General features: G+C 51.8%; 7 protein-coding genes and 1 long non-coding RNA gene across 13 annotated transcripts; 5 read left to right on the top strand and 3 right to left on the bottom strand.

Annotated features, from left to right (window-relative positions):
- Positions 1–55,586: 55,586 nt before the first annotated feature.
- On the bottom strand, positions 55,587–71,614 carry LOC116945787 (serine/threonine-protein kinase H1-like). The gene is made up of 2 exons (XM_076069728.1): positions 70,605–71,614; positions 55,587–57,690 (listed from the first exon to the last, which is right to left on the bottom strand). Exons 1-2 carry the CDS (start codon positions 71,604–71,606, stop codon positions 57,244–57,246), a joined length of 1,449 nt encoding a protein of 482 aa, XP_075925843.1. The 5' UTR covers positions 71,607–71,614; the 3' UTR covers positions 55,587–57,243.
- A 9,714-nt stretch (positions 71,615–81,328) lies between these two features.
- On the top strand, positions 81,329–163,162 carry LOC116945788 (cadherin-13-like). Its single transcript, XM_076069727.1, has 11 exons — positions 81,329–81,739; positions 90,310–90,447; positions 94,046–94,201; positions 97,516–97,660; positions 98,363–98,541; positions 100,127–100,267; positions 107,183–107,365; positions 109,387–109,643; positions 157,063–157,208; positions 158,227–158,454; positions 159,327–163,162. Exons 1-11 carry the CDS (start codon positions 81,698–81,700, stop codon positions 159,746–159,748), a joined length of 2,037 nt encoding a protein of 678 aa, XP_075925842.1. The 5' UTR covers positions 81,329–81,697; the 3' UTR covers positions 159,749–163,162.
- A 10,281-nt stretch (positions 163,163–173,443) lies between these two features.
- On the top strand, positions 173,444–186,002 carry LOC142929144 (putative G-protein coupled receptor 34). The gene is made up of 2 exons (XM_076069726.1): positions 173,444–173,703; positions 180,914–186,002. The coding sequence occupies exon 2, from the start codon at positions 181,175–181,177 to the stop codon at positions 182,159–182,161; it is 987 nt and encodes a 328-aa protein (XP_075925841.1). The 5' UTR covers positions 173,444–173,703; positions 180,914–181,174; the 3' UTR covers positions 182,162–186,002.
- Positions 186,003–186,060: 58 nt separating this feature from the next.
- Positions 186,061–209,550, top strand: LOC116945825 (enoyl-CoA delta isomerase 2-like). 3 transcript variants are annotated; one of them, XM_032960396.2, is made up of 10 exons: positions 186,061–186,167; positions 190,234–190,402; positions 191,991–192,089; positions 193,448–193,627; positions 194,158–194,227; positions 194,597–194,699; positions 195,058–195,178; positions 202,304–202,393; positions 202,951–203,094; positions 204,300–209,550. In XM_032960396.2, the coding sequence occupies exons 1-10, from the start codon at positions 186,115–186,117 to the stop codon at positions 204,453–204,455; spliced, it is 1,185 nt and encodes a 394-aa protein (XP_032816287.2). In that variant the 5' UTR covers positions 186,061–186,114; the 3' UTR covers positions 204,456–209,550. The 3 variants fall into 3 exon arrangements, with proteins under 3 accessions (XP_032816287.2, XP_075925837.1, XP_075925838.1); XM_076069722.1 differs by lacking the exon at positions 186,061–186,167 and adding an exon at positions 187,604–187,629; XM_076069723.1 differs by lacking the exon at positions 186,061–186,167 and adding an exon at positions 189,470–189,491.
- On the bottom strand, positions 195,540–200,722 carry LOC142929145 (uncharacterized). The gene is made up of 2 exons (XR_012945318.1): positions 200,510–200,722; positions 195,540–200,121 (listed from the first exon to the last, which is right to left on the bottom strand). It is a non-coding gene; the product is annotated as an uncharacterized LOC142929145 (long non-coding RNA).
- Positions 206,349–241,383, top strand: ECI2 (enoyl-CoA delta isomerase 2). 3 transcript variants are annotated; one of them, XM_076069725.1, is made up of 10 exons: positions 206,349–206,410; positions 230,902–231,070; positions 232,397–232,495; positions 233,817–233,996; positions 234,523–234,592; positions 234,955–235,057; positions 236,138–236,258; positions 237,569–237,658; positions 238,221–238,364; positions 239,629–241,383. In XM_076069725.1, the coding sequence occupies exons 2-10, from the start codon at positions 230,957–230,959 to the stop codon at positions 239,782–239,784; spliced, it is 1,077 nt and encodes a 358-aa protein (XP_075925840.1). In that variant the 5' UTR covers positions 206,349–206,410; positions 230,902–230,956; the 3' UTR covers positions 239,785–241,383. The 3 variants fall into 3 exon arrangements, with proteins under 3 accessions (XP_075925840.1, XP_075925839.1, XP_032816288.1); XM_076069724.1 differs by lacking the exon at positions 206,349–206,410 and adding an exon at positions 212,179–212,203; XM_032960397.2 differs by lacking the exon at positions 206,349–206,410 and adding an exon at positions 225,906–226,013.
- Positions 241,384–244,831: 3,448 nt separating this feature from the next.
- Positions 244,832–262,897, top strand: LOC116945827 (tubulin beta-2B chain-like). Its single transcript, XM_032960398.2, has 6 exons — positions 244,832–245,016; positions 249,927–250,035; positions 252,507–252,617; positions 253,239–253,483; positions 256,821–257,423; positions 259,323–262,897. The coding sequence occupies exons 1-6, from the start codon at positions 244,960–244,962 to the stop codon at positions 259,539–259,541; spliced, it is 1,344 nt and encodes a 447-aa protein (XP_032816289.1). The 5' UTR covers positions 244,832–244,959; the 3' UTR covers positions 259,542–262,897.
- A 10,746-nt stretch (positions 262,898–273,643) lies between these two features.
- Positions 273,644–281,185, bottom strand: LOC142929143 (uncharacterized). Of its 2 annotated transcripts, XM_076069721.1 has the most exons (6): positions 280,630–281,185; positions 280,077–280,227; positions 279,139–279,292; positions 276,485–276,652; positions 275,245–275,397; positions 273,644–274,794 (listed from the first exon to the last, which is right to left on the bottom strand). In XM_076069721.1, exons 1-6 carry the CDS (start codon positions 280,706–280,708, stop codon positions 274,675–274,677), a joined length of 825 nt encoding a protein of 274 aa, XP_075925836.1. In that variant the 5' UTR covers positions 280,709–281,185; the 3' UTR covers positions 273,644–274,674. The 2 variants fall into 2 exon arrangements, with proteins under 2 accessions (XP_075925836.1, XP_075925835.1); XM_076069720.1 differs by lacking the exon at positions 280,630–281,185 and having other exon boundaries at positions 280,077–280,619.
- Between the last annotated feature and the right edge of the window lie 1,419 nt (positions 281,186–282,604).

Raw genomic sequence — 282,604 nt, 5'->3', positions numbered from 1 at the left:
AGTGAGAGATGATGGAGTGAGAGATGGTGGAGTGAGAGATGGTAGAGTGAGAGATGGTGAAGTGAGAGATGATGGAGTGAGAGATGGTGGAGTGAGAGATGGTGGAGTGAGAGATGGTGGAGTGAGAGATGGTAGAGTGAGAGATGGTGAAGCGAGAGGTGATGGAGTGAGAGATGGTGGAGTGAGAGATGATGGAGTTAGAGATGGTGGAGTGAGAGATGGTAGAGTGAGAGATGGTGAAGTGAGAGATGATGGAGTGAGAGATGGTGGAGTGAGAGATGGTGGAGTGAGAGATGGTGGAGTGAGAGATGGTAGAGTGAGAGATGGTGAAGTGAGAGATGGTGGAGTGAGAGATTATGGAGTGAGAGATGGTGGAGTGAGAGATGATGGAGTGAGAGATGGTGGAGTGAGAGATTATGGAGTGAGAGATGGTGGAGTGAGAGATGATGGAGTGAGAGATGGTGGAGTGAGAGATGGTAGAGTGAGAGATGGTGAAGTGAGAGATGATGGAGTGAGAGATGGTGGAGTGAGAGATGGTGGAGTGAGAGATGGTGGAGTGAGAGATGGTAGAGTGAGAGATGGTGAAGCGAGAGGTGATGGAGTGAGAGATGGTGGAGTGAGAGATGATGGAGTTAGAGATGGTGGAGTGAGAGATGGTAGAGTGAGAGATGGTGAAGTGAGAGATGATGGAGTGAGAGATGGTGGAGTGAGAGATGGTGGAGTGAGAGATGGTGGAGTGAGAGATGGTAGAGTGAGAGATGGTGAAGTGAGAGGTGATGGAGTGAGAGATGGTGGAGTGAGAGATGATGGAGTGAGAGATGGTGGAGTGAGAGAGGGATGGAGTGAGATGATGGAGAGAGAGATGATGGAGTGAGAGATGATGGAGTGAGAGATGGTGGAGTGAGAGATGGTGGAGTGAGAGATGGTGGAGTGAGAGATGGTAGAGTGAGAGATGGTGAAGTGAGAGGTGATGGAGTGAGAGATGGTGGAGTGAGAGATGGTGGAGTGAGAGAGGGATGGAGTGAGATGATGGAGAGAGAGATGATGGAGTGAGAGATGATGGAGTGAGAGATGGTGGAGTGAGAGATGGTGGAGTGAGAGATGGTGGAGTGAGAGATGGTAGAGTGAGAGATGGTGGAGTGAGAGATGATGGAGTGAGAGATGGTGGAGTGAGAGATGGTAGAGTGAGAGATGGTTAATTGAGAGTTGATGGAATGAGAGATGGTGGAGTGAGAGATGGTGGAGTGAGAGATGATGGAGTGAGGGATGATGGAGTGAGAGATGGATGGAGAGTGGGAGGGAGACGCGCAGAGAGACGGAATGAGAGATGGAGAGAGAAGGCTTCTGGATGGAGATACTGGACTACCGAATTCTGTCCATGATTGGAACAAGCCGTAAGGCACTGACACCCTCCATGCGCCCCGATAGCCAAGCACGGCGCAGCTCGCCAGACACTCCCTGCCCCCCACTCTCCTCCAGCCGCCCCCCCCCCCCCCCGAGTGCGCGTCATGGTCAAGGTTGGGGTTTCGGGGGAGCGCACAGGGCATGGGGGCCATGTACGGGCCCCATCTGCGGGTGCTGGAATCGGGGACCGACACGAGGCGAGGTGGACCCCAGCGCCGTCTGTGTGTGCCCCCTGTGGCGGGGTATAGGGAGAGAGAGGGGGAGAGGGGTGGTGCTGATCGCCTGCATGCTTAACGCGTTGAGTGCTGTCCCCTCGCACGCGTGGTCGGCTTTTCTCCGGTGAACTTGAGTCTCTCGCCACCATGGAGCTCCACGATGGCTAGGAGATGTTAACTACCTCGCCTGGTATGCAGGAGGACGTGGGTTCGATCCCGACCCTGACACCTGTATATTTGGAGTTTGCGTGTCTCTCTCTCTCCTCGTGGTCGTGTGGATTTTTAGCCGGGTACTCCGGTTTCTCCCTCCGCATTTAGAATCAACATCACACGTTTAGAGTATTTGGCTGCTATACATTTCCACGTGGTGATTAATCACTTCTTCGAGCTGTCATTTGTGATAGCCAGGTCACTTCTGAAAAAAGAACCACGAAGCTCAGTGGGACCGTACCTGGTAAAAATCAAAATTAATATTTTGGCTTTAGTGTTTTTTTCCGAGACGAATAAAAAAAAAAACACGCTTTCAACATCTCCCGGCCACGGCGATCATCAGTGGCGATTGATCTCGGAGCCGGTCAACTCGGTCGACTTAGCCGTAAGCGAGTGAGTGGCTGTTGCGGCCGAATGTCAATATCAGAACCTTGGGCGGCACACAAAGGTAGCCACGCGTGGTTCGTGTGTGCCCGCAGCACCTACCGTTATTGCTTGTCGCCTTTAAGCGGTGCTCGCTAATACCAGCACTTGCCACAACGTGTCCGTGCAAGGCTATATGGGGGATCTTTGTCTTTAGTTGGGGTGGTTGGTACGCAGGGGTTTGGAACCAGTTTTAATGGCCAAATGCATGTCCCTTGTGCGAATGTTCACGCGTGACATTTCTTTATAAAACCTTTTATTAGAAATTAATTTAATCGTTGATGCGTTGACCGCCAAGGACGCGACGAGTGGCCAAAAATACCCCGCAGACGAGAGGTGCGGAGCCGCAGGCAAGGCGTGGCTTGGATCGTATCCTCGGCGTGGCTTGGATCGTATTCTCGGCGCTGTTGATCGCAAAGACATTTTATGAAATTTATTTCTGTTAATTTTACTATAGATAGAAAATACACGGGCGGGTCTCGCTGTGAGCCATTATCCCCGCGGCCTCAGTTCGACGACCCATCCGCGGGTGACACCATCAGAGTGGGGCGACTGATATCGGGAGCCGCCCTGGGGCTGATTTCCTCCCTGCTTCCCGCCTATTCACCAACCCGCACCGACCAGCGTGGTGAAGTATGGTCGGAGAACCGCCGCGGCCGATACGCCGCGCGCTAATCACTACGCCACTGCGGCCCCACGTGGTAAACCGGCAGGCGAATGAACCGGTGAATGTTTGTACTCGCGATTGTGATCATGGTGTTGACGTTAACCGTTCGGGAACTCTCTTGCAGCGAGCGGCACATCACCTTGTGCCGGAGAACGCCGCCAGACGAAACGGCGTCAACGGCGATTCTGCTCAACTCCCTTGCCAGTATCAAAATAAGATCATAGGTTTTACCCAATCTGGCAATAAAACAGTTGTGTTCAGATGTTAAAACACCAAACTGAAACCTTTTGCACGGAATCATGTCTGCATTCATCACATATACTTGTGGTGAACATTCAAATAAAAAAACACGCTCTGGTAGTACATGCGTTGTCTTTGAAACTGGCTGTTCCACGCCAGAGACAGCTTTCTTCTTTAGAGGCTAGGCTCTAAAGAAAGCTGTCTCTGGTGTGGACCAATCAGTTTCAAAGACAATGCATGTACTATCAGTCCCAGCAGCCCTCGCTGCAGGAACGCGCACTGCGTCCAGAACGCGTGCCAAGCTAAGAGCGTCGTCCATCGCACGGATGTCACGTGGGACATTTCAAGCCTCGGGGATAGAGTGCAGGCGATTGAAGTGTGAAACCAGATTCAATGCAATGGGTGTTTATGTTTGTGTGCGGTTATTGGCGACAGAGTCGACAACGATCAACTTGAGAACCTAATCGGCCTATGGGTCTCTATGTAGGTATATGTGTCGCTATGTAGGTCTATGGGTCTCTATGTAGGTCTATGGGTCTCTATGTATGGCGATGGGTCTCTATGTAGGTCTATGAGTCTCTATGTATAGCTATGGGTCTCTATGTAGGCCTATGGGTCCCTATGTAGGTCTATGGGTCTCTATGTATGGCTATGGGTCTCTATGTAAGTCTAGGGGTCTCTATGTAGGTCTATGGGTCTCTATGTAGGCTTATGGGTCTCTATGTAGGTCTATGGGTCTCTATGTATGGCTATGGGTCTCTTTGTAGGTCTATGGGTCTCTATGTATGGCTATGGTTCTCTATGTAGATCTACGGGTCTCTATGTAGGTCTGTGGGTCTCTATGTATGGCTATGGGTCTCTATGTAGGTCTATGGGTCTCTATGTAGGTCTATGGGTCTCTATGTAGATCTATGGGTCTCTATGTAGGTCTATGGGTCTCTATGTGGGTCTATAGGTCTCTATGTATGGCAATTGGTCTCTCTGTAGGTCTATGAGTCTCTGTGTTGACTCATGGACATCCACACATTGCTCGACGGCGTAACACAGGGGTCGGGAACCTTTTTGACTAAGAGAGCCATGAAAGCAAAAAATTTGGAAATTTATTTCAGTGAGAGCCATATAATATATTTTAAAAGTGAATTCAACTAATTGTCAGTATAATAAGCCTCTGAATTTATTCTTTTAAATAATGTTGTTATAACACTCACCATTAATGCGACTTCTGGTGCTGCATGGATTTGCTGATGTCTTTGTAGTCGGGTTGGTACTTGGTGAGGTTAAGCTTCATGCAAGCGTTGAGGCTTTCATCCGTTAAACGTGATCGTAGGTTGGACTTGATGTTTTTAAGATGTGAGAATGACTGCTCACATGCATACGTAGATCCAAACATGGTCAATACAGCAATACTCACACGCTGCAGTGTGTGGTATGTGACAGGAAGCGCGTTCCAAGTTTTGAGAATCAGCTGGTCTTCGGGTTGGAGTTTTTTCATTTCTGTCCACATGTGCTTGCTCGCCAACTCCGCTTTCTGTCGTGTGATTCTTTCCAAATCTTCATTCAGTGACTTGAACTTATTCACCCACATGTCTGAGGCCTTCAGGTCAGCCACTTCTGCTTCAAAATCTCTGACGGAGACACCAGGGATGTAATTCAGGTCGGCTGTGTTCAGTGAACACTCGTTTGGATGGGTGATGAACTTAAAAAGACGAGTGTGCTCACGAAATTCTCCAAAGCGTGCTTTGAAGGACTGTAGGAGACTGGATGTGCAGCCAGCTAGCTGGTGGAGATCAAGGTTTTGAATGGGCTCACTTGCTGTGCATGCATCTTTAAATTGGCTCAGTTTTTCAAAATGTAGTAAACGACCTGTTTCAAGATCCGTGATGAAAAGCTCCAGCTTGTTTTCAAAAGCAAATACAGCTTGTTGAAGGGATAACACTGTATTTCCAATGCCTTGCATTTTCACGTTGAGCTGGTTCAGATGTTCAGTCAGATCTACGAGATAGTAAAACTTGAGGAGCCACTCGGTGTCGGCTAGCTCAGGATGCCCGACGCCTTTCATTTCAAGGAAAGTCCGGATTTCGTTCAGGCAAGCCGCAAAACGGCTAAGCACCTTCCCTCTTGACAACCAACGCACACTGCTGTGCAAAAGCAGACCAGGATAGTTATTTACAACTTCATCCAGCAGTGTTTTAAACTGGCGATCATTTAAGGCTCGGGCAACAATAAAGTTGATCACACGAATGACCAGCGACATCACTTCGCCAAACTGCCTGTCACACATCTGAGCACAAAGTGCCTCCTGGTGTATAATGCAATGGAAACTTAGGATGGGTCTATTTTCATGTTCACGGAGAAGCGCCACAAATCCTTTGTTTTTCCCCACCATACACGGAGCACCATCAGTACACACTGAAAGAAGTTTATCCATAGGTAGACTTTTTTCTTGAGCAAACTCCATGAAAGACTTGAATAAATCCTCACCTCTTGTGGACCCTTTTAATGGCAGAACAGCAAGACTTTCTTCGCGCAGTGTGTCACCAACAGCATATCTTGCAATCACGCTGAACTGCGACAAATGGCTCACGTCTGTTGACTCATCCAAAGCCAGAGAAAAGAACGGCGCTGCATTTATGTCCTTCACTTGCGTTTCCTCCACTTTGTTTGCCATCACGATGGTACGATCATGAACAGTTCTTGCCGACAGAGGCATGTCTTGTATCCGTTTGATTATCTTGTCTTTGTTCGGAAGATCATCAAAAAGTTCATTGGCTACATCCAGCATGAACGTTTTAGCATACTCGCCATCTGTGAATGGTTTTCCGTTCCTCACTATTGCTAAAGAACCAGCAAAGCTAGCCGAATTATAGTCACCTTGCCGGGTCCATACGCGGAGTTGCTGCTGGCTAGCTTGCACCCTGCTCAGAAGCTCTTGGCACGCTTTCTTTCTGCTGTCTCCCGCAGGGTATTTTGATGCAAAGGTAGCGTGGCGCGTGTCGAAGTGCCGCTTTACATTCGACCGTTTCAACGATGTAATTTTGTCATTGCAAATTAGACACACCGCAGAACCCGCTCTCTCCACAAAGGCGAATTCTTCGGTCCATTCGTCCTGAAATGTACGATACTCGTCGTCTTTTTTTCTTTTCGCCATCTTCTTCGTCGAAGGGTTAGCTTTGAGCTAATGACCGAGCAGACGCAGTCTCAGACTGATTCAAAAGGGGGCGTTTACCTGTTTTACCCAGCAACGGCAAACGTAGGCCAGTATCATCCAATTAAAATAATGGACAATTGCTCCTGCAGCCCTGAACAGGACATGCGCAGTGAAAAATCGATGGATGGATTAAAACAAGTGAGAATATTTTGTTTTATCTGCGAGCCATATGCAATCATCAAAAGAGCCACATCTGGCTCGCGAGCCATAGGTTCCCGACCCCTGGCGTAACAGGACTGTGCTATTTTAATATATAATATTTATTTTGTATACATCGCATGTTTATATACATTTCTATTTGTATCCTCAGCGGCTGTCGAGGCGGATTTAGGGCTCCAGTAGGGCGCGAGCTTCCCACTCGTCTCGGCTTACGGCGCCACCGGACGAGCTAGCGGTGCCTTGCCCGGTGAAGATCGCCAGCTCGCCCACGTGCAACGGCGACCCTCGCGGGAGAATAAATCACGCACAGCCACCCCCCCCCCCCACCTCCGCAATTCCCCTCCACTCCACTGTTCGTTCTTCTCCCTCGGACACGAAATACTAAAATTAAAATCTTCTTCGGTTCTTTCGGTAAGGTCACGTAGAATGAGAATGAAATAATAAAATAACACAATAAAATTCTCACGACGTTTCGGCCACAACGCAAGCGGCCGTCTTCAGGTGAAAGGTACAGATCTGTCTACGTGACCTGACCGAAAGAACCAAAGAAGATGAATCCTTGTAGTCACGAAAGCTTTAAATCGAAAAACAAAATAAAAATTTCCTTCGGCGGTCAACGTATGGCGAGGAGAGACCGGGGGCTGTGATGTCCTGGGGGCTCCCCAGCCACGACTTGGCGAGAAGGCGGAAGTTATTATTATATAATCGCTTGGCACAAAGAGCTCTCTTTGCCCACTACAGAATTGTGTTTTTTTTGCTGTGGTTGTCTCACCTGATGACGGAAGCTTGTGTTGCTTCCGAAACGTCGTGATTTAAATTGATTATTTCTATTTTTTATTTCACATTTTTTTTCTTATTTTTATTTTATTTTTTCACCTACGTGACTTTTACCGAGAGAACCAAAGAGTATGGATCCTTGCAGTCACGAAAAACTTAAAATCTAGAATGAAGTTATTAGATGGTCGCCTGTAAAGTATAAACTATATTTTTAATGAGTTTAACACGTCGCCTTTCGCGAGCAATATCATTTTGAATGTATTATTTATTCTGATTTTATTTTACCAGGTAAAGCCCCGCTGTGCTGCAACGTAGTTTAATTTTTCGCAGAAGCGACCTGGCCATGACAAACGATAGCCCCAACGAAGTGCCGTGACTTATCGTCGCGTGGCAATGTAGAGCAGCCCGAATACTCCCAGACGTATTCTACAACAACTGGTCCACACATACCCGCGTTGTTGTAACGTACTTCTGCGCTGCCGCGTCTGTGATCCACACGTTCAATAACCCGCACTGGTCAGAATAATAATATTTAGACTGGAGGAATCCGATGAGCTGTAAAGCTCTTTTTCACAGATGTCCAGTAGTGGCACGGGGGTAAGAACGTCACGACAACAAAAGTACACACAAACACGAGAGTAGTGCAACGTACAAGTTAGGTAAACAAATCACCCAAACACAAACAAATACAACACTAAACCATTCCCATCCCACCAGGCAAAGCCCCACTGATGTATCAGCTCGACGAGTGGTCAAACAACGCTCACGACCCACACGGCATGAGAGAGGACAAACGAACGACGTCAACTATGTTTTAATTTGACCACGTAAGGTTACACTGAGCTTTAGAGATATTGTTTTTTTGCAGGAGCGACCTGGCCATCACAAATGGCAGCTCAACGAAGTTGGCGGCTTATCGTCGTGTGGACAATATTTGTTTCTCTAAACGCGTGTTTCTAAAATGTGGAGGGGGGGAAAAAAATCAGGAGGACCCGGAGAAAAATCCACGTGACCACGGAGAGAGAGAGAGAGCGAGACACGCAGACTCCAAATATACAAGCGTCGGTTGTCGGGATGGAACCCACGACCTCCTGTACACCAGGCGAGGTAGTCAACATCTCCTAGCCACCGTGGCGCCCCTGACTATCGGATGAGGCGGGAGTGTCACTTTGGGCAGCTGTAACTGCGACAGAGCAGTCTCCCCCCTTTAGGGTGCCCTCTGTGCACCCCATCAAAAAACAAAGACCGTCCCAAACGTAGTCCACCCTCAGTCTAATTCCCCCCCCCCTCCCCCTAAAATAAACCTTTAACATGAACAGTCGGCCTCGTGCCCCGCCCCAGACTGGTTCACGGCGGCCAGTGGTACCCACCCACCCCTTTTCTGGGGTCGAAAAATAATATTACGTAATAATAAATAAAATACTTTGGGACCTGGAATGTCAGGAGCGTCATGGACAACCGCAACAACGTCGACGATTCAACATGGACACTTCAACGTCGTAATTTTAACGTCGTAACTTTGACGTTGACGCTTTGACGTTGACGCTGGAGCGTCCGAGTGAGACCCTCCGGGGGAGGAGGAGGCCAACGCAAGGAGTTGGGCGGCGGGGACACGATACAAACTAGTTATTACTAAGCTTGTTGTTATTTTACCAGTTAAGGCCCACTCAACCGCCATATACAACTATTTTTTTTTCAGACGCGACCTGGCTGTCACAAATGATAGCTCAGTGAAGTGGTGGCGAATCATGCGGGGATCTACAGCAGCAGCAGCAGCCGAATACTCGAAACGCGTGATGTTGAGAGGCCGTCCATAAATGACGTCACGCGATTTTTGACGATTTTTGACCCCCCCCCCCCTCGTCATACGGCATCACAAAAAGTCAGACCCCCCTCAAATATGACGTCACAAAGCTCTGCCCCCCCCCCCCCCAAAACCATATTTCCATTTAGAAAATAAAACATGCTTCAAATCGCTTTAAACTATTGTCATTGTAGTGCGTATTTAATGTGGCGCCTGCACTCTGATGTTGTAGGAGAAAACATTTCGTAAAAAGTCTATTTAATTAAGTAGAACGCGTTGTCTATATTTATTTAAAGTTGCGCATTTTGATGTGACGTCACATTTCACCTTGAGACCTACGCCAAGCTCATGGTATACCGAGCAGACAGTCATCCCCACCCTCCCGTATGCTTCGGAGGCACGGACAATTTCCAGCAAGCAATGTCAAAGAGCACCGTAGAAGTGCCGCCAACGCTGCCTGCAACAACTGCTCCGAGCTCGCTGGCAGGACAGGCGAACCCAATTGGCGAGCGTGCTTTCTCAGGTCAACCCCCCGAGCATCGAGGCACCGATCACTCACAACCACCGCTGCTGCGTGGGTCACGTCGTCCGCATGCAACGCTACCAGAATTGCCAAAGCAGATCCATCACTCTGAACTCCACCACGGTGACAGATCCCGAGGAGGTGAGAAGGTAAGGTTCAAGGGTGTTCTTTTAAAGCCTCGTTTTAAAATAATAATAATAATACAAATAATAAAATGATACAAATACAATTAAATACTAATAAAATAATTAGAAATATGTACGATATAAGCTAATAATAAAAATAATTAATAAAAATGCGACATCGACATCAACACATGGAGGGCCCCTTGCTCAAGATCGCACAAACTGGAGGTGGAGCGGTCTGGATGGCATCGTGCACCTGGAGCCTCACCGGCGAGCACACAAGGAAGCCCACCCAGCCACCCGCCCAGCCACTCGCCCAGCCACCCACCCAGCCACCCGCCCAGCCACCCGCCCCAGCCACCCGCCCCAGCCACTCGCTCCAGCCACTCGCCCCAGCCACCCGCCCCAGCCACTTCGACCAGCCACCCGCCCCAGCCACCCGCCCAGCCACCTGCCGCAGCCACCCACCCAGCCACCTGCCCAGCCACCCACACAGCCACCCACCCAGCCACTCGCCCCAGCCACCCACCCAGCCACCCACACAGCCACCCGCTCCAGCCAGCCACCCACCCAGCCACCCACCCAGCCACCCGCCCCAGCCACCCACCCCAGCCACTCGCCCAGCCATCCACCCAGCCACCCGCCCAGCCACCCGCCCCAGCCACCCGCCCCAGCCACTCGCCCAGCCACCCGTCCCAGCCACTCGCCCAGCCACCCACACACCAAGCCACCCACCCAGCCACCCGTCCCAGCCACCCGCCCAGCCACCCGCCCAGTCACCCACCCAACCACCCGCCCCAGCCACGCGCCCAGTCACCCACCCAGCCACCCGCCCAGCCACCCGCCCAGTCACCCACCCAACCACCCGCCCCAGCCACCCCGCCCCAGCCACCCGCCCAGTCACCCACCCAATCACCCGTCCCAGCCACCCGCCCAGCCACCCGCCCAGTCACCCACCCAGCCACCCGCCCCAGCCACCCGCCCAGCCACCCGCCCCAGCCACCCGCCCCAGCTACTTCGACCAGCCACCCGCCCAGTCACCCACCCAACCACCCGCCCCAGCCACCCGCCCAGTCACCCACCCAACCACCCGCCCCAGTCACTCGCCCAGTCACCCACCCAACCACCCACCCAACCACCCCAGCCTGTCCAGCACCTCCTGCCCCACCCGAGTCCCGTGCATCTCGCATTGGGCTCTTCAGCCACCTCATGACGCACAGAACCATTGTGGATAGGAAGTCATCCTTGATCCGAGGCACTGGCAACGAAGCTAGGATATATCCATGTAAGTCAATGGGTATCGATGTGTATGCCTATGGATCTCGATGTAAGTCCACTGATGTCTCTGTAGGTGTTATGGTTCTTTGCGTAAGACAATGGGTCTCTTTGTGAGTTCTTGGTGACCGGGCTACGACCATCATCTCACGACGCTTGAGAATCTGGTTTCATCACAACTCGCTCTATGCGAGTCTCTATGTCTCTATGTGAGTCTATGGGTCGCTATGTGAGTCTATGGGTCTCTATGATAATTCATGGGTCTCTGTGTACGTCCGTAAGTCCCTCTGCAAGTCCTTGCTGGCCGGGCTAGGACCATCAAGTCGCTGCGTTTCACCACGGGCAGCAGCGGCTGAAATTCAAATTCGATCCCCAGCTTTCTCAGCGGTGCCGGCTCAACGTCTCTGACTTCTGAGCCATCAGGACTCCCCCATTGATTGGGGAACATAAACACGCACATTCAAATGTTCACATGCACTGCCCTTGTGTCCATCCACTGCTGGATGATGAGGGCCTCCCCGACCCAGCGCTGGGAGTCGAGGGGGGTTGTTGGGCCGCACTTGGATGGGGTGGGGGGCGCATTCCGCGTGGTTCGGCCAGCGACATGCGAGACTCTGGCTTATTTTGTTTGAGCCCAAAAAAGTATATATATTTAATTGGAAAAATAAATATATTCTGTGTAATTTATGATGGTCCATGCACGTCACACGGAGGCCAGAGGCGTGCTTGCGTTTTTTTTGTGTGTGCTGAATTTGTTGGGGAGATGTTTATTGTGATGGCTGCGTTGGATCTCGATATGTTTTTGGTGGTGGTGGTGGTGAAGACGAGGAGCAAAATGTTTTCTCGCTCTCTCTCTCTCTCTCTCACATTCACACGAGAAACAGAGACGGTGGTGTTCCTGTCTGGGGCGAGCGAATGAGCCCGGGGGCGAGGGGTAGGAGGGAGGGGGGGAATCGGCGGAGATACGTGGGGTGGGTGGCTAACCGTGGGCGAAAACCACCTTCATCTTCTCGCATACATTATACCTGTGTTGGCAGGTATAATGTGTATAAGAGGCAACATTATGCCTGTGTTGGTAGGTGTAATGTGTACACGAGACAACATTATACCTGTGTTGGTAGGTGTAATGTGTAGAAGAGACAACATTATACCTGTGTTGGTAGGTGTAATGCGTACAAGAGACAACATTATACCTGTGTTGGTAGGTGTAATGTGTACAAGAGACAACATTATACCTGTGTTGGTAGGTGTAATGCGTACAAGAGACAACATTATACCTGTGTTGGTAGGTGTAATGCGTACAAGAGACAACATTATACCTGTGTTGGTAGGTGTAATGTGTACAAGAGACAACATTATACCTGCGTTGGTAGGTATACTGTGTACAATAGACAACATTATACCTGCGTTGGTAGGTATACTGTGTACAATAGACAACATTATACCTGCGTTGGTAGGTATACTGTGTACAATAGACAACATTATACCTGTGTTGGTAGGTGTAATGTGTACAAGAGACAACATTATACCTGCGTTGGCAGGTATAATGCGCACAAGAGACAACATTATACCTGTATTGGTAGGTATAATGTGTACAAGAAATAACATTATACCTGTGTTGGCAGGTGTAATGTGTACAAGAGACAACATTATACCTGTGTTGGCAGGTATAATGTGTACAAGAGACAACATTATACCTGTGTTGGTAGGTATAATGCGTACAAGAGACAACATTATATCTGTATTGGTAGGTATAATGTGTACAAGAGACAACATTATACCTGTGTTGGTAGGTGTAATGTGTACAAGAGACAACATTATACCTGTGTTGGTAGGTGTAATGCGTACAAGAGACAACATTATACCTGTATTGGTAGGTATAATGTGTACAAGATACAATATTATACCTGTGTTGGCAGGTGTAATGTGTACAAGAGACAACATTATACCTGTGTTGGCAGGTATAATGTGTACAAGAGACAACATTATACCTTTTACATTATGAGACCTCCTTTGCCAGTAGCAAGATATAGTAATAGGTTTTTACCCTTTTATCTGGCACCAAAACTGACACCTTTATACAAGGAATCATGTTGCAATAACCACAACACAAGCAGTCAAAATGCAAAAAGAGACAACTCAGAGTTGTCTCTTGCTTATTTTGTTTGAGCCCAAAAAAGTATATATATTTAATTGAAAAAATAAATATATGCTGTGTAATTTATAATGGTCCATGCACGTCACACAGAGGCCAGAGGCGTGCTTGCGGTTTCTGTTGAGTGCTGAATTTGTTTGGGGAGATGTTTATTGTGATGGCTGCGTTGGATATCGATATGTTTTTGATGGTGGTGGTGAAGACGAGGAGCAAAATGTTTTCTCGCTCTCTCACATTCACACGAGAAACAGAGACGGTGGTGTTCCTGTCTGGGGCGAGTGATGGAGACAACTCAGAGTTGTCTCTTTTTGCATTTTGACTGCTTGTATTGTGGTTATTGCAAACATGATCCCTTGTATAAAGGTGTCAGTTTTAGTGCCAAATAAAAGGGTAAAAACCTATTACTATATCTTGCTAATGGCAAAGGAGGTCTCATAATGTAAATTCTGACCCCGAGCTCTCAATACTCTGATAGTGCACTGTTTTTGAGTTGTATGCTTTTTGGCGTCATCTGGTCCAACACCAGTGGAGACTAGGCTCTAAGAAAAGCCGTCTCGCGTGTGGACCAATCAACTTCAAGGACAGTGTATATCATTATCAGAGTTGTCTCTTTTTGTTTGCATTTTGACTACTTGTGTTGTGGTTATTGCAAACATGATCCCTTCTATAAAGTTGTCAGTTTTGGTGCCAGATAAAAGGGTAAAAACCTATTACTACAACATTATACCTGTGTTGGTAGGTGTAATGTGTACAAGAGACAACATTATACCTGTGTTGGCAGGTATAATGTGTACAAGAGACAACATTATACCTGTGTTGGCAGGTGCAATGTGTACAAGAGACAACATTATACCTTTTGATTTAAAGCTTTCGTGACTGCAGTAATTCATATTCTTAGCTCTTTCGGTAAAGTCACGTTGAAGGGAAACAATAAAATAATAAAATATATATAACAGGTCGTCTGGGGACAGGGAAATACCCTTGATTGTTGATACCAGGTGAGTAGAATTTTCTACCGCAGAGGTGGTTTTTCCAGTGAAAGGACGCAGGATTTCAGACGACCTGCTTGTCAGTTTTGATGTAGTTTCCTTATTCACCAAAGTTCTTGTACCTGACATCATCGCAATCATTGAAGACTTGGTTAATCAAGGACTAAGCACTGAGGTACCCCCCCTGGTGAGACACTGTTTAACCAATACATACTTCACTTGGAATGGAACTTTCTACAAACAAACTGAGGGCACCCCAATGGGCTCCCCCCCTATCTCCGGTTATAGCTAACATTTTCATGGAGAAATTTCAGACTGACGCCATCCAGACTGCCACTCTGCGCCCAACCTTATGAAAGAGGTACGTGGATGATACTTTTGTCATCTGGCCACATGGCCGGCCTGCTCTAGACCAATTCTTCGACCACATCAATTCCAAACACCCAGCCATCAGGTTTACCATAAAAGTCGAAAAAGATGGCAAGCTACCTTTTTTGGATGTCCTAATAAAAAAGAGACCTGATGGTTCAATGAGCCACTCTGTCTACAGGAAAGCTACCCATACGGATGCTTATCTGAAACCGGATTCCCACCACCATCCATCACAGAAGAATTCTCTCATCAAGACTCTGTACCATAGAGCCCAATGCATATCCGACCAGGAACACATAGGCAGTGAACTCAAGCACGTACACCAAGCTCTTAAGGCTAATGGTTACTCCGACTATACAATCCGCAAAGCTATCACTCAAACCATGAAGAAGGACCCTCTTTGAGGAGCCTTTCAAAACCATCACTTTACCCTACATTGCGGGGATCACAAAAAAGATATCCAAAATAAATTTCGATTTAAAGCTTTTGTGACTGCAAGGATTCATCTTCTTTGGTTCTTTCGGTAAAGTCACGTAGAATGAGAATAAAATAATAAATTGATAAAATAAAATAACACAATAAAATTCTCACGACGTTTCGGCCACAACACAAGCGGCCTTCATCAGGTGAAGGGACGAGACTGTCTGGTAGGACAGCGCTGGAGCGAACACAGCCACGCTCAGATCGCGACCTTTAAGCTGTGTGAGAAGAAACAGAGCGCCTTGACAAAGGAATTAGCATAGAATTTAGCATTGAAATAGCTGAGTGATTAGCTTGTGACTGGTCACAGAAATGGCTATGTTAAAGTTAAAGCATACACATCCACAGAGGCACCTAGTACAAATCAAACAGGAGAATTTAGCATTGAAATAACTAGGAGAATATAGCATTGAAATAACTCGGAACAGAGGAGGGGGAGAGAGACAGCTGCGAGGCGCTGTTATACTCCATGTTGTAAACCATACCATTAACCGAGTTATTTCAATGCTAAATTCTCCTAGTTATTTCATTGCTAAATATAATGTGTACAAGAGACAACATTATACCTGTGTTGGTAGGTATAATATGTACAAGAGACAACATTATACCTGTGTTGGCAAGTGTAATGTGTACAAGACACAATATTATACCTGTGTTGGTAGGTATAATGTGTACAAGAGACAACATTATACTTGTGTTGGCAGGTATAATGTGTACAAGAGACAACATTATACCTGTGTTGCCAGGTATAATGTGTACAAGAGACAACATTATACCTGTTTTGGCAGGTGTAATGTGTACAAAAGACAACATTATACCGGTGTTGGTAGGTGTAATGTGTACAAGAGACAACATTATACCTGCGTTGGTAGGTATACTGTGTACAATAGACACCATTATACCTGTGTTGGTTGGTATAATGTGTACAAGAGACAACATTATACCTGCGTTGGTAGGTATAATGTGTACAAGAGACAACATTATACCTGTGTTGCCAGGTATAATGTGTACAAGAGACAACATTATACCTGTTTTGGCAGGTGTAATGTGTACAAAAGACAACATTATACCGGTGTTGGTAGGTGTAATGTGTACAAGAGACAACATTATACCTGCGTTGGTAGGTATACTGTGTACAATAGACAACATTATACCTGTGTTGGTTGGTATAATGTGTACAAGAGACACCATTATACCTGCGTTGGTAGGTGTAATGTGTGCAAGACTCAACATTATACTTGTGTTGGTAGATATACTGTGTACAAGAGACAACATTATACTTGTGTTGGTAGGTATAATGTGTACAAGAGACAACATTATACCTGTGTTGGCAGGTGTAATGTGTACAAGAGACAACATTATACCTGCGTTGGTACGTATACTGTGTACAATAGACAACATTATACCTGTGTTGGTTGGTGTAATGTGTACAAGAGACAACATTATACCTGCGTTGGTAGGTGTAATGTGTACAAGACTCAACATTATACCTGTGTTGGTAGGTATAATGTGTACAAGAGACAACATTATACCTGCGTTGGTAGGTGTAACGTGTACAAGACTCAACATTATACCTGTGTTGGTAGGTATACTGTGTACAAGAGACAACATTATACCTGTGTTGGAAGGTATAATGTGTACAAGAGACAACATTATACCTGTGTTGGTTGGTATAATGTGTACAAGATACAACATTATACCTGTGTTGGTAGGTGTAATGTGTACAAGAGACAACATTATACCTGTGTTGGCAGGTGTAATGTGTACCAGAGACTACATTATACCTGTGTTGGCAGTTATAATGTGTACCAGAGACTACATTATACCTGTGTTGGCAGTTATAATGTTGGCTACGTGCGGTGTGATAGAAGTTCAACGCACATACATACAGGATGCACAAACAACCCACCACGTTCCGTGTCGACAACAACACTGTGTCTGTGTGTGTGACCCTTTTAAAGAAACCACGTCTACGTGTGTAACATGGGTGACGATGCGGGTCCGCGAAGTGTCATCTCTCCGGCACCTCCATGAGCTGTGAAGAAGGGTCATTGCTCGAAACGTCGCCTATTGTTAACGCAGTGCTATAGACAGCTGTGCTGGGTTGCTTCTTCAATTTTATTTTCCTGCAACGCGATTCCCCCCAAGCCAATTGATGCAAGATGAAGAGACAACTAATTAATTAAATGGTAATTTATAATCATTATAAAACATGTTCTAATGATCTTGTTACTTGCGATCGGCAAATATATGTACGTTGAACTTCTTTCGCATCGTACGTAGTCAACCGCGCTTATCGGAGGAGCAGTCTCAATGGCAATTCATCAGTAACTGATGGTGATGGTGGTGACGGTGATGGTGGTGGTTATATTGTAATTATGCTGGTGATGATGATAGTGGTTATATTGTAATTATGATGGTGATGATGGTGGTGGTTATATTGTAATTATGATGGTGATGATGGTGGTGGTGGTTAGATTGTAATTATGATGACGTTTGATGGTGGTGGTCGTGGTTATATTGTAATTATGATGGTGATGATGGTGGTGGTTATATTGTAATTATGCTGGTGATGATGATAGTGGTTACATTGTAATTATGATGGTGATGATGGTGGTGGTTATATTGTAATTATGATGGTGATGATGGTGGTGGTTATATTGTAATTATGATGGTGATGATGGTGATGGTTATATTGTAATTATGATGGTGATGATGGTGGTGGTTATATTGTAATAATGATGGTGATGATGGTGGTGGCTATGTTGTAATTATGATGGTGATGATGGTGGTGGTTATATTGTAATTATGATGGTGATGATGGTGGTGGTTATATTGTAATTATGATGGTGATGGAGGTGGTGGTTATATTGTAATTATGATTGTGATGATGGTGGTGGTTATATTGTAATTATGACGGTGATGATGGTGGTGGTTATATTGTAATTAGGATGGTGATGATGGTGGTGGTTATATTGTAATTATGATGGTTATGATGGTGGTGGTTATATTGTAATTATGATGGTGATGATGGTGGTGGTTATATTGTAATTATGATGGTGATGATGGTGGTGGTTATATTGTAATTATGATGGTGATGGAGGTGGTGGTTATATTGTAATTATGATGGTGATGGTGATGATGGTGGTGGTTATATTGTAATTATGATGGTGATGGAGGTGGTGGTAATATTGTAATTATGATGGTGATGATGGTGGTGGTTATATTGTAATTATGATGGTGATGGAGGTGGTGGTAATATTGTAATTATAATGGTGATGATGGTGGTGGTTATATTGTAATTATGATGGTGATGGAGGTGGTGGTTATATTGTAATTATGATGGTGATGATGGTGGTGGTTATATTGTAATTATGATGGTGATGGAGGTGGTGGTAATATTGTAATTATGATGGTGATGGAGGTGGTGGTTATATTGTAATTATGATGGTGATGGAGGTGGTGGTTATATTGTAATTATGATGGTGATGATGGTGGTGGCTATGTTGTTATTATGATGGTGATGGAGGTGGTGGTTAGGTGGTGGGTAATATGGGGGAGCAGTAGTGCAATGGTTAGTGTCACGCGCTACGAACCCGGCGACTCGAGTTCGATTCCAGCTCACGGCCAACACCAGTGACGATCATATCAATCGGTTCTGGGCCTCCCCTAGGTCGACTCAGCCTCAAATGAGTACGTGGTGTAATGTGTAAATATCGCCACTGGAAGACAAAGGCGGCTAGCCGCGGTGCTGGCCACCCAACTACTCTTATGCTGTGCCGGCCTTCGTAAGTGCTGGCTAAAAGCACTTGGCCCAACAATCCGGTAAGGCTATACGGGGGATCTTTATCTTGTTCTTGGTGGTGGGTAATAATAACAATGATGATTGATGATCTATGATGGTGCTGAATGATGATGATTGATGATCTATGATGGTGCTGAATGATGATACTTGATGGTAGGTGTGGTCTCATGAGTATGATGGTCATGGTGGTGGTGGTGATGGTAGTGATAATGGTTGTGGTGCTTGATGGGTAATGGTGGTGATGGAAAGATGATGGGGATCGTAATTCAATGCCATGCATGGCATGCACGCGATTCGCCAAATCCCATCAACTCTGGTTGAGGAGGGGAGGGCCCTGCTCCATTGGGATGTTTGACCATGAATTCCGTCACCAAATTATTTCGGCTTCCATGCGATAGGAAACCGAAGAACCCTGAGAAACCCCACCGCACATGCGAAGGCGAGGGTATGCTCAGAGATCGGCGCAGATGGGTTCACGAGGCCACTCGCCACCACGTCCTGTGGCGACCTCATAGCCCAGTGGAAATGTGATTTTCACAAATCTTTACGTGACCGACCGACTCTAGCCTCGCAAGACGCTCGGGATCATTTAACGGTGGCTAGGAGATGTTAACTGCCTCGCCCGGTATGCAGGAGGTCGTGGGTTCTATCGCGACCCTGACGCCTGCTGCTGCTGCTGTATATTTGGAGTTTTCGTGTCTCTCTCTCTCTCGCCGTGGTCACGTGGATTTTTCTCCGGGTCCTCCGGTTGCCCCCTCCACATTGCGAATCAACGTCACCAAGCGTTTGGAGTATTTGGCTGCTTTACATTTCAAAAGGATGATGATGATGAGCGACTTTTCGGCGAGGACGCTTCTGAAAACAGAGCTCGATATAGCTCAGTGAGCCTTACCTGATGAACATTTTTGTTTTAAAAAAAATGTTTAGTTTTTGTTCGTCACAGGCGCTCGCTCAGCCCCAACGCCCGGCTAATCGCGAACCGGTCTAAGGGGGCCGCCGACTCTGAATTAGGGGAACCGGAACCCCCCGGGAGCCTGAGACCCCCGCACCCAAATCCGCCACCCCACGCATCGCTTCAGGGGAGGTTGTGCGGTTTATATATAGAGCCACACGCACGCACGCGCACAGAAACACGTACACGGTAAATACATATGTCATCGTACAGAGACACACGCGTTAATATACACGGGAAGGGAGCGGTGGCGCGGTGGTTAGCGCACTGCGCTATGACCCCGGCGACTTGAATTCGATTCCCGACCACGGTTAACATCAGACGCGAGTGATTTCTGAACTGATTGTGGGCCTCCCCTAGGTGGGCTCGGCCTGAAATGTGTACCTGGAACCGTCCGTAACATATATGCAGTGACCAGTAGGTTAAATGTTCCACTAAAGCGTAAGCATGTCTCACCACAACACGAGGGACACAAAGGCGGCCCCTAAGAGACTGTTGGGGCAAGCGCTGTTAGCGAGCAGCTGAGAAGGCCGTCACAACACACGACGGGGTGGGTGGCCAATACCACTCCCGGCCGCCTTTGTCTCTCCAGTGCTGATGTTTACACACCGCACAAGGGTCGCCGGGTTCGCAGCACAGCGTGCGAAGCACTACACGACCGCTCCGCATAAAGATCCCCACCCCCCCCCCCCCCCCCATAGCCTGTAACAGACTGTTGGGGCAAATTATGTTAGCGAGCACCTGTGAAGGCCGGGACGGCACAGAGGGAGTGAAGTGGCCAGCACCACGCCCGGCCGCCTTTGTCTCCCTAGTTGCGATATTTGCACACCGCATCAGGTACTCATTTGAAGCCGAGTCGACCCAGGGGAGGCCCAGGATCGGTTCGGATAATCGCCACCGGTGTTGGCCGTGAGCGGGGAATTGATTTCAGTTCGCCGGGTTCGTAGCGCAGCGTTGCGCTAACCACTACACGACCGCTCCCCATTACACGCGCACACACCCAGGCACACTCACGCGCACACACCCAGACACACTCACGCGCACACACCCAGACACACTCACGCGCACACCCCCAGATACACTCACGCGCACACACCCACACACACTCACGCGCACACACCCAGACACACTCACGCGCACACACCCAGACACACTCACGCGCACACACCCAGACACACTCACGCGCACACACCCAGACACACTCACGCGCACACACCCAGACACACTCACGCGCACACACCCAGACACACTCACGCGCACACACCCAGACACACTCACGCGCACGCACCCAGACACACTCACGCGCACACACACAGACACACTCACGCGCACACCCCCAGACACACTCACGCGCACACACCCAGACACACTCACGCGCACACACCCAGATACACTCACGCGCACACACCCAGACACACTCACGCGCACACACCCAGACACACTCACGCGCACACACCCAGACACACTCACGCGCACACACCCACACACACTCACGGCGCACACACCCAGACACACTCACGCGCACACACCCAGACACTCACGCGCACACACCCAGACACACTCACGCGCACACACCCAGATACACTCACGCTCACACACCCAGACACACTCACGCGCACACACCCAGACACACTCACACACCCCCAGACACACTCATACACACCCAGACACACGCACACACAAACAGGTTGTCATAGGGCTTCGGGACCGCGTTATGAGCAGCAGAGGGCAGTGCAGCAGATCTGTCGTTGTACTGCACTTCCATGTCCCCCGCCGCGTCTCCGCTCTCCCCGCCTTCACCAAGCCGCACTCACCCGGCGTGGTGAAGTATGGTCAAACAACCTGGGTTGGATGGAGGCCCTCATCCAGCAGTGGATTGACACTGGGACTGTGCGCGTGTCTCCATGGAGCTCAGCGAGGCGTTGGCACGGGGTTGGCATTCAGAGGGGGGGAGAGGGGTGGTGGAGAGGACGGATGGGAGATGTGGGTGGCTGGGCTTTGATTTGAGAGGTAAGGTGGTGGGGGGGGTGACGATTGGCGGTGGGGGGGGGGTCGGGATTCACGCGTCGCATTTGACCTTGTGAAGGATGCGCGTGCACGTGGTGTACCCGTGCACGCGCCCCCCCTCCAGACCCCCCCTCCACGCCCCCCCCCTCCACTACCCCCCTCCACTACCTCCCTCCACGCCCCCCCTCCACTACCCCCCTCCACGCCCCCCCTCCACGCCCCCCCTCCACGCCCCCCCTATTATCCCTCCCCATGTGGCTGTGGACGCAAATCGATTTTCGTTTAACCGATCCGATATCGCTCGCAACAAGAAAATCAACACGTTCGTCAATAGCAACTCCGCGTGTGTGAACTTAAGAATAATTAAACAAAAAAGTATACAATGTGGATGCATTGAAGCGTGCCCCTAGCGTGTTATGAAGGGCCATTGCTCGAAACGTCACGGCGGATTTACGACGGTGGAGAGTGTTTATCAACTCACCTACCTGGCCTCTCTGTGTGCTGTGAAGAAGGGTCAATGCCCGAAACGTCGCCTATTATACGTTTTCTTTCTATGACCGCACACACAGAGTGTGATTGATCCTCGTGTTGAGTTTCTGCTGCTACTGCTGCTGCAGCTGCTGCTGTTATTGTTGTTTGTGTTTGTGCACCACCGCCAACGCAGCAGCAGCGGCAGCGCCTGCGGATTCACGGCGCGATTCGGGTTCTTCCAGGAAGAGGAGCTCGAGTGTAGGGGACGGACGCCGCCTCGTGGTCACGGCGTGAGCTGTGAGGTTAATTCCGTGTCAATCTCTGTGAGTCTATGAGTCTTTGAGTGTATGGGTCTCTCTGAGTCTATGGGTCACTGTGTGTGAGTCTGTTGGTCTTAGTGTGAGTCTATGGGTCTCTCTGTGTGAGTCTATGAGTCACTGTGTGAGTCTATGGGTCTCAGTGTGAATCTATAGATCTCTTTGTGAGTCTATAGGTCTCTGAGTAAGTCCATCGGTCTCTGTGTGAGCCTATGGGTCTCTGTGTGTGAGTCTGTTGGTCTTAGTGTGAGTCTCTGTGTCTTTGAGTGTATGGGTCTCTCTGTGTGAGTCTATGGGTCTCTGTGTGTGAGTCTGTTGGTCTTTGTGTGAGTCTATGGGTCTCTCTGTGTGAGTCTATGGGTCTCTGTGTGTGAGTCTATTGGTCTTTGTGTGAGTCTATGGGGCTCTCTGTGTGAGTCTATGGGTCTCTCTGTGAGTCTGTGGGTCTCTGTGTGAGTCCATGGGTCTCTGCGTGAGTCTATGGGCCTCTGTGTTGTGAGTCTATGGATCTCCGTGTGAGTCTATGGGTCTCTCTGTGTGAATCTATCGGTCTCTGTGTGGGTCTATGGGCTTTCTCTGTGAGTATACTGTATAGGCCTCAGTGTGAGTCTATGGGTTTCTGTGTGTGAGTCTATGGGTCCCTGTATCAGTCTATGGGTCTCAGAGGCAGCGGTAGTGTATCGGTTAGCGCGTTGTGCTACGAACCCCTGCGGCCCAAATTCAAGTCCCGCTCACGACCAACACCGGTGACGATAATATGAACCGATCCTCGGCCTGCCCTAGGTCGACTCAGCCTCAAATGAGTACCTGGTGCGTTGTGAAAACATCGCCACTGGAGAGAGGAAGGAGACCGGGCGTGGTGCTGGCCACCCGCCCCCTTGTGTGACGTTCCGGCCTTCAAGTGCCCCAACAGTCTGTCAAGGCTACACGGGGGATCTTTGTCTCCGCGTGGGTCTGCAGAGTGTGAATGAGTAGAGGTTGTATGTTGTTCTCTCCCTGTCCTGCATGGGATTCCTCCGGGGTCTCTTGTTTCCTCCCATAGACAAAGAAAAATAGACAAAGATTCCCCGTCTAGGCTTAGCAGACTGTTGGGGCAAGTGCTGTTAGCGAGCACCTATAAAGGCCGGCACGGCACACGAGGGGGTGGGTGGCCAACACCACGCCCGGCCGCCTTTGTCTCCCTGGTGGCGATGCTCACACATCACACCAGGTATTAATTTGAGGCTGAGTCGACCTAGGGGAGGCCCAGGACCGGTTCAGATAATGGTCACTGGTGTTGGCCGCGAGCGGGAATCGAACTCGGGTCGCCAGGTTCGTAGCGCAGCGCGCTAACCGCTACACCACCGTAGATAAACACACGCAATGGAGCTGGCATTGGCTAAATCACATCACAATGCGGTGGATAAAGATCGCACAAAGAGTACCACTTTGTGCGGAAGATCACCAGTGGTCGTCCTTCGGATGCACTCAGCCCCCGTCATAGGAATGCGGAATTTCCTCCACAGGCTCAGGGTTCTGTAAACATAAGATCGACACCGCTCGATCCTCTTCGGAAAAAAAGCAGACGTTAGGGTTGCTGTGGGGCGACAGGGCGGAGGTGGCGAAGTGGTTAAGCCTCATGTCTCGCAGCAAGAAGGCCCTAGGTTCGACTCTCGACTCGGGCACATTTCTGCGTTGAGTTTGTAGGTTCTCATTGTTTTTTTTCGGTAATGTCACGTATGTAGAAATACAATAAAATTATATTAAAACAAAAAACAATCACGACGTTTCGATCGCAACGCAAGCGATCTTCATCAGGTGCCAAGAACAAATCACGGAGGTAAATACAACAAAAAGATGAGAGACGAGAATTCAACAAACCTGAAAAAACATTATGTGAAGCACATCCAGTCAGGCCAACAACACAGTTAGACACTTCCTGGCGGACCACGAATTTCAGAAGAGTGTTAAATTTCGTGTTCAACCTTTGGATTGCACATACCAGCATAGATAGATTGAAAAATACGAGGTACACGGTCAGTAGAAATACATATACGGTCTATGTGGGGTTTCTCCGAATTCTCCGCTTTCTTTCTCCCATAGCTGAGACAAAAAGATACACTGCAACTATTGTCGGCCAGAAACATCTCAATAATATAACCTCAAAAATAACCTACCAATTTACTCCTTGTGGGTTATACACAGCAGCAGCAGCAGCGGCGGCAACATCGTCCCACCTGGCAAGGGACCCTCTTGACAAAGAGTCTTGAGACTCCGAGGGGCGTTTCTGGATGAACGCGCGCTTAGAATTGAGGACTCCCGCTCCTGCCCGTAGGGGGGCGCTGTTGCTCTGTGTGGGCCCCAACCTGAGTCATTTAAAAAAAAAATTGGAAAGTTTGGACCGTACTTGCCGGCACGCGATTGGCACGACCGACCACTCGTTTGGAATGACCTCACGCGATCTGTAACTTCCACTGTGAATCAGACGGCGCGTATCTCATGGTACATACACCCCAAAAGTATTAACCCCCCCCCCCCGTCCCCCCTGCACAACCAAACCGCTCACTTTGTGAGAGACAAGATCAGCAGAGTATTGTGGTTCATTTGTGGCAAGAACTCTGTGTGTAATGAGTTCGACCTCACAATGTGGTCGTTCGGGAATCGGAAGCCAACGCAGCTCGGCGAGAATTGGACGGAGACGGTCGAATTTCGCGGTGCCCGTCACGACCACGTGCCAGGTCACGTTGTACACGCTGCATCGTGGTGACGGTGATTTGTTTTTTTGCCAGACGTCCCATAGAGCAGCGAATTGCAATAATTATATAATCGAGCCTTGTCGATACTACGCTACACGCCACCACCGTGTTGGTTACGTCACGACTAAACCAGTGGCGAACAATGAGATGCTAATGAGATTGTAATGTGAACTTTACGTGACCCCCTATGGCCTATGGCTAGCCACACTGGCCAACGAGCCCAGCACAAACGAGCCCTACCCATAACCCTCTCGAAACATTGCATTTAGTGGCTGTTCTACCACTTGATGGTGGTGGTGGTTGATGGTGGTGGTGGTTGATGATGATGGTGGTGGTTGATGATGGTGGTGGTGGTTGTTGATGGTGGTGGTTGATAATGGTGGTGGTTGATGATGGTGGTGGTTGTTGATGGTGGTGGTGGTTGTTGATAGTGGTGGTGGTTGAAGGTGGTGGTGGTTGATGGTGGTGGTGGTTGATGATGGTAGTGGTTGTTGATGGTGGTGGTGGTTGTTGATGATGGTAGTGGCGGTTGATGGTGGTGGTGGTGGTTCATGATGATGGTGGTGGTGGTGGTGGTTCATGATGATGGTGGTGGTTGATGATGGTGGTTGTGATTGATGATGGTGGTTGATGATGGTGGTTGATGATGGTGGTGGTGGTTGATGATGGTGGTGGTGGTTGTTGATGATGGTGGTTGATGGTGGTGGTGGTTGTTGATGATGGTGGTGGTGGGTGTTGATGATGGTGGTGGTTGTTGATGATGGTGGTGGTGGTTGATGGTGGTGGTTGTTGATGGTGGTGGTGGTTGTTGATGGTCGTGGTTGTTGATGATGGTGGTGGTTGTTGATGGTGGTGGTTGTTGATGATGGTGGTGGTGGTGGTTGATGGTGGTGGTTGTTGATGATGGTGGTGGTGGTTGTTGATGGTGGTGGTTGTTGATGATGGTGGTGGTAGTTGTTGATTGTGGTGGTGGTTGGTGATGTTAGTGGTGGTTGTTGATGGTGGTGGTTCATGATGGTGGCGGTGGTTGTTGATGGTAGTGGTGGTTGATGATGGTGGTGGTTGAAGATGGTGGTGGTGGTTGTTGATGATGGTGGCGGTAGTTGTTAATGGAGGTGGTGGTTGTTGATGATAGTGGTGGTTGTTGATGATGGTGGTGGTGGTTGATGATGGTGGTTGTTGATGGTGGTTGATGATGGTGGTGGTTGATGATGGTGGTGGGTGTTGATGATGGTGGTGGTGGTTGATGTTGGTGGTGGTTGATTGTGGTGGTGGATGTTGATGGTGGTGGTTGAAGATGATGGTGGTTGTTGATGATGGTGGTGGTTGTTGATGGTGGTTGTTGATAATGGTGGTGGTGGTGGATAATGGTGGTGGTGGTTGAAGATGGTGGTGGTGGTTGATGGTGGTGGTTGTTGATGATGGTGGTGGTGGATGATGGTGGTGGTTGTTGTTGATGGTGGTGGTGGTTGATGGTGGTGGTTAATGGTGGTAGGGGATGTTGATGGTGGTGGTTGAAGATGGTGGTGGTTGTTGATGGTGGTGGTGGTTGTTGATGATGGTGGTGGTTGTTGATGGTGGTGGTTATTGATGATGGTGGTGGTGGTGGTTGTTGATGGTGGTGGTGGTTGATGAAGGTGGTGGTTGTTGATGGTGGTGGTGGTTGTTGATGGTGGTGGTTGTTGATGATGGTGGTGGTGGTTGTTGATGGTGGTGGTTGATGATGGTGGTGGTTGAAGATGGTGGTGGTGGTTGAAGATGGTGGTGGTTGTTGATGATAGTGGTGGTTGTTGATGGCGGTGGTTGTTGATGATGGTGGTGGTTGTTGATGGTGGTGGTTGTTGATGAAGGTGGTGGTGGTTGATGGTGATGGTGGTTGATGGTGGTGGATGTTGATGGTGGTGGTTGAAGATGATGGTGGTTGTTGATGATGGTGGTGGTTGTTGATGGTGGTTGTTGATGATGGTGGTGGTGGTGGTGGATGATGGTGGTTGTTGATGATCGTGGTGGTGGTTGATGGTGGTGGTGGTGGTGGTTGATGGTGGTGGTGGATGTTGATGGTGGTGGTTGAAGATGGTGGTGGTTGTTAATGGTGGTGGTGGTTGTTGATGGTGGTGGTTGATGGTGGTGGTTGTTGATGATGGTGGTGGTGGTTGTTGATGGTGGTGGTGGTTGATGATGGTGGTGGTTGTTGATGATGGTAGTGGCGGTTGATGGTGGTGGTTGTTGATGATGGTAGTGGCGGTTGATGGTTGTGGTGGTGGTTCATGATGATGGTGGTGGTGGTGGTTCATGATGATGGTGGTGGTTGATGATGGTGGTTGTGGTTGATGATGGTGATTGATGATGGTGGTTGATGATGGTGGTGGTGGTTGATGATGGTGGTTGTTGATGATGGTGGTGGTGGTTGATGGTGGTGGTGGTGGTTGTTGATGATGGTGGTGGTGGTTGTTGATGATGGTGGTGGTGGTTGATGGTGGTGGTTGTTGATGATGGTGGTTGTGGTTGTTGATGGTGGTGGTTGTTGATGATGGTGGCGGTAGTTGTTGAATGTGGTGGTGGTTGGTGATGTTAGTGGTGGTTGTTGATGGTGGTGGTTCATGATGGTGGTGGTGGTTGTTGATGGTGGTTGATGATGGTGGTGGTGAATGATGGTGGTGGTCGTTGATGGTGGTTGTTGATGGTGGTGGTTGATGATGGTGGTGGTTGTTCATGTTGGTGGTGGATAATGATGGTGGTTGTTGATGATGGTGGTGGTTGTTGATGGTGGTTGTTGATGATGGTGGTGGTGGTGGATGATGGTGGTGGTTGAAGATGGTGGTGGTGGTTGATGGTGGTGGTTGTTGATGATGGTGGTGGTGGTTGATGGTGGTGGTGGTGGTTAATGGTGGTGGTGGATGTTGATGGTGGTGGGTGAAGATGGTGGTGGTTGGTGATGGTGGTTGTTGATGATGGTGGTGGTTGTTCATGGTGGTGGTTGTTGATGTTGGTGGTGGTTGTTGATGGTGGTGGTTGTTGATGGTGGTGGTTGATGGTGGTGGTTCATGATGGTGGTGGTGGTTGTTGATGGTAGTGGTGGTTGATGATGGTGGTGGTTGAAGATGGTGGTGGTTGTTGATGATGGTGGCGGTAGTTGTTGATGGAGGCGGTGGTTGTTGATGGTAGTGGTGGTTGTTGATGATGGTGGTGGTGGTTGATGATGGTGGTGGTTGTTGATGGTGGTGGTGGTGGTTGATGATGGTGGTTGTTGATGTTGGTGGTGGATAATGCTGGTGGTTGTTGATGATGGTGGTGGTTGTTGATGTTGGTTGTTGATGATGGTGGTGGTGGTGGATGATGGTGGTGGTTGAAGATGGTGGTGGTTGATGGTGGTTGTTGATGATGGTGGTGGTGGTTGATGGTGGTGGTTAATGGTGGTGGATGTTGATGGTGGTGGGTGAAGAGGGTGGTGGTTGTTGATGGTGGTTGTTGATGATGGTGGTGGTTGTTGATGGTGGTGGTTGTTGATGATGGTGGTGGTGGTTGTTGATGGTGGTGATGGTTGATGTTGGTGGTGGTTGTTGATGGTGGTGGTTGTTGATGGTGGTGGTTGATGGTGGTGGTTCATGATGGTGGTGGTAGTTGTTGATGGTAGTGGTGGTTGATGATGGTGGTGGTTGAAGATGGTGGTGGTGGTTGTTGATGATGGTGGCGGTAGTTGTTGATGGAGGCGTTGGTTGTTGATGGTAGTGGTGGTTGTTGATGATGGTGGTGGTTGATGATGGTGGTGGTTGTTGATGGTGGTTGATGATGGTGGTGGTGGATGATGGTGGTGGTCGTTGATGGTGGTGGTGGTTGTTGATGGTGGTGGTGGTTGATGGTGGTGGTGGTGGTTGTTGATGTTGGTGGTGGTTAATGATGGTGGTTGTTAATGATATTGGTGGTTGTTGTTGGTATTTGTTGATGATGGTGGTGGTGGATGATGGTGGTGGTGGTTGAAGATGGTGGTGGTGGTTGATGGTGGTGGTCGTTGATGATGGTGGTGGTGGTTGATGGTGGTGGTGGTTAATGGTGGTGGTGGATGTTGATGGTGGTGGTTGAACATGGTGGTGGTTGTTGATGGTGGTTGTGGTTGTTGATGATGGTGGTGGTTGTTGATGGTGGTGGTTGTTGATGATGGTGGTTGTTGATGGTGGTTGATGATGGTGGTGGTTGTTGATGGCGGTGGTTATTGATGGTGGTGGATGTTGATGATGGTGGTGGTGGTTGTTGATGGTGGTGGTTGATGATGGTGGTGGTTGAATATGGTGGTGGTTGTTGATGATAGTGGTGGTTGTTGATGGCGGTGGTTGTTGATGATAGTGGTGGTTGTTGATAGCGGTGGTTGTTGATGATGGTGGTGGTTGATGATGGTGGTGGTGGTTGATGGTGGTGGTGGTTGATGGTGGTGGTTGAAGATGATGGTGGTTGTTGATGATGGTGGTGGTTGTTGATGGTGGTTGTTGATGATGGTGGTAGATGATGGTGCTGGTGGTTGAAGATGGTGGTGGTGGTTGATGATGGTGGTGGTTGTTGATGATGGTGGTGGTGGATGATGGTGGTGGTTGTTGATGAGGGTGGTGGTGGTGGTTGATGGTGGTGGTGGTTAATGGTGGTGGTGGATGTTCATGGTGGTGGTTGAAGATGGTGGTGGTTGATGATGGTGGTTGTTGATGATGGTGGTGGTTGTTGATGGTGGTGGTTGTTGATGATGGTGGTGGTGGTGGTGGTTCATGATGATGGTGGTGGTTGATGATGCTGGTTGTAGTTGATGATGGTGGTTGATGATGTTGGTTGATGATGGTGGTGGTGGTTGATGATGGTGGCGGTGCTTGTTGATGATGGTGGTGGTGGTTGATGGTGGTGGTTCTTGATGGTGGTGGTGGTTGATGATGGTGGTGGTTGTTGATGGTGGAGGTGGTTGTTGATGGTGGTGGCTGTTGATGATGCTGGTGGTGGTTGTTGATGTTGGTGGTGGTTTATGATGGTGGTGGTGGTTGATCGTGGTGGTGGTTGATGGTGGTGGTAGATGTTGATGATGGTGGTTGAAGATGATGGTGGTTGTTGATGATGGTGGTGGTTGTTGATGGTGGTTGTTGATGATGGTGGTTGTGGTGGTGGTGGTGGATGATGGTGGTGATGGTGGTGGTGGTTGATGGTGGTGGTGGTTGATGGTGGTGGTGGATGTTGATGGTGGTGGTTGAAGATGGTGGTGGTTGTTGATGGTGGTGGTGGTGGTTGTTGATGATGGTGTTGGTTGTTGATGGTGGTGGTTGTTGATGATGGTGGTGATGGTTGTTGATGGTGGTTGATGATGGTGGTGGTTGTTGATGGTGGTGGTTGTTGATGATGGTGGTAGTGGTTGTTGATGGTGGTGGTTGATGATGGTGGTGGTTATTGATGGTGGTGGTGGTTGAAGATGATGGTGGTTGTTGATGATAGTGGTGGATGTTGATGGCGGTGGTTGTTGATGATGGTGGTGGTTGTTGATGGTGGTGGTTGTTGATGATGGTGGTGGTTGTTGATGATGGTGGTTGTTGATGATGGTGGTGGTTGTTAATGATGGTGGTGGCTGTTGATGGTGGTGGGGGTCGTTGATGATGGTGGTGGTTGTTGATCATGGTGGTTGTTGATGATGGTGGTGGTTGTTAATGATGGTGGTGGCTGTTGATGGTGGTTGTTGATGGTGGTGGTGGTGGTTGATCATGGTTTGTTGTTGATGATGGTGGTGGTTGATTATGATGGTTGTGGTGGTTGTTGATGATGGTTGTGGTTTTTGATGATGGTGGTTGTTGATGATGGTGGTGGTGGTTGTTGATGGTGGTGGTTGTTGATGATGGTGGTTGTGGTTGATGATGGTGGTTGTTGATGATGGTGGTGGTGGTTGTTGATGGTGGTGGTTGATGATGCTGGTGGTTGTTGATGGTGGTTGAAGATGGTGGTGGTTGTTGATGAAAGTGGTGGTTGTTGATGGTGGTGGTTGTTGATGATAGTGGTGGTTGTTGATGATGGTGGTTGTTGATGGTGGTGGTTGTTGATGATGCTGGTGGTTGTTGATGATGGTGGTGGTGTGTGTTGATGATGGTGGTGGTTGTGGATGAGGGTGGTGGTTTTTGATGATGGTGGTGGCGGTTGATGATGATGGTGGTGGTGGTTGATGGTGGTGGTTGTTGATGGTGGTGGTGGTTGTTGATGGTGGTGGTTGTTGATTATGGTTGTGGTGGTTGATGGTGGTGGTTGATGATGGTGGTGGTGGTTGTTGATGGTGGTGGTGGTTGTTGATGGTGATGGTGGTTAATGGTGGTGTTGGATGTTGATGGTGGTGGTTGAAGATGGTGGTGGTTGGTGATGGTGGTTGTGGTGGTTGATGGTGATGGTGGTTAATGGTGGTGGTGGATGTTGATGGTGGTGGTTGAAGATGGTGGTGGTTGTTGATGGTGGTGGTGGTTGTTGATGATGGTGGTGGTTGTTGATGGTGGTGGTTGTTGATGATGGTGGTGGTTGCGGATGGTGGTGGTTGATGAAGGTGGTGGTTGTTGATGGTGGTGGTGGTTGTTGATGGTGGTGGTTGTTGATGATGGTGGTTGTTGATGGTGGTGGTTGATGATCGTGGTGGTTGAAGATGGTGGTGGTGGTTGAAGATGGTGGTGGTTGTTGATAATAGTGGTGGTTGTTGATGGCGGTGGTTGTTGATGATGGTGGTGGTTGTTGATGGTGGTGGTTGTTGATGATGGTGGTGGTGGTTGATGGTGGTGGTGGTTGATGGTGGTGGATGTTGATGATGGTGGTTGAAGATGATGGTGGTGGTTGTTGATGATGGTGGTGGTGGTTGATGGTGGTGGTGGTTGTTGATGATGGTGGTGGTGGGTGTTGATGATGGTGGTGGTTGTTGATGATGGTAGTGGTGGTTGATGGTGGTGGTTGTTGATGATGGTGGTTGAAGATGGTGGTGGTGGTTGTTGATGATGGTGGTGGTGGTTGTTGATGGTGGTGGTTGATGATGGTGGTGGTTGTTGATGATGGTAGTGGCGGTTGATGGTGGTGGTTGTTGATGATGGTTGTGGCGGTTGTTGGTAGTGATTCATGATGATGGTGGTCGTGGTGGTTCATGATGATGGTGGTGGTTGATGATGGTGGTTGTGGTTGATGATGGTGGTTGATGATGGTGGTTGATAATGGTGGTGGTGGTTGATGATGGTGGTGGTGGTTGTTGATGATGGTGGTGGTGGTTGATGGTGGTGGTGGTTGTTGATGATGGTGGTGGTGGGTGTTGATGATGGTGGTGGTTGTTGATGATGGTAGTGGTGGTTGATGGTGGTGGTTGTTGATGGTGGTGGTGGTTGTTGATGATGGTGGCGGTAGTTGTTGATGGTGGTAGTGGTTGTTGATGGTAGTAGTGGTTGTTAATGATGGTGGTGGTTGTTGAGGATGGTGGTGGTGGTTGATGGTGGTGGTGTTGGTTGATGGTGGTGGTTGTTGATGATGGTGGTGGTTGATGATGATGGTTGTGGTGGTTGTTGATGATGGTGGTGGTTTTTGATGGTGGTGGTTGTTGATGATGGTGGATGTTGATGGTGGTTGAAGATGGTGGAGGTTGTTGATGAAAGTGGTGGTTGTTGATGGTGGTGGTTGTTGATGATAGTGGTGGTTGTTGATGATGGTGGTTGTTGATGGTGGTGGTTGTTGATGATGCTGGTGGTTGTTGAAGATGGTGGTGGTGTGTATTGATGATGGTGGTGGTTGTGGATGAGGGTGGTGGTTTTTGATGATGGTGGTGGCGGTTGATGATGATGGTGGTGGTGGTTGATGGTGGTGGTTGCTAATGGTGGTGGTGGTTGTTGATGGTGGTGGTTGTTGATTATCGTTGTGGTGGTTGATGGTGGTGGTTGATGATGGTGGTGGTGGTTGTTGATGGTGGTGGTGGTTGTTGATGATGGTGGTGGTTAATGGTGGTGTTGGATGTTGATGGTGGTGGTTGAAAATGGTGGTGGTTGGTGATGGTGGTTGTGGTGGTTGATGGTGGTGGTGGTTAATGGTGGTGGTGGATGTTGATGGTGGTGGTTGAAGATGGTGGTGGTTGTTGATGGTGGTGGTGGTTGTTAATGATGGTGGTGGTTGTTGATGGTGGTGGTTGTTGATGATGGTGGTGGTTGATGATCGTGGTGGTTGAAGATGGTGGTGGTGGTTGAAGATGGTGGTGGTTGTTGATGATAGTGGTGGTTGTTGATGGTGGTTGTTGATGGTGGTGGTGGTTGTTGATGGTGGTGGTTGTTGATGATGGTGGTGGTGGTTGATGGTGGTGGTGGTTGATGGTGGTGGATGTTGATGATGGTGGTTGAAGATGATGGTGGTGGTGGTTGATGGTGGTGGTGGTTGATGGTGGTGGTGGATGTTGATGGTGGTGGTTGATGGTGGTGGTTGTTAATGTTGGTGGTGGTTGTTGATGGTGGTGGTGGTTGATGGTGGTGGTTGTTGATGATGGTGGTTGTTGATGGTGGTGGTGGTTGATGATGGTGGTGGTTGTTGATGATGGTAGTGGCGGTTGATGGTGGTGGTTGTTGATGATGGTTGTGGCGGTTGTTGGTAGTGATTCATGATGATGGTGGTCGTGGTGGTTCATGATGATGGTGGTGGTTGATGATGGTGGTTGTGGTTGATGATGGTGGGTGATGATGGTGGTTGATGATGGTGGTGGTGGTTGATGATGGTGGTGGTGGTTGTTGATGATGGTGGTGGTGGTTGATGGTGGTGGTGGTTGTTGATGATGGTGGTGGTGGGTGTTGATGATGGTGGTGGTTGTTGATGATGGTAGTGGTGGTTGATGGTGGTGGTTGTTGATGGTGGTGGTGGTTGTTGATGGTGGTGGTGGTTGATGGTGGTTCATGATGGTGGTGATTGTTGTTAATGGTGGTGGTGGTTGTTGATGATGGTGGCGGTAGTTGTTGATGGTGGTAATGGTTGTTGTTGGTAGTAGTGGTTGTTAATGATGGTGGTGGTTGTTGAGGATGGTGGTGGTGGTTGATGGTGGTGGTTGTTGATGATGGTGGTGGTGTTGGTTGATGGTGGTGGTTGTTGATGATGGTGGTGGTAGTTGTTGATTGTGGTGGTGGTTGGTGATGTTAGTGGTGGTTGATGATGGTGGTGGTTGAAGATGGTGGTTGTTGATGATGGTGGCAGTAGTTGTTAATGGAGGTGGTGGTTTTGATGGTAGTGGTGGTTGTTGATGATGGTGGTGGTGGTTGATTATGGTGGTGGTTGTTGATGGTGGTTGATGATGGTGGTGGTGGATGATGGTGGTGGTCGTTGATGGTGGTGGTGGTTGTTGATGGTGGTGGTGGTTGATGATGGTGGTGTTTGTTGATGTTGGTGGTGGTTAATTATGGTGGTTGTTGATGATGGTGGTGGCTGTTGATGGTGGTTGTTGATGATGGTGGTGGTGGTGGTGGATGATGGTGGTGGTGGTGGTTGAAGATGGTGGTGGTGGTTGATGGTGGTGGTTGTTGATGATGGTGGTTGATGGTGGTGGTGGTGGTAGTGGTTAATGGTGGTGTCGGACGTTGATGGTGGTGGGTGAAGATGGTGGTGGTTGTTGATAGTGGTGGTGGTTGTTGATGATGGTGGTGGTTGTTGATGGTGGTGGTTGTTGATGATGGTGGTGGTGGTTGTTGATGGTGGTGGGTGAAGATGGTGGTGGTTGTTGATAGTGGTGGTGGTTTTTGATGATGGTGGTGGTTGATGATGGTGGTGGTTGTTGATGGTGGTGGTTGTTGATGGTGCTGGTGGATGGTGCTGGTTCATGATGGTGGTGGTTGTTGATGTTAGTGGTGGTTGATGATGGTGGTGGTTGAAGATGGTGGTGGTGGTTGTTGATGATGGTGGCGGTAGTAGTTGATGGAGGTGGTGGTTGTTGATGGTAGTGGTGGTTGTTGATGATGGTGGTGGTTGTTGATGGGGGCTGATGATGGTGGTGATGAATGATGGTGGTGGTCGTTGATGGTGGTGGTGGTTGTTGATGATGGTGGTGGTTGTTGATGGTGGTGGTTGTTGATGATGGTGGTGGCTGTTGATGGTGGTGGTTGTTGATGATGGTAGTGGCAGTTGATGGTGGTGGTGGTTCATGATGATGGTGGTCGTGGTGGTTCATGATGATGGTGGTGGTTGATGATGGTGGTTGTGGTTGATGATGGTGGTTGATGATGGTGGTTGATGGTGGTGGTGGTTGATGATGGTGGTGGTTGTTGATGATGGTGGTGGTGGTTGATGGTGGTGGTGGTTGTTGATGATGGTGGTGGTGGGTGTTGATGATGGTGGTGGTTGTTGATGATGGTAGTGGTGGTTGATGGTGGTGGTTGTTGATGGTGGTGGTGGTTGTTGATGGTGGTCATGGTTGATGGTAGTTCATGATGGTGGTGATTGTTGTTGATGGTGGTGCTGGTTGTTGATGATGGTGGCGGTAGTTGTTGATGGTGGTAGTGGTTGTTGATGGTAGTGGTGGTTGTTAATGATGGTGGTGGTTGTTGAGGATGGTGGTGGTTGATGGTGGTGGTTGTTGATGATGGTGGTGGTGTTGGTTGATGGTGGTGGTTGTTGATGATGGTGGTTGTGGTTGTTGATGGTGGTGGTTGTTGATGATGGTGGCGGTAGTTGTTGATTGTGGTGGTGGTTGGTGATGTTAGTGGTGGTTGCTGATGGTGGTGGTTCATGATTGTGGTGGTGGTTGTTGATGTTAGTGGTGGTTGATGGTGGTGGTTGAAGATAGGGTGGTGGTTGTTGATGATGGTGGCGGTAGTTGTTGATGGAGGTGGTGGTTGTTGATGGTAGTGGTGGTTGTTGATGATGGTGGTGGTGGTTGATGATGGTGGTGGTTGTTGATGGTGGTTGATGATTGTGGTGGTGAATGATGGTGGTGGTCGTTGATGGTGGTGGTGGTTGTTGATGTTGGTGGTGGTTAATGATGGTGGTTGTTGATGATGGTGGTGGTTGTTGATGGTGGTTGTTGATGATGGTGGTGGTGGATGATGGTGGTGGTGGTGGTTGAAGATGGTGGTGGTTGATGGTGGTGGTTGTTGATGATGGTGGTGGTGTTTGATGGTGGTGGTGGTGGTTAATGGTGGTGGTGGATGTTGATGGTGGTGGGTGAAGATGGTGGTGGTTGTTGATAGTGGTGGTGGTTGTTGATGATGGTGATGGTTGTTGATGTTGGTTGTTGTTGATGACGGTGGTGGTCGTTGTTGATGGTGGTGGTGGTTGATGATGGTGGTGGTTGTTGATGGTGGTGGTTTTTGATGGTGGTGGTTGATGGTGGTTGTTCATGATGGTGGCGGTAGTTGTTTATGGAGGTGGTGGTTGTTGATGGTAGTGGTGGTTGTTGATGATGGTGGTGGTGGTTGATGATGGTGGTGGTTGTTGATGGTGGTTGATGATGGTGGTAATGGATGATGGTGGTGGTCTTTGATGGTGGTGGTGGTTGTTGATGGTGGTGGTGGTTGATGGTGGTGGTGGTTGTTGATGTTGGTGGTGGTTAATGATGGTGGTTGTTGATGATGGTGGTGGTTGTTGATGGTGGTTGTTGATGATGGTGGTAGTGGTGGTGGATGATGGTGGTGGTGGTTGAAGATGATGGTGGTGGTTGATGTTGGTGGTCGTTGATGATGGTGGTGGTGGTGGTTCATGGTGGTGGTGGTTAATGGTGGTGGTGGATGTTGATGGTGGTGGTTGAAAATGGTGGTGGTTGTTGATGGTGGTGGTGGTTGTTGATGATGGTGGTGGTTGTTGATGGTGGTGGTTGTTGATGATGGTGGTGGTTGTTGATGGTGGTGGTGGTGGTTGATGATGGTGGTGGTTGTTGATGGTGGTGGTTATTGATGGTGGTTGATGTTGATGATGGTGGTGGTGGTTGTTGATGGTGGTGGTTGATGATGGTGGTGGTTGAAGATGCTGGTGGTGGTTGAACATGGTGGTGGTTGTTGATGCTGGTGGTGGTTGTTGATGATAGTGGTGGTTGTTGATGGCGGTGGTTGTTGATGATGGTGGTTGTTGATGATGTGGTGGTTGATGGTGGTGGTTGATAGTGGTGGTTGAAGTTGATGGTGGTTGTTGATGATGGTGGTGGTTGTTGATGGTGGTTGTTGATGATGGTGGTGGATCATGGTGGTGGTGGTGGTGGTGGTGTTGGTGGTGGTGGTGGTTGAAGATGGTGGTGGTGGATGATGGTGGTGGTTGTTGATGATGGTGGTGGTGGTTGATGGTCGTGGTGGTTACTGGTGGTGGTGGATGTTCATGGTGGTGGTTGAAGATGGTGGTGGTTGTTGATGGTGGTGGTGGTTGTTGATGATGGTGGTGGTTGTTTATGGTGGTGGTTGTTGATGATGGTGGTGGTGGTTCAGGATGATGGTGGTGGTTGATGATGGTGGTTGTGGTTGATGATGGTGGTTGATGATGGTGGTTGATGATGGTGGTGGTGGTTGATGAAGGTGGTGGTTGTTGATGGTGGTGGTTGTTGATGGTGGTGGTTGTTGATGATGGTGGTGGTGGCTGTTGATGGTGGTGGTTGATGATCGTGGTGGTTGAAGATGGTGGTGGTGGTTGAAGATGGTGGTGGTTGTTGATGATAGTGGTGGTTGTTGATGGCGGTGGTTGTTGATGGTGGTGGTGGTTGTTGATGGTGGTGGTTGTTGTTGATGATGGTGGTGGTGGTGGTTGATGGTGGTGGTGGTTGATGGTGGTGGATGTTGATGATGGTGGTTGAAGATGATGGTGGTTGTTGATGATGGTGGTTGTTGTTGATGGTGGTTGTTGATAATGGTGGTGGTGGTGGATAATGGTGGTTGTTGATGATGGTGGTGGTGGTTGATGGTGGTGGTGGTTGATGGTGGTGGTTGTTAATGGTGGTGGTGGTTGTTGATGGTGGTTGATGGTGGTGGTTGTTGATGATGGTGGTTGTGGTTGTTGATGGTGGTGGTGGTTGATGATGGTGGTGGTTGTTGATGATGGTAGTGGCGGTTGATGGTGGTGGTTGTTGATGATGGTTGTGGCGGTTGTTGGTAGTGATTCATGATGATGGTGGTCGTGGTGGTTCATGATGATGGTGGTGGTTGATGATGGTGGTTGTGGTTGATGATAGTGGTTGATGATGGTGGTTGATGATGGTGGTGGTGGTTGATGATGGTGGTGGTGGTTGTTGATGATGGTGGTGGTGGTTGATGGTGGTGGTGGTTGTTGATGATGGTGGTGGTGGGTGTTGATGATGGTGGTGCTTGTTGATGATGGTAGTGGTGGTTGATGGTGGTGGTTGTTGATGGTGGTGGTGGTTGATGGTGGTTCATGATGGTGGTGATTGTTGTTGATGGTGGTGGTGGTTGTTGATGATGGTGGCGGTAGTTGTTGATGGTGGTAGTGGTTGTTGATGGTAGTAGTGGTTGTTAATGATGGTGGTGGTTGTTGAGGATGGTGGTGGTGGTTGATGGTGGTGGTTGTTGATGATGGTGGTGGTGTTGGTTGATGGTGGTGGTTGTTGATGATGGTTTCGGTAGTTGTTGATTGTGGTGGTGGTTGGTGATGTTAGTGGTGGTTGTTGATGGTGGTGGTTCATGATTGTGTTGGTGGTTGTTGATGTTAGTGGTGGTTGATGATGGTGGTGGTTGAAGATGGTGGTGGTGGTTGTTGATGATGGTGGCTGTAGTTGTTAATGGGGGTGGTGGTTGTTGATTGTAGTGGTGGTTGTTGATGATGGTGGTGGTGGTTGATGATGGTGGTGGTTGTTGATGGTGGTTGATGATGGTGGTGGTGGATGATGGTGGTGGTCGTTGATGGTGGTGGTGGTTGTTGATGGTGGTGGTGGTTGATGATGGTGGTGTTTGTTGATGTTGGTCGTGGTTAATTATGGTGGTTGTTGATGATGGTGGTGGCTGTTGATGGTGGTTGTTGATGATGGTGGTGGATGATGGTGGTGGTGGTGGTTGAAGATGGTGGTGGTGGTTGATGGTGGTGGTTGTTGATGATGGTGGTGGTGGTTGATGGTGGTGGTGGTAGTGGTTAATGGTGGTGGTGGATGTTGATGGTGGTGGGTGAAGATGGTGGTGGTTGTTGATAGTGGTGGTGGTTGTTGATGATGGTGGTGGTTGTTGATGGTGGTGGTTGTTGATGATGGTGGTGCTGGTTGTTGATGGTGGTGGGTGAAGATGGTGGTGGTTGTTGATAGTGGTGGTGGTTTTTGATGATGGTGGTGGTTGATGATGGTGGTGGTTGTTGATGGTGGTGGTTGTTGATGGTGCTGGTTGATGGTGGTGGTTCATGATGGTGGTGGTTGTTGATGTTAGTGGTGGTTGATGATGGTGGTGGTTGAAGATGGTGGTGGTGGTTGTTGATGATGGTGGCGGTAGTTGTTGATGGAGGTGGTGGTTGTTGATGGTAGTGGTGGTTGTTGATGATGGTGGTGGTGGATGATGGTGGTGGTTGTTGATGGGGGTTGATGATGGTGGTGATGGATGATGGTGGTGGTCGTTGATGGTGGTGGTGGCTGTTGATGATGGTGGTGGTTGTTGATGGTGGTGGTTGTTGATGATGGTGGTGGCTGTTGATGGTGGTGGTTGTTGATGATGGTAGTGGCGGTTGATGGTGGTGGTGGTTCATGATGATGGTGGTCGTGGTGGTTCATGATGATGGTGGTGGTTGATGATGGTGGTTGTGGTTGATGATGGTGGTTGATGGTGGTGGTGGTTGATGATGGTGGTGGTTGTTGATGATGGTGGTGGTGGTTGATGGTGGTGGTGGTTGTTGATGATGGTGGTGGTGGGTGTTGATTGTGGTGGTGGTTGTTGATGATGGTAGTGGTGGTTGATGGTGGTGGTTGTTGATGGTGGTGGTGGTTGTTGATGGTGGTCATGGTTGATGGTAGTTCATGATGGTGGTGATTGTTGTTGATGGTGGTGCTGGTTGTTGATGATAGTGGCGGTAGTTGTTGATGGTGGTAGTGGTTGTTGATGGTAGTGGTGGTTGTTAATGATGGTGGTGGTTGTTGAGGATGGTGGTGGTGGTTGATGGTGGGGGTTGTTGATGATGGTGGTGGTGTTGGTTGATGGTGGTGGTTGTTGATGATGGTGGTTGTGGTTGTTGATGGTGGTGGTTGTTGATGATGGTGGCGGTAGTTGTTGATTGTGGTGGTGGTTGGTGATGTTAGTGGTGGTTGTTGATGGTGGTGGTTCATGATTGTGGTGGTGGTTGTTGATGTTAGTGGTGGTTGATGATGGTGGTGGTTGAAGATGGTGGTGGTGGTTGTTGATGATGGTGGCGGTAGTTGTTGATGGAGGTGGTGGTTGTTGATGGTAGTGGTGGTTGATGATGATGGTGGTGGTGGTTGATGATGGTGGTGGTTGTTGATGGTGGTTGATGATTGTGGTGGTGAATGATGGTGGTGGTCGTTGATGGTGGTGGTGGTTGTTGATGGTGGTGGTGGTTGATGATGGTGGTGGTTGTTGATGTTGGTGGTGGTTAATGATGTTGGTTGTTGATGATGGTGGTGGTTGTTGATGGTGGTTGTTGATGATGGTGGTGGTGGTGGATGATGGTGGTCGTGGTTGAAGATGGTGTTGGTTGGTGGTGGTGGTTGTTGATGATGGTGGTGGTGGTTGATGGTGGTGGTGGTGGTTAATGGTGGTGGTGGATGTTGATGGTGGTGGGTGAAGATGTTGGTGGTTGTTGATAGTGGTGGTGGTTGTTGATGATGGTGGTGGTTGTTGATGTTGGTTGTTGTTGATGACGGTGGTGGTGGTTGTTGATGGTGGTGGTGGTTGATGATGGTGATGGTTGTTGATGGTGGTGGTTGTTGATGGTGGTGGTTGATGGTGGTTGTTCATGATGGTGGCGGTAGTTGTTCATGGAGGTGGTGGTTGTTGATGGTAGTGGTGGTTGTTGATGATGGTGGTGGTGGTTGATGATGGTGGTGGTTGTTGATGGTGGTTGATGATGGTGGTGATGGATGATGGTGGTGGTCTTTGATGGTGGTGGTGGTTGTTGATGGTGGTGGTGGTTGATGGTGGTGGTGGTTGTTGATGTTGGTGGTGGTTAATGATGGTGGTTGTTGATGATGGTGGTGGTTGTTGATGGTGGTTGTTGATGATGGTGGTGGTGGTGGTGGATGATGGTGGTGGTGGTTGAAGATGGTGGTGGTGGTTGATGGTGGTGGTCGTTGATGATGGTGGTGGTGGTGGTTGATGGTGGTGGTGGTTAATGGTGGTGGTGGATGTTGATGGTGGTGGTTGAAAATGGTGGTGGTTGTTGATGGTGGTTGTTGATGATGGTGGTGGTTGTTGATGGTGGTGGTTGTTGATGATGGTGGTGGTTGTTGATGGTGGTGGTGGTGGTTGATGATGGTGGTGGTTGTTGATGGTGGTGGTTATTGATGGTGGTTGATGTTGATGATGGTGGTGGTGGCTGTTGATGGTGGTGGTTGATGATGGTGGTGGTTGAAGATGCTGGTGGTGGTTGAACATGGTGGTTGTTGTTGATGCTGGTGGTGGTTGTTGATGATAGTGGTGGTTGTTGATGGCGGTGGTTGTTGATGATGGTGGTGGTTGATGATGTGGTGGTTGATGGTGGTGGTGGTTGATAGTGGTGGTTGAAGTTGATGGTGGTTGTTGATGATGGTGGTGGTTGTTGATGGTGGTTGTTGATGATGGTGGTGGATCATGGTGGTGGTGGTGGTGTTGGTGGTGGTGGTGGTTGAAGATGGTGGTGGTGGTTGATGGTGGTGGTTGTTGATGATGGTGGTGGTGGATGATGGTGGTGGTTGTTGATGATGGTGGTGGTGGTTGATGGTCGTGGTGGTTACTGGTGGTGGTGGATGTTCATGGTGGTGGTTGAAGATGGTGGTGGTTGTTGATGGTGGTGGTGGTTGTTGATGATGGTGGTGGTTGTTTATGGTGGTGGTTGTTGATGATGGTGGTTCAGGATGATGGTGGTGGTTGATGATGGTGGTTGTGGTTGATGATGGTGGTTGATGATGGTGGTTGATGATGGTGGTGGTGGTTGTTGATGATGGTGGTGGTGGTTGATGGTGGTGATGGTTCTTGATGGTGGTGGTGGTTGATGATGGTGGTGGTTGTTGATGGTGGTGGTAGTGGTTGTTGATGGTGCTGGCTATTGATGATGGTGGTGGTTGAAAATGGTGGTTGTTGATGATAGTGGTCGTTGTTGATAGCGGTGGTTGTTGATGATGGTGGTGGTTGTTGATGGTGGTGGTTGTTGATGATGGTGGTGGTGGTGGTTGATGGTGGTGGTTGATGGTGGTGGTGGATGTTGATGGTGGTGGTTGAAGATGATGGTGGTTGTTGATGATGGTGGTGGTTGTTGATGGTGGTTGTTGATGATGGTGGTGGTGGTGGATGATGGTGGTTGTTGATGATGGTGGTGGTGGTTGATGGTGGTGGTGGTTGATGTTGGTGGTGGATGTTGATGGTGGTGGTTGAAGATGGTGGTGGTTGTTGATGGTGGTGGTGGTTGTTGATAATGGTGGTTGTTGATGATGGTCGTCGTGGTTGTTGATGATGGTCGTGGTGGTTGTTGATGGTGGTTGATGATGGTGGTGGTTGTTGATGGTGGTGGTTGTTGATGATGGTGCTAGTGGTTGTTGATGGTGGTGGTTGATGATGGTGGTGGTTGTTGATGGTGGTGGTGGTTGAAGATGATGGTGGTTGTTGATGATAGTGGTGGTTGTTGATGGCGGTGGTTGTTGATGATGGTGGTGTTTGTTGATGGTGATGGTGGTGGTTGTTGATGATGGTGGTGGTTGTTGATGATGGTGGTTGTTGATGATGGTGGTGTTTGTTGATGGTGGTGGTTGTTGATGATGGTGGTTGTTGATGTTGGTGGTGGTTGATGATGGTTTGTTGTTGATGATGGTGGTGGTTGATGATGATGGTTGTGGTGGTTGTTGAAGATGGTGGTGGTTATTGATGGTGGTGGTTGTTGATGATGGTGGTGGTGGTTGTTGATGGTGGTGGTTGTTGATGATAGTGGTGGTTGTTGATGGTGGTGGTTGTTGATGATAGTGGTGGTTGTTGATGATGGTGGTTGTTGATGGTGGTGGTTGTTGATGATGCTGGTGGTTGTTGATGATGGTGGTGGATGTTGATGGTGGTGGTGGTTGTTGATGGTGGTGGTTGTTGATGATGGTGGTTGTGGTTGTTGATGGTCGTGGTTGTTGATGATGGTGGTGGTGGTTGTTGATGGTGGTGGTTGATGATGCTGGTGGTTGTTGATGGTGGTGGTGGTTGAAGATGGTGGTGGTTGTTGATGGTGGTGGTTGTTGATGGTGGTGGTTGTTGATGATAGTGTTGGTTGTTGATGATGGTGGTTGTTGATGGTGGTGGTTGTTGATGATGCTGGTGGTTGTTGATGATGGTGGTGGATGTTGATGGTGGTGGTGGTGGTTGTGGATGAGGGTGGTGGTTGTTGATGATGGTGGTGGCGGTTGATGATGATGGTGGTGGTCGTTGATGGTGGTGGTTGTTGATGGTGGTGGTGGTGGTGGTTGTTGATGGTGGTGGTTGTTGATTATGGTTGTGTTGGTTGATGGTGGTGGTGGTTGATGATGGTGGTGGTGGTTGTTGATGATGGTGGTGGTTGTTGATGATGGTGGTGGTGGTTGATGATGGTGGTGGTGGTTGATGGTGGTGGTTGTTGATGATGGTGGTGGTGGTGGTGGTTGATGGTGGTGGTTGTTGATGGTGGTGGTTGTTGATGGTGGTGGTTGTTGACGATGATGGTGGTGGTTGATGGTGGTGGTTTATGATGATGGTGGTGGTTGTTGATGTTGGTGGTGGTGGTTGATGATGGTGGTGGCGGTTGATGGTGGTGGTTGTTGATGATGGTGGTGGTTGATGGTGGTGGTTGTTGATGGTGGTGTTTGTTGATGGTGGTGGTTGTTGATGATGGTGGTGGTTGATGGTTGTGGTTGTTGATGGTCGTGGTTGTTGATGATGGTGGTGGTGGTTGTTGATGGTGGTGGTTGATGATGCTGGTGGTTGTTGATGGTGGTGGTGGTTGAAGATGGTGGTGGTTGTTGATGGTGGTGGTTGTTGATGGTGGTGGTTGTTGATGATAGTGTTGGTTGTTGATGATGGTGGTTGTTGATGGTGGTGGTTGTTGATGATGCTGGTGGTTGTTGATGATGGTGGTGGATGTTGATGGTGGTGGTGGTGGTTGTGGATGAGGGTGGTGGTTGTTGATGATGGTGGTGGCGGTTGATGATGATGGTGGTGGTCGTTGATGGTGGTGGTTGTTGATGGTGGTGGTGGTGGTGGTTGTTGATGGTGGTGGTTGTTGATTATGGTTGTGTTGGTTGATGGTGGTGGTGGTTGATGATGGTGGTGGTGGTTGTTGATGATGGTGGTGGTTGTTGATGATGGTGGTGGTGGTTGATGATGGTGGTGGTGGTTGATGGTGGTGGTTGTTGATGATGGTGGTGGTGGTGGTGGTTGATGGTGGTGGTTGTTGATGGTGGTGGTTGTTGATGGTGGTGGTTGTTGACGATGATGGTGGTGGTTGATGGTGGTGGTTTATGATGATGGTGGTGGTTGTTGATGTTGGTGGTGGTGGTTGATGATGGTGGTGGCGGTTGATGGTGGTGGTTGTTGATGATGGTGGTGGTTGATGGTGGTGGTTGTTGATGGTGGTGTTTGTTGATGGTGGTGGTTGTTGATGATGGTGGTGGTTGATGGTTGTGGTTGTTGATGATGGTGGTGGTGGTTGTTGATGGTGGTGGTTGTTGATGATGCTGGCGGTAGTTGTTGATTGTGGTGGTGGTTGGTGATGGTAGTGGTGGTTGTTGATGGTGGTGGCGGTTGATGATGATAGTGGTGGTGGTTGATAGTGGTGGTTGTTGATGGTGGTGGTGGTTGTTGATGGTGGTGGTTGTTTTTGATGATGGTGGTGGATGATGGTGGTGGTGGTTGGTGATGGTGGTGGTGGTTGTTGATGATGGTGGCGGTAGTTGTTTATGGTCGTGGTGGTTGTTCATGGTAGTGGTGGTTGTTGATGATGGTGGTTGATGATGGTGGTGGTGGTTGATGGTGGTGGTTGTTGATGATGGTGGTGATGGTTGATGGTGGTGGTTGTTGATGATGGTGGCGGTCGTTGTTCATTGTGGTGGTGGTTGAAGATGGTGGTGGTTGTTTATGATAGTGGTGGTTGTTGATGGTGGTGGTTGTTGATGATAGTGGTGGTTATTGATGGTGGTGGTTGTTGATGGTGGTGGTTGTTGATGATGGTGGTGGTGGTTGTTGATGGTGGTGGTGGTTGTTGATGGTGGTGGTTGTTGATGGTGGTGGTTTTTGATGGTGGATGTTGATGATGGTTGTGGTGGCTGTTGATGGTGGTGGTTGATGATGGTGGTGGTTTAAGATGCTGGTGGTGGTTGAACATGGTGGTGGTCGTTGATGGTGGTGGTGGTTGTTGATGATAGTGGTGGTTGTTGATGGCGGTGGTTGTTGATGATGGTGGTTGTTGATGATGTGGTGGTTGATGGTGGTGGTGGTTGATAGTGGTGGTTGAAGTTGATGGTGGTTGTTGATGATGGTGGTTGTTGATGGTGATTTTGATGATGGTGGTAGATGGTGGTGGTGGTGGTGGTTGAAGATGGTGGTGGTGGTTGATGGTGGTTGTTGTTGATGATGGTGGTGGTGGATGATGGTGGTGGTTGTTGATGATGGTGGTGGTGGTTGATGGTGGTGGTGGTTACTGGTGGTGGTGGATGTTCATGGTGGTGGTTGAAGATGGTGGTGGTTGTTTATGGTGGTGGTGGTTGTTGATGATGGTGGTGGTTGTTTATGGTGGTGGTTGTTGATGATGGTGGTGGTGGTTCAGGATGATGGTGGTGGTTGATGATGCTGGTTGTGGTTGATGATGGTGGTTGATGATGGTGGTTGATGATGGTGGTGGTGGTTGTTGATGATGGTGGTGGTGGTTGATGGTGGTGATGGTTCTTGATGGTGGTGGTGGTTGATGATGGTGGTGGTTGTTGATGGTGGTGGTAGTGGTTGTTGATGGTGCTGGCTGTTGATGATGGTGGTGGTGGTTGTTGATGGTGGTGGTTTATGATGGTGGTGGTTGAAGATGGTGGTGGTGGTTGAAAATGGTGGTTGTTGATGATAGTGGTGGTTGTTGATAGCGGTGGTTGTTGATGATGGTGGTGCTTGTTGATGGTGGTGGTTGTTGATGATGGTGGTGGTGGTTGATGGTGGTGGTTGATGGTGGTGGTGGACGTTGATGGTGGTGGTTGAAGATGATGGTGGTTGTTGATGATGGTGGTGGTTGTTGATGGTGGTTGTTGATGATGATGATGGTGGTGGTGGTGGATGATGGTGGTTGTTGATGATGGTGGTTGATGGTGGTGGTGGTTGATGTTGGTGGTGGATGTTGATGGTGGTGGTTGAAGATGGTGGTGGTTGTTGATGGTGGTGGTGGTTGTTGATGATGGTGGTGGTTGTTGATGATGGTCGTGGTGGTTGTTGATGATGGTCGTGGTGGTTGTTGATGGTAGTGGTGGTTGATGATGGTGGTGGTTGTTGATGGTGGTGGTTGTTGATGATGGTGCTAGTGGTTGTTGATGGTGGTGGTTGATGATGGTGGTGGTTGTTGATGGTGGTGGTGGTTGAAGATGATGGTGGTTGTTGATGATAGTGGTGGTTGTTGATGGCGGTGGTTGTTGATGATGGTGGTGGTTGTTGGTGGTGGTGGTTGTTGATGATGGTGGTGGTTGTTGATGATGGTGGTTGTTGATGGTGGTGGTTGATGATGGTTTGTTGTTGATGATGGTGGTGGTTGATGATGATGGTTGTGGTGGTTGTTGAAGATGGTGGTGGTTATTGATGGTGGTGGTTGTTGATGATGGTGGTGGTGGTGGTTGTTGATGGTGGTGGTTGTTGATGATGGTGGTTGTGGTTGTTGATGGTGGTGGTTGTTGATGATGGTGGTGGTTGTTGATGGTGGTGGTTGATGATGCTGGTGGTTGTTGATGGTGGTGGTGGTTGAAGATGGTGGTGGTTGTTGATGATAGTGGTGGTTGTTGATGGTGGTGGTTGTTGATGATAGTGGTGGTTGTTGATGGTGGTGGTTGTTGATGATGCTGGTGGTTGTTGATGATGGTGGTGGATGCTGATGGTGGTGGTGGTTGTGGATGAGGGTGGTGGTTGTTGATGATGGTGGTGGCGGTTGATGATGATGGTGATGGTCGTTGATGGTGGTGGTTGTTGATATTGGTGGTGGTTGTTGATTATGGTTGTGTTGGTTGATGGTGGTGGTGGTTGATGATGGTGGTGGTGGTGGTTGTTGATGGTGGTGGAGGTTGTTGATGGTGGTGGTGGTTGTTGATGATGGTGGCGGTAGTTGTTGATGGTGGTGGTGGTTGTTGATGAAGGTGGTGGTTGATGATGGTGGTGGTGGTTGATGGTGGTGGTTGTTGATGATGGTGGTGGTGGTGGTTGATGGTGGTGGTTGTTGATGGTGGTGGTTGTTTATGGTGATGGTTGTTGATGATGATGGTGGTGGTTGATGGTGGTGGTTTATGATGATGGTGGTGGTTGTTGATGATGGTGGTGGTGGTTGATGATGGTGGTGGCGGTTGATGGTGGTGGTTGTTGATGATGGTGGTGGTTGATGGTGGTCGTTGTTGATGGTGGTGTTTGTTGATGGTGGTGGTTGTTGATGATGGTGGTGGTTGATGGTGGTGATTGTCGATGATGGTGGTGGTGGTGGTTGTTGATGATGCTGGCGGTAGTTGTTGATTGTGGTGGTGGTTGGTGATGGTAGTGGTGGTTGTTGATGGTGGTGGCGGTTGATGATGATGGTGGTGGTGGTGGTTGATGGTGGTGGTTGTTGATGGTGGTTCTTGATGGTGGTGGTTGTTTTTGATGATGGTGGTGGATGATGGTGGTGGTGGTTGATGATGGTGGTGGTGGTTGTTGATGATGGTGGCGGTAGTTGTTGATGGTAGTGGTGGTTGTTCATGGTAGTGGTGGTTGTTGATGATGGTGGTGGTGGTTGATGATGGTGGTGGTGGTTGATGGTGGTGGTTGTTGATGATGGTGGTGGTGGTTGATGGTGGTGGTTGTTGATGATGGTGGCGGTAGTTGTTCATTGTGGTGGTGGTTGAAGATGGTGGTGGTTGTTTATGATAGTGGTGGTTGTTGATGGTGGTGGTTGTTGATGATAGTGGTGGTTATTGATGGTGGTGGTTGTTGATGGTGGTGGTTGTTGATGATGGTTGTGGTTGTTGATGATGTTGGTGGTGTGTGTTGATGATGGTGGTGGTTGTGGATGATGGTGGTGGTTGTTGATGATGGTGGTGGCGGTTGATGATGATGGTGGTGGTGGTTGATGGTGGTTGTTGATGGTGGTGGTGGTTGTTGATGGTGGTGGTTGTTGATTATGGTGGTGGGTGATGGTGGTGGTGGTTGATGATGGTGGTGGTTGTTGATGGTGGTGCTGGTTGATGATGGTGGTGGTGGTTGATGATGGTGGTGGTTGTTGATGGTGGTGGTTGTTGATGATGGTGGTTGTTGATGATGGTGGCGGTAGTTGTTGATTGTGGTGGTGGTTGTTGATGATCGTGTTTGTTGATGATGGTGGTGGTGATTGTTGATGGTGGTGGTTGTTGATGATGGTGGTGGTAGTTGTTGATTGTGCTGGTGGTTGGTGATGGTAGTGGTGGTTGTTGATGATGGTGGTGATGGTTGATGATGGTTGTGGTTGTTGATGGTGGTTGATGATGGTGGTGGTTGATGATGGTGGTGGTTGTTGATGGTGGTGGTGGATGATGATGGTGGTGGTTGAAGATGGTGGTGGTGGTGGTTGTTGATGATGGTGGCGGTAGTTGTTGATGGAGGTGGTGGTTGTTGATCGTAGTGGTGGTTGTTGGTGATGGTGGTGGTGGTTGATGATGGTTGTGGTTGTTGATGGTGGTTGATGATGGTGGTGGTTGATGATGGTGGTGGTTGTTGATGGTGGTGGTGGTTGTTGATGGTGTTGGTGGTTGAAGATGGTGGTGGTTGTTGATGGTGGTTGTTGATGATGGTGGTGGATGATGGTGGTGGTGGTCGGTGATGGTGGTGGTGGTTGATGATGGTGGTGGTTGATGATGGTGGTGGTGGTTGATGGTGGTGGTGGTTGATGATGGTGGTGGTGGTGCTTGATGGTGGTGGTTGTTGATGGTGGTTGTTGATGGTGGTGTTTGAAGATAGTGGTGGTTGTTGATCGTGGTGGTGGTTGTTGATGATGGTGGTGGTTTTTGATGATGGTGGTGGTTGATGATGGTGGTGCTTGTTGATGGTGGTGGTTTTTGATGATGGTGGTGGTTGTTGATGGTGGTGGTTGTTGATGGTGGTGGTTGTCGATGGTGGTGGTGGTGGTTGAAGATGGTGGTGGTTGTTGATGATAGTGGTGGTTGTTGATGGTGGTGGTTGTTGATGATGGTGGTGGTTGTTGATGGTGGTGGTTGTTGATAATGTTGGTGGTAGTTGTTGATGGTTGTGGTTGCTGATGATGGTGGTGGTTGTTGATGATGGTGGCGGTGGTTGTTGATGGTGGTGGTGGTTGTTGATGGTGGTGGTTGTTGATGGTGGTGGTTGATGATGGTGGTTGTTGATGATGGTGGTTAATGATGATGGTTGTGGTGGTTGCTGATGATGGTGGTGGTTGATGATGATGATGGTGGTGGTTGTTGATGTTTGTGGTGGTTGTTTATGGTGGTGGTTGTTGATGATGGTGGTCGTTGTTGATGGTGGTGGTTGTTGATGATGGTGGTCGTGGTTGTTGATGGTGGTGGTGGTTGATGATGGTGGTGGTTGTTGATGGTGGTGGTGGTTGAAGATGGTGGTGGTTGTTGATCATAGTGGTGGTTGTTGATGGTGGTGGTTGATGATGGTGGTGGTGGTTGATGATGGTGGTTGTTGTTGATGTTGGTAGTTGATGATGTTGGTGGTGGTTGATGGTGGTGGTAGTTGTTGCTGGTGGTGGTTGATGGTGGTGGTGGTTCATGATGGTGGTGGTGGATGATGGTGGTGGTGGATGATGGTGGTGGATGGTGGTGGTGGTGGATGATGGTGATGGTGGTGGTTGATGATAGTGGTGGTTGTTTATGGTGGTGATTGAAGATGGTGGTTGATGATGGTGGTAGTGGTTGGTGATGGTGGTGGTTGAAGATGGTGGTGGTTGTTGATGGTGGTGGTGGTTGTTGATGATGGTGGTGGTTGTTGATGGTGGTGGTTGTTGATGATGGTGGTGGTTGTTGATGGTTGTTATGGTTGATGATGGTGGTGTTTGTTGATGGTGGTGGTTGTTAATGATGGTGGTGGTTGATGATGATGATGATGGTTGTGCTGGTTGTTGATGGTGGTGGTTGATAGGCGGCAGACGACCCTCTTGTTCTAGCTCCTTTAGAGGGCTTCTCCCGCCTCGCCCGTCGCCCCCCACTGATGTCCTTTTCTCCACCCCCCCATATGTGCGGATACTACGAATCTATTGTATGTAGGGTGTGTAGTAGACACTACTGACTATTGTATGTAGGGTGTGTAGTAGACACTATAGACTTTATTGTATGTAGGGTGTGTAGTAGACACTACTGGCTCTATTGTAAGTAGCGTGTGTAGTAGACACTACTGACTCTATTGTATGTAGGGTGTGTAGTATACACTACTGACTCTATTGTAAGTAGCGTGTGTAGTAGATACTACTGTCTCTATTGTATGTAGGGTGTGTAGTAGACACTACTGACTCTATTGTAAGTAGGATGTGTAGTAGATACTACTGACTCTATTGTGTTTACGTTGTGTAGTAGATACTATTGCCTCTATTGTATGTAGGGTGCGTAGTAGATACTACGGACTCTATTGTATGTAGGGTGTGTAGCCGGCGGTCCACTCTCTATAACTCTTTGATTCAGGCCTTCTAAAAGGCCCTCATCATTTAGTTGATGGACAAACGGACACACGGAACTTTTATAACATACTAGCTTTAGTAATAGGTTTTGCCCTTTTAACTGGCACAAAAATTGACACTTTTATTCAAGGCATCATGTTTGCAATAACCACAACACAAGCAGTCAAAATGCAAACAAAAGACACAACTCTGATAATAATATGCACTGTCCTTGAATTTGATTGGTCCACACCCGAGACGGCTTTTCTTAGAGCCTAGTCTCCACTGGTGTTGGACCAGATGACGCCAAAAGGCATACAACTCACTGGTAGAGACTAGGCTCTAAGAAAAGCCGTCTCGGGTGTGGACCAATCAAATTCAAGGACAGTGCATATTATTATCAGAGTTGTGTCTTTTGTTTGCATTTTGACTGCTTGTGTTGTGGTTATTGCAAACATGATGCCTTGAATGAAGGTGTCAGTTTTTGTGCCAGGTTAAAGGGTAATAACCTATTACTATATCTTGTTACTGGCAAAGGAGGCCTCATAATACTAGCTTTTCTACCCGGCTTCTCCCGAGAGTTGGATTCTTGTCTTGGATTAATACACGGCCTCCGCGGCGGGTGGGGGGGATGCGTGACGTCAGCAGGCACACTGCGTGACGCTTCCGCATGCGGGTGACATCACATATGTGACGTCACCACTCACTTGCCGTGTAAATATATCTGTCATTGCGCCTCCCCCCCCCCCCCCTCAAATACAAAAGTCTATTTATACTTTTTACATTGTGTACAGTCTGGAAGCTACCCACACGCCAAATATCAAGTTTGTTGCATGTCGGGAAGTATGCTAAACATTTCGAACAGACACACATATTCACAAATTTCCCCTTTTTAATATTTTACATAGATGAAGGTTGATGGTGATTGGTAGATGATAGGTAGCCTCCCACAACTGTGGGATGTTGGGCCAATTCCATTGGCGAGAGTTTGGCTGAGTGTGCGACGAAAATAAAACACAGTTGAGTTTTATTTGAATACATTGAACACATTTTTTTTCAAGTAATTTGTTTACCTTTCCTATACTTTGTCAAAAAGGGCTTTCTAGCTCATCGGATAACTCCAGTTTATATAAATATTCTAATCCTGATTCTGGGAAGCGGATAACCCTGGAGAAAACCCACCCGGCCATACACACGACGTTGGTAATACTAAGTGCTCCGCACAGATGGATCCAATAATCCATTGCTGTACTGCTATCTACTGGCCACTTCGCAGGCCAAACCTGCAACGTTTTGTACTGCCGTGCCATCTCCCATCCTTGGCACCATCCAGGCTGAAGGCTGCTGAGCTTCCGAGATCCGAAGAGGCACGTTTAAGGGTGTGGCTCTTATTAGAGGCGACCATTCATCCAGGCATTAACGTGGCGAGATGTTAACTCCCTCGCCTGGCATACAAGAGGGTCGTGGGTTTGATCCCGACCCTGACGCCTGAATATTTGGAGTTTGCGTGTCTCTCTCTCTCCCCGTGGTCGCGTGGATTTTCTCTCCGGGCCCTCTGGTTTTCCCCTCCATATTTAGAGTCACGCGTTTCAGAGTATTTGGCCGTTCTACATTTCCACGTGATGATAAGCCGCCAATTTGTTGAGCTATTATTTGTGACAGCCAGGTCCCTTCTGTAAAAAAAAAAAGTTATATAGCTCAGTGGGGCCTTACCTGGGGAAAAAAAATAAAGTTTTTTTTTTAATTGTTCGGTGCGAGTGGCCGTCAGGGTCCGTGAGCGTGTGACTTTGAACCTCCCGCACCCAACCATCCGCTCCTTTCAATCCTCACCACCTCGTCCACTCTCATTCATTCCTCACCAGCAACATATTTTTTTAAATAACAACAAGAATAATAATACTAAATAAAGAAATGGAGACACCCAACGGGAATTTTGTGCAAAAATAGTTTAAAAAACCAAAAATCTACAAAATCTCGCTTGTAACACACACATCGTGCAGTTTGTGTGCGCGCGGGGTGGGGGTGCGGGTGTGGTGGGGGTGAGGGTGGTGGGGAGGAGGGGGTAGGGGACTAGGTGGTGCATGTTACGATCAATCGATTAAAAATCACCTATGGTCGATAATTTACGATTACTTTAAATTAGCAGTGCAGTGCATGCACGTGCGTGACCTTTAGCCTGGTGCCACAAACGAGAGGGACGGGCGGTGTAGACGAGGTGAACAGTGCCAACACGAACGACGTAATGGTGGACACCACGACGTACTAGTGGTCACCATGACGTAATGGTGGAGACGTAACAGTGGAGACCACGATGTACGAGTGGAGACCACGACGCAACAGTGGAGACCACGACGTACTAGTGGAGACTACGGCGTAACAGTGGAGACCACAACGTAATAGTGGAGAGCACGACGTACTAGTGGAGACCACGACGGACTAGTGGAGACCATGCCGTAATAGTGGAGACCACGGCGTAGTAGTGGAGACCACGACGTACTAGTGGAGACCACAACGTATTGGACACCATGATGTAACAGTGGAGACTACCACGTAATCTTGGAGACCATGACGTAACAGTGGAGACCACGACGTACTAGTGGAGACCACGACGTACTAGTGGAGACCACGATGTAACAGTGGAGATCACGATGTACTAGTGGAGACCACGACGTACTAGTGGAGACCACGACGTACTAGTGGAGATCACGACGTACTAGTGGAGACCACGATGTAACAGCGGAGATCACGACGTACTAGTGGAGATCACGACGTAACAGTGGAGACCACGATGTAACAGTGGAGACCACGACGTAACAGTGGAGATCACGACGTACTAGTGGAGATCACGACGTAACATTGGAGACCATGATGTAACAGTGGAGACCACGACGTACTAGTGGAGACCACGACGTAACAGTGGAGACCACGACGGACTAGTGCAGACCACGATGTAAGAGTGGAGATCACGACGTACTAGTGGAGACCACGCCGGACTAGTGGAGACCACGACGTACTAGTGGAGACCACGACGGACTAGTGGAGACCACGACGTACTAGTGGAGACCACGATGTAACAGTGGAGACCATGATGTAACAGTGGAGATCACGACGGACTAATGGAGACCACGACGTAACAGTGGAGACCACGACGTACTAGTGGACACCATGACATACTAGTGGAGACCACGACGTAACAGTGGAGACCACGACGGACTAGTGGAGACCACGACGTAACAGTGGAGACCACGACGTACTAGTGGACACCATGACGTACTAGTGGAGACCACGACGTAACAGTGGAGACCACGACGGACTAGTGGAGACCACGACGTACTAGTGGAGACTACCACGTAATCTTGGAGACCGCTCGAGTTGAGCAGTTATAAATATAACTGCTGTTAGCGAGCACTTATGAAGGCCGGCACGGCACACGATGGGGTGGGTGGCCAACACCACGCCCGGCCGCCTTTGTCTCTCTCGTGGCGATGTTTACTACACACCGTACCAGGTACTCATTTGAGGCTGAGTCGACCTAGGGGGGGGGGGCAGGACCCGTTCAGATAATCGTCGCCGGTGTTGGCCGTGAGCGGGAATCAAAGTCGGGTCGCCGGGTTCGTAGCACAGCGTAGCGCTAACCGTTGCGCCACCGCTCCCCACATTCAACGACACGCCGCTCGTGTGTGCGTGTGAAATGATCGTGGTTGTAAAATGCGGACCAAGGTAGAGGTAGGGATCGCCATCATCATCACGATCCATGGGCAGATAAAGCCCGTTGTAGGTGTCCACTGCACATGTCGTTATTTGTTGTTTCCACTTCCCTCTGTCTTGTGCCAATCTGCCCAAGTGGTGGCCACATCTCTCTGACACCATTCTCTTCCCGTGTCGTCTTCGTCGTCTTCGTCGAGACATTCTCTGTGAGGTCTTCCTCTCTTTCCGGTCCATTCCCGTTTTTCCGAACAACAACACACTTTGAATGTTCCTGTTGTTGTCCATCCTCCTACATATGTGTCCACGCAGTGCCCAGTTTCCTTCTCACCGCTGCCTGCATCACCATCATCACCATCAGATCGTCTTCTCCCACGTGCCACCTTTACCTTCAGCAGCAGTAGCAACATACTTCCGTGGCAATCCATTTCTCGTGCCAACATCCTATCTCTGTCAGTCTTTATTTATTTTTTAAATGCCCAAATCTCGCAGGAACAAAGAGCTGCAACCGAACACGCTTGCTGTCAAGACGTCCCGTTTGGCCTCGTAGCCGATTGGAGGTAGGGATGGAGATGGGGGGGCAGTGGTCCGGCTGCTACCGAATGCGTGAATCACTCACGCGCTCCATCCGAGGGGCCGCTACGTGACTTTACCGAAAGAACCAAAGAGTAACTTCTGGGAATGTTCGCAACAGCAGCCGAGGAAACGTGCTGCCTCCACGCGTTGACAACGACGGCGACCAAGAGGGAGACTCTACGGCCTTTTGAAGCTATTAACGTTACGTTTGTTATCACGTCACAGTGTTTTCATCCGCTCTTTTTTTTGTTGCCATGAAAACGATAGTTCCATACAAGTCGTTAACATTTTTTTTGTTTGAAGCAACCCTGCATTATTTGGGGTCCTTTGTCAGTCCACGGCTGTGAATGACTGTCTGCCCTCGCCGCCCCGTACGCCCTCGTCACTTCGTGCAGAATGACCCGTGCAGAATGTCCCGTGCAGAATGACCCGTGCGGGATGACCCGTGCAGAATGACCCGTGCAGAATGACCCGTGCGGGATGACCCGTGCGGAATGACCCGTGCAGAATGACCCGTGCAGAATGACCCGTGCGGAATGACCCGTGCAGAATTACCCGTGCGGAATGACCCGTGCAGAATTACCCGTGCGGAATGACCCGTGCAGAATTACCCGTGCGGAATGACCCATGCAGAATTACCCATGCAGAATGACCCGTGCGGGATGACCCGTGCGGGATGACCCGTGCGGAATGACCTGTGCGGAATGACCCGTGCGGAATGACCCGTGCAGAATGACCCGTGCGGGATGACCCGTGCAGAATGACCCGTGCAGAATGACCCGTGCAGAATGACCCGTGCGGAATGACCCGTGCGGGGTGACCCGTGCAGAATTACCCGTGCAGAATGACCCGTGCAGAATGACCCGTGCAGAATGACCCGTGCAGAATGACCCGTGCGGGATGACCCGTGCGGGATGACCCGTGCGGGATGACGGGAGGCAGAGACAGGGTCGGAGGCGTTGAAGTGCTGCACAACGGCCTCTCTCGCTTCGCGCCGCGGCATATACAAGAGGCGACGTTTCGGCCAATGGCCCTTCTTTGTAGCACACACATAGAGAGCCAGAGTGGACGATACGAGTTGCTGACTGCACGTGTTTACACCATGGGACCCTGATGAGATTTACATTTTTTAAACATGGCCTCTCTATGTACCTGCTATGTGAAGTGGGGACATTGCCCGAAACGCCGCCTATTATATATACACCGTACGGCTAGACGGTGGGTGACCGCGTGACCGTGTGCGTCTCTGGGTGTTGAGTCTGCAGGGTCCTCCCCATGCCGGCACTGCTCGACTCAATTGGTGCTGCTCGTGTTGCTGATGCAGTTGCCACACGAAAACGTTGCTGATGATGCTACTGCTGCTGCAGTTGCCACACGAGAACGTTGCTGATGATGCTGCTGCTGCAGTTGTCACACGAGAACGTTGCTGATGATGCTGCTGCTGCTGCAGTTGCCACACGAGAACGTTGCTGATGATGCTGCTGCTGCAGTTGTCACACGAGAACGTTGCTGATGATGCTGCTGCTGCTGCAGTTGCCACACGAAAATGTTGCTGTTGTTATTGATGCTGCTGCTGTTGTGGTTGTTATTCTTGTTGCTGTTATTGTTGTTGCTGCTGTTGTTGCTGTTATTGTTGTTGTCATTGTTGCTGCTGCTGCTGTCGCTGCTTTTCCCGGTGCTGTTGCCCGTCGCCACGAATGCCCGACGCCAGAGTGTCCAATCAATATTGCTCCACCTCCTGCTGCTGCTGTACGTATCGCGAGTGGTGGTGTCGACCCGTCATCGTGACCCCGCCGCCGCCGCCCCGAGACCGTCCCGACGCCACGGACCGCGAGCTCTGAGCCCGCGAGCCGGCGGCGCGCCTCTGCGCGAGGTTCTGCGAGATGGAGCGCTGCAGGTTGCGGTGGGACGACGCGGACGACGCGGACGACGCCGCTGGACGGCAGCCGCCCGCGGGCGAGGGGTCGACCGCGGCGGACGCAGCGGCGGACGCGGCGGCGGCGTGACCGTCCGTGGCGGACGTCGAGGACGAGACGGAGGAGGGCGACACGGCGCACGCCACCCAAGGGTGACGCAGTGCCTGGGCGGCCGAGAGTCGCTCGGTCGGCTCCACCTTCAGCAAGCCGTCGACGAAGTCCTTGGCCACGTTGGACACGCTGGGCCAAGGCTGCGGGTAGAGATAGACAAGGTGTGTGTGTGTGTCTGCGCGTGTGTCTGCGCGTGTGTGTGTGTTGAACTTCTTTCGCACCGTCCGTAGCCAACCGTGCTCATCGGCGGTGCGGGGGAAGGACAACAAACTGGACACTGAACAGGATTATAGAGACAAAGAGAAAGGTCCCTCCCCTTCGCCGATTAGCATTTTCCATTTGTTGAGGCAAGTGCTGTTTTGGTCTATATATATAAAACTATATTTTAATTTATATATAGAAATATATCAATACATTTACGTATACGTATACATATATTATATTGGTATTTATAAATATGTATTAACACAAAAAGAGATTTTGCATAGGTTAGAACATCGCGTTTGCAGGGGTGTCTAGGCTGGCTACACACACACACACCACACACACATCACACACACACACCACACAAACACACCACACACACACCACACACACCACACCACAGACACCACACCACACACACCACACACACACACAACCAGACACACACCACACATACGCCGCACACACGCACACCGCACACACAACCACACACACACACACCACACACACCCCACACACACACCAGACACACACACCACACACACACACCACACACACACCACACACACACCACACCACAGACACCACACCACACACACCATACACACCAGACACACACACACCACACACACACACCAGACACACACACCACACACACACCACACACACACCACACACACCACACACACCAGACACACACACAACACACACACCACACACACCACACACAACACACACACCACACACACACCACACACACACACAAACACACCAGACACACACCACACACACACCACACACACCACACACTTACCACACACACCACACACACACCACAACAACAACCGCCATTCGCCACTAAGTGGCAGTGACGTCACCACGACTCTTGTGCCAGGCCATGTGCACCTTGAGGCCACGTGAAGTGTCGAACGCCCGCGGGCAGGAGGTCACAGGGCAAACCCAGATGCCACGGGTCGACTGACTGAAATGACTAGCTGGTGCACCACCTGTGCCACCTACTGTGCCAACCTTCTGTGCTTTAGCCACTCGGCGCTTCGCTCGTTGTTGTGAGCGTCGCTCCTCCGCCCTCCGTTGTTGTTGGAGGGCGACTGCTGCCAACTGCCCAGTAGCATCCTTCACGGGCCTCCTCCACAGAGGCCGACCTTGACACCGCTGGTACCAGTCAACGGCAAGTCTATTCAGCTCCACGTCCTCCTGTACCACATCACTCCATCTCTTCTCTAACCCGTGCCGCGCCCGTTTAGCCCCCTCGATCCGGCCGAACAAAAGCTGTTTCGACAAGCGGTTGCTGGGCATGCGGGCTACATGACCCAGCCAACGCAGCCTTGCCTGCCGGAGGAGCTCACCGATGGGACTTTGCCCAGATTTTTCAAGAATTTTTGAGCTCCTCACACAATCCAGCCTGGTTAAACCCAGGATGGATCGTAGGCAGGCTAGTCTAAATGTTTCCAACCGGCGAATATGCTCCATTAAGGGGGTCCACGTTTCGCAAGCGTAGAGAAGGGAGGGAATGACTGTAGCCGAGAAGACCTGAAGCTTAGTGCGGAGCGACTTACCAGGTAGCTTCCACACAGCGTTACGCAACCGATGAAAAGATATTGCCGCTCGAATGATTTGGAGTGAGACCTCTGCTGTTAAACTGGAGCCGGTCATAAGCACACTGCTCAGGTATGGGAAACTCTCCACTGTCTCCACAACTGCCCCATCACCGATTGGGAGTTGTGGGGGAGGAGTGTCCGATGGTACAAAATACCCAGGCAGGTGCTTAGTTTTGGTGGGGCTGATGGTAAGGCCCCATCTCTTAGTGGAACGCTCGAGTCTCAGCAGCAGCGTCTCCAACTCCTCCTCTGAATGAGTAGCTATTACCAAATCATCAGCATACATAACGTCGTTGAGTAATAGGGAGCCATCCCTTGACCGCACCCGGGCATCGATCAGCCTCCCATTATATCTGTACCAAATGGAGATTCCACCGGTACAGCTATTGAAGGCTTCATGAACTACGTGGTCAAAATAGATGTTAAATAATGTGGGAGCCAGAGGACATCCCTGTCGCACCCCAAGGTGTACAGGGAATGGCTCTGACTCCCGGCCACGTAGTTTTACCCGGGCCCGCTCACCATCATGAAGGTCCTTAATGATCGTGAGCAGAGGGTCAGGGACTCCAAAAGCACGAAGAACAACACAGAGCCCAGGCCTACTGATGGTATCATAGGCCTTGACCAGGTCAATAAAGCAGAGATGTAGGTCTTGTTGGAATTCCCTACACCTCTGCTGTAGCAGACGGACAGAAAATATGGCATCTGTGCAGGACCGCCCTTTCCTGAAACCACATTGGGGCTCCGCAAGCCTCTCCTCAGCGTGCCTGGCAAGGCGATGTTGAATAATCCTTGCCAGGACCTTTCCCGGCACACTGAGGAGTGAGATGCCCTTGTAGTTGTTACAGTCTGTGCGGTCCCTCTTCTTAAAGAGGGGGACCACCAGGGCATCCTTCCAATCCTGCGGAACCCGTCCAGTGGTCCAGACTGTTGTTATGATGTCATATAGGGCAGTCTGTGCACATACGCCACCCTCCCTCAGCATTTCGCTTGGGTGAGCATCTCTGCCCGCTGCCTTTCCTGGTCTCAAACTCCGGATCGCCTTCAGTACTTCCTCAACAGATGGTACTTCAGCCAGCCACTCACAGGGGGTGACTTCTTCCAATATTTGAGGTACTGCAGCCTCAGCAGGGTCATCCTCACTTTGTGCTACGATGTTTTCCTGGCTGAGGGATTTTCCCTCCCCCAGGACCTCACAGAAATGCTCAGCAAATCTGCAAACCTGTTCCTGGGGGTCGGAGATTGGATCACCGTTTTTTCCCCTAATGATGGTAATAGGTGTGGCGCTGCAGGTTACTTTTTTGATGGAGTTAAATAGAGTTTTGTGATCGCGGGCTTCTGAGGCAGACTCCATCTCATCAGCATCCCGCGACCACCACCCATCCTTGCAGCGCCTCACGGCTCTCCAAACCTCCGAGCGAAGGCTGCGGTAAGCCTCCTCATTCTCTGACGTGGGATTCTGTAGCCGATGAGAGTGGGCCTGTCGCTTTTTCTCAACCATCCTGAACACCTCCTCTGCCAGCCAGTGTCTTTGGGGAGGTCTGGACCGCGTACCCAAAGCAGCCATTGCAGCTGCATGAGTCACAGTCCTAAACCTCGCCCATTTACCCTCAACATCTGGAGGAGTGGGGGACGATGCCAAACCCAGCCGCAAGCGATGATGAAATTCTCGCTTGCAACTTTTATCAGATAACTGAGACCAGGCCACTTTAGGTTGGAATGGGGTCCTGGGTGTATACCCACCACCGGAGTGGAAGAATGGCAGGCGCATCTTACAGATGACTAGTCGATGGTCAGAGGGAGATCAGCTCCATGGTAGGTCCTGGTGTCAAGGGCATGGGCTCGCATCCGCTGGTCCGTCAATATGTAGTCCAGCAGATGTTCTTGCTTGGACCCGGCATGCATCCATGATGTTGTGTGGATGCGCCGATGCCGGAACAGCGTGTTGGTAATTACAAGCCCATGGGCTGCACACAAATCTAGCAGCCTCCTACCGTTGTTATTGAGCTGATCTCGCCCATGCCCTCCAATCACCCCAGACCAGGTGCCAGCATCATGACCAACTCGGGCATTGAAGTCACCCAACAAGATGACTCTATCCCGAGGGGCCACTTTAGCCAGCACCTGTGACAGGAGGTCATAGAAGGCATCTGACTCATCGGCTTTGCCTGCATCTCTCCACGGATGTTCGTCTTCGGTGGGGGCATAAGTAACCACGACCACCACTCCTCGCCTCCGGTTGATGGGAAGGCGAGCCCAAAGTAGCCTGGGGCTTACAGCTTCCCACACCTCACCGCCACGCTCCCACGCCCCCTTCATTCTTTTATTCAAAAGAAGAGCCACACCCTGTTGTTTGGCAGTCTGCTGCCCCGAGTAGAGGACAGTCCACCCCTCATGGTGGCAGGAGCCAGAACCGGTCCACCGGACCTCCTGAATGTCACAGAGATCCAGGCGGTACCGGTCCAGCTCCCGACAGAGCAGTGGCAGCCTCTCCTCCACAGTGAGCGTTCGAACATTCCACGTGGCCATCCGTAGTGGCTTTTCGGTGTTTTCTGGAGGAGCCCCGTGGGTAGAGATTCAATCTCCTGGCTCCGCCAAATGGGGTTTGGCCAGGAGACGTCATAGACGCCTGTCCCCCCGGGGCCTCCGGCACAAGCTTATTAGTTACATATTTTATTCGTGGTTTAGTGGTAATTTATTGAAGGTGGAGGGGTTACCAGCCCCTCGCACCCATCCAGAACCCCCGTTTAGCCACTGTGGTGGTCACAGACGCCATGAGGGGAGGAACCAATCGGACGCCATGAGGGGAGGAACCAATCGGAATTGGCCCTCCCCCCACAGCACTGTCCACAATAGAGTTGCCCGTCCGGCACCGCGAGGAGGTAGGGGGTTGCCACACACACCAAGCACACACCACACACACCACACACAACCACACACACACCACACACACACCACACACACACGCCAGACACACACCACACACACACCACACACTCTACACACACCACACCACACACACCACACATACACAGGGGAGGAGAGGGGGGTAGGGAGTGAGAAGTGGGGATGGAGGGGAGGGAGGGAGGAGTGGGGATGGAGGGGAGGGAATAGGTGGAGGTGAAGGGGTGCGGTGAAGGTGCAGAGAGGTACAGAGGAGCAGTCTGGGGGGGTCGGAAAGAATTGTGCAAAGTGTGGTGCGGGATGGGTGGAGGACCGCGATCGATGAGTACTAGGGTGTGCTGTGTGTGTGTATGGTGTGTGTGGTGTGTGTGTGGTGTGTGTGTGTGTGGTGTGTGTGGTGTGTGGTGTGTGTGTGTGTGGTGTGTGGTGTGTGTGTGTGTGGTGTGTGTGTGGTGTGTGTGTGTGGTGTGTGTGTGGTGTGTGTGTGTGGTGTGTGTCTGGTGTGTGTGATGTGTGTGTGGTGTGTGTGTGGTGTGTGTGGTGTGTGGTGTGTGTGTGTGTGTGGTGTGTGTGTGTGGTGTGTGTGTGGTGTGTGTGTGGTGTGTGTGTGTGGTGTGCGTGTGTGATGTGTGTGTGTGTGGTGTGTGTGTGTGATGTGTGTGGTGTGTGTGTGGTGTGTGTGGTGTGTGTGTGTGGTGTATGTGGTGTGTGTGGTGTGTGTGTGTGTGGTGTGTGTGTGGTGTGTGGTCTGTGTGTGTGTGTGTGGTGTGTGGTCTGCGTGTGGTGTGTGTGTGGTGTGTGTGTGGTGTGTGTGTGGTGTGTGGTATGTGTGTGTGGTGTGTGCTCTATGTGGTGTGTGTGTGGTGTGTGTGTGGTGTGTGTGATGTGTGTGGTGTGTGTGATGTGTGGTGTGTGTGTGTGGTGTGTGTGTGGTGTGTGTGTGGTGTGTGTAATGTGTGTGGTGTGTGTGATGTGTGGTGTGTGTGTGGTGTGTGTGTGGTGTGTGTATGTGGTGTGTGTGTGGTGTGTGTGTGGTGTGTGTGTGGTGTGTATGGTGTGTGTGTGGTGTGTGTGATGTGTGTGGTGTGTGTGTGTGGTGTGTGTGTGTGGTGTGTGTGGTGTGTTTGTGTGGTGTGTGTGGTGTTTGTGTGTGGAGTGTGTGGTGTGTGTGCGTTGTGTGTGTGTGGTGTGTGGTCTATGTGTGGTGTGTGTGGTGTTTGTGTGGTGTGTGTGGTTTGTGTGTGGTGTGTGTGGTGTGTGTGGTGTGTGTGTGTGATGTGTGGTGTGTGTCTGGTGTGTGTTTGTGTGGTGTGTGTGTGGTGTGTGTGTGGTGTGTGTGTGGTGTGTGTGGTGTGTGTGTGTGTGGTGTGTGTGTGTTTGTGGTGTGTGTGTGTGGTGTGTGTTTGTGGTGTGTGTGTGGTGTGTGTGGTGTGTGTGTGATGTGTGTGTGTGGTGTGTGTGTGTGTGATGTGTGTGTGTGGTGTGTGTGTGATGTGTGTGTGTGGTGTGTGTGTGGTGTGTGTGTGTATGGTGTGTGTGATATGTGATGTGTGTGTGTGGTGTGTGTGTGGTATGTGTGTGTGATGTGTGTGTGTGTGTGGTGTGTGTGTATGGTGTGTGTGTGATGTGTGATGTGTGTGTGTGGTGTGTGTGGTGTGTGTGTGTGTGATGTGTGTGTGTGGTGTGTGTGGTGTGTGTGTGTGATGTGTGTGTGTGTGGTGTGTGTGTGTATGGTGTGTGTGTGATGTGTGATGTGTGTGTGTGGTGTGTGTGTGTGGTGTGTGTGTGTGTGGTGTGTGTGTGTGTGGTGTGTGTGGTGTGTGTGGTGTGTGTGTGTGTATGTGTGGTGTGTGTGGTGTGTGTGTGGTGTGTGTGTGGTGTGTGTGGTGTTTGTGTGTGGTGTGTGTGTGATGTGTGTGGTGTGTGTGTGGTGTGTGTGTGTGGTGTGTGTGTGTGATGTGTGTGGGGTGTGTGGTGTTTGTGTGTGGTGTGTGGTGTGTGTGTGTGATATGTGTGTGTGGTGTGTGTGGTGTGTGTGTGATGTGTGTGTGTGATGTGTGTGGTGTGTGTGGTGTGTGTGTGGGGTGTATGTGGTGTGTGTGTGGTGTGTGTGTGTGTGTGGTGTTTGTGTGGTGTGTGTGGTGTGTGTGCTGTGTGTGTAGTGTGTGTGTGGTGTGCGTGTGTGATGTGTGTGTGGTGTGTGTGTGTGTGATGTGTGTGGTGTGTGTGTGTGGTGTGTGTGTGTGGTGTGTGTGATGTGTGTGGTGTGTGGTGTGTGTGATGTGTGTGTGTGGTGTGTGTGTGTGATGTGTGTATGTGTGGTGTGTGTGATGTGTGTGGTGTGTGTGTGGTGTGTCTGTGTGCTGTGTGTGTGATGTGTGTGGTGTTTGTGGTGTTTGCGTGTGGTGTGTGGTGTGTGTGTGATGTGTGTATGGTGTGTGTGATGTGTGTGTGTGGTGTGTGTGTGTGTGATGTGTGTGTGTGGTGTGTGTGTGATGTGTGTGTGTGGTGTGTGTGTGATGTGTGTGTGTGGTGTGTGTGTGGTGTGTGTGTATGGTGTGTGTGTGATATGTGATGTGTGTGTGTGGTGTGTGTGTGTGGTGTGTGTGTGTGTATGATGTGTGTGGTGTGTGTGTATGGTGTGTGTGTGATGTGTGTGTGTGGTGTGTGTGGTGTGTGTGTGTGTGATGTGTGTGTGTGGTGTGTGTCTGTATGGTGTGTGTGTGTGTGGTGTGTGTGTGATGTGTGTGTGTGTGTAGTGTGTGTGTGTATGGTGTGTGTGTGATGTGTGTGTGGTGTGTGTGTGTGGTGTGTGTGTGTGTGGTGTGTGTGTGTGGCGTGTGTGTGTGGTGTGTGTGTGATGTGTGTGTGTGATGTGTGTGTGTGTGTGGTGTGTGTCTGTATGGTGTGTGTGTGATGTGTGATGTGTGTGTGTGTGATGTGTGTGTGTGACATCTTCTCCCGTTCGCACGCGACGACCGTGGGCGCACGTGCCGGGGGTCAGAGCGCGTGGCACGCGATGTGTGGGGTGGGGTGGGGGGAGGTGGAAACGAGGAAGAAGGTGGAGGGGGGGGGTACACGTGTACAGGTGTGACTGTGTACAAGTGTGACTGCAGGTGTGACTACAGGTGTGACTGTGTACAGGTGTGACTGTGTACAGGTGTGACTACAGGTGTGACTGTGTACAGGTGTGACTGTGTACAGGTGTGACTGTCTACAAGTGTGACTACAGGAGTGACCGTGTACAGGTGTGACTGTGTACAGGTGTGACTGCAGGTGTGACTACAGGAGTGACCGTGTACAAGTGTGACTGTCTACAAGTGTGAATACAGGAGTGACTACAGGAGTGACCATGTACAGGTGTGACTGTCTACAAGTGTGACAGTGTACAGGTGTGACTACAGGAGTGACCGTGTACAGGTGTGACTGTGTACAGGTGTGACTGCAGGTGTGACTACAGGAGTGACCGTGTACAGGTGTGACTGTCTACAAGTGTGACAGTGTACAGGTGTGACTACAGGAGTGACCGTGTACAGGTGTGACTGTCTACAAGTGTGACTGCAGGTGTGACTACAGGAGTGACCGTGTACAGGTGTGACTGTCTACAAGTGTGACAGTGTACAGGTGTGACTACAGGAGTGACCGTGTACAGGTGTGACTGTCTACAAGTGTGACTGCAGGTGTGACTACAGGAGGGACCGTGTACAGGTGTGACTGTCTACAAGTGTGACGCAGGTGTGACTAAAGGAGTGACCATGTACAGGTGTGACTGTATACAGGTGTGTACAGGTGTGACTACAGGAGTGACCGTGTATAGGTGTGACTGTGTACAGGAGTGACCGTGTACAGGTGTGACTGCATACAGGTGTGTACAGGTGTGACTACAGGTGTGTCCGTCTACAGGTATGACTGTGTACAGGCGTGCGCAGGTGTGACAACAAGAGTGATCTTTACAGGTGTGACCGTCTGCAGGTGTTACAGGTGTGACTGTTCACAGCTGTTCACATGCGTGGTGTGACTACAGGAGTAACCGTATACAGGTGTGACTGTGTGCAGGTGTGACAGTGTACAGGTGTGACTGTGACTTACGGGCGGATATAGAAACTTCACAAGGATGGAGGGGGGAGGGTGTTGGGGGGGGGGGGCGGTCCCAAAATACCAAGATGTATAAATAAGTCCCGAGATCAGCAACCTTAAATAAACATTCTCGCGTTACATCAATGAAACACCGATTTGTGGGGCGGGGGGGGGGAGGGGTATCTCTCAAGGGGGGTGATTGCCCCTCCCCCATCGCCCTCCCTCTCCGCTCCTGCTCCGAGGTGGGGGGGGGGGGTGAGCTCGGGGGGGGGGGGCAGGAATGAAGGGGGAGGAGGGAGGGGGGGGGTTAGGGGTCACTGCGACTGGTTCGCGTGACAGCGCCACACCTCGCGCGTCACGGCACCTGCCGCCTCTGACGTCACGGCCAGGTGAGACAGGTGCCGCGGGGCCCGAGGGAGGGGGTGCGGGGGATGGAGGAATTTAAAGTGGGGGCAGGGGGGGGTGAGGGAGGGAGTGGAGGGGGATGGTTTGATTTGTTGTTGAACTGGCGGGAGACAATCACGTCATTTAAAAGTACAGTGGCTGCATACACAGATGAAGATCCTTCCGTGTAGCCTTAACAGAGTGTTGGGGGTAAGTGCTGTCAGCGAGCACCTATGAAGGGGGGGGGGGTGGATGGCGAACAACACGCCCAGCCGCCTTTGTCTCCCCAGTGGCGACATTTACACACCGCACCAGATACTCATTTGAGGCTGAGTCGACCTAGGTGAGGACTCAGGACCGGTTCAGATAATCGCCACTGGTGTTGGCCGTGAGCGGGAATCGAACTCGGGTCGACGGGTTCGTAGCGTCGTGCGCTAACCGCTACACTATCGCTCCCCAGGACCTATACAAACACATACACACACGTGCTCAGGGCTATTAATACAGATCAGAAGAGTTCGTCCGGTGGTCCATCGCTGCTGACAGCGTAACTCTTCGTACGGCTATTTAAACAAACTGGGGGTCATGACAAGACATGCTTCAAAATGTATTTCTCATCAGGCCCCAAATGATGTGAACGAATGGTGTAAACAAATTATATAAGCAAAGTATGTAAACAAATTATGTAAACTATGATGTAAACAACTCTTGTCATCAACTATCTGGCTTCTCGTCTGTGCCATTACCCAAAACGTTGTCCACTATATATATAAAAAATATATATATTCATTTCAAGGCCACACACGGAAATTAAAGAAAATCTATTATTTAGGTATTTTACCAGGTGTGAGACCCCACTGAGTTCCGTAGCTTATTTTCAGAAGCGACCTGGCCATCACAAACGAAGCGGTGGCTTATCATCATCATCATCACACGCAAATGTGTCGCAGCCAAATAAATCTAAACGCGTGATGTTCATTATAAATGTGGCGGGGGGGAAAACACCGGAGGACTCGGAGTAAAAATCCACGCTCTCACGGGGAGAGAGAGAGACGCCACAAACTCCAATATAAAGCAGCTGTCAGGGTCGGGATCGAACCCACGACCTCCTGTACACCGGGCGAGGGAGTTAACATTTCGCCACCGCAGCGCCCCTGCATTTCCACCCCCCTCACCCTTCTGACCCCCCGCCCCTCGAGCCCCAGCCCCCACCTCCAAACTAAATACCCCCCCTCCTCTCTCTCCCCCCAAATAAATATCCCACCCCCTGGCGCTCACCACACACTCCGCTAATTAAACAGGAAATTAATTAGCTGGTGACTTTGCGAGGAGGTGTTAATCCCTAGGGGGATAGGACGCGGTGGTGCTGGTGGTGCTGGTGGTGGTGGGGCGGAGTGGAGGTCGCTGTAGACGCGAACACGACCGAATCCAGTTCAACACCCGTCCAAGGACGCCGAGAGAACTGCGTGGGATGAGTGCCCCACCACGTGACTCGCACCGCATGCACGCCGTGTCGCTCACGGCGACTGATCGTACTTCAGATATCACTCGCCACTGATGTTAGCCGTGGCCTGGGCATCACGTTCAGGTCGCATGGTCCATGGCGCAGTGTGCGAACCACTGCGGCCACCTCTCCCGACCTCCCGACTTGTGAAGGATAATCGCTTGATCCATCATATTTGCATGCCGGGCGTGGTGGATTTTGCGAGTCTGTGACCCAGGGCTTTGGAAAACATGGGCTAGTGGATCACTCAGAGATTTGTAAAACTCTTCGCCTCGCTGCCGTGCCGGATGACCAGAATATGGCCCTGGATGGGCTTAGCGACCCATAGAACCATCTTCGTCTATGGGTCTCAGTGTAAGTCTATGGGTCTCTATGTGAGTCTGTGGGTCTCTCTGTTAGCATGTGGGTTTCTCTGAGTTTGCGGGTTTCTTTGTCAGTCCGCGGGTCTCTTTGTTCGTCCGTGGGTCTCTGTGTGAGTTTGTGGATCTCTCTGTGAGTCTATGGGTCTCCATAGGCCCCCTGTCCATGTTTAAATCCAGGCTAAAGACCTCATTCTTCTCCTCTGCCTATGACTGGCTGGCTCTCTCCCTCCACAAGGTCCACTGCTTCTGTACAGCGACCTGATAGCCCCTCCCATTCAGACGTCATCATCGTGATGATGATCATCATCATGAACTATGATTAATCCACTGCCGGATGATGATACACATTGTATTGTGCTCCAGTAAGGGGGCGAGGAGACAGGTGAGGGGGGGAGGTGGGGAGGGAGGGGCAGATGGGCCACAGGGACAGGGGGTCACGGAGGACGCACATTGATGCGTGACCCTGCGGGCTGAAGAAGAGGGTAGGAGGGGGGGGGGGCGATGTGGAGGAGTGTAGTTTGGGGGGGGGGGGTCTCTTGTCGCGGCCCGGGACCCCCAGGCAAGACGGGACTTGTTCCTGTCCCTGATTTAATTGGGAGCCACGCTCGCTGGAGCGACCCCGAAGGCAACATTCTCATCAAAGAGAAACTCATCCGCACCTCTCTCACGCTCCCCACCGCCACCACCACCAGCACCGCGACACCGTGCGAACATGGACCCATTACTCAGCAGGGTTCATAATGTTTGTGTCAGATCACTCAGGCGGCACCGCTGATGAGCTGGGTTTGAATCCGGGTTCCAGTCGCCCGTGATTTCCGGTGTAGCGAGATGATGGTCTCAGCCCGTTTGCCAATGACTGCGTAAACTGAACGCGATATTGAGAATTGCGTCCTTCGCTGTGGGTAAGGCGGGCCCTTGGACAGGGATCTCCAGAGTAGTTTTGCGATACGTGCGTCCGCGGGCCGTTCTCTAACGCGGGTCAATTCGCGAGCTCCGACGATTAACAACATAACGGTGGCTAAGAGATGTTAACTACCTCGCCTGGTATACAGGAGGTCGTGGGTTCGATCCTGACCCCGACGCCTGCTGTATATTTGGAGTTTGCGTGTCTCTCTCTCTCTCTCCCTGTGGTCGCGTGGATCTTCCTCCGGTTTTTTCCCCTACACATTTAGAATCAACATCACGCGTTTAGAGCATCTGGCTGATATAAGTTTCCACATGTTGATAAGCCACTTTGTGTACCGCATTTTGCTGGCGAACCAGGGAATAAACACATTACTTACATATTTTTATATTTCCCTGAATCTATCGGGCGCCACGGTGGTGAGATGTTAACTACCTCGCCTGGTGTACAGGCGAGGTAGTTAACATCATGGGTTTGATCCTGACCCTGACGCCCGCTGCATATTTGGAGTTTGCGTGACTCTCTACCCGTGGTCGCGTGGATTTTTCTCCGGGTCCTCCGGTTTTCCCTGCACATTGAGAATCAACATCACCAAGCGTTTCGCGTCTTTGGCTGATACTATAACTTTCAACGTGACAAGCCACATCGTTGAGCTAGCATTAGTGGCCAGGTCGCGTCTGAAAAAGAGCTACGTAGCTCAGTGGACCTTACCTGGTAAAATAGAAAATAGTTTAGTTTAGACACTCGGCCTGAGCCCCCCCTCCTCCCCCCGTCGCCGGGCAATGTGAGGATGAACGGCCACGTGCCCGACTGCGTCCTCGCTCCTGTGATGTCATCTTGCAGAAGAGACGCGACGTGGTGCACCGCTTACCGCGAGAGCGCTGTTGTAACGAAATATTTGAAAGCCGTGCGCAGCGCAAGCCATTACTTTGCGGGTATAACTCCCGTCACTGTCCATCTCTGTCTCTCTCTCTCTCATTGTCTCCGGTCCCTGTCACCTGCCTCTCTCTCCATCTCTCCGTTTATCCCTCATCTCTACCTGGTCGCCGCGTGCCCCCCACCCCACCCCCTCCGACCTCGCCTCCTCCGCTCTCACCTCGCCAACGTAGCTGTACTTGCCGCGCAGGATGGCCCTGAAGAGGCGGCTCCTCGTCTCCTCCTCGAAGGGCATGGTCCCGCTGAGCAGGATGTAGGAGATCACGCCGATGGCCCACATGTCCACCGCCTGCGTAAACGCGCCGCGCCGACTCAGCACCTCGGGTGGCATGTACTCGGGCGTCCCGCACGCGGTCCGCACGCACGACTCCGGCCCGTCCTCGTTCTCCTCGTGCCCTCGCCCCTGGCCCTGCCCGTGGCCCTGCCCCGCTCGCACGTTGCCCGCGAGGCCGAAGTCCGTGATGAAGAGGCGCGAGTCCGCGCCCGGGTGATAGTAGAGCAAGTTCTCGGGCTTGAGGTCGCGGTGGGCGATGCCCAGCGCGTGCAGGTAGCGCGCCCCCTCGAGCAGCATGGACAGGGCCCTCGCCGCGTCGCGCTCGGTGAAGGAGCCGCGCGCGAGGATGCGATCGAAGAGCTCCCCGCCCGTGGCGAGCTCCATCACCAGGTAGGTGCGCGTCGGCGTCTCGAACACCTCGATGAGTTGCACCACGTTCGGGTGCCGAACCCGGCGCAGCACCGCCAGCTCGCAGGCGCAAGCCTCGCGGCCCTCCGTGGCCGACGTCTCCACGAGCTTGATGGCGTAGGGCTGCCTCGAGGAGCGGTGCTCGGCGCGCACCACGCTGCTGAAGCTGCCGCGGCCGATCAGCGCCTTGAGGTCGTACTTGGCGGTGACGCGCGCGTCGAATTTCGCGCGGTATTTGGCCACTTTGCGAGACGAGGGGTCGATGTACTCGCCGCCGATGTCGCCGCCGTCACCAGCCGCCAACGCCGCCGCAGCTTTGAGCAGACACGGGTCATCGAACTGCTTGTCCTTGGTTCTGCCCCCCTTGGTTCTGCCCTCCTTGCTGCGCTGCTTCTCGACGCCGCTCGTCGCCGTCTTCACGAAGTCCACCTGGCCTCCCTTGGGGCAGTCGGGAAGGATCTTGCTGTGAGCGCATCCCATAGCGGCGGGGGTGCCACTGCTGCCCCCCCCTTCCCACCTCCCCCCACCCGCCCCCCGCCCCCCTCTTCTCCTCCGCCTCCTGCACGGAGCACCCTTTCCGTTGTTACGCACGGAGCGGCGCCTCGACCCCAGCTGGGAACGTCTCCCTGCCGGCCACTCGGCCACTCGGAGCGGGGGCTCCCGGGGTTTGCCCGCTGAGAAGGCTTCGCTGTGCTCGGAGCTGCTCGCCGGCGAGACCCATGGCGTGCGACGTGGGGTGGGGGGGTCTCTCGCCTCGGCTTCCTCCTCACAGACCCCCTCGACTCCCGCCCCCTGCCGCAGCAGCCGCCGCCTCCAGACACGCTCCACTCGACGACTCGTCTCCCTGTCACGCGCGCGAGTGCGCGTGTCTCTCGCTCACCACGGCTGTCTCTGCGTGTGTCTCTCTATCCCTGTGTGTGCGTCTGTCTCTGTGTGTGTGTCTCTCTCCCTCGCCACTGCTTTCTGTGTGTGTGTCACTGCGTGCGCGTGTCTGTGTGTGTCTCTCTCTCCCTCCCTCCCTCCCCACTGTTTTCCCTGTCTCTTTTGTGTGTGCGCGTGTCTCTCTCGCTCGCTGTCTGTGTCTCTGTCTCTGCGTGTGTCTCTCTATCCCTGTGTGTGTCTCTGTGTGTGTGTCTCTCTCTCCCTCCCTCCCTCCCTCCCCACTGTTTTCCCTGTCTCTTGTGTGTGTGCGCGTGTCTCTCTCGCTCGCTGTCTGTGTCTCTGTCTCTGCGTGTGTCTCTCTATCCCTGTGTGTCTCTGTGTGTGTGTCTCTCTCTCTCTCCCTCCCTCCCCACTGTTTTCCCTGTCTCTTGTGTGTGTGCGCGTGTCTCTCTCGCTCGCTGTCTGTGTCTCTGTCTCTGCGTGTGTCTCTCTATCTCTGTGTGTGTCTCTGTGTGTGTGTGTCTCTCTCTCTCTCCCTCCCTCCCCACTGTTTCCCTGTCTCTTGTGTGTGCGCGCGTGTCTCTCTCGCTCGCTGTCTGTGTCTCCCAAGATCGGAGGAGGGGATTTAAGGCGAGGACTCCCCGGTGGGAAGCCGCCACGCTCGCCTGCCCCCCTCGCCTCTCACGTGCCTCCCCCCCCAACCCATATCGTGTCGCGACCGTGCCGCATGTAAACACAATCCCTGGCGCGTACCTGGCGCGACATTGGTTGCGTGACGGAATGCGTGCACGGTCACGCAAAGGACGCGTGGCGGCCGGAGAGGGGAGGGGCAAGAGGGCGGGGGAGGGGCGGGGCTCAGAACAATAGAACAACTCCTAAGGGGAGGGGGGGTTGCATCACCCTAGTCGCTGTCTTTGTAATCATCACGATCGTCGTTGTGATCAACATCATAATGATCATCGTCACCATGGATCACCCACCCACCATTGGTTCTCGTCTTCATTGATCTTGCCGCACCTCGCCGTGCTTCCACGTTGCTCTCGAACCTCTTTCCTCACCCTCACCACAATCCCCACCACTCACCCGCTCGACCACACTTCACTACCGTCCCCATACCCTGGCTGGCTCGCCGGGGATAAAGGCAGCCCAGCAACGTGTAGACTAATCTCCATCTGTTTCCATCTGTAAAGGATGGAGTGTCGCCCCGGTTTCTTCCCACGTGTATAATATTACGACTAATAAACGCAACTCACCCATTGGCTGAGCACAACGTTACAAATACCAACTCGATACAGGACCCTCCTGAACGTGAGTACTGGCGCTCAGTGTGGCTTCCCTGGATCGATAAATAAAGACCGATGTTATATTATTAATTTGTAACGGACACGCCTTTCGTTGATTGAAATAATGGGAGGCCAGGGGAAACCAAAGGCAACCGGGAAGGTTAACCAGAACCGACGCGACCAACAATTGCCCAAGTTCTGTGATCCTACATTGGGGATGGTCGGCCAACTCCAAAAGATGAGTCTTGAATCTCAGTGAGGCTTTGCGAGGTACCTGCGATCTGTTTCTGCAGAACACCGCGTTATGGTAAAATCGCGTTACAATGAAGCAGTAAATAATATAGGGTCAGGGCACAGTCCGCGATAACACGCGAGATGGGTACGTAGGCTGAACAAAGCCTCAGGCGCGTGGGTATCATCTAGAAGCATCCAGCAGCATCCCATTGCCTTGTGCGATGATACGGCGAGGCAGCCGTACCACCGCTTATTGCTACTCGCGCGGCGTAGTTCTGTTCACACTCAATCGCGTTTTATCCAATTCGCGTTTTAAAAACACGCGGCGTTGTGGGAGAACTCACTGTAATTGGCGTCCTAATAATCGTGTTTAAAATTTTAGGAGAGTCATGCAAACAATGTTTGATAAGCCACGCTATCTCCTAGTCCACAAAGAGGTTGGTTCTCGTTGAGGTGAGGCGGATTTGTGTAGACGGGACCGAGGGAATGTCAATGTGCAATAACTCTGCGCCCGTCTGCGGAGAGATGGTCAGAGGCGGGACGATTGATTAATTATTGGACTGAGTTGATTAATCGACGAAGAACTGTAATCAAGATTTTTGTGTCCCTGTTCAAAGTTATAATCATCGTGCCGAGGCAATCAAAATAAAGGACGATAGGATCGCGGCGTAGTATACTCAGCTCAGACCAAGACTATATAATATTCTATAGGTCTTTCGGTAAAGCCACGCAGGTGAAGACGATTGCTTCAGGTGATAGACGATTACTTGTGTTGCGATCGAAACGTCCTGATATTTGTATTATTTTTCTGTCTACGTGGCTTTACCGAAAGACCCATAGAATATGTATTCCTGCAGTCACGAAAGCTTTAAGTCAAGATTCAAGGCTTTAATGTCCATAGTTAAGTAATAAAACTAAGTATTAAACTAAAACCTATGTTTTTCATTTACCAGGTAAGTCCCACTCAGCTATTGTAGCTCTTTGTCAGAAGTCACCTGACCACAAATGATAGCTCAACGAAATGGCTTATCACGTGGAAATGTATTATCAGCCAAATACTCTAAATGCATGAATGCTGCTTCTAAATGTGGAGGGAAACCCCGGAGGAGCTAGAGAGAAATCCAAGCGACCACGGGGAGAGCGAGAGAGACACGCAGACTCCAAATATACAGCTGCAGGCGTCGGGGTCAGGATCGACCCCACGACCTCCTGTATACCTGGCGAGGGAGTTAACATCTCCTAGCCACCGCTGCAAAATCAAGGACAAGATGAAGCAGCGTCGTGTCGAGGGTGTCAACTGCCTTGCCTGTCTACAGGAGGTTATTGGTTGAGCTATTGTTTGTGGCCAATTGGCTTCTGAAAAATAAACTATATATCTCAGTGGGCCTTAAATTGGTTAACAGTTCTGTAGTTGTACTCAGCAGAGGCCAAGGTTGATAATAATGATCGTGCCGTCGCCGGGTGCGGACTGAAATTCCTCCGCCTGTCAATAGGCGTCTCTCGCGAGCAGACCGGTTGCCGAGGTTTTGGTGCCGACACGGCTCCGTGAAATCGAGGTTTTAGGATTAGATCGCGTAATAAAATGTGTCGTGAAACTCGCCACCACCCGACACAGCAAACGAGTAAGGTCCGTCACGTAAAGAAAACGCGCCGATTCGCTACTGGTCCAGCACACCGGTGCGTTGGAGAGTAAACCCATTGCAACGATTACGATTCGAGTACGACGTTTCGCCGGTAATTACAACAACCAGCACCATCGGGCGGGCAGACCAAAGTTGTGGAGAAATCCTCATCCTGCTTCGGTCTTAACGAGAGGGATCGGGGCGATGTCGCCACTTGTGAGACAATCAGGTGCGGAAGGCCAGAGGGGGAGCTAATGTGTGCATATAAATCGCACTGGATATCCATTACCGGTTAATATCTGCATGGGTTAACTCTCCAACGCACCGGTGTGCTATACTAGTAACGAATTGTGCATGCTTTGTTCACGTGACAACCCTAACTAATTGGCTGTGACGGGTGGTGGCGGGTTTAACGACACATTTAACCCTAAAACACCTCCATTACGGATGATATTGGTCGCGGAAGCGCCTGCTTGCTTGCTGCTGCTGCGTGTTCAGTGAAACCGACTCCGTGATGACAGTGAACACGCGAGCAAGGGCTGGAGCCGGCCAGGGGTGGGGGAGGGGTGGGGTAGGGAGGGGTGGGGGGCCTTGCCACCGCGTGGGGAGGGAACCGGAGAGTTCGGAGAAAGTCCCAGGGACGCTGCATGACGAGGGGGGGCGGGGGGGGGTGACACCGCGAAGTCCGTCAACCCCGGCGGGTTCACGAACCCACGCGCTGCTGCTGCTGCTGCGCCGTCATTGCGTCCCAGCCACGTGGGTTTTTGAGAGCTGCACTAAATGTCTGCGTGATCCACCAACCCTTGGGGGGGGAGGAGGGCGGCGTTTTGTGTGGGGTGTCTCACGACAACTCGAGCAACGTTCACGTGCCGGGTCCCTGCAGTGCCACACTGTAAGCACAGTTCGCAACAGATGCAGGGGCAAGTTAGGAGGTGAGGTGGGGGGGGTTAAAGGGAGAGAGGAGGGGCAACCCCCCCCCCCTCCCCCCCGGCATTGTCCCCCGTGAGCCCTGTTCTCGTATTGCCAGACCAGATGAATACAAACCTTCGTGCTAAAGGAATAACAGGCCGATAAACTAAAAACTAAACTATTTTTTTATTTTACAAGGTAGGGCTCATTGAGCTCTAGGGGCTATTTTTCAGAAGCGACCTGACCGCAAATGATGGCTCAATAAAGTGGCTTATCGCGTGGAAATTTATAGCGGGCAAATTCCTCGAGACGCCTGGCGTTGATTCTAAATGTGGAGGGGAAAAACCCGAGGAATCGGAGAAAAAACCACGCGACCATGGGGAGAGAGAGACCACAAACTCCAAATAAACAGCGGGCGTCAGGGGTCGGGATCGAACCCACGCTGTTCAAAACCACCTCTCCTGTACACCAGGCGGGGTAGTTAACGTCTCACCACCGCGGCGCCCGATACATTCAGGGAAATATATAAATATATACGTTATGTGTGTCTACCCTGGCTCGCCAGGAAAAGGCGGTACACCAAAACTGTGGACTCCATCTGTTCCGTTTACACGGGATAGAGTGTTTCCCCCTCGCACGGACGTTTGGGTTTTCTCCGGATGCTCTGGCTTCCTCCCGCACGTATAAGCTCTCATTCATTTGCCGATGACACCTCAATATATAGAGGGCCGCAGAGCTTGGAGGGACAATTGTTGGTGTCGCCAGCTCATTTTGTTGCTATAAATTTCCACGTGATGGTAAGCCACCTCGTTGAGCTATAATTTGTGGCCAGATCGCTTCTGAAAAAGAAGCTAATGGTCCAGTGGGCTTTACCTGGTAAGATAAAAGTAATAGTTTAGTTCAGGGGTCCCCAACCCCCGGGCAGCGGACCGGTAGCGGTCCCTGGCCTGTTAGGAACCGGGCCGCACAGCAGGAGGTGAGAGCGGTGAGTCCGTGCGTGGCCCGCCCGTTGTTTTTTTAATTTATCACTTCCGTCCTCACCTCTCTCCCGCACTGCGCACTTGTCTCAGTCAGAGTGTTGGTATAAAGCCGACAAGCTCTAACCCCTAGTAGCCACAATGAGTAAAAAAACAAACGTCGCTGGAAAGCTTCTTTAAAAGGGGAGGAAAGACCCAATGATGAACCCCCCCCCCGGTCCGTGAAAAAAAATTGTCTTCCACAAAACCGGTCTCTGGTGCCAAAAAGGTTGGGGACCGCTGGTTTCGTTGCATTTGTTTATTTATAATTGTGGTTTTCTTATCTTTCCGATACTTTTGCACTGCTATCGAGTGTTTGTATTGTTTGTTATTGTACCTTGCTGACCTGCCCCGACTGGACATCTCACAAGAATTTAAATGATTGTTAATAAAGAGCTTCATAGCTCATCGGATTTCTCCAGTGTAAATAAAGATTCTGATTCATCACGTCGCTGCTGCTGATGCCTTTTCATTCGTCTGTGGTTGCCGAGTCGTCCTCTCTCTCTCTCACTCATCACTGCGGGAGTGAGCGAACAATCTGCAGCGGTGGTGGTGTGTTACACATTGACACGACTATCATTAGTGACGAGAAGTTGCGTATTGTTACTCGTGGTGTCATTCGTTTCTTGGTGGTTGTCTCGAGACTGGTCGGGCCACTCAGGAGGCAGAGGGCATTTGCTTCGACATTCTCTTGCGGAGTGCGGAACAACGTGGAACGAACGATAAGTCAGTAACACCAGCCGTGTATGGCCTTGAAATGAATGCATGCGACGTTTCGGGCAATAGCCCTTCTGCAGTTTGTGTTGCTGCGCTCGCAGCAGCATCGCCAGATTGTGATCGAGGCGCGTAGCGAGTCATTGCTTCATCGATTAGCGTCGATAATTATGAGGCTCATCGATAAGCAAGAATGGGTGAACTATTAATGCAAGTCATATGTATATGAGACGTGCATTGGCTTTCCAGAGGAATCTTGGATAGCCAGTGGGCCCTGATGGCATGAACCGCATGTTCGTCGTACAGCACCAAACTCTGTACGTGAGACGCAGGGGACGACAAGGCAAGCGTTTTGCTCTTATCTCTCTGCTCGTACCGATGAAACATGTGCTCTGAAGAAGGACCGTTGCCCGAAACGTCGCCCATTATATATTATCCCCCCCCCCTTCCCCATTGATGGACGTGTTGGAGTTAAACAAAAACATATTTGACTGAGTTTGTCAAGATCTAGAGGTAAACAAAAAACCTCTGATGTGACAAGACACCTGCCCAGCCACACCACGTGTTCGCCTCTATATGTGGCGTGGTGACGCCAGAGAGGGAGGGGGGGAGAAATTGGGGGGGGGGGGGAGGAGGGCGATTGAGGGGTGGTGGGGAATGAGTCGGGCCCCTAAATATAGCGAGCGTGTGGGCACAGCGGCGGTATGCCTGGACCCCAGGGTGGGGTGGAGGTGGAGGTCCCCAGGCGTGGCTGAGTTCGGGGTCCATCCCCAATCCCAGCGTGCCGCCCGCTCGTCCACTCGCACGCAAACCCCGCACCAATCATCATCCCTCGTGCGCTGTCTGGGTCGATCAATTGCTACCGCGGTCCTTTGAGCGGGCATCCTCTACGGCTTGGCGCGGTTCCCTTTGCCGCAGGAATGTGGAATTTCCGCCGTGCTGGATCGGGCCCAGCAACAGGGGACGATTTGGATGTAGGGGCCGACGAACACGCACGCACGCACTGACGCTGCCTTTATGTAATAATAACTAAGTTCAACCCCTGGACCAGAATAGGACTTGGGGGTTGTTCTTTCTGTTTTTGTAAGTCGGCAGAAACGGCGGACGTCATCGCTTCTGTGAGGGCGCTCCATGAGGGCTTCCTTGCAGAGGAGGCAGTGGAGCGATCCAGTTTGCTACGTCTCTGATCGCACTTCTCTGGTCAAAGTGACCTCTATCCGCGAGGCCTGTGCGACACTGGTGTGTGTGCGTGCCTTGAGTTGGTGCGTGCGTGCGTGTGAGACATGAAGTGTGTGGTGTGCGATGAAGTGTGTGGTGTGGTAAGTGAGTGATGAAGTGTGTGGTTTGGCGAGTGTGTGAGATATGAAGTGTGTGGTTTGGTGAGTGAGTGAGATATGAAGTGTGTGGTGAGTGTGTGAGATATGAAATGTGTGGTGTGGTGAGTGAGATATGAAGTGTGTGGTGTGGTGAGTGAGATATGAAGTGAGTGATGAGTGAGTGAGATATGAAGTGTGTGGTGTGGTGAGTGAGTGAGATATGAAGTGTGTGGTGTGGTGAGTGAGTGAGATATGAAGTGAGTGGTGTGGTGAGTGAGTGAGATATGAAGTGTGTGGTGTGGTGAGTGAGATATGAAGTGCGTGGTGTGGTGAGTGAGATATGAAGTGTGTGGTGTGGTAAGTGGGTGATGAAGTGTGTGGTTTGGTGAGTGAGTGAGATATGAAGTGAGTGGTGTGGTGAGTGAGATATGAAGTGTGTGGTGTGGTGAGTGTGTGAGATATGAACTGCGCCACGAACCCGGCGAACCCGAGTTAAATTCCCGCTCATAACCAACACCAGTGCCGATTATCTGAACCGGTCCTGGGCCTCCCTTAGGTCGACTCAACCTTAAATGACTACCTGTTGCGATGTGTAAACAACAGTACTGGGCAAACGAAGGTGGCCGGGCGTGGCTCCATAACCTCGCGTGACGTGCCGGCATTCATTGATGCTCGCTAACAGCACTTTCCCCAACAGTCTATTAAGGCTATGCGGGGGATCTTTGTCTTTGCTAGAGGTGCAGCCCTGCAACTGCTCGCTCAAGGCAACTAGTGGCGGAAAAGAGTCTCCGCTCGAGGGTGTCTTGGCCTACTCTTCCACGCTTGACAGACGTCTTCATGTACCCAAACTGAGACCCCACCACGCTCGACCTGCCGATCGACTGCACCACGTGGTGCACCGCAATTTGTACTTTCTACTCCTGGGTGGGCAGACGCGGCGGGAGTGTGGAGTGTGGAGGGGAGTAGTGCAGGATGAAGTTTGGTGGGGCGCTTAAAAAGCGTGCCCATTCAACTGCCGCGCCCCGGCGATCGTAATCGAAACCGGCGACCTCTGGGGATTGCGCTAAGCGGTAACCCCAGCCTAAGTACGCGCCGTACTTATTTCAAGTTCTCTGAGCGTGGCGGTTGATGGTCGGCTCCTCTCTGCCGGGCCGACTAATTGCACCTCCGATTAAGCACGGTTTGGCTACGTACGGTGCAAAAGAAGTTCAACATACAGGTGCATACATATGGCCGTCCAGAGAGGGGGTTGTGGGGTGCGGAGCCCGGGGAAGATCGCATTATTTTAATCTTTACTTATAGTGGGGGAATCCGATGAGCTATAAAGCTCTTTTTCACAGACGTCCAGTAAAGGCGGTAAGAACGTTCATGTTTCCATTAAAATCCCACCGTGTGGGCCCCCGACGCCTTCAAACTAAACCGGAGGTATTCCAGCTGACACTGTGATGTCGAAGTGACGGTGCCCCCCCCCCCCCCAAAGCACGGGGCCTGGGGCGGTCGCCCCGATTCGCCGCGCCCTCTGGACGGCTCTGCCTCTGTGTACACGGTGGCTAGGAGATGTTAACAACCTCGCCTGGTACACAAGAGGTCGTGGGTTCAATCCCGATCCTGACGCCTGCTGTATATTTGGAGTTTGCGTGTGTGTCTCTCTCTCTCTCTCCCCGTGGTCGCGTGGATTTTCCTCCGGGTCCTCCAGTTTTCCCCCCTCCACATTTAGAATCAACATCACCAAGCGTTTACAGTCTCTGGCTGCTAGAAATCTCCACGTGATGATGACAAGCCACTTCGTTGAGCTATCATTTGTGATAGCCAAGTCGCCTCTGAAAAAGAGCCACGTAGCTCAGTGGAGCCTTACCTGGAAACATAAAAATAAAGTTTAGTTGCGTTAACATCATCTCGGCCGGAGGTCGCTAAATCAGGTACCACTTTGTAGCAACACAAAAGCGGTAGTTTCGTCGTTGCGATCGCCCATTCCATTCCTCTCACCGAAGGGCCATGCCCAACTACGCGACGCGACGGCAATGTGGAATGTCCGCACACGACGAAGACTGGAAGCAAGCATTGAGGCCACGCTTTAAAAATGATTCCCGATGGAACCCGCGTCATTCGGTCTGACCCCCCCCCCCCTCCATGAGTGCCCCCTACCCCCTCCCCCCTCACCCCATGCATGTTCCGCGTGTAATTATATCACAGCTCCACTCGCAGCAGGCACGGGGGGGGGGGGGGGCTGGAGAGTTAGGAGACGCTCTCACTCTATCTCACTCACTCTCACTCCCTCCTGTCTATCTCTCCACTCTCCCCTACCTCTCCCTTTTCTGCACTCTCTCTCTCCAATCTCTCTCTCCAATCTTTCTCCACTCTCCCCCCAAACTCTCCCTTCGCTCCTATTTCTCTCCAACCTCTTTACCCTCTCTCTCTACACTCCCCGATTTCTCTCCCCCCCCGCCTCCTACCCCCCAATCTCTGGCCACTCTCCTCTATTTCTCTTTCCCATAACTCTCACCCTCCGTTCTCTCCCCCCCCCTCTCCTCTACTATCTCCCCTCTCGTTCTCTCCCCCCTCTTTCTATCTCTGACTCCACGTGTCCAGCCAGCCATGGGGAGCCATCTGCGCGCTCTGGCTGTTCTCGTCCTTCAGGTGAGCTCAACCTCACGCGTTCGGGAGCGTTAAACGTTTCGTGTTGGGGATACAAAGGCGGCCGGGCGTGGTGCTCTCCGCACCGCCGTGCCCGCGCGCGCCGCGTTGGATTTCACCGGAGCTCGCTTAACACCCCTTGCTCCAACAAGCCCTGCGCGAGGCTACACGGGGGATCTTTGTCTTTGCGTCTCTCCTGCTCCTGTCCTACCCTCGATTGGCTGTGGACCGACCGAAGCCTCGGGCCACGGTGGTGGAACGCCACACTGACGACGATGATGTCGATGATGATGATGTTGATGATGTTGATGATCGTGGTCGCCAATGATGGGCGGTCGAGACTGGCGACGGAGTGGAAGCCAACGGAGGGAGCGCGCTCCGAGAGCGGTGTTCCGTCCGACGAGGGAGACGGAGCGATGTTGAATCAGCTCGTGTGCTCGGGGAGCTTATATGAGGATCTGTGCACCGCAAGACCGCGATAGACTGCGACGGCGTTGGTGGCGGAGGCCTTCATACAGCAGTGGATTGATCATGGCTGATGTTGATGATACCTGGTTATTGCGTAAATGCAACGCGCTACTGCGAACCCGACCTCCTGGGTTCGATTCCCGGCCGCGCGGTCGATATTACGAGCGAGCGCCAATGCCTGAGCAACGACATTCGGTACGTAGCCATCGGGAAGAGTAACTGCGAGAGACAAAGGCGGCCCGCGAATATAGGGAGGGCGTTGAGTCTGGAGAATAGCGTGAGTGCGGTGCGTCCGAGAGTCGGGTTGCCGTGCTGCAGCTATGATAAAGCTGGGGTGGTGGTGGTGGTGGGTGGGGGTAACGGTAAGAGCAATGGCGATTGGCGTCGCTCAGATTGTTGGTTGGGACGATGCCCGCGCCCCAACATTCGGGCCGGGGGAGGGGAGGGCACGAGGGATGGGCACTTTGCCCCACGAGATGCCGGTAGTCGAGCGAAGGGCCGTGCGGGGATTCGAACTTTAACTTGGGCGAGGCGATCGGCCAAGGGAGAGAAGGAGGAGGAGGGGGTGTGGGGTGGGGTGGTGGTTCGTGAATATCCATCGCCACCTGCGACGCGCCGGGGACACCTGTTGCGATGGAATTGTTTGGCAAAAAAATACCCGGAGCGGCGCGCGTGCGGCGAATGGATTCAAGTTACGGGATCGCCGGGAGCAGAGAACGAGGAAGCGAGAGACGAGAGAGAGAGATGGGCGGGGGTGCTAGAGATGAAGACGATTAGCGCGGTTGGCTACGTACGGTGCGAAAGAAGTTCAACGTCGGGTGCATACGAAAGCTAGGTGGAGACAACAGAGACACGAGTAGATCGCCAACGATGGGCAATCGCAGAGATGTTGGCTTCTCTGTGTTGAGGACTCGACCAGACAGACTCTGTCTGTCTCATCCATACCGTGTTCGACCACCACCGTCTCGCTGCAAATCACAACACATTAAAGACAAAGATCCCCCGTATGGAATTAGCAGATTTTTGGGGCAAGTGCCGTTTGCAAAGCACCTGTGAAGGGTTGGCATGACACACAAGGGGGTGGGTGACCAGCACCACGCCCGGCCACCTCAATGGCGATATTTACACATCGTTACCAGGTACTCGTTTGAGGCTGAGTCGACGTAGGGGAGGCCCAGCATCGGTTGATTTAATCGTCACTGGTGTTGGCCGTGAGCGGGAATCGAACTCGGGTCGTCGATTTCGTAGCACAGCGCGCTAACCGCTACGTTACCGCTCCCCACATTCACACATTCACCCACCTATCCACTCACTCACAGTCACTCACCCATTGATCAGCACAGCGATCCACTCACTAACCCACGCATTCACACGGTCACACACCCACCCCACTCACGCGTGTATTCACCAACTCACTCAACCTATCACCCTCCCACTCAATCACATACTCATCCACTCACCCGCTCACTCGCTCACCGCACTGCAGTTCACGCTTCTCTTTGATAATTAATAACCTTGCCCAGTTCGAGAAAGGTAATCACGCCGACGAATAACACCTCCAGCCGTGCTGCAGGTTGCCGGCCGCTTGGCGTTTTGTGCGCGCAGTGCGAATGTGGTGGTTGAGCGGCCGAGTTGGTGAGTGAATGGGTGAGTGTGGTGAGCGGCAGCGTAGCGGTCAGCGGCACTACGCTGCGAACGCGTAGCCGGCCGAGTTCGTTTCGCGCTCACGACCAATGGCAGTGGCGACTTTCAACATCAGTCCTGTGCCTCGCCGGTGGCGACTCAGCATGGAATGAGTACACGCTGGTGGTGTGTGAACATCAGCACTGGGGAGACAGTGGCGGACGGGGGTGGTGTTTGACCATTCACTTCCTCGTGCGCCGTGGCGACCTTCAAAGGTACTCGCTAACAGCACTTGTCCAATCAGCCTATTAAGGCTGTACGGGCGGGGAACCTTCGTATCTTGAGTGGGGCGAGTGAGCGGAATAAGTGTATTGTTGCGACTTTGCAGCGACCAACATACCTATGCAACCGAGTCCTCGACACAGTAGCGAGGGAATCGATGAGTGGCCGTGACAGTAGCGATAACAGAGCGATACGGGGGCGACCGACGGCGAGGTAATGGAAGCGAATCGGTGAATGCTGGATCATCAATCACCCCGCATGCTTTTGATGTTGAATTTGACAGGGCAGCAGCGGCCGAGCGCGTCGGCTCGTCTTGTCATCTTCCCGAGCTGTCAAGTGCGTGCGTTGAACTTCTTTCGCACCGTACGTAGCCAACCGCGCTCATCGGAGGTGCGGTCATGGAAAGGCACGCGAAGGGCGTTGTAGGAGAGCTCTTGCACAGGGATGAGAGGGGATAGCGGCCGGCCTGCTGGAGTTGAATGCGAAATCTGCTGGGCATCCGTGGAAAAAGAGCTTTACAGCTCATCGGATTGCTCCAGTGTCAATAAATATTCTGATTCTGTGTTGGTGTGGGTGGGTGGGAGTGAGCGAGTGGGTGAGTGAGTCGGTGAGCGAGTGAATTGATGGATGAGTACGTGGGTAGATCGGTGATGGAGTGGGTGGATGAGCTCGTGGATGGGTGGTTGGGTGAGAGATTGAGTGGGTGGATGTGTGGTTGAATGAGTCGGTGGATGAGTAAGAGAGTAAGTGGATGAGCGAGTATTTGGATACGTGAGTGGGTATGTAGATGGGTGAGTCACTGAGAGAGTAGGTAGATGAGTGAGTAGGTTGATATGTGGGTGGGTGAGTGAGTGGGTGAGTGAGTGGGTGAGTGAGGGAGTGGGTGAGTCAGTGGGTGGGTGAGTGAGTTTGTTGGCTTGAGTAGAGTCACAGTCGGTGTGGGTGAGTACGATTTGGCGCGGGTAGTTTGAATGAGCATATCGGAGCAGGTGTCTATGTGTAGGCCTCCGTGGAGCTCTGTACATATGTGGGCATGTGTATGTGCAGTGTGTGTATGGGGAGCGGTATTGTAGCGCTATGAAACCGACTACCCGAGTTCGATTCCTGCCCACGACCAACACCGGTGCCGATTAAATCAACCGGTGCTGGGTCTCCTGTGCGTCGACTCAGCCTCAAACGAGTGTCTGGTGCGATGTGCAAATATCGCCACTGGGGAGACAAAGGCGGCCGGGCGTGGTGTTAGCCTAGCCACCTCCTCGTGTGCCCTTCCGGCCTGCATAGGTGCTGCTCGCAAACAGCGCTTGCCCCCAACAGCCTGCCGGGGCTACACGGGGGAGCTTTGTCTTTGTGCGTGCGTTGGGGGTCGGCTCGGGTGGCCGGGAGCGGCGGGGCCGAGAGAAGCCAACTCAGGGGTTTTATTTAAAACACGGGGCCACTGCACTGTACAGGATCGCCTTCCTCTCCCTCCCTCGCTCCCTCCAGCCCAGCTCTCTCCAACTCCCTTCTTTTTTTTTACGATCAGAGGCAACAAGAAGATCCTCGGTGTAGTCGGCACTTTGCTTCGTTCATCATTTCGTTTTTTTATGCTTTGCTTTATGTAAACCCCCACGCCTTTTTAAATGAAAGATTTCACGAAACTCCCTTCTGTTCAGCTCTTCTCCCTCTCTCCAGCTCAATCTCCCTCCAGCTCCCCTCTCTCCAGGCAGCTCAATCTCTCCAGCGCCCTTCTCACCCATCCCTCTCTACCTCCAGCTCCCCTCTCTCCCCTCCCACTCTCAAACTCCCTTCTTCCCAGCTCTCCTCTTGTCCCTCCCTCTCTCCCTCCAGCTCCCCTGTATGTATGCTCAACTTCTTTCGCGCCGTACTTAGCCAAACGCGCTAATCGGAGGTGCAGGGGAAGGGCAACAAACTAAACGCAAAGAGAAATGAGTTTGTCGATCGAGATTATGTTAAAGTGCATAGCTCCGGTGGCTTCCGAATATCGGTGCGATGCGGCGACCGTCTGTCTGTCTATGTTCGATGACTGGTCGCCAAAAGCTGCTGCTGCGAGAATGACCGGAATTCGCGTGAATCAGCTCCGTCTCTCCAGCTCCACCCCCTCCTCACTCTCTCCCTGAAGCTCCAATCTCTCCCTCCTCACTCTCTCCCTGAAGCTCCACTCTCTCCCTCCTCACTCTCTCCCTGCAGCTCCACTCTCTCTAGCTCCACCCCCTCCTCACTCTCTCCCTGAAGCTCCACTCTCTCCCTCCTCACTCTCTCCCTCCTCACTCTCTCCCTGAAGCTCCACTCTCTCCCTCATCACTCTCTCCCTGAAGCTCCAATCTCTCCCTCCTCACTCTCTCCCTGAAGCTCCAATCTCTCCCTCCTCACTCTCTCCCTGAAGCTCCACTCTCTCCCTCCTCACTCTCTCCCTGCAGCTCCACTCTCTCCAGCTCCACCCCCTTCTCACTCTCTCCCTGGAGCTCCACTCTCTCCAGCTCCACCCCCTCCTCACTCTCTCCCTGAAGCTCCACTCTCTCCCTGAAGCTCCAATCTCTGCCCTCCCTATCTCCCCTCCAGCTCGCTCTCTTCCCTCTCCACTGCCCGTATCTCCTCCTCTCTCTCTCTCCGTCCCTCTGCCTCTCTGTGTAAGTTCAAGCACGCGCCTCTTCAGACTTTGTGCGCCCACTTTTCAACGTTTTGTTCCAAGTCCTTTGCCAGCAGCTCCCCTCGTTTCTGAACGCTGTCAATACGCACCGATTGAAAACTCTCATCGTCCTCCTCTTCACGTCCGCCTCTTCATTTCCTAAGGGATAACAAATATATACTATCATTTTTCCGGTTACCATCGACTGACCTTCACCCGGGACTCTAACCGTGACTCACGTGTTTTGCATTTGTCGGTGAGCAGCTAGTTAGTTTGAACATTGGGTGAGCGACTGAATTAGATACCACACGCAGCTTAAAGGCATCATAACGCACTGTCAAGAAATGTAATTATAGATCTCTTTCACACAACTCCATCTCTCCACATTGAAATATAAACGCACAGTACATGTATTTGTTTTCACATGCCCATCAGCCCCGCGGCATTGTGGGAGTTGCGTCATTTCAGCTGCAGTGATTCAACACAAGCAAAACTCTTTGGGCCGGTTTCGACACGCAGCGCCTCATCAGCAGAGTCGGGGCTTTGCTCGTGAGCGAGTTCATCTGCTGGTGAACTGCCGATCTCAGTGGCAAGCCCACCCCTCCCCCCGTCTCCCGCTATCATCACAGGAGTGTCAGCAACCAAAATAACAACAAAGGGGAAACTTTTTATTGCTCGAATTCGGTAAACAAAAAAACACCTCCACAACATCTCAAGAGCCGCCAATGCACAGCGTGGGGAATGCTCATCGTGCTCATACTGCTCATCGTGCTCACACTGCTCACACTGTTCATCGTGCTCATCGTGCTCACACTGCTCACACTGCTCATCGTGCTCACACTGCTCACACTGCTCATCGTGCTCACACTGCTCACTGTGCTCACACTGCTCACACTGCTCACTGTGCTCACACTGCTCACACTGCTCATACTGCTCACACTGCTCATCGTGCTCACACTGCTCACACTGCTCATCGTGCTCACACTGCTCATACTGCTCATACTGCTCATCCTGCTCACACTGCTCACACTGCTCATACTGCTCACACTGCTCATCGTGCTCACACTGCTCATACTGCTCATACTGCTCATCCTGCTCACACTGTTCATCTTGCTCACACTGTTCATCTTGCTCACACTGCTCATACTGCTCATACTGCTCATCCTGCTCACACTGCTCATCGTGCTCATACTGCTCACACTGCTCATCGTGCTCACACTGCTCACACTGCTCATCGTGCTCATCCTGCTCACACTGTTCATCGTGCTCACACTGCTCACACTGCTCATCGTGCTCACACTGCTCACACTGCTCATCGTGCTCACACTGCTCACACTGTTCATCTTGCTCACACTGCTCACACTGCTCATACTGCTCATCGTGCTCATCTTGCTCATCGTGCTCACACTGCTCACACTGCTCGTGCTCACACTGCTCATCTTGCTTATACTGCTCATCGTGCTCATCTTACTCACACTGCTCATACTGCTCATACTGCTCTTCCTGCGTTCTTCACTGCAAGGCCCACGGGCAACAATACACAGCACGTGACAACACCCCCCAATCATCATCATCATCGTGCTGCTGTAAAACCCAACAATGGTTTGAAATGTGTGGCGGCTCCTCACACACACTGATGATGTCTTATCGGCGAAAGTGGGTGACCACCCTGGTGACCACTCCCTAACCCGGCGTGGTTAGGGTGGTGACCACCCTGGTGACCACTCCCTAACCCGGCGTGGTTAGGGTGGTGACCACCTTGGCGACCACTCCCCAACCACGTCGCATGTAACGTTGTGACCCCGTGCCCCTGTTGGACATCTGTGAAAAAGAGCTTCATAGCTCATCGGATTCCTCCACTATGAATAAATATTCTGACGAGGGTCGTGAGAGGTGACGACGGTTGGCTTGCGGGGGGGGGGGGGGCAGGGCAGGACGCCTTCATCCAGCAGTGGATTTATCACTGCTGATCATGATCGAGGTCCACATGCGAAGACAGGGCGCTGCATCCATACAAATCACTGCGACAAAGCTGAACCTGTAGTAATAATTAATAATAGCACGACTTCTAACGAGTGATATATATTTATATGCTCATATGAACACTGCATTATTTATAAACGCGCGGCTTTAGGAACGCGTAGGCAGAGGCCCAACGTCACACGCGCCCCGTAGGGAAAGTTCCCGGGGATTTGAAATCGCTTCTCAAGTCTCACCCCTTCCTCGTCCTCCTCCTCCTCATCCTCGCCTTGCGATTCATCAACTCCCTGGCGTCTCGCGCCCCTATTCGGATATCTCTTAAGTCTCACGCATTCAGGCGTGTGATCTCCAGAGTCTCAAGAAACGTTCTTCATTGCAATGCCCCTGGGTGGCCTTTAGCGCAGCTCCCGACAATACAAAGCACGTGACAACACCCCCCCCCCATCGTCGTCATCATCATCGTCGTCATCGTGCTATATCTATGGGACATTTTTTTCCCAGTTTAAAACTAATGAAACATTAAAAATATGTTTTCACCCTTCCTGGCAATAAAACAGGAGCCGTTAAGATGATCAAACGCCGCAAATCGCTGCCTTGTGCAAGGCACCAGGTCTGCGTTAACCGCACGCGGTGCTTGTGGCAAAACGTGCAAACAAACGTGCTCTGAGAATATAATATTCGCGTTGTCTTTGAAACGGATTGGCCTCCACCATCGTGCTGCTGTCAAACCCAACAATTGTTTCAAATGTGTGGCGGCCCCTCACACACCTCGCACACACTTGTGATGTCTTAACGGCGACAATTAGTGAGCGGAACACTGCTGTCCGAGTCTCACGCATTCAGGCGTGAGACCTCTTCAGAGTCCAGAGTCTCACGCGTGAACCAGGCCACGTGTCGCCCGAGTCACGTGTTCCACGGCGCACGCGCCCGGTTGATGAACCCCCACGACATCAAAACACTTTCGAGGTCGGGTCTCGGCTGCGCGACAGCTGAGCGACCTCAAGATGAGAATATTGATTTATACTGGGGGGATTCGATGAGTTCAGAAGCCCTCTTTCACAGATCTCGTGGGGGAGGGGGGGGGGGTCAGAAGGTTACAACAACAATAAATACAAAGAGACACAATAGGAGCACAAAGCAGACGAAGCTTAAGAAAATCACCTGGCAGGAGGAAGGGGGCGACGGCGCGGCACGTGGTGGCATAAAGGGGGAGTGGCAGCGATGCCCTACCCACTGACCTTAACCCACCGACCCACTGACCTTGACCCACTGAACATGTCACACTGACCTGATGACCTTGACCCATCGACCCACTAACCTTGACCCATCGACCCACTGACCTTGACGCACCGACTCATCGGCCATGACCCACCGACCCATCGGCCTTGACCCACTGGCCCACTGCCCTTGACCCACTGACCCACTGCCTTTGACCCACCGACCTTGACCCACTGACCCATCGGCCTTGGCCCACTGACCCATATAACTTGACCCACTGACCCATCGGCCTTGGCCCACTGACCCATAGAACTTGACCCACTGATCCACCGACCTTGACCCACTGACCCACTGACCTTGACCCCGGTGTGTGCAGGCCGGGTTGCTGCTCGCGGCCACGGCGGGGCTGGAGGAGGAGGCGCGCAGCGAGGGCCGTCAGCGCCGGGCGATCTTCGCCTCCGAGATGTTCGTCTCGGAGAACCAGAGGCCGCCTTTCCCAAGGCGAATCGGCACGGTGAGGTCTCACAACAACAACAACAGCCACAGCCACAACAAACACCACAACAACAACAACAACCAGAACAACAAACACCACAGCCACAACAACAGCCACAATAAACACCACAACAACCAGAACAACAAACCCACAGCCACAACAACAGCCACAATAAACACCACAACAACCAGAACAACAAACACCACAGCCACAACAACAGCCACAACAAACACCACAACAACAACAACAACCAGAACAACAAACACCACAGCCACAACAACAACCAGAACAACAAACACCACAGCCACAACAACAACCAGAACAACAAACACCACAGCCACAACAACAGCCACAACAAACACCACAACAACAACAACCAGAACAACAAACACCACAGCCACAACAACAACAACAACCAGAACAACAAACACCACAGCCACAACAACAACAACAACCAGAACAACAAACACCACAGCCACAACAACAGCCACAACAAACACCACAACAACCAGAACAACAAACACCACAGCCACAACAACAGCCACAACAAACACCACAACAACAACAACAACCAGAACAACAAACACCACAGCCACAACAAACACCACAACAAACACCACAACAACCAGAACAACAAACACCACAGCCACAACAGCAGCCACAATAAACACCACAACAACCAGAACAACAAACACCACAGCCATAACAACAACCACAATAAACACCACAACAACCAGAACAAACCCACAGCCACAACAACAGCCACAATAAACACCACAACAACCAGAGCAACAAACACCACAGCCACAACAACAGCCACAACAAACACCACCACAACAACAACAACCAGAACAACAAACGCCACAGCCACAACAACAGCCACAATAAACACCACAACAACCAGAACAACAAACACCACAGCCACAACAACAGCCATAATAAACACCACAACAACCAGAACAACAAACACCACAGCCACAACAACAGCCACAATAAACACCACAACAACCAGAACAACAAACACCACAGCCACAACAACAGCCACAATAAACACCACAACAACCAGAACAACAAACCCACAGCCACAACAACAGCCACAATAAACACCACAACAACCAGAACAACAAACACCACAGCCACAACAACAGCCACAATAAACACCACAACAACCAGAACAAACACCACAGCCACAACAACAGCCACAATAAACACCACAACAACCAGAACAACAAACCCACAGCCACAACAACAGCCACAATAAACACCACAACAACCAGAACATCAAACCCACAGCCACAACAACAGACACAATAAACACCACAACAACCAGAACAACAAACACCACAGCCACAACAACAGCCACAACAAACACCACAACAACAACCAGAACAACAAACGCCACAGCCACAACAACAGCCACAATAAACACCACAACAACAACAACCAGAACAACAAACACCACAGCCACAACAACAGCCACAATAAACACCACAACAACCAGAACAACAAACACCACAGCCACAACAACAGCCACAATAAACACCACAACAACCAGGACAACAAACACCACAGCCACAACGACCACAGCAACCAGAACAAGAAACATCACAGTCACAACCACTGCCACAACCACAACAAACACTACAGTAACAAGACAAAGATCCCCCGTATAGCCTTAATAGACTGTTGGGGCAAGTGCTGTTAGCGAGCACCTTTGAAGGCCGGCACGGCACACGAGGGGGTGGGTGGCTAAAACAACACCTGACCGCCTTTGTCTTCCCAGTGGCCATGTTTACACACCGCACCAGATACTAATTTGAGGCTGAGTCGACCTAGGGGAGGCCCAGAACAGGTTCCGATAACCATCGCCGGTGTTGGCCGTGAGCGGGAATCGAACTCGGGTTGCCGGGTTCATAGCGCAGCGCGCTAACCGCTACACTACTGCTTCCCAGAATAAAAAATACCACAACCACAACAACCAGAACAACAAACACCACAGCCACAACAACCAGAACAACAACCAGCAGGAACAACCAGAACGGGCACGCCCGTCTGGACAACAACCAGCACATGAACAACCAACCAACAACAACCACCACAACTACCACCACTGTCTACACCACCACCACAACTACCACCGCTGTCTCCATCACCACCACAACTACCACCACTGTCTCCACCACCACAACTACCACCACTGTCTCCACCACCACCACAACTACCACCACTGTCTCCACCCCCACCACAACTACCACCACTGTCTCCACCCCCACCACAACTACCACCACTGTCTCCACCACCACCACAACTACCACCACTGTCTCCACCACCACCACAACTACCACCACTGTCTCCACCACCACAACTACCACCACTGTCTCCACCAACAACTACCACCACTGTCTCCACCACCACAACTACTACCACCATCTCCACCACCACCACAACTACCACCACTGTCTCCACCCCCACCACCACCACCACAACTACCACCACTGCCTCCACCACCACAACTACCACCACCATCTCCACCACCACCACAACTACCACCACTGTCTCCACCCCCACCACCACCACTGTCTCCACCACCACCACAACTACCACCACTGTCTCCACCACCACCAGAACTACCACCACTGTCTCCACCACCACCACAACTACCACCACTGTCTCCACCACCACCACAACTACCACCACTATCTCCACCACCACCACCACCACAACTACCACCACTGTCTCCACCACCACCACTGTCTCCACCACAACCACCACCACTGTCTCCACCTCCACCACAACTACCACCACTGTCTCCACCACCACCACCACAACTACCACCACTGTCTCCACCCCCACCACAACTCCCACCACTGTCTCCACCACCACCACCACCACAACTACCACCACTGTCTCCACCCCCACCACAACTACCACCACTGTCTCCACCCCCACCACAACTACCACCACTGTCTCCACCACAACTACCACCACTGTCTCCACCACCACCACAACTACCACCACTGCCTCCACCACAACTACCACCACTGTCTCCGGTGGTGGTAGTTATGATGATGTCAATGGTGATTATAATGATGATGTCCATGATGATGATGTCGCTGATGATGATGTCGATGATGATGATGTCGATGATGATGACTATGATGATGATGATGATGATGTCGCTGATGATATCGATGATGATGACGATGATGACAATGATGATGATGTTATCGATGATGATGATGATGATGATGTCGATGATGATGATGTCGCTGATGATGATATCGATGATGATGTCGATGATGATGATGTCGATGATGATGATGACGATGATGTCGATGATGATGATGATGTCGATGATGATGATGATGATGTCGATGATGATGATGTCGCTGATGATGATATTGATGATGATGATGATGATGTCGATGATGATGACGATGATGATGATGTCGCTGATGATGATATCGATGATGATGTCGGTGATGATGATGATGTCGATGATGATGATGACGATGATGATGTCGATGATGATGATGTTGATGATGATGTCGATGATGATGATATCGATGATGATGATGATATCGATGATGATGATGTCGATGATGATGATGTGTAGGTGGGCCGCATCAGCGCGGGCGACGAGGACGCTCGCTTCGCGCTGTCGGGTCCCGGCGCGGATGAGGAGCCGAAGAATCTGTTCGTGATCGACCCTCGCACGGGCGAGGTGTTCGTCACGGGGTCCCTGGACCGCGAGGAGGAGTCCTCCTACCAGGTGAGTCCCCACCACCACCCCCTGCCCATGGACCCAAACCCCCCTCCACCTCTTGAAGGAGCACCACGCAACCTCCGGTAATCATCGCAGCAGCAGCAGCAGCAGCGGCTAACAACGAAGACGGTGGTCACCGCATCGCGCGCTTTCAGATGCGGCTGTCTGGAACGCGCTTTCCTTCCGATATCAGGAAGGCACTGGAGCTATGGCACTTTTAAATAATCAGATTGACAAAACCATTTCTTTGAAGCTGATTTTTTTGTGTTCAGTTCGTTGCCCGCCCTCCGCACCTCCGATTAGCGCGGTGGGCTACGTACGGTGCGAAAGAAGTTCAACACACACACATACAGACACCCACAGACGTAACCCCCTCCAAACACCGCCAGCCAATGACTGTGCCGTATTCTCCGGAGTATAAGACCGCTCCCGAAAGTTAGACGCGTCCATAAACTCGTGCCCCGCGTCAATAAAGTTAAAGTTACACACACACCTGTTTTCTCTCTCTTTGACACACACACACCGGATTATAAGATGCACCCCCAACATTTCGTTTCAAACACATGGGGTGGAAGTGCGTATTCTAATCCGGAGAATGCAGTAATAGGTGCTCGCTGAACAGCAGTTGAAAAGTGAGATATTTGTGGTAGCGTATGTGCGGGTAGGGTTAGATTCGCGTGCGTGTGTGTCTGTATATGGACGTGTGTGTGCATGTGAGCGGTAGTGTAGCGAACCCGGTGACCCGAGTTCGATTCCCGCTCGCGGCCAACACCAGTGACGATTATTTGAACCGGTCCTGGGCCCTCCCCTAGGTCAACTCAGCCTCAAACATCGCCACTGTGGAGACAAAGGCGGCCGGGCGTGGTGCTGGCCACTCACCCACTCGTGTGCCGTGCCGGCCTTCATAGGTGCTACTCGCTAACAGCACTTGCCCCAACAGTCTGTTAAGGCTACACGGCGGCCCTTTGTTTTGTGTGTGTGTGTGATGTTAGCCGGGGGGTCGCTAATGGAACTTCTGGCGGCCGTGTTCGTAGTCGCAGTGGGCGAACCCACTGAGACCACCGCTCCGAGCACCCGGCGATTCGTGTCCACACGTCCCCTGCGTCTAGGATCGTAGCCCCAATACAACTGCGTACCCGTGGCACACGTACGGCGAAGGGGACTGATAGAGTCAGAGATGTTCCATGCTGTGGGAAACCTGAAGACGAGTGGCGAAGGGGAAATATGTCTCCAAGACGGACAGAGAGGATTGCCGCGGCTCAGGATGAGCAGCATGGCGGAGGAGGGAGAGTACGGAATGAGCGGTCCGGGATGTTGGGGGATGAGAGGGTGGTGGTGACGATGGTGATGATGGTGACGATGGTGATGATGGTGGTGGAGAGCGGAGGGAAGAGAGGGAGAAGAGAGAAGGGATGGGCGTGGCAGAGGTGAGCTGCAGGGAGAAGCGGCGGCTGTTTTCACAGCGGGCGGCATCAGGGAGATGGGAGGATGGATTCAGAGTGGGGGGTGTGTGGGGGTGGGGGGGGCAGAGCAGCAGTCACGTGGTGTACGGCAGGCTTGAGCTGGTGGTTTAGAGCAGTGGTTCTCAACCTTGTCTCGGATACTCTCTGTACCCCCCTTGTTGAACTGTGTTTCCATCGAGTGCCCCCCCCTTGCTTAACTCAACAAGGTTCTGAGAAAAATAAATGTATGACAATGGAGAACGATGTTTTCACCAAATTTTCCATTTTGTGAGGGAATCCCTGACTAGCTAAGCAACTGCGAGCGAATAACACGAAAAATCAACGGACGCTCTTCATGTGTCGCGTAATTTGTTCACGCTCGCTGGTCACTCTTGGAAACCGCCAACATCGTTGACGGTCAGTGAGTTTATGAAGGTCGTTTAAATCGTTCTAGGTTACCACGTGGATTTAACTGTGCTCGTAGTTATTTTATGTTGGCAGATTCACGCGCGATTATTCGCCAATGACTCTCAGGTACGATATAATTTCTCACATTCATACATGACCTCACGTACCCCCCTGGGACATTGCCACGTACCCCCAGGGGTCCGCGTATCCCCTGGTTGAGAACCACTAGCTTAGAGAGATCGATGTTCACTAACAAGCGGTGAGTTAGAGAGATCGATGGTCACTAACTAGTGGTGGGTTAGAGAGATCGATGATCACTAACGAGTGGTGGGTTAGAGAAATCGATGATCACTAACTAGTGGTGGGTTAGAGAGATCGATGATCACTAACTAGTGGTGGGTTAGAGAGATCGATGATCACTAACTAGTGGTGGGTTAGAGAGATCGATGATCACTAACGAGTGGTGGGTTAGAGAGATCGATGATCACTAATGATCAGTGGGTTAGAGAGATCGATGATCACTAATGAGCAGTGGGTTAGGGAGATCGATGATCACTAATGAGTGGTGGGTTAGAGAGATCGATGGTCACTAACTAGTGGTGGGTTAGAGAGATCGATGTTCGCTAACGAGTGGTGGGTTAGAGAGATCGATGATCACTAACGAGTGGTGGGTTAGAGAGATCGATGGTCACTAACTAGTGGTGGGTTAGAGAGATCGATGATCACTAACGAGTGGTGGGTTAGAGAGATCGATGATCACTAATGAGTGGTGGATTAGAGAGATCGATGATCACTAACGAGTGGTGGGTTAGAGAGATCGATGATCACTAACGAGTGGTGGGTTAGAGAGATCGATGATCACTAATAAGTGGTGGGTTAGAGAGATCGATGTTCGCTAACGAGTGGTGGGTTAGAGAGATCGATGATCACTAACGAGTGGTGGGTTAGAGAGATCGATGATCACTAACGAGTGGTGGGTTAGAGAGATCGATGATCACTAATAAGTGGTGGGTTAGAGAGATCGATGTTCGCTAACGAGTGGTGGATTAGTTCAGGGGTCCCCAATCCGCTGGCTGCAGACCAGTACCGGTCCGTGGCCTGTTAGGAACCGGGCCGCACAGCAAGAGGTGAGGGCGGTGAGTCCGCGCGTGGCCCGCCCCATTATTTTATTATTTACCACTTCCCTCCGCGCCTCTTTCCCGCACTGTGCACTTGTCTCAGTCACAGTGTTGGTAAGCCCACAAGCTAACCCCTAGTAGCCAAAATTAGTACAAAAAACGTCGCTGGAAAGCTTCTTTGAAAAGGGGGAAAGACCCAATGATGACCCCCCCCCCCGGTCCGTGAAAAAACTTGTCTTCCACAAACCGGTCCCTGGTGCCAAAAAGGTTGGGGACCGCTGGGTTACAGAGATCGGCGCTGGCTAACGAGCGGTGGCTTAGAGAGATCGGTGTTTGTGCCGTGCGTCTCCAGCTGAGCGTGACGGCTCTGAACGAGCTGGACAATCGCGTGGAGCTGCCGGTGCCCCTGGACGTGTTCGTGATCGACCAGAACGACAACCGGCCCGTGTTCCTCCACGAGCCATACGTGGGACGACTCTACGAGCACGCGCCGCGAGGTGCGTGCACCGGGGGTTGGGCGCGAGGGAGGACAACGGGGTGAGCGCGACGGTGGACACCAGGGTGGGCACGAGGGTAGACAGCAGCGGTGGACGCGAGGTTGGGCACTAAGGATTGTCACTAAAGTGAACACGAGGGTGCACACCCAGGTGGACATCAGGGTGGACACGAGGTTAGATACCAGGATGGACGCCAGGGTGGTCATCAGGGTGGGCACGAGGGTGGACACCAGGGTGTACACGAGGTTAGATACCAGGGTGGACACCAGGGTGAACATCAGGGTGGACACGAGGTTGGATACCAGGGTGGACACCAGGGTGGACATCAGAGTGGACACGAGGTTGGACACCAGGGTGGACACCAGAGTGGACACCAGGGTGGAGACGAGGTTGGACACCAAGGTGGACACCAGAGTGGACACCAGGGTGGACACGGGGTTGGATACCAAGGCGGACACGAGGTTGGACACCGCGATGAGCATCAGGGTGGACACGAGGTTGGACGCTAGGGTGGACACGCACATGTCCATGAACATTGACACAGTGGTCCGCCCAATAGCATGAATCTTACCTGAACAGTGATGCATCGTCCACCTTGCATGAACGTAAACTCTTAACCTGACCACAACAACGACATTGATCATATCCCTGACCCTAACATCCTCACCTGACCCCCCTGCTGCGAACCCCCCACCCCCCCAGGATCCCCTGTGATGCACGTGACCGCGACCGACGCGGATGACCCCGACACGGACAACGGGGTCCTGTACTACCGCCTTGAGGTCGCGCCCAGCGATCCCGAGCCCGCGCTCAGCTTCGACATCGACCCCTACTCCGGCACCATTGTCACCGCCAGCGACCCCGCGCTCATCGACCACGAGGTGAGAGAGGGTCCCGGGAGGGGTCAGGGTAGACAAGGTGAGAGGGGCCGAGCGAGAGAGGGTCACGGGGAGGTCAGGGTAGACAGAGATGTACAGGGAAAAGGTGCAGCCCTGCAAGTGCTAACTAACCTCACCACTAACCTCACCACTAACCCTCACCACTAATATCACCACTAATCTAGCCAATTGCCCATGTGACACGGTTGTTTTTCACATGATTTCTATTTACTTTTGTGGTTAACTTCATTGATTTATTTTGGTCATTTTGGCGATGCTTGCAAATTAAACTCATCCTGGTCATTTGAGCTCTTACCTGGTTTCACAAACTCAACTTGAACTTGCCTTAATCTTGTACCGTTGGGGAGTATGCATTTATGTATGTGCACTCTGTTCTCCTATAACGCCGTGTGTGTTTTCATTACGCAAATTGGATATAACGCGGTTAATGTATTAAGGAACACATTTTTACAACGCAGATGCGAATTGAATATAACGCGATTGAGTGTGAACAGAACTATGCCGCGGGAGCAGTAATAAGCGGTCGTACGGCTGCCTCTGCGTAGCATCGCACAAGGCGTTGGGATGCTGCTGGATGTTTCTCGACGCTACCCACGCGCCTGAGGCTTTGTTCAGCCTGCGTACCCATCTCACGTGTTATAGCGGACTGTGCTTTGACCATACTTTATATATTGTTTCATTATAACGCGATTATTCCATAACGCGGTGTTCTTCAGGATCGCAACTACCGCGTTATAGGAGAACAGACTGTACATTGAATTTCTTTCGCACCGTACGTAGCCAACCGTGCCAATCGGGGGTGTGAAAATCGAGAGGCGAAGGTTGGTAGATCCCATGAGTGTTGTGAAACTTCCTTCCCATCCAGAGGCGTCGAGGAGCAGCCGCACCCTCGCTCGTAGGAGAGGCCGGTACGGCAAAGTGCGGACTAATCTCCATCTGTTTCCATCTGTACGGGGGGATGGATTGCGTTGCCCGCTCATGTGTGTGGGGTTTTCTCCCACTTGTATAAACTCCGACATTTGCTGAAAATATCTTATGGAAAATAACCCCGCCAAATGTAGCAGAACCCTCCTAAATAAGAGCCATTGGACTCAGTGTGGTGGCTTTCGCGGATAAAGGAGTCGTGACTATAGCGGTTATTATCATAAAGTTGGCCATGGCCGAGAAACGATCTCGGATCGCCATATTCGTAGCGCCGGGCGCTAACCACGGCACCACCGCTGAAGGTGACAGACCAGGGATCAGCAAACTGAATAATAAATAAAAAGAGCCATTTGTATTCGAATTGGGTAAAGAAAAAACAGCTCAATATATGTCAAGATCCGCAAGGCAATGTGAATACGAGACGGCGGTCCTCAATAAATAACGTGTCATGCGAAGCCGTTCCTCAAAGAGTCACCGCACGCGGCTCCTGAGCCGCGGGTTGCCGACCCCTGCCCCAGACTCACCTCCGGTTAGCACGGTTGGCTACGTACGGTGCGAAAGAAGTTCAACAAACACTCCACTCCGTCCCTCTCCACTGCCCCCCTCCCCCATCCACATCCACACCATGTTCCGGCCGCTGCAGGTGCTGAAGGAGCGCCATTTCGAGGTGGTGGTGCACGTGTCGGACATGGCCGAGACGGACGCCGGCCTCTCTAGCTCGGTGACGGCCACCATCATCCTGCAGGACGTCAACGACTTCCCCCCCACCTTCGAGAAGACCGAGGTACGGGGGGGGGTGGTGGTGGAGGGCCGGGGGGGTGGGGGAAGGCGGGGGTATGGACCCAGGACTCAGACTTTCTTATATCAGCCGGCAAAGGCTCCCACATTGAGCTGAGCCGTCCGTTACGAGGACGGCCACCTACAGACCCATAGAGTTACAGAGAGATGGTCCATAGAGTTACAGAGAGATGGTCCATAGAGTTACAGAGAGATGGTTCATAGAGTTACAGAGAGATGGTTCATAGAGTTACAGAGAGATGGTTCATAGAGTTACAGAGAGATGGTTCATAGAGTTACATAGAGATAATCCATAGAGATACATAGAGATGATCCATAGAGATACAGAGAGATGATCCATAGAGTTACAGAGAGATAATCCATAGAGTTACAGAGAGATTATCCATCGAGTTACATAGAGATAATCCATAGAGATACAGAGATATAATCCATAGAGTTACAGAGATGATCCATAGAGTTACAGAGAGATGATCCATAGAATTACAGAGAGATGGTCCACAGAGTTACATAGAGATAATCCATAGATATACAGAGAGATGATCCATAGAGTTACAGAGAGATGATCCATCGAGTTACATAGAGACCCATAGAGTTACAGAGAGATGGTCCATAGAGTTACAGAGAGATAGTCCATAGAGTTACAGAGAGATGGTCCATAGAGTTACATAGAGATAATCCATAAAGATACATAGAGATAATTCATAGAGATACAGAATGATGATCCATAGAGTTACAGAGAGATGATCCATAGAGTTACAGAGAGATGGTCCATAGAGTTACATAGAGATAATCCATAGAGATACATAGAGATAATCCATAGAGTTACAGAGAGATGACCCATAGAGTTACAGAGAGATGATCCATCGAGTTACATAGAGACCCATAGAGTTACAGAGAGATGGTCCATAGAGTTACAGAGAGATAGTCCATAGAGTTACAGAGAGATGGTCCATAGAGTTACATAGAGATAATCCATAGAGTTACAGAGAGATGATCCATCGAGTTACATAGAGACCCATAGAGTTACAGAGAGATGGTCCTTAGAGTTACATAGAGATAATCCATAGAGATACAGAGAGATGACCCATAGAGATACAGAGAGATGATTCATAGAGTTACAGAGAGATGGTCCATAGAGTTACAGAGAGAAGGTCCATAGAGTTACAGAGAGATGATCCATCGAGTTACATAGAGACCCATAGAGTTACAGAGAGATGGTCCACAGAGTTACAGAGAGATGGTCCATAGAGTTACATAGAGACCCATTGGGCACAGCCCAAGACCATCGGCAGTGGCGGCAGTCACGTGACCTTGCAGGATGGAGGCAGCGTGCCAACTGACAAGGACCAACATTGACAACTTCTTTACACGAATCCCATGGCAGGGGAGAAAAGGCAGAACCTAAAACTGTATCTGATCCAGTCCTGGGCCTCACGTAGGTCGACTTAACCTGAAATGAGTACTTGGTACGGTGTGTAGTAAACATCGCCATTGCGGAAACAAAGGCGGCCGGGCGTGGTGCTGGCCACCCACCCTCTCGTTCGCCGTTCCGGCTTTCATAGGTGCTCGCTAACAGCACTTGCCCCTGCAGTCTGTTAAGGCTATAGGGCGATAATTGTCCTTGTGTACGTGTGTGTGTGTCTGTGTCTGTATGTGTGTGTGTACGTGTGTGGGTGTGCGTCTGCCCTATATGACTTGATAACAACAGTCTGGACCACTGGACAGGTTCCGCAGGATTGGAAGGATGCCCTGGTGGTCCCCCTCTTTAAGAAGTCCCCCTCTTTAAGAAGGGGGACCGCACAGACTGTAACAACTACAGGGGCATCTCACTCCTAAGTGTGCCGGGAAAGGTCCTGGCAAGGATTATTCAACATCGCCTTGCCAGGCACGCTGAGGAGAGGCTTGCGGAGCCCCAATGCGGTTTCAGGAAAGGGTGGTCCTGCACAGATGCCATATTTTCTGTCCGTCTGCTACAGCAGAGGTGTAGGGAATTCCAGCAAGACCTACATCTCTGCTTTATTGACCTGGTCAAGGCCTATGATACCATCAGTAGGTCTGGGCTCTGGGTTTTTCTTCGTGCTTTTGGAGTACCTGACCCTCTGCTCACGATCATTAAGGACCTTCATGATGGTGAGCGGGCCCGGGTAAAACTACGTGGCCGGGAGTCCGAGCCATTCCCTGTACACCTTGGGGTGCCAAAGGGATGTCCTCTGGCTCCCACATTATTTAACATCTATTTCGACCACGTAGTTCGTGAAGCCTTCAATGGCTGTACCGGGGGAATCTCCATATGGTACAGATATAATGGGAGGCTGATCGATGCCCGGGTGCGGTCAAGGGATGGCTCCCTATTGCTCAACCACGTTATGTATGCCGATGATTTGGTAATAGCTGCTCATTCAGAGGAGGAGTTGGAGACGCTGCTGCTGAGACTGGAGCGTGCCACTAAGAGATGGGGGCCTTACCATCAGCCCCACCAAAACTAAGCACCTGCCTGGGTATTTTGTACCATCGGACACTCCACCCCCACAACTCCCAATCGGTGATGGGGCAGTTGTAGAGAGAGTGGAGAGTTTCCCATACCTGGGCAGTGTGCTTATGACTGGCTCCAGTTTAACAGCAGAGGTCTCACTCCGAATCAGTCGAGCGGCAATATCTTTTCATCGGTTGCGTAACGCTGTGTGGAAGCTACCTGGTCTGTTGCTCCGCACTAATCTTCAGGTCTTCTCGGCCACGGTCATTCCCTCCCTTCTCTAGGCTTGCGAAACGTGGACCCCCCTAATGGAACATCTTCGCCGGTTAGAAACATTTAGGCTGGCCTGCCTACGATCCATCCTGGGTTTAACCAGACTGGATTGTGTGAGGAGCTCACAAATCCTTGAAAGATCTGGGCAAGGTCCCATCGGTGAGCTCCTCCGGCGGGCAAGGCTGCGATGGCTGGGTCATGTAGCCCGCATGCCCAGCCACCGCATGCCGAAACAGCTTTCGTTCGGCTGGATCGAGGGGGCTAAACGGGCGCGGCACAGGCTAGAGAAGAGATGGAGTGATGTGGTACAGGAGGACGTGGAGCCGAGTGGACTTGCCGATGACTGGTACCAGCGGTGTCAAGATCGGCCTCTGTGGAGGAGGCTCGTGAAAGACGCTACTGGGCAGTTCGAGGCAGTCACCCTCCAACAACAACGGAGGGCGGAGGAGCGACAATCACAACAACGAGCGGAGCGCCGGGTGGCTAAAGCACAGCAGGTTGCCACACTAGGGGGCACAAGTGGTGCATCAGCCAGTCATCTCAGTCGACCCGTGGCACCTGGGTCTGCCCCGTGACCTCCTGCCAGCGGGCGTTCGACACTTCATGTGGCCTCAGGGTGCACATAGCCTGGCACAAGCGTCGTGGTGACGTCACCGCCACTTAGTGGCGAATGGCGGTTGTTGTTGTTGTCTGTATGTGTGTGTGCGTGTGTGTGTGTATGTGTCTGTATGTGTGTGTGTCTGTACGTGTGTGTGTCTGTATGTGTGTGTGCGGTCGTGTAGCGGTTAACGCTACGCTGTACTACGAACCTGGCGACCCGGGTTCGATTCCCGTCACGGCGAACACCCAGTGACGATTATCTGTACCGGTCCCGGGCCTCCCCTAGGTCGACTCAGCCTCAAATGAGTACCCGGTGCGGTGTGTAAACATCGTCACCGGGGAGACAAAGGCGGCCGGGTGTAATGTTGGCCACGCACCCCCTCGTGGGGCCTGTTAAGGCTATACGGGGGTCTTTTTGTGTGTACGTGTGTGTGTGTGTCTGTATGGGTGAATTCAATGCCCGAGTTGGTCATGATACTGGCACCTGGTCTGGAGTGATTGGAGGGCATGGGCCAGATCAGCTCAATAACAACGGTAGGAGGCTGCTAGATTTTTGTGCAGCCCATGGGCTTGTAATTACCAACACGCTGTTCCGGCATCGGCGCATCCACACAACATCATGGATGCATGCCGGGTCCAAGCAACAACATCTGCTGGACTACATAGTGACGGACCAGCGGATGCGAGCCCATGTCCATGACACCAGGACCTACCGTGGAGCTGATCTGCCCTCTGACCATCGACTAGTCATCTGTAAGATGCGCCTGCCATTTTTCCACTCCGGTGGTGGGTGTACACCCAGGACCCCATTCCAACCTAAAGTGGCCTGGTCTCAGTTATCTGATGAAAGTTGCAGTGAGAATTTCATCATCGCTTGCGGCTGGGATTGGCATCGTCCCCGACTCCTCCTGATGTCGAGGGTAAATGGGCGAAGTTTAGGACTGTGACTCATGCAGCTGCAATGGCTGCTTTGGGTACGCGGTCCAGACCTCCCCAGAGACCCTGGCTGACAGAGGAGGTGTTCAGGATGGTTGAGAAAAAGCGACAGGCCCACTGTCATCGGTTATAGAATCTCACGTTTGAGAATGAGGAGGCTTACCGCAGCCTTCGCTCGGAGGTTCGGAGAGCCATGAGGTGCTGCAAAGATAGGTGGTGGTCACGGGTTGCTGAGGAGATGGAGTCTGCCTCAGTGGCCCGTGATAACAAATCTCTATTTAACTCCATCAAAAAAGTAATCTGCAGCCACACACCTATTACCATCATTAGGGGAAAAAACGGTGACCCAATCTCCGACCCCCAGGAACAGGTTTGCAGATTTGCTGAGCATTTCTGTGAGGTCCTGGGGGAGGGAAAATCCCTCAGCCAGGAAAACATCGTGGCACAAAGTGAGGATGAGCCTGCTGATGCTGCAGTGCCTCAAATATTGGGAGAAGTCACCCCCTGTGAGTGGCTGGCTGAGGTGCCATCTGTTGAGGAAGTACTGAAGGCGATCCGGAGTCTGAGACCAGGAAAGGCAGCGGCAGAGATGATCTCCCAAGCGAAATGCTGAGAGAGGGCGGCGTTTGTGCACAGACTGCCCTATATGACATCATAACAACAGTCTGGACCACTGGACGGGTTCCGCAGGATTGGAAGGATGCCCTGGTGGTCCCCCTCTTTAAGAAGGGGGACCGCACAGACTGTAACAACTACAGGGGCATCTCACTCCTCAGTGTGCCGGGAAAGGTCCTGGCAAGGATTATTCAACATTGCCTTGCCAGGCACGCTGAGGAGAGGCTTGCGGAGCCCCAATGCGGTTTCAGGAAAGGGCGGTCCTGCACAGATGCCATATTTTCTGTCCATCTGCTACAGCAAAGGAGTAGGGAAGACCTAGATCTCTGCTTTATTGACCTGGTCAAGGCCTATGATACCATCAGTAGGCCTGGGCTCTGGGTTGTTCTTCGTGCTTTTGGAGTACCTGACCCTCTGCTCACGATCATTAAGGACCTTCATGATGGTGAGCGGGCCCGGGTAAAACTACGTGGCCGGGAGTCAGAGCCATTCCCTGTACACCTTGGGTGCGACAGGGATGTCCTCTGGCTCCCACATTATTTAACATCTATTTTGACCACGTAGTTCGTGAAGCCTTCAATAGCTGTACCGGGGGAATCTCCATATGGTACAGATATAATAGGAGGCTGATCGATGCCCGGGTGCGGTCAAGGGATGGCTCCCTATTGCTCAACTACGTAATGTATGCTGATGATTTGGTAATAGCTGCTCATTCAGAGGAGGAGTTGGAGACGCTGCTGCTGAGACTGGAGCGTGCCACTAAGAGGTGGGGCCTTACCATCAGCCCCACCAAAACTAAGCACCTGCCTGGGTATTTTGTACCATCGGACACTCCACCCCCACAACTCCCAATCGGTGATGGGGCAGTTGTGGAGAGAGTGGAGAGTTTCCCATACCTGGGCAGTGTGCTTATGACTGGCTCCAGTTTAACAGCAGAGGTCTCACTCCGAATCAGTCGAGCGGCAATATCTTTTCATCGGTTGCGTAACGATGTGTGGAACCTACCTGGTCTGTCGCTCCGCACTAAGCTTCAGGTCTTCTCGGCCACGGTCATTCCCTCCCTTCTCTACGCTTGCGAAACGTGGACCCCCCTAATGGAACATCTTCGCCGGTTAGAAACATTTAGGCTGGCCTGCCTACGATCCATCCTGGGTTTAACCAGACTGGATTGTGTGAGGAGCTCACAAATCCTTGAAAGATCTGGTCAAGGTCCAATCGGTGAGCTCCTCCGGCGGGGAAGGCTGCGATGGCTGGGTCATGTAGCCCGCATGCCCAGCCACCGCATGCCGAAACAGCTTTTGTTCGGCCGGATTGAGGGGGCTAAGCAGGCGCGGCACGGGCTAGAGAAGAGATGGAGTGATGTGGTACAGGAGAATGTGGAGCTGAGTGGACTTGCCGATGACTGGTACCAGCGGTGTCAAGATCGGCCTCTGTGGAGGAGGCTCGTGAAGGACGCTACTGGGCAGTTGGAGGCAGTCGCCCTCCAACAACAACGGAGGGTGGAGGAGCGACGCTCACATCAACGAGCGGAGCGCCGGGTCGCTAAAGCACAGCAGGTTGCCACAGTAGGGGGCACAGGTGGTGCATCAGCCAGTCATCAGGGTGCACATAGCTTGGCACAAGCGTCGTGGTGACGTCACCGCCACTTAGTGGCGAATGGCGGTTGTTGTTGTCTGTATGTGTGTACGTGTGTGTGTGTCTCTGTGTCGAAGAGGAAGTGGCGAGTAGAGGCAGGAGGATGAAAACGATGGCGTGGTGTGGTTGGGGCGGTTATTGACGTGGTGGTGGTGGCGGCAGCATCGCTAGCGGTCACGACACCGGCCGCTGTACGACATTGCGAACTTACTTGCTGTACCCGCTGTACGACATTGCGAACCTACTTGCTGTACCCGCTGTACGACATCGCGAACCTACTTGCTGTACCCGCTGTACGACATTGCGAACCTACTTGCTGTACCCGCTGTGCGACATTGCTAACCTACTTGCTGTACCCGCCCGCCGCAGGTCGAGCTGACGGTCACCGAGAACTTCCATGGCTCGCTGCTCAACCTGAGCGTGATGGACGGCGACGTGGAGGGGGGCCCCAACTGGAGGGCCGTCTACTCCATCGTGTCCGGGGACCCCGACGGGCGATTCAACGTCACCACGGACCCCGTCAGCAACAGCGCACACCTCACCGTCACCGAGGTGAGTGACCCGCACCCTCGACTCACCTCGACTCACCTTAGCTCACCTCGACTCACCTTAGCTCACCACCACTCACCTTAACTTACCTCGACTCACCTTAACTCACCTCCACTCACCTTTACTCACCCTCGACACACCTTAACTCACCTCCACTCACCCTCGACTCAAGGTGTCGACTCGGATTCGCTCACCTAGACTCACCTCGCCTCACCCTCGACTCACCCTCGACTCACCTTAACTCACCCTCGACTCACCCTCGACTCACCTCGACTCACCTCCACTCACCTCGACTCACCTTAACTCACTCTCGACTCACCTTAACTCACCCTCGACTCACCTTAACTCACCCTCGACTCACCCTCGACTCACCTTAACTCACTCTCGACTCACCTTAACTCACCCTCGACTCACCTCGACTCACCTTAACTCACCCTCGACTCACCTTAACTCACCCTCGACTCACCTTAACTCACTGTCGACTCACCTCGACTCACCTTAACTCACCCTCGACTCACCTTAACTCACCTTCGACTCATCTCGACTCACCTTAACTCACCTTGACGTACTCTAGACTTACTCGACTCACCCTCGACTCACCTCGACTCACCTCCACTCACGCTCGACTCAATCTCGACTCACCTCGACTCACCTCCACTCACCCTCGACTCACCCTCGACTCACCCTCGACTCACCTCGACTCACCTCGACTCACCTTAACTCACTCTCGACTCACCTTAACTCACCCTCGACTCACCTTAACTCACCCTCGACTTACCTCGACTCACCTTAACTCACTCTCGACTCACCTTAACTCACCCTCGACTCACCTTAACTCACCTTAACTCACTCTCGACTCACCTCGACTCACCTCGACTCACCTCGACTCACCTTAACTCACGCTCGACTCACCTTAACTCACCCTCGACTCACCTCGACTCACCTCGACTCACCTTAACTCACTCTCGACTCACCTCGACTCACCTCGACTCACTCTCGACTCACCTTAACTCACCCTCGACTCACCTTAACTCACTCTCGACTCACCTCGACTCACCTTAACTCACTCTCGACTCACCTCGACTCACCTCGACTCACCTCGACTCACTCTCGACTCACCTTAACTCACCCTCGACTCACCTTAACTCACCCTCGACTCACCTTAACTCACTCTCGACTCACCCTCGACTCACCTCGACTCACCTTAACTCACTCTCGACTCACCTTAACTCACTCTCGACTCACCCTACGACTCACCTCGACTCACCTTAACTCACCTCGACTCACCTTAACTCACTCTCGACTCACCCTCGACTCACCCTCGACTCACCCTCGACTCACCTTAACTCACCTTAACTCACTCTCGACTCACCCTCGACTCACCCTCGACTCACCCTCGACTCACCTTAACTCACCCTCGACTCACCCTCGACTCACCCTCGACTCACCTTAATTCACTCTCGACTCACCCTCGACTCACCCTCGACTCACTTCGACTCACCTTAACTCACTCTCGACTCACCCTCGACTCACTTCGACTCACCTTAACTCACCCTCGACTCACCTCGACTCACCTTAACTCACCCTCGACTCACCCTCGACTCACCCTCGACTCACCTTAATTCACTCTCGACTCACCCTCGACTCACCCTCGACTCACTTCGACTCACCTTAACTCACTCTCGACTCACCCTCGACTCACTTCGACTCACCTTAACTCACCCTCGACTCACCTCGACCCACCCTCGACTCACCTTAACTCACTCTCGACTCACCCTCGACTCACCCTCGACTCACCCTCGACTCACCTTAACTCACTCTCGACTCACCCTCGACTCACCCTCGACTCACCTTAACTCACCCTCGACTCACCCTCGATTCACCCTCGACTCACCCTCGACTCACTGGTGTTGGTGGTGGCCGTGAGCGGGAATGGAACTCGCGTCGCCGAGTTCGTAGTGCAGCAGCGATAGCCACGACACTCCCCCACCCCACCCCACACCCCCTGCCTCACCCCGCGACAGCCTCTGGACTTCGAGCAGGCCGACTCGTACACGCTGGTGCTGCGCGTGGACAACGAGGAGCCCGTGGTGCCCGAGGCCCTGGCGGCCGCCACGGCCTCCGAGGTCACGGTCACGGTCCGCCTCGTGGACCAGAACGAGGCGCCGGCGTTCAGCGCGCTGGCCGCTCGCCTCGAGTGGCCTGAGAACGTCGCTGAGGGCACGCTGCTGCTCGACCTCCACGCCACCGACCCCGACATTCGACAGCCGCAGAGGGTCAGGTGAGGGCAGCCGCGGGCCCCGGTCCCTCGCCCTGCTGGGTTCTAGCCGGGTGGTTGGTTCTAGCCAGGTGATTGGGTCTAGGCGGGTGGTTGGTTCTAGCGAAGTGATTGGTTCTAGCCAGGAGGTTGGTTCTAGACAGGTGGTTGGTTCTAGCCGGGTGGTTGGTTCTAGCCGGGTGGTTGGTTCTAGCCAGGTGATTGGTTTTACCCAGGTGGTTGGTTCTAGCCAGGTGGTTGGTTCTAGTCGGGTGGTTGGTTCTAGCCAGGTGGTTGGTTCTAGACGGGTGGTTGGTTCTAGCCAGGTGATTGGTTCTACCCAGGTGGTTGGTTCTAGCCAGGTTGTTGGTTCTAGACAGGTGGTTGGTTCTAGCCAGGTGGTTGGTTCTCGTCAGGTGGTTGGTTCTAGCCGGGGGGTTGGTTCTAGCCAGGTGGATGGTTCTAGCCAGGTGATTGGTTTTAGCCAGGTGGTTGGTTCTAGCCAGGTGGTTGGTTCTAGCCGGGTGGTTGGTTCTAGCCAGGTGGTTGGTTCTAGACGGGTGGTTGGATCTAGCCAGGTGGTTGGTTCTGGCCGGGTGGTGGGCTCTAGCCAGGTGGTTGGTTCTAGCCGGGTGGTTGATTCTAGCCAGGTGGTTGGTTCTTGCCGGGTGATTGGTTCTAGCCAAGTGGTTGGTTCTTCCCAGGTGATTGGTTCTAGCCAGGTGGTTGGTTCTTGCCGGGTAGTTGGTTCCAGCCAGGTGATTGGTTCTAGCCGAGTGGTGGGTTATAGCCAGTTGGTTGGATCTAGCCAGGTGGTTGGTTTTAGGTAGGTGGTTGGTTTTAGCCAGGTGGTTGGTTCTAGCCAGGGGATTGGTTCTTGCCAGGTGGTTGGTTCTAGCCAGGTGGTTGGTTCTAGCCGGATGGTTGGTTCTAGCCAGGTGGTTGGTTCTAGCCAGGTGGTTGGTTCTTGCCAGGTGGTTGGTTCTAGCCGGGTGGTTGGTTCTAGCCGGGTGGTTGGTGCTATCCGGTTGATTGGTTCTATCCAGGTGGTTCGTTCCAGCCAGGTGGTTGGTTCTATCCAGGTGGTTGGTTCTAGCCAGGTGGTTGGTTGTAGCCGGGTGGTTGGTTCTATCCACGTGGTTGGTTCTTGCCGGGTGATTGGTTCTATCCGGGTGTTTGGTTCTAGCCGGGTGGTTGGTTCTTGCCGGGTGAGTGGTTCTAGCCAGGTGGTTGGTTCTTGCCGGGTAGTTGGTTCCAGCCAGGTGATTGGTTCTAGCCGAGTGGTGGGTTATAGCCAGTTGGTTGGATCTAGCCAGGTGGTTGGTTTTAGCTAGGTGGTTGGTTCTAGCCGGGTGGTTGGTTCTAGCCAGGTGTTTGGTTCTAGCCAGATGATTCGTTCTAGCTGAGTGGTTGGTTATAACCAGGTGGTTGGTTCTAGCCGGGTGGTTGGTTCTAGCCAGGTGTTTGGATCTAGCAAGGTGGTTCGTTCTAGCCGGGTGGTTGGTTCTAGCCAGGTTGTTGGTTCTAGCCGGGTGGTTAGTTCTAGCCGGGTTGTGGGTTCTAGCCAGGTGTTTGTTTCTAGCCAGGGGATTGGTTCTAGCTGGGTGGTTGGTTCTAGCCAGGTGGTTGGTTCTAGCCAGGTGGTTGGTTCTTGCCAGGTGTTTGGTTCTAGCCAGGTGGTTGGTTCTAGCTGGGTGGTTGGTTCTTGCCAGGTGGTTGGTTCTCGCCAGGTGGTTGGTTCTAGCCGGGTGGTTGGTTCTAGCCAGGTGGTTGGTTCTAGTCAGGTGGTTGGTTCTAGCCACCTGGTTGGTTCTTGCCAGGTGGTTGGTTCTCGCCAGGTGGTTGGTTCTAGCCGGGTGGTTGGTTCTAGCCAGGTGGTTGGTTCTAGCCAGGTGGTTGGATCTAGCCACCTGGTTGTTTCTAGCCAGGTGGTTGGTTATTGCCGGGTAGTTGGTTCCAGCCAGGTGATTGGTTCTAGCCGAGGGGTGGGTTATAGCCAGTCTGGTTGGTTCTAGCCAGGTGGTTGGTTTTAGGCAGGTGGTTGGTTTTAGGTAGGTGGTTGGTTTTAGATAGGTGGTTGGTTCTAGCCGGGTGATTGGCTCTTGCCAGGTGATTGGTTCTAGCCGGGTGGTTAGTTCTAGCCGGGTGGTTGGTTCTATCTAGGTGGTTGGTTGTAGCCCGGTGGTTGGTTCTAGCCGGGTGATTGGTTCTAGCCAGGTGGTTCGTTCGATCCGGGTGGTTGGTTCTAGCCGGGTGGTTGGATCTAGCCAGCTGGTTGGTTCTAGCTGGGTGATTGGTTCTAGCCAGGTGGTTGGTTCTTTCCATGTGGTTGGTTCTAGCCGGGGTGGTTGGTTCTAGCCGGGTAGTTGGTTCCAGACAGGTGATTGGTTATAGCCGAGTGGTTGGTTTTAGACAGGTGATTGGTTCTCGCCGGCAGGTTGGTTTTAGCCATTTGGTTGGTTTTAGCTAGGTGGTTGGTTCTAGCCATGTGATTGGTTCTAGCCGGGTGGTTGGTTCTAGCCGGGTGGTGGGTTCAAGCTAGGTGGTTGGTTCTAGCCAGGTGGTTGGTTCAACCCAGGTGGTTGGTTCTAGCCGGGTGGTGGGTTCTAGCCAGGTGTTTGTTTCTAGCCAGGGGATTGGTTCTAGCCAGGTGGTTGGTTCTAGCCAGGTGGTTGGTTCTATCCAGGTGGTCGGTTCTAGCCGGGTGGTTGGTTCTATCCGGATGGTTGGTTCTTGCCGGGTGATTGGTTCTAGCCGGGTGTTTGGTTCTCGCCGGGTGGTTGGTTCTAGCCGGGTGGTTGGATCTAGCCTTGTGGTAGGTTCTAGCCGGGTGGTTGGTTCTATCCTGGTGGTTGGTTATAGCCAGGTGGTTGGTTCTAGCCAGGTAGTTGGTTCTAGCTGGGTGGTGGGTTCTAGCCAGGTGTTTGGTTCTAGCCAGGTGGTGGTTCTTGCCAGGTGATTGGTTCTAGCCGGGTGGTTGGTTCTAGCTAGGTGGTTGGTTCTAGCCGGGTGGTTTGGTTCTATCCAGGTGGTTGGTTCTTGCCGGGTGATTGGTTCTAGCCGGGTGTTTGGTTCTAGACAGGTGGTTGGTTCTTGCCGGGTGATTGGTTCTAGCCAAGTGGTTGGTTCTTCCCAGGTGATTGGTTCTAGCCAGGTGGTTGGTTCTTTCCGGGTAGTTGGTTCCAGCCAGGTGATTGGTTCTAGCTGAGTGGTGGGTTATAGCCAGTTGTTTGGATCTAGCCAGGTGGTTGGTTTTAGGTAGGTGGTTGGTTTTAGCCAGGTGGTTGGTTCTAGCCAGGGGATTGGTTCTTGCCAGGTGGTTGGTTCTAGCCAGGTGGTTGGTTCTAGCCGGATGGTTGGTTCTATCCAGGTGGTTGGTTCTTGCCAGGTGGTTGGTTCTAGCCGGGTGGTTGGTTCTAGCCGGGTGGTTGGTGCAATCCGGTTGATTGGTTCTATCCAGGTGGTTGGTTCCAGCCAGGTGGTTGGTTCTATCCAGCTGGTTGGTTCTAGCCAGGTGGTTGGTTGTAGCCGGGTGGTTGGTTCTATCCACGTGGTTGGTTCTTGCCGGGTGATTGGTTCTAGCCGGGTGTTTGGTTCTAGCCGGGTGGTTGGTTCTTGCCGGGTGAGTGGTTCTAGCCAGGTGGTTGGTTCATGCCGGGTAGTTGGTTCCAGGCAGGTGATTGGTTCTAGCCGAGTGGTGGGTTATAGCCAGTTGGTTGGATCTAGCCAGGTGGTTGGTTCTAGCCAGGTGGTTGGTTCTAGCCGGATGGTTGGTTCTAGCCAGGTGGTTGGTTCTAGCCAGGTGGTTGGTTCTAGCCAGGTGGTTGGTTCTAGCCGGGTGGTTGGTTCTAGCCAGGTGGTTGGTTCTAGCTGGGTGGTTGGTTCTTGCCAGGTGGTTGGTTCTCGCCAGGTGGTTGGTTCTTGCCGGGTGGTTGGTTCTAGCCAGGTGGTTGGTTCTAGTCAGGTGGTTGGTTCTAGCCACCTGGTTGGTTCTTGCCAGGTGGTTGGTTCTCGCCAGGTGGTTGGTTCTAGCCGGGTGGTTGGTTCTAGCCAGGTGGTTGGTTCTAGCCAGGTGGTTGGTTCTAGCCACCTGGTTGTTTCTAGCCAGGTGGTTGGTTATTGCCGGGTAGTTGGTTCCAGCCAGGTGATTGGTTCTAGCCGAGGGGTGGGTTATAGCCAGTCTGGTTGGTTCTAGCCAGGTGGTTGGTTTTAGGCAGGTGGTTGGTTTTAGGTAGGTGGTTGGTTTTAGCTAGGTGGTTGGTTCTAGCCGGGTGGTTAGTTCTAGCCGGGTGGTTGGTTCTATCTAGGTGGTTGGTTGTAGCCCGGTGGTTGGTTCTAGCCGGGTGATTGGTTCTATCCAGGTGGTTCGTTCGATCCGGGTGGTTGGTTCTAGCCGGGTGGTTGGATCTAGCCAGCTGGTTGGTTCTAGCTGGGTGATTGGTTCTAGCCAGGTGGTTGGTTCTTTCCATGTGGTTGGTTCTAGCCGGGGTGGTTGGTTCTAGCCGGGTAGTTGGTTCCAGACAGGTGATTGGTTATAGCCGAGTGGTTTTTTTTAGACAGGTGATTGGTTCTCGCCGGGAGGTTGGTTTTAGCCATTTGGTTGGTTTTAGCTAGGTGGTTGGTTCTAGCCATGTGATTGGTTCTAGCCGGGTGGTTGGTTCTAGCCGGGTGGTGGGTTCAAGCTAGGTGGTTGGTTCTAGCCAGGTGGTTGGTTCAACCCAGGTGGTTGGTTCTAGCCGGGTGGTGGGTTCTAGCCAGGTGTTTGTTTCTAGCCAGGGGATTGGTTCTAGCCAGGTGGTTGGTTCTAGCCAGGTGGTTGGTTCTATCCAGGTGGTCGGTTCTAGCCGGGTGGTTGGTTCTATCCGGATGGTTGGTTCTTGCCGGGTGATTGGTTCTAGCCGGGTGTTTGGTTCTCGCCGGGTGGTTGGTTCTAGCCGGGTGGTTGGATCTAGCCTCGTGGTAGGTTCTAGCCGGGTGGTTGGTTCTATCCTGGTGGTTGGTTATAGCCAGGTGGTTGGTTCTAGCCAGGTAGTTGGTTCTAGCTGGGTGGTGGGTTCTAGCCAGGTGTTTGGTTCTAGCCAGGTGGTGGTTCTTGCCAGGTGTTTGGTTCTAGCCAGGTGATTGGTTCTAGCCGGGTGGTTGGTTCTAGCTAGGTGGTTGGTTCTAGCCGGGTGGTTTGGTTCTATCCAGGTGGTTGGTTCTTGCCGGGTGATTGGTTCTAGCCGGGTGTTTGGTTCTAGACAGGTGGTTGGTTCTTGCCGGGTGATTGGTTCTAGCCAAGTGGTTGGTTCTTCCCAGGTGATTGGTTCTAGCCAGGTGGTTGGTTTTTTCCGGGTAGTTGGTTCCAGCCAGGTGATTGGTTCTAGCCGAGTGGTGGGTTATAGCCAGTTGTTTGGATCTAGCCAGGTGGTTGGTTTTAGGTAGGTGGTTGGTTTAAGCCAGGTGGTTGGTTCTAGCCAGGGGATTGGTTCTTGCCAGGTGGTTGGTTCTAGCCAGGTGGTTGGTTCTAGCCGGATGGTTGGTTCTATCCAGGTGGTTGGTTCTTGCCAGGTGGTTGGTTCTAGCCGGGTGGTTGGTTCTAGCCGGGTGGTTGGTGCTATCCGGTTGATTGGTTTTATCCAGGTGGTTGGTTCCAGCCAGGTGGTTGGTTCTATCCAGCTGGTTGGTTCTAGCCAGGTGGTTGGTTGTAGCCGGGTGGTTGGTTCTATCCACGTGGTTGGTTCTTGCCGGGTGATTGGTTCTAGCCGGGTGTTTGGTTCTAGCCGGGTGGTTGGTTCTTGCCGGGTGAGTGGTTCTAGCCAGGTGGTTGGTTCATGCCGGGTAGTTGGTTCCAGGCAGGTGATTGGTTCTAGCCGAGTGGTGGGTTATAGCCAGTTGGTTGGATCTAGCCAGGTGGTTGGTTCTAGCCAGGTGGTTGGTTCTAGCCGGATGGTTGGTTCTAGCCAGGTGGTTGGTTCTAGCCAGGTGGTTGGTTCTAGCCAGGTGGTTGGTTCTAGCCGGGTGGTTGGTTCTAGCCAGGTGGTTGGTTCTAGACGGGTGGTTGGTTCTAGCCAGGTGATTGGTTCTACCCAGGTGGTTGGTTCTAGCCAGGTTGTTGGTTCTACCCAGGTGATTGGTTCTAGCCGGGTGGTTGGTTATCGTCAGGTGGTTGGTTCTAGCCGGGTGGTTGGTTCTAGCCAGGTGGTTGGTTTTAGCCAGGTGATTGGTTCTAGCCAGGTGGTTGGATTTAGCTGGGTGGTTTGTTTCTAGCCGGGTGGTTGGTTCTAGCCGGGTGGTTGGTTCTTGCCAGATGTTTGGTTCTAGCCAGGTGATTGGTTCTAGCCGGGTGGTTGGTTCTAGCCAGGTGGTTGGTTCTAGCCGGGTGGTTGGTTCTAGCCAGGAAGTTGGTTCTAGCCAGGAGGTTTGGTTCTGGCCAGGTGGTTGGTTCCAGCCAGGTGGTTCGTTCTATCCAGGTGGTTGGTTCTAGCTGGGTGGTTGGTTCTAGCCGGATAGTTGGTTCTTGCCGGGTCATTGGTTCTAGCCAGGTGTTTGGTTCTAGCTGGGTGGTGGGTTCTAGCCAGGTGTTTGGTTCTAGCCAGGTGGTGGTTCTTGCCAGGTGTTTGGTTCTAGCCAGGTGATTGGTTCTGGCCAGGTGGTTGGTTCCAGCCAGGTGGTTCGTTCTATCCAGGTGGTTGGTTCTAGCTGGGTGGTTGGTTCTAGCCGGATAGTTGGTTCTTGCCGGGTCATTGGTTCTAGCCAGGTGTTTGGTTCTAGCTGGGTGGTGGGTTCTAGCCAGGTGTTTGGTTCTAGCCAGGTGGTGGTTCTTGCCAGGTGTTTGGTTCTAGCCGGGTGTTTGGTTCTAGCCGGGTGGTTGGTTCTTGCCGGGTGAGTGGTTCTAGCCAGGTGGTTGGTTCATGCCGGGTAGTTGGTTCCAGGCAGGTGATTGGTTCTAGCCGAGTGGTGGGTTATAGCCAGTTGGTTGGATCTAGCCAGGTGGTTGGTTCTAGCCAGGTGGTTGGTTCTAGCCGGATGGTTGGTTCTAGCCAGGTGGTTGGTTCTAGCCAGGTGGTTGGTTCTAGCCAGGTGGTTGGTTCTAGCCGGGTGGTTGGTTCTAGCCAGGTGGTTGGTTCTAGACGGGTGGTTGGTTCTAGCCAGGTGATTGGTTCTACCCAGGTGGTTGGTTCTAGCCAGGTTGTTGGTTCTACCCAGGTGATTGGTTCTAGCCGGGTGGTTGGTTATCGTCAGGTGGTTGGTTCTAGCCGGGTGGTTGGTTCTAGCCAGGTGGTTGGTTTTAGCCAGGTGATTGGTTCTAGCCAGGTGGTTGGATTTAGCTGGGTGGTTTGTTTCTAGCCGGGTGGTTGGTTCTAGCCGGGTGGTTGGTTCTTGCCAGATGTTTGGTTCTAGCCAGGTGATTGGTTCTAGCCGGGTGGTTGGTTCTAGCCAGGTGGTTGGTTCTAGCCGGGTGGTTGGTTCTAGCCAGGAAGTTGGTTCTAGCCAGGAGGTTTGGTTCTGGCCAGGTGGTTGGTTCCAGCCAGGTGGTTCGTTCTATCCAGGTGGTTGGTTCTAGCTGGGTGGTTGGTTCTAGCCGGATAGTTGGTTCTTGCCGGGTCATTGGTTCTAGCCAGGTGTTTGGTTCTAGCTGGGTGGTGGGTTCTAGCCAGGTGTTTGGTTCTAGCCAGGTGGTGGTTCTTGCCAGGTGTTTGGTTCTAGCCAGGTGATTGGTTCTAGCCAGGTGGTGGTTCTTGCCAGGTGTTTGGTTCTATCCAGGTGGTTGGTTCTAGCTGGGTGGTTGGTTCTATCCTGGTGGTTGGTTATAGCCAGGTGGTTGGTTCTAGCCAGGTAGTTGGTTCTAGCTGGGTGGTGGGTTCTAGCCAGGTGTTTGGTTCTAGCCAGGTGGTGGTTCTTGCCAGGTGTTTGGTTCTAGCCAGGTGATTGGTTCTAGCCGGGTGGTTGGTTCTAGCTAGGTGGTTGGTTCTAGCCGGGTGGTTTGGTTCTATCCAGGTGGTTGGTTCTTGCCGGGTGATTGGTTCTAGCCGGGTGTTTGGTTCTAGACAGGTGGTTGGGTCTTGCCGGGTGATTGGTTCTAGCCAAGTGGTTGGTTCTTCCCAGGTGATTGGTTCTAGCCAGGTGGTTGGTTCTTTCCGGGTAGTTGGTTCCAGCCAGGTGATTGGTTCTAGCCGAGTGGTGGGTTATAGCCAGTTGTTTGGATCTAGCCAGGTGGTTGGTTTTAGGTATGTGGTTGGTTTTAGCCAGGTGGTTGGTTCTAGCCAGGGGATTGGTTCTTGCCAGGTGGTTGGTTCTAGCCAGGTGGTTGGTTCTAGCCGGATGGTTGGTTCTATCCAGGTGGTTGGTTCTTGCCAGGTGGTTGGTTCTAGCCGGGTGGTTGGTTCTAGCCGGGTGGTTGGTGCTATCCGGTTGATTGGTTCTATCCAGGTGGTTGGTTCCAGCCAGGTGGTTGGTTCTATCCAGCTGGTTGGTTCTAGCCAGGTGGTTGGGTGTAGCCGGGTGGTTGGTTCTATCCACGTGGTTGGTTCTTGCCGGGTGATTGGTTCTAGCCGGGTGTTTGGTTCTAGCCGGGTGGTTGATTCTTGCCGGGTGAGTGGTTCTAGCCAGGTGGTTGGTTCATGCCGGGTAGTTGGTTCCAGGCAGGTGATTGGTTCTAGCCGAGTGGTGGGTTATAGCCAGTTGGTTGGATCTAGCCAGGTGGTTGGTTCTAGCCAGGTGGTTGGTTCTAGCCGGATGGTTGGTTCTAGCCAGGTGGTTGGTTCTAGCCAGGTGGTTGGTTCTAGCCAGGTGGTTGGTTCTAGCCGGGTGGTTGGTTCTAGCCAGGTGGTTGGTTCTAGACGGGTGGTTGGTTCTAGCCAGGTGATTGGTTCTACCCAGGTGGTTGGTTCTAGCAAGGTTGTTGGTTCTACCCAGGTGATTGGTTCTAGCCGGGTGGTTAGTTCTCGTCAGGTGGTTGGTTCTAGCCGGGTGGTTGGTTCTAGCCAGGTGGTTGGTTTTAGCCAGGTGATTGGTTCTAGCCAGGTGGTTGGATTTAGCTGGGTGGTTTGTTTCTAGCCGGGTGGTTGGTTCTAGCCGGGTGGGTGGTTCTTGCCAGATGTTTGGTTCTAGCCAGGTGATTGGTTCTAGCCGGGTGGTTGGTTCTAGCCAGGTGGTTGGTTCTAGCCGGGTGGTTGGTTCTAGCCAGGAAGTTGGTTCTAGCCGGGAGGTTTGGTTCTGGCCAGGTGGTTGGTTCCAGCCAGGTGGTTGGTTCTATCCAGGTGGTTGGTTCTAGCTGGGTGGTTGGTTCTAGCCGGATAGTTGGTTCTTGCCGGGTGATTGGTTCTAGCCAGGTGTTTGGTTCTAGCCGGGTGGTTGGTTCTTGCCGGGTGATTGGATCTAGCCAGGTGGTTGGTTCTAGCCGGGTAGTTGGTTCCAGCCAGGTGATTGGTTCTAGCCGAGTGGTTGCTTATAGCCAGTTGGTTGGTTCTAGCCAGGTGATTGGTTCTAGCCCGGTGGTTAGTTCTCGCCGGGTCGTTGGTTCTAGCCGGGTGGTTGGTTCTAGCCAGGTGATTGGTTCTAGCCGGGTGGTTGGTTCTAACCAGCTGTTTGGTTCTACCCAGGTGTTTGGTTCTAGCCAGGTGGTTGGTTCTAGCCAGGTGGTTGGTTTTAGCTAGGTGGTTGGTTCTAGCCGGGTGGTTGGTTCTAGCCAGGTGTTTGGTTCTAGCCAGGTGGTGGTTCTTGCCAGATGTTTGGTTCTAGCCAGGTGATTGGTTCTAGCCGGGTGGATGGTTCTAGCCAGGTGGTTGGCTCTCGCCAGGTGGTTGGTTCTAGCCGGGTGGTTGGGTCTAGCCAGGTGGTTGGTTTTAGCTAGGTGGTTGGTTCTAGCCGGGTGGTTGGTTCTAGCCGGGTGGTGGGTTCTAGCCAGGTGTTTGGTTCTAGCCAGGTGGTGGTTCTTGCCAGGTGTTTGGTTCTAGCCAGGTGATTGGTTCTAGCCGGGTGGTTGGGTCTCGCGAGGTGGTTCGTTCTAGCCGGGTCGTTGGTTCTAGCCAGGTGGTTGTTTCTGGCCGGGTGGTGGGTTGTAGCCAGGTGGTTGGTTCTAGCCGGGTGGTTGGTTCTAGCCGGTTGATTGGTTCTATCCAGGTGGTTGGTTCTAGCCAGGTGGTTGGTTCTATCCAGGTGGTTGGTTCTAGCCAGGTGGTTGGTTCTAGCCGGGTGGTTGGTTCTAGCCAGGTGCTTCGTTCTCGCCAGGTGGTTGGTTCTATCCGGGTGGTTGGGTTTAGCCAGGTGGTTGGTTTTAGCTAGGTGGTTGGTTCTAGCCGGGTGGTTGGATCTAGCCGGGTGGTGGGTTCTAGCCAGGTGTTTGGTTCTAGCCGGGTGGTGGTTCTTGCCAGGTGTTTGGTTCTAGCCAGGTGATTGGTTCTAACCGGGTGGTTGATTCTTGCGAGGTGGTTCGTTCTAGCCGGGTGGTTGGTTCTAGCCAGGTGGTTGGTTCTGGCCGGGTGGTGGGCTCTAGCCAGGTGGTTGGTTCTAGCCGGGTGGTTGATTCTAGCCAGGTGGTTGGTTCTTGCCGGGTGATTGGTTCTAGCCAAGTTGTTGGTTCTTCCCAGATGATTGGTTCTAGCCAGGTGGTTGGTTATTGCCGGGTAGTTGGTTCCAGCCAGGTGATTGGTTCTAGCCGAGTGGTGGGTTATAGCCAGTTGGTTGGATCTAGCCAGGTGGTTGGTTTTATGAAGGTGGTTGGTTTTAGCCAGGTGGTTGGTTCTCGCCAGGGGATTGGTTCTTGCCAGGTGGTTGGTTCTAGCCAGGTGGTTGGTTCTAGCCGGATGGTTGGTTCTAGCCAGATGGTTGGTTCTAGCCAGGTGGTTGGTTCTTGCCAGGTGGTTGGTTCTAGCCGGGTGGTTGGTTCTAGTCGGGTGGTTGGTGCTATCCGGTTGATTGTTTCTATCCAGGTGGTTGGTTCCAGCCAGGTGGTTGGTTCTATCCAGGTGGTTGGTTCTAGCCAGGTGGTTGGTTGTAGCCAGGTGGTTGGTTCTATCCACGTGGTTGGTTCTTGCCGGGTGATTGGTTCTATCCGGGTGTTTGGTTCTAGCCGGGTGGTTGGTTCTTGCCGGGTGAGTGGTTCTAGCCAGGTGGTTGGTTCTTGCCGGGTAGTTGGTTCCAGCCAGGTGATTGGTTCTAGCCGAGTGGTGGGTTATAGCCAGTTGGTTGGATCTAGCCAGGTGGTTGGTTTTAGGTAGGTGGTTGGTTTTAGCCAGGTGGTTGGTTCTAGCCAGGGGATTGGTTCTTGCCAGGTGATTGGTTCTAGCCAGGTGGTTGGTTCAAGCCGGATGGTTGGTTCAAGCCAGGTGGTTGGTTCTAGCCAGGTGGTTGGTTCTTGCCGGATGGTTGGTTCTAGCCGGGTGGTTGGTTCTAGCCGGGTGGTTGGTGCTATCCGGTTGATTGGTTCTATCCAGGTGGTTGGTTCCAGCCAGGTGGTTGGTTCTATCCAGGTGGTTGGTTCTAGCCAGGTGATTGGTTGTAGCCGGGTGGTTGGTTCTATCCACGTGGTTGGTTCTTGCCGGGTGATTGGTTCTAGCCGGGTGTTTGGTTCTAGCCGGGTGGTTGGTTTTTGCCGGGTGAGTGGTTCTAGCCAGGTGGTTGGTTCTTGCCGGGTGATTGGTTCTAGCCAGGTGGTTGGTTCTAGCCAGGTAGTTGGTTCCAGCCAGGTGATTGGATCTAGCCGAGTGGTGGGTTCTAGTCAGGTGGTTTGGTACTAGCCAGGTGGTTGGTTTTAGCTAGGTGGTTGGTTCTAGCCAGATGGTTGGTTCTAGCCAGGTGTTTGGTTCTAGCCAGATGATTCGTTCTAGCTGAGTGGTTGGTTATAACCAGGTGGTTGGTTCTAACCGGGTGGTTGGTTCTAGTCAGGTGTTTGGATCTAGCAAGGTGGTTCCTTCTAGCCGGGTGGTTGGTTCTAGCCAGGTGGTTGGTTCTAGCCGGGTGGTTAGTTCTAGCCGGGTTGTGGGTTCTAGCCAGGTGTTTGTTTCTAGCCAGGGGATTGGTTCTAGCCGGGTGGTTGGTTCTAGCCAGGTGGTTGGTTCTAGCCAGATGGTTGGTTCTTCCCAGGTGTTTGGTTCTAGCCAGGTGGTTGGTTCTAGCTGGGTGGTTGGTTCTTGCCAGGTGGTTGGTTCTCGCCAGGTGGTTGGTTCTAGCCGGGTGGTTGGTTCTAGCCAGGTGGTTGGTTCTAGCCAGGTGGTTGGTTCTAGCCACCTGGTTGTTTCTAGCCAGGTGGTTGGTTCTATCCAGGTGGTTGGTTCCAGCCAGGTGATTGGTTCTAGCCGAGGGGTGGGTTATAGCCAGTCTGGTTGGTTCTAGCCAGGTGGTTGGTTTTAGGCAGGTGGTTGGTTTTAGGTAGGTGGTTGGTTTTAGCTAGGTGGTTGGTTCTAGCCGGGTGATTCGCTCTTGCCAGGTGATTGGTTCTAGCCGGGTGGTTAGTTCTAGCCGGGTGGTTGGTTCTATCTAGGTGGTTGGTTGTAGCCCGGTGGTTGGTTCGAGCCGGGTGATTGGTTCTAGCCAGGTGGTTGGTTCGATCCGGGTGGTTGGTTATAGCCCGGTGGTTGGATCTAGCCAGCTGGTTGGTTCTAGCTGGGTGATTGGTTCTAGCCTGGTGGTTGGTTCTTTCCATGTGGTTGGTTCTAGCCGGGGTGGTTGGTTCTAGCCGGGTAGTTGGTTCCAGACAGGTGATTGGTTATAGCCGAGTGGTTGGTTTTAGACAGGTGATTGGTTCTCGCCGGGTGGTTGGTTCTAGCCAGGTGCTTCGTTCTCGCCAGGTGGTTGGTTCTATACGGGTGGTTGGGTTTAGCCAGGTGGTTGGTTTTAGCTAGGTGGTTGGTTCTAGCCGGGTGGTTGGATCTAGCCGGGTGGTGGGTTCTAGCCAAGTGGTTGGTTCTAGCCAGGTGTTTGGTTCTAGCCAGGTGGTGGTTCTTGCCAGGTGTTTGGTTCTAGCCAGGTGGTTGGTTCTAGCCGGGTGGTTTGGTTCTATCCAGGTGGTTGGTTCTTGCCGGGTGATTGGTTCTAGCGGGGTGTTTGGTTCTAGACAGGTGGTTGGTTCTTGCCGGGTGATTGGTTCTAGCCAAGTGGTTGGTTCTTCCCAGGTGATTGCTTCTAGCCAGGTGGTTGGTTCTTTCCGGGTAGTTGGTTCCAGCCAGGTGATTGGTTCTAGCCGAGTGGTGGGTTATAGACAGTTGTTTGGATCTAGCCAGGTGGTTGGTTTTAGGTAGGTGGTTGGTTTAAGCCAGGTGGTTGGTTCTAGCCAGGGGATTGGTTCTTGCCAGGTGGTTGGTTCTAGCCAGGTGGTTGGTTCTAGCCGGATGGTTGGTTCTATCCAGGTGGTTGGTTCTTGCCAGGTGGTTGGTTCTAGCCGGGTGGTTGGTTCTAGCCGGGTGGTTGGTGCTATCCGGTTGATTGGTTCTATCCAGGTGGTTGGTTCCAGCCAGGTGGTTGGTTCTATCCAGCTGGTTGGTTCTAGCCAGGTGGTTGGTTGTAGCCGGGTGGTTGGTTCTATCCACGTGGTTGGTTCTTGCCGGGTGATTGGTTCTAGCCGGGTGTTTGGTTCTAGCCGGGTGGTTGGTTCTTGCCGGGTGAGTGGTTCTAGCCAGGTGGTTGGTTCATGCCGGGTAGTTGGTTCCAGGCAGGTGATTGGTTCTAGCCGAGTGGTGGGTTATAGCCAGTTGGTTGGATCTAGCCAGGTGGTTGGTTCTAGCCAGGTGGTTGGTTCTAGCCGGATGGTTGGTTCTAGCCAGGTGGTTGGTTCTAGCCAGGTGGTTGGTTCTAGCCAGGTGGTTGGTTCTAGCCGGGTGGTTGGTTCTAGCCAGGTGGTTGGTTCTAGACGGGTGGTTGGTTCTAGCCAGGTGATTGGTTCTACCCAGGTGGTTGGTTCTAGCCAGGTTGTTGGTTCTACCCAGGTGATTGGTTCTAGCCGGGTGGTTGGTTCTCGTCAGGTGGTTGGTTCTAGCCGGGTGGTTGGTTCTAGCCAGGTGGTTGGTTTTAGCCAGGTGATTGGTTCTAGCCAGGTGGTTGGATTTAGCTGGGTGGTTTGTTTCTAGCCGGGTGGTTGGTTCTAGCCGGGTGGTTGGTTCTTGCCAGATGTTTGGTTCTAGCCAGGTGATTGGTTCTAGCCGGGTGGTTGGTTCTAGCCAGGTGGTTGGTTCTAGCTGGGTGGTTGGTTCTAGCCGGATAGTTGGTTCTTGCCGGGTGATTGGTTCTAGCCAGGAAGTTGGTTCTAGCCGGGAGGTTTGGTTCTGGCCAGGTGGTTGGTTCCAGCCAGGTGGTTGGTTCTATCCAGGTGGTTGGTTCTAGCTGGGTGGTTGGTTCTAGCCGGATAGTTGGTTCTTGCCGGGTGATTGGTTCTAGCCAGGTGTTTGGTTCTAGCTGGGTGGTGGGTTCTAGCCAGGTGTTTGGTTCTAGCCAGGTGGTGGTTCTTGCCAGGTGTTTGGTTCTAGCCAGGTGATTGGTTCTAGCCAGGTGGTGGTTCTTGCCAGGTGTTTGGTTCTATCCAGGTGGTTGGTTCTAGCTGGGTGGTTGGTTCTATCCTGGTGGTTGGTTATAGCCAGGTGGTTGGTTCTAGCCAGGTAGTTGGTTCTAGCTGGGTGGTGGGTTCTAGCCAGGTGTTTGGTTCTAGCCAGGTGGTGGTTCTTGCCAGGTGTTTGGTTCTAGCCAGGTGATTGGTTCTAGCCAGGTGGTGGTTCTTGCCAGGTGTTTGGTTCTATCCAGGTGGTTGGTTCTAGCTGGGTGGTTGGTTCTATCCTGGTGGTTGGTTATAGCCAGGTGGTTGGTTCTAGCCAGGTAGTTGGTTCTAGCTGGGTGGTGGGTTCTAGCCAGGTGGTTGGTTCTAGCCAGGTGTTTGGTTCTAGCCAGGTGGTGGTTCTTGCCAGGTGTTTGGTTCTAGCCAGGTGATTGGTTCTAGCCGGGTGGTTGGTTCTAGCTAGGTGGTTGGTTCTAGCCGGGTGGTTTGGTTCTATCCAGGTGGTTGGTTCTTGCCGGGTGATTGGTTCTAGCCGGGTGTTTGGTTCTAGACAGGTGGTTGGGTCTTGCCGGGTGATTGGTTCTAGCCAAGTGGTTGGTTCTTCCCAGGTGATTGGTTCTAGCCAGGTGGTTGGTTCTTTCCGGGTAGTTGGTTCCAGCCAGGTGATTGGTTCTAGCCGAGTGGTGGGTTATAGCCAGTTGTTTGGATCTAGCCAGGTGGTTGGTTTTAGGTAGGTGGTTGGTTTTAGCCAGGTGGTTGGTTCTAGCCAGGGGATTGGTTCTTGCCAGGTGGTTGGTTCTAGCTAGGTGGTTGGTTCTAGCCGGATGGTTGGTTCTATCCAGGTGGTTGGTTCTTGCCAGGTGGTTGGTTCTAGCCGGGTGGTTGGTTCTAGCCGGGTGGTTGGTGCTATCCGGTTGATTGGTTCTATCCAGGTGGTTGGTTCCAGCAAGGTGGTTGGTTCTATCCAGCTGGTTGGTTCTAGCCAGGTGGTTGGGTGTAGCCGGGTGGTTGGTTCTATCCACGTGGTTGGTTCTTGCCGGGTGATTGGTTCTAGCCGGGTGTTTGGTTCTAGCCGGGTGGTTGGTTCTTGCCGGGTGAGTGGTTCTAGCCAGGTGGTTGGTTCATGCCGGGTAGTTGGTTCCAGGCAGGTGATTGGTTCTAGCCGAGTGGTGGGTTATAGCCAGTTGGTTGGATCTAGCCAGGTGGTTGGTTCTAGCCAGGTGGTTGGTTCTAGCCGGATGGTTGGTTCTAGCCAGGTGGTTGGTTCTAGCCAGGTGGTTGGTTCTAGCCGGGTAATTGGTTCTAGCCAGGTGGTTGGTTCTAGACGGGTGGTTGGTTCTAGCCAGGTGATTGGTTCTACCCAGGTGGTTGGTTCTAGCAAGGTTGTTGGTTCTACCCAGGTGATTGGTTCTAGCCGGGTGGTTGGTTCTCGTCAGGTGGTTGGTTCTAGCCGGGTGGTTGGTTCTAGCCAGGTGGTTGGTTTTAGCCAGGTGATTGGTTCTAGCCAGGTGGTTGGATTTAGCTGGGTGGTTTGTTTCTAGCCGGGTGGTTGGTTCTAGCCGGGTGGTTGGTTCTTGCCAGATGTTTGGTTCTAGCCAGGTGATTGGTTCTAGCCGGGTGGTTGGTTCTAGCCAGGTGGTTGGTTCTAGCCGGGTGGTTGGTTCTAGCCAGGAAGTTGGTTCTAGCCGGGAGGTTTGGTTCTGGCCAGGTGGTTGGTTCCAGCCAGGTGGTTGGTTCTATCCAGATGGTTGGTTCTAGCCAGGTGGTTGGTTGTAGCCGGGTGGTTGGTTCTATCCACGTGGTTGGTTCTTGCCGGGTGATTGGTTCTAGCTGGGTGGTTGGTTCTAGCCGGATAGTTGGTTCTTGCCGGGTGATTGGTTCTAGCCAGGTGTTTGGTTCTAGCCGGGTGGTTGGTTCTTGCCGGGTGATTGGATCTAGCCAGGTGGTTGGTTCTAGCCGGGTAGTTGGTTCCAGCCAGGTGATTGGTTCTAGCCGAGTGGTTGCTTATAGCCAGTTGGTTGGTTCTAGCCAGGTGATTGGTTCTAGCCCGGTGGTTAGTTCTCGCCGGGTCGTTGGTTCTAGCCGGGTGGTTGGTTCTAGCCAGGTGATTGGTTCTAGCCGGGTGGTTGGTTCTAACCAGCTGTTTGGTTCTACCCAGGTGTTTGGTTCTAGCCAGGTGGTTGGTTCTAGCCAGGTGGTTGGTTTTAGCTAGGTGGTTGGTTCTAGCCGGGTGGTTGGTTCTAGCCAGGTGTTTGGTTCTAGCCAGGTGGTGGTTCTTGCCAGATGTTTGGTTCTAGCCAGGTGATTGGTTCTAGCCGGGTGGATGGTTCTAGCCAGGTGGTTGGTTCTCGCCAGGTGGTTGGTTCTAGCCGGGTGGTTGGGTCTAGCCAGGTGGTTGGTTTTAGCTAGGTGGTTGGTTCTAGCCGGGTGGTTGGTTCTAGCCGGGTGGTGGGTTCTAGCCAGGTGTTTGGTTCTAGCCAGGTGGTGGTTCTTGCCAGGTGTTTGGTTCTAGCCAGGTGATTGGTTCTAGCCGGGTGGTTGGTTCTCGCGAGGTGGTTCGTTCTAGCGGGTGGTTGGTTCTAGCCAGGTGGTTGTTTCTGGCCGGGTGGTGGGTTGTAGCCAGGTGGTTGGTTCTAGCCGGGTGGTTGGTTCTAGCCGGTTGATTGGTTCTATCCAGGTGGTTGGTTCTAGCCAGGTGGTTGGTTCTATCCAGGTGGTTGGTTCTAGCCAGGTGGTTGGTTCTAGCCGGGTGGTTGGTTCTAGCCAGGTGCTTCGTTCTCGCCAGGTGGTTGGTTCTATCCGGGTGGTTGGGTTTAGCCAGGTGGTTGGTTTTAGCTAGGTGGTTGGTTCTAGCCGGGTGGTTGGATCTAGCCGGGTGGTGGGTTCTAGCCAGGTGTTTGGTTCTAGCCGGGTGGTGGTTCTTGCCAGGTGTTTGGTTCTAGCCAGGTGATTGGTTCTAACCGGGTGGTTGATTCTTGCGAGGTGGTTCGTTCTAGCCGGGTGGTTGGTTCTAGCCAGGTGGTTGGTTCTGGCCGGGTGGTGGGCTCTAGCCAGGTGGTTGGTTCTAGCCGGGTGGTTGATTCTAGCCAGGTGGTTGGTTCTTGCCGGGTGATTGGTTCTAGCCAAGTTGTTGGTTCTTCCCAGATGATTGGTTCTAGCCAGGTGGTTGGTTATTGCCGGGTAGTTGGTTCCAGCCAGGTGATTGGTTCTAGCCGAGTGGTGGGTTATAGCCAGTTGGTTGGATCTAGCCAGGTGGTTGGTTTTATGAAGGTGGTTGGTTTTAGCCAGGTGGTTGGTTCTCGCCAGGGGATTGGTTCTTGCCAGGTGGTTGGTTCTAGCCAGGTGGTTGGTTCTAGCCGGATGGTTGGTTCTAGCCAGATGGTTGGTTCTAGCCAGGTGGTTGGTTCTTGCCAGGTGGTTGGTTCTAGCCGGGTGGTTGGTTCTAGTCGGGTGGTTGGTGCTATCCGGTTGATTGTTTCTATCCAGGTGGTTGGTTCCAGCCAGGTGGTTGGTTCTATCCAGGTGGTTGGTTCTAGCCAGGTGGTTGGTTGTAGCCAGGTGGTTGGTTCTATCCACGTGGTTGGTTCTTGCCGGGTGATTGGTTCTATCCGGGTGTTTGGTTCTAGCCGGGTGGTTGGTTCTTGCCGGGTGAGTGGTTCTAGCCAGGTGGTTGGTTCTTGCCGGGTAGTTGGTTCCAGCCAGGTGATTGGTTCTAGCCGAGTGGTGGGTTATAGCCAGTTGGTTGGATCTAGCCAGGTGGTTGGTTTTAGGTAGGTGGTTGGTTTTAGCCAGGTGGTTGGTTCTAGCCAGGGGATTGGTTCTTGCCAGGTGATTGGTTCTAGCCAGGTGGTTGGTTCTAGCCGGATGGTTGGTTCAAGCCAGGTGGTTGGTTCTAGCCATGTGGTTGGTTCTTGCCGGATGGTTGGTTCTAGCCGGGTGGTTGGTTCTAGCCGGGTGGTTGGTGCTATCCGGTTGATTGGTTCTATCCAGGTGGTTGGTTCCAGCCAGGTGGTTGGTTCTATCCAGGTGGTTGGTTCTAGCCAGGTGATTGGTTGTAGCCGGGTGGTTGGTTCTATCCACGTGGTTGGTTCTTGCCGGGTGATTGGTTCTAGCCGGGTGTTTGGTTCTAGCCGGGTGGTTGGTTTTTGCCGGGTGAGTGGTTCTAGCCAGGTGGTTGGTTCTTGCCGGGTGATTGGTTCTAGCCAGGTGGTTGGTTCTAGCCAGGTAGTTGGTTCCAGCCAGGTGATTGGATCTAGCCGAGTGGTGGGTTCTAGTCAGGTGGTTTGGTACTAGCCAGGTGGTTGGTTTTAGCTAGGTGGTTGGTTCTAGCCAGATGGTTGGTTCTAGCCAGGTGTTTGGTTCTAGCCAGATGATTCGTTCTAGCTGAGTGGTTGGTTATAACCAGGTGGTTGGTTCTAACCGGGTGGTTGGTTCTAGTCAGGTGTTTAATTCTAGCAAGGTGGTTCCTTCTAGCCGGGTGGTTGGTTCTAGCCAGGTGGTTGGTTCTAGCCGGGTGGTTAGTTCTAGCCGGGTTGTGGGTTCTAGCCAGGTGTTTGTTTCTAGCCAGGGGATTGGTTCTAGCCGGGTGGTTGGTTCTAGCCAGGTGGTTGGTTCTAGCCAGATGGTTGGTTCTTGCCAGGTGTTTGGTTCTAGCCAGGTGGTTGGTTCTAGCTGGGTGGTTGGTTCTTGCCAGGTGGTTGGTTCTCGCCAGGTGGTTGGTTCTAGCCGGGTGGTTGGTTCTAGCCAGGTGGTTGGTTCTAGCCAGGTGGTTGGTTCTAGCCACCTGGTTGTTTCTAGCCAGGTGGTTGGTTCTATCCAGGTGGTTGGTTCCAGCCAGGTGATTGGTTCTAGCCGAGGGGTGGGTTATAGCCAGTCTGGTTGGTTCTAGCCAGGTGGTTGGTTTTAGGCAGGTGGTTGGTTTTAGGTAGGTGGTTGGTTTTAGCTAGGTGGTTGGTTCTAGCCGGGTGATTGGCTCTTGCCAGGTGATTGGTTCTAGCCGGGTGGTTAGTTCTAGCCGGGTGGTTGGTTCTATCTAGGTGGTTGGTTGTAGCCTGGTGGTTGGTAATAGCCGGGTGATTGGTTCTAGCCAGGTGGTTGGTTCGATCCGGGTGGTTGGTTCTAGCCGGGTGGTTGGATCTAGCCAGCTGGTTGGTTCTAGCTGGGTGATTGGTTCTAGCCTGGTGGTTGGTTCTTTCCATGTGGTTGGTTCTAGCCGGGGTGGTTGGTTCTAGCCGGGTAGTTGGTTCCAGACAGGTGATTGGTTATAGCCGAGTGGTTGGTTTTAGACAGGTGATTGGTTCTCGCCGGGTGGTTGGTTCTAGCCAGGTGCTTCGTTCTCGCCAGGTGGTTGGTTCTATCCGGGTGGTTGGGTTTAGCCAGGTGGTTGGTTTTAGCTAGGTGGTTGGTTCTAGCCGGGTGGTTGGATCTAGCCGGGTGGTGGGTTCTAGCCAGGTGTTTGGTTCTAGCCAGGTGGTGGTTCTTGCCAGGTGTTTGGTTCTAGCCAGGTGATTGGTTCTAGCCGGGTGGTTGATTCTTTCGAGGTGGTTCGTTCTAGCCGGGTGGTTGGTTCTAGCCAGGTGGTTGGTTCTGGCCGGGTGGTGGGCTCTAGCCAGGTGGTTGGTTCTAGCCGGGTGGTTGATTCTAGCCAGGTGGTTGGTTCTTGCCGGGTGATTGGTTCTAGCCAAGTTGTTGGTTCTTCCCAGGTGATTGGTTCTAGCCAGGTGGTTGGTTATTGCCGGGTAGTTGGTTCCAGCCAGGTGATTGGTTCTAGCCGAGTGGTGGGTTATAGTCAGTTGGTTGGATCTAGCCAGGTGGTTGGTTTTATGAAGGTGGTTGGTTTTAGCCAGGTGGTTGGTTCTAGCCAGGGGATTGGTTCTTGCCAGGTGGTTGGTTCTAGCCAGGTGGTTGGTTCTAGCCGGATGGTTGGTTCTAGCCAGATGGTTGGTTCTAGCCAGGTGGTTGGTTCTTGCCAGGTGGTTGGTTCTAGCCGGGTGGTTGGTTCTAGCCGGGTGGTTGGTGCTATCCGGTTGATTGTTTCTATCCAGGTGGTTGGTTCCAGCCAGGTGGTTGGTTCTATCCAGGTGGTTGGTTCTAGCCAGGTGGTTGGTTGTAGCCGGGTGGTTGGTTCTATCCACGTGGTTGGTTCTTGCCGGGTGATTGGTTCTATCCGGGTGTTTGGTTCTAGCCGGGTGGTTGGTTCTTGCCGGGTGAGTGGTTCTAGCCAGGTGGTTGGTTCTTGCCGGGTAGTTGGTTCCAGCCAGGTGATTGGTTCTAGCCGAGTGGTGGGTTATAGCCAGTTGGTTGGATCTAGCCAGGTGGTTGGTTTTAGGTAGGTGGTTGGTTTTAGCCAGGTGGTTGGTTCTAGCCAGGGGATTGGTTCTTGCCAGGTGATTGGTTCTAGCCAGGTGGTTGGTTCTAGCCGGATGGTTGGTTCAAGCCAGGTGGTTGGTTCTAGCCAGGTGTTTGGTTCTTGCCAGGTGGTTGGTTCTAGCCGGGTGGTTGGTTCTAGCCGGGTGGTTGGTGCTATCCGGTTGATTGGTTCTATCCAGGTGGTTGGTTCCAGCCAGGTGGTTGGTTCTATCCAGGTGGTTGGTTCTAGCCAGGTGATTGGTTGTAGCCGGGTGGTTGGTTCCAGCCAGGTGGTTGGTTCTATCCAGGTGGTTGGTTCTATCCAGGTGGTTGGTTCTAGCCAGGTGGTTGGATCTAGCCAGGTAGTTGGTTCCAGCCAGGTGATTGGATCTAGCCGAGTGGTGGGTTCTAGTCAGGTGGTGTGGTACTAGCCAGGTGGTTGGTTTTAGCTAGCTGGTTGGTTCTAGCCAGATGGTTGGTTCTAGCCAGGTGTTTGGTTCTAGCCAGATGATTCGTTCTAGCTGAGTGGTTGGTTATAACCAGGTGGTTGGTTCTAACCGGGTGGTTGGTTCTAGTCAGGTGTTTGGATCTAGCAAGGTGGTTCCTTCTAGCCGGGTGGTTGGTTCTAGCCAGGTGGTTGGTTCTAGCCGGGTGGTTAGTTCTAGCCGGGTTGTGGGTTCTAGCCAGGTGTTTGTTTCTAGCCAGGGGATTGGTTCTAGCCGGGTGGTTGGTTCTAGCCAGGTGGTTGGTTCTAGCCAGATGGTTGGTTCTTGCCAGGTGTTTGGTTCTAGCCAGGTGGTTGGTTCTAGCTGGGTGGTTGGTTCTTGCCAGGTGGTTGGTTCTCGCCAGGTGGTTGGTTCTAGCCGGGTGGTTGGTTCTAGCCAGGTGGTTGGTTCTAGCCAGGTGGTTGGTTCTAGCCACCTGGTTGTTTCTAGCCAGGTGGTTGGTTCTATCCAGGTGGTTGGTTCCAGCCAGGTGATTGGTTCTAGCCGAGGGGTGGGTTATAGCCAGTCTCGTTGGTTCTAGCCAGGTGGTTGGTTTTAGGCAGGTGGTTGGTTTTAGGTAGGTGGTTGGTTTTAGCTAGGTGGTTGGTTCTAGCCGGGTGATTGGCTCTTGCCAGGTGATTGGTTCTAGCCGGGTGGTTAGTTCTAGCCGGGTGATTGGTTCTAGCCAGGTGGTTGGTTCGATCCGGGTGGTTGGTTCTAGCCGGGTGGTTGGATCTAGCCAACTGGTTGGTTCTAGCTGGGTGATTGGTTCTAGCCTGGTGGTTGGTTCTTTCCATGTGGTTGGTTCTAGCCGGGGTGGTTGGTTCTAGCCGGGTAGTTGGTTCCAGACAGGTGATTGGTTATAGCCTAGTGGTTGGTTTTAGACAGGTGATTGGTTCTCGCCGGGTGGTTGGTTCTAGCCAGGTGCTTCGTTCTCGCCAGGTGGTTGGTTCTATCCGGGTGGTTGGGTTTAGCCAGGTGGTTGGATCTAGCCGGGTGGTGGGTTCTAGCCAGGTGTTTGGTTCTAGCCGGGTGGTGGTTCTTGCCAGGTGTTTGGTTCTAGCCAGGTGATTGGTTCTAGCCGGGTGGTTGATTCTTGCGAGGTGGTTCGTTCTAGCCGGGTGGTTGGTTCTAGCCAGGTGGTTGGTTCTGGCCGGGTGGTGGGCTCTAGCCAGGTGGTTGGTTCTAGCCGGGTGGTTGATTCTAGCTAGGTGGTTGGTTCTTGCCGGGTGATTGGTTCTAGCCAAGTTGTTGGTTCTTCCCAGGTGATTGGTTCTAGCCAGGTGGTTGGTTATTGCCGGGTAGTTGGTTCCAGCCAGGTGATTGGTTCTAGCCGAGTGGTGGGTTATAGCCAGTTGGTTGGATCTAGCCAGGTGGTTGGTTTTATGAAGGTGGTTGGTTTTAGCCAGGTGGTTGGTTCTAGCCAGGGGATTGGTTCTTGCCAGGTGGTTGGTTCTAGCCAGGTGGTTGGTTCTAGCCGGATGGTTGGTTCTAGCCAGATGGTTGGTTCTAGCCAGGTGGTTGGTTCTTGCCAGGTGGTTGGTTCTAGCCGGGTGGTTGGTTCTAGCCGGGTGGTTGGTGCTATCCGGTTGATTGTTTCTATCCAGGTGGTTGGTTCCAGCCAGGTGGTTGGTTCTATCCAGGTGGTTGGTTCTAGCCAGGTGGTTGGTTGTAGCCGGGTGGTTGGTTCTATCCACGTGGTTGGTTCTTGCCGGGTGATTGGTTCTATCCGGGTGTTTGGTTCTAGCCGGGTGGTTGGTTCTTGCCGGGTGAGTGGTTCTAGCCAGGTGGTTGGTTCTTGCCGGGTAGTTGGTTCCAGCCAGGTGATTGGTTCTAGCCGAGTGGTGGGTTATAGCCAGTTGGTTGGATCTAGCCAGGTGGTTGGTTTTAGGTAGGTGGTTGGTTTTAGCCAGGTGGTTGGTTCTAGCCAGGGGATTGGTTCTTGCCAGGTGATTGGTTCTAGCCAGGTGGTTGGTTCTAGCCGGATGGTTGGTTCAAGCCAGGTGGTTGGTTCTAGCCAGGTGGTTGGTTCTTGCCAGGTGGTTGGTTCTAGCCGGGTGGTTGGTTCTAGCCAGGTGGTTGGTGCTATCCGGTTGATTGGTTCTATCCAGGTGGTTGGTTTCAGCCAGGTGGTTGGTTCTATCCAGGTGGTTGGTTCTAGCCAGGTGATTGGTTGTAGCCGGGTGGTTGGTTCTATCCACGTGGTTGGTTCTTGCCGGGTGATTGGTTCTAGCCGGGTGTTTGGTTCTAGCCGGGTGGTTGGTTTTTGCCGGGTGAGTGGTTCTAGCCAGGTGGTTGGTTCTTGACGGGTGATTGGTTCTAGCCAGGTGGTTGGTTCTAGCCAGGTAGTTGGTTCCAGCCAGGTGATTGGATCTAGCCGAGTGGTGGGTTCTAGTCAGGTCGTTTGGTACTAGCCAGGTGGTTGGTTTTAGCTAGGTGGTTGGTTCTAGCCAGATGGTTGGTTCTAGCCAGGTGTTTGGTTCTAGCCAGATGATTCGTTCTAGCTGAGTGGTTGGTTATAACCAGGTGGTTGGTTCTAGACGGGTGGTTGGTTCTAGCCAGGTGATTGGTTCTACCCAGGTGGTTGGTTCTAGCCAGGTGTTTGGATCTAGCAAGGTGGTTCCTTCTAGCCGGGTGGTTGGTTCTAGCCAGGTGGTTGGTTCTAGCCGGGTGGTTAGTTCTAGCCGGGTTGTGGGTTCTAGCCAGGTGTTTGTTTCTAGCCAGGGGATTGGTTCTAGCCGGGTGGTTGGTTCTAGCCAGGTGGTTGGTTCTAGCCAGGTGGTTGGTTCTTGCCAGGTGTTTGGTTCTAGCCAGGTGGTTGGTTCTAGCTGGGTGGTTGGTTCTTGCCAGGTGGTTGGTTCTCGCCAGGTGGTTGGTTCTAGCCGGGTGGTTGGTTCTAGCCAGGTGGTTGGTTCTAGCCAGGTGGTTGGTTCTAGCCACCTGGTTGTTTCTAGCCAGGTGGTTGGTTCTATCCAGGTGGTTGGTTCCAGCCAGGTGATTGGTTCTAGCCGAGGGGTGGGTTATAGCCAGTCTGGTTGGTTCTAGCCAGGTGGTTGGTTTTAGGCAGGTGGTTGGTTTTAGGTAGGTGGTTGGTTTTAGCTAGGTGGTTGGTTCTAGCCGGGTGATTGGTTCTAGCCAGGTGGTTGGTTCGATCCGGGTGGTTGGTTCTAGCCGGGTGGTTGGATCTAGCCAGCTGGTTGGTTCTAGCTGGGTGATTGGTTCTAGCCTGGTGGTTGGTTCTTTCCATGTGGTTGGTTCTAGCCGGGGTGGTTGGTTCTAGCCGGGTAGTTGGTTCCAGACAGGTGATTGGTTATAGCCGAGTGGTTGGTTTTAGACAGGTGATTGGTTCTCGCCGGGAGGTTGGTTTTAGCCATTTGGTTGGTTTTAGCTAGGTGGTTGGTTCTAGCCAGGTGATTGTTTCTAGCCGGGTGGTTGGTTCTAGCCGGGTGGTCGGTTCAAGCTAGGTGGTTGGTTCTAGCCAGGTGGTTGGTTCTAGCCAGGTGGTTGGTTCTAGCCGGGTGGTGGGTTCTAGCCAGGTGTTTGTTTCTAGCCAGGGAATTGGTTCTAGCCAGGTGGTTGGTTCTAGCCAGTTGGTTGGTTCTATCCAGGTGGTCGGTTCTAGCCGGGTGGTTGGTTCTATCCGGATGGTTGGTTCTTGCCGGGTGATTGGTTCTAGCCGGGTGTTTGGTTCTAGCCGGGTGGTTGGTTCTAGCCGGGTGGTTGGATCTAGCCTTGTGGTAGGTTCTAGCCGGGTGGTTGGTTCTATCCTGGTGGTTGGTTATAGCCAGGTGGTTGGTTCTAGCCAGGTAGTTGGTTCTAGCTGGGTGGTGGGTTCTAGCCAGGTGTTTGGTTCTAGCCAGGTGGTGGTTCTTGCCAGGTGTTTGGTTCTAGCCAGGTGATTGGTTCTAGCCGGGTGGTTGGTTCTTGCGAGGTGGTTCGTTCTAACCGGGTGGTTGGTTCTAGCCAGGTGGTTGGTTCTGGCCGGGTGGTGGGTTCTAGCCAGGTGGTTGGTTCTAGCCGGGTGGTTGGTTCTAGCCGGTTGATTGGTTCTATCCAGGTGGTTGGTTCCAGCCAGGTGGTTGGTTCTATCCAGGTGGTTGGTTCTAGCCAGGTGGTTGGTTCTAGCCGGGTGGTTGGTTATAGCCAGGTGCTTCGTTCTCGCCAGGTGGTTGGTTCTAGCCGGGTTGTTGGGTTTAGCCAGGTGGTTGGTTTTAGCTAGGTGGTTGGTTCTAGCCGGGTGGTTGGTTCTAGCCGAGTGGTGGGTTCTAACCAGGTGTTTGGATCTAGCCGGGTGGTGGTTCTTGCCAGGTGTTTGGTATAGCCAGGTGATTGGTTCTAGCCGGGTGGTTGGTTCTAGCCAGTTGGTTGGTTCTATCCAGGTGGTCGGTTCTAGCCGGGTGGTTGGTTCTATCCGGATGGTTGGTTCTTGCCGGGTGATTGGTTCTAGCCGGGTGTTTGGTTCTAGCCGGGTGGTTGGTTCTAGCCGGGTGGTTGGATCTAGCCTTGTGGTAGGTTCTAGCCGGGTGGTTGGTTCTATCCTGGTGGTTGGTTATAGCCAGGTGGTTGGTTCTAGCCAGGTAGTTGGTTCTAGCTGGGTGGTGGGTTCTAGCCAGGTGTTTGGTTCTAGCCAGGTGGTGGTTCTTGCCAGGTGTTTGGTTCTAGCCAGGTGATTGGTTCTAGCCGGGTGGTTGGTTCTTGCGAGGTGGTTCGTTCTAACCGGGTGGTTGGTTCTAGCCAGGTGGTTGGTTCTGGCCGGGTGGTGGGTTCTAGCCAGGTGGTTGGTTCTAGCCGGGTGGTTGGTTCTAGCCGGTTGATTGGTTCTATCCAGGTGGTTGGTTCCAGCCAGGTGGTTGGTTCTATCCAGGTGGTTGGTTCTAGCCAGGTGGTTGGTTCTAGCCGGGTGGTTGGTTATAGCCAGGTGCTTCGTTCTCGCCAGGTGGTTGGTTCTAGCCGGGTTGTTGGGTTTAGCCAGGTGGTTGGTTTTAGCTAGGTGGTTGGTTCTAGCCGGGTGGTTGGTTCTAGCCGAGTGGTGGGTTCTAGCCAGGTGTTTGGATCTAGCCGGGTGGTGGTTCTTGCCAGGTGTTTGGTATAGCCAGGTGATTGGTTCTAGCCGGGTGGTTGGTTCTAGCCCGTTGATTGGTTCTATCCAGGTGGTTGGTTCCAGCCAGGTGGTTGGTTCTATCCAGATGGTTGGTTCTAGCTAGGTGGTTGGTTCTAGCCGGGTGGTTTGGTTCTATCCAGGTGGTTGGTTCTTGCCGGGTGATTGGTTCTAGCCGGGTGTTTGGTTCTAGCCAGGTGGTTGGTTCTTGCCGGGTGATTGGTTCTAGCCAAGAGGTTGGTTCTTCCCAGGTGATTGGTTCTAGCCAGGTGGTTGATTCTTGCCGGGTAGTTGGTTCCAGCCAGGTGATTGGTTCTAGCCGAGTGGTGGGTTATAGCCAGTTTTTTGGATCTAGCCAGGTGGTTGGTTTTAGGTAGGTGGTTGGTTTTAGCCAGGTGGTTGGTTCTCGTCAGGTGATTGGTTCTTGCCAGGTGGTTGGTTCTAGCCAGGTGGTTGGTTCTAGCCGGATGGTTGGTTCTATCCAGGTGGTTGGTTCTAGCCAGGTGGTTGGTTCTTGCCAGGTGGTTGGTTCTAGCCGGGTGGTTGGTTCTAGCCGGGTGGTTGGTGCTATCCGGTTGATTGGTTCTATCCAGGTGGTTGGTTCCAGCCAGGTGGTTGGTTCTATCCAGCTGGTTGGTTCTAGCCAGGTGGTTGGTTGTAGCCGGGTGGTTGGTTCTATCCACGTGGTTGGTTCTTGCCGGGTGAGTGGTTCTAGCCAGGTGGTTGGTTCTTGCCGGGTAGTTGGATCCAGCCAGGTGATTGGTTCTATCCGAGTGGTGGGTTATAGCCAGGTGGTTGGTTGTAGCCGGGTAGTTGGTTGTAGCCGGGTAGTTGGTTCTATCCACGTGGTTGGTTCTTGCCGTGTGATTGGTTCTAGCCGGGTATTTGGTTCTAGCCGGGTGGTTGGTTCTTGCCGGGTGAGTGGTTCTAGCCAGGTGGTTGGGTTTTGCCGGGTGATTGGTTCTAGCCAGGTGGTTGGTTCTAGCCAGGTAGTTGGTTCCAGCCAGGTGATTGGATCTAGCCGAGTGGTTGGTTTTAGCCAGGTGATTGGTTCTCGCCGGGAGGTTGGTTTTAGCCATTTGGTTGGTTTTAGCTAGGTGGTTGGTTCTAGCCAGGTGGTTGGTTCTAGCCAGGTGTTTGGTTCTAGCCAGGTGGTTGGTTCTTGCCCGGTGGTTGGTTCTAGCCGGGTGGTTGGTTCTATCCAGGTGGTTGGTTCCAGCCAGGTGGTTGGTTCTATCCAGGTGGTTGGTTCTAGCCAGGTGGTTGGTTGTAGCCGGGTAGTTGGTTCTATCCACGTGGTTGGTTCTTGCCGTGTGATTGGTTCTAGCCGGGTGTTTGGTTCTAGCCGGGTGGTTGGTTCTTGCCGGGTGAGTGGTTCTAGGCAGGTGGTTGGTTTTTGCCGGGTGATTGGTTCTAGCCAGGTGGTTGGTTCTAGCCAGGTAGTTGGTTCCAGCCAGGTGATTGGATCTAGCCGAGTGGTTGGTTTTAGCCAGGTGATTGGTTCTCGCCGGGAGGTTGGTTTTAGCCATTTGGTTGGTTTTAGCTAGGTGGTTGGTTCTAGCCAGGTGATTGGTTCTAGCCGGGTGGTTGGTTCTAGCCGGGTGGTGGGTTCTATCCAGGTGGTTGGTTCTAGCCAGGTAGTTGGTTCCAGCCAGGTGATTGGATCTAGCCGAGTGGTGGGTTCTAGTCAGGTGGTTTGGTACTAGCCAGGAGATTGGTTCTAGACAGGTGGTTGGTTCTCGCCAGGTGGTTGGTTCTAGCCAGGTGGTTGGTTTTAGCTAGGTGGTTGGTTCTAGCCGGGCGGTTGGTTCTAGCCAGGTGTTTGGTTCTAGCCAGATGATTCGTTCTAGCTGAGTGGTTGGTTATAACCAAGTGGTTGGTTCTAGCCGGGTGGTTGGTTCTAGCCAGGTGTTTGGTTCTAGCCAGGTGGTTCGTTCTAGCCGGGTGGTTGGTTCTAGCCAGGTGGTTGGTTCTAGCCGGGTGGTTAGTTCTAGCCGGGTGGTTGGTTCTAGCTGGGTGGTTGGTGCTATCCGGTTGATTGGTTCTATCCAGGTGGTTGGTTCCAGCCAGGTGGTTGGTTCTATCCAGCTGGTTGGTTCTAGCCAGGTGGTTGGTTGTAGCCGGGTGGTTGGTTCTATCCACGTGGTTGGTTCTTGCCGGGTGAGTGGTTCTAGCCAGGTGGTTGGTTCTTGCCGGGTAGTTGGTTCCAGCCAGGTGATTGGTTCTATCCGAGTGGTGGGTTATAGCCAGGTGGTTGGTTGTAGCCGGGTAGTTGGTTGTAGCCGGGTAGTTGGTTCTATCCACGTGGTTGGTTCTTGCCGTGTGATTGGTTCTAGCCGGGTATTTGGTTCTAGCCGGGTGGTTGGTTCTTGCCGGGTGAGTGGTTCTAGCCAGGTGGTTGGGTTTTGCCGGGTGATTGGTTCTAGCCAGGTGGTTGGTTCTAGCCAGGTAGTTGGTTCCAGCCAGGTGATTGGATCTAGCCGAGTGGTTGGTTTTAGCCAGGTGATTGGTTCTCGCCGGGAGGTTGGTTTTAGCCATTTGGTTGGTTTTAGCTAGGTGGTTGGTTCTAGCCAGGTGGTTGGTTCTAGCCAGGTGTTTGGTTCTAGCCAGGTGGTTGGTTCTTGCCCGGTGGTTGGTTCTAGCCGGGTGGTTGGTTCTATCCAGGTGGTTGGTTCCAGCCAGGTGGTTGGTTCTATCCAGGTGGTTGGTTCTAGCCAGGTGGTTGGTTGTAGCCGGGTAGTTGGTTCTATCCACGTGGTTGGTTCTTGCCGTGTGATTGGTTCTAGCCGGGTGTTTGGTTCTAGCCGGGTGGTTGGTTCTTGCCGGGTGAGTGGTTAAAGGCAGGTGGTTGGTTTTTGCCGGGTGATTGGTTCTAGCCAGGTGGTTGGTTCTAGCCAGGTAGTTGGTTCCAGCCAGGTGATTGGATCTAGCCGAGTGGTTGGTTTTAGCCAGGTGATTGGTTCTCGCCGGGAGGTTGGTTTTAGCCATTTGGTTGGTTTTAGCTAGGTGGTTGGTTCTAGCCAGGTGATTGGTTCTAGCCGGGTGGTTGGTTCTAGCCGGGTGGTGGGTTCTATCCAGGTGGTTGGTTCTAGCCAGGTAGTTGGTTCCAGCCAGGTGATTGGATCTAGCCGAGTGGTGGGTTCTAGTCAGGTGGTTTGGTACTAGCCAGGAGATTGGTTCTAGACAGGTGGTTGGTTCTCGCCAGGTGGTTGGTTCTAGCCAGGTGGTTGGTTTTAGCTAGGTGGTTGGTTCTAGCCGGGCGGTTGGTTCTAGCCAGGTGTTTGGTTCTAGCCAGATGATTCGTTCTAGCTGAGTGGTTGGTTATAACCAAGTGGTTGGTTCTAGCCGGGTGGTTGGTTCTAGCCAGGTGTTTGGTTCTAGCCAGGTGGTTCGTTCTAGCCGGGTGGTTGGTTCTAGCCAGGTGGTTGGTTCTAGCCGGGTGGTTAGTTCTAGCCGGGTTGTGGGTTCTAGCCAGGTGTTTGTTTCTAGCCAGGGGATTGGTTCTAGCCGGGTGGTTGGTTCTAGCCAGGCGGTTGGTTCTAGCCAGGTGGTTGGTTCTTGCCAGGTGTTTGGTTCTAGCCAGGTGGTTGGTTCTAGCTGGGTGGTTGGTTCTTGCCAGGTGGTTGGTTCTCGCCAGTTGGTTGGTTCTAGCCGGGTGGTTGGTTCTAGCCAGGTGGTTGGTTCTAGCCAGGTGGTTGGTTCTCGCCAGGTGGTTGGTTCTAGCCAGGTGGTTGGTTTTAGCTAGGTGGTTGGTTCTAGCCGGGTGGTTGGTTCTAGCCGGGTGGTTGGTTCTATCCACGTGGTTGGTTCTTGCCGGGTGATTGGTTCTAGCCGGGTGTTTGGTTCTAGCCGGGTGGTTGGTTTTTGCCGGGTGAGTGGTTCTAGCCAGGTGGTTGGTTCTTGCCGGGTGATTGGTTCTAGCCAGGTGGTTGGTTCTAGCCAGGTAGTTGGTTCAAGCCAGGTGATTGGATCTAGCCGAGTGGTGGGTTCTAGTCAGGTGGTTTGGTTCTAGCCAGGTGGTTGGTTTTAGCTAGGTGGTTGGTTCTAGCCAGATGGTTGGTTCTAGCCAGGTGTTTGCTTCTAGCCAGATGATTCGTTCTAGCTGAGTGGTTGGTTATAACCAGGTGGTTGGTTCTAGACGGGTGGTTGGTTCTAGCCAGGTGATTGGTTCTACCCAGGTGGTTGGTTCTAGCCAGGTGTTTGGATTTAGCAAGGTGGTTCCTTCTAGCCGGGTGGTTGGTTCTAGCCAGGTGGTTGGTTCTAGCCGGGTGGTTAGTTCTAGCCGGGTTGTGGGTTCTAGCCAGGTGTTTGTTTCTAGCCAGGGGATTGGTTCTAGCCGGGTGGTTGGTTCTAGCCAGGTGGTTGGTTCTAGCCAGGTGGTTGGTTCTTGCCAGGTGTTTGGTTCTAGCCAGGTGGTTGGTTCTAGCTGGGTGGTTGGTTCTTGCCAGGTGGTTGGTTCTCGCCAGGTGGTTGGTTCTAGCCGGGTGGTTGGTTCTAGCCAGGTGGTTGGTTCTAGCCAGGTGGTTGGTTCTAGCCACCTGGTTGTTTCTAGCCAGGTGGTTGGTTCTATCCAGGTGGTTGGTTCCAGCCAGGTGATTGGTTCTAGCCGAGGGGTGGGTTATAGCCAGTCTGGTTGGTTCTAGCCAGGTGGTTGGTTTTAGGCAGGTGGTTGGTTTTAGGTAGGTGGTTGGTTTTAGCTAGGTGGTTGGTTCTAGCCGGGTGATTGGCTCTTGCCAGGTGATTGGTTCTAGCCGGGTGGTTAGTTCTAGCCGGGTGGTTGGTTCTATCTAGGTGGTTGGTTGTAGCCCGGTGGTTGGTTCTAGCCGGGTGATTGGTTCTAGCCAGGTGGTTGGTTCGATCCGGGTGGTTGGTTCTAGCCGGGTGGTTGGATCTAGCCAGCAGGTTGGTTCTAGCTGGGTGATTGGTTCTAGCCTGGTGGTTGGTTCTTTCCATGTGGTTGGTTCTAGCCGGGGTGGTTGGTTCTAGCCGGGTAGTTGGTTCCAGACAGGTGATTGGTTATAGCCGAGTGGTTGGTTTTAGACAGGTGATTGGTTCTCGCCGGGAGGTTGGTTTTAGCCATTTGGTTGGTTTTAGCTAGGTGGTTGGTTCTAGCCAGGTGATTGGTTCTAGCCGGGTGGTTGGTTCTAGCCGGGTGGTCGGTTCAAGCTAGGTGGTTGGTTCTAGCCAGGTGGTTGGTTCTAGCCAGGTGGTTGGTTCTAGCCGGGTGGTGGGTTCTAGCCAGGTGTTTGTTTCTAGCCAGGGGATTGGTTCTAGCCAGGTGGTTGGTTCTAGCCAGTTGGTTGGTTCTATCCAGGTGGTCGGTTCTAGCCGGGTGGTTGGTTCTATCCGGATGGTTGGTTCTTGCCGGGTGATTGGTTCTAGCCGGGTGTTTGGTTCTAGCCGGGTGGTTGGTTCTAGCCGGGTGGTTGGATCTAGCCTTGTGGTAGGTTCTAGCCGGGTGGTTGGTTCTATCCTGGTGGTTGGTTATAGCCAGGTGGTTGGTTCTAGCCAGGTAGTTGGTTCTAGCTGGGTGGTGGGTTCTTGCGAGGTGGTTCGTTCTAACCGGGTGGTTGGTTCTAGCCAGGTGGTTGGTTCGGGCCGGGTGGTGGGTTCTAGCCAGGTGGTTGGTTCTAGCCGGGTGGTTGGTTCTAGCCGGTTGATTGGTTCTATCCAGGTGGTTGGTTCCAGCCAGGTGGTTGGTTCTATCCAGGTGGTTGGTTCTAGCCAGGTGGTTGGTTCTAGCCGGGTGGTTGGTTATAGCCAGGTGCTTCGTTCTCGCCAGGTGGTTGGTTCTAGCCGGGTTGTTGGGTTTAGCCAGGTGGTTGGTTTTAGCTAGGTGGTTGGTTCTAGCCGGGTGGTTGGTTCTAGCCGAGTGGTGGGTTCTAGCCAGGTGTTTGGATCTAGCCGGGTGGTGGTTCTTGCCAGGTGTTTGGTCTAGCCAGGTGATTGGTTCTAGCCGGGTGGTTGGTTCTAGCCCATTGATTGGTTCTATCCAGGTGGTTGGTTCCAGCCAGGTGGTTGGTTCTATCCAGATGGTTGGTTCTAGCTAGGTGGTTGGTTCTAGCTGGGTGGTTTGGTTCTATCCAGGTGGTTGGTTCTTGCCGGGTGATTGGTTCTAGCCAAGAGGTTGGTTCTTCCCAGGTGATTGGTTCTAGCCAGGTGGTTGATTCTTGCCGGGTAGTTGGTTCCAGCCAGGTGATTGGTTCTAGCCGAGTGGTGGGTTATAGCCAGTTTTTTGGATCTAGTCAGGTGGTTGGTTTTAGGTAGGTGGTTGGTTTTAGCCAGGTGGTTGGTTCTCGTCAGGTGATTGGTTCTTGCCAGGTGGTTGGTTCTAGCCAGGTGGTTGGTTCTAGCCGGATGGTTGGTTCTATCCAGGTGGTTGGTTCTAGCCAGGTGGTTGGTTCTTGCCAGGTGGTTGGTTCTAGCCGGGTGGTTGGTTCTAGCCGGGTGGTTGGTGCTATCCGGTTGATTGGTTCTATCCAGGTGGTTGGTTCCAGCCAGGTGGTTGGTTCTATCCAGCTGGTTGGTTCTAGCCAGGTGGTTGGTTGTAGCCGGGTGGTTGGTTCTATCCACGTGGTTGGTTCTTGCCGGGTGAGTGGTTCTAGCCAGGTGGTTGGTTCTTGCCGGGTAGTTGGTTCCAGCCAGGTTATTGGTTCTATCCGAGTGGTGGGTTATAGCCAGTTGGTTGGAACTAACCAGGTGGTTGGTTCTAGCCAGGTGGTTGGTTCTAGCCGGATGGTTGGTTCTAGCCAGGTGGTTGGTTCTAGCCAGGTGGTTGGTTCTAGCCAGGTGGTTGGTTCTTGCCCGGTGGTTGGTTCTAGCCGGGTGGTTGGTTCTATCCAGGTGGTTGGTTCCAGCCAGGTGGTTGGTTCTATCCAGGTGGTTGGTTCTAGCCAGGTGGTTGGTTGTAGCCGGGTAGTTGGTTCTATCCACGTGGTTGGTTCTTGCCGTGTGATTGGTTCTAGCCGGGTGTTTGGTTCTAGCCGGGTGGTTGGTTCTTGCCGGGTGAGTGGTTCTAGCCAGGTGGTTGGTTTTTGCCGGGTGATTGGTTCTAGCCAGGTGGTTGGTTCTAGCCGGGTGGTTGGTTCTAGCCAGGTGGTTGGTTCTAGCCAGGTGGTTGGTTCTCGCCAGGTGGTTGGTTCTAGCCAGGTGGTTGGTTTTAGCTAGGTGGTTGGTTCTAGCCGGGTGGTTGGTTCTAGCCAGGTGATTGTTTCTAGCCGGGTGGTTGGTTCTAGCCGGGTGGTGGGTTCTAGCCAGGTGGTTGGTTCTAGCCAGGTAGTTGGTTCCAGCCAGGTGATTGGATCTAGCCGAGTGGTGGGTTCTAGTCAGGTGGTTTGGTACTAGCCAGGAGATTGGTTCTAGACAGGTGGTTGGTTCTCGCCAGGTGGTTGGTTCTAGCCAGGTGGTTGGTTTTAGCTAGGTGGTTGGTTCTAGCCGGGTGGTTGGTTCTAGCCAGGTGTTTGGTTCTAGCCAGATGATTCGTTCTAGCTGAGTGGTTGGTTATAACCAAGTGGTTGGTTCTAGCCGGGTGGTTGGTTCTAGCCAGGTGTTTGGTTCTAGCCAGGTGGTTCGTTCTAGCCGGGTGGTTGGTTCTAGCCAGGTGGTTGGTTCTAGCCGGGTGGTTAGTTCTAGCCGGGTTGTGGGTTCTAGCCAGGTGTTTGTTTCTAGCCAGGGGATTGGTTCTAGCCGGGTGGTTGGTTCTAGCCAGGCGGTTGGTTCTAGCCAGGTGGTTGGTTCTTGCCAGGTGTTTGGTTCTAGCCAGGTGGTTGGTTCTAGCTGGGTGGTTGGTTCTTGCCAGGTGGTTGGTTCTCGCCAGTTGGTTGGTTCTAGCCGGGTGGTTGGTTCTAGCCAGGTGGTTGGTTCTAGCCAGGTGGTTGGTTCTCGCCAGGTGGTTGGTTCTAGCCAGGTGGTTGGTTTTAGCTAGTTGGTTGGTTCTAGCCGGGTGGTTGGTTCTAGCCAGGTGTTTGGTTCTAGCCAGATGATTCGTTCTAGCTGAGTGGTTAGTTATAACCAAGTGGTTGGTCTAGCCGGGTGGTTGGTTCTAGCCAGGTGTTTGGTTCTAGCCAGGTGGTTCGTTCTAGCCGGGTGGTTGGTTCTAGCCAGGTGGTTGGTTCTAGCCGGGTGGTTAGTTCTAGCCGGGTTGTGGGTTCTAGCCAGGTGTTTGTTTCTAGCCAGGGGATTGGTTCTAGCCGGGTGGTTGGTTCTAGCCAGGCGGTTGGTTCTAGCCAGGTGGTTGGTTCTTGCCAGGTGTTTGGTTCTAGCCAGGTGGTTGGTTCTAGCTGGGTGGTTGGTTCTAGCCAGGTGGTTGGTTCTAGCCAGGTGGTTGGTTCTAGCCACCTGGTTGTTTCTAGCCAGGTGGTTGGTTCTATGCAGGTGGTTGGTTCTTGCTGGGTGATTGGTTCTAGCCGGGTGTTTGGTTCTAGCCTGATGGTTGGTTCTTGCCGGGTGCTTGGTTCTAGCCAAGTGGTTGGTTCTTGCCGGTTGATTGGTTCTAGCCAGGTGGTTGGTTATTGCCGGGTAGTTGGTCCCAGCCAGGTGATTGGTTGTAGCCGAGTGGTGGGTTATAGCCAGTCTTGTTGGTTCTAGCCAGGTGGTTGGTTTTAGGCAGGTGGTTGGTTTTAGGTAGGTGGTTTGTTTTAGCTAGGTGGTTGGTTCTAGCCGGGTGATTGGCTCTTGCCAGGTGGTTGGTTCTAGCCGGGTGGTTAGTTCTAGCCGGGTGGTTGGTTCTATCTAGGTGGTTGGTTGTAGCCCGGTGGTTGGTTCTAGCCGGGTGATTCGTTCTAGCCAGGTGGTTGGTTCGATCCGGGTGGTTGGTTCTAGCCGGGTGGTTGGATCTAGCCAGGTGGTTGGTTCTAGCTGGGTGATTGGTTCTAGCCAGGTGGTTGGTTCTTTCCATGTGGTTGTTTCTAACCGGGGTGGTTGGTTCTAGCCGGGTAGTTGGTTCCAGCCAGGTGATTGGTTATAGCCGAGTGGTTGGTTTTAGCCAGGTGATTGGTTCTCGCCGGGAGGTTGGTTTTAGCCATTTGGTTGGTTTTAGCTAGGTGGTTGGTTCTAGCCAGGTGATTGGTTCTAGCCGGGTGGTTGGTTCTAGCCGGGTGGTGGGTTCAAGCTAGGTGGTTGGTTCTAGCCGGGTGGTTGGTTCTAGCCAGGTGGTTGGTTCTAGCCAGGTGGTTGGTTCTAGCCGGGTGGTGGGTTCTAGCCAGGTGGTTGATTCCAGCCGGGTGGTTGGTTCTAGCCGGGTGGTGGGTTCTAGCCGGGTGTTTGTTTCTAGCCAGGGGATTGGTTCTAGCCAGGTGGTTGGTTCTAGCCAGGTTGTTGGTTCTATCCAGGTGGTCGGTTCTAGCCGGGTGGTTGGTTCTATCCAGATGGTTGGTTCTTGCCGGGTGATTGGTTCTAGCCGGGTGTTTGGTTCTAGCCGGGTGGTTGGTTCTAGCCGGGTGGTTGGATCTAGCCTTGTGGTAGGTTTTAGCCGGGTGGTTGGTTCTATCCTGGTGGTTGGTTATAGCCAGGTGGTTGGTTCTAGCCAGGTAGTTGGTTCTAGCCGGGTGGTTGGTTCTATCCATGTGGTTGGTTCTAGCCGGGGTGGTTGGTTCTATCCAAGTGGTTGCTTCTATCCGGGTGGTTGGTTCTAGCCAGCTGGTTGGTTCTAGCCGGCTGGTTGCTTCTAGCCGGGTGGTTGGTACTAACCGGCTGGTTGGTTCTAGCTGGGTTATTGGTTCTAGCCAGGTGGTTGGCTACTAGCCAGGTGGTTGGTTCTCTCTAGGTGGTTGGTTCTAGCCGGATGGTTGGTTCTAGCCGGGTTATTGGTTATAGCCGGGTGGTTGGTTCTAGCCGGGTTATTGGTTATAGCCGGGTGGTTGGTTCTAGCCAGGTGGTTGGTTCTATCCGGGTGGTTGGTTGTATGCAGGTGGTTGGTTCTAGCCGGGTGGTTGGTTCTAGCCAGTTGTTTGGTTCTAGCCAGGGGATTGGTTCTAGTCGGGTGGTTGGTTCTAGCCGGGTGGTTGGTTCTAGCCAGGGGGTTGGTTCTACCCGGTTGGTGGGTTCTAGCCAAGTGGTTGGTTCTAGCCGGGTGGTTGTTTCTAGCTAGGTGGTTGCTTCTAGCCGGGTGGTTGGTTCTAGCCGGGTGGTTGGATCTAGCCTTGTGGTAGGTTCTAGGCAGGTGATTGGTTATAGCCAGGTGGTTGGTTCTAGCCTGTTGGTTGGATCTAGCCTTGTGGTTGGTTCTAGCCAGATGGTTGGTTCTAGCCGGGGGTTGGTTCTAGCCGGGTGGTGGGTTCTAGCCAGGTGTTTGGTTATAGCCAGGGGATTGGTTCTAGCCAGGTGGTTGGTTCTAGCCAGGTGGTTGGTTCTATCCAGGTGGTCGGTTCTCGCCGGGTGTTTGGTTCTAGCCGGGTGGTTGGATCTAGCCTTGTGGTAGGTTCTTGCCGGGTGGTTGGTTCTATCCAGGTGGTTGGTTATAGCCGGGTGGTTGGTTCTAGCCAGCTGGTTGGTTCTATCCATGTGGTTGGTTCTAGCCGGGGTGGTTGGTTCTAGCCAGGTGGTTGGTTCTATCCGGGTGGTTGGTTCTTTCCGGGTGGTTGGTTCTAGCCGGCTGGTTGATTCTAGCCGGCTGGTTGGTTCTATCTGGGTTATTGGTGCTAGCCAGGTGGTTGGTACTAGCCAGGTGGTTGGTTCTCTCTAGGTGGTTGGTTCTAGCCGGATGGTTGGTTCTAGCCGGCTGGTTGGTTCTAGCCAGGTGGTTGGTTCTAGCCTGGTGGTTGGTTCTAGCTTTGTGGTTGGTTCTAACCGGGTGGTTGGTTCTATGCAGGTGGTTGGTTCTAGCCAAGTTGTTGGTTCTCTCCGGGTGGTTGGTTATAGCCAGGTGGTTGGTTTTAGCCAGGTGGATGGTTCTAGCCGGGTGGTTAGATCTAGCCTTGTGGTTGGTTCAAGCCGGGTGGTTGGTTCTATCCAGGTGGTTGGTTCTAGCCAAGTGGTAGGTTATCTCCGGGTGGTTGGTTCTAGCCAGGTGGTTGGTTCAATCCATGTGGTTGGTTCCAGCTGGGGTGGTTGGTTCTAGCCAGGTGGTTGGTTCTATCCGGGTGGTTGGTTCTTGCTGGCTGGTTGGTTCTAGCCGGGTGGTTGGTTCTATCCGGGTGGTTGGTTCTAGCCGGCTGGTTGGTTTCTAGCCGGGTGGTTGGTTCTAGCCGGCTGGTTGGTTGTAGCCGGGTGGTTGGTTCTAGCTGGGTTTTTGGTTCTCTCTAAGTGGTTGGTTCTAGCCGGATGGTTGGTTCTAGCCGGGTTATTGGTTATAGCCGGGTGGTTGGTTCTAGCCAGGTGGTTGGTTCTATCCGGTTGTTTGGTTGTATGCAGGTGGTTGGTTCTAGCCGGGTGGTTGGTTCTAGCCAGGTGGTTGGATCTAGCCGGGTGGTTGGTTCTTGCCTTGTGATTGGTTCTAACCGGGTGGTTGGTTCTTTCCAGGTGGTTGGTTCTAGCCGGGTGGTTGGTTCTAGCCAGGTGGTTGGTTATAGCCAGGTGGTTGTTTCTAGCCATGCGGTTGGTTCTAGCCAAATGGTTGGTTTTCTCCGGGTTTTTGGTTATAGCCAGGTGGTTGGTTCTAGCCAGGTGGTTGATTCTAGCCAGGTGGTTGGTTCTATCCGGGTGGTTGGTTTTAGCCGTGTGGTTGGTTCTATACAGTTGGTTGGTTCTATCCAGGTGGTTGGTTCTAGCCAGGTGGTTGGTTATAGCCAGGTGGTTGGTTCTCGCCGGGTGTTTGGTTCTAGCCAGGTGATCGGTTCTATCTAGGTGGTTGGTTCAAGCCGGGTGGTTGGTTCGATCCTTGTGGTTGGTTCTAGCCGGGGTGGTTGGTTCTAGCCAGGTGGGTGGTTCTATACAGTTGTTTGGTTCTATCCAGGTGGTTGGTTCTAGCCAGGTGGTTGGTTATAGCCAGGTGGTTGGTTCTCGCCGGGTGTTTGGTTCTAGCCAGGTGATTGGTTCTATCTAGGTGGTTGGTTCAAGCCGGGTGGTTGGTTCGATCCTTGTGGTTGGTTCTAGCCGGGGTGGTTGGTTCTAGCAAGGTGGTTGGTTCTAGCCGGGTGGTTGGTTCTATCGAGGTGGTTGGTTCTAGCCGGGTGGTTGGTTCTAGCCGGGTGGTTGGTTCTATCCAGGTGATTGGTTCTATCGAGGTGATTGGTTCTTGCGAGGTGATTGGTTGTAGAAGGGAGGTTGGTTCTTGCCAGGTGGTTGGTTCTAGCCAGGTGGTTGCTTCTAGCCGGGTGGTTGGTTCTAGCGAGGTGGTTGCTTCTAGCCCGGTGGTTGGTTCTAGCCGGGGTGGTTGGTTCTAGCCAGGTGGTTGGTTCAATCCATGTGGTTGGTTCTAGCCGGGGTGGTTGGTGCTAGCCAGGTGGTTGGTTCTAGCCGGGTGGTTGGTTCTATCGAAGTTGTTGGTTCTAGCCAGGTGGTTGGTTATCGCCAGGTGGTTGGTTCTAGCCGGGTGGTTGGATCTAGCCTTGTGGTAGGTTCTATCCAGTTGGTTGGTTCTATCCAGTTGGTTGGTTCTATCCAGGTGGTTGGTTATAGCCAGGTGGTTGGTTCTAGCGGGGTGGTTTGTTCTAGCCAGGTGGTTGGTTCTAGCCGGGTGGTTGGTTCTAGCCTTGTGGTTGGTTCTAACCGGGTGGTTGGTTCTATCCAGGTGGTTGGTTCTAGCCAGGTGGTTGGTTCTATGCAGGTGGTTCGTTCTAGCCAAGTGGTTGGTTCTCTCTGGGTGGTTGGTTATAGCCACGTGGTTGGTTCTAGCCAGGTGGTTGTTTCTAGCCGGGTGGTTAGATCTAGCCTTGTGGTTGGTTCAAGCCGGGTGGTTGGTTCTATCCAGGTGGTTGGTTCTAGCCAAGTGTTAGGTTCTCTCCGGGTGGTTGGTTCTATCCAGGTGGTTGGTTCTAGCCAGGTGGTTGGTTCTAGCCAGGTGGTTGGTTCAATCCATGTGGTTGGTTCTAGCCGGGGTGGTTGCTTTTAGCCAGGTGGTTGGTTCTAGCCGGGTGTTTGGTTCTTGCTGGCCGGTTGGTTCTAGCCGGGTGGTTGGTTCTAGTCAGGTGGTTGGTTCTAGCCAAATGGTTGGTTCTAGCCGGGTGGTTGGATCTAGCGTTCTGGTAGGTTCTAGCCGGGTGGTTGGTTCTATCCAGGTGGTTGGTTCTAACCAGGTGGTTGGTTCTAGCCAGGTGGTTGGTTCTAGTCAGGTGGTTGGTTCTATCCATGTGGTTGGTTTTAGCCGGGGTGGTTGGTTCTATCCGGGTGGTTGGTTCTATCCAGGTGGTTTGTTCTAGCCGGCTGGTTGGTTCTAGCCGGGTGGTTGGTTCTAGCCGTTTGGTTGATTGTAGCCGGGTGGTTGGTTCAATCTGGGTTATTGGTTCTAGCCAGGTGGTTGGTACTAGCCAGGTGGTTGGTTCTCTCTAAGTGTTTGGTTCCAGCCGGATGGTTGGTTCTAGCCGGGTTATTGATTATAGCCGGGTGGTTGGTTCTAGCCAGGTGGTTGGTTCTAGCCGGTTGGTTGGTTGTATGCAGGTGGTTGGTTCTAGCCTTGTGGTTGGTTCTAACCGGGTGGTTGGTTCTTTCCCGGTGGTTGGTTCTAGCCGGGTGGTTGGTTCTAGCCAGGTGGTTGGTTATAGCCAGGTGGTTGGTTCTAGCCATGTGGTTGGTTCTAGCCAAGTGGTTGGTTCTGTCCGGGTTTTTGGTTAAAGCCAGGTGGTTGGTTCTAGCCAGGTGGTTGGTTCTAGCCTGGTGGTTGGTTCTATCCGGGTGGTTGGTTCTAGCGGGGTGGTTGGTTCTATCCACTTGGTTGGTTCTATCCAGATGGTTGGTTCTAGCCAGGTGGTTGGTTATAGCCAGGTGGTTGGTTCTCGCCGGGTGTTTGATTCTAGCCAGTTTGATTGGTCCTATCTAGGTGGTTGGTTCAAGCCGGGTGGTTGGTTCGATCCATGTGGTTATTTCTAGCCGGGGTGGTTGGTTCTAGCCAGGTGGTTGGTTCTAGCCGGGTGGTTGGTTCTATCGAGGTGGTTGGCTCTAGCCAGGTGGTTGGTTCTAGCCGGGTGGTTGGTTCTATCCAGGTGATTGGTTCTATCGAGGTGATTGGTTCTTGCCAGGTGATTGGTTCTAGAAGGGAGGTTGGTTCTAGCCAGGTGGTTGGTTCTAGCCGGGGTGGTTGGTTCTAGCCAGGTGGTTGGTTCAATCCATCTGGTTGGTTCTAGCGGGGTGGTTGCTTCTAGCCAGGTGGTTGGTTCTTGCCGGGTGGTTGGTTCTATCGAGGTGGTTGGTTATAGCCAGGTGGTTGGTTCTAGCCGAGTGGTTGGATCTAGCCTTGTGGTTGGTTCTATCCAGTTGATTGGTTCTATCCAGGTAGTTGGTTATAGCCAGGTGGTTGGTTCTAGCAGGGTGGTTGGTTCTAGCCAGGTGGTTGGTTCTATCAATGTGGTTGGTTCTAGCCGGGGTGGTTTGTTCTAGCCTGGTGGCTTTTTCTATCCGGGTGGTTGGTTCTTGCCGGCTGGTTGGTTCTAGCCGGGTGGTTGGTTTTAGCCGGCTGGTTGTTCTAGCCGGGTGGTTGGTTCTAGCCGGCTGGTTGGTTCTATCCAGCTGGTTGGTACTAGCCAGGTGGTTGGTTCTCTCTAGGCGGTTGGTTTTAGCCGGGTGGTTGGTTTTTGCCAGGTGGTTGGTTCTAGCCGGGTGGTTGGTTCTAGCCGGGTGGTTGGTTCTAGCCAGGTGGTTGGTTCTAGCCGAGTGGTTGGTTCTAGCCGGGTGGTTGGTTCTAGCCGGGTGGTTGGTTCTCTCCGGGTGGTTGGTTATAGCCAGGTGGTTGGTTCTAGACAGGTGGTTGGTTCTAGCCGCATGGTTGGTTCTAGCCGGGTGGTTGGTTCTATCCAGTTGGTTGGTTCTATCCAGGTGGTTGGTTCTATCCAGGTCGTTGGTTCTAGCCGGTTGGTTGGTTCTAGCCAGGTGGTTGGTTCTAGCCAGGTGGTTGGTTCTGGACAGTTGGTTGGTTCTAGCCAGGTGTTTAGTTCTAGCTAGGTGATTGGTTCTAGTTAGGTGATTGGTTCTAGCCAGGTGGTTGGTTCAAGCCGGGTGGTTGGTTCTAGCCGGGTGATTGGTTCTAGCTGGTTGATTGTTTCTAGCCAGGTCGTTGGTTCTATCCATGTGGTGGTTCAAGCCGGGGTGGTTGGTTCTAGCAAGTTGGTTGGTTCTAGCCGGTTGGTTGGTTCTAGCCGGGTGGTTGGTTCTATCCAGGTGTTTGGTTCTAGCCAGGTGGTTGGTTCTAGCCGGGTGGTTGGTTCTAGCCGGGTGGTTGGTTATAGCCAGGTGGTTGGTTCTAGCCGGGTGGTTGGTTCTAGCCAGGTGGTTTGTTCAGGCAGGTTGTTGGTTCTAGCCGGGTGGTTGGTTCTTGTCAGGGTGGTTGGTTCTAGCCGGGTGGTTGGTTCTATCCAGGTGGTTGGTTCTTGCCAGGTGGTTGGCTCTAGCTTGGTGGTTGGTTCTAGCCGGCTAGTTGGTTCTAGCCGGGTGGTTGGTTCTATCCGGTTCTTTGGTTCTAGCCGGGTGATTGGTTCTTTCCGGGTGGTTTGTTCTAGCCGGGTGGTTGGTTCTAGCCGGGAGGTTTGGTTCTAGCCAGGTGATTGGTTCTATCCAGGTGATTGGTTCCATCCAGGTGATTGGTTCTAGCCAGGTGTTTGGTTCTTGCCGGGTGATTGGTTCTAGCCAGGTGGTTGGTTCTATACGGGTGTTTGGTTCTAGCCAGGTGGTTGGTTCTAGACGGGTGGTTGGTTCTAGCCAGGAGGTTGGTTCGAGTCAGGTGATTTGTTCTGGCTGGGTGGTTGGTCATAACCGGGGTGGTTGGTTCTAGCCGGGTTGTTGGATCTAGCTGGGTGGTTGGTTCTAGCCAGGTGATTGGTTCTAGCCGGGTGGTTGGTTCTAGCTGGGTGGTTGGTTCTTGCCGGGTGGTTGGTTATTGCCAGGTCGTTGGTTCTAACCAGGTGGTTGGTTCTAGCCAGGTGGTTGGTTCTTGCCCGGTGGTTGGTTCTCGCCGGGGTGGTTGGTTCTATCCAGGTGGTTAGTTCTAGCCGGGTGGTTGATTCTAGCCAGGTGGTTTGTTCTAGCCAGGTGGTTGGTTCTAGCCGGGTGATTGGTTCTATCCAGGTGGTTGGTTCTAGCCAGGTGGTTAGTTATAGCTGGGTGATTGGTTCTAGCCAGGTAGTTGGTTCTATCCAGGTGGTTGGTTCTAGCTGGGTGATTGGTTCTATCCAGGTAGTTGGTTCTAGCAGACCCCTTGTAGAAGACCACCAGGGCCCCGCGGTGCACAGATTGGGAACGTCTGCTCTAGACGACCTTGACAGAGGCTGGTTTGCAAGGGTGGTGAGTAAACGAGTGGGTCAGTGAGTGAGTGAGTGAGTCAGTGAGTGAGTGAGTCAGTGAGTGAGTGATTCAGTGAGTGAGTGAGTGAGTCAGTGAGTGAGTGAGTCAGTGATTGAGTGAGTCAGTGAGTGAGTGAGTGATTCAGTGAGTGAGTGAGTCAGTGAGTGAGTGGCTCGTTGAGTGAGTGGGTCGGTGAGTGAGTGCGTCAGTGAGTGAGTGGGTCAGTGAGTGAGTGGGTCGGTGAGTAAACGAGTGGGTCAGTGAGTGAGTGGGTCAGTGAGTTAGTGGGTCAGTGAGTGAGTGGGTTAGTGAGTGAGTGGTTCGTTGAGTGAGTGGTCGGTGAGTGAATGGCTCGTTGAGTTAATGGGTCAGTGAGTGAGTGGGTCAGTGAGAGATTGGGTGAGTGAGTGACTTAGTTAATGAATGGCTGAGTAAAGGAGTGAGTGGGTGAGTGAGTGAGTGAGTGGGTGAGTGAGTATATGAGTGAGTGGATGAGTGTGTCAGTGAATGAGTGGGTGATGAGTTCATGGTTAAATTTGTATTTTACAGTGTGACCTGTGTCAGAGAAATGACAAAAGTAAAACCAATAAAATAAAGTTTCAGCACTATAAGCAAATATAAATCGAAGCATGGGAAATCGAAAATGTTGCGCAAGCACAAATCGATGTGCTCATGATACATTCCCCCTAGCGCAAATCGGCTGGTGCAGGTCCTGTCAAGACCGATCACAGCACGATTACAATCAACCTCCAATGAGCACGGTTGGCTACGGACGTGTACGCGCGACAGAAGTTCAGCACACATGCATACAACTTACAAACAGGTTGAGCACATTTCGGGCGACTCTTGTACGATATTGCAGAGAAACGAGGATATCCCAGTCATATGCAACTGCATGCGAATGTATCATGAAGAATCGACTGTTTTGCATCAAACTGTGATTTAGACCGCAGAGGGAGTGTTGGGCGATTGAGGGGAGAGGTGGGTGGGGTGAGTGGAGGTGGGTGAGTGAGGGGGTGGGGTGAGTGGAGAGGTGGGTGAGTGAGGGGGTGGGGTGAGTGGAGGTGGGTGAGTGAGGGGGTGTGGTGACGGGTGAGGTGGGTGAGGGGTGGGTGAGAGTACAGCTGGGTGGGGTGTGGCGGTAGGGGGTGGGGTGAGGTGGGGATGGTGAGGAGTGGGGTGGGGATGGTGAGGGTGAGGGATGGATCTACGCATGCATGGCCCAGATCTCGAATACTGAGCAGAGTGGTAGCCCTGGATAGTGGTGGCTTGGATGGACGACCGCCATGCATAACAGGTGCCATAGGCTGCTACAGAATTACGTTGTGGGCTGCAAGAGGGCAGCACGGCAAAGTCAATTAATTGTACTGTATTTCTACGCTCCCGCGCATACGGGATGTTACCCGCCTGCACAACCCGCGCTGACCCAGGAGGTGAAGTATGGTCAAAACACCCCCCCCCCCCCAACAATGAGCGTGGCGTGGCCCTCATCCAGCAGTGGATTAGACGCAATACGGCTACTCTCGTGCGGAGAGGCGACCGCTGGTGAAGAGGACACCGCCTTCTGCAGGGCCCCTATATTTGGGGTCTCACGGGAGGAGAAACGGACCTGGCACCAGAGCACGGTGGGGAGAGAGGGGCATGGGAGAGATGCAGAGAGAGGCGGATGGAGAAGCGGCGAGAGGGAAGGGAGAGAGGAAGGGAGCGAAAGGGGAGAAGAGGGAAAAAGAGAGAGAGGTGGAGAGAGAGGGGGGGGGCGAGAGGGGTAGAGCGGAAGGGAGAGAGACAGGGATAGCTAAGTGTGGGTGGGGGGGGGGGCGTGCACATGTAACGCTATTAATAATAATAATGAGCACGGTCTTTAACAAAGCAACAACTGACGAAGGCTCTGCCCCCTCCAGTCGAGACATGGGCGCGGGAGGGAGGGAATATTGTGGCAAGATGGGGCTAGCGACTTGGCGGTTCGGAGGTTCAGAACAGATTGTTGCAGCGAAGCGCCGAGCATGTGATCGTGCAGAGGAGGAGGGTTGTGATGGGTGGGACACGGGTGCAGGGTGGAGGAGGGTCACGTGACCGAGAAGGGCGTTTGGAGTGGCACCCAGAGGTAGGCGATCCGGGGAATTGCCTGGAGCCAGATGCTGCTGGTGATGGTGGTGATGAGATTATTAGGGAGACAAAGGCGGCCGGGCGTGGTGCTAGCCACCCACCTCCTTGTGTACCGTGCCGGCCTTCATAGGTGCTCGCGCTTGCCCCAAAAAGGTCTGTTGAGGCTATAGGGGGGCATCTTTGTCTTTAATGAGACTCGTGAGAGGGGAGCTCAGAGGTCGGCTGTCGAGCGTGCAACATCTGGGGACGCAGTCAGTCGGAAGGAAGCAATGGCGAGCTGTGGTGAGATCAGGAAGCAATGGCATTGCTGATGACCTCTGATGTCCTTCACTGGGGATGCAACTGTTGCCGGTCCGCCCTGTCCCGCTCCTCTCGTGAAATCGTAACGAGGGGGGTGGTGCTAAAGAGACAGAAGCAGCAGCAGCAGTAAAGTTCGGAGACGATGAGTGAGATGCTCCGCGCTGCCTTCTGTCCTCCCGACAAGTTGGGCGACTCCACGACAGCTGAGCGCGGCGGGGGGGGGGGGGGGGCACTAAGTAGTGCTCTTCCGAGCAGCGTTCGCGTGCCTGCAATGATGACCAGACGCACACCACCCCTCACACCCCCCCCCAACCCCCGATACCCCCAACGTCACGCAACACCCTCAGCACGGAACCCACCCCCACAATCTGATTCAGTCGGAGCTTCCTCCACCTCGCCACGAGGTTGGAGGTGGAGGGGGTTGGAGGCGCACGCGGAGATCGCCCAACGCGAGCGAGACGTCCGAACCCCCCTCCCCCCCCAATTGGTCGACGAGGTGGCCGGGAGATGATGGCAGGTACAGCAAGTGGGTTGTTGCGGGGGGTGGGGGGGGGTGGGGGACCCCCACGTGTGCGACACCTCGTGGTGTCATCGCCTCGTTTACGGTGACTGCTCACGCTCGCCATGTTTAAGATGAACGTCTTCATGTGGCAGAGCCCTCCTGGAACAACAAAAATGTGTGTCTTGAGACTCAGCGAGGCTGTCCGAGATGATAAATGCCAATAAGATAATCTTCGTCAATGTCTGCATGGTATAGCAACATCCGGTGTTGTTCTGTGATTATCCCCCCCCTCTCCTCCCTTTATCAACTGGCACTCACCAGCGTGGTGAAGTATGGTCAAAGAACCCCCCGCACACGGCGTGGGGAGACACTCACATAGCAGTGGGTCCACAAACTAGCTGTGCATGCACATGTACCCCATAAGGGTTAGTGTACCATACTTCACCATTATGGTCGTGTGTGGACTATGGTTAAGTCGAGTGGAGGGGGGGTGGGGGCGCTGGGGGGGGGGGGGGGAGAGACTCAGGACCGGTTCCTATACAAATCGCCACTGATGTCAGTTACCCACGGCTGGGAATCGAACTCAGGTGGCTAGGTTCAAGGTGCAGTGATCCCGACCTCACTGCACTGGACAGGGCAAAACTCACTCACCCACCACACTGCAGGTCTCAACAACACAAAGACAAAGATCACCCGTATAGCCTGAGCAGACTGTAGGGGCAAGTGCTGTTAGCGAGCACCTATGAAGGCCGGAACGGTACACGAAGGGGTGGGTGGCCAGCACCACGCCCGACCGCCTTTGTCTCCCCAGTGGCGATGTTTACACACCGCACCAGGTACTCATTTGAGGGTGGGTCGACCTAGGGAAGGCCCAGGACCGGTTCAGATAATCGTCACTGGTGTTGGCCGTGAGCGGGAATCGAACCGGGACGCCGGGCTAATAGCGCAGTGCGCTAACCCCACACTCACTCACTTACCCACCCACTTACTCATCACACTGCAAGTCACAACAACTCACTCACCCACTCACTCATCACACTGCAAGGCACAACAACACACTCACTCACTCACCCACGCACTCTCCCACCACACTGCAGGTCACAACAACACACTCACTCACTCACCCACTCACTCTCCCCACCACACTGCAAGGCACAACAACACACTCACTCACTCACCCACTCACTCTCCCATCACACTGCAAGGCACAACAACACACTCACTCACTCACCCACTCACTCTCCCACCACACTGCAAGGCACAACAACACACTCACTCACCCACTTACTCTTCCACCACACTGCAGGTCACAACAACCTAACTCCCTCATCGACAGTGCTGTTTGCTGGCGTCTTAGATCTTCGTACCCCCCTACACCCTCCTCCCCCCCTACCCCCTCCTCCCCCCCTTCCCCCTCCTCCCCCCCTACCCCCTCCTCCCCTCCTACCCCCTCCTCCCCCTGCCCCCTCCTCCCCCTACCCCTCCTCCCCCCCTACCCCTCTTCCTCCCTAACCCTCCTCCCCCCCTACCTCCTCCTCCCCCCTACCCCCTCCTCCCCCCTACCCCTCCTCCCCCCCTACCCCCTCCTCCCCCCCTACCCCTCCTCCCCCCCCTGCCCCCTCCTCCCCCCTACCCCCTCCCTCCCCCCTACCCCCCCTCCTCCCCCCCTACCCCCTCCTCCCCCCCTCCTCCCCCTGCCCCCTCCTCCCCCCTCCTCCCTCCCTACCTCCTCCTGCCCTCCTACCCCTCTTCCCCCCTACCCCTCCTCCCCCCAGGTTCTCCATCCTGAGCGATCCGGCCAAGTGGCTGCGCGTGGACCCGGTGTCCGGCGAGGTGCGAACCGCCGCTAAGCTCGATCGGGAGTCGAGCTTTGTCCAGGATGGGCGGTACTACACGGCGTCCTTCCTCGCCACGGACGACGGTGAGCAGCAATCAGCCACAGTAGCATCATCATCAGCAGCAGCATCAGCAGCAGCATCATCAGCAACATCAGCAGTAGTATCATCATCAGCAGCAATATCAGCAGCAGTAGCATTATCATCAGCAGCAATATCAGCAGTAGTAGCATTATCATCAGCAGCAGTAGCAGCATCAGCAGCAGCAGTAGCATCAGCAACAGCATTATCAGCAACAGCATCATCAGCAGCACCATCATTAGCAGTAGCATCATCAGCAACAACATCAGCAGTAGCAGCATCCTCAGCAGCAGCATCATCAGCATGAACAGCAGCAACAGTAGCATCAGCAGCAAAAACAGCATGGGCAATGTTATCTTCCGCAACAGCAGATCTAGTATCAGCAGCTAGGACATCGTCGTCATCAAAGTGCACCTCGCCTGGCACAGACACAAAATAATTAGATTACTTTGAAAAATAAATCACTCTCACTTTATCTTGTGTGTACCAAACTATATATACTCTTTGGTTTTATTCGGGGGGGGGGGGGTGAGGTAGAAGTCAGAAACGGGGTGTGAGTGGGTGTGAAGGCTGAGACAAAAGTGGAGGTTGTGGTAGTCCACCATGTGGTAGTCCACCACACCCTTCCACTTTTGACTCAGTCCTCACACCCACCCACGCCCTTTTCTGATTTCTGCCCCCCCCCCCCCCCATTAACCTGGATATAAACCCGATCGTCTCAGAGCTGTGTACTCTACACAGATCTTTTGCTGTGACTATTCCACCTGAAGACGGAAGCTTGTGTTGCCTCCGAAACGTCGTGATTTAATTATTTTATTTTACTTTGTTTTATTTTATCTATGTGACTTGACCGAATAAAACCAAAGAGCACGAATCCTTGCAGTCACGAAAGCTTCAAATCTCAAACTATATATATTTTTATATTACCAGTTAAGGCCCACTGTAGCTATATGGCTCGTTTTCTCAGAATCGACCTGTTACCTAACCCCCCCTCCTCCTCCTCCTCCCCAACAACCACCGCAGGGAACCCCCCGGCCACGGGCACGAGCACGCTGGTCATCTCCCTCGCGGACGTCAACGACAACGCTCCCACGGTGTCCCCGCTGCAGGGCCGCGTGTGCCAGGAGGCCCGCGGCGTCGCCGTGGCGCTGCTGCGCGCCTCCGACCGGGACGCGGGAGCCAACGGCGGCCCCTTCGCCTTCGCCCTGCGCGGGGCCTCGGCCGCCGCGTGGAGGCTCGACGGGGCCAACGGTAACGGCCCCTGGCGGCCCTCGGGCGCGGGGCGGGGGGGTCCACGCGTGAGAACTTTGGGGACGTCCATAAATTACGTCACGCACCTAGGGGGGGGGGCAGACATTTATGACGATGTGTGACGAGGGGGGGGGGGGTGAGAAATGTGACGTCACATCAAAATGAGCAACTTTAAATAAATATAGATGACACGTTCTACTTAATTAAATAGACTTTTTAATGAATGTTTTCTCCTACAACATCAGAGTGCAGCGCTACATTAAATACGCACTACAATGACAATAGTTTAAAGCGATTTGAGGCATGTTTTAGCTTTTTGTGACGTCATATTTGAGGGGGGGGGGAGGGTCTGACTTTTTGTGACGTCTTGTGACGAAGGGAGGGGGGGTCAAAAATCGTCCAAAATCGCGTGACGTCATTTATTGACGGCCCCTTTTAGCGGAATAAGCGACCTGAAATTAAACTGTGTCTGGGTGGCGGGTGTTGGGTTTAAGGGCGCGTTTATATCTAGGCTGTATAACCCAACAAAAACATCCGCTGTGGATGAACTTAAACGACGAAAAATATTTTTGGGGGTGATTATTTATTATTTATCAGGTAAGTCCCACCGAGCTTTGTAGCTCTCCTGCAGAACGACCTGGCCACAAATGATAGCTCATCGAAGCCGCTTGTCATCACGTGGACACATTGATATCAGTAGCCAAATACACTCTAAAAGCGCCATGTTGAATCTAAATGGACCCGGAGAACAATCCACGCGACCACGGAGAGAGCGAAAGAGAGACGTGCAAACTCCAAATCTACAGCAGGTGTCGGGACCTGAATCCCAGGCAAGGGAGGTAACATCTCGTCACCCCCCCCCCCCTCCACAGGCACGCACGCTCAGCTGGTGCTCACGCGGCCGCTGCCCCTGGGCCTTGCACCGCGTCCAGCTGCGCGTCTCCGACTCGGGCGTGCCCCCGCAGAACGCCGACGTGGCCTTCCAGGCGTCCGTGTGCAGCTGCCCCCCGGGCTTGGAGCCCGACTGCAGCGGGGCGGGGTCCTCCCTCCTCCTCTTGCTCGCGGCCCCCGGAGGCTGCGGGCTTCTCGCCGCCCTCCTCATCGCCGCGGCGTCCACGCTGCTCGCCTTCCTCTAGGGGGGGGGGGGGCGAGGGAGTCTCTGGCTCCCCCTGTGCATGTGGTGCCCCCCCCCCATTTCCCCAACCCGCTGCCCCCCCCCCCACAACCCACCATCACCCCCCCCCCCCACCACCACCGCCGTGAACATGCCACGAACACGCCACGCATCGTGTAGGCAGCGGGCGCGCGTGGCGTGCTCGTGGTGACACGCAGCGTGCGTGCGTCGCCGCGGACACGGCCAGTCCACGTGTCGCCACTGACGCACCGACACAACACGGAACCCCAAAACAAAGATCCCCCGTATGGCCTTCGACAGACTGTCGGGGCAAGTGTTGTTTAGAGAGCACACGCACCCCGCACGCGTCACCACATGCAACAACAACGGCAGCAGCGGCGAACAACAGAAAGCCGTGTACCACCAAAGTGGTGCCGACGTCACCACGGCGCTTGTGCCAGGCGAGGTGCACACACACACACACGTGGTCTCGCCTGTCTCCACTGCTAGCCTGCCGTGCTCGAGTGGTGCTGCAGTCGCACCGTAGCTACACGTGCTGGCTCTAGGGGGGCAGTTTGGTGCAGCACACCGCTGTGTCTCGTGCTCTGAGCTGTCCTACGTGATATTAAAAGAAAACACTCTCAAGCTATTTAACTATTTTACTTTACAGCTAAGGCCCACTGAGCTGCGTAGCTCTGCTTCAGAAGCGACCCTGGCCATAAATGACAACGCAAACAAAGTGGCTTATCGCGTGGAAATCTAAAGCAGCCAAATACTCTTAAACGCACGCGGAGGGAAAGACCTGCGAGCCTGGAGAAAATCCACGCGACCACGGGGAGAGAGGCACGCAAACTCCAAATATACAGCAGCAGGCGTCAGGATCGGGATCGAACCCACGACTTTCTGTATACCAGGTGATGTAGTTAACATTTCGCCACCATAGCGTCCCTATGTACTGGCGGGGAGCGGTGGTGCAGTGCTTAGCGCGTTGTGCGACGAACCCGGCCACCCGAGTTCGATTCCTTCTCAAGACCAATAACTAGCGAATAATTTAAACCGTCCTTGGCCTCCGCTAGCTCGAGTGTGTAAACATCAGCACTAGGGAGACAAAGGCGGCCGGGCGTGGTGTTGGCCACCCACCCCCATGCGTACCGTGCCGGCTTTCAAATGTGCTCGCTAACAGCACTTGCCCCCCCAACAGTCTGTTAAAGGCTACACGGGGGATCTTTGTCTTCGTATCGCACCTCTCCCCACCCCCCACCCCCCTCCCACTTTGTTACTCCACTGCTGGATAAGGGCGCCCCCTGCTACGTCGTGCGGGTTGGGGAGGGGTCATTTGACCATACTTCACCGCGCTGGTCAATGAAAGTCGGTGAAGTCGGGGAGTAGAGGCGATGTGGCATAGACGTGCAGTACAACAATATATATTTTTTCTGATGAGTGAATAATACGCAGTTTGGGAGAGCAGTGGCACAGTGGTTGGCGTACGCTGTGCTACGAACCCTGCGATACGAGTTCATTACCCAGGCCAACAATGACAAATGTGAGCGAGGCAACGAGCTCTACCTAAACCAGCACCAAGACTGTCTCTCCCCGGCCACCTTCACCATTGCGCACTGGACTATCGCGGGGAAGTATGGTCTAACAACTCCCACCGTGCACCACGCGGCGTGGGGAGGCCTTCATCCAGCAGTGGTTTGAGAAAAACGGGAGGGGGGGGGGTGCTGCTGTTGTAATTGTTCAATTGTAACAAGGTTTCAAAGTCCACCGGGGGACGGCCCCGGTGCACGCCACACCCGCCCGTGTGTGCGCGTCAGCTCCTCGACGAGGAGCTGTGAGATGAACAAGAGAGACGGGAGCGATGTCGATAACAAGTACAGATTTCGTGGAACACTCCACAGTATTGGAAAGAAGCGTGAACTCTCGAAGGACGGAGAGAGAGACATATATATATTCCTCCGGGAATTCTATCGCGCTTGGGGCGAAGGTTCGATCGACGAGGAGCTGACGCACACTCTGGACTGCGCGTTGAATTTCCCGAGTGATCACGCGTTGCGGGAATGGTCCCCACCGGGACAAGAGGAACGTCGCGCGGTGCGGAGAGCGGAATTCCATCGAGGAGTTCCGAGATCGAACCTTCGCCCCAAGTGCGATATAATTCCCCGAGGAATTTCTCTCTCTCTCCGTCCTTAGAGAGTTCACGCTTCTCTCCCATACTGTGGAATGTCCCACGAAATATGTACTTTAATCGACATCGCTCCCGTCTCGCTTGTTCATCTCACAACTCGGCAAATTTTAACCTCCGGTCCACAGCTCTTATCTCCATCTCTCGCTGCGTCTCTCTTTTGATCTCGCCCATGATCATCATCATCTGTGCCTCTGCGTGTCGCAGTGGCTCGCAGCTCGGTAGGCCATTCTGCACCGAGTGCCAGTTGAAAGGAGGCCGAACCGCAGGGGAATACCCAACGCGTTCGTCAAAACAGCACCGGCCGATGGAGGAACGTACAAAATTGGCGAGGTTTCGGGCAATGGGCCGTCTTAACGGCGGGGTGAATTTTATTCATCTCTATGATGTGGAGAAGGTTAACATCGGCGGAAACCCCGTTCTGTCTCCCCAGACATAAATAACCCATGCGCCAAACACCACCAAGCAGCATTTTGTTGAACCGACCAAAAAAATAACTCTGGACCGGTTTCAGCCTTTTGGGCCTCATCAGCAGTCACGCCTGTTGTAACGCGCTGCTGGATGCGTGGATGTCACCGACAATAGCGCAGTTCTAAAGAAATTAGTTTTCAATCCAGATGGTTTAAAAGTGCACAGCTCCCAGTGGCTTCCGAATATCGGAAGGAAGAGCGTTCCAGACGGCCACAGAAGCGCATCGAGAACGATGCGGTGACCGCAGTCTTTGTTCGACGGCTAGTAGCTAGTAGCCAAATGCCGCTGTTGCTGCTGGGAAGATGACCGGAATTCGCGTGATGGTTTATGCTCCTTGACGAGATCAGCAAGTGGTTGTGTCTTAATAAGAAGACTAATATCCATGTATAACACGCTGCACAATATTCACTTCCAAAGACAGAGAGGGGGGGGGGGCGGAGAGGGCGACTTGGCAAAAACTTTGACAGACAAGCGAGAAGGCAGCAGCCAGGCGGTGAACAGGCACAGCGACCACCAATTGCCCAAGCTCTGTAATCCTCTATATATCACGGTGTCTCGCCAACGAATTTCGTTTGTTGTCTGTGTTTGTGTACGCCTGCCCATCGCCGCTGTTATCTCCCCACCAACGGGCTTGATGGTGAAATGTTTGTGGGAGTTCCACAAGGGATGCCGGAAGGACGAGGACGCTCCCCACTGACGGCGGCCGCGATGTGCGTGCGCGGGGAGGGGAGACTGTGAGTGGGAGGAGCTGTGAGTCGGAGCTGCTGTGAGTCGGAGGAGCTGTGAGTCGGAGGAGCTGTGAGTCGAAGGAGCTGTGAGTCGAAGCTGCTGCTGTGAGTCGGAGCTGTTGTGAGTCGCAGGAGTTGTGAGTCGGAGGAGCTGCTGTGAGTCGAAGCTGCTGCTGTGAGTCGGCGAATAAAGAGATTTCCTCGCGGCCACTCGCAGCTTCCTCCTCCTGCTCACCGCGCCACGGATTCATCCCCAGTCCACACGCACCCTCTTAGAGATCCGAGCAACGATGCACAACGAGGACGAAGATTCCCCCCCCCCCTCCGTGTAGCCTTAACAGACTGTTGGGGCAAGTGCTGTTAGCGAGTGGCACCTATGAAGGCCGGCACGGCACGCGAATGGAGTGGATGGCTCTTACCACGCCCGGCCGCCTTTGTTTCCTTGGTGGCAATGTTTACACACGGCACCAGGCACTAATTTGAGGCTGAGCCCACCTAGAGGAGGCCCAATAGAGCAGCACGCTAACCGCTACACCACCGCTCTCCATACAACCACGCGTACACACACAACAACGCGTGAGTTGCAACACTGCCCGAAAACGGAAGGAGATAATGAGATATATTTACAATTAATTATTTCAAAAATAACACCGCCGAATCGTCTTGACACATTATTGCGCGCGCCCTCGTGCACCACTGCCGCAGCAGTCACCAAATTCACCAGGTGAGCTTCATGGCCCAAAATTGGCACCGTGTTCATTTCCGTGGTGGTCGTTACTTTCCGAGGCGGAAGAAATAATTTACTTACGTGCCATTCCCACCCCCCGTTACAGAACCGCAAGCGGTCTCACCCTTACCTCATGTTCACCACCGCTGCGGATGTTGGGAACAGTAACAGCAGAGCGCACGTGCGAAGGTGTCCCCTAGGTCGACTCGACCTCAAAATGAGTGCCTGGTTCGGATACAAAGGCGGCCGGGCATAGTGTGGGCCACCCACCCCCTCGTCGTGTGCCATGCTGGCCGTCATGGGTGCTACTCGCCAACAGCACTTGCCCCGACAGTCTGTTGAAGGTTGTACGGGGGATCTTTGTCTTTGGTGGATTGCTGCATACGTGACGAATGGGGGGACGACATGGGGAGGCTTTCATCCAGCAGTGGATTGATCATGGCTGATAATGTAATAATTTACCACACTGTTTCCTTATATCACATCATTTTACCGCAGCAATGTTGCAAGGTGAGCAAATCTCTTGGGTCCGGTTTCGACACGCGGTGCCTTATCAGCAGAGTGCAGGCTTTGCTCGACATATAGACTCGAATTCATAACAAATGAATCTAGAGCGAGAGAATGAATGGGTGTTGAGACGTGGGGGTCTCAACCACGCCACTTTGACTCACGAGCAACACCGGGTAGGGCGTTCACACGGCCAGCGGAGCAGCAGAGCAGAAGGAACTTTACCTGTGCTGGACATCCGTGAAAAAGAGCTTCTGAGCCTATCGGATTTCTCCAAGAAAAATAGCGATTCTGATGATGAAACTCAGTGTACGGAGGAGCGGCGGTGCAGCGGTCAGAGCACTGAGCTACAAACCCAGTGCTCCCGAGTTCTGAAATCCCCGCTCACGGCCAACATCGGTTGATGAAATATCTGAACTGGTTGTAGGCATCCCCTAGGTCGACTAATATTTAAATTGAGTATCTGGTGCGGTGTGTAAATATCAGCAGTGGGGAGATAAAGGCGGCCGGGGGCGGTGCTGCCCCCCTGCCCCCCCCCCCACAGCACTTTCACCGACAGACTTTTAAGGCTATACAGGGAATATTTATCTTTTGAATATACGTGTACGTTTGCATGCATGTGTGCATGCAAATGCACGTGTGTGTGTGTGTGGGAAGTGGTAGTGCAGCGGTTAGCGCGCTGCGCTACGAACCTGGCGACACTGGTTTGATTCCCGTTCACGGGCAACACCAGTGACGATTATAATCGTCTACAGGCAAAATGCTTCCGAAATAAATGTAGTCCAACTTTACCTTTTCTTGGTCACTAAGAATGAAAATGAAGCTTAAAATTGTTGATTGGCTCTCGTTTAAAGTGTATGCTTCTGGGTCAGTATGTGCGACCCTTGACATGGGAATGGCGGAGGAAAAGTGAGTTATTAAAGGAAGGGATCTCAATTTAAACGAGAAATTACTAAAATATATATTTGACGGGGTTTGGACAGTACTTCCTTTTTGAGCAAAACAATGAATGATGCAATCTTAACCTGGTATTGCATCATACATGATATGAATTGCACCCAGAAGCCATGGATGCTGCAATCATGACTAGGCTTACATCACTCTGCTGAACAAATTGACCTATATCAGCTCTATAAATCATACAGTGTCGTTCTCTCTTATTTGTCAGTGTTTCATTTTGTAAAGGGATACATTTCTGTTCAGCCAAAGTGAGCAGAGATGCCTCGTACTTGTGTGAACAAAGCAGGTAAATTCTGCTATGTTTGTGGTGAAGTGACCTTTGCATCACACAGACTGTCCTACATTACATCATAACAACAGTCTGGACCACTGGACGGGTTCCGCAGGATTGGAAGGATGCCCTGGTGGTCCCCCTCTTTAAGAAGGGGGACCGCACAGACTGTAAAGATTACAGGGGCATCTCACTCCTCAGTGTGCCGGGAAAGGTCCTAGCAAAGATTATTCAACACCGCCTTGTTTGGCACGCTGAGGAGAGGCTTGTGGAGCCCCAATGCGGTTTCAGGAAAGGGCGGTCCTGCACAGATGTCATATTTCCTGTCTGTCTGCTACAGCAGAGGTGTAGGGAATTCCAAAAAGACCTACATCTCTGCTTTATTGACCTGGTCAAGGCCTATGATACCATCAGTAGGCCTGGGTTCTGGGTTGTTCTTCGTGCTTTCAGAGTCCCTGACCCTCTGCTCACGATCATTAAGGACCTTCATGATGGTGATCGGGCCCGGGTAAAACTATGTTGCTGGGAGTCAGAGCCATTCCCTGTACACTTGGGATGCGACAGGGATGTCATCTGGTTCCTACATTATTTAACATCTATTTTGACCACGTAGTTCATGAAGCCTTCAATAGCTGTGCCAGAAGAATTGCCATCTGATACTGATACAATGGGAGGCTGATCGATGCCCGGGTGCAGTCAAGGGATGGCTCTCTATTGCTCAACCACATTATGTATGCCGATGATCTGGTAATTGCTGCTCACTCAGAGGAGGAGTAGAAGGTGCAGCTGCTGAACCTGGAGCTTGCCACCAAGAGGTGGGGCCTTACCATCAACCCCAACCAAAACGAAGCACCTGCCTGGGTATTTTGTACCATCGGACACTACACCCCCACAACTCCCAAATGGTGATGGGGCAGTTGTGGAGAGAGTGGAGAGTTTCCCATACCTTGGCAGCGTGCTCATGACCGGCTCCGGTTTAACAGCGGAGGTCTCACTCCGAATCAGTCGAGCGGCATTATCTTTTCATCGGTTGCGTTATGCTGTGTGGAAGCTACCTGGTCTCCCGCTCCACACGAAACTTCAGGTCTTCTCGGCCACAGTCATTCCCTCCCTTCTCTACGCTTGCGAAACGTGGACCCCCCCTAACGGAACATCTTCGCCGGTTAGAAACGTTTAGGCTGGCATGCCTACGATCCATCCTGGGTTTAACCAGGCTGGATCTTGTGAGGAGCTCACAAATCCTTGAAAGATCTGGACAAAATCCCATCGGTGAGCTCCTCCAGCAGGCAAGGCTGCATTGGCTGGGTCATGTAGCCCGCATGCTCAGCCACCGCATGCCTAAACAGCTTTTGTTCGGCCGGATCGAGGGGGCAAAACAGGCCCGGCACAGGCTAGAGCAGAGATGGAGTGATGTGGTACAGGAGGATGTGGAGCTCAGTGGACTTGCCGATGACTGGTACCAGCGGTGTCAAGATCGGCCACTGTGGAGGAGGCTCATGAAGGGCGCTACTGGGCAGTTGGAGGCAGTCGCCCTCGAACAACAATGGAGCGACGCTCACAACAACGAGCGGAGTGCCGGGTGGCTAAAGCACAGCAAGTTGGCACAGTAGGGGGTACAGGTGGTGCATCAGCAAGTCGTCTCAGTCAGTCGACCCGTGGCATCTGGGTCTGCCCCATGACCTGCCAACGGGCGTTCAACACTTCACGTGGCCTCAAGGTGCACATTGCCTGGCACAAGCATCGTGGTGACGTCACCGCCACTTAGTGGCGAATGGCAGTTGTTGTTGTTTGCATCACAAAAGCGCAGTATAAACACTCGTTAAGAAAGCCTATCACCTTTATTTTGGCTGCAAAATTGGAGATCAGGACAAGATATGGGCCTCACACATATGCTGCAACACTTGTGCAACCAATCTTCACCAGTGGTTGAACAGGAAACGGAAATCTATGCTTTTTGCAGTGCCAATGATTTGGAGAGAGAGTCAACATATCATATCAGTAATCTTGATTTGAAGCTTTCGTGACTGCAGGAATCCATACTCTTTGGTTCTTTCGGTAAAGTCACGTAGGTATAAAATAAAATAAATCACGACGTTTCGGGCGCAACACAAGCGTCCGTCATTTCCACCTGATGATGGACGCTTGTGTTGCGCCCGAAACGTCGTGATTTATTTTATTTTATACCTACGTGACTTTACCTAAAGAACCAAAGAGTACATCAGCAATTGTTACTTCTGTATGTCGTCTCCAGTTGGGAAAGGTGTGTCAAAGAAGAAAAAGTTGACTGTGCATAATCCAAACATTCCATTAACTATACATCCAGCACCCCACGGAGAAGGACTGCCGGTTCCTGATGCACCAGAATCATTCTCACTTGAATCAGACAATGAAGAGGAAGAAACTTCTGGTCCTGAATCATCAAGGTCACATTTTTCCCATCCTCCTCCTCTGAACCACACCTCATAACACAAGGTGAACTGAAAGACCTTGTCAGGGTTTTGGAACTTCCCAAGAGTAAAGCAGAGCTGTTGGGCTCCAGACTGCAGCAGTGGAATCTCCTGGCAGGTGATGTTAGGGTTTCCATGTTCCGTGACCGTCAAAAGGATCTTGTCCCATTCTTCTTCATGGAAGGTGATCTTGTAGCCTGCAACAAGATCGATGGTGTGATGGCAGCTCTCAACATCACTCTTTGGTTCTTTCGGCAAAGTCACGTATAAATAAAATAAATAAAATAATATAATACGACGTTTTGATTGCAACACAAGCAACCGTCATCAGGTAGAACTACATTTGAGAAAGAGCCAAAACACAGGCACGGAGACACAGAGACAGACACACAAGCGGAGAGAGACAACACAGACACACAGAGAGAGACACACACAACATAGACACACAGAGACCCAATGCCTCTGTGTCGAGGCCTTAAATAGAGAGAGAGGGGGGGAGGGTCTGCTGGGGCAGCTGCTGGAGTAGAGAAATTAGCATGTCAATGAATCCACCCCGAAGCGACCGAGGGAAAGAAGATCGAATGGCCCTATGAGAGCCTTGCTAAGATTTTAGAGAGAGAAATAGTTTGAGAAAACTAAATTTTACAAATCTTTCGGAAATGTAATGCAATGCAACACAGAGAGTCGGCTAACACACAGTTAACGTATAGCCTGGTTGATTACGATCTCCAAAGATTTCTAAATTTGAAGTTAAGTGTGAAATTTGACAGAGACACACAGACTTGCATCCTCAGACACCTGGAGAGAGAGAAAACAACTTACATCCTTCACGCAGAGGTGGTTCAAACTTGATTTGAAGCATTCGTGACTGCAGGGATTACTCTTTGGTTCTTTCGGTAAAGTCACATAGAAATAAAATAAATAAAATAATAGAGTACGACGTTTCGATTGCAACACAAGCAACCGTCATCAGGTAGAACTCAATTTGAGAGAGAGACAAAACACAGGCACGAAGACACAGAGACAGACACACAAGCATAGAGAGGCAACACAGACACACAGAGAGAGACACACAGCATAGACACACAGAGACCTATGAGAGCCTGGTAAATTTTAGAGAGAGAAAGAGTTTGAGAAAACAAAATTTAGCAAATCTTAGCAAGGCTCTCATAGGGCCATTCGATCTTCTTTCCCTCGGTCGCTTCGGGGTGGATTCATTGACATGCTAATTTCTCTGCTCCAGCAGCTGTCCCAGCAGACCCCCCCCCCTCCCTCTCTCTCTGCTCCCCCTCTCTCTATTTAAGGCCTCGACACAGAGGCATTGGGTCTCTGTGTGTCTATGTTGTGTGTTTCTCTTTGTGTCTCTGTGTTGTCTCTCTCTGCTTGTGTGTCTGTGTCTCCGTGTCTGTGTTTTGTCTCTTTCTCAAATGTAGTTATACCTGATGACGGTTGCTTGTGTTGCAATTGAAACGTCGTACTCTATTATTTTATTTATTTTATTTCTACGTGACTTTACCGAAAGAACCAAAGAGTAATTCCTGCAGTCACGAAAACTTCAAATCAAGCCCTCAACATCGTTTATGATCCAGATGAGTGGAGACTGTTCTTTGATTCATCGAAGATGCGTCTTAAAGTTGTTTTTCTGCATAATGGCAATGTTTTGCCATCAACTTCAGTTGGTCATGCAGTCCATATGAAGGAAACCCATGACAACATGAAACAACTTTTGAGGTGCATAAACTATGACGAACATCAGTGGCAGCTTTGTGGCGATTTGAAGGTTGTTCCTCTCTTGCTTGGTCTGCAGACTGGATACATGAAGTACTGCTGCTGTTTTATCTGCGAATGGGATAGTCGTACGAGAGATTCCCACTACATCAAGATAGATTGGCCACTCCGACTGTGGTTGGAGCCTGGGAGGAAAAGTGTTCAGCATCAACCACTTGTTGAATAAAGGAAGATTTTGTTACCACCCTTACACATCAAGCTGGATATGATTAAGAACTTTGTCAAAGCCATGGACAAAACACAAGCAGTATTCAAGTACCTCCGTGGAAAATTTCCAAAGTTAAGTGACGCTAAGAAAGGAAGGTGTCTTTGTTGGTCCTCAGATTCGTGAACTTCTTCGAGATGATGCATTTGACAGCGCATTGCGTGGTAAGGAAAAGACGGCATGGAAAGCCTTCCAGTTAGTGGCAACACATTTTCTCGGAAACAACAAGGCAGACAACTGCAGGGATTTGGTGGACCTGGCTATCACAAATGATAGCTCAACAGGAGTAGCTTATCATCACTTGGAAATGTACAGAAGCAGCCAAATACTCTAAACGCTTGGTGATGTTGATTCTAAATGTGGAGGGAAAAACCAGAGGAAAATCCACGCGAGCACAGGGAGAGAGAGACACGCAAACTCCAAATATACAGCAGCAGCAGGCGTCCGGGTCGGGATCAAACCCACGACCTCCTGCACACCAAGCGAGGGAGTTAACATTCTCGCCACCGTGGCGCCCGCGCGCACAGCTTCTTACACATTGACAATCTAGGGTGGCAGTACGGTACCGATTTTTATACCGGTGCCAATACCGATACGATGCCGATACGATACAGATACCGTTACGATACCGACACCGGTACGGTTACCAATACCGATACGATGCCGATACGATACCTGAACCGATATGGTTTTGCATCGGTAACTTTTTTTGTCGGATTTTGTACTCGAACAAAAAAATATCGCGTACCATCATATCGGACCGCACCTTTGAAACATCCTTCGTATCGTACTGGTACGATAACATCTCGTACAATTGTATCTTATACAGGGTGTTTAAAAAGATGGAACCAATTTCAAAGCAGTTTATTTCACGATGGCAACATGTTACAATTACACAACAAAAGCTACAAACGGTTTAATGAGTTATTAAGTTTTACTACCCATTTTATAAATGCTCTATGTGCCCTCCACCTGCTGTACGGACAACATCGAGACGATAGTTGAATTCGTCCCAAACGCCTCTCAAAGTGTCTTCTTACACTGAAGTCACCGCTGCCGTGATTCTGTTTTTGAGGTCATCCAGATTAGTCGCGAATGGTGGCACAAAAACACGGTTTTTGATATATCCCCACAAGAAAAAGTCGCAGGGTGTGATGTCTGGGGATCTTGGGGGCCAAGAGTGTAGTGCCAAGTCTTAGGGTCCCATGCGACCTATCCAACGTTGAGGCGGTGTTGTCTTGCGAATGACTGAGGCGAGGGGCTGTTTGTGCGCTGGGAGAGGCGTCTAGCGGTAATCATTAGAAACTTTATGCCCCGCCCTTTCAAGTGGTAAGAGTTTGATTCATGGGCGGTTCGTGGTTGCAGAGATAGCGATTTCAAATCGGGTCCATTATTTCCAAACACCCTGTATTCATGCAGCGCCTTTTTACAAAGCACTTGACAAGGGTTATTAGTGGAACAATGAGGGTAGCTAGAAGTGATACGGTGAATATGGATGGGGTATGGGGAGGGAGGTTAATTTTGTACCTTATATCATACCTAAAAAATGTTTTTAGAAAATAAGGGATAGATGGCAAAAACAAGCTAATAGTCGTAGTATATCGTTTCGCTTCGTAATTTTTTTTCTTTCAGAAAGTTCATTACCCTTTAAAATAATATATCTGTAAACAAATAAGATTTTTCTTGCTCGAATTGACAACATACGTTTTAATCCAAAACCGCATAATTTCTAAATATTGATTTAAAAAAAAAACACTTAAAATTCTCATCCGTTATCAACGCTAAGTGGCCTTTTTGAGAAAGCAATCTTTGGTTTAACACGTGTAGGCTTTCGCGACCAATATCATCCATAATATAGTTTTTTTTAAATAACCTGTATCATCAGGCGGGCAGCCAGATTTGTGCCTGTCCGTCTGATGATGCTAGTTGTAATTGCTGCTGAGTTGTAATTACTGGCGAGACGTCGTACTCAGATTGTAAATGTTGTGAATTTGCTCTCTAACACACCGATATTCTGTACGAGTAACGAATTGGCACGTTCTGTTCACGTGCAAACCTTACTAATTGGCTGTCGGGTGGTGGCGGGTTTAAGGACACATTGATATTTACACGATCGAACCCAAAAAAAACCTGTATTATGAATAAATCTTTGCCTGCTGTATTTTTTTTTATAACTCGTGAATGAAATTCTTGCAGCCTTCTTTGAAGCCAAGAGGGGAGAACGATTATCAGAAATGAAGAAACTTAGCTTTGAATTAATCGACCACCTGAGTTGGTAGGAGAAGAGTACGAGAAGGGTACGACCCAAAAAATACCGTACTTTCTCGTACCATACCCGGTGAATTAATATCCCACCGTAATACCGTAGCGTCACCGATTTAAAAGTATCGCAGCATAATATCGTACCATGCTTAAGAACCAAACAATCTCGTACCGTAATTTCGTAACGTGTCGCACTGCTACCCATGTTGAAAGTTAAAGACACGAGCCACAGTAGTGCGATTGAAGCCATGCAACCCACACTATGGGCCACGTAGTATAGTCATAGAGGCACACAGAGAACCTTCGATACCCGTAGAGATACACCACACAGACACCCATAGATATACACAGAGATGCACAGAGACCCTTGGGAGATACGTAGAGATACAATTAAAGACAGAAGCCAAAGTAGTGTGATTGTGTTCTAGATTTAAAGCTTTCGTGACTGCTAGGATCCATACTCTTTGGTTATATTGGGTAAAGTCACGTAGGTAAAAAATAAAATAACAAAAATCACGACGTTTCGGCTTGTGTTGTGGCCGAAACGTCGTGATTTTTGTTATTTTATTTTTTACCTACGTGACTTTACCCAATAGAACTAAAGAGTATAGTGTGATTGTGGTCGTGCAACCAAAACTATGGATCATACAGTAAACCACCGTAGCCTGCGCTTCTTCAACGGGCTAGGAACAGCAAGGCGACACGAATTCTCTCTCCCGAGGGCCCTCTCGTCGTGGCCAGCGGCAGACCTCGACATTGGCATTTAGCTCCCGAACCCACTGCTGCCGCCACTATCACGCCCCAGAGTAGCATTGCGTATGCCGGGAATGGACTGTGGGAAACGTTGAGTGTGTGACCAAACCACTACCAACACCACGCACACACGTCTCCACACCACCAACACACCCACCCTCCTCCCATCACCACCCTCACATCATCCCCACCATCATGCTCCCATCATCCCCACCACAATCCTCCAATCGCCATCCTCCCATCATCATCATCCTCCCATCATCCCCACCATCAAGCTCCCATCGTCTTCACCACCATCCTCCCATCGCCACCCTCCCATCACCATCATCATCCCATCACCCCCCCCCCCCCCCCAATTTACATGCCCCCACCAACATCGAATGCTCCCATCACCCCACGTACCCACGAATAGTGCGGTTGGCTACGTACGGTGGGAAAGAAGTGCAATGTGCACACGTCACAGCTCTCACCGCCGCCCCCACCGTCCTCCCGCCCGCCCGCCCGTCCGTCCGCACGCCCTCGCTCACTGCATGACCGATAAGGCACCCGGCGTTGAGATTAGAGTTTTGCGAAACTGAACGGAAACCGATTCACTCGTTTGGGTCCGTGTACACACACTCACTCAAGCGCGCGCACGTGTGTGTGTGAGCACATGCATTACCATTACGCTTTTGCCGTATGTAACCCCCCCCCCCCACGCCATCGAAAAGCCAGAAGTCCCGCCACAGACCGTTCGCAGGGCGGGACCGCGTGCTTTCGGCTGTACGAAGCTTCGGGGCTCCCCGGCACACGGGCTGGACGATGAGCGCTGTGACCAAGTACACAAGCCACGTGAGTTCCATCACTGCAGTACACACAGTACTTACAGCATTGGCTTACGCAGCGTTGCGTGACTTCGACTCGCGGTGTTTGCGCCTGTACCTGCACACCCGAGCCTGTACCGTTCTCTGCGAGTCTGAGCGAGTGTGGTGTGTTTATGTTGTGTTTCTGTGCGAGTCTGCTGTGTTTCTGTTGTGTTTCTGTGTGAGTCTGTTATGTTTCTGTGTGAGTCTGTTGTGTTTCTGTGTGAGTGTGTTGTGTTTCTGTTGTGTTTCTGTGCGAGTGTGTTGTGTTTCTGTGTGAGTGTGTTGTGAGTTTGTTGTGTTTCTGTTGTGTTTCTGTTGTGAGTCTGTTGTGTTTCTGTGTGAGTGTGTTGTGTTTCTGTTGTGTTTCTGTTGTGTTTCTGTGCGAGTGTGTTGTATTTCTGTGTGAGTGTGTTGTGAGTCTGTTGTGTTTCTGTTGTGTTTCTGTTGTGTTTCTGTGCGAGTGTGTTGTGTTTCTGTTGTGTTTCTGTGTGAGTCTGTGTGAGCCTGTTGTGTTTCTGTGTGAGTCTGTTGTGTTTATGTTGTGTTTCTGTTGTGTTTCTGTGTGAGTCTGTTGTGTTTCTGTGTGAGTCTGTTGTGGTTCTGTTGTGTTTGTGTTGTGTTTGTGTTGTGTTTCTGTGTGAGTGTGTTGTGTTTCTGTGCAAGTGTGTTGTGTTTCTGTGTGAGTCTGTTGTGTTTCTGTGTGAGTGTGTTGTGTTTCTGTGTGAGTGTGTTGTGTTTCTGTGTGAGTGTGTTGTGTTTCTGAGTGAGTCTGTTGTGTTTCTGTGTGAGTGTGTTGTGTCTCTGTGTGAGTCTGTTGTGTCTCTGTGTGAGTCTGTTGTGTTTCTGTGTGAGTGTGTTGTGTTTCTGTGTGAGTGTGTTGTGTTTCTGTGTGAGTCTGTTGTGTTTCTGTTGTGTTTCTGTGTGAGTCTGTTGTGTTTCTGTTTGAGTGTGTTGTGTTTCTGTTGTATTTCTGTGTGAGTCTGTTGTGTTTCTGTGTGAGTGTGTTGTGTTTCTGTGTGAGTCTGTTGTGTTTCTGTTGTGTCTCTGTGTGAGTCTGCTGTGTTTCTGTGTGAGTGTGTTGTGTTTCTGAGCGAGTGTGTTGTGTCTCTGTGTGAGTCTGTTGTGTTTCTGTGTGAGTGTGTTGTGTTTGTGTGTGAATGTGTTGTGTTTCTGTGTGAGTGTGTTGTGTTTTTGCGTGAGTGTGTTGTGTTTCTGTGTGAGTCTGTTGTGTTTCTGTGTGAGTCTGTTGTGTTTCTGTGTGAGTATGTTGTGTTTCTGTGTGAGTGTGTTGTGTTTCTGTTGTGTTTCTGTGTGAGTGTGTTGTGTTTCTGTTGTGTTTCTGTGTGAGTCTGTTGTGTTTCTGTGTGAGTGTGTTGTGTTTCTGTGTGAGTGTGTTGTGAGTCTGTTGTGTTTCAGTTGTGTTTCTGTTGTGAGTCTGTTGTGTTTCTGTGTGAGTGTGTTGTGTTTCTGTGTGAGTGTGTTGTGTTTCTGTGTGAGTGTGTTGTGTTTCTGTGTGAGTCTGTTGTGTCTCTGTGTGAGTGTGTTGTGTTTCTGTGTGAGTCTGTTGTGTTTCTGTTGTTTCTGTTGTGTCTTTGTGTGAGTCTGTTGCGTTTCTGTGTGAGTGTGTTGTGTTTCTGTGTGAGTGTGTTGTGTTTTTGTGTGAGTCTGTTGTGTTTTTGTGTGAGTCTGTTGTGTTTCTGTGTGAGTGTGTTGTGTTTCTGTGTGAGTCTGTTGTGTCTCTGTGTGAGTCTGTTGTGTTTCTGTGTGAGTGTGTTGTGTTTCTGTGTGAGTGTGTTGTGTTTCTGTGTGAGTCTGTTGTTTTACTGTGTGAGTCTGTTGTGTTTCTCTGTGAGTCTGTTGTGTTTCTGTGTGAGTGTGTTGTGTTTCTGTGTGAGTGTGTTGTGTTTCTGCGTGAGTGTGTTGTCTTTCTGTGTGAGTCTGTTGTGTTTCTGTTGTGTTTCTGTTGTGTGTCTGTGCGAGTATGTTGTGTCTCTGAGCGAGTCTGTTGTGTTTCTGTGTGAGTGTGTTGTGTTTCTGTGTGAGTCTGTTGTGTCTCTGTGTGAGTCTGTTGTGTTTCTGTGTGAGTCTGTTGTGTTTCTGAGCGAGTCTGTTGTGTTTCTGTGTGAGTCTGTTGTGTTTCTGTGTGAGTGTGTTGTGTTTCTGTTGTGTTTCTGTTGGGTTTCTGTGTAAGTGTGTTGTGTTTCTGTTGTGAGTCTGTTGTGTTTCTGTGTGAGTGTGTTGTGTTTCTGTGTGAGTGTGTTGTGTTTCTGTGTGAGTGTGTTGTGTTTCGGTGTGAGTCTGTTGTGTTTCCGTGTGAGTCTGTTGTGTTTCTGTGTGAGTCTGTTGTGTTTTTGTGTGAGTCTGTTGTGTTTCTGTTGCGTTTCTGTGTGAGTGTGTTGTTTTTCTGTGCGAGTGTGTTGTGTTTCTGAGCGAGTCTGTTGTGTTTCTGTAGTGTTTATGTGTGAGTCTGTTGTGTTTCTGTTGTGTTTTTGTGCGAGTCTGTTGTGTTTCTGAGCGAGTCTGTTGTGTTTATGTGTGAGTCTGTTGTGTTTCTGAGCGAGTCTGTTGTGTTTCTGAGCGCTTGGATCTCGACCTTCACTGTCAGTTTATGGGTCTCGATTTGTGCCTAAATGTCTCCGTCTGACTCTATGGGTCTCTGCGTGAGTCTATGGGTCTCTGGGTGCGTATATGGGTATCTGTGTGAGTCTATGGGTCTCTGTGTGAGTCTATGGGTCTCTGTGTGAGTCTATGGGTCTCTGTGTGAGTCTATGGGTCTCTATGTGAGTCTATGGGTCTCTGAGTGCGTCTATGGGTCTCTGCATGAGTCTATGGGTATCTGCTTGAGCCTATGGGTCTTTATGTGAGTCTATGGGTATCTGCTTAAGTCTATGGGTCTCTGCGTGAATCTATGGATCTCTGGGTGCGTCTATGGGTCTCTGCGTGAGTCTATGGGTATCTGCTTGAGTCTATGGGTCTCTATGTGAGTCTATGGGTATCTGCTTGAGTCTATGGGTCTCTGGGTGCGTCTATGGGTCTCTGCGTGAGTCTATGGGTCTCTGCGTGAGTCTATGGGTCTCTGTGTGAGTCTATGGGTCTCTGCGTGAGTCTATGGGTCTCTGTGTGAGTCTATGGGTCTATGCGTGAGTCTATGGGTCTCTATGTGAGTCTATGGGTCTCTGAGTGCGTCTATGGGTCGCTGCGTGAGTCTATGGGTATCTGCTTGAGTCTATGGGTCTCTGCGTGAGTCTATGGATCTCTGCGTGCGTCTATGGGTCTCTGCGTGAGTCTATGGGTATCTGCTTGAGTCTATGGGTCTCTATGTGCGTCTATGGGTATCTGCTTGAGTCTATGGGTCTCTGGGTGCGTCTATGGGTCTCTGGGTGCGTCTATTGGTCTATATGTGAGTTTATGGGTCTCTGCATGAGTTTATGGGTCTCTGGGTGCGTCTATGGGTCTCTATGTGATTCTATGGGTATCTGCTTGAGTCTATGGGTCTCTGGGTGCGTCTATGGGTCTCTGGGTGCGTCTATGGGTCTCTATGTGAGTCTATGGGTCTCTGCGTGAGTCTATGGGTCTCTGCGTGAGTCTATGGGTCTCTGGGTGCGTCTATGGGTCTCTGTGTGAGTCTATAGGTCTCTGTGTGAGTCTATGGGTCTCTATGTGAGTCTATGGGTCTCTGCGTTGAGTCTATGGGTCTCTGCGTGAGTCTATGGGTCTCTGGGTGCGTCTATGGGTCTCTGTGTGAGTCTATGGGTCTCTATGTGAGTCTATGGGTCTATGCGTGAGTCTATGGGTCTCTGCGTGAGTCTATGGGTCTCTGCGTGCGTCTATGGGTCTCTATGTGAGTCTATGGGTATCTGCGTGAGTCTATGGGTCTCTGCGTGAGTCTATGGGTATCTATGTGTGAGTCTATGGGTCTCTGTGTGAGTCAATGGGTCTCTGCGTGAGTCTATGGGTCTCTGGGTGCGTCTATGGGTTTCTATGTGAGTCTATGGGTATCTGCGTGAGTCTATGGGTCTCTGCGTGAGTCTATGGGCCTTTGTGTGAGTCTATGGGTATCTGCTTGAGTCTATGGGTATCTGCGTGAGTCTATGGGTCTCTGCGTGAGTCTATGGGCCTCTGTGTGAGTCTATGGGTATCTGCTTGAGTCTACGGGTCTCTGTGTGCGTCTATGGGTCTCTATGTGAGTCTATGGGTATCTGCGTGAGTCTATAGGTTTCTGCGTGAGTTTATGGGTATCTATGTGTGAGTCTATGGGTCTCTGTGTGAGTCTATGGGTCTCTGCGTGAGTCTGTGTCTCTTGGTGCGTCTATGGGTATCTGCTTGAGTCTATGGGTCTCTGGGTGCGTCTATGGGTCTCTGGGTGCGTCTATGGGACTCTATGTGAGTCTATAGGTCTCTATGTGAGTCTATGGGTCTCTATGTGAGTCTATGGGTCTCTGGGTGCGTCTATGGGTCTCTGGGTGCATCTATGGATCTCTGTATGAGTCTATGGGTATCTGCTTGAGTCTATGGGTATCTGCTTGAGTCTATGGGTCTCTGTGTGAGTCTATGGGTATCTGCTTGAGTCTATGGGTCTCTGGGTGCGTCTATTGGTCTCTGGGTGCGTCTATGGGTCTCTATGTGAGTCTATGGGTCTCTGTATGAGTCTATGGGTCTCTATGTGCGTCAACTGGCGACCTGACTGTTCTCCCACTTGTGTACCCATTGCTCGATGACTCGTTTGACTGACTCTCGCTTTGACTCTCACTCTCTTTGACTCTCTGTTCAACTCTTTGACTCTCTCCTTGACTCTCGCTTTGAGCGTCTCGCTGTTTGTCTCTTTGACCCTCTCCTTGACTCTCTCACTCTCTTCTGACTCTCTGACTCTCTCCTTGACTCTCTCTTTGACTCTCTCTTTGACTCTCTCCTTGACTCTCTCCTTGACTCTCTCTTTGACTGCCTCCTTGACTCTCTCACTCTCTTCTGACTCTCTGTTCGACTCTTTTACTCTCTTCTTGACTCTCTCGTTGACGCTCTTTGACTCTATTCTCACTCTCTGTTCGACTCTCTCACTCTCTCCTTGACTCTCTCCTTGACTCTCTCTTTGACTCTCTCTTTAACCCTCTCCTTGACTCTCTCCTTGACTCTCTCTTTGACTCTCTCTTTGACTGCCTCCTTGACTCTCTCACTCTCTTCTGACTCTCTGTTCGACTCTTTTACTCTCTCCTTGACTCTCTCGTTGACGCTCTTTGACTCTATTCTGACTCTCTGTTCGACTCTCTCACTCTCTCCTTGACTCTCTCTTTGACTCTCTCCTTGACTCTCTCTTTGACTCTCTCTTTGACTCTCTCCTTGACTCTCTCCTTGACTCTCTCTTTGACTCTCTGACTCTCTCTTTGACTCTCTCTCTGCTCTCTCTTCTGACTCTCTGACTCTCTCCTTGACTCTCTCTTTGACTCTCTTCTGACTCTCTGACTCTCTCCTTGGCTCTCTCTTTGACTCTCTCCTTGATTCTCTCTTTGACTCTCTCCTTGACTCTCTCTTTGACTCTCTCTTTGACTCTCTCCTTGACTCTCTCTTTGACTCTCTCCTTGACACCTCCTTGACTCTCTCTTTGACTCTCTTCTGACTCTCTGACTCTCTCTTTGACTCTCTCCTTGACTCTCTCCTTGACTCTCTCCTTGACTCTCTCTTTGACTCTCTCTTTGACTCTCACCTTGACTCTCTCTTTGACTCTCTTCTGACTTTCTCTTTGACTCTCTCCTTGACACTCTCTTTGACTCTCTCCTTGACTCTCTCTTTGACTCTCTTCTGACTCTCTCTTTGAGTCTCTCTTTGACTCACTCTTTGACTTTCTCTTTGACTCTCTATTTGACTCTCTCCTTGACTCTCTCTTTGACTCTCTCCTTGACTCTCTCTTTGACTCTCTTCTGACTCTCTCCTTGACTCTCTCTTTGACTCTCTCCTTGACTCTCTCTTTGACTCTCTCCTTGACTCTCTCTTTGACTCTCTCTTTGACTCTCTCCTTGACCCTCTCTTTGACTCTCTTCTGACTCTCTGACTCTCTCTTTGACTTTCTCTTTGACTCTCTCCTTGACTCTCTCTTTGACTCTCTTCTGACTCTCTGACTCCTTGACTCTCTCTTTCACTCTCTCTTTGACTCTCTCCTTGACTCTCTCTTTGACTCTCTTCTGACTCTCTGACTCTCTCCTTGACTCTCTCATTGACTCTCTCCTTGACTCTCTTCTGACTCTCTGACTCTCTCCTTGACTCTCTCTCTCTCTCTCTCTTGCTTACCTCCCCACGCATCGCAGCCGTTAGCGGCGCTGTGTTCCACGAACCCGCCGAACCGAGTTCGATTCCCGGTCAGGGTGTGTGCGAGAAAACTCCATCATCGCCGACGCGGGCCCTCGAACCGGGTGTTCACCTGGTCGGTAGCAGCCTGAGATGGCCAAACCATAGCCGCGTGTTTCAAAAGTTACGTCATAGCTGGATGTCAAGACCGTTTAAATGCTGCATTTTACCTTTGGAAATGACATTACGCAATGACATACTTCACCACACTGGTCAATGCAGGTGGGTGAAGGTGGTGGGGGAGGAGGTGTGGGGCCCAGCAATGGCGGGCCCAGCAATGGGGGGCCCAGCAATGGGGGGCCCAGCAATGGGGGGCCCTACCCTCGCTGCCAGCGGCTGGCGCCCTGGGCAAGTCGCGAAATCGGCGCCCCAAACCCCAAGGGCAGCTCCAGGCTGAGGTTTCTTTGCTCAACTGGGAAATATTTCGGCCGATATTTTCCGTGTAATATTTTTTGTAAGCGGATTTTATTTTTTAAACAAAGGAATAATTATTCGTTTGGTCCCGTCCGTCCGTCTGTCCAACCAATGGATTCTCAGGAATATTGAGAAATTAATTATAATACATATTTCCTCCGTACGCGCATGGGAATTAAAATAATGACATCTTCGTTATTTTATATGTATTTTTTTACCTCGAATTTGGCGCCCCAACTCAACTTGGCGCCCTAGGCGACCGCCTAGTTCACCTGTATGGACGGGTCGCCGCACCTCTGTCGCTTGGACCACTCGCCACTGGTGGCAACCGGGTAGCCAGGGGTTCAATGTGCAATCCACTGCGCCACCGCTCCACCCATCGAGAACAAAATCCCACACGCGAAAATTGACTATCGCTGGTCGTTGCGTTGGTGTTGTGACTGCAGGTGGCACCCATCTGTGCTCTGACGAGGGACTAGGAAGGGAAGGTCCCTTGCCCAAAAGATGCAGCTCCCTCCATTCTGAGGTCACGGCTTGACCTCCAACTCCATCTTAAAACAAAATTCGTCCCATCTCGCGAGTCTCCGTGGAACGTCGCTTCCTGCTCCGCGTGTCCAGGAGGACAACGGCCGTCATCGAACCGCCCGCAGCGGAGCTCGCTGCTGCTGCTGAGTCTTTCGAAACAAACAGGACCCCGAATCCTTTGCATGACGGAGCAAGGGGAGCAAGCGGCGGGAATGCTGCCGGAGCACTGCAAATTCCTCCCGCAGGGCTCCAATGCGGGGATGATCGGTTTCTACAGCACCCTGCTGGTGCTGGGCGTGGCCGGGAACGGCCTGGCGTGCTGGCGAGTGCTGGGGCCCGCGTCCCGCGACCTCAAGAGCGCTCCGGCCGTGTTCGGCCTCAACCTGATGGCCGCGCATGCCGTGCTGCTGCTCAGCCTACCCTTTCGCATCGTCCACTACGCGCGCCAGCGCTCGTGGCCGTTCGGCACGGGCTTCTGCTCGGCCGTGTCGGCGCTCCTCTACGTGCACATGTACGTCTCCGTGCTCCTCTTCGTCTGCCTCTGCGTCTACCGCTTCGTGCAGCTGTGGCGCCGACACGGCGATTCTGGCGCGGGGGGCGGCGGTGGCGGCGGCGGCGGGAACGTTGCGCGCGCGGTGCTGCGCGCCTACACGCTGCCCGTGTGCGCCGTGGCCTGGGTGTTCAGCCTGGCGCTCGCCACCCCGGTGTACCTCGAGATCATCGGCACCAACACGACTAGGGATGCGGCCAGGAAGGAGTCTGTCTGCTTCGAGTACAGCGGACGAGTCGAGGAGCCCTACGTCCTGCGAGTGAACGTGGCCCTCACCGCGCTCTACGCCATCGCGTGCGTCGCGTTCGTCGTCGGCTTCTGCCTCCTGGGCCGGCGTCTGCGGCGGGGCGCCGGGGGACGCCGGCCGGGGACGTCCGGGCCGGCGAGCGTGGAGATGAGGGCGCTGCTCAAGCTGCTGTGGATGTTCGCCGCGTTCGTGGTGTGTTACGGGCCCTACCACGCCACGCGGCTGCCCTACGTGGCGGCGCAGGCGGACGCGTCGGGAGCAGGCTGCGAGGGGAGGCACCGCTGGTACATGCTCAACGAGATGTGCCTGCAGGTGACGGCGCTCAGCACGTGCCTCGACCCGCTCGTATTCTTCATCATGACCCGCGCCTAGCGCGCAGCGCCAGCCACCACGGTGCCCGGTGCACAGTGACCAGTACATAGCGACTAGTACACAGTGACTAGTACGTAGTGCACATTTACTAGTACATACTGACTAGTATATAGCGACTAGTACATAGTGCACAGTGACTAGTACTTCGTGCACACTGACTCGTACGTAACGACTAATAGTGCGCAGTGACTAGTACGCAATGCACATTGACCGGTACATACTGACTAGTACATAGTGACTAGTACATAGTGCACAGTGATGAGTGCACAGCGCACAATGACTCGCGCATAGTGCACGTTGCCTCGTGGATTGTGATTGGCGCAGGGGTCTGCAAGTAAAATAACAAGCAGAGACATTGTTTTTTTGGAATTCGGTAAAAAAAACCCCCATCAATATTTGAAGAGCCGCAATGCGATGTGAATGACGTCACGAAGCAGCAGTCCTTAAAGAGCCGCACGCAGCTCCGGAGCCGCAGGTTGCCGAGCCTTGGACCGAGTGCGCAGCGCGCAGGGAGAGGACACCGTAACTCCTCGTCGTGATGGATCTCTCGCATTGGGAGTTGGGCCGGTGTTATGCGAGGTGTTAGGGTCAAGGTTCGGACAGGGGTTAGGGCACGGGTTAGGGTAAAGGTTAGGGTAGGGGTTAGGATAGGGAGTTGAACCTGATCTGCATGGGTTCCGGTTTGACATGAGATTAGTGTTTAGGTCATAAGTGACCTCCAGCCCCACTATGTACGGACCGTATGTTGAACTTCGTTCGCACCGTACGTAGCCAACCGTGCTAATCGGTGGTGCAAGGTTGTCTCGGGAGGGGGGCCGTGGTGGCACGAGTTTGGACGGCCTTCAACTTTGTCGTCGACATCCCTAGGTCGACTCAGCCTTAAATTAGCACCTGGAGCTGTGCGTAAGGATCGGCACTGTTCGGACAAAGGTGATCAGGTGTGGTACTGGGCTATAGGCCACACCACGCCGCCGCGCGCCGTCACGGCCTTAATAGGTGCTCGCCAATTGCACTTGCGCCAGCGTGAACTCTGTCTCTAAGGTGGGTGCACTCTGTCCAAAGATACAGTACACAAATACGTATATGCCCTTTTCCATCCACTGCTGGATGAAGGCCACCCCACGCCGTTTGGGTCGTGCGAGTTGTTTGACCATACTTCGCCACGCTGGGCAGTGCGGGTTGGTGACAGATGCCGTGATCGGCGGCAATGGAACGCACGTGGCCTCGCCGCTAGTGCAGTGCGCCAACTACTGCGCCAGCACTCCTCTATATGACCGGGCAGTAGTGGCGAGGCACGGTTGCCTGTAATCCAGCAACTGTGGAGGCAGCAGCGGGGGTTGGTGGATCACCGCACAGATGTTGTGAAACTCCCTTCCCGTGGGCGTCGAGGAGGGAGCCATTCCGTGGGTTTGCCTGGAGAAGGCGGTGGAGCTAAACTGTGAACTCCATCTGTTCCGTCTGTACGGGATAGAGCGTTGCCCCCTCGCACGCACGCGTGGGTTTTCTCTGGGTGCTTCGGTTTCCTCCCTCGGTTATATATAAAAAAACAATTCATTGGCCGATAACACCTTACTGCTATTTACTATTTTAATTTTACCAGGTAAGGCCCACTGAGCTATAACAGTTCTTTTTCAGAAGCAACCCGGCCATTAATAATAGCTCAACGAAGTGCTTATCATCATGTGGAACTTTTCGCAGCTAAATACTCGAAACGCATGTTTCTAAATGTGGAGGGGAACATCGGACTAACCCGGAGAAGAATCCACGCTACCACGGTGGAACGAGAGAGTGACACAAACTCCAAATATAGAGGCATCAGGGTCGGGATCGAACCCACGACCTCCTGCATGCCAGGCGAGGTAGTTAACATCTCGCTACCGTGGCGCCCTTAATATATAGAGGGCTGCAGAGCTTGGGGAGGGGGGCGGGCAATTGTTGGTAGCCCCAGCTCATCGCCTGGCTGCTGCTGCCTTCCCCCGCTCATCTGCGGTTCCTCCACCTCGCCTCCCTGAGTCGTCCTCTCTCGAGGAGCGCGAGCGAATCCCCGCACTGTGTGGCGGCGGCGGCGCTACAAGTTGGCGTTGACTACTGCTGAACGCTACTGAAAAAAAACAATAATCCATAAACAAGCTGGCAATCCGATCTAACGAGAGAGCCTCTGTTTTATTCAGTGTCGCGCCAACCGTGTGTGTGCTCACAGTGACAGTCGTAAGGTCTCGTGTCGTGCGTTGAATAAAATTCTGTAAAAGATACACACGCACACGCGTAGCTTACGATCTCGTTCGGAAACTGGTGAACTGCGTGGTGAGTTTAGTACTGATTAGACACGTTGGACATTGTGTGTACATTAGTAAATGTGTATTTGTATGCCTGCGTGTGCCAGTGTGTATCTGTGTGTCAGCGTATCTGTGCGCCAATCTGTGTGCCACTGTGTATCTGTGAGCCAGTGTGGTTTTTACGAAATTTCTCGTGAACTTATTTGACCAAAATTTCCGGACAACATTTTCCACGCGCTCGCCGCGAGATCGTCAAGACGAGAAGCCACCCGGGAGACCTGCGTCGTCATCCATCCGCTACCGGACACCTGTGGGAAAGAACTTCATAGCTTTTCAGATTTCCTCCTGCAGTCTAAATAACGATTCTGATTCTGATCGCCGGCAGCGTCACGGAATCCCTGCGAGTGGCAGCACTGACGCGTCCCACATCGCCTGGCCAGTCATTTCAACACGTGGCAGATCTCTTGGTGAGCTCCCTGATGAGGTTAATACTTGTTGCTTTTAATTAATGATTATTATTAAATCGCTTTCATATTTAAGTTCCTTATTATTCTTGATTCGAAGCTTTCGTGACTGCAGGAATCCATACTCTTTTTAGGTTAGGAGTGTACACGAATGCAAATTTTTTTTGTATTAAATTAATGGAAAAAGCCATTCCGATTTACGAAATTTTGTTTAACAGTTATTTTATTGGAGAACGCGTCACTTTCGTAAATGGAGGGATGCCTGTACTTCTTATCTTATAGACTATCACAGTTTTATATTTTTCCCCCCATTAACGCCCGTGTCCTTGTAGAATGTCTTCCTTCATTGTTTGCACATCGCTGCCAACGCAGCAGTATCACCAGATAGCTCAATAACTCTTTTTTTAAACAATCGTTGAATTTAAATTGCGTTTAACAATGCTCCTGTAAAAAAAATACATTTACCGTATTGTATTTATATTCTTTGGGTCTTTCGGTAAAGCCACGTAGATAGAATGGTAACGTTTCGATCGCAACACAAGCAAAGCGTGACGTCACATACCTACAGATTTGTGTCAACCACCTATCGGCGACATGACGTCACAGCACGGTGTTGAAGACGCTCAATAGAATCAGAATCAATAACTCTATGGCCTTTAAAGGAAAACTATACTAGAGGCGACGTTTCAGGCAATGGCCCTTCTTCATAGCACAAAGAGAGAGAGATCATAAGAGTTGGAGACAGCACTTATTTATATCCTGGTGCCTGATGGGAATTCAACTTTACACATTATATTAAAAGCTTGTTTTTTTTATTCAGTTATAAACAGTTACCCACATCAGTTACCCACACATCGGATTCCTGCAGTGTCAATTAATGTTCCGATAAAATTTTGATTTGAAGCTTTCGTGACTGCAGGAATTAATATTCTTGGTTTTTTAGGTAAAGTCACGTGACTTTACCAAAAGAACCAAGAATATAAATGTTCCGATTCTTAGCTCTCGTGCCTACTCCTGACGTCACCCCCCCCCCCCACCGTTGCATGACGTCACGTCACACATCCTCGCGCGTGGCCGCATGTAACCCACGCGGCCGCGGTGGTGACGTGGGGGCGTGGCACCCACGCGACAGCGGTTGTTACGAGACGTCATGTAACCAACGCGGCCGCGGTGGTTACATGACGTAATCTCGCGGGTCTGACGTCACTTTGCCATGGCGGCTGTGGGTCAGCTGGGCGGGCTGTTGCCGCTGCGCGCTTCGTTCAGGTCGGTGACGACGAATCCGGCGATTTGGCGGCTGCGGGCCGAGGCGTTTCGGAAACGCTCGTGCAGAGTTCAACCGCGAGGATGGGTACAAACTCAGCAATCATTGGAAGGACGTCATTAACCAGTTTCAGTTATAACTACTTGTGATGTTTCCATCTTGTCACCTTCCGATGTTAGTTTTATTTTACTAAAGATGGGGACAAGCAATTCCAGTTCCTGCGGTGTCGCCCGTCTGCGTTATGCGTACCACAAGCTGTTAGCGTCCACCTTTATTCTTGATTCTCCGATTTCACCTGCACATAACCCTCTGCGCTTGTACTGGTCTCAGGCCACCTGCGTGCCCCTTCCACTTCGTGCTGATGCCAGGACGCTTGGGCTACGCCCGTTTTAAACCTTTAAAAACAGCTCGCCTTTTAGTGCCTTTAGCCCCCTTTTTATTATTGCACGCTTTTTATTAACTCCGTTGTAATCCTCAAATCTTGTGACTCAATTTTTACCCATTTCCCAATGTGGTATCGACTGCAAACTCGGTATGCTTATGTCATACTGATGACAATATCATATTCTATCATTTAAAATAAAATATATATTTTTTTACATTTTATATATGTTGTGTTTCGGCTTGGGTCTAATTGTCCACGCTCAGCTGACGTTGGCTGTAATCACCACGGGTCCCTTACGTTGTGGCAAGCTTCGGGGCCACTTCCTGGAGTCGTGGAGTTCTTCCATTACTAGTACGGTACATTTAATTAAAGCGTGTTTAAAAAAAAATATTACTTATTTTATTCCACCTGATGACACTCGCTTGTGTTGCGATCGAAACGTAGTTTTTTGTTTATTTCATTGTTTTTTTTACCTATCTACTTGACTTTACCGAAAGACACAAAGAATTATGTAGAGTGCCATGGAGTTACAACGAGGTGTACAGAATTACATTGCCAAGAGCACTCCGACTCCCACCCATCCACCCACCTCTTTGTTGCATTACTTTGATCCCGGGCCATCTTCAATTCCTGTTCTAGGTACATGCTAATACTGCAATAAGAATAATAATGCAATTCATAGCGCCCACAATATTTCACGGACACGAGTAACGTTTTACCCATGACACCCGCCCCACGGGAAAGGGAAGTAAGTCACAGGGATACTGTGGAGTGAATGAAAAAAGGAATGGGTGGGGGAAGAGAGAAGAAAATGGGAGAAGGAAACGGATCGGAGAAGTGGGAGCACGGGGTCAGGAGAGATGAGGATGGGGAGGTGGAGGAGGCTGCATCAGTGGTCTCGACACACAGCCCTAACCCTAGCATCCAACGCTCGAACCGCAAATACGACTGAAACATCATGGCGACGCACTCCGCTGCTTCTGACACAGTTGTCTGGCTTGACCACCTGAATGTGAAGTTGCAGTTGTTGCTCCGCATCTACATCCATCTACATGCGGCGCAACAAGGATGCCGCGGTGGTGAGATGTTATCTCCCTCTCCTGGTAGACAGGTGGTCATGGGTTCGATCCCGACCCTGACGCCTGTATTTTTGGAGTTTGCACGTTCTCCCCGTGGTCACGTGGATTTTTTGTCCAGGTCCTCCGGGTTTTCCCTCCCCATTTAGAAACATGCGCTAGAGTATTTGGCTGCTATACATTTCCACGTGACAAGCCACTTCGTTGAGCTATCATTTGTGGCCAGGTCGCTTCTGAATAAGAGCTGTAAAGCTCAGTGGGCCTTCCCTGATAAAAACATGAAAATAGTACATCAGCCATACGAAATAATAAGAGATCCCTAACATCTAAACCACACACGGTAGTCTAGAACCATCACAGGTCAACAAGTCGGTGGATGGGTCCTGGGGTGTAAACTGCTTTCCTGCAGGCGAGTGGACATTTGGCTGTGAAGGCCAAGAAATCCACACACCCGTTGACCTTCACCCAGCGTTACCGCAACCTCAGCCAAAGTCACCACCAGAGAGAGAGGCGGGTGGGGGGTGGTGTAGTTGTTTGCAAGTTGGATGAGTGCACTGCACAGCCATGTATATAAAATCTCACTTGGGCATTTTTCTTTTACACATTCCATCAATTAAGCTTGCCACGCAGCCATCTTGGAGCCCATGATTTAAAGCGACATTGGTTCAAACACGAGCAAACTCTGGACCGGATTCGACACTCGCTGTCTCGTCGGCGGGAGTCGGGTCTTACGAGAAGGCGTGACCTGGACGGGAGATTGAGTAGCAACTTTTTATGGAATCAGCGCCTCCACTTTTAAAGTTCTTGTCACAAATGAACCACAATACCTTGCTGACCTCATCAAGGAGCATATAAATCACCACGAGAACTCCGGTTCATCCTCACAGCAGCAGATTTTGGCTGGCCATCGAACAGAGACAGCGCAACATTGTGCGCTTTCAGATGCTCTTCTGTGGCCATCTGGAAACGCTCTTCCAATATTAGGAAGCCACTGGAGTTATGCATTTTTATTATTTTGATTGCACACTCATTGCATGATCACTTATTTTTGTATTTAGTTTGTTGTCCTTCCCCCTGCACCTCTGATTAGCACGTTTGGCTACATATGGTGCGAAAGAAGTTCAACATACAGACACACTGCTTCCACTCGAACCCGAAATAGGATTGCCAGCTGGCTAAGGCCTGCCTGGTTACTCTCTCGAACCTATTTGGCGGACAGTGACAGCGTTACAATAGTTTTCAAACCCTCATCATCATCACACTGCTGTCGACATTGTCATGATCTTAATTGCGGTGCACATGTACAGACAGCCCCTTTTTTGTCAATAAACTGTTGGATGAGGGCCTCCCAAAACCGTGCGGGTCATCAAGGTTATTTGGCCATACTTCACCGTACTTCTCAGTGCAGGTTGGTGAAGTAGGGAGCATAGACATTTGGAGAATAGTCCAGCACAGCACACCATCATAATTCTACTTATTGATTGAAAAGTGCTGGTTTTCATCGCACTCGCCATAGTATTGATTTAGTAGAAGGTGTTTATCCGTCGTTTCGCTTTTAACTAAAGAGCCAAAAGTAGCACGAGGATGAGCTCCCGGTTCGCATATCACGGTGGAAAGACGATGGCACCAAGGACTCCTCCAGAGTCGTTCCTGTTTAAGGGACGAGCTTGGCGATCCAGACTCGCGTTACTTTTAGAGTTCAGTTCAGCACCGCGAGGAAAAACAACAGGAGGTAAATCATTTACCCGCTCCACCGTTACCACTGATCAGTGATGATTGGCAAAGTGGTACAGAGTTCGCAGCATAAACGCCAACCATACCTGTCGGCAGCGTCGATGGTATTGTCCCTTCGGAGGATTCAACATGTAGGTTTTCGCTGCCACTCATGATCCGAGTGTGGTATTTCTTGCTGAGCATATCTTCTCCCGGGCTTTTGCCACGCACTACTGCGACTGTCTTCAGAAGTTGTTGGGAGTTGAGAGATGCCTGCGGTAGTTGCGTGGGTTTTAGGTATGAGTCGTGATTTAATTGGGAGTCTGAAGATGTCCCGTATGGAGTTGACCAAACATCCCGACAGAGACCCGGAGAACTTGGCCAATTATTGGCATTGGTTCTGGCTGCGTTGCGACTCATCCGTGGTTTTCCATGCCTGTGAATCATTCTTGCTCCGAGCGCGAGTGTAAGCTGTGCCGCGTTGCGCATTCTATGCTTGCTGCGGTGAGTTAACTCTTTCGCCGGGTATACAGGAGGTCGTGGGTTTGATCCTTACCCTGACGCCTGTATATATGGAGTTTGCCTGTTCTCTCCGTGGTCGTATTGATTTTTCTCTGGGTCCTCTGGTGTTTCCTCTCCACATTTAGAATCAACATCATGCGTTTAGAGTATTTGGCCACTATAAATTTCCACGTGATAAGCCACTTCGTTGGGCTATCATTTGTAGCCGGGTCACTCCTGAAAAAGAGCTACATAGCTCAGTAGGCCTTACCTGCTAAAAATAAAAATAGGTTGTTTTTTTTACTCGGGAGATCACACTCGGGAGCGCGGAGCGGTGAGACGTCGCATCGTCTTGACCACGTGCTCATCCTCCGCGTCGTCGCCGCCTTGCAGGACAGTGCGGTGGAGAGACGATCCTCGTGCCGGCCTCCGCAGCTCCGCCGTGGCCATGCGTCCCGTAGCGAGTGAGGCCGAGTTTGAGGCGGCGAAGCAGCGGCTGGGACAGCTGACGTTGGACCCAGGAAATGAGGCAAAACTCCAGATCTACGCACTCTTCAAGCAGGTGGTACACGCACCCCCACCAACTACCACACCCCCTCCCATATCACTGCCACCACCACCACAACCCCAATCACCATCTCTACTACAACCTTAATCACCACCATCACCACCACAATCCAATCACCTGTACCACCACAACCCCAATCACCACCACGCACCACCATTACCTCTCCAACCCCAATCACCACCACCACTTCCACCAAAGATCCTCCGTATAGCCTTAAGATGCTGTTGGAGCAAGTGCTGTTAGCAAGTAGCAACTATAAATACCGGCATAGCACACGAGGGGGTGAGTAGCCAGCATCACGCCCGACCACCTTTGTCTCCCCAGTGGCGATATTTTTACACAACGCACCGGGTACTCATTTGAGGCCGAGTCGACCTAGGGGAGTCTCAGAACTGGTCCGGATAATCGTCACTGGTGTTAGCCATGAGCGGGAATCGAAGTCGGGTCGCTGGGTTCACAACCATCACAACCCCAACCCCAATCACCACACACCGAGGTAAATAGCGGCCGGTCAGAGGGGAAACACCCCTGTACAGAAAGTAAGAGGTGTACAGAGAAGACGGCCTCTTAGAGATGGACGCGGAGAGAAGGAGAGGTCGACTGTGACATGAGCGATATAGAAAGAGAGAGAGATGGACATGAGTACAGGTGCAGCAGTCCCGTGAGAGAAGTCTAGAGGGGGGGCGCAAGCCCCCCCGTACCAAAGAAGGTTCAGCCCCACCCCCCTCTCATAGTTTTTTTTTACAAAAGCACCATACTTACGTGCGCATGTGTGTGCGTGTGTGTATCCTGTGCTGTGGGTGGAGAGCGATAGTGTAGCGGTAAGCGCGCTGCGCTATGAATCTGGCGACACAGATTCGATTCCCGCTCACGGCCAACACCAGTGATGATTACCTGAACCGGTCCTGGGCCTCCCCTAGGTCGATTCAGCCTAAATGAGTACCTGGTGCGATGTGTAAACATCACCACTGGGGAGGCAGAGGCGGTTGGGCATGGTGCTGGCCACCCACCCCCTCGTGTACCGTGCCGGCCTTCAAAGGTGCTCGCTAACAGCACTTGCCCCTACAGTCTGTTAAGGCTAAATGGGGGATCATTGTCTTTGTATCCTGCTGTACCTGGTGCGATGTGTAAACGTCGCCACTTGGGAGATAAATGCGGTTGGGCGAGCTGCTGGCCACCCACCTGCTCGTGTGCCGTGCCGGCCATCATAGGTGCTCGCTAACAGCACTTGCCCCAACAGTCTGTTGAGGCTATAGGGGGAATCTTTGTCTTTGTTTCCCTGCAGTAAGGTGGCGTTTTGACGGAAGCGGTCAGTCGTATTTCCGCCGGCCTCCCCGTAAGCTGCTATCTGCAGCGTCGCTTGCTGACAGAAATCGTTATCAGGACGTTTTCCCCCTGCTGGGCCCGGATGGAATTTCCATGGCGTGGGAGGCAGCCTGAGCCAGCCGCCAAATGTTATTTTTGGGTCGGGGGGGGGGGTGTAGAAGCGGCGTCGGTGGCGATTTCTATTTTGAGCCGTCGGTTTGGCGCTGTGGTTGAGCGTTGGCGGTGGGTCTTGACGTGCCCTGCTGCGTCCGTTCAGTCCACGCAGGGGTCTTGCAACACCCCCAAGCCCGGAATGCTGGACTTTGTCAACAAAATGAAGTGGGAGGCGTGGAAGAACCTGGGAGCTCTGAGCAAGGTAACCGCTGCGTGTCGGTTCCGGGAGGCTACGGGGCGGTGACGCGGCCCAGGAGGTTCGCCAATTCAAATGCAGGCAGGCCACCCTGGCCATTGCCGCCGGTGTGTTAACCGTAAAGATATGCCTCTGTCTGGTTCGAGGTGGACGTTAAAGATCCCCTTGTGTCATTTTCTCAGAGTGGGCCATTGTGTGCTGGCATCACGGTCCGAATTTGGCAATTCAAAAAATACCCGAAAATTACTCAATTGGGGTTACGGATCACACGCAGCAATCATTGCCCCTACTGGCAGACAAATGCCCACTTGCAGGTCAGGTACCACCCAGAGATAGCTACCACTGAGGGTGCCCAAAATCTTCGAGATGATGCAAGTTCTGAGTTGCCCCGGCATAAAGGAGGGCAGCTATGTCAAACATAAAATCATTATCCCAACATTTAGAGCGCACGTTTTATATTTCCATTCTAAGGCCATCTTCACCAGGTTGACCCTGCAATTGAGTTCTTATATGGTAAACAAACTCTCAGATTCTGACAGCTTTGTTGTGGACATGTTCGCAGCATGGCAATCAAATGGATATATTTTCGTGTTATTCTCAGAGCTGGATTGAGCCATAACGCGACATGTTTTTTTGCGCGTGGTCAATTGATAAATGGGCTGAGACCATCGGGTCGCTACATTTGAGGAGACCCAGCTACGTCGAGGAGGGCTGAATCCTTCACTCTAACCCAAGATCTCAGCCGTTGCCTGCTCACCATCTTGGACCTGGCCATTATGAGCCCCATTACCCAACCCGGGACCACCTCTCACTTTAACTTTCTTGGTGGGGGGTACGGCGAGTCGCACATGGCAACCTCAATGCCAGGTCAAGGTCCAGAGATCATCACGGCCAGCGCTCCCGCATCTCTCCAGTTGTTGCAATACGGATTGAGGTGTCTCAACCCGATTTGGTCTCCAACGATTGACCCCATGAGCCACCCAACCACCTCTGTATGTATGTTGAGATCCTGGGTTAGAGGGCGCCATGGTGGTGAGATGTTAACTACCTCGCCTGGTATACAGGAGGTCGTGGGTTTGATCCAGAACCCTGACGCCTGTATATTTGGAGTTTGCGTGGCTGCAATAAATTTCCACGCGATAATCCACTTCGTTGAGCTATTATTCATGGCTAGGTCGCTTCTAAAAAAGAAGCTAACAGCTCAGTGGGCCTTACCTGGTCATATAAAAAATAGTTTAGTTTACAGATTGAGGTATCAACCTGGTTTGATCCCCAGCGACTGACCGCATGAGCCGTCTCTCAATCACGATTGCTCGTAATGACACTTCCACCACCCCCCCGCCCCCACCGTTGAACCCCGGCAGGAGGAGGCTCGGCTGAAGTACGTGCAGCTCATCGACTCGCTGGTGGCGGCCGAGACTCCTGCTGCTCCGTCGACGGAGGCCGGCGCCACAGCTTACCAGACCCTGCAGCTGAAGCGTGAGAACAACATGACGGTGATCACGCTGAACCGGCCCGACAAGAAGAACGCCATCAACAGCACGGTGACGCCTGCAAACCCAACTCTAAACTAAACAATGTTTCTATTTTACCAGATAAGGCCCACTGAGCTATATAGCTCTTTTTCAGAAGCGACCTGACCACAAATTACAGCTTAACTTAGTGGCATATTGTGTGGAAATTTACAGCAGCCAAATACTATATACGCACGTTGATTCTAAATGTGGAGGGGAAAAACCGGAGAGCCAGGATTAAAATCCATGCCACCACGGGGAGAGAGAACACGCAAACTCCAAATATACAGCAGGCGTCAGGTTTGGAATCGAACCCACGACCTCCTGCATACCAGGCGAGGTAGTTAACATATCGCCATCACGGCGCTTTGTTGCCACCGCTATCTCCCGGCTGACTTGCCGTTAAAAGAATGGCCCTTGTAGCTCACTGGGAACTCCTGCCACCATCTGACTTGAGACATGCATACCATCGTCACGGAGGATGTGCGGTTTGCAAGTGCCGACGCGTGAGAGGTGCGATGTGTTGCGATGGTCCTTGAGGTACCTGTGTCGCCTCCCAGATGTACGAAGAGATTATGAAGGCGTTGGAGGAGGCTGGGAAAGACGAGTCCGCGTTTGCCGTTATCACAGGCGAGATTCCCCATACGCCATCGCATCTACATATATATGCTTGTTCCAATGTTGTACATCATCATTAGTTTGCATCCCTTTTTGCCAATCCACTGCTGGATGAAGGCCTCCACACAGCAGTGAGGTCACGGGGTTTGTTTGACTGTACTTCACGCTGGTCAGTGTTGCTTCGTTAAGGAGTGGGGAGGGGTTGGATAGCCGTGGCTGGGAGTTGCTCTCGGGTTACCAGACTCATAGCACCGTGAATTAAACACTGTAGCCGTGTGTGCACCTGCACCAGTATGTATGTGTGAGCACCGGCGAGAGTGGGAGCGAGCGCGTACGCGCACGTGTGTGTGTTCACCGGCACACATGCACGTCTTGCCCCAGGCGCCGGCGATTACTTCTGCAGTGGCAACGACCTCAGCAACTTCACCAACATCCTGCCCAGCGGCATCAAGCAGATGGCGCTCGACGCCGCCGAGCTGCTGCGGTGAGCCGGGGGGAGTGGGTGAGAGGGTGGCAGTGGTGGTGTTGTTGGGTGCTGATGGTGATTTATAAATGCCAGTGGTGATGGGCAATGGTGGTGAGTGGTGGTGGTGGCGATGAGTGGCAGTGGTGGTGATTGGTGGTGGTGGGTGACGAGTAGTGACGATGGTCAGTGCTGTTGATGCACTACAGTGGTGGCAGTTATCGGTGGTAAAGGGCAGCAGTGAGGATAGACGCTGGTGATTGGTGATGATGGGTGATGGATGATGGTGACGGGGGGGGGGGTGGCGAGCGACGGACGACGGTGATGGGGGCGGTTGGTTGGCGTTGGTAACGATGGCTGTTCCCCTCTGCGCGAGCAGTAGGTTTGTGTCGTCCTTCATCGAATTCCCCAAGCCGCTGGTGGCGGTGGTGAACGGCCCGGCGTTGGGCGTGGCGGTGACGCTGCTCGGCCTCTACGACGCCGTCTACGCTACCAGCAGGGTCGGCCACCCACCCACATGCATGTCTACATCACAAGGGATCCCCCGGAGATAGCCCCCTCTAACGGACTGTTGGGGCAAGCGCTGTTGTAGCAGGCATTATTGAAGGTCGGCTCGGCACACTGGCCGCCTTTGTCTCCCCGTTGCTGATGTTTCTACACACAGCACCAGGTACTCGTTTAAGTTTATGAGTCGACCTAGGGGGTGGCCCGGGACCAGTTCAGATATTCGCCACTGATATTGCTCGTGAGTGGGAACTGAACTTGGGTTGCCAGGTTCGCAACGCGTCACACTAACTGCTGCGCCACCGCTCTCCTATACAAATACATGTGTTGCGTCATAGAACGACGCGGAGACGGAACTTCTTGTAAGGGCTTTCGCCATTTATTAACACTGTTTAAACACTTAGGCTCACACCAGGGGTAGGTGTTCTCTATACTCGGTCCTTCCCATGGACCCCCGAGCTCTACTCGTCCTAACCTCGGCTATCCCTTGGGCTCTCTCACTCGGGCCGGGACGGGGGTTCATCCAACACCGCCCGGCCGAGGAGAGGAGAACCCCACTCTTAGCCAATTTTCACAGACTTCTTGGAGCCCTACTCTCGGCTATCTCTTCGGCTCTCCCACTCGTCGACCCCGGACGGGGGTTCACCAAACACCGTCCAGTCACGAGCGGGAGAGACCTCCTGCAGCCGATCCACAGTCCGGGCTCCCACAACGAACGACCCTGCTTTCATTACGGGCGGCTCCACTCCTTCACTCGGACCCGCCACTGATTCTGAAAGTATCCCCATACAGCACCCATGACATGACATAATTACACTACATTACCCCCCCCCCCCCACGGAAAAAAAAAATCAGCCGTCCCGGCTGCTAATTATACAAAATTTGCCCCGCATCGGGGCCGATACATAAAGCCAGCAACCAACAATCAGAACAATTGTAACAACATAACAACAACAATAACGGATGTGAATGAAGGTGTGAAGGCAGAGCCGTCTGCGGGTGAACAAGATGATAAGGCAGGACGGCAAGTGTAGGAAGGCCTTCATCCTGCAGTTAAAAGCGCCGACCACGCGTCAGCGACGGCTAGTGTCCGACGACAATGTGCCCAAGGGGAGGTGGTCAGCGAAAAAGAGTGCCCCTGGAGCGCGTATGTTCAGCCGGTCCGCTCTCCCGGGCAGCGTCCAGTGTCGGAGTAGGCGGAGCACCCGTCAACGTCGGTCTCGCCACCGAGGAGCCAACAGGCTGTGCCTCAGGAGCTACTCGGAGGGGTTCTGCGGGTGGACAGACAGAGGGCTTACACTGCATAGCATCCTAGCCAGGGCGGTCCGGCTCGTCGGACGCATCAAGCACCGGCCGCTCCAGAAGTGGGGATGGTTCAACAGGACAAAGTAACACGTATATTTTTAACCAAGACGAGTGGACAATCCAGTGCCGGCGACTGAAGAGGATGAGCACACACTGTGGCCGGCGAACCTCCACGACCTCAACAGGGTCCTGCCAAGGGCAATGTAATTTTGGGGACGTCCCAATGGGCACGCCTTCTCCCCTTTCACCCATGGAAGCCCAGAGCCCTGATGCTTTTGTAAGCATTCGCTAGCCGCTTGTCGGCTGGCCGAATTGTCCACAGCCGCTTGTCGTGCTTCACGCAGCCTGTCGAGCATGACCTTCATTGAAGCGGGCACATCGGATCCCTTTTTAGACGGCCCCAGGCCCATTTGCACGTGCATCAGGTGCTCCGGTTCCCTCCCGTACATTACGTAAAAGGGTGAAAACCCCATTGAGGAGTGAGGGGCCAACCTGTACGCGGCAAGGTCACCCGGAATAAACAGGTCTCAGTCTAACTGAGACGCTCTCAGGTGGCACAGCATGGATGTGAGGGTGCGATTCAACCGCTCCACCATCCCGTCAGTTTGAGGGTGGTAGGGCGAGGTCCGGATTTTCTTGTTGCTGAGGAGGTCACAGACCTTGAGCAACCGGGAAGAAAAGTTGCGACCCTGATTGGTTAACAGTTGTTCAGGGGCCACCCTTATCTAAAACATACCCATGCAAAAAGGCATCGTTGATAGACGAGGCCGATTGGTTTTGCAAGGGCCACGCCATGGGCCAACATGTGAGGTATTCCACCCTGACCAAAAGATACACGTGGCCCCGTTGGGAAGTTGGAAATGGGCCCAAAATGTAGAGTTCATTCACACGGGAAACCTGGATGGACTGTAGCGTGGGCCGATCACACACAACCGGGGCCTTCCGCCGTGCACAATCGTGGCAGCCACTCACAAGTAGCGCCACGTTGCTTTCCACGCCCGGCCAGTAATAATCCCGCTTAAGGGTTAACAAGGTCTTGTGGAACCCAAGGTGTATCAACTTCTCGTGAACTGCACGAGTCAGTTTCCCTCGTAGAACAGTGGGCTTCACCAAACAATACCTCTCCAGCTCCGTATCCCAGCGCATAAGTAGGCCATCGTGCAGGGCAATGGCCAGGGCAGTCGATGGAGAGGAAAAACGGCCGTCCGATTTAACACGGCGTCACAGTTTTAGCAGAGAGGTGTCCTCCATCTGCAAGCGAGACCATTCCTCCCAAGGGAGACCTAGGCCGAAATCCATGTGCAGCGACACACCCGGAAGGGGAGCCGTGTCGGCTGTCGCCACTAACTGGGGCCCGTTGTCAATTGGGGCCCTGCAGAGACCCGAGCCCGTTGTGCACGCACACCTGCCATCCGGAGGCAACCTAGGCAACCCATCCGCATTTCTATGCTGTGCCCCCTTCCTGTGGATGACGTCGAACGTATATTCCTGCAGCACCTCAAGCCAGCGGGACAGCTGACCCGAGGGCTGATCGATGCGCAAGGAATATTGCAGGGCCGCATGATCTATGAGAACGGTGAACCGCCTGCCATACAAGTAGGGCCTATACAATTGCACGAAAAACACGATGGCAAGCAGCTCCCTACGAGTCACACAGTAATGCTGCTCTGCGGGGGACAACATGCGACTGCCATACGCCACGACCCTTTCAGTGCCATTGACCACCTGGGCAAGTACAGCCCCTATGCCCGTGTCGCTGGCATCAGTGTCGAGCACAAATGGCAGGGAGAAGTCAGGATACCCCAGGGGGGGGCGCATCCGCCAGGGACGCTCAAAGCGCGACAAACACTGCTTCCTCCTCCTTGCCCCAATGAAACTTTTGGCCTTTAGCTGACAGCGTGTGGAGTGGTTTCGCGACAGTCGCAAAATCCCCCACAAAGCAACGGTTATACGAGGCGAAGCCAATGAAGCTGCCAATCTCCACGTGGGTTTGGAGACCTCATCCAATGGCAATTGCCAGAAGCCTGAAAGCACATCCAGGGTCGAAAAGAACCGCGCACCCGAGAGGGCGTCAAGAGAATCGTCCATGCGAGGAAGGGGATAGGCATCTGCCACCGAAATCTTGCTTAATTTACGAAAGTTGACGCAGAAACGGAGACTCCCATCCCGTTTCTTGACTAACACAATCGGGGCGCCCCAAGGGCTAGTAGTAGAGATGATGTCCGCCGCCAACAACTCATCAACGGTCAAGTGGACATGATCCTTCTCTCTAGGGCTAAAGCGATGGGAATTCAGCCGAATAGGGGGCGAATTCCCTGTGTATATGTGATGCTGTAATAAGGACGTGCGTCCGATATCGAATTTGCTGTGACTGAAAACATCGGTAAATCGTTCAATAAGCGCGCAGAGCCACTGCCACTCCTCGAGGGACAAGAGGGCATTTTTCAGACAATGTGCATCAATCCAGGAGTCGTCGGGCTTCCCATTCTGTACTACGCCAGCCACAACCCTCTCAACCGGCATGGCGTTGTCCGGTGGGAGAGCTGGGGTCGCGTGCGCCAAAACGGTGCCGGCTGGAACAATTACATGCGAAGGACCCACGTTTAGAATTTGTAAAAAGGGCTCCTGGTCCTTCGACATGACCGTCAGGGCACCCACTAAACAGGAAGTCCGCGAAAAGTAGTTAGAGGGAGTTAAGAGGACGCCCGCCTCTGGCGTATGCAATTTCAGGGGTTTGCGCAACCTCAGCGGTATCAATATTTTGTACCCAGGTGGAATGTTGATGGAATCCCTAGCCAAAGCTCGTACGCTGGCAGCAAGAGGAGTTAACAAGGTAGGGGAACGCAGAAAGTTCAAACGACAGCCCGATGGCATCTCCACACAACCTGGTCGATCAATATTTTCATTGGCATTTTGGCCAAGAAATCTGTGCCCAAAAGGCGTGGCACTGCCAACGCCTTTAAGACTAAGACGGGGCCTTCCAATTCAATATCACCAATTCTAATGGAGGCAACGATGTGACCCAATATACCTAAACTACTTCCATTTGCGGCAACGCAAGCCCCTTGTACAGGCCTCAATCGAACAATGCTGTGTGGTAATAACCCGAAAATGCATTCTGATATAATGCTGGCCGACCCACCCGTGTCCACCAAAATCCGGACTTACACCCTTTGGACGTAACCAGCGACCGCGGAGGAACCTGCCGCGGCCGCCACAACCCGATGCGCGAGTGCAGCCCATTGATGGACCTGCTTAGGCCACCCGGAAACCAACGGCGAGCGAACATCGAGCGTTTCCGAACTTTTAGTGGTGCCCCGGTGATCATGAACCCTATCCCCACTAGATGTGTGAGGTGGGAGGAGCGGCCGAGTGGCTGAGGCCCAGATGATGACGCCGATGTGGAGGCAGAGAGAGACGAGGTCCCGCCGAAGGCCCCAGGAGCGTTGCGGCAGCCCCGTCGCGATGTGGCCAGGCTGGCCACAGCGGAAGCAGATGGTGGAGGCCGCCATCGCTGCTCCGGCCGGCGGCCCCTGGCGCCTCTCCCAGCATTGGTCGCGTGCAGCGTAGGCGGCAAGATTATTCTCGTCCTGCGGCGTGCCAGCCCTCGCTGGGCCTGGGTCCCCTGCGCACGCTGTCACACCGCGCCACTGACGCAGGCCGATGTGTGCTTGGATCCCCTGCGCCACTTTAAGGGAAGAGATGTCCGCCTCCTCCGCTATAGCCAAAACTACACCGAGCTCCCGCGTGAGGGAGAGCAGACGCTCCAAAGCCAATGAGTCGAGCGCCGCACAATCCATATTGGGGTATGCCGCCCAACTCGGCACCAACAAGTAGCTGCGGAAGGCGAGAGGCGTCTCAGCCTCCCCCCGCCTCCGCAGCAAGAACTTCTGGCGTGCGCTGGAGGGCGGCTCAAAAATATCAGCCATTTGGGTGTACGCCATGGGGAGCATCGCCCTGTCCGCAGGCGGATTCGAAGTAAATGTGGCTAGGGAATCATCATCTAATGCCGTCGGGAGTACCTTGAGGGCCTCATCCATAGGCAACCCGACCGAAGCGTAAGCCGCATCGAACCGGCCTTGAAAGGACGTCCAGTCTCCGCCAGCTGCGATTAATGGACGAACAGGCAGCAGGCGATGAAGTTTGGAAGAGCCGTAGCTGAAGCCTGGCGTGGGCGCTCCCGAAGATGCACTCGGCGGCATCGCTGCAGCAGAGGCAATGGCGCCCGGTTGCTGTGTCGCATCTTGGGAGAAAATGTCGCCCGGTTGCTGCGTCACATTCAAAATGGTGCCCGGTTGCGCTGCACCCGGGGGCAAGATGGCGGCCGATTTCTGGGTCGCGTCCGTTGAGAAAACGGCGCCAAATTCGAACATGGCGGGAGGAGAAACAGCGGGAAGCGCCCGATCTCGCTCCAAAAAAGTGATGGGCGCGCACGGCCGACTGCAGCAGCTGGCCGAACTAGCTGGTGAGAAGTCGCCAGCTCTCCTGAGGTGGTGAGTGGCCGGCCACGGCCGCCACCTCCTCCTACACGGGTTGGCCGGGCTCCACGGGGCGCATCTCCGGGGCCTCGGACTCCGGGGACGTTGCGGGGACCTCTTCCGTGCTGTTTTTGTCGTCCGATCTCGCAACAGGTGGGTTCTTACGCTTCGTAGCCAACTTCAGAAAGACGTGCTCACACAGACATACACATACAACTTATTTTTTGTGTGTCAGTACTGTTTTGATCTGCCTACCTCGATTGTACGTGAGCAGGAATCAAACATGGGTCGCTGGGTTTGTGGTGCAGTGCACTAACCGCTACACTACCACTCCCCACAGAAAGACGTGCTCACGCAGACACACGCACACATAAACCTTGTTTTTTGTGTCAGTACTGTTTTGATCTGCAAGTCTCTTTTTTTTCTGTCTCGTCTATAATTTCCGTGTTATTTGGCCTACCTCCATTGTCCTGTTTAGTCTTTTGACCATTAGCCTCAAGGGAACGTTTGTGTACGATTTGCATGCACAAAGAATGGAGGCGCCATCGGTGGTGAGATGTTATCTCTATCGCCTGGTATGCAGGAGGTCGTGGGTTCGATCCACATGATAAGTCACTACTTTTCATAATAATGCGGCTTGGAAGCGTGTTATTAAATAATACATATTACAATTCCTTATAGGGGAAACACATACTAATTAACAGATTACTAATGTAGCATATAATCACAATAACACACATTACAACTAATTACTAATCTACAACTCATTACTAATCATAACCATTGACTGATTACCAATCGATTATATAATTATAACACCCCCCCTCCGCCTCAAATCACTGCACCTGAAATGAGTTAAATGATGACGTCACCCTGCTGCTCTATTTAAGACCGGGAGCAAGCGAGGACTTTACCATTCTTGCGAATTGCCCGATGATGCTGGATGTAATTACCAGCGAAACGTCGTACTCAAACTGTAAATGTTGTGGATTCACTCTTCAACACACCGGTGGGCTAAAGTAGTGAACTATTTGTCTTTTGACAACGTGACGCTTTTTTTTTTGCTGATTGGCCGTGTCGGGTGGTGGAGGGTTACGACACATTTATAAATAACGCGATCTAACCCAAAAACCTTTATTATGAATAATATTGGTCACGAAAGCCTACGTGTTAAACTAAGCCACTACTTTGTTACGCTAACATTTGTGATACCCAGGTGGCTTCTGAAAAAAAAGCTACATAGCTCAGTGGGCCTTACCTGGTCAAATAAAAATAGTTTAATAGCTCTTTAGTATCTTGGTGCGTGCTCACGGTGCTCGCTCTGTGTCTCCCCTGAAGGCGACGTTCCAGACCCCGTTCAGCCAGCTGGGTCAGAGCCCCGAAGGCTGCTCCTCGTACATCTTCCCCAAGCTCATGGGCGCCGCCAAGGTGAGCTCCGCCATGCCGTGCCCTGGCGTCCTGGCGCTCGCTGCCCGTACCGACGCTACTTGGCCCCCTGCCTCAAGAGGATTGGCACACCACCATGATCGCCAATATCACGCGAGCGCGCAAGCCGCCAGCCAGCTCCTCCTCCCCACCAGCACCACCTGGACCACCCACATACATCCCTAGGGTATAGGTCAAATGGTAATTGCATGTGAGGTTATCAAGAAGAATAGAGAGCTCGGCATCAAATTCTGATTTGGACAAAAGGGGTAACCAAAGGATGCGTGAAGCGATGGGATTCCAAGTGTTTTGGGGAATTAGAGAAACATGCCAAATGTGTCTCCACTGAGTCTGTGGGTCTCTGGGCGCGTTTACTGGTCTCTGTATGAGTCTACTTGAGCCGGCAGAATTCCAGGTGTTTCGGACATTGACAGAGTAACAACGCATATAAACAACACACCCACACGTAAAATTTAAGTGTGTGCGACGTGCGCACATTCTCCTGCTCGTCCCCTTCTGTCCGTCCGTCTCACGCGCACCCTGTCCTCACGATCTCCCAGGCCACCGAGATGCTTCTCTTCAACAAGAGGCTGACGTCCCAGCAGGCGTGCGACCTGGGCCTTGTCACCGAAGTCTACCCTGACAACAGCTTCCAGCGGGAGGTGTGGGCTCGCTTGGAAACGTTGGCCAAGCTGCCCAAGAAGGTGCGTGGTTCCATCGTTGTTCCGTCGTTTCTATTGTTTTGCCCAAATTGCTTAGTTTGGCACGGTGGGGGGGGGGGGGGGGGGTGCAGCGGTTAACACTCATGACTCGCAGCAAGAAGGGCCTGGGTTCGACCCCCGACTCAGGTGCCTTTTCTGTGTGTTCTGCATGGGTTTTCTCCGGGTTCTCAGATTTCCTGTAATGGCAAAAAAACCACACGGTAAAGTGTACGATTGAACTGTTTTTTACGGTAATGGGAATTGGCCCAAAAGCATCCCAGTGCTGAACAAGAATGACCTGAGAATTGACTCGCTTGAGATCACACGCAGAAAACATTGCCGCCCACTGCTGCAAAAACTTGGCAGGACCCTCCTGAAAGAGAGTCTGGAGACTTGGCGAGTCTTTCCTGGTGCTAGAATCAAAAGCAGCGACAGAAAATGTTGAAGGCTAGCAGTAAACACTGTTGTTTTGTCTTTTTACGGAGCTGACAGGTGCTTATTGATCTGCCCACAAAATATTCTGTCCATCTATTCGTCCTTCTGAGAACACTTAACTGTGTGGTGGTGGCTGTGCACATCGTGGCTGCCTGTAACCCAGCACTGTGAAGACAGCGAGGGCTAGTGGGTTGCCGAAGAGATGTTGTGAATCTCCCTTCCCTGTTGGTGTCGAGGTGGAGCCATACTTGGCTCGCCAGGAGATGACAGCACAGCAAATGTGCACGCCACCTGTTTCATCTGTACGGGATAGAGTGTTGCCCCCTTGCACGTGTGGGTATTTTCCTGGTGCTCTGATTTCTTCCCACTTGTGTAACCATCCGGTAGTGAGATGAGCAAAGGGCTGCACCACGGTGGCGAGGTGTTAACTACCTCAACTGGTATGCAGGAGGTTGTGGGTTCAATCCTGACCATAACGCCTGCTGTATATTTGGGCTTTGCCTGTTCTCCCTGTGGTTGTGTAGATTTTCTCCGGGTCCTCCGGTTTTTCCCTCCACGTTTCGAATCAACATGCATGAAAGTATTTGGCTGCTATACATTTCCACGTGATAAGCCTTACCTGCGCCGCTCCATGTAACGAGGTCGCGTCGCAGGGCACGTGCGTGCGTTGATCTTCCTTCGCACCGTACGTAGCCAACCGTGCTTTTCGGAGGTGCCGGGGTGGAGTTAAGAACAGGCAAACTAACGATGTGTCATCGCGTTTGCACGCGCAGTCCCTGGCGTTCTCCAAGCAGCTGTCACGCGACGCGGAGCGGGAGGCTCTGCATGCGGCCAACTTGCGCGAGTGCCAGTGCCTCATCGAGTGCTTGCAGTCCGAAGAATGCATGGCCGCCATCGCAGGCTTCTTCCAGAGCAAGGCCAAGCTGTAGCCCGCTGCCAGGGGCGGGGGGTGGGGTGAGGCGGCCGCTGTGTGCGGTGCCGTGTGGCGCCACATCTCACCGTCGCGCTAGTGGTGGTGGTGGGTGTGCGGTTTAGTGGTTAGGCGTCGTGGTCATTTCGTGTTGCAGCGCCGTGAGATTACGTGTGAGTGTACCGCTTTGGAATGTGCTCGGAGTTGCATCCGGGAGCGATGAATTGGCGCCGAATGGGACTGATTGTAGTGGCGCGCGTTTACCGAGATTCCGTTTCGTAAACGTCCAATCAGCAGCTGCTGCTGCACTGTGAAAATTTGGTGAAAGAGCATTGGACTGTGATGATGCACACATACACGCGCGCATGCAGACACGCGCACGAACACGCAGGCACATGCACACATGTACACAGACACAAGCATACACACACATATAGAGTACTAGCGGTAAGTACCCGGCGTTGCACGGGCGAAAAAGGCAGACACACACATGGAATTACACACAGACATTGACCCACACATAGAAACACATCGACTTAGACGCACACACACATATGGATAAACCCAGGATGGATCGTTAGTAGGCCAGCCTAAAAGTTTCTAACCGGCGAAGATGTTACATTAGGTGGGTGCACGCTTCGCAAGCCTAGAGAAGGGAGGGCATTACCGTGCCTGAGAAGACCTGGAGCTTCATGCGGAGCGAGAGACCAGGTGGCTTCCACACAGCATAACGCAGCCGATGAAAAGATAATGGTGCTCAACTGATTCGGAGTGAGACCTCTGCTGTTAAACCGGAGCCGGTCATGAGCACACTGGGCAGGTATGGGAATCTGCAATCTCTCCACAACTGCCGCATCACCAATTGTGAGTTGTGGGGGTGGATTGTCTGATGGTGCAAAATACCCAGGCAGGTGCTTAGTTTTGATGGGGCTGATGGTAAGGCCCCACCCCTTAGTGCCAAGCTCCAGATTCAGCAGCAGTGCCTCCAACTCGTCCTCTGAGTGAGCAGCAATCACCAGAGCATTGGCATACAAAACATGGTTGATCAATAGGGAGCCATCTCTTGACCGCACCTGGGCATCAATCAGCCTCCCATTGTATCTGTAGCATATGGTAATTCCTCCGGTACAGCCATTGAAGGCTTCACACACTACGTGGTCAAAAGATATGTTAAATAATGTGGGAGCCAGAGGACATCCCTGTCGCACCCCAAGGTGTAGAGGGAATGGCTCTGACTGACGGGCACGTAGTTTGACGTGGTGCCGCTCACCATCAGGAAGGTCCTTAAGGATCGTGAGCAAAGGGTGAGGGACTCCGAAAGCATGAATAACAACCCAGAGACCAGGCCCTACTCCGAGCCCCCTGCTTGGTATAGGCCAGGGGTGGGCAAATTTTTTGACTCGCGGGCCACAATGGGTTCTAAAATTTGACAGAGGGGCCGGGCCAGGAACAGATGGATGGAGTGTTTGTGTGAACTAATATAAATGACGTGGAAAAATCAATACATGAGAGGATTTGGCCTTTAACAGGTAGCAAAGCATTTATTTGCAAGGCAATTTAACAAATTGCACGAACATGAACAATACAAAAACATGTCGTAACGTGACTGATCAAACATCATGAAAACAGCGCCGTCTAATGGGGAAATGGGGGCATTACAGGAGAAAGGTAACATTCAATTTAATAATTATAATAATATTTGGACAAGTTAGGCGGGCCGGATTAAAAAGCCTAACGGGCCGTATACGGCCCGGGGGCCGTACTTTGCCCATGTCTGGTATAGGGTATTTCGTTTTCCCAGCCGTCAACTTTAAATTAGTTTAATTCGCGATTTAGTGCCGTTATTTTAATTATTTACTTACTGCACGAGCTCGACCGTACCAATTGACGCCAATTGCGTGGGGGGGGGGGGCGGACCCTACCAAGTGATGCGCGTTCAGTCGAGCTCACGGCCACACCACGGCACTCTGTCACGTGAGTACTTTGTGCTATACAGTCACTAAATATACTGATATACAGTCAGCATGTACTCCTGTAGAGTCTATATATACTGCTATAGAGTCCGCATGTACTACTGTAGAGTCTATATATACTGCTATAGAGTCAGCATGTACTACTGTACAGTCCATAAAAACTGCTATGGAGTCAGCATGTACTACTGTACAGTCGCTCCATGTCAGTCAGTGTAAGTACATTTCTTTCTATGTGTGTGTTTTTTGGTCCATGTGTGCGTGTGAATCCATGTATGCATGTCTGTACGTACATGTGTGCGTACGTCCATGTGTGTGCGTACGTCCATGTGTGTGTCTGAGTCCATGTTTGTGTGCCTCTATGTGCGTGTGTCAGTCCATGTATGTTTGTGTGGGAGTCTATGTGTGTCAGTCGATGTGTGTATGGCAATGTGTCTATGTGTGACAGTCCACGTGTGTGTGTGTGCGTCGATATGTATGTGTGTGTGTAAGTTCATGTCTGTGTGTGTGAGTCTATGTATGTGTGAGTCGATGTGTGGCTGTCAGTCGATGTGCGTGCGTGGGTCCATGTGTGTGTGTAAGTCCCTGTGTGTGTGTAAGTCCATGTGTGTGTGTAGGTCAATGTGTCTATAAATCTATGTATGTGTGTGTGTCACTCGATGTGTGTGTAAGTCAATGTGTGTGTGTGACTTGATGTGTGTGTGTCAGTCCATGTGCATGTGTGTTCGTCGCTGTGTGTGCGTGGCTTCATGTTAGTGTTAGTCCATTTCGTTGCGTGCCTGTAGGTCCATGTGTGCGTGTTAGTCCATATGTGTGCTTTATTCACTTGCTCAGGGCCTATGATACCATCATTAGGCCTGGGCTCTGGGTTGCTCCTCGTACTTTTCGAGTCCCTGACCCTCTGCTCACGATCCTTAAGGACCTTCATGATGGTGAGCGGCCCCACATCAAACTACGTGACCGTGAATCAAAGCCACTCCCTGTACATCTTCGGGTGCGACAGGGATGTCCACTGCCTCCCACATTCTTTTACATATATTTGGACCACGTACTTCGTTAAGCCTTCAATGCCTCTACCGGAAATATTCACATCTCGTACAGATACAATGGGAGGCTCATCGATGCCCGGGTGCGGTCAATCGATGGCTCCCTATTGGTCAACCACGTTATGTATGCCGATGATGTGGTAATTAATGCTCACTCAGAAGAGGAGTTGGACGCGCGGCTGCTCAACCTGGAGCTTGCCACTAAGAGGTGGGGCCTTACCATCAGCCCCACCAAAACTAAGCACCTGCCTGGGTATTTTGTACCATCGAACAATCCACCCCCATAACTCACAATTGGTGATGGGCCAGTTGTGGAGAGTGCAGAGTTTCCCATACCTGCCCAGTGTACTAATGACCAGCTCCGGTTTAACACCAGAGGTCTCACTCTGAATCAGTTGAGCGGCATTATCTTTTCATCGGCTGTGTAACACTGTGTTGAAGCTACCTGTTCTCTCGCTCCGCACGAAGCTCCACGTCGTCTCGCCCACGGTTATTCCCTCCCTTCTCTACACTTGCGAAACTTGGACCCCCCTAATGCAACATTTTCGCCGGTTACAAACATTTAGGCTGGCCTGCCTACGATCCATCATGGGTTTAACCAGGCTGGATTGAGTGATGAGCTCACAAATACTTGAAAGATCTGGACAAAGTCCCATTGGTGACCTCCTACGCCAGGCAAGGCTGCGTTGGCTGGGCCATGTAGCCTGCATGGCCAGGCAACACTGCGTTGGCTGGGCCATGTAGCCTGCATGCCCAGCCACCGCATGCCTAAACAGCTTTTGTTCCGCCGGATCGAGGTCTCTAAACGGGCGCGGCACAGGCTAGAGAAGAGATGGAGTGATGTGCTACAGGACGATGTGCAGCTGAGTGGACTTGTCGATGACTGGTACCAGCAGTGTCAAGGTCGGTATCTGTGGAGGAGCCTCTTGAAGGACGCTACAGGCCAGTTGGAGGCAGTCGGTCTCCAACAACAACAGAGGGCGGAGGAACGACGCTCACACCAACGAGCGGTGCACCGTGTGGCTAAAGCACAGCAAGTTAGCAGGTCACAGGGCACAGGTGGTGCATCTGCCAGTCATCTCAGTCGACCTGTGCCATCTGGGTCTGCCCCGTGACCTGCCAGCAGGTGTTCGGCACTTCACGTGGCCTCAAGGTGCACATAGCCTGCCACAAGCGTTGTGGTGACGTCACTGCCACTTAGTGGCGAATGGCGGTTGTTCAGTCTATGTATGTATGTGTGAGTCGATATGTGTGTGTAACTCTGTGTGTTTGAGTCAATTTGTGTGTGTGTAACTACATGTGTCTCTCAAGTCGATGTCTGTGTGTGTGAGTCCATATGTGTTTGCGTGCATGTAAGTCAGTGGATTTCTATGTGTATGGGTCCATGTCTGTAAGTCCATGTGTGTGTCTGCCTTTTTTGCCCGGGCAACGCCGGGTACTAACCGCTAGTTATATATAAGACTCACCACACATGCACACACAAGGAGAAAAATGCCTCCAATATAGCCTTAACAGATTGTTGGGGAAAGAGTTGTTAGCGAGCACCTGTGCAGACCAACCCGGCACACGAAGGGGTGGGTGGTGAGCAACACTACCCATTGCTGCTGTTTACCCACCATACCAGGTACTAATTTAAGGCTAAGTCGACCTCAGGGAACGCCCAGAACCAGGTTGAGATATTCATCACCGATGTTAGCCGTGAGCGGGAATCGAACTCGGTTCGTTAGTGTGTGCTAACCACTACTCCGCTGCCCACATATGCACGCAGCACACATACATATGCGCCTACACATACAAATCCACAAACAAGATGCTGTTGATGAGCAATGATTGCAATGCAATATAATTTTTATTTAGCTTACAAATGCACTGAATGAGCAAGTGAGAGAGAGCGTACATCCATCACACCGCTCTGTTCGGTTTTAGATCGAATTCGTCCTGGGTCCACTAATGGAGCATTAATTTCAGGGCCATGGCGTCTGAATCGATGTGGGGGAGACGTCCCGAGTCCATTTACTCTTCTTTCCGACGCCGCGTGAAATCGATTTGCTTAACTTTTTTTAATGAGAATTTGCAAATAAATACAATTTCCTTGGTCCATTGTGTCTCAATGAGTGTCTTTGTAACGACGAGGTGCACCTATCCTGGCACAAGCACCGTTGGTGACATCACTGCCATTTTGAGTGACGAACGGCAGTTGTGACCGCAAGAGTTGTTCAACGGGAGCACAGTGGCCTTATCAGAGGACAAATGACAAACTCGACATGGTTATTAACACTTCAGAAACCTAGAAGTGTATGGACTTGCCCTCACATTTTAAAATAAGTTTCGTCTTTTTTTATATATATCATTGAGCAGGAGATAAGTCCGTTCGCGTGTCTCGCAGAGAGAGAAACGGCCCTCAGAAGCGGATATCACAGAGCTACCGCTTGAGATGCCCTCTTTAAAGTGGCGCTCTGCCGCACGCACAGCAGAGAGCAACACACGTCCACTCCCACTCTGCATAGTTAATGCTCGTTCTCGTGACAGCCGACCTGATATATTTGTTTTAACTCTCAGAACTTAAATTTTGCCACAAATTGAGCGATTCACCGTTAGTCAAACGAGTCTATGAATCATTGCAGTTTGGGGTTCATGTTTCCAGAATAATCTCGAATCAACATCACGCGTTTTTGGCTGCTATAAGTTTCCACACGATAAGCCACTTCGTTGAACTGTCATTTGTGGCCAGGTCGCTATGAAAAAGAGCTCCATAGCTTAGTGGGCCTTATCTGGTAACATTCAAAATATGATTATGTCTTACATGTGTCTTCTCGTATGGATTGTATTTTGTATCGTGTCCATCTTTATAGTATGATTGTTTAACACGTAGGCTTTTGCGACCAATATCAATACACCAGTGTGCTGTACTAGTGTAGTGGGTTCTTTAAGACGGCGTAGACGAATCGGTGGAGGCAACGATTATTTATTACAAATGGGCTTAACACAACATAATACAGCCTTCTAATTGAAGGGGTAACGGCCCCTTCACCCGTTGCCTGGGGAGGTATGCCCTCGGTCTAACTCGCCTACTCCTGGGCTAGGGTCTCGGGTCCTCTGGCTAAGGGGATCCTAGGGGAGGCTAGCTGAGCTGACCCAGCCAAGGTACAGGTCTCGACCGCCAGCCACACGGACCCGGCCCTGATAAGGACGTCGGGCTCCGAGGCTTCCAGGGTCGCACCACTGGCCCACTCTGCCCCGGCCCTGATAAGGACGGCGGGTCAGGTGAGTCCCAGGGTCCTGGCTCTTCTGTGTTCAGCTGGCAACACTGCCCGGACCCTCTCTGCTCTGTGGCTTGCACCGCCCTAGCCACGCCTCCCTTCCCGAACCTTCCACCAGGTTCTGGAAGGGTTACGTCATTCCCCCATAGCCCCCTACTGGGCTGTGCCCATTCGTCCCAGGATCCATTTTCCCAACTGACTGTTGGCCCCTTGGGCCATACTCCCCTGGTACTGGCTCAACCCGATGACTTCCCCCTAATGGTAAATGGTAGGTACCACTCAGAGACGGTGTACGTTCGCTCCATAACACTGTTGCATTAGTGACCAATTGGCATGTTCTGTTTACGTGACAAACTTTACTAATTGGCTGTGTCGGGTGGTGGCAGGTTTAATGACACATTTATATATTTATGCGATCTGACCAAAAAAACCTCTTAAGTATGATTGTTAGTTCCATTAGCCTGAGTATAAACTTTTCCGTAAATTATAAATCGCGCTTCGATGCATTAGATGCGTTGTAAGTGCAAAATAAGAATTTTTTGTTCATTATTAATGGTCACGTACCCAGAAAAAACAATGGCCTAATGTTTCATTCAAGCAATGACACGTGTTCACAGTGATGCGTCACGTGTCACACTGGTGCTGGTAAAGTACAAACTCGTGTCCATCAGGATCATGAGCCGTGGTCTATCCACTGCTGGATATCGATGTCCACATCACCATGAGCCAAGGTCTATCCACCATTGGATAAACATTCACTGCATAATACTTATGAGCCACTAGCATGAAGTACCCGTCGTTGCCCGGGCTATAAAGACACGCACATCGACTTACACACACACAGACCTCGACCCACAGACACAAACACATCGACTTGCACGCACACATGAACTCAAACACACATTGACTTACACACACATATGGACATACACACACATCGACTCACACACACACACATCGACTTACAGCGACTTACATACATGGACTTACACATCGACTCACAAATACACACATGGACTTACACAGACAAACACAGCAACTTACACACACATGAACTCAAACACACACATCGACTCACACACACACTTCGACTCACACACATCGACTTACACACACATCCACTTACACACACACATCGACTTACAGCAACTTACAACAAAAACAACCGTTATTCGCCACTAAGTGGCAGTGACGTCACCACTACGCTTGTGCCAGGCTATGTGCACGTTGAGGCCACGTGAAGTGTCGAACGCCTGCTGACAGGAGGTGCCACGGGTCGACTGACTGAGATGACTGGCTGATGCACCACCTGTGCCGCCTACTGTGCCAACTTGTTGTGCTTTAGCCACCCTGTGCTCAGCTCGTTGTTGTGAGCATCGCTCCTCCACCCTCCGTTGTTGTTGCAGGGCGACTGCCTCCAACTGCCCAGTAGCGTCCTTCATGAGCCTCCTCCACAGAGGCTGATCCTGACACCACTGGTACCAGTCACCGGCAAGTCCACGCAGCTCCACATCCTCCTGTACCACAACACTCCATATCCTCTCTTGCCTGTGCCGTGCCCGTTTAGCCCCCTCTATCCGGCCGAACAAAAGCTGTTTAGGCATGTGGTGGCTGGGCATGCGAGCTACATGTCCCAGGCAACGCAGCCTTGCCTGCCGGAGGAGCTCACCGATGGGACTTTGTCCAGATCTTTCAAGGATTTGTGAGCTCCTCACACAATCCAGCCTGGTTAAACCCAAGATGGATCATAGGCAGGCCAGCCTGAATGTTTATAACTGGCGACGATGTTCCATTAGGGGAATGACTGTGGCCGAGAAGACCTGAAGCTTCGTGCAGAGTGACAGACCAGGTAGCTTCCACACAGCGTTACGCAACTGATGAAAAGATAATACCGCTCGACTAATTCGGAGTGAGACCTCTGCTGTCAAACCGGAGCCGGTCATGAGCACACTGCCCAGGTATGGGAAACTCTCCACTCTCTCCACAACTGCCCAATCACCAATTAGGAGTTGTGGGGGTGGAGTTTCTGATGGTACGAAATACCCAGGCAGGTGCTTAGTTTTTGTGGGGCTAATGGTAAGGCCCCACCTCTTCGTGGCACACTCCAGGTTCAGCAGCAGCGCCTCCAACTCCTCCTCTGAATGAGCAGCAATCACCAGGTCATCGACATACATAACGTGGTTGACCAATCGGCAGCCATCCCTTGACCGCACCCGGGCATCGATCAGCCTCCCATTGTATCTGTACCAGATGGAAATTCCTCTGGTACAGGCATCGAAGGCTTCCCGAACTACGTGGTCGAAAAATATGTTAAATCATATGGGAGCCAGAGGACACCCCTGTCGCACCCCAAGGTGAACAGGGAATGGCTCCGACTCCTGGTCACGTAGTTTTACCCGGGCCCGCTCACCATCATGAAGGTCCTTAATGATCATGAGCAGAGGGTTAGGGACTCCGAAAGCACGAAGAATAACCCAGAGCCCAGGCCTACTGATGGCATCATAGGCCTTGACCAGGTCAATAAAGCAGAGATGTAGGTTTTGTTGGAATTCCCTACACCTCTTCTGTAGCAGACGGACAGAAAATATGGCATCTGTGCAGGACTGCCCTTTCCTGAATCCGCATTTGGGCTCCGCAAGCCTCTCCTCAGCGTACCTGTTAAGGCGATGTTGAATAATCCTTGCTTTCCCGGCACACTGAGGAGTGAGATGCCCCTGTAGTTGTTACAGTTTGTGCGGAACCCCTTCTTAAAGAGGGGGGCCACCAGGGCATCCTTCCAATCCTGCGGAACCCGTCCAGTGATCCAGACTGTTGTTATGATGTCATGTAGGGCAGTCTGTGCACAAACACCACCTTCGCTCAGCATTTCGCTTGGGAGATCATCTCTGCCCAGTGCCTTTCCTGGTCTCAGACTCTGGATCGCCTTTAGTACTGCCTTAACAGATGGCACCTCAGCCAGCCACTCACAGGGGTGACTTCTTCTTTCAATATTTGAGACACCACAGCCTCAGCAGGGTCATCCCCACTTTGTCCCACGATGTTTTCCATGCAGAGGGATTTTCCCTCCCCCAGGACTTCACAGAAATGCTCAGCAAATCTGCAAACCTGTTCCTGGGGGTCGAAGATTGGATCACCGTTTTTTCCCCGAATGATGGTAATAGGTGTGGCTCTTCTTCTTGGTTCTTTCGGTAAAGTCACGTAGAATGAGAATAAAACAATAAAACAAAAATAAGACGATAAAATTCTCACGACGTTTCGGCCACAACACAAGTAGCCTTCTTCAGGTGAAGAGACAGGTCTGTACCGAAGACAGAGCTCGAATGGACGCCGTCATGTATGGACAGCGTTTATTAAGCTGTGTGGGCGGAGTTAAAACATGAGTCTGTACGTTACAAGCATTACCTCCAGAGAGGGGGGGGGTGGGGGGGGCTGGGAACACAGGCAGAGAGAAATGCAAAGAACGTGCCTATCAAGCAGTGTGGGTGGAGTCAGAACAAGAGCCCGATCAAACTTCGGAGAGGGGGAGGGGTAGGGGGAACAAAGGCAGAGAGGAAGAAAAAGACTAAAGAAAATGAGCAGGTATAGCAAGGTACGATGTTGTGTCCTGAGCAGCTTCATGACTTTGCTATAAACTGGACTACTATACAGTACAATATATCTTCAAATCTAAACTACATGGTATAACATCATATCATAGACAAATTCCACCTTTGAATTATACAATGCGTTACTTTACACTACCCTATACTTTAGATTATAAAGTATTTGACTTGTGATATTACACTATGTCTTATTATATGAACCTAACTATATACCACACTGCTGTATATTCACTATGAAATTACGATGCTATATATTGCCTTATGAGTTCTGTTAAATATTACAATGTTATACTATTAATTATTATACTACATGTTATAAACCATACAATTGACCGTGGTGTGAGAAGTATTAAGAGGCAGTGTCAGCGAAAGGGCTGTGGTCTGAAAGTCACCGTGAAATACAATCAATTAAGAACCGAAATGGTTTAAAACATCTTTCCAATGGTTACTAAGCCAGAATCCGTCTTCTCGGTTGAAATTGTCTCTGTGCTTGTATATGTGGATGGCCTCATGAACGAATCTCTCATGGTAGCCGATTGGCTTGCAAAGAACCTCCGTCTTGGAGAAGTCAATGTCATGGGAGCCCACTGAATTATAACAGTGATATGCCACTGCAGAGAAGTTAGTCCTACCGTGTTTCAAGTCTGCTTTATGTTCGCGGATGCGGTCCGAGATATGTCGTTTGGTTTCTCCAATGTAGCTGCTACCACAGAGGCACTTTAGTTTGTAAACGCCCGGGTACTGTATGTCTGGAACAGTATCTTTTACAGATGGAACCAGATCATGGATTTTATGTACTGTGTTGAATCGGACCTGGATCTTGTGTTTGTTCAGGATTTTGGAGATCTTTTTTGTGACCCCCGCAATGTAGGGTAAGTTGATGGTTTTGAATGGCTCCTCAAGGGGATCCTTCTTCATGACTGGAGTGATGGCTTTGCGGATCGTGTAGTCGGAGTAACCATTAGCCTTGAGAGCTTGGTGTACGTGTTTGAGTTCACTGGCAATGTGATCCTGGTCGGAAATGCATTGGGCTCTATGGTATAGAGTCTTGATGAGGGAGTTCTTCTGGGATGGATGGTGGTGGGAATCCGGTTTTAAGTAAGCATCCGTATGGGTCGCTTTCCTGTAGACCGAGTGGCTCATTGAACCATCAGGTCTCCTTTTAATTAGGACATCCAAAAAGGGTAGCTTGCCTTCTTTTTCGACCTCCATGGTAAATCTGATGGCTGGGTGTATGGAGTTGATGTGGTAGAGGAATTGGTCTAGAGCAGGTAAGCTATGTGGCCAGATAACAAAGGTGTCATCTACATACCTCTTCCATAAGGTCGGGCGTAGAGTGGCAGTCTGGATGGCGTCAGTTTCAATTTTTCCATGAATACGTTGGCTACAACTGGAGATAGGGGGGAGCCCATTGGGGTGCCATCAGTCTGTTTGTAGAAAGTTCCATTCCAGGTGAAGTATGTGTTGGTTAAGCAATGTCTCACAAGGGGGGGTACCTCCGTATACAGTCCTTGATGAACCAGGTCTTCAATGATTGCTATGGTGTCAGGTACCGGAACTTTGGTGAATAAAGACACCAGGTGTGGCTCTGCAGGTTACTTTTTTTTATGGAGTTAAATAGCGATTTGTGATCGCGGGCCATTGAAGCAGACTCCATCTCCTCAGCGACCCGCGACCACCACCCATCGTTGCAGCGTGTCACGACTCTCCGAACCTCCGAGCGAAGGCTGCGGTAAGCCTCCTCATTCTCTGACGTGGGATGCTGTAAACGATGAGAGTGAGCCTGTCGCTTTTTCTCAGCCAGCCTGAACACCTCCTCTGTCAGTCAGGGTCTCTGGGGAGGTCTGGACCATGTACCCAAAGCAGCCATTGCAGCTGCATGAGCCGTAGTCCTACACCTCGCCCATTTCCCCTCGAAATCAGGAGGAGTGGGGGACGATGCCAACCCCAGCAGCAAGCGATGATTAAATTATCGCTTGCAACTTTCATCAGCTAGCTGAGACCAGGCCACCTCAGGTTTGAATGGGGTCCTGGGTGTACACCCACCACCGCAGTAGAAGAATGGCAGGCACATCTTACAGATGACAAGTCGATGGTCAGTGGGCAGATCAGCTCCACAGTAGGTGCTGGTGTCAAGGATATGGGCCTACATCCGCTGTTCCGTCACTACGTAGTCCAGGAGATGTTCTTGCTTGGACCCAGCATAAATCCATGATGTGTGGATGCGCTGATGCCGGAACAGCATGTTGGTAATTACAAGCCCATGGGCTGCACAAAAATCGAGCAGCCTTCTACCGTTGTTATTAAGCTGATCTGGCCCATGCCTTCCAATCACTCCAAACCAGGTGCCAGTATCATGACCAACTCAGGCATTGAAGTCGCGACAGGAGATTATAGAAGTCATCTGATTAATCGGCCTTGCCTGCATCCCTCCATGGATGTTCATCTTCAGTGGGGGCATAAATAACCACGACCACCACTCCTCGCCTCCGGTTGATGGGAAGGCGATCCCAAAGTAGCCTGGAGCTTACAGCTTCCCACACTTCACCGCCACGCTCCCACGCCCCCTTCATTATTTTGTTCGAAAGAAGAGCCACTCCCTATTTTTTGGCAGTCTCCTGCCCTGAGTAGAGGACTGTCCACCCCTCATATTGGCAGGAGCCAGAGCCGGTCCACCGGACCTCCGAATACCACAGAGATTCAGGCAGTACCGGTCCAGCTCCCGACAGAGGAGTGGCAGCCTCTCCTCCACAGTGAGCGTTCGAACATTCCACGTGGCCACATGTAGTGTTTTTTTCTTGTTTCTGGAGGATCCCCAAGGGTAAAGATTCAATCTCCTGGAGACGTCATAGACGCCTGTCCCCCCGGGGCCTCCGGCACAAGCTTATTAATTATATATTTTATACGTGGTTTAGTGGTAATTAATTGAAGGTGGAGGGTTTACCAGCCCCCCGCACCCGTCCAGAGCCCCCATTTGGCTGCTGTGGTGACTACAAACGCTATGAGGGGAATGGCCAATCTAAATTGACCTTCACCCCACGGCACTGCCCACCACAGCGTTACCACCCAGCACCACGCGGAGCTTGCGGGTTCTTTTTTCCGGACAGCGACTTACACACACACATGGACTTACACACACATACATAGACTTACACACACACACATCGACTCACACACATACACACGTGGACTTACACACACAAAAACAGCGACTTACACACGCACATATGGACTCACACACACAGACATCGACTTTCACACACACATGGACTTACACACACATGGATTCACACACACACATAGACTTACACACACAACGACTCACACACACACACATAGACTCACACACATGTCGATCTACACACACACACATGGACTTACACACACACATATCGACTAACACACACACATCGACTTACACACACACATATCGACTTATACACACACACACAGACGTACACACACACATCGACTCATACACATCGACTCACACACACATTGACTTACACACACACATCGACTCAGACACACACATAGACTCACACACACATCGACCGACACACACACACACATATGGACCCACGCACACACATCGACTTACACACACATTGACTCACACACACACATACAGAGACTTACACACACATATGGACTTACATACACACATATCGACACACACATCGACACACACACACACACACATGGACTCACACACATCGACGTACACACACACATCAACTGACACACATCGATGTACACACACACATCGACTTACGCACACGGACTTACACACACACATCGACTTACACACACACATCGACTTACACACACACAGACATCAACCCACACACACAAACACATCGACTTACCCACACACATACATCGACCCGCACACACACACACATCGACTTGCACACACACACACACACAAACAGCGACTCACATACACATTGACTTACACACACACACATATGGACTTACACACACATCGACTCACACACACACACATACATCGACCCACACACACACACACATCGACTTGCACATATAACGATAACATGAACCCCAATAAATACCCCAGCTCGCCTGTACAACATATACAATATATACATGGATATGAGAGGACAATGGCAATGTGAGGAAAGAGAGCAAGGACAAAATCAACAGAACCCTTGCAACAACCAGAACCCTGACCACCCAAAGCGGTGTGTGGACGCGTGTAGGGTGGTCACAAAATCCGCCGCGAACGAGTCCTTGTGTCCGGCCTGTCGTATGCGGCTGCACCTCCCCCTCCCGAGGCCCCCGGCTGGCACCGCGAGCGTCCCAGTGAGCCCGGTGTCACTCCTGGATCAGCCGTTCGGCCAGCTGGGTCGACATTGTCTGGAGGCCGGGGGACCGGGCCCGAAGGTGGCCCGGGGTCCGCTAGTCGCGAGGCACCTGAAGACGGCAACACAGGACACCGCTGAGGGACACGCTCCACGGGCACGCCTCCCGGCTCATCCGACACGTCATGCACTCGGCCCCCGCATCGTGGAGATGGAACGGAATCACACGGAGCAACGAAGGGCTTAAGGCGCGACGGGTAGACAAACCAGTTCCGTCGGTCCAGCTGGATTTGCATACACTGCGGTCGGACAACACAAACGACATCCACCGGACCCCGCCATGGTTTAAGCAACTTAGACAACGTCCCCACAGGCACTTGTGGGCAGTGCAGCTAGGCCCTGTCGCCCACCACCCACGCGTGCGTCGAAGAGTGGAGACACCGCAGGTGCTCTTTGGCCAATTGACGTGAATTCGAATTGACTCGAGAAGTCTCCCGCGCTTCTGACAGCTTTTGCAGATTAAGCCGCATGGAGTCCTCAAGGCTAGATTTTCGCCATGTTAGGTGTGACACCCAATTGGGCCTCGATGGGGGGGTTGTGTTCCCTGCCGAACGTTAAAAAGCAGGGCAAGTAGCCCCATCCGGTAGGTGCTGAGGACCCCAGGCACTTGCGAGTCCCAGTCAGTCTGGGACACGCTGACCTGGTGGCTTAGCATTGGGGTCAGGGTTTTATGCAGGCGCTCCACCATACCGTCCGTTTGGGGGTGGTATGGTGAGGTGCGAATCTTCTTAGTACCTAATAAGGCGCACACCTCCTGCAATAATTTTTATTAAAAGTTCTTGCCTTGGTCAGTCAACAGGCGTTCTGGCGCACCCTTATCGATGACATAGCCCTGGTTGGGAAGCGGCCAGGCCATAGGCCAGCGTGTGAAGTATTCGACGCTGACCAACAAGTATTTGTTACCCCGGGGGGTGACAGGGAATGGACCAAGGATGTCGAGGGCAACAAATTCGTTAATATGGGAGACCTGAATGGATTGTAGGGGCGGGCAAGACGGCTTGGCCGGGTGTTTTCGTCACGCACATTGCACGCAGCCCTTCAACAGCTCGGCCACATCCCCCACCATGCCCGGCCACACAAAATCGAGGCAGAGCATGGCAAGAGTATTATGCATGCCCAAGTGCAGCAGGCGTTCGTGCACCACCAATACCCCTTAGGGCAGTGGGCACAACCACATTGTAGCGGCGCAACCCACCGTCCCAACACAACAATAAGCCGTCCCGCACAACGACCGATGCATTGCCTTCCCGGCCCCTGCCCCCCTCCGCCGTGGCAGCCTGCCGACGCAACTTAAGGAGAGAGACGTCCTCCACCTGGAGGCGCCCCCATTCCGCGAGGTCCAGGTCCAGGACGGCATCCCGCACAACAAGATCGGAGGCCATCTAGGGGGGGGGGGGGGGTGGGGAAGAAGGAGAGGCTACCCCAGCCAACGCCGCAAGGGGCAGGGGTGCACAGTCGGTCGGCATCCTACAGCGCCCCGAACCCTGGAAGCACGTGCACCTGTCGCTCGGCGGCAGTCGCGACAGGGCGTCCGCGTTCGAATGCTGGTCCCCCTTCCGGTATGACACCGTGAAGGAATACTCCTGTAGGATCTCCAGCCAGGGTGAGAGTTGGCCCGCAGGCTGGTCCACACGCAGCACGTACTGCAGCGCCGCATGGTCAGAGCGCACCAAAAAGCGCCTGCCATAAGGTAGGGCCTATACTGCTGGATGAAAAAAAACGATTTGGAGGAGCTCTCGGCGCATAACCCAATAGCGTTGTTCGGCCGGCGACAGCACCCTGCTGCCATAAGTTACAACGCACTCCACCCCGTCTACCACCTGGGACAGGACTCCGCCAATGCCGGTGTTGCTCGCGTCTGTGTCCAGGACAAATGGCACGGAGAAGTCGGGGTAGCGGTGGGGGGGTGCATTAACCAGGGCATCGCAGAGCGCGATGAATGCGGCCTCCTCCTCCTTTCCCCAGTAGAACTTCCGGCCTTTAGCCGTCAGGGCGTGAAGCGGCTTAGCAATGGTGGCGAAACCTTGGACAAAACGATGATAGTATGACGCAAAGCCAATAAAACTGTGGACCTCCTCCACCGAGGGGTAGGCCAGCTCCGGACACACGCCGTCTTGTCGGGGTCCGTTGAAATGCTGGAAATGCTGACAATATGCCCAGGTAGCATACGGACTTCTGGAGCAGGTGGCACTTTTGCGGCTTAAACTTTAAGTTCGCCGCCCACATTTGCAGGAAGACAGCACGAAGCTGGACGAGATGTTCCTCGAACGTCCGACTAAAAATTATCACGTCATCGAGGTATATTAAGCAAGAGTCCCACTGGAGACCCAACAGCACTAGCTCCATCAGCCACTGGAACATGGCCGGAGCACAGTGGAGCCCCATCGGAAGCCTGTTAAAATGGAAGAGGCCTTGAGGCATACGGAAAGCAGTTTTTGCCTTCGAGGCTTCGTCGAGCGGTACTTGCCAAAACCCAGACAGGAGGTCCAAGGTTGAAAAATATTGTGTGCCCACCAAAGCATCTAGAGAATCGTCCATCCGCGGGAGGAGATAAGCGTCTGCCACGGATATCTTATTCAGCTTGCGAAAATCTACGCAAAAACGCAAGCTGCCATCCTGCTTTTTAACGAGCACGATAGGGGCTCCCCACGGGCTGGTGGACGGCGAGATGACATCCGCGGTGGGCATCTCATCGACCGCCAACCGCACGTGCTCCTTCTCTGCCGGGCTGAGGCGGTACGAGTTCTGTCGGATAAGCGTGGCCTCGCCCGTGTCAATGCAGTGGCTTAAGAGTGTGGTACGGCCGATGTCGGACTTCCCCGCGCTAAAAATGTCCGCAAATTCGCGAAAAAGTGCCTTCAGCTCGATTCGCTCGGGCTCGGACAATTCCGCCCCCCCCTGACCACAGCGAATCAAGCCACCCCTCGTCCGGACGCGCCTGTGGTGGCATACGCGATCCACCCCCAACACTCCCGACAACACAGGTGGTGGGAAGCGCGGGGGACACATGTGCAAGTACGGTGCCCTCCTGGACGATCGACGCTTCTGACCCGGTGTTAAGGACCTGGATGAAGGGTTCCTGGGTGGTGGACACCAGGGTCAGGGCCACGGCCAACGATGATCCCCAAGCGGCCCTGTTGAAGGGACTCAAGAGGACCCCCCCCTCAGTCACCGTGCGGTCAAGGGGTTTACGTCAGCGCAAGGGGATCAACATTTGTGCCCCGGGAGGAATTTGCACCGTTCTGGGTGCCAGCGCCTGCACGGTAGCGTCGGCGGCACACACCCGAGTGATGGAGGGCAAAAATGACAACTGGCAGCCCGACGGTAGTTCGATGCAGCCTTTGTCAATAAGAATTTTAACGGGCATTTTCGGCGACAACCCTCTGGACCAACTCCGATCACTGACCCGGTTGTAGTGGCCAGCCACAATCAGAACCCCCCACCTCCGATGTCCGACGAAACCCCGAACCGGTGCGACGCAATGAGTGAGGTGCCGCGACTCGCCTGGGATGAAAGCAGCAACAAGGATGTCCGGGCGGCCGATGGCTGGGGTCCGCTGGGACGACATCGCGGCGCTCGGCACCCCAGGGAGACGTGGCCCGGCAGGCCGCAGTTATAGCAGACAATGGGCCCCCACTCCGGACGGGGTGACGCTCTCCCCCATTGCTGGAAGCCGTCCCTCCTCGCCGCACCGTCGTGTCTCCAGCCCCCGGCCGGAGCCGCGGCGCAGGCAAGAGGAGGTCCCTCTTCCATCAGTGGGCCACTTTCCACGTGCGTGAGAGTAAGTGTGCTTGAACGCACTTGGCGGCGGTGAGGGATGGCTTGTATTACGACCTTCAACTCCCGCGCCAGCAGCAGCTTTGCCAGCACCATTGTGTCGAGCCCGTCCTGGTCCATCCTAGGAAAAGCTGCGCGAGCCAGCGCCAGCAGCACACTGCGGTACGCGAGGGGTGTTTCGGCCTCCCCCCTCCTCCACTCAGTGAACCGATGGCGTGTGCTGGAAGGGGGGCCGTAGATGGCCGACATTTGCCGGAGTGCCCGATGTAGCGTCACCCTCTCCGCCAGCGGGATGTTGACGAACGCCGCCAACGCATCGTCATCCAGGGCGGCGGGAAGCGCCCTTAGCACCTCTGACTCCAACCAGCCAGCTATCTCGCAATTGGAGACAAACCGGCGCTCAAAGGCCGGCCAGTCGCCCCCCCGCGGTCGAAAACTCCTTCAACGCGGGCAGGCGACGTTATAGAGACAAAGCGTGGTCGGATGCTCGCGGCGGGAACTCCGTTTTGGTGGAAACTCCCACCAGCGATGCCAACAGCCCGGTTCCCGCGGCCCCAGCTGCAACCGCCTCAGAATGGCAGGCGTTTTGGGCGGGAAGGGCTGCTCCCGGATGAAGGCGGGAAGCGGTGGGATTGGGCAAATTGTCGGCGGGAAAATGTAGATCGTCGGCGGGAGCGCATAGAGCTTGGGTGGGAAGCTGTAGATTTACATCGGGAAGCTGCAGATTTCCGGCGGGAAGCTGCAGATTTTCGGCAGGAAGGTTGAGATTTTCGGCGGGAAGCCCGCCGCCCCGCGGCTCCGTCGCTCTCCCCTCCGCTGTCGACTCCCCGAGGTGTATTTCCTGCAGGATTGATGCTGCAGCGTGCAGGAGCTCGGCGAGGCGAGAGTGAGACTCCCGGAGCGTCCTCCCTGATGGCGGCGATCCGCCGCGCGCCCGGCCAGCGTGTAGCTCCCCCGACAGTTCCTCAGCATCCTCCAGCAGCACAGCCGCCTCAGGAGCCGTCCCCTCCTCGTCCCCCTCGCCCGGGGAGATAGGACGTCCCCTACGCCTGGTTTCCATAGTCTGAGAATTACCTAAGAAGCTGTGTAGTAACAAAATTTGGCCACTCCCGACACCAGTTGTAGTGGGTATAAACACACTCTCAACCAGTCTTAGGAGGCAACACGTTTATTCAACATTATCTCACAAGGGCCATTTCAACCGGATAACTAGGGTGATAACACACCCGACCTAGCTAACCTAACACACGCTATCGCGCACTCAACTTACTCCCCCTGTGGGAGTCGGAGTCTCCATGTGGGGTCTTCTTCAGGCTCCAATGCTCCGTCTTCTCCGCAGCTCAAACTGCCCGATCCTCCCCTCGGGGACCAGCTTTTCCCTGCGGCAGGTACTGTCCGTCCCTCATCTTCACAGGGCGGTTTCCGTACGCACCCCGCCCTGCCAGGGCGGGTACTGTACGAACCCCGCCCTGACAGTACATCGCGGGGTGTACCTTGGCCCGGTGAGTTCCACACCCGGCAGTACACGACTAGGTTGCTACACATTGACTAATACACACACATCGACTCTCACACACACACATCGACTCGCACACACACATGGACTTACACACACACAGCGACTTACACACACACATATCGACTTACAAACACACAGCTACTCAAACACACGTGGACTTACACACACACATACATCGACTCACACACATCGATTTACACACACACAATTATTTTTTATTTTTACTTACACACAGACATTGACTCACACATACACATGGATCTACACACACACACGAAGAAATGGACTTACACACTCACATAGAGCCACGCACACACATCGACCAACACACACACATCGACTGACACACACATCGACTGACACGCACATATTGCTATGATTACAGCAGTACATACTGACTGGTGGTACCTGCTATCACTACAGTAGTACATGCTGATTCTATAGCAGTATATATCGACTCTATACCACAAACTACTAACCTGACAGAGTGCCGTGGTGAGGCCTAGTCTCGTACAGAACCCCCGGCCTCGCCTAGATTGCCCAGCCAGCCGAGGTGGCACCTTGGCAGGCTGGGAGCTGGGCCGCTACCCATCCCCCCACCATCCCCCCTATAATAGTAAGTGCACACATTGGGGTGGGGGGAGGAGAAGAGGACATGACACTTTCATGAATTTACCTCAGCGTTGTGGTTTTTTTTGCATTTTTAACGCGAATTAGAAATCCCCGCCCCTCCACCGATGATGCGTGTGCGTTGCTAGGGGCAACCCCCGGGCAGCTTTAGCGCTGTGTGAGTAAGTAATTAAATAATACTGAATAGCACTAAATTGTTAATGTAACTACTATTTTTAAACGTAAACCCCACGGTTTGTGAGCCAAATCCTTCACAAATGTGCATCCACAGACAGACAGAGAGACGGACAGAGAGACGGACAGACAGCCAAAAAATGACGTTCATAGGTAAGATTACAGTTTGACATTTTTTCCCCCATTAAGGCCAGTGTCCTTGTGAATCTCGGCCTTCATTGTTTGCACACCGCTGCCAACGCAGCAGTATCACCAGATAGCTTGATAACTCTTTTTTCAAACATTGAATATAAAATGTTTTTTAACAATTCGCCTGTAAAAAATAAATTTACTGCATTGTATTGGTCAAAATGTGTCAAACAAAAGCGTGACGTCAACAAACAAATGTGTCAACCCCTTCGGCGACATGACGTCACAGCACGGTGTTCAAGACGCTCATCAATAGAATCAGAATCAATAACACTGTATAGCCTTTAACGGAAAACTATGCAAGAAGCGACGTTTCAGGCAATGGCCCTTCTTCATAGCACAAAGAGAGAGATCATAAGAGTTGGAGACAGCACTTATTTCTACCCTAGCGCCTGATGTGAATTTAACTTTACACATTATATTGAAAGCTTGTTTTTTTACATAAAGCTTTCGTGACTGTAGGAATTCATGTTCTTTGGGTCTTTCGGTAAAGTCCTTAGATTAATGACCCATGGGCTACACCCATTTCAAATCTTTAAAACAGCCTGCTTCAGTAGCTTTTCCCCCTCTTTTTTCACCTGATGACGATTGCTTGTGTTGCGATCGAAACATCGTGATACACTTTATTCTTTTTATTCACTTTATTTTTATTATTTTATTGTTCTATCTACGTGACTTTACCGAAATACCCAAAGAATGCTTGTTTTTGTTTTATTCGGTTATAAACAGTTACCCACATCTGTGAACAAAAAGATCTTCATAGCTCATCGGATTCCTCCAGCGTAAATACATTTTCCGATTCTGAGCTCTCCTGTCTACTCCTGACGTCACCGCACTCCATCCCCCCCCCCCCCTTGCACGACGTCACGTCACACAACCACGCGCGTGACCGCATGTCACCCACGCGACGTCACGTAACCAACGCGTCCGAGGCGGCTACATGACGTAATCTCGCGGGCCGGACGTCACTTTGCGATGGCGGCTGTGGCTCAGCTGAGCGGGCTGCTGCTGCGCGCTTCGTTCAGGTCGGTGGCGGCGAATGCGGCGATTTGGCGGCTGCGTGCCGAGGCGTTTCGGAAACGCTCGTTCAGAGTTGTAATTATTGCCGTCGTTTAGAGAGGGGAAATGTATAAACACGAAGTTATTTACACGCAGATCAAAGTTCGCAAAGGATTTGAGCCAAGTGGGTGAGCTGTAGCCGGGTCGCGTTACACCCAAAAACGCACTGTACGCGTGCACTCTACCGCGCTTAATCCACTGCTGGATGACTGAACGAAGTTCTAACCACACCGTACGGGTCGTGGTGGGGCTGTGGTTGTCTTCGCCATATTTCGCCACCCCGGTCAATATTGTTGACCTTCTTTCGCACCGTACGTAGCCCCAAACCGGTCAACTCATACGGTTTACCCCGTATTATTCTTGTGCAGGGAAATTGAGTTTTTAGGTTCAATACGGGCAACATAAATTAAGTGTCTATTTGTGTTTCTGCCTTGTGATGGGACTTTGTAGGATGAACGATGAGATTTATAAGGGGCACGGGGTGACCAATAATGTCTGGATTAGGTCTGTAATAAGGTAGGGCACTGATAAGGGGTTGACAGGAATGGTGGCCAGCTGTGCTCATCGGAGGTGCAGGGGAAGGAGTTTTGGCTGCTCTGCCCTCCCACGTAGCCCGGCCTTAGCCTACAACAACCTGTTATTTAGTTTAACACGTAGGCTTTCGCGACCAATATTATTCATAATAAAGGTTTTTGGGTTAGATCGCGTTTATTTATAAATGTGTCGTAACCCTCCACCACCCGACACGGCCAATCAGCAAAAAAAAAGTGTCACGTTGACAAAAGACAAATAATTCACTACTTCAGCCCACCGGTGTGTTGAAGAGTTAATCCACATTTACAGTTTGAGTACGACGTTTCGCTGGTAAATACTTCCAGCATCATCGGGCAATTCGCCAGAATGGTAAAGCCCTCGCTTGCTCCCGGTTTTATATAGAGCAGCAGGGTGACGTCATCACTTAACTCATCAGGTGCAGTGATTAGAGGCGGAGGGGGGGGTAATGTAATTATATAATCGATTAGTAATCAGTCATTGGTTATGATTAGTAATGAGTTGTAGATTAGTAATTCTTTAAATCAAAATGTAATGTGTATTATTTAATAATACGCTTCCAGGCCGCACTAAGCCGGTAGCTGTCAGAGCGATTAAAGTTATTCTTGTTCCTCTCAATTTCAATGGATTCTCTAATTAGTCTTTGCCAGTAATAATTAGTTTTACACACCACTGCAACATTGTCAAAATCAATTGAGTGTCCTTGTTGACAAGCATGTTCTGCCACTGCCGACAGTTGTGTTTGAGATAATTTAATATTTCTCTGATGTTCTTTTAGTCTTACGCTGATGTTACGTCCCGTCTGCCCAATGTAAATAACCTGTTATTTGCATGGTGGTGGTGGTAGCCATTATAGATTGCAGCCGTAACTCTCTTAGCTGATTAACCGACACTTCATGGCGGTGACGTCATAACGCGCTTGTGCCAGGCTAGGTGCACCTGCGGTGGTGAAGGCGCCCGGCAGGAGGTTACGGGATAATCCCAGGTGCTGTGGGTTTCGCGCACCAGGGATGACTTGACAAGTGCATTGCCAGCGGTCAGCCGAACTCTGTAACATCACGGAATAGCCTTTGTCAGTACCAAAATATGAGAGTAGGTTTTCCCCGTTTTTCTGGCAACAAAACAGGTGTTTAGATGTTAAAACACCAAACTGAAACCTTTTACTTGGAATCATGTCTACATTAACCACAATACTTGTGGTCAGAATGCATACAAAAAAACATACTCCGGTAGTATGATGCATTGCCTTTGAAACTGATTGGTCCACACCAGAGACAGCTTTCTTTTGAGCCTAGTCTCAAAACGGTGTTAGACCAGAAGACGCAAAAAGACAAAGACCCCCAGTGTAACCTTTAACAGACTGTTGGGGCAAGTGCTGTTGGCGAGTAGCACCTATGAATGCCGGCACGGCACACGAGGGGGTGGGTGGCCAGCACCACGCCCGGCCGCCTTTGTCTCCCCAGTGGCGATGTTTACACACTGCACCGGGAACTCATTTTAGGCTGAGTCGACCCTAAGGTAGGCCCAGGACCGGTTGAGATAATCTTCACTGGTGTTGGCCGTGAGCGGAAATGGAATTCGGGTCGCCGGATTGTTTGCGCAGCACGCTAGCTGCGACACGTTACCTCTTTAACGACCACTAAACCACACAAAGCCCTTACCTTCATCATTATCAGCCATGATCTATCCACTGCTGGATGACGACTCCCCCCAAAATCGCTCAACCCATCTAACAGTCTCGCCACGCGACAGTCCATCTCGTCATCACGAGCCAATTTCATGGCTCCATCTCCCCGTAAGGTGGACGTCTGGTCATGGTGCATTTCCCCTCCTTTGGCTGCCACTCCATTGTGAGGCTTGACCCTCCAACCGGTCTTCGTCTCTCCCAGCGACGTTTCCTGCCCAAGTGAACGTTTCTTCACAGTCTCAAGGGTTCCGCTGGCAAGGCCCCCCCTCCAGATGAGCTTCGCAGCTCTGCTACATGGACACCCACAGCCCAAGGCCGCCGGCAGTGGGTCAGGAGAGATGAGGATGGGGAGGTGGAGGAGGCTGCATCAGTGGTCTCGACACACAGCCCTAACCCTCCCATCCAACGCTCAAACCGCAAATACAAATGAAACATCACGGCGACACACTCCGCTGCTCCTGACACGGTTGTCTGGCTTGACCACCTGAATGTGAAGTTGCAGTTGTTGCTCCGCTTCTACATGCATCTACATGCGGCGCAACAAGGATGCTGCAGTGGTGAGATGTTATCTCCCTCTCCTGGTAGACAGGTGGTCATGGGTTCGATCCCGACCCTGACGCCTGTATATTTGGAGTTTGCACGTTCTCCCCGTGGTCACGTGGATTTTTGTCCAGGTCCTCCGGTTTTTCCCTCGCCATTTATAAACATGCGCTAGAGTATTTGGCTGCTATACATTTCCACGTGACAAGCCACTTCGTTGAGCTATCATTTGTGGCCAGGTCGCTTCTGAATAAGAGCTGTAAAGCTCAGTGGGCCTTCCCTGATAAAAACATGAAAATAGTACATCAGCCATACGAAATAATAAGAGATCGCTAACATCTAAACCACACACGGTAGTCTAGAACCATCACAGGTCAACAAGTCGGTGGATGGGTCCTGGGGTTTAAACTGCTTTCCTGCAGGCGAGTGGACATTTGGCTGTGAAGGCCAAGAAATCCACACCCGTTGACCTTCACCCAGCGTTACCGCAACCTCAGCCAAAGTCACCACCGGAGAGAGAGAGAGGCGGGTGGGGGGTGGTGTAGTTGTTTGCAAGTTGGATGAGTGCACTGCACAGCCATGTATATATAATCTCACTTGGGCATTTTTCTTTTACACATTGCATCAGTTAAGCTTGCCACGCGGCCATCTTGGAGCCCATGATTTAAAGCGGCATTGGTTCAAACACGAGCAAACTCTGGACCGGATTCGACACTCGCTGTCTCGTCGGCGGGAGTCGGGTCTCACGAGAAGACGTGACCTGGACGGGAGATTGAGTAGCAACTTTTTATGGAATCAGCGCCGCCACTTTTAAAGCTCTTGCCACAAATGAACCACAATACATTGCTGATCTTGTTAAGGAGCATATAAATCAACACACGAACTCCGGTTCATCCTCACAGCAGCTGATATTGGCTGGCCATCGAACAGAGACTATCAGCGCAACATTGTGCACTTTCAGATACGCTTCTGTAGCCATTTGGAAACGATTTTCCTTCCGATATTAGGAAGCCACTGGAGCTATGTACTTTTATTATTTTGATTGCAAACTCATTGCTGGAGAACTTATTTTTGTATTTAGTTTGTTGCCCTTTCCCCCACACCTCTGATTGGCACATTTGGCTCCATACGGTGCGAAAGAAGTTCAACATACAGACACACTGCTGCCACTCCAACCCAAAATAGGATTGGCGGCTGGCTACGGCCTGCCTGGTTACTCTCTCGAACCTATTTGGCGGACAGTGACAACGTTACAATAGTTTTCAAACCATCATCATCATCCCACTGCTGTCGACGTTGTCATGATCTTCATTGCGGTGCACATGTACAGACAGCCCCTTTTTTGTCAATAAACTACTGAATGAGGGCCTCCCAATGCCGTGCGGGTCATCAAGGTTATTTGGCCATACTTCACCGTACTGGTCAGTGCAGGTTGGTGAAGTCGGGAGCATAGACATTTGGGGCATAGTCCAGCACAGCACACCATCATAATTCTACTTTTTGATTCAAATTTCCAATCGCACTCGCCATAGTATTGATTTAGTAGAAGGTGTTTATCCGTCGTTTCGCTTTTAACTAAAGAGCCAAAATTGGCACGAGGATGAGCTTCCGGTTCGCATATCACGGTGTAAAGACGACGGCGCCAAAGTCTCCTCTAGAGTCGTTCTTGTTTAAGGGACGAGCTTGGTGATCCAGACTCGCGTTACTTTTAGAGTTCATTTCAGCACCACGAGGAAAACAACAGCAGGTAAATCATTTACCCGCTGCACCGTTACCACTGATCAGTGATGATTGGCAAAGTGGTACAGAGTTCACAGCATAATCGCCAACCATACCGCTCAACGGCGTCGGTGGCATTGTCCCTCCGGAGGATTCAACGTGTAGGTTTTTGCTGCCACTCATGATCCGAGTGTGGTATTTCTTGCTGAGCTTATCTTCTCTCGGGCTTCCGCCACGCACTACTGCGGCCGTCTTCAGAAGTTGTTCGGAGTTCGCACTCTGGAGCGCGGAGCGGTGCGACGTCGCGTCGTCTTGACCACGTGCTCGTCCTCCGCTTCGTCTTCGCCGCCGTGCAGGACAGTGCCGTGGAGAAACATTCCTCGCGCCGGCCTCCGCAGCTCCGCCGTGGCCATGCGTCCCGTAGCGAGTGAGGCCGAGTTTGAGGCGGCGAAGCAGCGGCTGGGACAGCTGACGTCGGACCCAGGAAATGAGGCAAAACTCCAGATCTACGCACTCTTCAAGCAGGTGGTACACGCACCCCCACCAACTACCACACCCCCTCCCATATCACTGCCACCACCACCACAACCCCAATCACTAACACTACTACAACCTTAATCACCACCATCACTACTACAACCTAAATCACCACCACCACAACCCAATCACCACTACCACCATAACCCCAATCACCACCACCACAACTCCAATCACCACCACCCCCCCACCATTACCTCCCCAACCCCAATCACCACCACCACTTCCACCAAAGACAAAGATCCTCCGTATAGCCTTAACATGCTGTCGGAGCAAGTGCTGTTAGCAAATAGCACCTATGAAGGCCGGCATGGCACATGAGGAGGTGAGTAACCAGCACCACGCCCGACCGCCTTTGGCTCCCCAGTGGCAATGTTTTTACACACCGCACCGGGTACTCATTTGAGGCCGAGTAGACCTAGGGAGTCCCAGGACCGGTCCGGGAAATCGTCACTGGTGTTAGCCGTGAGCGGGAATCGAAGTCGGGTCGCTGGGTTCGCAGCGCAGCGCGCTAACCGCTACACAACCACCACCACCCCAACCCCAATCACCACCACCACACACCGAGGTATACAGCGGCCGGCCAGAGGGGAAACACCCCTGTACGGAAAGTAAGAGGTGTACAGAGAAGATGGTTTCTAGAGACGTGGGGAGGAGGAGAGGTCGACTGTGACATGAGCAATATGGAAAGAGAGAGAGAGGGACATGAGTACATGTGCAGCAGTCCCGTGGGAGGAGGCTGGAGGGGGGGCAAACCCCCCCCCCTACCGAAGGCTCAGCCCCACCCCCCTTTCATATTTTTTTAAAGCACCGTACTTACGTGCGCGTGTGTGTATCTTGCTGTACCTGGTGCGGTGTGTAAACGTCGCCACTGGGGAGATAAAGGCGGTTGGGCGAGGTGCTGGCCACCCATCTCCTCGTGTGCCGTGCCGGCCTTCATAGGTGCTCGCTAACAGCACTTGCTCCAACAGTCTGTTGAGGCTATACGGGTACTTTGTCTTTGTTTCCCTGCTGTAAGGCGGCGTTTTGACGGAAGCGGTCTGTCGTGTGTCCGCCGGCCTCCCCGTAAGCTGCTATCTGCAGCGCCGCTTGCTGACAGAAATCGTTATCAGGACGTTTTCCCCCTGCTGGGCCGGGATGGAATTTCCATGGCGTGGGAGGCAGCCTGAGCCAGCCGCCAAATGTTATTTTTGGGGGGGGGGGGGGCGAGGTGTAGAAGCGGCGTCGGTGGCGATTTCTATTTTGAGCCGTCGGTTTGGCGCTGTGGTTGAGCATTGGCAGTGGGTCTTGATGTGCCCTGCTGTGTCCGTTCAGTCCACGCAGGGGTCTTGCAACACCCCCAAGCCCGGAATGCTGGACTTTGTCAACAAAATGAAGTGGGAGGCGTGGAAGAACCTGGGACCTCTGAGCAAGGTAACCGCCGCGTGTCAGTTCCGGGAGTCTACGGGCTGATGACGTGGCCCAGGAGGTTCGCCGGTTCAAATGCCAGCAGGCCACCCTGGTCATTACCGCTATTGTGTTAACCGTAAAGATACGCACTTGTCTGCTTCGAGGTGGACGTAAAAGATCACCTGGTGTCATTTGTTCAGTGGCCCATTGTGTGCTGGCATCACGGTCCAAATTTGCCAATTCGAAAAATACCCGAAAATTACTCAATTGCCCCCTACTTGCAGGCCAGGTGCCGCCCAGAGATAGCTTCCACTGAGGGTGCCCTATCAAAATCTTCGAGATGATGCAAGTTTTGAGGGCAGCTATTTCAAACATCAAATCATTATTATCCCAACATTTAGAGCGCATGTGCTCATGTTATCTTTACATTCTAAGGCCATCTTCACCAGGTTGACCTTGTAATTGAGTTCTTATATGGTAAACAAACTCTCAGATTTTGACAGCTTTGTAGTGGACATGTTCGCGGCATGGCAATCAAATGGATATATTTTCGTGTTATTCTCAGAGCTGGATTGAGCCAATTTTAAGTGTAAATGGAATTTAACGCGACGTATTTTTTTTGCGCGTGGATAATTCGTAAACGGGCTGAGACCATCGGCTCGCTACATTTGAGGAGACCCAGCTACGTCGAGGAGGGCTGAATCCTTCACTCTAACCCAAGATCTCAGCCGTTGCCCACTCACCATCTCTGACCTGGCCATTATGAACCCCCTTAGCCCACCCGGACCACCTCTCACTTTAACTTTCTTAGTGGGGGGTACAGCGAGTCGCACATGGCAACCTCAATGCCAGGTCAAGGTCCAGAGATCATCACGGCCAGCGCTCCCGCATCTCTCCAGTTGTTGCAATACGGATTGAGGTGTCTCAACCCGATTTGGTCTCCAACGATTGACCCCATGAGCCACCCAACCACCTCTGTATGTATGTTGAGATCCTGGGTTAGACGGCGCCATGGTGGTGAGATGTTAACTACCTCGCCTGGTATACAGGAGGTCGTGGGTTTGATGCAGAACCCTGACGCCTGTATATTTGCAGTTTGCGTGGCTGCAATAAATTTCCACACGATAATCCACTTCGTTGAGTTATTATTCATGGCTAGGTCGCTTCTAAAAAAAGAAGCTAACAGCTCAGTGGGCCTTACCTGGTCATATAAAAAATAGTTTAGTTTACAGATTGAGGTCTCAACCCGGTTTGATCCCCAGCGACTGACCGCATGAGCCGTCTCTCTAATCACGATTGCTCGTGATGACACTTCCACCACCCCCCCGCCGTTGAACCCCGGCAGGAGGAGGCTCGGCTGAAGTACGTGCAGCTCATCGACTCGCTGGTGGCGGCCGAGACTCCTGCTGCTCCGTCGACGGAGGCCGGCGCCACAGCTTACCAGACCCTGCAGCTGAAGCGTGAGAACAACATGACGGTGATCACGCTGAACCGGCCCGACAAGAAGAACGCCATCAACATCACGGTGACGCCCACAAACTCAGCCCTAAACTAAACAATGTTTCTATTTTACCAGATAAGGCCCACTGAGCTATATTCTCTTTTTCAGAAGCGACCTGACCACAAATTACAGCTTAAATTAGTGGCATATCGTGTGGAAATTTACAGCAGCCAAATACTATATACGCACGTTGATTCTAAATGTGGAGGGATACAACCGGAGAGCCAGGATTAAAATCCACGCCACCACGGGGAGAGAGAACACGCAAACTCCAAATATACAGCAAGCGTCAGGTTTGGGATCGAACCCATGACCTCCTGCATACTAGGCGAGGTAGTTAACATCGCAACCGCGGCGCTTTGCTGCCACTGCTATCTCCCGGCTGACTCGCCGTTAAAAGAATGGCCCTTGTAGCTCACTGGGAACTCCTGCCGCCATCTGACTTGAGACGTGCATACCATCGTCACGGAGGATGTGCGGTTTGCAAGTGCCGACGCGTGAGAGGTGCGATGTGTTGCGATGGTCGTTGAGTACCCGTGTCACCTCCCAGATGTACGAAGAGATCATGAAGGCGTTGGAGGAGGCTGGGAAAGACGAGTCCGCGTTTGCCGTTATCACAGGCGAGATTCCCCATACGCCATCGCATCTACATATATATGCTTGTTCCAATGTTGTACATGATCATTAGTTTGCAGTCCTTTTGCCAATCCACTGCTGGATGAAAACCTCCACACAGCAATGAGGTCACGGGGTTTATTTGACCGTACTTCACGCTGGTCAGTGTTGCTTCGTTAAGGATTGGGGAGGGGTTGGATAGCCGTGGCTGGGAGTTGCTCTCGGGTTACCAGACTCATAGCACCGTGAATGAAACACTGTAGCCGTGTGTGCACCTGCACCAGTGTGTATGTGTGAGCACCGGCGAGAGTGTGAGCGAGCACGCACGTTTGTGTGTTCACCGGCACACATGCACCTCTTGCCCCAGGCGCCGGCGATTACTTCTGCAGCGGCAACGACCTCAGCAACTTCACCAACATCCCGCCCAGCGGCATCAAGCAGATGGCGCTCGACGCCGCCGACCTGCTGCGGTGAGCCGGTGGGAGTGGGTGAGGCGGTGGCAGTGGTGGTGTTGTTGGGTGCTGATGGTGATTGATAAATGCCAGTGGTGATGGGCAATGGTGGTCAGTAGTGGTGGTGGCGATGACTGGCGGTGATGGCCGATGAGTGGCGGTGGTCGTGATTGGTGGCGGGTGACGAGTAGTGATGATGATTAGAGGCCGACCAAAACTGAATTTCTGGTTTCAGTTTCGGCCGAAACCATAAATCAAAGCCGAAACCGAAAGTTTAAATTCACTTTCGGCCGAGACCGAAAGGTATATAACCGAAGTTACCGAACACAAGATTTATGAAATATGTCATGATGTAATGCTACTTTAATTAAAAAGAAATCTAGAACTAATCATTCAGAGCCTGCAATAAGAGTCGCTAAATATCAAATCTTTAAGTGTTACTTAGTAATTATATCCAAACAAACGAATGTTGTAGTTAAGAAACAACAGTTTTTCCGCATTCAGCCAGACAGGCTGCCGTCTCTTGACCGGTCGTATATACATTAGCAGATCATGGTTGCGGCTGTGACCTCGCTCCCAAGCTGCTGCTGCTGTTGCTGACGTGTGTGTGTGTATGTGTTTGTGTGTACGTGTGTGTGTATGTGTGTACGTGTGTGTGTACGTGTGTGAGTTTGCAGCCTATCGCATAGGATTGCCTAGCGCCGACTGACCGACCGATAGGCAGAGTGATAGATCTTCGGTTAACGAATGACGACCGAAAGTCAATATCAGTTTCGGCCGAAACTCAAACCAGACCGAAAGTAAAAAATTGACTTTCAGCCGAAACTGAAAGTATGCCAAAAGAGGCCATTTGCCAACTTTCGGCACCGAATCCGAATTTCGGTCGGCCTCTAATGATGATGGTCGGTGCTGTTGATGCACTGTAGTGGTGGCAGTTGGCGGTGGTAAAGGGCAGCAGTGAGGATAGACGCTGGTGAATGGCGATGATGATGGGTGATGGATGATGGTGACGGGGGGGGGGATGACGAGCGACGTACGACGGTGATGGGGCAGTTAATTGGCGTTGGTAACGATGGCTGTTCCCCTCTGCGCGAGCAGTAGGTTTGTGTCGTCCTTCATCGAATTCCCCAAGCCGCTGGTGGCGGTGGTGAACGGCCCGGCGGTCGGCGTGTCGGTGACGCTGCTCGGCCTCTACGACGCCGTCTACGCTACCAGCAGGGTCGGCCACCCACCCACATGCATGTCTACATCACAAGGGATCCCCCGGAGATAGCCCCCTCTAACAGACTGTTGGGGCAAGCGCTGTTGTAGCAGGCATTATTGAAGGTCGGCTCGGCACACACACGTGTGCGTGAATAGCCAACGCCACGGCCGCCCTGGCCGCCTTTGTCTCCCCGTTGCTGATGTTTTTACACACAGCACCGGGTACTCGTTTAAGTCTATGGGTCGACCTAGCGGGTGGCCCAGGACCAGTTCAGATATTCGCCACTGATATTGCTCGTGAGCGGGAACTGAACTCGGGTCGCCAGGTTTGCAAGGCATTGCACTAACCGCTGCGCCACCGTTCTCCTGTACAAATACATGCAAAGACAAAGATCCCCCGTGTAGCCTTAACAGACTGTTGAGGCAGGTGCTGTTAGCGAGCACCAAAGAAGATTGGCACGGCTCACAAGGGGGTGGGTGGCCAGCACCACGCCCGGCCGCCTGTCTCCCCAGTGGCGATGTTTACACACCGCACCAGTTACTAATTTGAGGCCGAGTCGACCTAGGGGAGGCCTAGGACCGATTCAGATCATTTTCACTAGTGTTTGCCGTGAGCAGGAATCAAACTTGGGTCGCTAGGTTCGTGGTGCAGTGCGCTAACCGCTACACTACCACTCCCCACAGAAAGACGTGCTCACACAGACACACGCACACATACACCTTGTTTTTTGTGTCAGTACTGTTTTGATCTGTAAGTCTTTTTTTCTGTCTCGTCTGTATTTTCCATATTATTTGGCCTATCTCGATTGTACTCCTGATTATTTTGACCATTAGCCTCAAGGGAACGTTTGCGTACGATTTGCATGCACGATGAATGGAGGCGCCACTGGTGGTGAGATGTTATCTCCATTGCCTGGTATGCAGGAGGTCGTGGGTTCGATCCACACTATAAGCCACTACTTTGTTACGCTAATATTTGTGATACCCAGGTGGCTTCTGAAAAAAGAGCTACATAGTTCAGTGGGCCTTACCTGGTAAAATAAAAATTGTTTAATAGCTTTAAATTTTGATTTAAAGCTTTCGTGACTGCAGTAATTCATATTCTTAGTTCTTTCGGTAAAGTCACGTTGAAGGGAAACAACAAAATAATAAAATATATATAGGGAAACAACAAAATAATTAAATATATAAGCAATATATAAATATATATTTTGTTATTTTGTTGTTTCCCTTCAACGTGACTTTACCGAAAGAACTAAGAATATGTTTAATAGCTCTTTAGTATCTCGGTGCGTGCTCATGGTGTTCGCGCTGTCTCCCTTCAAGGCGACGTTCCACACACCGTTCAGCCAGCTGGGTCAGAGCCCCGAAGGCTGCTCCTCCTACATCTTCCCCAAGCTCATGGGCGCCGCCAAGGTGAGCTCCGCCATGCCGTGCCCTGGCGTCCTGGCGCTCGCTGCCCGTACCGACGCCACTTGGCCCCCTGCCGCCAGAGAATTGGCACACCACCGGGATCGCCAATATCACGCGAGTGCGCAAGCCGCCAGCCAGCTCCTCCTACCCAACAGCACCACCTGGACCACCCACATACGTCCCTAGGGTATAGGTCAAATGGTAATTGCATGTGAGGTTATCAAGAAGAATAGAGAGCTCGGCATCAAATTGTGATTTGGACAAAAGGGGTAACCAAAGGATGCTTGAAGCGATGGGATTCCAAGTGTTTTTGGGCATTAGCAGAGAAACATGCCCAATGTGTCTCCACTGAGTCTGTGGGTCTCTGGGCGCGTTTACTGGTCTCTGTGTGAGTCTACTTGAGCCGACAGAATTCCAGGTGTTTCGGACATTGACAGAGTAACAACGCATATAAACAACACACACCCACACGTTAAATTTGCGTGCGTGCGACGTGCGCACATTCTCCTGCTCGTCCCCCTCTGTCCGTCCGTCTCACGCGCACCCTGTCCTCACGATCTCCCAGGCCACCGAGATGCTTCTCTTCAACAAGAGGCTGACGTCCCAGCAGGCGTGCGACCTGGGCCTTGTCACCGAAGTCTACCCTGACAACAGCTTCCAGCGGGAGGTGTGGGCTCGCTTGGAAACGTTGGCCAAGCTGCCCAAGAAGGTGCGTGGTTCCATCGTTGTTCCGTCGTTTCTATTGTTTTGTGCAAATTGCTCAGTTGGGCACGGTGGGGGGGGGGGGGGGCAGCGGTTAACGCTCATGCCTCGCAGCAAGAAGGACCTGGGTTCGACCCCCGACTCGGGGTGCCTTTTCTGTGTGTTCTGCATGGGTTTCCTCCGAGTTCTCAGATTTCCTTTAATGGCAAAAAAAAACACACGGTAAGGTGTACGATTGAACTGTTTTTTACTGTAATGGGAATTGGCCCAAAAGCATCCCAGTGCTGAACAAGAATGACCTGAGAATTGGCTCGCTTGAGATCGCACGTAGCAAACATGGCCGCCCACTGCTGCAAAAACTTGCCAGGACCCTCCTGAAAGAAAGTCTGGAGACTCGGCGAATCTTTCCTGGTGCTAGAATCAAAAGCAGCGACAGAAAATGTTGAAGGCTGGCAGTAAACACAGCAACATCTTTAATGGCACTGTTGCTTATTGATCTCCCCACAAAATATTCTGTCCATCTATTCGTCCTTCTGAGAACACTTAACTGTGTGGTGGTGGCTGTGCACTTCGTGGCTGCCAGTAACCCAGCACTGTGAAGGCAGCGAGGGCTAGTGGGTTGCCGAAGAGATGTTGTGAATCTCCCTTCCCCGTTGGTGTCGAGGTGGAGTCATACTTGGCTCGCCAGGAGATGACAGCACAGCAAATGTGCACGCCACCTGTTTCATCTGTACGGGATAGTGTTGCCTCCTTGCACGTGTGGGTATTTTCCTGGTGCTCTGATTTCTTCCCACGTGTGTAACCATCCGGTAGTGAGATGAACAAAGGGCTGCACCACGGTGGCGAGGTGTTAACTACCTCATCTGGTATACAGGAGGTTGTGGGTTCAATCCTGACCATAACGCCTGCTGTATATTTGGAGTTTGCATGTTCTCCCTGTGGTTGTGTAGATTTTCTCCGGGTCCTCCGGTTTTTCCCTCCACATTTCGAATCAACATGCATGAAAGTATTTGGCTGGTACAGTAAAAATTGTTACAAATTTTTGTCGTTTGGATTATTTTTTTAATTACTCCGCACGAGCGATGCTCCAACTGTGCGAAGCGCGACGGCGGCCATTTGCGCCGCTCCACGTAACGAGGTCGCGTCGCAGGGCACGTGCGTGCGTTGAACTTCTTTCGCACCGTACGTAGCCAACCGTGCTATTCGGAGGTGCCGGGGGGGGAGTTAAGAACAGGCAAACTAACGATGTGTCGTCGTGTGTGCACGCGCAGTCCCTGGCGTACTCCAAGCAGCTGTCACGCGACGCGGAGCGGGAGGCTCTGCATGCGGCCAACTTGCGCGAGTGCCAGCGGCTCATCGAGCGCTGGCAGTCCGAAGACTGCATGGCCGCCATCGCAGGCTTCTTCCAGAGCAAGGCCAAGCTGTAGCCCGCTGCCAGGGGCGGGGGGTGGGGTGAGGCGGCCGCTGTGTGCGGTGCCGTGTGGCGCCACGTCTCACCGTCGCGCTAGTGGTGGTGGTGGTGGGTGTGCGGTTTAGTGGTTAGGCGTCGTGGTCATTTCGTGTTGCAGCGCCGTGAGATTGCGTGTGAGCGTACCGCTTTGGAATGTGCTCGGAGTTTCATCCGTGAGCGACGAATTAGCGCCGAATAGGACTGATTGTAGTGGCGCGCGTTTACCAAGATTCCGTATCGTAAACGTCCAATCAGCAGCTGCTGCTGCACAGTCAGGATTTGGTGAAAGAGCATTGGCCTGTGATGATGCACACATACACGTGCGTACACAGACACGCGGACGCAGACACACCCAGGCACATGCACACGTGTACGCAGACACACAAGCACACACACAGATATAGAGTACTCACCACACATGCACACACATCAAAAATGCCTCCAATATAGCCTAAACAGATTGTTGGGGAAAGTATTGTTAGCAAAGCACCTGTGCAGACCAAGCCAGCACACAAAGGGGTGGGTGGTGAGCAACACGCCCGGCCAGTCGGCCGGACGTTTTTGTCTACCCATTGCTGATGTTTACTCACCATACCAGGTACTCAATTTAAGGCCGAGTCGACCTCAGGGGATGCCCAGGACCAGGTTAAGATATTCATCACCGATGTTAGCCGTGAGCGAGAATCGTATTCGAATCGCTAGTTTCATTGAACGGTGCCTGCTAACCACAACACCGCTGCCCACATACGCACGCAGCACATATACATATGCGCCTACACATACAAATCCACAAACACAAGATGCTGTTGGTGAGCAACAATTGCAATGCAATATAATTTTTATTTATCTTACAAATGCAACTGCGTGTCTAGGCTCGACAGAACAGTGGGACATGGGCACGCTGTTAAGGCTGGAGCGCCGCAACGAGGGGGTGGGGTGGTCAGGACCATGCCCACACATAGTAGATACTCATGTTAGGCCGAGTCAAACTGGGGGAGGGCCAGAATCGGTTCAGGTATCATTTCCCACTGATGCTCGCCGGTGCCGGGAATCTATACTCGGGCGATTAGGTGATTTGTAGTGGCCTGCGCTAAACACTGCTGCGTGATGCAGTGCACTAGCAGCACGTGCTGCTCGGCCGAGAGGATCGTGTCAGTGGTGGCGGGACCTCTGCTTGTGTTATTGTAGACATTGAAAAGGACCACCTTTGCTCGCGCCAGTGTTGAGTGAGGGATTTCATCGGTGAGCGTGTAGGGGGAGAGAGAGAGCGCGAGCGAGTCGGTGAGTGAGTCTGCGAATGAGCAGGTGTGCGGATTGGGTGAGCGAGTCAGTGAGTGAGTTGTGATGCTGAGAGCGAGCAAGTGAGAGAGAGCGCACATCTATTGCACCGCTCTGTTCGGTTTGAGATCGAATTCGTCCTGGGTCCACTAATGGTGCATTCATTTCAGGGTCATGGCGTCCAAATCGCCGTGGGGGAAACGTCCAGAGTCCATTTACTCTACTTTCCAACGCCGCGTGAAATCGATTTGCGTAACTTATTTTAATTAATGTTTGCAAATAAATACAATTTCCTTGGTCCGTTGTGTCGCCGTGAGTGTCTTTGTAACGACGAGGGGCACCTAGCCTGGCACAAGCACCGTTGGTGACATCACCGCCACTTTGGGTGGTGAACGGCAGTTGTGACCGCAAGAGTTGTTCAACGGGAGCACAGTGGCCTTATCGGAGGACAAATGACAAAGTCGACACGGTCATTAACACTTCAGAAACCTAGAAGTGTATGGACTTGCCCTCACATTTTAAAATAAGTTTCGTCTTTTTTTAAATATATCATTGAGCAGGAGATAAGTCCGTTCGCGTGTCTCACAGAGAGAGAAACGGCCCTCAGAAGCGGATAGCACAGAGCTGCCTCTTGAGATGCCCTCTTTAAAGTGGCGCTCTGCCCCACGCACAGCAGAGAGCAACACACGTCCACTCCCACTCTGCATAGTTAATGCTCGTCTGCGTGACAGCCGACCTGATATATTTGTTTTAACTCTCGGAACTGAAATTTTGCCACAAATTGAGCGATTCACCGTTAGTCAAACGAGTCTGAATCATTGCAGTTTGAGGTTCATGTTTCCAGAATAATCTCGAATCAACATCACGCGTTTTTGGCTGCTATAAGTTTCCACACGATAAGCCACTTCGTTGAACTGTCATTTGTGGCCAGGTCGCTATGAAAAAGAGCTCCATAGCTTAGTGGGCCTTACCTGGTAACATTCAAAATATGATTATGTCTTACATGTGTCTTCTCGTATGGATTGTATTTTGTATCGTGTCCATCTTTATAGTATGATTGTTTAACACGTAGGCTTTCGCGACCAATATCAATACACCGGTGTGCTGTACTAGTGACCATGTTACTAGTACGGCATGTTCTGTGTACGTGACAAGCCTTACTAATTGGTGGTGGCGGGTTTAACAACACATTTACGCGATCGAACCCAAAAAAACCTGTATTAAGTATGATTGTTAGTTCCATTAGCCCGAGTATAAACTTTTCCGTAAATGATAAATCGCGCTTCGATGCAAAATAATAAATTTGTGTTCATTCTTAATGGTCACGTACCCAGCAAAAACATAGAGCGGCCTAATGTTTCATTCAAGCAATGACACGTGTTCACAGTGCTGCGTCACGTGTCACACTGGTGCTGGTAAAGTACAAACTCGTGTACGTCAGGATCATGAGCCAAGGTCTATCTACCATTGGATAAACATCCACTGCATCATATTGATGAGCCATGGTCTGTCCACTGTTGGATAGGGATATCCCCATCAGCATGAGCCACGTTCTATCCACTGCAGAAAGAAGACCGCCTCACATCATCACTAATAGTCCCGCGATACTCCAATCTATCTCCTGCACTGGTCTATCTCCTGCAATCTATCTCCTGCACACAAGTTGATGCATCTCACTCCATCGCCGCCGTGGTCGGCCTCTACATAATTTACGCGATTTAACCCAAAAACACCTCTTATGGATGATATTGGTCGCGAAAGCCTACGTGCTCCCAGCACACACACACACACACTCCCATCATACACACACACTCCCAACACACACTCCCAACACACACACTACCAGCGTAAACACACTCCTAGCACCCACACACTCCCAGCACCCACACACTCCCAACACACCCACACACACACACACTCCCAGCACACACACACTCCCAGCACACACACACACTCTCAGCACCCACACACTCCCAGCACGCACCCACACACTCCCAGCACACACACATTCCCAGCATACACACACTCCCAGCACCCACACACTCCTAACACACACACACTCCCAGCACCCACACACTCCTAACACACACACACACTCCCAGCACACACACACTCCCAGCACACACACACTCCCAGCACCCACACACTCCTAACACACACACACACACACTCCCAGCACACACACACACTCCCAGCACCCACACACTCCCAGCACACACACACTCTCAGCAACCACACACTCCTAACACACACACTCCCAGCACACACACACACACACACACTCCCAGCACACACACACTCCCAGCACACACACACACTCCCAGCACACACACACTCCCAGCACCCACACACTCCCAGCACCCACACACTCCCAGCACGTGCACACACTCCCAGCACGTGCACACACACTCTCAGCACCCACACACTTCCAACACACACACATTCCCAGCATACACAGACCCAGCACGCACCCACACACTACCAGCGCAGACCCCGGTGCCATGGGTTGATTGAGATAAGTCGCAGATGCGCTCTACCTGTGCTCCCCACTATGCCAATTAGTTGCGCTTTGTCCTCCCAGAGCTCTGCTCGTTGTTGTGAGCGTCTCTTCTCCACCCTCCGCTGTTGCTGGAGGGCGACTGCCTCCATCGACCCTGTGGCGTCCTTCACGAGCCTCCTCCTCCACAGAGGCCTATCTTGACACCTCTGGTACCAGTCGTCGGCAAGTCCGCTCAGCGCCGCATCCTCCAGTACCACATCAGCTCCATCTCTTCTCCAGCCCGTGCTGTGCCCGTTTAGCCCCCCTCGATCTGGCCAAAGAGAAGCTGCTTGGGCATGCGGTGGCTGGGCATGCTGTGGCTGGGCATGCGGCGGCTGGGCATGCGGCGGCTCACGCAGACAGACGTTGACACGATGAATCTGCGTCCATATGCCATGAAGAGCCAGATTGCATGGCGCATGAACATGCACACACAACCATTTTCAATCCACTGCTGGATGAAGGCCTCCTCTCCACGTGGTCTCGATCATGAAGATTATTTCACCATACTTCCTCACAATGCTGGCCAATGCGGGTTTTAGGTGGGGACAGGACCGGTTCAGATACGATGTCAGCCCTGGCTGGGAATCGAACTCGGATCGCCGGGATCACGGCGCGGTGCGCTAACCACTCGGCCGCCGCGACCACATCCCAGTGCGGTCTACGATTGCGGTGCGAATGCCGCCTCATCGCCTTTTCGTTCCCGACGCATTCTGGGTGATGCGCATCCACGCGTCCTCAATCCACCATCTCCACCCTCCTCACCCCCTCCCTTCCTCTCTCCATGCCCGCATCTCGCCTCCCTCTCAGACGCATTGCGAGATAAAGGGAGGGTGCGCATGGGGAGGAGGAGAGGGTGAAGGAGAGGAGGGGGAGGAGGGGAGATGATGGGAGGGGGTAGGAGGGGAGGATAGAGGTGGGGGGGAAAGGAGGAGAGGGGGGAAGAGAGAATGGGATGGGATAAGAGAACAGGGGAGGGTAGAGGAGGGGGGGGATGAGAGGAGGGGGGAAGAGAGGAGATGGTGAGGAGGCGGAGGGGAGAGGAGGGGAGTCGTAAGGGATGGATAATCCCCTGACATTGGTTACAATGTTGGGCGCGTTCTACAGCGTGGCACTGGAAGGGAGGGAGGGCGGGTGGGGTGGGGAGGGGGAGAGAGGGTGGGACGATGAGTGGGAGGACGCCTCCCTGGCCGCTATAAGAACCCGGCCTGGAGCGCTCCCCTCCCAAGAAACGCGCCCTGCATCGTCTCGCCCTGCACCACCACCGCGTCCTGCACCACCACCACCACCGCGTCCTCCACCAGTCCCCCAGCTGCCGCGTTCCCCGCCACAACCATGCGTGAGATCGTGCACATCCAGGCCGGGCAGTGTGGCAACCAGATCGGCGCCAAGGTGAGAGTGGCACCTCATTACCCCCACCACCACCACCACCATCATCATCGTCACGATCATAACGCTCTCATTCGTATTCATTCAGATCATCATCATCCACATCGTCACGATCATACACACTCTCGTCCCTATTCATTCAGATCATGATCCTCCACATCATCATGCACATATCACACATCACCATGCGCATCCTAAGAGACAGGATCCTCATCACCACCTCTTCATTCTCCTCCGGCTGCGCATGTTTATTCCACCACCTCCACGGTTCTTCTGTTTCCTCCACCTCCTCGTGCACGGATTCCACCTCTTCCTACAACCGCCACCTTCTCGTTCACCTGCTCCACCTCCCCTTAATTGCTCATTCTCCACCTCTTCCTAGCCTCCCCTCTTCCTCCTCCTCTTCGAGGGCGTGGTCCTGGTCCTTCCTCGTGCGCCTCCGAATTTCGCGACGTCAAAAAACTTCTGCTCGCTGATGCCGCCCACACTCGGGGGACCTTTCCCCCTTCCATCCTAATAGCATTGCTGCCCGTAGAGCCACCTTCTCTCTCCTGTCAATCCACTGCTGGATGAGGTGGGGGGGGGGGTGCTCACCAAGCCTGTGTGCGGGCCGTGGGAGAGTCATTTGACCATGATTCAGCGCGCTGGTGAGTGCGGACCGATTTGAAGGCGAGAGGGGGAGCACATGCATCGAATCTTGAAACGGTATTACGAGATTGGACTAAAAATAAAACACCCAATTAAATCTTCGAAATCGGACACGCGGGAGGGGTGTGTCCTCACGATGCCATCGAAGGAGTTATCGTCGACGATGCTATTCGACGAGATCCGTCCGATCATTCGCTGATTCATCGCCACTGCGATAGAAGCACTAATCAATGATAGAGACATCATCAACGTCGCAATTATCGCTGTTACTCCAAAATATCGCATTGTTAAACAACACGACGTTGCCGCTGATGCTGCTTCTGAAGAAGGGTCATGGTTCGAACCGTCGCAAATGTAAGGCGTTACCCTCTGCAGGGGCAGAGTTGGTTAGGGACGAAAGTGGGGGGAGGGGGGTTGTTGTGCGCACCGCCGCCTGCCCGATGCAGCATCACCCAAAAAAAGAATAATGAAGGCGAAATATATTGTGATTACTAAATAACATTGGCATTATTACACAACGTTGGTGATAGCTGGAATTTTATGGGGGTTGTTGCATTCCTTGCAGGGAAATCGATATATTCGGTGATTCAAAGATATGTTTTATATACTTAATACATTTTTTGTGACGTCGATCTGTACAGATCCGCGTTTGATTTGAAACAAAGACCTCATCAGCCCCCCCCCCACCCCCGTTCTCCACGCCCCAGGAGTGGGAGGTGCCCCTCCCCTCATCCCGGCCTCCTATTTCCCCCAGATATCGATTTTATGAGAGGTTAATTTTATTGTGTTTTTTTCTCTCCATGCCTTGCTTCCCGCATCATCTCCCCCAGGTGATAAAAAAATTATCCCATCTGTGCGGAATTTCAGGCGACAGTTTCTGCTATAAAAATCGCGTCTCGTGTTGCTTTTATATAATTCTGGGAGGGGGCGGGGAGGGGTTTAAATCTATTCATCGTTGTCTTAATAAAGACTCCGATTCTGTTTAATCGGAGCGGCTAAATAATCCTCACGCTCGCTCTCCCCTTCCCGTCGGAGCATTGCACTGCATACTAATAACGTGCAACCAACCCCCTGACACCCGTGGCAGACGCGAGCGAAATAAGAGATGAATAAATAATAAGCACCCACATTATTTAATAAATGAACGCATGCAGGCATACTTGCAACGGTTCTTTCCGTAGATATATCAGCAGACTGAGTACATCGATAAAACGGCATGAAAATGGACATGACGAAGACGACGATGCTGTTAATGTTGGTGATGCTGATGATGTTAGTGATGCTAATGATGATGTTGATGTTATTGGTGATGCTGATGATGTTGATGATGATGATTTTGTTGGTGATGCTGACTGTGTATGTTGATGATGAATGCGAAATGAACGAGCAGATCGTAGCTGTCTGGCTGGAGTAACGTCACCGCTGAGGAGTGAGTAGCATTGATTCATGGGAGGGGTGTGGGGAGAGCGAAGGGATGGGTTCAATAGCGACCCAGGGTCGTGACTGATGACAGGGGGAGACATTTCAGGGGCGGTGGGCTGAGATTGGAGGGTGGGAGGGAGAAGGGGGGGGGGCGCCTGGGTTGGGGTTAGAGAACTGGGGTGAGAGGGAGGGGGGAGGCCCCGCCTCCCACTCCCCCCCCCAAGATATCTGGGGTTGCTTCGCCAGCTGCTGTCGAGGCATTGGGAGCGGGCGGGCTCGGGGGGCGGGGTGCAGAGGAGGGGCGCGGGTTAGTGAGCTGTGCGTATGCGACACTGGTCACACCGTTGTTGGATCTCTGTATCGAGTGCGCAGGCGGTGCAACTGCACCGGGGCCCAATGGGTGCCCAGGCCACGGGATACGTGCAGCGGTGGGGGAATTGGGGAGGTAAATGTGAGGGGGGGCCCAATTCTTTGCTTACGCCAGGGCCCACGCCAACAGCGCTATCTGTGCCCCCCAGTAGGGGTGCCGCTGTGCAGGAGGCGACGGGGGCATCCCCCCCAAACCGTGAGGGGCTCTGGCGGGTATTTGACCATACTTCACCAGACTATGACGTCGCCTTGCAACCAGCCTCCAGCATCCGTTTATTGCGGGGTGGTCGCCCATTGAAGCCGCAGCAGTCGCGACGATTTGGCCATAGGCACCGTTACGCCGAAGCGAAATGAGGGCATCATTCGCACGTTATTTGCGTAAATGGCTTTTAAAACGATTATTTCAAGCGCGATGCGATGCATTTATCGCGGATTTTGAGACTCGATACGAATCGATATAAATTCGATGCATCGCCGCAACAGCAACCGCGCCGAACCAGCGTCTCAGATGTGTCATCAGAGTTAGACTGTGGGTCGGGCTGGAGGCGGCGGCTGGGTAGAGTGCCCAGCGGTGGGGGCTAGCCGGGGAGGGGAGGATGGAGGGGGCGGTGAAAATGGGGGGGGGGAGGGGGGGGGTGGTTCCGGACCCCTCCCACGTATCCGCAATGCGGACTCCACACTCCCTCCTCCCTCACCCCCCACCGCCTCGCCACCGCCACCACTCCCATCCTCACCTCCTTAAACCGCGCCCCTCTGCAGCGCTACGTGGGGGCGGGGGGGGCCTCGTTTAAGCGCTCAACATTCGCCGCTGCGATCCCACTGCCTTGATGCGGGGGATTGCTTCAGCCGGGCCTCGCCTCCCAACGTCTGCCAGCGCCACGCAACAGACGCCCACGGGCACTGCGCTCGCTCTGCCTTTGTCCGCCGGCAAAATCCGCGACCCTGAATCTCAGAATCCGCGGGGTGTGGCGGTCGCGCTGACGCAGCGAGGTCTCTCGGACCTGAGCGGACAAATCGATCGTTCGCCCATCGGTCGAATGAATGGGGCGAATAATTGCCGAGCGAGCGAGCGATCGAGTGGGTGAATGAACGAATATTCGGACGAATGAATGATGAATGAGATCATAATTGTACGGACGATTCAAATAATGGGACCGTGTGACCGATTGCATCAATGATGAATGACTCGATGAAAATACCGACGAGTTTGTAATTGAACGCATTGTTGAATCGTTGAATGAATGAATTGATGGGTAAACGAATGAGACTGGGCGGGCATTTGCTCGTGTCGCACAAAGGCTGTGCTCGGGCCGCGCACGGACACAGGCGACTGGAGGGTGACGGAAACTGCGGTTTAGAGACGCAGCACAGCCAGGGACGCGGCTGGCGTGGTTATCGGTGGACATGAATCTGAACCGCCGGTGTGGTGGGGATCACGTGGGCACGCGGACCCGCACATCATCACCATGATAAATACGTTCGATTCATCATTTAAAAAAAAAGCCAATGATAATGAAACATGATCTTGATTTGAAGCTTTTCGTGACTGCAGGAATCCATACTCTTTGGTTCTTTCGGTAAAGTCACGTAGGTCCTAAAATAAGTCACGACGTTTCGGGCGCAACACAAGTGTCCGTCATCAGGTGGGAAAGCCGTGGTCTGCTGCTGTTTTAAAACAGTCTGCCTCAGCAGCAGACCATGCTTTCCCAGCTGATGACGGACGCTTGTGTTGCGCCCGAAACGTCGTGATTTATTTTATTTTATACCGACGTGACTTTACCGAAAGAACCAAAGAGTATAATGAAACATGATTACAGATGATGATGATCATCATACCGAAACCGATTAAGTAATGATGAGCGTGACGATGATTGCTTGGTCTGGCGAAAATGACGAGGAGTTGATGATGCGGCGTCAACTCAGTCGTCTGCCCCCTGTCTCCTCCCCCTCCCCACCGTGCCCCCCCCCCACCGTGCCCCTCCTCACCGTGCCCCCCCCCCACCGTGTCCCTCCCCCCCCCACCGTGCCCCTCCCCCCTCCGCCATGCCCCTCCCCACCGTGCCCCCACTCCCCCACCGTGCCGCCCCCAACCGTGTCCCTCCCCCCCCCACCGTGCCCCTCCCCCCTCCGCCATGCCCCCCCCCACCGTGCCCTCACTCCCCCACCGTGTCCTCCCCCACCGTGCCCCCCCACCGTGTCCCTCCCCCCCCCACCATGCCCCCCCCCACCGTGCCCCCCCACCGTGTCCCTCCCCCCCCCACCGTGCCCCTCCCCCCCCACCATGCCCCCCCCCACCGTGCTCCGCCCCCCCTCACCGTGTCCTCACCCCCACCGTGCCCCCCCCACGTGCCCCCCCACCATGCCCCCCCTACCGTGTCCCTTCCCCCCCACATGCCCCTCCCTCCCCCAACATGTCCCCCCCCCCACGGTTCCACACCCCCTCCATGTCCTCCCCCCCACCCCCCAACGTGCAGTTCTGGGAAGTGATCAGCGATGAGCACGGAATCGACCCCACGGGCTCGTACCATGGAGACAGCGACCTGCAGCTCGAGAGGATCAACGTCTACTACAACGAGGCGTCGGGTACGGCACGGGGAGCCTTCACGGTCCACTCGGCCTCACTCCCCACTGCGGCTGGGCAGCGTCGGAGCCTCGCGGGGCCACCAGGCGGGGGGTGCCTTGGCCCCCCCCCCCCACCCCCTCTGGTGGCCAAAGCTACGAGTTGACAAGCACCATGAGATTTGTTTTCAACAAGAGTGGAAAAAGAACAACAAGTTATTTAGCGCGCCGTTTATGTTTGTGAAAACGCTTTCATCCGCCTTCCGCGTTTTAATTTCATTCATGCTCGGCAAATTGGGCACCACGTGTCTGTTTCTATGTTGTCATCACCACCACCACCACCAGGGTGTAACCAGGTAGACACGCAGAGCTGTCGTGGCTGCATTGTGCCACGACGGAGCGCCCTCACACCATTAAATGTTCGAGACCGTGAACGTAACGAGAATGTGATGAGGCAAGTGAAGCCGCGCGATCTATAATAGCCTCTACAGTGAGAGAAAAAAGTATTTGATCCCCTGCTGATTTTGTACGTTTGCCCACTGACAAAGAAATGATCAGTCTATAATTTTAATGGTAGGTTTATTTGAACAGTGAGAGACAGAATAACAACAACAAAATCCAGAAAAACGCATTTCAAAAATGTTATAAATTGATTTGCATTTTAATGAGGGAAATAATTATTTGACCCCTCTGCAAAACATGACTTAGTACTTGGTGGCAAAACCCTTGTTGGCAATCACAGAGGTCAGACGTTTCTTGTAGTTGGCCACCAGGTTTGCACACATCTCAGGAGGGATTTTGTCCCACTCCTCTTTGCAGATCTTCTCCAAGTCATTGAGGTTTCGAGGCTGACGTTTGGCAACTCGAACCTTCAGCTCCCTCCACAGATTTTCTATGGGATTAAGGTCTGGAGACTAGCTAGGCCACTCCAGGACCTTAATGTGCTTCTTCTTGAGCCACTCCTTTGTTGCCTTGGCCGTGTGTTTTGGGTCATTGTCATGCTTGAATACCCTTCCACGACTTATTTTCAATACCCTGGCTGAGGGACGAAGGTTCTCACCCAAGATTTGACGGTTCATGGCCCCGTCCATTGTCCTTTTGATGCGGTCAAGTTGTCCTGCCCCCTTAGCAGAAAAACACCCCCAAAGCATAATGTTTCCACCTCCATGTTTGACGGTGGGGATGGTGTTCTTGGGGTCATAGGCAGCATTCCTCCTCCTCCAAACACGGCGAGTTGAGTTGATGCCAAACAGCTCCATTTTGGTCTCATCTGACCACAACACTTTCACCCAGTTGTCCTCTGAATCATTCAGATGTTCATTGGCAAACTTCAGACGGGCATGTATATGTGCTTTCTTGAGCAGGGGGACCTTGCGGGCACTGCAGGATTTCAGTCCTTCACGGCGTAGTGTGTTACCAATTGTTTTCTTGGTGAGTATGGTCCCAGCTGCCTTGAGATCATTGACAAGATCCTCCCGTGTAGTTATGGGCTGATTCCTCACCGTTCTCATGATCATTGTAACTCCACGAGGTGAGATCTTGCATGGAGCCCCAGGCCGAGGGAAATTGACAGTTTTTTGTGTTTCTTCCATTTGCGAATAATCGCACCAACTGTTGTCACCTTCTCACTAAGCTGCTTGGCAATGGTCTTGTAGCCCATTCCAGCCTTGTGTAGGTCTACAATCTTGTCCCTGACATCCTTGGAGAGCTCTTTGGTCTTGGCCATGGTGGAGAGTTTGGAATCTGATTGATTGATTGCTTCTGTGGGCAGGTGTCTTTTATACAGGTAACGAGCTGAGATTAGGAGCACACTCTTAAAGTGAGTGCTCCTAATCTCAGCTTGTTACCTGTATAAAAGACACCTGGGATCCAGAAATCTTTCTGATTGAGAGGGGGTCAAATACTTATTTCCCTCATTAAAATGCAAATCAATTTATAACATTTTTGACATGAGTTTTTCTGGATTTTTTGTTGTTATTCTGTCTCTCACTGTTCAAATAAACCTACCATTAAAATTATAGACTGATCATTTTTTTGTCAGTGGGCAAACGTACAAAATCAGCAGGGGATCAAATACTTGTTTCCCTCACTGTAGGTGTGACCGTGCGGGACAAATCAATTATTGGGGCGCCACCTGATCCGATTGCCGTACCCCCTCAGCTGATAATGTCGTTCCTACGCCACTGGCCCGAGTTTAATAGGCGCTCGCAAACAGAGTTTGCATCTGTGGGGTAAACTATAGAGAAGGTGATTGACTTTGTATAGCCATCACCGTCATCATCACCGATCACGTTTTAAAGTAACCACGTTTTATCATCATCATCACCATCATAATAAACAACGTGTCATCATCACATCCTTTATAAGCATCATCAGTAAGATAGTCAGCTTTCTTATCCCTTGTAATTGCAACGAGGCTTTGTGATGATGATGGTCAGAGCGAAATCATCATCAGTAAGTGTGTGTCTCTGTGTGTGTCCCGTGCGTGTGTGCAGGGGGTAAGTTCGTCCCAAGAGCCATCCTAGTCGACCTGGAACCCGGCACCATGGACTCCGTCCGATCTGGACCTTTCGGACAAATCTTCCGGCCCGACAACTTCGTCTTCGGTAGGCAACCAAGGCTGCTGCTCGTTTTCTTGATTTTGTTCAACCCGATGAGAACTCGGGAGACCAGGACAGGAGTCTCATTGCAAGAGTGACCTGGGGCATGAGTCTGTGATAAAACCACTTTATCGAGAAATCATTTGTGATCGCCAGGTCGATCTGAAAAATAGCTATGTAGCTCAGTGGGCCTTGCCTGGTAAAATAAAAATAATTTAGTTTAGTGTGATCCCAATTGCGTAATTTTGCAATGTAATTTTAATTTTTTTAAAATTTGGACCGTAACATCGGCACACCATGGCCTCCTTCCTCGTTCCGAATGATGCCACGTGATCCTTAACGTCCACCGCGATGCAGATGGCGTGGAGTTATTTATCAGTGCGGCCTGCCAGAACTGAACCACGAACCTACAAAACCGTTAGCTTCGTCGGAGGGTTCAGATAATTGTCACTGGTGTTGGCCGTGAGTGGGAATCGAACTCGGCTCGCTGGGTTTGTAGCGCATCGCGCTAACTGTTACACTACCACTCCCCCCTGGGGGGGGGGGCTGGGGGGGAAGCAAGATGCAACGACGCAAGATGCGCCGGGCCGCATAGTGACCCCCCCCCCCCCCCACGTTCCACCACAGGCCAGAGCGGCGCGGGTAACAACTGGGCCAAGGGCCACTACACGGAGGGTGCGGAGCTGGTGGACTCGGTGCTGGACGTGGTGCGCAAGGAGGCGGAGAGCTGCGACTGCCTGCAGGGCTTCCAGCTGACTCACTCGCTGGGCGGGGGCACCGGCTCGGGCATGGGCACCCTGCTCATCAGCAAGATCCGCGAGGAGTACCCCGACCGAATCATGAACACCTTCAGTGTGGTGCCCTCCCCCAAGGTGAGAAGACGCGAGAACTACTAGGTGGATGATTATAGTACAAGAGGACTATAGTACTGGATGACTATAGTACAGGAGGACTATAGTACTGGATGACTATAGTACAGGAGGACTATAGTACTGGATGACTATAGTACAGGAGGACTATAGTACTGGAAAACTATAGTACAGGAGGACTATAGTACTGGATGACTATAGTACAGGAGGACTATAGTACTGGATGACTATAGTACAGGAGGACTATAGTACTGGATGACTATAATACTGGAGGACTATAGTACTGGATGACTATAGTACAGGAGGACTATAGTACTAGATGACTATAGTACAGGAGGACTATAGTACTGGATGACTATAGTACAGGAGGACTATAGTACTGGATGACTATAGTACAGGAGGACTATAGTACTGGATGACTATAGTACAGGAGGACTATAGTACTGGAAAACTATAGTACAGGAGGACTATAGTACTGGATGACTATAGTACAGGAGGACTATAGTACTGGATGACTATAGTACAGGAGGACTATAGTACTGGATGACTATAATACTGGAGGACTATAGTACTGGATGACTATAGTACAGGAGGACTATAGTACTGGATGACTATAGTACAGGAGGACTATAGTACTGGATGACTATAGTACTGGATGACTATAGTACAGGACGACTATAGTACTGGATGACTATAGTACAGGAGGAATATGGTACTGGATGACTATATTACAGGAGGAATATAGTACAGGAGGACTATAGTACAGGAGGACTATAGTACTGGATAACTATAGTACTGGATGACTATAGTACTGGATGACTATAGTACTGGATGACTATAGTACAGGAGGACTATGGTACTGGATGACTATATTACAGGAGGACTATAGTACTGGATGACTATAGTACTGGATGACTATAGTACTGGATGACTATAGTACAGGAGGACTATAGTACTGGATGACTATAGTACTGGATGACTATAGTACAGGACGCCTATAGTACTGGATGACTATAGTACAGGAGGACTATGGTACTGGATGACTATATTACAGGAGGAATATAGTACAGGAGGACTATAGTACTGGATGACTATAGTACAGGAGGACTATAGTACTGGATGACTATAGTACTGGATGACTATAGTACTGGATGACTATAGTACAGGAGGACTATAGTACAGGAGGACTATAGTCCTGGATGACTATAGTACAGGAGGACTATAGTACTGGATGACTATAGTACTGGATGACTATAGTACTGGATGACTATAGTACAGGAGGACTATAGTACTGGAGGACTATAGTACTGGATGACTATAGTACTGGATGACTATAGTACTGGATGACTATAGTACAGGAGCGGCATAGCTGTGGAGGCCAAACCCCGACCGCATCATGAACACTTTTCAGCGTGGTGCCTTCACTCAAGGTGATACCAGCCCTGCCACCCTGACACTGAGGAACTGGAACTACACCTGACACGAGGTCATACACCAGTAGTTGCCCCAATGCTTGCCCTGACACGAGTTCTGAACCTAAACCTGACACTGACATTTATCCAGAATGACAATCGGTATTTATCCTGGAGAAATCCGATGAGCTATAAAGCTCTTTTTTTGCAGATGTCCAGTAGGGGCACGGGGTCATCATAACGTTACAAAGAATAGATAAAGTATATAAGTTCAGATTGCATAAGTACACCAATTCATCAAACTTTGGCAAGGCAGCAAAAACAGTCCCAGGCACACCAAGACAACACACAGTCCCCCTCAATAGAATTGCACATTAACATTTAACTATCGATACACGGTTAAGGATCAAATTTATAAATCACAACGGCAAATCTGGCTATATCCACCACTGATCTTCTACTTCGGGATATTTTTTTAAGGAAGATTGACGATATTATGGGAGGGAAGCAGGTTGTTCCAAAACCTTGGTGCTGCAACAGCAAAGGCTTTGTCACCAGTTTCAGTTCTTGTTCTTGGGATAGTTAGAAGATGGACGCCTTGGGTTTCTTGGGTTTGACAGTGGGTTAATGATTTAGCTCAGCATAGCGCTGCCAATAAGGATTTTACGAACGAACAGGGCCCAATGCAGATTTCTTCTTGCATCAAGTGATGTGAGATTGTATTTTAAGTCGAGGTCACAATGGTGGGTCCTGTCAGGTACATTCAATGATAAAGTGGGTTTAGTCTGTTAAGAGATGCATTCGTAGCTGATCTGTAAGCAGTGTCCCAGTAGTCAAAAATTGTTAGATTATTGGTTCAACAATTTGCAAAAATTTGCTGGAGCAATCGAATGGGAAAACATTGTTTCCTTCTTTATTATTTTTATTTCTATCCACGTGACTTTACCGAAATAACCAAGAATATTGTTTCTTTCTGTATAAAAACCCTATCCACACACACCCTCCACCCAGAAGCAACCCCTGAACACTATCCCTGACTGATCCTAAACCATGACCTCTGTATGTGTAACGTCTACCTCTGCCACTACCCTACTTTAACTCTACCCCTATGAGTACCCCTAACTATGATCCACTCACGACTGCCCCCCACGCCACCCTAAGTGTCGGACACAGTGGTGGAGCCGATCAACACCACTTACCCACCTGCCCACCAACCAACTCGCACAAACACCCATCAACCCACTTGCCCACCCACTCAACCACCTACCGAATCACCCACCCACCTACCCACTCGTCCATTCATCCACCCACCTACCCACTCGCCCACCCACCTACCCACCCACCTATCCACTCGCCCACCCACTTACCCACCCACCTACCCACTCGCCCACCCACCCACTCACCCATCCACCTACTCACCCATCCACCCACCAAACCACTCGCCCACCCACCTATAAACCCACTTGCCCACCCACTCGCCCAACCACCCACCTACCCACTCACCCATCCACCCACCTACCCACTCGCCCCCCCACCCACCCACCTACCCACTTGCCCACCCACGCACCCACCTACCCAATCACCCACCCACCTACCCACCCACCCACCCACCTACCCACTCGCCCACCCACCCACCTACCCACTCGCCCACCCACCTACCCACCTACCTATCCACTCACCCACCCACCTACGCACCCACCTACCCACTCGCCCACCCACCCATCTACCCACTCGCCTATCCAACCACCAACCCACTCGCCCACCCACCCACCTACCCACTCGCCCACCCACCCATCTATCCACTCGCCCATCCACAAACCCATTTGCCCACCCCAACCAGCTACCCACTCTCCCACCCACCCACTCTCCCACCCACATAGTACTTTCTCACACTCCCCCCCCCCCCCCCCACTCTCTCCCCACCGCAGGTGTCGGACACGGTGGTGGAGCCGTACAACGCGACGCTGTCGGTCCACCAGCTGGTGGAAAACACTGACGAGACGTACTGCATCGACAACGAGGCACTCTACGACATCTGCTTCCGCACCCTCAAGCTCACGACGCCCACATACGGCGACCTCAACCACCTGGTGTCGGCCACCATGAGCGGCGTCACCACCTGCTTGCGCTTCCCGGGCCAGCTCAACGCCGACCTGCGCAAGCTCGCCGTCAACATGGTGCCCTTCCCGCGCCTGCACTTCTTCATGCCGGGCTTCGCGCCGCTCACCAGCCGCGGCTCGCAGCAGTACCGCGCGCTCACCGTGCCCGAGCTCACCCAGCAGATGTTCGACGCCAAGAACATGATGGCGGCGTGCGACCCGCGGCACGGCCGCTACCTCACGGTGGCCGCCATCTTTCGCGGGCGAATGTCCATGAAGGAGGTGGACGAGCAGATGCTGAGCGTGCAGAACAAGAACAGCAGCTACTTCGTCGAGTGGATCCCCAACAATGTGAAGACGGCCGTGTGCGACATCCCGCCGCGTGGCCTCAAGATGTCCGCTACCTTCATCGGCAACAGCACGGCCATACAGGTGAGAGGGGGGCTGGCCGGGCGCGTGGTTTACAAATAGCTCTCACGAATTCTGATGGTCTCATTCGCAAAGGCACAAGCATTCCAAAGCTTGGGAGCTCAACTGGCAAAAGTCCGATCACCTCCGCAGGAAATGAGCCTTGACTTAGAAGAAGACGATCCAAAGATCTCAGGGGGCACCTCGTTTGGAGTATAGAGATGAGCGAGTTCCTGTAAATCATTCCGAGGTTTGCACCGCCTCTCAACGTTACTTTGTGCACTTTCATTCTGCGTGCTCCCGTTGCCTCTGCAACTGTGCCCAATCCACGCATCACAGCCTGCCAATGTGGCACTGACCAGGCTCGTTCCTTTTGTTCACACCGTATTTACTGTATATGTGTGTGTGTATGTTGAACTTCTTTTGCAGCCATACGTAGCCGACCATATTAATCAGAGGATTTCGTTACTCTCGGTGATGGTAACGGTGGTAGACGCCTTGATTTTATTTATTTTTCTCAAGGAAGTCTTGCCGAGTCTGGGGATTCCCCCTCTGCGAGGGTTCCCGCTGCAGTGGGATGTGGGGCCATTGTTTCCATCGATGAGAGGTTTGGCTTTTTTACACGGTGGGAAATTGGAAGCATCGGAAAGAAACCCCACCACGTGTACACGCGGATAATGTTCACATTTGTGCAAAGATGGATTTAAGAAACTGTTGGTCACCGTGCAGCTCCGTGCACCTGCATTCCCATGTCACATCTCTACTGTACACCCATGACCCCACGTTCTCACAACCCCATTTTTTTATGTTCACAGGATCCCAACATTCCCACGCCCCTGTGTTTCCCCATGTTCTTATACTCCCCCTCTATTTCACATGGCGCCACGTCCCTCTTTCTCCATGTGCTCATGCTTCCGTGTCAGTGTGTCCCTATGGCCCTGCCCGTAATGCCCTCCTGTCCTCATATCCTCATGTCTCCATGTCCATATGTTCTTGAATCGCCATGGCCTCGTGTTCCCATGTCCTCAATCTCTTTGGACCTGTTGTACCTTAAGGTTATCAAGTACCTATGCCCCCGTGCCCGTGTGGAGGCGAGGGTTGGTGGATTGCACAAATGTCATGAAACGTTTGTATAGCAATATTATGGACACCAACTGTTCCGTCTGTGTGGGATAGGGTGTTTCCCCCTGGTATGTGTGGGTTTTCTCTAGGTGCTCTGGTTTCCTCCCACATGTAAACAATCATTAATTGCCCGAAAACACCTTCACATATAGAGAGGACCGTAGAGCTTGGCCAATTGTTGGAACCTGCTTATCACGTGGCTGCCCTCTTGCTTGTCTGTGGTTTCTTGTGCCCCCCCAAGTCACTGTGGCGAGATGTTAACTCCCTCGTTTAGTATACAGGAGGTTGTGGGCTCGATCCCAACAATAACGCCTGTATATTTGGTGTTTGCATGTCTCTCTCCTGGTGGTCACTTGGATTTGTCTCTGGGTCTTCCGGTTTTTCCCTCCACATTTTGAATCAACATCACACATTTAGAATATTTCTGCTGCTATAAATGTCCACGTGATGATGATAAGCCACTTCATTGAGCTTTCATTTGTGGCCAGGTCGCTTCTGAAATAGAACTACGTAGCTCATTGGGCCTTACATGGTAAAATAAATTTTAGTAACTTTAACTTTAGAGTCCTTCTCTCTCTACGACTGTGAGCAAATACTGTGCAGCAGCCGCACATGACGGGGCAGTGGGCCCGCTCCCCATCTCTTTACCCCCTGCTCTCGACAACCGGGTTAACTCGCGTCGTCGGTTCAAACTCGTGACACAACGTGACATAGCGAGCCCACATATTGCCTCAATAAAAAAAAGTATGACCCATGACACCGAGTCCCTTTAACCCCCCCCCCCCCCCGTGTGCCCCGCAGGAGCTGTTCAAGCGCATCTCCGAGCAGTTCACAGCCATGTTCCGCCGCAAGGCCTTCCTCCACTGGTACACGGGCGAGGGCATGGACGAGATGGAGTTCACCGAGGCAGAGAGCAACATGAACGACCTCGTCTCCGAGTACCAGCAGTACCAGGACGCCACGGCCGAGGAGGCGGGCGAGTTCGAGGAGGAGGAAGGCGAGGACGACGAGGAGGCCTGAGCCGTCGGGCGACCTCGTCGCTTGCCGGGGGTAGTGAAATCCGCGGAAGCTTCCTCGTCGCTCTCTCCCTTTCTCTCTTTCTCTCTCTCGATGGTTCCATTTGCGCTGCCCAATGGATTTCGGTTGGGGTGTGTGTGTGTGGGTGTGAGTCGCCATGCTGGTGGTGAATCTGTCATTCTGCAGGTGGTAAAAATTGTCAATCCGCTCGTCAGGCTGTCATACTGGTGGGCGATCAGCCAGCCCCAGCAGTCAGGTCGCTGTGCTGGTGGCAAAGCTACCGTGTTGGCGGCCTTGCCACCACACCGGCGGTCAGATCGTCGTTGGGCAGACCGAACAGCGGAGGGATGCCGTAATGGAAATCGAAGTTCGGCACAGTTGGCATTTGGACAACAAGCGGGCACCGAGTTGTAGTTGAGAGTGGCGCAGTACAGGGGTCGTGACTACCACGGTTGGTCTCCAATGTTGAGCAACCGATGCTCGGCACCGCGTGTAGCCCTACCCCTAGCCATGACGTTCCACTCTGAAATAATAATTGCATAATGGAGCAAGGGGAACGACGCCTCGCGTTTGAGTGGTGCGTTTATACCTACATACACCTACCCAGAGCGGTGTGTGTGTGTGCGTGTGATGGGGAGCAGTAGTGTAGCGGTTAGCGCGCTGTACTACAAACCCGGCGACCCGAGTTAAATTCCAGATCACGGCCAACACCAGTGATGATTATCTGAACCAGTCCTGCGCCTCTCTTAGGTCGACTCAGCATCAAATGAGTTCCTGGTGCAGTGTGTAAACATCGCCACTGGGGAGACAAATGCGGCCGGGCATGGTGCTGGCCACCCACCCCATCCTGCACCGTGCCGGACTCCATAGGGGCTCGCTAACAGCACTTGTCCCAACAGCCTGTTCAGGCTATACAGGGGATCTTTGTCTTTGTTTTTTTTGTATGAATACATCGCACGCACATACACACAGTGAAGACTGAGATTCTCAATGAGAGGCATCGTTGTAACTTCCCCATATATCAGCGATGGCTCACCGTTCCAGGTTGAGGAGGCAACTCCAAACGTCACCTCGGGGTTTCCATTCTCAAGTAAATTGTATGCAAAGGCAGAACTGGTCTGTTGTAGTTCATTCACCACCACCATCATCATTCAGCCTTCACATTCCAAACGTCCACCTGCATAGGGTTATTATCACTGGAGACTGGAAAAATCCGGGATGGAGCTTTTGTAGCCTCTGCTACCTGAAACCACGCGGTGCCGCTGCCATCGACGGAACCTCCCAGGCGCTTTTGAAAACTGGACTACGCTCTCTCAACCACGCTCTGGAATGAAATCGAACGAGCAACATTGGTCAGCGCAAACCTCGGTGTGGAGGGAAGGAGGAGAGATGACTGAGAAGCTTCCGCGGATTCTTGTGAGCTAAGCCACAGGCCCTCATGTATTAAAACACGTGTAACAGCGCATGCGTATGTGAGCCAGCTCGTCGTCGTCCTGACATCATCATTGTCGTTATCACATCATCATCGCCACCTCATGCCACAATATGTTGTCATTGCAAGAATTTCACAACATCGCATCATCACACCATTGTCACGACAAACTGGCGGCCCGTTTCGTCACATGATCACGATAAAATTACAACACATCATCACATTGTGACACCACCACCACCACGTCACCATCATGACACCATCGTCACAATATGCCTACCACATCATCTCGTCAACCGCATCAGAACATACCGCCACATCGCATAACCTCGACACCCAGGTGAGAATCGTTCATTATCCTGGGGAAATCCGATGAGCTATGAAGCTCTTTTTCACAGATATCCAGTAAATGCCTGCACTACCACATCCATCATTGCAGCATTGTCCTCATCATCACGACTTCGTGTCGCGAGGCGTTAATGGGTCCACTACCATTAACCAACCTTCCACTGTCAATTCACTGCCACTGTTGATCATTTAATCACCGCTATCTAGTTATCATCACCCCGTGTGAACCACCATACCCAGGATGGACGAGGGTTGACCATGCGTCGACCCTTCACTTTTAATCGCCAAGTGACCCATCTCGCCGTGCCTCCTCTGCCCACTCCTCGCTTCATCATCCGGACACCGTCTCTCTGCCGCACGGGCGCACACACATGTCCAGTTAAAGTCCGCGGACCCAGACCAGGGATCCCATCCGCCGGTGCCGACCTGAGTTGGCCAAAACATTTAGTCGTGTTCTTGCTTTAGGAAGGGATCAACAAACCGTCGTGAGCTATTCGGACGCATGCCACTGTCAACGGGAAGATGCTATCGCGTGTTCAAACCCGTTGGGAAGTTCTTATCCCCCCATGTTTACAGCCCTGATTTGGTAGTGACAGTACCACGTGGTTTGTGGACCACAGGGGCCCCAATTGAGAACGTGTTAATACTGTGACGACTGGGCTCTGTGTAGCCTCTGCCGCATAGTGCTACAGAGTATAGAGCAACGGATGCAAGTGTTGCAACGTGGAACACGGAGCTGATGTCGTTTCCATTATTTTTTTTGTAATAAAGCACAGTTGGTAGATTTGACCGCCAACCATGCACACACAGTTGGTCGTCGCCAATCGTGTAATGAAGGGAGTCCCGAGGCCACTACTGGACAGGAGCAACTAAAGGAGTGAAAGGAATGGGAGACCATGGCAGAGAGCGAGAGAGAGAGGGGGGCCCTCGCCCAGCAGTGGGAAGTTAGAGAGACTCGAGTCGTCGCCGCTCTGGTGACCGGGAGATCGTTGATCGATGTTCGGTCGCCGGGGCCGGCGGTGTCGTGAGTCGTGATTTCTCGCTCAAACGGAGTCGGTCGTATGAACGAAGGCTGCTGCCATCTTCCACTCCATTTACGGACTGAACAAAGAACGACCAATACACTCCTGCCCCTTGTAAATAAACACTGCAATTACCTGGTCAACATGATACGTTGGCACGTCCACCAACAAGGTTGGCATGGTTTTTGCCGAGTAGCCCTACCACTGAAGTTTTTGCCAATTTAATTGGCACCAACGTTAACTCTGGCCCCAGGTCTAATTCCCCTCTCCTCCCGCCGTTTGGTCCCCCTCATCCATGAACTCTGCTTCTGTCGTCGCCTCCTCCGGTCTGTTGCCACGAACTTTATGCAAAGCATTTGTCGAGGTCTATGTTGATATAATTTGTCGGCGTCGCATGCGCTGTGATGGTGCACCGATGTGGTTTTTTTTGTATTATTTTGGCGGGACGAGCTTGCGCGGACACGTACGTCACTCACGACGCGTGCTTTGTTACGCGTGCTTTGTTACGCGTCGTAGTGCGAGCCAACAAGAATAAAACAAAAAAGCTGCCAACTTTATCCTCGCTCTCCCCGCGCTCTTTTGTGAGAGTGTCCCCAAGACTTGAATCTAATATCATAATGGGCGCCGCCGCTGCACACCGCTCACTCGCTCTCGTCAAAAGAGGGACAGAGGACGACTCGGATTTGCGAGGAGTAATCACAGACGGGCAGGGGGGCAGCAGACACACGGTGACCCGGTGTCAACAATTGCCCAAGCTTTGCAATCCCCTCTTTATTAAGATGTTTGCAGCCAATTAATGAGTGCACCCGGAGAAAATCCATGCGTGCAGGGCGGGAGGTGGGGGAACTCTATCCCACATAGACGGAACAGGTGGAGTCCACATGTTTGCTGTACTGCCTCGTCCTGACGATCCAGGGTACGGGTACCTCCTCGACGTGCACGAGAAGCGAGTTTCACAACATCCGTGTGGTGGTCCGCCAACCGTCGCCGCTGTCTCCACAGCGCCGGAGTACAGGCCACGTGCGGCGTCGCCGCCACCGCCGGGGATACTGTTGTCAGGGATGTCAGGTGAAGGATTCCCACCAATAGGAGGGGGAGAGGGACGGTGACAGGGGAAGGGGGAGGAGCAAGCGGGGAGATATAAGGGAGAGAACGGGCGGGAAAAGGGGGATTTTGGCGGGAACGAGATTGAGACGGCTGGGGACAGGTGTGGACTGGAGAAAAAGGAATAAAAGACGAGAACCCCCCTGCAACCTTGTGTCGGCTTTCCTTTACACTGTTACCACTGTGATCTCTACGTACGTGCACATCAGGGGTTCTCAAGAGCGGTGTCGCCGCTTCGATTCGATCTTTTGGCCCAGCGGTTGGAACAACGGTGCAAGTTTATTAAATCTCCCTTCCACCGCTCTGTCCACTCAGCATTATGTATCGGTATGCCGTAGTTGGTGGATTTCTCACTGGGTCACCCGGTTTTATCCTCCACATTTAGGACCAACATGCCGTTTGTAGTGTTTGGCTGCTATGCATTTCCACGCGATTCGCCCACTCTATTGAGGTATCATTCGTGATTTGCCAGGTCGCTTCTGAAAGAGAGCTACATAGCTCAGTGGGCCTTACCTGCTGAAATAAAACACATTTTGTCAATCGGCACGTCACCGCGTGCGATGGGGTGAAGCGTGGGTTCTCCCACCTCGTCCCAGACATCTGGCCAGTGTGGAAGAGTAGGCCAACTTAGCTTCAGTAGAGCCACGCCAACTTGGTGCGGGGGGGGGGGGGGCTTCCACCAACCTCGTTTCCCCCTTAACCAGAAATGTCTCGTGGACTCCACAGGAGGGGCCGTTCCCTTTCTAAATGTCATCGCACGTTGGTGAACGGATCCGTACGACCGGGGTGGGGGTGACGATGAGACACAGAGACCCTCCAGTGGAATCTGTAGCCGACGAGAACGGCAGAATAACAGCGCAGACGGGAGGAACACGCGCGTCAAACAAAAGGCGGTGTAAATGTAAACAGCAATCGGTCTTTTTGTGCAGGTGAAACAAAATGAAACCCGATCAGCGTGCCCTGAATACATGCACAGTTTGTGCTCTTGTTTCAGATCACCGTCCAAATAAATTTGAGCAAATGTGACCGGCTTACTCCAGGAAGTAAATAGGGTTGAGATTTTGTCGTCGGCGCATTCACACGAGTCCAGTCCATCACGAATATGCTGATCAAAAAACAAAGATCCCCCGTGTAGCCTTAACAGACTGTAGGGGCAAGTGCTGTTAGCGAGCACCTATGAAGGCCGGAACGGCGCACACGAGGGGGTGGCTGGACAGCACCACGCCCGACCGCCTTTGTCTCCCCAGTGGGGATGTCTACACACCGCACCAGGTACTCCTCATTTGAGGCTGAATCGACCTAGGAGAGGCCCAGGACCAATTCAGATAAACGTCACCGGTTGTTGGCCGTGAGTGAGATTCGAACTCGGATCGCCGGGTTCGTAGCGCAGCGCACTCGCAGCTACGCTACCGCTCCCCACACAGCGCTCATCACACACACGAGTGTGAGCGCTATGGAACAGCACTGCTTTGAGAAGTCTGTTGGAAAACTGACTCAGACTCAAGGGTGCAACTCAACCATTTGCCGTGGTTCCAGATCTTAGGGGCCGGAGACCCCGGTGAATCTGCTGTTGGCCATATCCCCCCTGCACGAGGCTTGGGGGCCGTCCATAAATGACGTCACGCACCTAGAGGTGGGTGGGGGGTCAGGCATTTGTGACGATGTGTGACGAGGGGGGGGGGGGTTGAGAAATGTGACGTTACATCAAAATGTGCAACTTTAAATAAATATAGACAACACGTTCTACTTAATTTAACAGACTTTTAAATAAATGTTTTCTCCTACAACATCAGAGTGCAGCGGTACATTAAATACGCACTACAATGACAATAGTTTAAAGCGATTTGAAGCATGTTTTATTTTAGGAGGGGGGTCTGACTTTTTGTGACGCCGCGTGACTAGGGGGGGGGGGGGTCAAAATCGTCCAAAATAGCGTGACGTCATTTATGGACGGCCCCTTGTGCGTGGGTACAGCAGCAGGACGACCGTGCAGGACGGTACTGCACGCCGCCCAGCGAGATGAGCCGGAGGGGTTTGGTGCAGACTCTCGTGCAGATGAGTGGGCACAGTTTGTGAACAATCCTTTGTTTGGATAGGCGGCCAACGTGACTCGTCTCGGTAACGAGTTGTTAACTACCTAGCCTGGTATACTGGAGGTTGTAGGTTTGATCTCGACCCTGACGCCTGCATATTTGGAGTTTGTATGTGATCCATGTGGTCGCGTTGATTTTTCTCCGGGTCTTCCTGTTCTTCCCTCCAAATGTATTGATTATGATGATAATGGCGTGATAGTAAAAGATCATGTTTCTGCTGACGTGGTAATTGTGTGATGTAAGATGATAGTGTGATGATGATGCGATGTTAAATGATGGTGTGCTGAAGATGATGATGATGGTGGAGTGATAATAGAAGCTGTGCTTGTGATTGCGTGAAAATGATGGAGTGGTGATGATGATGGTCTGATGTTATTGCGTGATAATGGTGCGGTGGTAGATGATGGTGTGACGATGACGCTGTGATATCTCCCCACAGGTGCCCGAGGGGGCCCACGTGGGTCGCGATCTCATCTCCGAGCTCTGCTTCACGAACCCCGTGGCGCGCGCCCTGCACCGCGTACGGGTCCGCGTGGAGGGAGCCGGCGTGCACACGCCGGGCACCATACTCGTCGGGTATGGTGCCGTAGTCACAAGTTCACGATCATGAGAAGATCAAATATATCAAAGACGGTGTTTCGGGCAACGGCCCTTCTTCATAGCACACGTGTTATCGATTAAACCAAACACATGTGCGATGAAGACGGGTCATCGCCCGAAACGTCCGTTATTGTATATTTTTCCTTTTAAGACCGGGATGTTATTGCCGATTGAGAGTTTTAATTTTTGCGTGCGTATGCACCACTGCTAACGCAATCTCACAATACTGTCCATGTGTTTAGTCACAATTATACCTGATACTCACGCTGCTACTGATGATGATGACACGTGCCCGTATGTGTCTCTGGCTTCACGATAGTGTAGCGGTGAGCTACACTACCATCAGATTTACCATGGAGGTCGAAAAAGATGGCAAACTACCCTTATTGGATGTCTTAATTAAAAGGAGACATGATGGTTCAATGAGCCACTCTGTCTACAGGAAAGCTACCCATACAGATGCTTACTTAAAACCGGATTCCCACCACCATCCATCCCAGAAGAACTCCCTCATCAAAACTCTATACCATAGAGCCTAATGCATTTCCGACCAGGAACACATTACCAGTGAACTCAAGCACGTACACCAGGCTCTCAGGGCTAATGGTTACTCCGACTACACAATCCGCAAAGCCATCACTCCAGTCATGAAGAAGGATCCTCTTGTGGAGCCACTCAAAACCATCACCTTACCCTACATTGCAGGGGTCACTAAAGAGATCTCCAAAATCCTGAATAAACACAAGATCCAGGTCCGATTCAATACAGTACATAAAATCCGTGATCTGGTTCCATCTGTAAAAGATGCTGTTCCAGACATACAGTACCCGGGCGTTTACAAACTAAAGTGCCTCTGTGATAGTAGCTACATTGGAGAAACCAACTGACATATCTCGGACCGCATCCGCGAACATAAAGCAGACTTGAAACACGGTAGAACGAACTCCTCTGCTGTGGCAGATCACTGTTATAATTCAGTGGGCTCACATGACATTGACTTCTCCAAGACGGAGGTTCTTTGCAAACCAACCGGCTACCATGAGAGATTCGATCATGAGGCCATTCACATATACAAGCACAGAGACAATTTCAACCGAGAAGATGGATTCTGGCTTAGTAACCATAGGAAAGATGTTTTAAACCATTTCGGTTCTTAATTAATTGTATTTTACGATGACCTTCAGACCACAGCTCTTTCGCTGGCATTGCCTTTTAATACCTCTCACACCACGGTTAATGGTATGCTTTACAGCATGGAGTATAACAGCGCCTCGCAGCTGTCTCTCTCTCCTTCCTCCATTCCGACCATGGATGAACTCGTCCATCTGAATGGGGCTCGTAGCTATCTGTGGTGCTAAACTTTATGGTAAGAATCTACCCATTTTTTCGCCATATAGCATTGTGATATATAACGACTTATTGTTAGTAGCTTAGCTGATTGGAGAATATATTGAGTTTATTGATAACATTGAGGTAGTTTATATTTAAGTTTTTTTATTGGTTTACTATATGGTATTCATTATATAGTGTAGTGTATACCCATTTACTGTTAATAGCTCAGCTTATTGAAGAATATATTGAGTACATTTATTATATTGATGTAATTTAGACTTAGGTTTTTCACATCGGTTTACTGTATGACAGTTGAGTTGTTGCAGCCCCTTTGGCGTCCATGTACTAGGTGCCTCTGTAGATGTGTAGGCTTTGACTTTAACATAGCTATTTCTATGACCAGTCACAAGCTAATCCCTCAGTTATTTCAATGCTAAATTCTCCTGTTTGATTTATACTAGATGCCTCTGTGGATGTGTAGGCTTTGACTTTAACATAGCCATTTCTGTCACCAGTCACAAACTAATCACTCAGCTATTTCAATGCTAAATTCTCCTGTTTGATTTGTACTAGGTGCCTCTGTGGATGTGTAAGCTTTGACTTTAACATAGCTATTTCTATGACCAGTCACAAGCTAATCCCTCAGATATTTCAATGCTAAATTCTCCTGTTTGATTTGTACTAGGTGCCTCTGTGGATGTGTAGGCTTTGACTTTAACATAGCCATTTCTGTCACCAGTCACAAACTAATCACTCAGCTATTTCAATGCTAAATTCTCCTATTTGATTTGTACTAGGTGCCTCTGTGGATGTGTAGGCTTTGACTTTAACATAGCCATTTCTGTCACCAGTCACAAACTAATCACTCAGCTATTTCAATGCTAAATTATCCTGTTTGATTTGTACTAGGTGCCTCTGTGGATGTGTAGGCTTTGACTTTAACATAGCTATTTCTATGACCAGTCACAAGCTAATCCCTCAGATATCTCAATGCTAAATTCTCCTGTTTGATTTGTACTAGGTGCCTCTGTGGATGTGTAGGCTTTGACTTTAACATAGCTATTTCTATGACCAGTCACGAGCTTATCACGCAGTTATTTCAATGCTAAATTCTCCTGTTTGATTTTTACTAGGTGCCTCTGTGGATGTGTAGGCTTTGACTTTAACATAGCCATTTCTGTGACCAGTCACAAGCTAATCACGCAGCTATTTCAATGCTAAATTATCCGAACCAAACATTAAACTAATTTTCAATGGTATGGTATATTTTCTCAAGTAGTGGTATCCCACACTTTCGCAGCAGCTTAAATTCCCTTTTCACACCATCAATATGTAAACTCCCCCTCCCCCCCTCGCCGGTCTGCACATGTTCACCTCCTCTACACCGTTCATCATGCTAAGTCCGCCAATTAAATGCTAATTGTTATGCTAATTCCTTTGTCAAGGCGCTCTGTTTCTTCTCACACAGCTTAAAGGTCACGGTCTGAGCTTGGCTGTGTTCGCTCCAGCGCTGTCCTCCAGACAGTCTCGTCCCTTCACCTGATGAAGGCCACTTGTGTTGTGGCCGATACGTCGTGAGAATCTTGTGTTATTTTATTTTATTAATTTATTATTTTATTCTCATTCTACGTGACTTTACCGAAAGAACCAAAGAAGATGAATCCTTGCAGTCACGAAAGCTTTAAATCGAAATTTGGAGATTCCGCCCAGTACTGTAGTTTTGGTCCCGCTGTGTTACCGTAGACGGTTGGACCTGTCTGACCTGGAGCGGGCGTCCTCCTTACCCTGTCTAAGGCGGTATCCCGGGGGCTTACATTGGTGGGTGCGCTGACACTGTTGTGAGGCGGTCAGGAGCTATTTTTACATGTCCTCAATGTTGGGGTGGAGCCGGTGGTCGTTCAGCCGGGAATGGTGTTAGCACAGGGCCACCGGGGAGGCCGTGGTAGGCAGAGTGGTGCAGACAGGGGGAGAGGATGAAGCATGGATAGAAAAACTGTGTGGGGAAAACCCTAAGTTGTCCATGGAGCAGCGGGCTGAGTTGCGATCCCTCCTACGGGAATATTCAGAAGTGTTCAGGAAGGGTAAGTTTGATATTGGGCGCACTTCCCTTCTGCAACACCATATTAACACGGGAATGGCTGCCCCCATTCGACAGAATCCGTATGTATGGATCCCTGCAGTCACCAACACTTCAAATCTAGATAGAATCCGTATAGGTTAAGCACGGGGGGAAAGGAAAGCTTGCAATTGGCGGTGGAGGAAATGCTAACGGCAGATATTATTTCCCCCTCGACCAGCCCTTGGGGCGCTCCCATGGTGTTGGTAATAAAAAAGGCTGGTGGCACGCTGCAGTTCTGCGTAGACTTCCGCAAGTTGAATAAAGTGTCAGTCGCAGATGCGCACCCACTCCCCCGTATGGACGACTCGTTGGATGCGCTATCGAGGGCCTGATTTTTTTTCCACCTTAGACCTTTTGTCGGGATTTTGGCAACTTCCCCTGGATGAGTCATCCAAACCAAAAATGGCATTTAGAACGCCTCAAGGATTGTACCATTTCAACTGCCTTCCCATGGGCTTACACTCAGCCCCGGCCACCTTCTAGAGGTTGATGGAACTAGTCCTAGTGGGGTGCAATGGGACTCATGTCTCATTTACCTTGACAATATTATTGTGTTTGGCCGCACTTTCCAGCAACATTTGCAATGGTTGCATTCCATGTTGTTGAGGATACGGTCGGCAAACCTTAAATTGAAACCTGCGAAATGCCACCTGTTGCAAACCTCTGTGCGATATCTGGGTCACATCGTGAGCAATTCCAGAATAGCGACGGATCCCGACAAGTCGGCCTGTGTGCGTGATTGGCCGACTCCTCAGTCGGTGGGGGAGGTGCACAGTTTTGTCGGTTTCGCGTCCTATTACTGAAGGTTCATTCCGCAGTTCGCGATGATCGCTAAGCCTCTACATGCTTTAACGGCTAAAGGCCAGAAGTTTAGGTGGGAAGAGGAGGAGGCCGGATTTTTCACTACCGTTTACCTTAGATACAGATGCCAGTGACACGGGTGTTGGGGCTGTCCTGTCCCAAGTTAAGAACGGCGTTGAAAGGGTGGTAGCATATCGGAGCCATGTCCGGTCATTCGCGGAACGACGTTACTGTGTGACCAGGAGGGAACTCTTGGCCATTGTGCACTTTGTGCAAATGTACAGGCCTTACCTGTACGGTAGGGAATTCGTGGTCCACACGGACCACGCGGCCCTTCAATACTCCTTGCATGTGGATCAACCTTCGGGCCAACTGTCACGTTGGTTGGAGATATTACAGGAATTTTTATTTCAGGTGATTTACCGAAAAGGGTAGCGGCATAGTAATGCGGACACATTATCCCGAATGCCGACGGGAGAGGGCTGTGCTTGTTCAACGGGCGCAGGACGATGTAAGCTACGGGGCGCGAAGCCATCCGGGGTAGTGGCGTCAGTGGAGAGCGCAGCACCCATTGGTAACGTTGCGCCGGTAGATGGAACGCTGGGCCTCATGCTTGCCGAATGGGGTAAATTGCAAATGTATGACGCATCCTTATTGCGACTCCGGGGGCGTGCGGAATGGGAACGAACGAACCCGAGCTCGGCAAAGTCCTCAAAGATTGTGCTGACTGACGGGTTGCTTATGAGATGGGATGAGAGGTTTCAACGCTATGGCCTGGTGGTTCTTACGGTTTTACGGGGTGCGTTGACTCGAGAGGTACACGAAACCAAATTATTACATCTCGGCGTTCGGAAGACGTTACTGACGTTGCAAAGGGATTTGTTCATACCGGGTATGTCGGATGATGTGTACCATCTCGTTAAGGGTTGCACCGCTTGCGCGCGTCAGAAACCACCAGCCAGGAAGTGGCAACCCCCCTTGCAATCTATCGTGGTGTCGCGGATTAACGAGCTGTTCGCGCTTAACATTTTGGGGCCCTTTCCCCCTACACAAAGGGGTGTACTGTGCTCCGGAGAGACTTGTAGGGGGCACGTCTTTATTACACATACACACACACCCTAAATACTGTACACCAACTTCTCGTACAGTCTATCCCGTGTATTTCTTCCCCCCAGCCTATCATACGCCGCATACGTTGCGTGCCTACCCCGGGTACGCTCCAGGTCCTCCGGCTATGATGTCCTATGGGAGGCTGTCTGACCTGACCCAGCCAAGGTACAGGTCCAACCACTGGTTCCTCAGACCTGGCCCTTATAAGGACAGCAGGTAAGGGAGTCCCAGGGTCCACCACTGGCCTCACAGAGCTCTGGCTATTAAAAGGATGGCGAAGCTAGGGGTCCAGGGTCCTACACTAGCAGGTCTTCAGGCTTTGGTCTTCAACTGCCACGAACCTTTACAGAGGTCCGCCTTATATACGTTTCTCAGCCGAGGGGCGGGGCTCTGAGGGATTGTAGAACACCCCACAGCCTCCACCGTTGGGAGGGTATGTGGGGGATCCCAGAATCCCCCACGGCCCCCAACCGCTTCTGGGCTGTCTGCCGATGCAGGCCAGTACAGCCGCAGCCCCTCAGCCATTGGGCGTGTTTGCGAGGGATCGTAGAACACCCCACAGCCCCCAACTGTTAGGAGGGGCTGCGTGGAATCCTAGGACCCCTCACAGCCCCCAACCGCTTATGGGCTGTCTGCCGCTGCCTGCAAGTGCAGCCCATCCATGGCGCTACAGGGGTAATAAATTCCTTCTGGTCGGGGTGGAGTATTTCTCCTAGTGGCCGGTGGTTTGGCCCCTACCCGACCAGACGGCAGCGTCCATAGCCAATGCCTTTTTGCATGGGTACGTGTTGGATAAGGGGGCTCCCGAGCAGCTCCTTACAGATCAGGGTAATAATTTTTCGTCGAAATTGTTGCGCGAGGTGTATGACGTGCTGGGCACGAAGATCCGGACGTTGCCTTACCACCCTGAGACGGATGGCATGGTGGAACGTCTTCACAAAACCCTCACGTCGATGCTTTGCCAGCCCGTCGATGGGGCGCAGACGGATTGGGACCTGCATGTCCCTGGTGTCCTGGAGGCTTACAGGGTGGCTCTGCATGCTTCCACAGGATTTTCCCCATTATTTTTTATGTATGGTCGTGAGTGTGAACCTGCCGTTGACGTCCAATTGGGTCTAACCCCCGGTGGGAACAAACAGTCTCTGCCGGAAACCTTGTGGGTCACGCTAGACCGGATGTCGAACGTTCACGAAGCATCCGAAGAGAACTCGGCCAGGGCGCAGGTTGCTAACGAACGGAATGTACGCCGTCGGGAGAATGTGTTGCCATGGGTGGTCGGGGATAGAGCATGGCTGCATTGCCCGCAGGTGCCGGCCCCAATGTGTGCGAGTGCAGGTGGGATGCCGCTGCTGGTTCGTTCACCCATCATGCATGAAACCGTATGTGCGCCCCCGATTAGAAAATTAATCCTGAGTTTATGCGGTCGAGGTCTGGTGTGTCGGACGGGCCGGGCCGGTTGGCCAAAGTAATCAGACGCCAAGGAGATGCTGTTGTTCCACCTGCAGTTTTTGAGCCCTTGACGTCGGGGGAATCACGAGGACCCTCCACAAGCAAGGGACCACCGCCGAAGGACCTGCCGGTCTCGCCCGAGCCAACTGGCGAGAACATCGACCCCTCTGTTCCGAGTCGTGCCATCGGGGGCCGACAACAGCCATGCTCCCACTCGGGGTGATGGCCCGGCATCAAGGACTCGGTCGAGGGGTTTGGGTTTCCGGTGTCGGGTCGCCCTAGCTTGTTGTAGGCGGGTTGTGGATATCCGTGTGTTCAAACTGTTTGTGGCGGAATGGGGTGGCCGTGTGGGGTTGCGTGCACGTGTTGTTTGGATTTTAGTGACTATTATTGTTTTGGGTTGTTGTGGGGATTTTTATTGCGTTCGGGAGCGTTGATTGTTATTTTACCCCCTATAACGATTGTTATAGTTGTGATATGTGGTTGATTTGGTCTTCACAGATGTTGTTTAGAGTAGGTTAGCCATGGTCGGCTACTTTTTTTAAAGGGGGGGGGGGGGGTTGTAATGACAGTGCGGGGCGATAGCAGACGGTGGGGCTGCCCGGGACCATGGTTACTAATGGAAGGATTACCGGGACCATGGTTGCTAATGAGTTAATGAGCATTCATGCGACGGGAGCCAATGGTAGGGAAGGACAAGTTAATAAGCATTTATTAGATGGGAACCAATTGGATTGAGACATAGGGTGTGGTCGGGCCCGGCGAGGATAAATAGAAGTGTGAGGGAAGGTTCAGGGCACTGCTTGGTGTGGGGAACTGCGTCGTCGTGATCTGGGTCCGGGCCGTCTTCCTCATCCGCGAGTTGTCTTACAAGAAGAAGTTATGTTATCCCAGAATCGTGTCGTGTGAAACACCCGTGTGTATATAGTCACTCGTAGTTGCACGTTGAGTTATTGGTTGATATTTAATTGATAATAAACAAACAGAAGAGACAACGGCGTCTCTGAGAGCTACATTACATATGTGTCTCAGTCGATATGTGTGTACGTCGATGTGTATGTGTGTGTGTGATGAGTCATGTGTGTGTGTTAGTCCATATGTATGTGAGTCGATGTGTGTGTGTACGTCTATGTGTGTGTTTGAGTGTGTGTGTGTGGGGAGCGGTAGTGTAGCGGTTAGCGCGCTGCGCTATGAACCTGGCGACCCGGGTTCGATTCCTGCTCATGGCCAACACCAGTGACAATTATCTTAACCGGTGTGTAAACATCGCCACTGGGGAGACAACGGACGTTGTGCTGGCCACCCACCCCCTCGTGTGCCGTTCCGGCCTTTATAGATGCTCACTAACAGAAATTGCCCCTTCAGTCTGTTAAGGCTATACGGGGGATCTTTGTCTTTGTGTGTAACTCCGTGTGTGTATCTAAAGTCAATGTCTATGTGTGTGAGTCAATATGTGTATGTGTGTTTTGGGCAGTGTGTGGGTGAGTCGATGTGTGTGTGTAAGTCCATGTTTGTGTGTCTTAGTCGATATGTGTGTGTATAAGTCAGTATGTGTGTGCAAGTCCATGTGTGTGTGTGTAAGTCCATGTGTGTGTGTCCGTGTGTGTGTGCATCGATGTGTGTGTGTGTGTAGGTCCATGCGTGTGTGTGAGTCGATGTGTGTGAGTGTAAATTGCTGTGTTTGTGTGTAAGTCAATGTGTGTGTGTGTCAGTCGATATGTGTGTGTTAGTCAATGTGAGAGGCGCAGAGGGTGTTGGAGGCCTTGGGGGGCAGGTCTTGGGAGGCTTCTTGAACGCTGGGCTCCAGTGAGCAGCCAGTGATGTCCTCTTCCTCAACCGTAGGAAGCTGTGGACAAACCGACCCATTAGACACTACACACAACTAAGTACATATATCAGCTCAACTGGGATTACACACAATAATCAGCACCCCCTACTGGCAGACAAATGCCGATTTCACGCCAGGTGCTGAGTCACCTTGTGCCCACAGGGACATCTGTCATTGAGGGTGCCCTTTCAAACGTGTTGAGATGAGATGTGATGTAAAGCACTCTGAGATGCCGCAGTGTACAGAAAGGTGCTAAATCATTCTTATCGTTATCACTGTTTACAGCAATAATGGAATTGTGTCTATAGATAGATAATCTGTATTGGTAAACAGGGACCATGACGGCTTAACGAAATGGTTAGACCAGCTCATCATTATCATACACTGAATCGTGTGTATGAATATATTGTTTACGTTAAACTCAAATTATATACGTGTGTGTGCGACGGACGAGTGCCGTGCGCTTACCTCCACCTCGCTCTGCAGACGCTGCTGCTCTGAGCATGCGCTCTGCCTGTTGTCGCGGTAGGGCGCCAACTCGGCGTGCAGCTCCACCACCACACGTTCGTACCACTGAATCTCTGCCTGCAGAGATTCCAGCTGCCAATTCCTGTCAATGAGCTGTGTGGGCCACGGACAAACGGCGGCAAAGAAACACAGTAAAGCAATTTAACGATAGCGTGCGGTTATTGTATAACATACAGATGCAACAACAGACACATATTGAATCGGAATCTTTATTTAGAATTGAGCAATGTAATGAGATATGAAGCTCTTTTACACAGATGTCCATACACCACCAATGACAAAATGACCAGAATGCACCCAATCATCTCAGATCTTGGAAGAAAAGCATGGCTGAACTTCAATAGTGCTTGGATGGACGACCACCATCCATACAACACCTATAAAAGCCCACATATATGAATTAACCCAAAAGCTGCATTAAAATGTCAGATTAAGATCTCTTTCAAACCAAAAACAGGGAGGGAGATGCACCTAGCAGAGGGGAGTAGATGGTCTAGTAGTAGTAAGCACTTCTACTAGAGGTGGGATGGTGGTTCATAACGTGGTACAGTCCTAAACAGAGGATGCTCAGTAACCCAGTGCGCATCCATACTGTACAACCATCAGTATGAAAAGGAAGTATATACAGGCAGTCATCAACTTACGGACACCCGACTTCGGAATACCCGACCGACGAACCTGTTTCCATGAAATGTATTCAATTTCGGTTAGCATTGACTTAAAACGCAAACTCGCACTTGCAAACTGAACCGTGGAGCTATTTTGTTCAGTGCAGCGATCCTCCACAAGATGTCATGAGACAGCCTCGTGCTGGGAGTGAATGTGGGTGTGCACACGCACATGTGTGTGTACGTGAAAGTGAGTGTGTGGGGAGCGGCACTGTAGCAGTTTGTATCGCTGCACTACAAACCCAGTTCAATTCTCACTCATGGCCAACACCAGTGACAATTTTCTGAATCGTTCCTGGGCCTCCCCTAGGTCGATTCAGCCTCAAATGAGCACCTAGCACGGTGTGTAAACATCACTACTTGGGATACACAGGCAGATGGGTGTGGTGCTGGTCACACATTCCCTCGCATGCCGTGCCGGCCTTCATAGGTGCTCGCTAACAGCACTTGCCCCAACAGTCTCATTAAGGCTATACGGGGGATCTTTGTGACGCCGAATGCTGTGTGCTCACCTTCGCCTCGCTCTGCTGGTGCAGCACTTGCAGATCCTGGAGCTGTGTGTGCAAGCTCTGCAAGTTTTCGCGGGATGGCGCCAGCTCAGCGTGCAGGTCCGCCACGACGCGCTGGTAGCCCAGAATCCCCGCCTGCAGGGATCCCAGCTGCTTATTGTTCTCGATGAGCTGTGTGGGCCACGGGCATAAAGCAGCAGAGGGATATGGTAAAGCATTTTAATGACTGCGTTCAGTTACTATAGAACATTCAGATACAACAAACACATACAGAACCAGTATCTTTATTTTAAATATAGGAATCTGAACAGCTATGAAACTCTTTTTCACAAATGTCCATACACCATACCACCAATGACCAAATGACCCAGAATGCACCCAATATTATATCTTAGAAGAAAAGCACGGTTGAACTTTGATAGTGCTTGGATGGACGACCACCATCCATACAACCCAACATAACACCTATAAAAGCCCATATATATGAATCAATTAACCCAAAAGATGCAATGAAAGGTCAAAATAAGATCGCTTCCCAACCAAGGACAGGGATGGGATCGAGATACACGTAGCAACAGGGAGCAGATGGTCTAGTAGTAGTAGGTACTTCTACTAGAGGTGGGATGATGGATCGTAACGTGGTACAGTCCCTAAACAGAGGATGTTCAGTAACCCAACGCGCATCTATACATCAGTGTGAAAAATAAGTGTATATAGACAGTCCTCGGCTTACGAACAACGGACTTACGAACATCCACACTTAAGAACCTGCTTCCATGAAATATATTTTTTTAACACTGACTTTCAACGCGAACTCACACTTGAAAATTTAACCGCGGAGCTATTTTGTTCAGTGGAGCGATCCTCCACGAAATCTAATGACTCAGACTCGTGCTGGGAGTGAGGCTTTGTGTGTGTGTGCGCGGGCGCACGTGTGTATGAAAGTGAATGTGTGGAGAGAGCCTTGAGCTCCTCCCTCAGCTGCATGATTACTTCCTCGTCTTCCTGAGCCTTAATACAGATAACGTTCATTTTACCATCGTCATCATTAGCATCGTCATCATGAGCAGCCATGATCCGTCCACTTCGGATTGATTGTACTTTTTGTGATACTGCTGGATGAAGGTTTCCCTGAGCCATACCGATCATGGGAATTGATTGATCATACTTCATCACACTGGTCAGCAAGAGGTGGTACACCCAAGACTGGTTCAGATATCACTGGCCATAGACGCTACCCATGGCTGGAAATCAAACTCCGACGGCTTGGTTCAGAGTGCAGAAGACTAATCACACTAAATTACTATTTTGTATATAATCACAAATATTTAGTTTTCTCTTTACCTGTTTGTATATAACTTCCATTGGTTTGAAATGCCGTATGTTCTCCCTGTTGTAATCTGTTACATCGTGTGGTCTGTTTTAGTCACTTAACTCCCTGTATTGAATTGTTTGTGCATTACTTTGTTCACGATAAACCTTAATTACTGCATTGTGTACTATTATTTTGACTGCGCAATGACCATTCTGGTGTCGGTTACTCCTTTCATGTTCCATAATCACATTATTTTGATCAAGGCACCGATTGAATAATCGGGGGGGGGGGGGGGCGACAAATGTATCCCCGGCCAAATTGTCATTGGCACATTTTAAATTTGGTGATTCAGGCACGACAACCGCACAAGGGCCTCCCCCTCTTGTGAACGCTACCACAGATGTCTTCAAACTAAAACTTTCATTATCCTTATTTACCACTGAGCTATATAACTCTATTTCAGAAGTGACCTGTCACAAATGAAAGTTCAAAGAAGTGCCTAATCATGTGGAAATGTATTGCAGCCAAATAATCTAAACGCATGTTTCTGAATGTGGAGGGAAAAACCGGAGGACCCAGAGAAAAATCCACGCGACCATGGGGAGAACATGCAAACTCCAAATATACAGGTGTCAGGCGAGGTAGTTAACATCTAACATCTCGCCACCATGGCGCCCCTCTTCAGTGCCAATCACGGCTTCATCGTGTGTGCCCTTGCGAGAGGCGGTGAATTAATTACAGGCCTAGTCAGGGCTTGTCTTGTTTAGTCAAATGTAATTACCTCATCCAACATTCACCTATCTGCAGGCAAAATTAAAAGGCATGATGGGAGGACCGATGCTGTGGTCACAATTATACCTTTTGCCATATAGAAATGCATTATCATACTACATTAGAAAAAATAATAATGGCTGGTTGCCTTCCTGGCTGCATCTACGATACTTTATAACCCCTTCAGGTTTCAGCCACCTGTGATTAAGCCAGGTACACATGTGCAATGAGTTAATCATCTCAGCCTGGTCATCAATGACTGCACAGAAAAGCACAGGAAAACAATGTTGGCTTTGCACTAAATCGAGCTAAATTCCAACTCTGGAAACCAAAGATCTGACTGTTTTGTGATGAAAATTACTGATTACTCTCCATATCAGGGCAGGTATCAAAGAACTTCCTCCTATTCTGTGGACCAGAGGGCACTTAAAGATTTCTCAGAAGTAGTTCTGTGATATATGTTTCTGCGGACCATTCTCTAACCTGCGATGGTGCACTGCTCAGCGGATGAGGACAGACCCCACATGCACACAAATAGAGGTGTGAGGTTGCAATTTAAGGCTCTGGTTACCTGGTGCTGCAGCCCGTCGATCTGGCTGCGCATAAAATTCATCTCAGCATCCGCGTGATGAACTGTGTACTGCAGCTGCACCACTTCCCGTGCCGTCGCGGCCTCCTCTGCTCTGGAGACTCCCAGCTCGGCCTTGATGAACTCTATCTTGCTCCTGTACAACACCACAAGGAGGCAGCACGACGTCAAGCACGGGCACTCCCACGCTCGCTAACTCGCTTGCTCACTCGCACTGAGAATCCAACACCGAACCGTGGAAGATCTCACACTGCACTGTCCTATATATCTGATCTAATTGTATATTTATAGAGCGAATTCTCTCAAAGCGTTTGACAGTAAAAAAAGGTGACAGAATGTAATAATTTAAATGGCAGGGGCATACAAGGGTTAAAAAATGAGAGACCACGACATAGGGTACTTCGGGATCACCAATGGGTAGGGGAGGTAAAGGAAATAGCGGGGCAAGGGGAGTGAAGAAGAAGAGAATGGGCATTCGAGAAGAGGTAAGCTGAAGGCCGCGGTGCGTATGCGCAGATCACCAAATCTCAGTAAAAGCAATTGCGTGGCCATGGTGTGACTGGCGCTACAAGCAGAGCATCCTGGGAATTTTTTTCAAATGTGGATTGTATTACAAATTGTTCCTTGATTTTCTAATTTCCCGTATGTCCATCACACCAACCTCTGTCACCCTGTGTTCTGCTCTTGGGAAGCACACGCTCGCACACACGTGATCTGAACACCTTGGACGTTGCACGTATTTGTCTTTCTCGTGCCATGACTCCTTGACGTGACTCTACCGCCATCCCACCACCGCTCACCTCTGCCACCTCGCTACGGACCGCCATTCCATCACTCCCACACCCGCCGAGTACCCTCCAAAACACGCCCCCCATGCCCCCAATCTCACCGTCGCCGCCACCGGTGCCTGCGCTACGCACCTGGTATTGTCGAGCTCTTCCCGGGCACGGCGCTTCTCATTCTGTAGCGTCCGCTCGCACTCCACCTTGTGCTCCCCTAGCTGCGCCTGCATCGCCACCAGTTCTGCCTGAGACAGCTCCGCACGCTCATACTGTTGCTCCAGAGAATTGGCTGTCGAAAGGGACGCAAAACCACGGCGATGAAAACAGTATAGCCACCAGCGGTAGCAGGTGGAGGAAGAGCAGCAAGCATCAGGAGGAAGAGTAACAGCAGCGGAAGTAGTAGTAGCAGAGACTAAGGGTGAAGAGGGATTAGGTACCTCAGACCTATTCACCAGCTTGTATTCAAACAAAGTCCAAAATAATAATACATGCACAGGAAGGCCATAGCGAAAGAGCATTTAGTAAACCCAGTGCAGTCCTACCATGTTAGACAGCGGAAGTGGTCCACGTGTGAAATGTTGCTAGGACTTAGACTCGTTAAAACAAGTTATTGGTGTATAGTGGTCTACAAAAATTAGTGTTCAATGGGTCCGTGGATTTAGAAAGATTAGGAGCACAGGCCCCTACCCACCGGTCTCCTCGAAGCAAGCGTTGGTCTGCTGCAGCCGTTGCTGCAACTCCAGTGCTTCATGCCGCAGATTGTCTACCATAGTTTGCTGCACCTCTTGGTTGGCAAAGAGGTCACGCACGGTCACACTCAGCTCCGTGGCCTCGGCGCCCAGCCGCTCGGCTTCAGTGCCACGCTCTCGTGCTACTTCCTGTGCCACCACAAGGTCGGCCTCAGAGCGCCGCAGCAGCTCGTCACGCTCCTTCAGCTCCTGTGGGCGGAGGACGGGTAGTATCTATATTACACGTAATTACATGTAATTTGAATACATTCGTAATAATTTTTATCGCTCACCCAAAATATTGAGAAAATTAAGTGGGCTTGGGCAGGACACATTGCTCGAGGGGATGACGGATGGTGAAGAATAATAGCACAGTGTCAGCCTGGGAATGGAGTGATGGAATCTGATTGTGTGCAGGTACTAAGTGGATTGTTATCATTGCAAGATCGTGAGAGGTTGTGGTGGTGGCTTAAGGGAGGCCTTCATCCAGCAATGGATGAACCTTGGCCAATTATGAAAAGAGCTCCAAGGGATTATGTGGCTTATCAAGTATTTTCCAGGACACCAATAAATGGCCCCGAATGACAAGGGCGCTAGAGTGTGGGTAGGGGGGGAGGGTGGGGGGGTGGCTGTTGCGAGAGTGGAGGTCTCACCTTCTGCAGGACCGCGATGTGCACAATCTGAGCGTTGTACTCTGAGTCAGCGTGCGTGTGCGATGCACGATATTCGGCCAGCTCCATGCGTGCCAGATTCAGAGTCTCCTCGTGCTCATGTCTCAGCTGCTCCTGAAGCCGCTCAGTCCTAAGCGTGAACTCTGCCAGCTTTGATGACGCGGCTTTGGCGGCATGCACGGAACGCTCCTCGGCCTCCCGCTCACCCCGCCGCACTGCCTCCAACTCCGCCTGCAGGCTGTTGATGGCCTGCGAGTGCGCCCGTAGCTGCTCACGGACAGATGGGCACAGTGGCACAGGCACGTCTATGCATAGGTGGGCAGCCCCTCATCACAGACACGTGCAGCGTGCAGATGAGGACAGGTAGAGACATACTAACACACGCAGTATGTAGTTGTACAGAGAAATAGAGACAGAGACACGGGCAGGAGGCACACGAAAAGAAATAGAGAAATTACAAACATGCAGAGACATATACACACAAAGACACAAGCAAATCACATGTAAAAATTTGGACACATGTACGGAAAGTCACTGCATATGGAGAGACATGTACATAGCCACAGGCACAACATGCACAGGGAGACAACGTAAGCATGCAGAGACACGGGGATCGAGTACAGAGACGCACATGTGCACATATAGGTGGCATGCACGTAGACGGATGCGCACACATGCAATGGATGCTTTTCAAGATGAAAAGAGAAGAAATTTCGATTATATTGTGAACAATACGACCACGGGAAAACACCCATGGTCGTAATGAACATACCAAAATCACGTTTAAAGAGAATATTAAATATTTCGAATAATAAAATAAATTCCAAAATATAACCACGATATTTCAACCATTGGTAAGCATGCATGCAACATGGAAACGCTCTTCATCATAAGATTATGAAGAAATTCCGAGCACCCAAATGATCGTCTTCAAATGGAGTCAATATTCAGAACAACTCACAATGCCATGTGTTTTACTATACTTCCCCATGCTGGTCAGCCCCATACAGGTGTATTAATCAGTAAAACATACTACATGCACATTCTGTGGGGAGATGCTATGAAACAAAAATTGTGTTTAATCTGCTTTTTTCATTTTCAACAGTATTAGGAGTCAAATTTAGCCAAATTAAGTACAGAACCAAAATATTATTCATTGGGTTTTTTTGTGCACTCATTGGCGACCAGGCTGAGACCACCAACTCATTACGCTGTGGTTGGGCGGCTGTAATCTGGATTTGATCCTGGCATCTCAGTAGTGCTGGCA

The sequence above is a fragment of the Petromyzon marinus genome, chromosome 25 (assembly GCF_048934315.1).
Source record: "Petromyzon marinus isolate PM22_M1 ecotype Great Lakes invasive population chromosome 25, UKy_Petmar_22M1.pri1.0, whole genome shotgun sequence".
Classification (NCBI taxonomy): domain Eukaryota; kingdom Metazoa; phylum Chordata; class Hyperoartia; order Petromyzontiformes; family Petromyzontidae; genus Petromyzon; species Petromyzon marinus.
Note: the sequence above shows the minus strand (reverse complement) of the source record. Positions and strands in the feature narration are given on the sequence as shown.

Bases quoted from the DNA above. Each gene is read 5' to 3' on its own strand.
- LOC142929143 (XM_076069720.1), bottom strand. From the start codon at position 280,456: ATGCTCTTTCGCTATGGCCTTCCTGTGCATGTATTATTATTTTGGACT. The intron at 279,293-280,076 runs GTGCGTAGCGCA...GGTGTTGTACAG, and splicing joins GAAGAGCTCGACAATACCAG to GAGCAAGATAGAGTTCATCA. The intron at 276,653-279,138 runs GTAACCAGAGCC...TGGCCCACACAG, and splicing joins TCGACGGGCTGCAGCACCAG to CTCATCGAGAACAATAAGCA.
- LOC116945787 (XM_076069728.1), bottom strand. From the start codon at position 71,606: ATGGGATGCGCTCACAGCAAGATCCTTCCCGACTGCCCCAAGGGAGGC. The intron at 57,691-70,604 runs GTGAGAGCGGAG...CTCTACCCGCAG, and splicing joins AGTACAGCTACGTTGGCGAG to CCTTGGCCCAGCGTGTCCAA.
- LOC142929144 (XM_076069726.1), top strand. From the start codon at position 181,175: ATGACGGAGCAAGGGGAGCAAGCGGCGGGAATGCTGCCGGAGCACTGC.
- LOC116945788 (XM_076069727.1), top strand. From the start codon at position 81,698: ATGGGGAGCCATCTGCGCGCTCTGGCTGTTCTCGTCCTTCAG. The intron at 94,202-97,515 runs GTGAGTCCCCAC...GTGCGTCTCCAG, and splicing joins AGGAGGAGTCCTCCTACCAG to CTGAGCGTGACGGCTCTGAA. The intron at 97,661-98,362 runs GTGCGTGCACCG...CCACCCCCCCAG, and splicing joins CTACGAGCACGCGCCGCGAG to GATCCCCTGTGATGCACGTG.
- LOC116945827 (XM_032960398.2), top strand. From the start codon at position 244,960: ATGCGTGAGATCGTGCACATCCAGGCCGGGCAGTGTGGCAACCAGATC. The intron at 245,017-249,926 runs GTGAGAGTGGCA...CCCAACGTGCAG, and splicing joins GCAACCAGATCGGCGCCAAG to TTCTGGGAAGTGATCAGCGA. The intron at 257,424-259,322 runs GTGAGAGGGGGG...TGTGCCCCGCAG, and splicing joins GCAACAGCACGGCCATACAG to GAGCTGTTCAAGCGCATCTC.
- LOC116945825 (XM_032960396.2), top strand. From the start codon at position 186,115: ATGGCGGCTGTGGGTCAGCTGGGCGGGCTGTTGCCGCTGCGCGCTTCG. The intron at 193,628-194,157 runs GTGACGCCTGCA...GTCGCCTCCCAG, and splicing joins AGAACGCCATCAACAGCACG to ATGTACGAAGAGATTATGAA. The intron at 195,179-202,303 runs GTCGGCCACCCA...TCTCCCCTGAAG, and splicing joins CCGTCTACGCTACCAGCAGG to GCGACGTTCCAGACCCCGTT.
- ECI2 (XM_032960397.2), top strand. From the start codon at position 225,964: ATGGCGGCTGTGGCTCAGCTGAGCGGGCTGCTGCTGCGCGCTTCGTTC. The intron at 235,058-236,137 runs GTGAGCCGGTGG...CTGCGCGAGCAG, and splicing joins GACGCCGCCGACCTGCTGCG to TAGGTTTGTGTCGTCCTTCA. The intron at 237,659-238,220 runs GTGAGCTCCGCC...ACGATCTCCCAG, and splicing joins AGCTCATGGGCGCCGCCAAG to GCCACCGAGATGCTTCTCTT.